This window comes from Leucoraja erinacea, chromosome 19 (assembly GCF_028641065.1).
Source record: "Leucoraja erinacea ecotype New England chromosome 19, Leri_hhj_1, whole genome shotgun sequence".
NCBI classification, from domain to species: domain Eukaryota; kingdom Metazoa; phylum Chordata; class Chondrichthyes; order Rajiformes; family Rajidae; genus Leucoraja; species Leucoraja erinaceus.
This window is the reverse complement of record NC_073395.1, coordinates 20,699,502-20,924,974: the sequence shown is the minus strand read 5'-3', so window position 1 is coordinate 20,924,974 and position 225,473 is coordinate 20,699,502. Positions and strand designations below refer to the sequence as shown.

At 43.7% G+C, this 225,473-nt stretch overlaps 2 protein-coding genes across 20 annotated transcripts in view; both read right to left on the bottom strand.

Annotated features, from left to right (window-relative positions):
• nap1l1 (nucleosome assembly protein 1-like 1) overlaps nucleotides 1-15,900 on the bottom strand; it is a 42,699-nt gene extending 26,799 nt beyond the window's left edge. For 7 of the 10 annotated variants that reach the window (XM_055650582.1, XM_055650584.1, XM_055650576.1 and 4 more), the window contains exons 1-4: nucleotides 15,781-15,899; nucleotides 4,368-4,404; nucleotides 2,959-3,044; nucleotides 855-957 (exon numbers count right to left, since the gene is read on the bottom strand). In XM_055650582.1, the coding sequence (XP_055506557.1) occupies nucleotides 855-957; nucleotides 2,959-3,044; nucleotides 4,368-4,384 (206 nt within the window). In that variant the 5' untranslated portion in view covers nucleotides 4,385-4,404; nucleotides 15,781-15,899. Of the gene's footprint in view, nucleotides 1-854; nucleotides 958-2,958; nucleotides 3,045-4,367; nucleotides 4,405-15,780 lie in introns of all 10 variants that reach the window. The other 3 variants (XM_055650577.1, XM_055650580.1, XM_055650581.1) reach the window with 2 other exon arrangements.
• A 35,251-nt stretch (nucleotides 15,901-51,151) lies between these two features.
• On the bottom strand, nucleotides 51,152-217,369 carry osbpl8 (oxysterol binding protein-like 8). 10 transcript variants are annotated; one of them, XM_055650565.1, is made up of 26 exons: nucleotides 217,213-217,369; nucleotides 196,343-196,434; nucleotides 178,944-179,044; nucleotides 160,324-160,377; nucleotides 146,073-146,109; nucleotides 134,737-134,874; nucleotides 101,432-101,502; nucleotides 96,389-96,469; nucleotides 94,671-94,772; nucleotides 93,718-93,921; nucleotides 90,929-91,013; nucleotides 88,902-89,070; nucleotides 85,268-85,514; nucleotides 82,031-82,215; nucleotides 80,397-80,478; nucleotides 79,228-79,326; nucleotides 78,000-78,096; nucleotides 76,860-76,958; nucleotides 73,955-74,052; nucleotides 72,757-72,846; nucleotides 70,582-70,718; nucleotides 61,974-62,159; nucleotides 59,395-59,548; nucleotides 56,503-56,608; nucleotides 53,934-54,042; nucleotides 51,152-52,766 (listed from the first exon to the last, which is right to left on the bottom strand). In XM_055650565.1, the coding sequence occupies exons 2-26, from the start codon at nucleotides 196,404-196,406 to the stop codon at nucleotides 52,631-52,633; spliced, it is 2,931 nt and encodes a 976-aa protein (XP_055506540.1). In that variant the 5' UTR covers nucleotides 196,407-196,434; nucleotides 217,213-217,369; the 3' UTR covers nucleotides 51,152-52,630. The 10 variants fall into 10 exon arrangements, with proteins under 10 accessions (XP_055506540.1, XP_055506544.1, XP_055506541.1 ...); XM_055650569.1 differs by having other exon boundaries at nucleotides 59,461-59,548; XM_055650566.1 differs by lacking the exon at nucleotides 217,213-217,369 and adding an exon at nucleotides 198,067-198,088.
• Nucleotides 217,370-225,473: the final 8,104 nt, after the last annotated feature.

Below are 225,473 nucleotides of genomic sequence, written 5' to 3'. Positions count from 1 at the left end.
GAGGTCAGTTGGCCATAATTAGTTATCGTACGCTAAAACCTGTCAAAGATTATGTACATTCATGGACTTTATTCCAATATGCCGTTGATGCCTCCTTGAACTTGCTATCAGAATTTACTTCTCTGCATCAAATGAATCAGTGGCAGATGAACCTTTTGAACACCCATTCTGACAATTCTACTCCTCCTGCAGACCATTGCTAGATTTTCACCCATCACAACATCATCACATTTAATGCTGCAGGGAAATAGTATGCCATACCGTTTCCCCGAGACATATATACCTCCAAAAACACACAACTAGGAGGTCCAAATATTGACAACGAATCTCTATTTACTCTCTATTCGCAGATACATAAACACAATACAGCACAGGAATAGGCACTTCAGCCCACAATGTTTGTGCAGAAAAATACACCAAAATCGATATTTAAAATTCAGATCAAATGATTTTGGAAGATAAACACAAAATGCCAATGTAACTCAGCAGTGCAGGCAACAGCTCTGGAGAAAAACTGGCGATGTTTCGGATCGGAACCCTTCTTCAGACATGATTTTGGAGCTGGCCCATTTTGCTGAGCCAAATAAATGAAGGAACTACACACATTGCGAGTCAAGATGAGCTAGCATTTTTAAAAGCTCAAAGGCACAGCCATTCCAGCAATACACTATTCCACTTAAGAACCTCAGGGGTAGCTCAAATTCTTGAAGCTGCAATCCAAAGTCCAGCTGCCCCTCACTGCAAAGTCTTTCCCAATTGCTGGATGGATTCTTAAGAATACAATGTTTACTCGATGTATCATAAACTGCCACATCACAGAAGTCTGCAACAGTGGCATAGCCAATAGTCTTTACCTTTCTATATAACCAGAGGGGTTTCCTACAAGTCCATCGAGTCGCTCTTGTAGTGCTGCCAAAATCCGTGGATTCTGCATCATCTGAACTGTAAGCTGCCGAGCTGTTAGTGTGGCAGGGGTGGAAATTAGACAATCAGTTACGACAAACAGCGAATAGCAAAACAGTTTAACAAGGTTACAATAATTACTTGTTATTGGAAGGCGAAACTTCAAATGTTGCAAATACATTTGTCAACATATTTGAAAGGAAAAAAAATTGAAAAATTAAACCTCTCCCTTCGTTGAAGCATACGGATACAAAGTCATTACAGCAAGGGATATTACAAAGGGAGAATAAATAAAACTGAACTCCACAAGCTTTTAGAAAGCAATGAGGTCAGCTATATGATCAACATTTACACGGTTGCATATGAACAAGAGGCAAAGTCTCGGGAAAATGTTATACACAAGATAAGAAAATAATTAAAAAACGAATTTAATACAATGTGCAGCAACACATCTAATAGAACCCCTAACCTCAACATCAGAAACCTAGGTTCAATCCTGACCTTGGATGTTGTCTCTGACGAGTTTGCACGTGAGTTAATTGTCCTCAGTGTGGAATCTGGGAGGAGTTGTTTGTAATGTGAGATCAGAGAGAAAAAAAAAGCTGCTGTTGGAACAGTGGGTCATCATCATCTGTGGAGAGGACTGGACAGTCAGTGTTTCAGATCATCACTTGTCTGGACAAAGGGGGGGGGGGGGGGGGGGAGAGCTGGTATAAAGAGGGGAGGGGGAACAGCGAGACTAAAGCTGGTAACTGAGAGATGAAACGCGTAGGAAGGAACTGCAGATGCCAGTTTAAACCGAAGAAAGTGACAAAATGCTGAAGTAACTCAGCGGGACAGGCAGGATCTCTGGAGAAGGAATGGCCGATATTTCGCGTTGAGACTCTTCTTCAGACTGAGAACGAGACTCAAAGAGTGAGAGAGTGTGAGAGTGAGAGTGTGAGTGTGAGTGAGAGTGAGAGTGAGAGTGAGAGTGAGAGTGAGAGTGCGAGTGCGAGTGCGAGAGAGGAAAAGCAAAGGTTACTTGAAGTTAGAGAAGTCAATATTCTACCCAAGCAAAATATGAGGTGCTGTTTCTCCAATTTGCACTGGGCCTCACTGACAACGGAGGAGGGCCAAGACAGAAAAGTCTGAAATAGGATCTCGACCCCGAAACATCACCCGTTCGTTCTCTCCAGAGATGCTGCTTGTCCCGCTAATTTATTCCAGCTTTTAGTGTCTATCTTCGGTTTATATCAGCATCTGCAGTTCCTTCCTACATAGAAAGGTCAGTGTGGGAATGGGAGGGTGAGTCAAGTGTTTAGCAACGGTGAGATCAGGTAGGTTTAGGGGGACTGAGCGGAAGTGTTCAGCGAAACGATCGCTGAGATGGGGCTGATGGGGATATGGACAGGTGGGGAAGGTTGCAGATAGCGACAGAGGCTGGAAAGTGTTAAGAGACAAAGAGTTGATTATGAGGTTTGAATTTGACCTCAACATTGTACTGGAGGAGGCAGACGACAGACAAGTCGGTGCAGGAATAGGAAGGGCATTTAAAATGGCTTAAAATAGCTACAGGTGGCCGCTGCAGACAGACTGGCTCACTTACTTAGAGAGGCAGCCACCGAGAGTACCAAATGCAACAAGGTCAGAGAATGAGCATGCAAATCTCAGTCTCACCTGGAAGGGTTGTTGAAGTGAGGGAGGAGTGGAATTCGTGTAAATGAATGGCTGATAGTTAGTAAGAATGGTTGGTAGACCAAATGGCCTGTATCCATGCTGTATCTCTCCATGTCTCTCAAGGATGAACCTTCCAGGTCCATTCAACTTTAAAATACTTTAAAACACAATACTTCAGCAAGAGAATATCTCAAAATTAAAAATGGAGCTATTACAAGGACAAAAGGATGGAGATTTTATTGAGAGTATAAAAATCAAGAGCCAGTTGTGGCAATAGGTAGACCTCTGATCAATACCAGTGGAAGGCCAGTGGAGATGACATACAAAGATAAAAGGCAAAATGAAATTTGGTTCATCTGCTAAGTAAATTCAAGATTAAAACGTGTACAAAAATACCTTTACTATCTTCAGATGCTTCTTCCTCCTCAATATCTTCCACATCTTCCATATCTTCTTTCTGATCACTCTCAGTCTGCTCTTTGCTATGACAGATGGGTGTTCAAACATCAGTGGAAGATTTCACCAAAAGTCAACTTTAAAGACTAATTTATCCTATTTGTTTTTCTGATTATCAGGATTGGAAACTCTGCTGTGACTATTGCACGACTCTTTTGTTACAGGATGCACAACATTAATATTAGGGGGCCTATAAACAGTTCCCACTAATGTCCTGTATCTTGTTATTTCTTGGCTTTATTCTAACAGATATTACTTTATTTGCCAAGCTATAACCACTTTTATACCTTTATTTATCATTTATATCAAGATATTCCTCTTCTAGTTTCTTGCAAGTGCATCCTGGAATATTTAATACCAAACATTTCATAAACATGATATTGTGGCCAGTTTGCTCAATCTCCCTGCAGTCATAATATCTCACCCTATTAGGAAGCAAGAACTGAGATCTATTCAATGTAGGTATCGGAATCCAAGCGTCAGCAACCCAGGCCAAAATCTCACCTTAACTTGGGTCTCTTGCGTCCTGGTTGCACAGCGCGGTAGAAATCTCACGTATGCAGGTAATTCATCACAAAGACATCTTGGTCTTAACAAGACTCAATATTTCATTTTAATAATTTAACTTGGGTACTTACCACCAAAATGGAATTCATTCACAGACACTTTACTTGGAGGAACAGAAAGCCAGAGCTTCCACAACTTCCTCTGTTGCTTTCAAAGAATCCACTTTCAAAGATGACAAACCCCTTAATACTTCCACTGACTATTGCATTCCGTCTAATATTTCACATTGGTCCTCTTGATCTACCAAGTTGCATGCTGCACGACTATTGTGAAAACATGGAAATTATTCCAAGAAATTTACCCCTTTCCTTTCACACCCAGGTTACCCTTTTGGTCCCTAAAGGCCTCTTCAGCCATTTGTACTTATAAAAGATATTGGTCCATTTTACTTACATTTAAAGAGGCACAGAAGGCTCATTACACAATTTCTATGTCAAATCCTTTGTACCACCTTCCACGACAGGGCACATAAGACCTGCAATTAGTCTGGCCCAAACTATTACACAAGTACTTCTACAGAAATAAAGCTCACATTCTTCAACCCATCCAACAATTTAAATATTACAGTAAAAAAAAACTGAAATATTCAAGGACATAACACACCTGAGAATTACACGATTCACTGAAGCGGAAACAATTACTATAAAATAGCATCCAATCTTTGCTTCCTTATGTGGTTTTCTCAATTCTGCATTTTTAAACTATCCATTAAATGAGATAAATACCAAACGTTAAAGGGCACTTTTCAGATTGTAAGAGGTTTCTGTGATTCAGATACTTACTTGTCAATGTCTGCCATCTTCAAAAGATAAGTACCTGCTGAAGGAAAAGGAAAATTTCAACGCGGTTTTCAACATCATGGATTTCTATACTCAACATACTCCTGAAATTGTTTATGTTTACCAAGCAATCAAAAAACATTGGGTCGGCACAGTGGAGCAACAGATAGAGCTGCTGCTTCACAGCACCAGAGCCTGGGTCTGACAACAGACAATCCTTACATGTCAGTAACTCACTGTATACTAGCCAAAAGTTACATCAATATAGTAATTCAAAACTAATGTATATTTGAGTGCTGAATGGCTGCTTCCTGATGTCACAGCACTTTAATGTCAATGTGTAGCACTCTCAGCTACGTACTTGGCCAAGCATGGTCTCCGTTGGCCAGTGAACCCCAGGTTTCATAGGAGGTAGGCCATTTATCATTGAGTTGAGATAAAACTTTTTCACCTAGAGTTGTAAATCTGTGGAATTCTCTGCCACAGATGGCAATGGAGGCCAAATCACTGGATGTTTTCAAGAGAGTTAGATTTAGCTCTTAGGGCTAATGGAATCAAGGGATATTGGGGAAAAAGCGGGAACGGGACATTGATTTTGGATGATCAGCTGTGATCATATTGAATGCTGGTCTGAAGGGCCAAATGACCTACTGCACCTACATTTCTATGCAACGCTCAGAAGTCCTCAAATTTCATCCCCTTCCTGCCGCCTCCCATCCACCGAACAAATGTTGCCATTCCAAATCAGATTTTCATCATTTATGACCAAGATTCTTTCATTCAGTTAATATACTAACTTACCCTGGTTTGTTGACAGATTTCACTTTTGTCAATAATTGCATGACCTCAGCCTCATTTATTGACAAATGACCACTCAAGTGTTGAGTTTCATTAGTACTCTGTTTTCCCATTGGTCAGGCTAACAGATTGTGCAATGTTCAGATGGATCATAGGTTTGAAGAAATTTAGTATACCAGCAAGTTCTCCTCGTACCTTAAATAACAAGTTTCATAATCCATCTGAACATTAACCAAGAGACTAAAATGTTATAAATCACCACTGACTGACTTGGTCACTTTGTAGACAGAAGCTAGTTTGTGGCACCATCGAGTGTGGCAGCCTCGCCAACAGCTGTCTGTCCTTTCACCCTTTTTTGTTATTTTTAGTATGTCTAAAAGTTTGTTTTAAAGGTTTCTTAGTCTTTTTTATGTTGGTGGGTTGGAAACTACCTGGTCGTAGATTTGTCTTTTCTCCGAGTCGCATCTTCACCCCCACCTCGCGGCCTACCAACTGGAATAACGCGGCCTTTCCTGCCAGAGCTTCAGCAGCAGCGCAGCGCTGAATTCCATCGCGGAGCGGGACGATGCCTTACTGGGGATCGCCTGTTGAAGCTCCGGTGTGTTGGGCCTTTCGCATAAACACCTTGGAGCTGTGGTTTGCGGAGATTCTCGCCGCGGGCGGCGCTGACTTAACATCGTGGAATCCTGGGATCCTTTGCCGAGAGTCGCCAGCGTTGAATCTCTGCCCCGCTCGGTCTGTGGACCTCGGGAGCCGCGGTCTCCGGTAGGAAGTGGCTGATTCGAAAACTCCAAGCCGCGAGTGTGTTTTTCCGTTCCGATGCTAGAGTTCTGATCATCCCGGCGAGAGGGCCTGTACATCGGGCCGTCCGTAGCAGCGACTGCGGAGGGTTCAAAGGCCCCGACCACAGGTGAACAAAGAGGAAAATGACTGAACTTTATTGCCTTCCCCTCACAGTGGAAAACGTTGATTCCACTATGTGGGGATGTTTATGTTAAATTCTATCGGGTATTGTGTTCTTTTTATTCGTATGGCTATATGTTAACTCAAATCTCAGTACCAATTGGTGCATGTGATAATGTAGCTTGAACTTGACTTGATATTAGAGCAACATGCGCAGGTAACTCAAGTGTAATTTCATAATTCTCACAAACATGATTGGGATATTAGAACCTCTACATTTAGAAGAAATAGAAGTCATAATGTAGAAACAAGGAACTGCAGATGCTGGTTAACAGACTGAAGCATAATCTCAACCCAAAAAGTCACCTATCACTGTTCATCAGAGATGCTGCCTGACCTGCTGAGTACTCCAGCACTTTATGTTCATTTGTGGAAAAGGCGAACCTGCCATATTTTACATATCAAAAAAACCCAAACTTGGATTGTTATTAAAGCCATGGCTGTTCTCTCAGGTGAGAGATAAAGATCGCTTGGCAAACTGAGGAATGGAAATTGGAAGTCTCTGGATGACACTCCTCTCCCACATACCAATAAAGATGCATCAGACTATTTGTCTTCCTACCACTGATTGGCTATCTGATTTCCTCTAAATACAAGGGCCAATACACCAAAAGGACTTTTCAAATTTACGATGACATTCTACAAGTCCTGCGAAGTGTGAAAGGGAAATATCAAATTAAAATCGGAATAGAAACACATGTCCATCATTATACAGTAAAACAGAAGTTTGCTCTTTCTCAAATTAAGTTCCAACTTTCCACCAGGCAACCAAATTGCTATCCTGCAATGGCACACGTTTTTACACCTCAGAAGCGGATGTTTTTTTGATCAGTGCTAATTCATGTACAAATCCTCTAATCATCAGTTCAGGTGGATGATCGTTTCCAATTTTAGTTGTTTAACACTCATGCAGGGATTCAAATTTAGAAGAACTATTTTATCTATTTTACAGGAATTCAGATAGATCGATCTTTATAAAAACAGGAAGTGCTCAGAAAGACAATACCAATTTATTTAAAATGAACCAGTTAAGTCAACGAAGCAGCTGACTTAGTCCCTCCTAATGGAGGACAGATAATATAGCAAAGTATTAGTTAATTTAAGATTCATATTTCAGATTAACAAACCCCAAAGTGCTGTAATAATCAGCTATGACCCTGACATCTCAATAGTGAAGTAACTATCTGAGTGGCTAGAAAAAAAAAATAGAGACATCAATAAAATGGGCAACAGCAAAGAAAAAGCGGGATCCCACCAAAATCAAGATTGTGGGGAATAACAAATCCCACCCATCAGTATCACAAAAGGAAATATGCAAGCTTAACCTGCATTTGCCATATTGTAACTACAACCAGAGTAACTGCTGCCCCACAGATGGAGAGCTTTCACGGATTTCTTCCAATCATCACAATGTTAAATGCTGCCCTGATTTTATATGACATGAAAAGCCCCACCCTTGGACATCCACTTGTCAATGGAGCCTTGACTGGAGAAAAGGGCCACCTCCTGAAAAAGATCCTACAGAGCATACTGATAAGATGAGCTCCATTCCGAGACCCGTAACCACAAATGTACTTCCAAAACCGTTCATTAGAGGTGACTGCATCAACCTTAGTTTGACTATATTCTGCTGCAGGCGGTCCACTGCTTTTGAGGAGGTTAAAGCCAGGTGCCTCTAAACAGTCACAGTATTTCCTTCCTGTAATGGATGCATTTCACAATTCCTTCAATGTGAATAAGGGTTTATATCTGCAGCACAGATGTTGGCTGCTACTCCCAAAAACAGCGCATGTGTTTTGAAATTCTTTTGTTTTACCAAATCGCTAAATTGCGAGGCAGGTGTGGCTCATGGGTTTAGCGATCTTGTGGAGGACATTAGAAATGTTGCTAATAGCAAGCAGTACAATTTGGGTCAGTGCTGGTATCCACTCAGTTGTCTGATCTTGAGGGTCACACAGCTGCATACAGCAAGATATCTGTTATTTTTGTGTAATAACTACAGAGCCATAGGGTAGTGTGGTATCCTGCATGGAGCTGCTATTGTCATATGAATTTAATAGTTGTATGGATTTAATAACATACTAACTCCATGAACCCAAAATACAACCTGCTGGCAGTCTTAAAGTATATTATGGTAGATAAATCCCCAAGACCTTTCCAAGTCTATCCTGTAGCTTTACATGAAGCTGGGAAACAAATTGCTGGATCCTGGCGTATATCACTTTTAGCCATAGGTGAGGTACCAGAAGATTAGAGCATGGCTAACGTTATGAATATTTTTAAAAAAAAAGAACAATCTTGGTCAGTATGGACATGCTGGGCCAAAGGGGTAATTTACATGCTATATGACTATGACAGTTGCTATGGCATCAGCAAAATAAGAGAATCGTTAGTATTAAAATAAAATGCATTCATTTCAAAAGGAATCCAAGGAGTTAAGCTCAAAATGATTTATGTCCCTTATATTGGTAATTATTGGCTAGGGGAAGTTATCATTACTGATAAATATGTTTTAGAAATGTTCTACGATACCAACTCACATTATTCCCCAGACGTTTTTATACAGCAAGCAAGTCGATGGATGAAATTTATCAGATACAGTATACCAGCAGTCATTGCCATTTGAGGATCAAGGCCTCAAAGCCAGTACTAAGCTTGTGGTCTACTGGATCTCTGCCCTCTTGTATGCTTCAAAGACATAATTGAACTGGGTATTGCAAATGACACTGCTGCAATATCTTCCAAATCCTCTGGCAGGAAAAGCATACGGATACCTGCTCTATTTGTATTTGTATAAGAAACCCGAGTTAATTTGACTGAACACAGAGTCTGGCATGACTGGCAGGAGCACACCATCTGGCAACTCCCCAAACCAGAAGAAACTCTTGTCCCACCTGTGGATGTGTCTGTAACCCTGTACCTCACAGTACTTGTGTATATGACGAAACATTTGACCATAACCTAAAAGTCACTCTTGACCCCAAGGAATTGTCTCAGAGAAAAGAGAAATAGAAGTTACCGGAACAGGAGAGACCACCTTCAAAACAGGGTAATACAGAAAACACAAATGCTAGCAACAGTTCTTTCAGCATTATGCAAGATCAAGTTACAACACAATATTGAAAATGTGCCCATAGGACTACACAATGTACAATCTGGAAACAATTTATTACTCTTTAATCTTCATATAATACAACTCAATAGGCATTCCAAACAAGGGAGACAAACCTCAAATAGTACTGTAAGTTTCCTAACCTTTTTCATTCGCACTAATTTCACCCCTTCTCAAGATACTGGCTCTTTTAAGGAATTAAAAATGAGTAATTCAAAAGATTACAAATTTAAACGACCTTTGTGTTATATAGTTTAAAATGCCAGCTTTTGGATGACTTTATAAGGATGCAGGAATGACAAACTGATCTTTTTATCAATGGCAAACGCAAACAGTGACACGTTTTTACATAATAGTAGATAATGGCAAAATATGGCTCACCATTTGGCTTTCAATTTTAAAAGTACACATATAGAATGAATACTAACAATACTCCTTGCAGAAGTAGTCTATTTTGTTCTTGAAGGTATCTTTCGTCTCCAGCTAATCACTTGAATATAGAGAAAGCATAGTTGCATTTGCTGTCCTCAAACTTGCACACAAATGCCATCAAAAGCACAGAGATCATTTCTTCAATATACAGTCACTCCAACTGCAACGTTGAGTTCAATAAATTGCAGCATGATAGCCAAGATCAATGAATGGACCAGAGATAAAGTATGGATTCCTTGATTACTCAAGAAGTTGGCACTGCCAAGGATCCTACAGGGTTTTACACATATAAAAAATGGACGTAGCACAAAAATAGATGACAAACACTGAAATATTAGTGGGCACAATAATGAACGCTGACAAAATTTTAAAATGACGTAAAATTCCACAGCATCGTACACATACTATTTTCCTTCTAAAACATGCAGAATAATTTCATCAAAAAGGGTTAGAAAGTTAAAACCCTGTCAGCCGTGCCAGTCAATCAGCAAAAAATAGCCCACAGGAAGTCAGAGGGTCAATTGACAAACAATCTGCTTGATCGCAATAGCGCTTGGGGACCAAAACCATCTTTCCAAGAACGAAAGAAAAAACATTAAAAAATTGTCTTCGAACTAGATAGAATAAAAACTCAAGTTGACAATTCAAAAATGATGAAGGTGAAATATACAGTTGACTTTGAATTAAACACAAATCAACCATTTTGAAATCAGGAAATGCATTTTTCTGGGTCCAATGTTGGTTGTGACAATGCATGCCTTCATCGACCATGGCACTGAATACAAGAGTTGGGACATTGTGTTAAAGTTGGACAAAACATCAGTTAGCCGCACCAGGAGCATTGCGTGTAGGCCTGGTCACCCAACTACAGGGAAGATGTGACTACGCTAGAGAGGATGCAGATTCAGCCACTAGGGGCGCCGCATTAAAGGCAGCCTCTGCCTACAGTCTGTTATTCTGTCTTTTTTAAATTTTTAGTCAGTTTTAAAGTTTGTTTTGGAGATTTCTTCAGCTTTTCTATGTGGAGGAGGGGGGTAGGGTAAAGAGGAAACAGTTTCCCAGTCACTTCCTGGCGAGGACGCGACTATTCTCCGAGCCGCATCCTCGCCCCCCTCCTCGCGGCCTACCACCTGGATTGGAGCGGCCTTTCCTGCCGGGGACCTGGACCAGAGCTTCAGCAGCAGCGGCGCAGCACTGGATACAGTGCGGAGCGGGCGATTGGTTACCTTGATCGCCGTTGAAGCTCCGGAGTGCTGGGCCTGCTACTTTAACATCGGAGCTGTGGTTCGTAGAGCTTCCTGCGCGGGCTGCGCTGACTTCAATATCGCCGAGTCCTGGGGCCCTTTGCCGAGGGCCGCCAGTGTTGAATTTCCGCCCAGCGCGGCCTGTGGACTTCGGGAGCCGCCGACTCAGGTAGGAGGTGGCCGTTTCGGATGAGCAAGCCGCTGAGGATGTCCTCCAGTCCCGATGTCAGACTTCCATCATGCTGGCAAGCGGGCCTGAACATCGGGCCGCCCGTAGCAGCAACAGCTGGGGGGGGGGGGGGGGGGGTTTCGGGAGCCCCCCCGACCACGGGAGGACAACAGAGAAGGATGACTGAATTTTGGAGCCTTCCCTCAGTGGGAAACTTTGATCCCGCTGTGTGAGGATGTCTGTGTTAAAGACTATCGTGTTCTGTGCTTTATTATTCGTATGGCTGTATGGCGACCACACATTTCAATTGGTACATGTGTATAAATGTATCTTGGATCTTGATTCATAAAAATCTTGCCTGAATTGGAGGGTTGAGTTATAAATAGAGATTGGATAGGCTTGATGTTTTCCCTGGAGGTTAAGGAAGTCGCGAGGTGACTCGGAGGAATATAAAATTATGAGAGGCAGATGGAATCAGTGTGTTTCCCATGGCAGGGGTGTCTAAAACAGGGGGGGGGGGGGGCATAGATTTAAGGTGAGTGGGAGGAAGGTACATTTTTCACACAGCAGTTGGTATTTGGAATGAGGTGTGATAGACGGAACGGTAACATTAAAAGGCATCTGGGCAAGTTCTTGAAAGAACAAGACATACCCAAATATAGAATTAATGCAACCAAATAGGAATAGTGTACACAGGCATGATAATCAGTATCGATATAGCAGACTGAAGAACCTGTTTATATGCGGTATAACTCTTATACTAAATTTTCCAAGTCATAAACTTAATTTTATCTGACCCCTTTGAGTCAGCTGTGCAAGTTCGCAGGGTTGTTCTTGAGAAGATTTCTTGATCTTGGATACCAGTTATAGTACCCACAGCAGAGGGAAAAACTACTTTGTTATTTTCACTGAAATAGGATCCAGTTCTGTGGGCTAGACATTTGAATTATTTTCTCAGTCAAGGGAAATATTGTAAAATTCATTGTGCACATTTTCCGAAAAGACAATTTTATCGGTCCGGCTGACTTTTAGGAAAAAGGTCAAAATAATTGTTTTGTTATCAAGCGACATTTCCTTAAATGCTCATCTTAACACCAATTGTAAGTGTTAAAGAGAGCACAGCACAGACAGTGTCATTGGCCCAGTGTTTGTGCTGACTAAACACCCACCATTTACATTGACCCCACACTCATACCATTTCATTCTGGAGACAATCACATCAACCATCCATTACCCCCAACCCAAGCAAATTATAATATTCATTCATCCATACACTTGAGGCAATTTACTGTGGCTAATTAACCAGCCAACACTTCTTTGGGATGAGGGAGAAATCAAAACTACTGGACTGAACCAAGCCAAAGGGAGAATGTGCAAACTCCACAAACAGCCCTGGTACACTGGAGTAAACTCATGTCACTGAGCTGGAACTACAAAATAATTTACTGTACAATACCACGGCTTAATCTCTGCAAGTACCTTATGAGCAAAAAGAAACATTCACCTGTTTGACGCTTCAAAGAGGGAAAATTATTTTATTTTTTAATCTGTCAACGTGGACAAACAGCTCAGAGTGACAACATAAATCAGTACACCGGTGGATCCAAAATTGTCTAATATACAGAAATTAGATCCATGACAACTCAGCAAAAATAATTTTCATTAACCACTGTTTTGAACAAATATTGTCTCTTACCACTTTGGTTAGTCAGATTAAATAAGCATTAATGAGATGATTCACTCATTAACGTGCTTATAACATTATAGGCTGGCTAAAATACTAGATTTATCGCTAACCTTATCGACTAGAATTACCCATCTAGATAACCGGTCCCTCTCAATGCGCCAATTCTGACTTGCTAAAAGCTTAACCAACTTGCATCATGGCAGGTATTGTTTAGGATTGGCAAAGAGATGTACACAAGTCTCCATTAACAAAAAAATAAAGGTAAATTTGAGCAGTTTAGTGCTAGTTGTACCAAACTACAGATTAGAGAATGTATTAAAAGAATATTTTAAATATTCCCACCATAATCAGTCAGCTAGGGGCCCATTCCAAAAACATCACTTATCCATGACCTCCAGAGATTCTGCCTGACCTGCTTACTCCAGCAATGTTTAAAATAAAAAAAACATTTTACATTGTTCTTCCAGCTTTCTTCTCCTTCTCCCCTCCCCCCCTTCCCTACAATTCTTGTTCGAGGCGTACCTATCCCTGAACTCTACCTCCGCTTCATTAATGACTGCATTGGTGCTACCTCCTGCAAACGTGCAGAACTCACTGACTTCATCCATTTCACCACTAACTTCTATCCGGCACTCAAGTTCACCTGGACCATTTCCGACATCTCGCTACCGTTTCTTGACCTCACTATCTCCATCGCAAGTAACAGACTACTGACGACATCTACTACAAACCCATTGACTCCCATGCCTATCTGGACTACACTTCTTCCCACCCTGCTTCTTGTAAGGACTCCAACCCCTACTCCCAATTCCGCCGTCTGCGCCGCATCTGCACCCCGGATGAAGTGTTCCAAACCAGGCTGGCTAAAATCGGAGATATCCTCATACTTCAGGGAATGGGGGTTCCCCTCTTCGACTGTAGATGAGGTTCTCACCAGGGTCTCTGCTATATCACGTAGCTCCGCTCTTACTCCCCATCCCCCCCAGTCATAACAAGGACAGGGTCCCCCTTGTCTTCACCTTCCACCCTACCAGCCATCACATTCAACAGATAATCCTCCGACATTTTCGCCACGGGATCCCACCACTGGCCACAGCTTCCCATCTCCTCCCCTTTAGGCTTTCCGCAGACCGAGCCCTTCATAACTTCCTGGTCAATTCGTCCCTTCCCACCCAAACCTCAACCTGGTACTTTTCCTTGCAACCACAGGAAATGCTACACTTGTCCTTTTACCTCCCCCCTCGACTCCATCCAAGGACCCAAGCAGTCTTTCCAGGTGAAGCAGAGGTTCACCTGCATCTCCTCCAACCTCATCTACTGCATCCGCTGCCCTAGGTGTCAACTGCTCTACATCGGTGAGACCAAGCACATTAACCAACCCGATCTCCCGGTGGCTCAGCGCTTCAACTCCCCCTCCCATTCCGTATCCGAACTTTCTGTCCTGGGCCTCCTCCATGGCCAGAGCGAGTCCCAACGCAAATTGGAGAAGCACCTCATATTTTGCTTGGGTAGTTTACACCCCAGCGGAATGAACATTGCCTTCTCCAATTTCAGGTAGTCCTTGCTTTCTCCCTCCTTCCCAGCTGTCCCACAGCACACTGTGTCCGCATCATCCTTTCTTCTTCCCGCCCCCCACACCAGTCTGAAGAAGAGTCTCGATCCGAAACGTCACCTATTCTTTCGCTCCATAGATGCTGCCTCACCCTGAGTTTCTCCAGCATTTTTTGTCTACCTCCTTCCCTACAATCAGTCTGAAGGTCCAGACCCAAAACGTCACATATCGTGTTTTCCATAGGTGCAGTTAAGAATAACAACTTTATACTTTGTGTATTCTTGGTAAACCTTCCTCTAGTTCCTTTTTTTCTACATTCCAATTATCGCTTTAAAAAAAATAGATGGATAAAAATCACACTTTTCATCCCATGGATCCAAATGCTTCAGTGAGTAGAGAAATAAGGAACTGCAAATGCTGATTTACACAAAAGGGCACTCAAGTAATAAAAGAGTAACTAAGCGATCAGGCAGCATCTCTGAAGAACATGGATAACTCCAGTGGGTTATCCTAGAGATGCTGCTTGACCCGCTGAATTACTCCCAACACTTTGTGTCCTTTTAGCGTGAAAAAAAAATTGAAAGCCCACCATGACAAAAATTAAGTAAACGTCAACCGGTCTATTAATTCTCACCCAGCAGAACTTTGGGCTCAATGGAAGGACAGGCAGGTGAATGGGAGCCAGCGCCTAGGGCGCCCTGACTGGGCAAGGCGAGATGTTACAGAGGATGCTGATGACAGGATGATGGTCATGCTCGAGTTATGATGAGCCGGTCGCACACAGCAGGGGTTACTGCGAATAAATGACTGCAACCCGTGTGGGAAGCGTTCCTCAGAAATAATGGGGTGGCTGTGGAGAAAGGGAGCCGGGCAACGTGCTTCGGTTTGAAGATTAACAAGACGCGGTAGATAAGTCCAGAGGGGGCCGGTCACCTCGGCAGTAGAATCAGAACAAAAGGGAAGCAGCCGCCTCGCCTGCCTCATGTGTCACCCCTCCTCCTGTAAACCCCCGGACCCCAGCAGCGGGAACACCACCACGTGCTGCTGGGGGAAGATATAAAGGGGGGCACCGGGGGAAGATGGGGGACCCTCCGCCCCTCGTCGCGATGGAGGTAAGTGCGACACAAGCGGGTACTTGAGGCCTGGGGGATGGGGCATCTCCCCCCCCCCCCCCTCCCCACGGTTGCGGGGCTCCATCTCTCGCGGATCACAGGCGTGCAGCAAGCGGTGGTCGGGGAGGGGGAGAGGGGAGCCTGCGGCCTGCTTTACCTCACAATCTCCCCCCTCCCTCTCCTCCTCATCCCACCCAACCCCCTCCATGTCTTTCCCACCGCCCCCTCTCCACTCCTCATCCCCCTAGGGGTCTGGTCCTCGCCCCCCTCCCCGCCCTCCGTTTCCCCCGGGTTGTGACGGGCGGGTGGGTGGGCTGCAGGCCCCGGGCTGTCGGGCCGCCGCTTACCGGACGCACGGCTCCGGCGGCGCGAGCTGCTCTCCGATGGCGCTAAAGGAAGGGCGGCGTGTCGATTGGCTGGCTATAACAACACGGGGAGCGCGACCAGGCCCCGCCCCTCCCAAGCAGAGCGCCTGCGCGGCTCGGTTCTTTCTCCCGCCCATCCTCCCTCCCCCATCCCTTACGTCACTGCACCTGCGCATGCCGCGGACCCAATTCTCTCTCTCCATCCCCGACACTGGCTCGCTCACACGCATTCCCCAGCATTACGCATGCGTAACTCTGACTTCTCTCTCTCTCCCCTTCCCCCCCCCCCCCACTCCACCCCGGCACTGCCCCTGCGCCCGCAGCGGCTCCCCTTCACCAGCCAGTACCGCATTGTGCCTGCGCACATCGCGGCTCCGCTTTCTCTCGCTCCCCGTCCCCGTCCTCCACGCATGCGCTTGCGCTTACTACAGCCAGACCATCTCGCGCTCACAGACCACGTCTCCCCACCCCCACCCCGCGTGCCGAGCACGCTCCCTCCGCACGTCGCTCGTCCCAGGCGGGCATCTGTCAATCAACGCGCCTGTCAAGACTCATTCATAATTCCCGCAGACAGTCGCACTGCTGGAGTAACTCAGCGGGCAGGCAGCAGCAACTCTGGAGAGAAGGAATGGGTGACGTTAATTAACTGGCTTAATTGTAATTTGTTCCTGAGGCCCCTCGACCTCCAAAAAAGGGAATCGAACCCTCCTCAACTAAGTTTGCAATTGAGTATGAACGATCTCTCATGTAAAATTAAGCAAAATAACTGCACTATTATTATTATTTTGGAGTCAAAAGTGCACAATTAATGTTGCACAATTTTAAAGCACTTAGAATGAAGCAATGACTTAAACCTGTTCCCTTCTCTCCTAGACATAATTAGGTTTTCATAGAGGATTTGTTTCTACTCGGGAACCTAAATTTTATCAAAAGTAAGGCATTATTAACTTACATTTGATGAAATTCAGCGAGCAAACGCGATAATTCCCGATATTTTGGATCTTTAAATCTCCACGGCAAATGTCGGCTGTTCACTTCCGCTGTTTTTCCACCTTCAGTTCCCTCTTGTAATTACCTTACTTTCTATCTTTTTTTTTGCCTGAAAATTTGGGTTGCTGTGCTTCACGGTCACCCCGACCAGCACAGAAAATTTCAGCTCAAATATCGGCCGTTTTCCATGTTTTTAACGGGTGTGAAAGTGCGTGTTTCCCCATTCACTAACATGTACCGAAGTGACGTATGTCCTCCAGTTAAATTTTTCGGTCACGTGAGGGGGGATCTACGCTCATTTGATATTTCGTGAAATCACCCTATAAGAACCTCCTCACCCTCCAGTTCATTTCACCTTAGGGTCATACTTTTCATCTTTATGTAGGATGCCCTTTATGTAGGATGCCCTTAGAAGCATAATATTGCATAAAAGCATAATAAAAACTAATATTACGAACAGTTTTGGTCTCCTAATCTGAGGAAAGACATTCTTGCCATAGAGGGAGTACAGAGAAGGTTCACCAGACTGATTCCTGGGATGTCAGGACTTTCATATGAAGAAAGACTGGATAGACTCGGTTTATACTCTCTAGAATTTAGAAGATTTAGGGGGGATCTTATAGAAACTTACAAAATTCTGAAGGGGTTGGACAGGCTAGATGCAGGAAGATTGTTCCCGATGTTGGGGAAGTCCAGAACAAGGGGTCACAGTTTAAGGATAAAGGGGAAATCTTTTAGGACCGAGATGAGGAAAAAAAATTTCACACAGAGGGTGGTGAATCTCTGGAATTCTCTCCCGCAGAAGGTAGTTGAGGCCAGTTCATTGGCTATATTTAAGAGGGAGTTAGATGTGGCCCTTGTGGCTAAAGGGATCAGGGGATATGGAGAGAAGGCAGGTACAGGATACTGAGTTGGATGATCAGCCATGATCATATTGAATGGCGGTGCAGGCTTGAAGGGCCGAATGGTCTACTCCTGCACCTATTTTCTATGTTTCTATAATGATTGGTTAAGTTGGGGAAAGGCACTGGAGAAGATGCAGGGTTGGGTGGCTAATTAGGAGGTAAACACTGTAAAATTGCGTCTCGTATACTTTTCTGTACATTCTGGTCTAATCGGGGCACTGTGCTTATAATGTATCTTGCTGATAGTATCCCCCCCCCCCCCGCGCTGTGGCTGCTCATTCCTCCCACAGTCCAAAGGGCCGTAGGTTAATTGGCTTTGGTAAAATTGAAAATTCTCGCAAGTGTGTAGGATAGTGCTAGTGCATGGGTTGATTGCAGGGACTCGGTGGGCCGAAGGGCCTGTTTCCGCGCCTGTATCTCGAAAGAAAGAAACGAACAAAACAAAAAATTTAAAACACGCAGATGCTGAAAATCTGAAATTCAAAAAAACAGGAAATGCATTTGTTCTCATGGAGGGTCCTTCTCTCAGAAATGTTTCTCTTTGGGAAGGTTAACACTGAAGAGATGTTTCTGCTGTGTGCTGAATTAGTAACAAAGAAGATAATCCAGGATTATGTCCAAATAATGAAAAGGGTAATTGAAAAAAAAATGCTTTTCCACTCAGTTTTATCAGAACATTGTCTTTTCAGGGTGGTGGCTGGACGGGAATATTCCACAAGGAAATTGAATAAGGGTTTGTAGATGAGGTCATATAATAGGTTAAAAGGAACTGCAGCTATGAATGCTAATTGGGTTCTTCATTAAATACAAACAAGGCTAATTTTCTCCAATAAAGATCCACCAGACTAAGTGGGAAGTGGTCCGATGAGGGGAGATTAAGCCAAAAACTGTCTGGTCATCTCTGGCGTTTAGAAAGATGTACAGAACTACAGCACAGGAACAAGTTTTCAGGCCACAATTTCTGTGCCAAACATGCCAGGTTTAGAGTTTAGGTGTGGAAACAGACCTTTCGGCCCACCGAGACCAGGCCGACCAACGATCGCCCATACGCGATGACTATATTATCCCATTTTCCGATATTAACCATTAGGACCATTTACAGAAGCCAATTAACTGACAAACTTGCACGTGTTTGGAATGTGGAAACTGAAGCACCTGAAGAAACCCATGTGAACTGGCGAGGGGGGGGGGTCGGACAGAGGGCAGGTAAGCGGACGGGTTGCAGGAAGCAGTGCAGGCCTTGATGGTGAACAGGGCAGCTGGAGGCCGTGCAGCAGGCTGGGGCTCGGCCCAGTGGTGTGTGAGCCATAGCTGCATTCCAACTGCAGGTCCTGCACACTCGGAGAGGGATCGCCGCTGTGCCCGGCCCGTGCTCGCCCCATGGATCAGGAATCAGTGAAAAGGTGGAGGGAATCATCAAAAGCGGTGGATGCTGAACAAGGGGCCAGGTGAGAAAAACCGGGGGGGGGGGCGGTGGTTTTATCTTTCGCACCCTCGAGGTTGGCTGCGGGAGACACCCCCCGGAAACGAGGGTTGAAGAGGGCCTGGCGTGGAGAGGGACAACGGATTGCGGAACGACCGGAATGGAGCCGACGGCTGCGACAGGCCTTCGTGGCCATCTATAGCTGGGATGTAAACTGATGCCAAAAATAGCGCCTCTTCCATATGGACTCGTTGGGCTGTTCTGTGTGTATTTTACTAACCGGGGCGATCGTGCTTTTGCACAGGGATAGTCTTGCTGAGCCGTATGCAAAAAAAGGTATTTCACAGTATCTGGTACATGTGACAATAAAGAAACCATTGAAACCGCCATTGTAAGGCGACATCTCTACCGCTGTGCCGCTGTGCTCTTTGTCTCTATATCAGAATGTAAGAGTGCAATGAGGCCAGCAACTTCCCTGAGTGCCGTGAGACAAACACAACGCATTGCGTCCATCCTTGTTCTGCTCATTTGATTTACGGAAACAAACCACATCCCTCCATAATATCAGCATTTCCTTTACAGAAGTACAGAGAATCAAAAAGACACATCAACCACCGCACTGTGGTGCAACAGTAGAGCTGCTGCCTTATAGCGCCAGCGTTCAATCCTGACTACAGGTGCTGTCTGTATGGAGTTCGCATGTTCTCCCTGTGACCATGTGGGTTTTCTCCAGGTGGTCCGGTTTCCTCCCACATTCCAAAGATGTGCGGGGTTGTAGGTTAATTGGCCTCAGTAAATTGTCCCTTGTGTGTAGGACAGAACTGGTCGGTCGGCGCAGACTCGGTGGGCTGAACGTTGTATCTCTAAACCAAACCACTTCCATGAATGTGATTATAGGAAGCAAATCTCAAACTAATCGAGTTGATCGTGAACAACTGCATCCTTGAACTCATTCTCTTTACCAACAAAATCTCTGGGGAACGAGTGTAGACTACAGGGTCAAATCAAAACTGGCAAATACTAAATGTCCACACCATTTTTATACTTAACATTTCCTCTAAAGTATATATTGTTAGTTACAGTATTTGCTTGTTCACTTGGTGTATCTTGTACTTTTTCATTTCTTGATACTTACTGGCCATTCTGAGAAGTACAAAGAAGTCACAGTGCATGGTTTCTGTCAAGGCTATGTTTAGAGGGACCATATGTCATGGTGTGAATGGAGATGGTTGGGTAATTGCCCTGTGAATCATGCCCCAGACCTGCTCTGCTGTATGGTTTGGGGATTATTTTTGGACATATAATGCATAACTCTCCTCCACTCACTAAACTTTGACAGTCCTTCCATAAACCACAGCGCTGTTCAATTCACCTCTGCCCCATTGAGGACATTGGACATTGTCTACGGAACTGATGCACTACAATGCTCGACAATGCTGAGTAAATTCTGCACCCTGTATCTCCCCCTTTGTTCTATCTGTCGTAGTTGAGCTTGAATTGATTCTAGCTGTGCGTGATATACCTGATCCGTTTGGACAAAGATTTTCACTGTATCTCAGAATAGGTGACCTAAACCTGAACCTAAATCTATGGAGACATAGCCCTGCTTTTAGCTGGAGACTTTGCTGTAATTATTGTTTCATTAAAGCATACATTGTGGACCGCAGGGCTTGTTTCTGTGCTGTACAAGCCTTTGATCTTTCTGCAGTGTTTTCTGCAATGCACACTGTAGTTTGTACATCTTATCCCAAGTCTCACACAGCTTCAGCGTATTTCCTGAAACTCAGTGGCTAACACCAGAGTATTATGTTCAGTTATGTTTTGTGAAAACTACAAAACATTGTTATTGGCTTATGATCGTCTCGTGTACACAGATACAATGAAAAAATGTGTTCAGGTGTTATCCAGTCAAATCATATCATACAGTCATGCCATACACAAGTACAGCAGGTAGTACAAAGAGAAATATACCAGGGTGCAGAATATGATGTTACAGCATTATAGTGTTACAGTTACAGAGAAAAAGTGTGAGGTCTGAAATGAGGTAGATTGGGAGAGATCGGGACTACACGCTAACGTGTGGGAGGACCATTCAATAATCTGATTAGAGTGTCAAAGAAGTTGTTCCTAAATCAAATGGTTCAGACTTTCAAGTTTCTGACGGGAGAAGGGAGATGAAGGAATGAGTGGGGTGAAGAAGGTCCTTGATGATGTTCGCTGCTTTTCTGCGGCAGCATGAAATGTAGATGGGGTGGTCAAGTAGGCTTTCACCTCATTGGCCTTCACCAGTCAGGTTATTGAGTACAGAAATTGGGATGTTATGACACATTTGCACAGCACATTGTTGAGGCCGCCTTTGGAGTAATGTGTTCAGTTTTGGTCATCCTGCTATAGAAAAGATACCATCAAGCTGGAAAGAGTGCAGTAATAATTACGAAGATGTTGCCAGGAACCAGAAACATCGAAAAATAGATGCAGGAGAATGCCATTCGGCCCTTCGAGCCAACACTGCCATTCAATATGATCATGGCTGATCATCTAAAATCAGTACCCCAGTCCTGCTTTTTCCCCCATAACCTTTGATTCCTTTAGCCCTAAGAGTTAAACCTATCTCTCTCTTGAAAACATCCAGTGAATTGGCCTCCACTGCCTTCTGTGGCAGAGAATTCCACGGATTCACAACTCTCTGGGTGAAGAAGTTTTTCCTCATCTCAGTCTTAAATGGCCTACCCCTTATTCTTAAACTGTGACCCCCTTGTTCTGGACTCCCCCAACATCGGGAACATTCTTCCTGCATCTACCATGTCCAATCAGGAGGGCGGCAGCGGGATTGACTTGCTTACCATCACCCGGCGGGGTCACAACATCTGAAGCCTGGATCGCTTCAGCGCACAGGGAGAACAAGGAGGGAAGAGACAAGGACTTTAAGACTTTTGCCTTCCATCACAGTGAGGAGGTGCCTGGTGAACTCACTGTGGTGGATGTTAAATTTGTGTTTATTGTGTGTTTTTGATATTATTATATGTATGACTGCAAAAATTTCATTCAAACCGAAAGGTCTGAATAACAATAAAGGATAATTCAATTCAATTCAATTCAATTCTCTAAGAATTTTATATGTTTCTATAAGATCCTCTCACATCCTTCAAAATTCCAGTGAATGCATGCCCAGTTGACCCATTCTTTCATCACATGTCAGTCCCGCCATCCCAGGAATTAACCTGGTGAACCTACACTGCACTCCCTCAATAGCAATAATGTCTTTCCTCAAATTAGAAGACCAAATTTGTACACAATACTCCAGGAGCAGTCTCACCAGGGCCCTGTACAACTGCAGTAGGACCTCTTTGCTCCTAAACTTAAATCCTCTCGCAATGAGGCCAACATGTAATTGGCTTTCTTCACTGCCTGCTGTACCTGCATGCTTACTTTCAGTGACTGATGTACAAGCACACCGAGGTCTCGTTGCACCTCCAATTTTCCTAATCGGGCACCATTCAGATAATAATCTGCCTTCCTGTTCTTGCCACCAAAGTGGATAACCTCACATTTATCCACATTATACTGCCATGCATCTGCCCACTCACCCAACTTATCCAAGTCACCCTGCAGCTTCATAGCATCCTCATCGCAGCTCACACAGCCACCCAGCTTTGTATCATCCGCAAACTTCTGTCTTCTGTCCCTAATTTACCTAACACCATTTCCTGACTAATGTGGATTCCCTTCAGTTCCTCCCTCCCACTAGATCCTCGGTCCCTTAATATTTCTGGAAGATTGTTTATGTCTTCCTTAGTGAAGACAGAACCAAAGTACTTATTTAATTGTTCTGCCTCCTCAGCGCTGCTACCAATTTGTTTGGCCCAATCTATTTGTAGATTAAAGTCACCCATGATAACTGCTGTACCTTTGCTACACGTATCCCTAATTTCCTGCTTGATGCTGTCCCCAACCTCCCTACTGCTGTTTGGTGGTCTTTATACAACTCCAACAAGCATTTTCTGCCCTTGGCTATTTTGTAGTTCTACCCATACCGACTCTACAGCCGGCGTCCAAGCTAATGTTTCTCCTTGCTATTGCATTAATCTCCTGTTTAACCAGCAATGCCACCTCACCTCCTCTTCCTTTTTGTCTTACCTTCTTGAATATCAAATACCGCTGCATGTTTAGCTCCCAGCCTTGGTTACCCTGGAGCCATGTCTCCGTAATTCCAACGATATCATATTCCTTAATTACTAACTGCACATTCAATTCATCCTCCTTATTACGAATGCACCTCGCATTAAGGCACAAAGTTTTCAGGTTAGTTCTTCTTATCTCCCTTCTACCTTTTGCTTCCATCCTCCTTTTATGTCCCTCTATCTCCTTGTATTGGTTCCCATCCCCCTACTCTGTTAGTTTAAACGTGACCTTTTCTACACTCTCTTTCCCGTTAACTGCATGCATACGCTTCCACGTTGTTGACTCCACCCCCCCCCCGTGTAGCACTAGCAAACCTGCCTGCCAGAATGTCGGTTCCCCTCCAATTAAGGTGCAACCCGTCCCTTTGGTACAGGTCACCCCTGCCCCAGAAGAGATCCCAGTGACCTGGAAATCTACTGGAAATCCCTGCCCCCTGCACCCTCAGCCACACGTTCAGATCCCCTCTATCCCTGTTCCTACCCTCACTAGCACAAGGTACAGGTGCTGACATTTGGACAGGTATATGAATAGGAAACGTTTGAAGGGATATGGGCCAAACACGGGCAGGTGGGAATAGTGTAAATGGGGCATTTTGGATGGCATGCGCCGAAAGGCATGTTTCCCTGCTGTATGATTCTATGACTTTAATTCTATCGGTTATTGTTCCTGTGAAGCTGCTGCAAGTAAGAGTTTGATTGTTCCATTCCATACCCAGCAAATGTGAGTCGACTCTCACTAGAATCGTCATTGCCAGCCATTCTGCAGCATAAATATTATTTACCACATCACTAAAGCCTGGTTATTATCCAGATCTCACTGCAGTTGTGCATGGACTGCCTCGGGAACTGGGAGTGAGTAAGAGAACACCAATGAAAATAAATACTTAAAAATAAGAAAGGAATTTGTTGACCTGGAAAGCTATCGATATGTTCTGGCCTCAAGACAACTACGTCAAACAAAAGCTTGCAGAGCAGGATGACGATAATCTAAAAGCTGCAAAATAGTCCAAATGGTTCCCTGGAGGTTCTCAGCAGCTCAGGCAGATTATGTGGAAGGAAATGGACACTTGATGTTTTGGGTCGGGCCCCTTCTTCAGATTAAACTATCCCAAAGACGTGCGAGTCTGCAGGTTAATTGGCCTTTGTAAATTGCCCAGGTGTGTAGGGAGTGGAAGAGAAAGTGGTAACATAGAACTAGTGTGGACAGGTAATCGATGGTCAGTGTGGACTCGGTGGGCCGAAGGGCCTGTTTCCAGGCTGCGTCTCTAAACCAAACGAAACCAATAACAAAGAACGAATAGGGGCTATAAGAAAGGTCCTGAGCTAAATGCTGTTCACATCTACAGGTCTTCCGTCCTCCAATGATTCCCTACTGTCCTTTCCTGATAGTTTAATGGGAGAAAATGGGAATTTATCCATTTTGACAGGGAAATAAAGTTCAGACACACAATCAGTATCTGTGAAAGTGAAACCAGTCAAGGTTTATGGCTGAAGACTTCATCACAATGAAGAAAGAGTCGGCACTCAAACTGGAGAAACAGCACCTCATGTGAAAGGCCTGGATAGAGTGGATGGGGAGAGGATGTTTCCACTAGTGGGAGAGTCTAGGATCAGAGGCCATAGCCTCAAAATAAAAGGTTGTACCTTTGGAAAGAGGATAAGGAGGAAACTCCTTTAGTCAGACGGTGGTGAATCTGTGGAATTCATTGCCACAGAAGGCTGTGGAGGCCGTCAATGGATAGTTTAAAGGCAGAGATTGACAGATTCTTGATTAGTAGGGTTGTCAGGGGTTTTCGGGAAAAGGCAGGAGAATGGGGTTGAGAGGGAAAGATAGATCAGCCATGGTTGAATGGCGGAGTAGACTTGATGAGCTGAATGGCCTCATTCTGCTCCTATAACTTATGAACGTGTGCCATTTGGGTATCTTACAACTCTACACTATGAATGTTGAATTCTCCAATTTTAAGTAAAACCCTCCCTCATATCTCTTTCCTGTGTTCCCCCACTTTCTCCCACCCCACGTCAGTGCACACCCATTTCCTCAACTATCCCACCCCGCCCCCTCCGTCCTCCATCACTTCCCAACCATATCCCTCCATCATGCTTTACATTTTACTCTTCTCCTCTCCTTATCTGACAACTTCTTGTCTCCTTTTCACCTCCAGCCCTTGTCTCTTACTCCACCCATCTGCCAATCAAGTCTGACCCCCCTCTCCCCTCACCTTACCTGTATCCACCTATCACTAAAGACAAGGAAATGCAGATGCTGGTTGGATAAAAAAGCACCACCTCCACTCGGTTTCCACTAACCAACCCGATCTCCCGGTGGCTCAGCACTTCAACTCCCCCACCCATTCCGAATCCGACCTTTCTGTTCTGGGCCTCCTCCATGGCCAGACTGAGGCCCACCGTAAATTGGAGGAGCAGCACCTCATATTTTGCTTGAGTAGTTTACACCCCAGCGCTATCAACATTGACTCCTCCAATTTCAGGTAGTCCTTGCTTTCTCCTTCTTTCCCCTCCCCTTCCCAGCTCTCCCCCAGCCCACTGTCTCAGTCTCTTCTTTTCTTCTTCCCGCCCCCCCATTCACATCAGTCTGAAGCAAGGATCATAGAGCAGAGCTCCGCTCTATGATCTTTGGTCTGAAGAAGGATCTCGACCCGAAACGTTGCCTATTTCCTTCGCTCCAGAGATGCTGCCTCACCCTCTGAGTTTCCCCAGCATTTTTGTCTACCTTCGATTTTCCAGCATCTGCAGATCCTTCTTAAACAAAATGCTGGAGTGATTCCGAGACGCTGCCGAACCCGCTGAGTTACTCCAGCACTTTGTGTTTTGTACAGGAGACACAGCGCAAGTTAGTCCAGGCAGTGGAAAAGATGGAGGAGGGTAATAGCAAGTGGAACAAAGGCAATGTCATTCATAGGGAGGGATGAAAGACAGGCACTGAATGGGCAGATAAGCCCCTTTGTCCGGGTAATGTGTAGCTAACGTTGTGAAGGTCTGGGTGATGTTGCATCCTCTGTCCTGCTCGGACATGCTGAGCAGGCCTGCATATGGAAAAACCCACTGAAATAGTTAGCGCGAATGGTCAGTCCTGATACAAACAGCACAAAGGAGCAGGTTATATGAAGTTGGAGAATTTAACTTTTTTATGGGGGCGGCACAGTAGCACAGCGGTAGAACTGCTGCCTCACAGCGCTGGAGATCCGGGTACCATCCTGACCTTGGGTGCTGTCTGTATGGAGTTTGTACGTTCTCCCTGTGACTGCCTGGGATTTCTCCTAGTGCTCCGGTTTTCTCCCACATTCCAAAGACATGCGGGTTTGTAGATTAATTGGCTTCTGTAAATTGCCCCCAGTGTGTAGGGAATGGGTGCGAAAGTGGGATAACATAGAACGATGGTCAGCACGGACTCGATGGGCCAAGGGGATTGTTTCCACTCTAACTCAATTAAATTAAACTCATGTTATTCAAAATTTAAAAAAGAAGATCTGTGAGGGATTGCAGAGGGATCTAGGTGTCCAGGTATATGATACAGATAATGAAATGTACATGATACAAATAATCAGGAAAGGTAAAAGAAGGTGTTTAAGAGGAACTGCAGATGCTTGAAAATCAAAGGTACACAAAAATGCTGGAGCAACTCAGCGGGTGCAGCAGCATCTATGGAGCGAAGGAAATAGGCAACGTTTCGGGCTGAAACCCTTCTTCAGTCAGAGAGGAGGTTGTGAAACTGTCTCCGGAGAGAGGAGGAGAATTTCTTCAAAGGTAAAAGAAAGTTATTACTTATTGCTAGTGTGACTGAATTCAAATCTAGGGAGAAACAAGAGATTGTAGATGAATCCTAAGTTAAAAATGAAGTGCAGAGGAACTCAGCGGGTCAGGTAGCATCTGTGGAGGGAGATGGACAGGCGATCCAGGTTCAGGACCTTCCTCAACTTGGAAGCCACGAGGAATAAGTTGGCGGTGAAGGCAGATGCTGTGGAGAGACAGGAGGCTGTGGTATGAGTCTGGGTAAGAACAGAGCAGAAATCAGAAAGGGGGGAGCGAGACATCGGAGAGGAACTGCTTCAAAATGGACATACCTTGAGATGTAGCAGCGGAGCTGTAAAATGGAGAAACAAGTGACTGCAGATGTTGGAATCTTGAGCACAAATCACAATGCTGGAGTAACGTTGAACATCAGGCAGTGGAGGGAAATGGGCAGGTGATGCTTCCGGCTGGGACTCTTTATCAGATTCAAAGATTTTGACTCGGGAGGTTATGCTTCATTTACAAAGGCCAATGCCAAAACCTCAAGTGGCGTACTGTGTATGGGATGCAACTTAAGAAAGGGCATCCATGCATTGAACAAGTTCATCGTAGTTCATCATTTCATGTTGTTGGAGCAAATTAGGCCATTTGGCCCATCAAGTCTACTCCTCCATTCAATCAAGGCTGATCTATTTTCCCCTCTCAACCTAATTTTCCTGCCTTCTCCCCATAATCTTTGACACCCTTACTAATCAAGAATCTGTCAATCTCCCCTTAAAAATATCCATTGACTTGACCTCCACAGATTCACCATCCTCGGACTAAAGAAGTTCCTCCTCATCTCCTTTCTAAAGATGGGTCTTTTTATTCTGAGACTATGGGCTAGGGTTCTGGATTCCCCCACTAGTGGAAACATCCTCTCCACATCCACTCTATCCATGCCTTTCATTACTTGGTAAGTTTCAATGAGGTCCCCCTTCTAAACTCCAGCGAATATAGGCCCAGTGCTATCAAACGCTCATTATGTGTTAACCCAGTCATTCCTGGCATCATTCTTGTAAACCTTCTCTGGTCCTTCTCCAATGCCAGCACATCCTTCCCCAGATATGGGGCCCAAAACCATTCACAATACTCACAATGTGGTCTGACCGGTACCTTGTAAAGCCTCTGCATTACATCCCTGTTTTTATATTCCAGTCATTCATGTAAGGGCCAGGTTGTCTTCTGATTAAAGATTGCACATGCTAAGCTTGTAGCCATTGGAACGTAGAAGGTTTTACTTACTGTGAGAGACATATATAGCAGGTTGTTCCTTGGAGGCAAGAGTATTTCCACAGCAGAAACATCTATCAATGTAAAGATATTCAATACTCAACCTTTTCACGAGATAAGATCCAGGTCTGTTTTATCAGTAACATTTATTTCAAAATATATTTTACTCACACAGTGAATTTTACATGAACATCACTTGACCTGCAGAAAGATCCAATTATTTTCCAGTTCTATTTGTGGCAGGACCATGAAACAATCTACGAGATAATTATGAATTATATGTCTGATCTCTTGCCCCAGTGCCAGGATCCACCAACCCCATATCTCTTTTCCCAAATATCTTGGCTAGAGAGACCAAGTCATTGTGTATTTTAAAAGCAGAGATTGATAGTCATAGTCATACAGCGTGGAAACAGGCCATTTTGGCCCAACTTGCCCATGCCAATCAACGTGCACTATCTACACCAGTTCCAGCTGCCTGCGTATGACACATCCCTCTAAATGTATCCTGTCCATGTACCTGTCCACATGTTTTTTAAACATTGTGATAATACCTCAACTACCTCTTCCAGCAGCTCATTCCGTATACCTTCCACCCTTGTGTAAAAAAGTTGTCCTTTGGGTTCCTATTAAATCTTTTCCCTCCTCATCTTAAGCCCATGTCCTCTGGGTCTTGATTCCCCTACTCTGGATAAAAGTATTTGTGCATTTACTCTATCTATTCCTCTCAAGATCTTATACACCTCTACAAGATCTCATCCCCCTGCACTCCAAGGATAAATTCTTGATGAGTAAGGGCATCAAAGGTTACTGTTGAAGGCAAGAGAATGGGGTTGAGAGTGGAAAATAGATCAGGATGTTTGAATGGCAGAATAGATTCGATGGGCTGAATGGCCTAAATATGCTCCAATGTCTTATGGTCTTATCAGTCTCCACTTATCTGTACCTCCACAACCTCTAGGGAAGAGAGTTCCAAAGATTCAACGAAGTTGCTTCCCATCTCCATTCTAAACAAAATTCTCATTCTAATTCCTCCCTGCCTTGGCCTTCTTATGTTACTCTGGGTCTCGATTCTCTTGCTCTGGATAAAAGACTGTGCATTCACCCTATCTCTTCTCCTCATGAGCTTATACACCCCTACAAGACGACACATATCCATCCTGCACTCCAAGGAATAAAGTCCTAGCCTGCCCAACCTCCCCTATAGCTCAGGCCCTCAAGTCCTGGCAACATCCTCGTAAATCTCCTCTGCACTCATTCCAGCTTAACAACATCCTTCCTATAGTCGGGCGACCAAAACTGAACACAATACTCCAAATGTGGCTTCACCAACGTCTTGTACGACTGTAATATAACATCCCAGCTATACTCAACACTGACTGATGAAGGCCAGTGTAATAAAAGCCTCCTTGATCACCCTATCTACTGTGACACCACTTTCAGGGAACTATTTACCTGCACTCCTGATTTTGGTTCCTCTACAACACTCCCCAGGGCTTTACCATTCGCTGTAAAGGCCCTGCCCTGTTTTGACTTCCCAAAATGCAACTTATCTGTATTATATGTCATCACCCATTTCTCAGTTCACTTCCTGAACTGATCATGATTCTGCTGTAATATTTGATAGCTATCTTTGCTATCTACGATACCACCCGCTTCAGTATCATCTGCAAACTTACCAACCATGCCTTCTACATTCTCATCCAAATCGTTGATACGAACTGCAAACAACAATAGGCCCAGGCCCTGAGGCGCACCTAAAGATCACAGGCCTCCAGTCCAAAAAACAACCATCCACCATCAACCTCTGCTTCTTTCTGTTACTATTTGTTTCGGTTAAACTGGATAACTAGACCATAATTGCACAAACAGAACTACCGTATTTCCCGGCAATGAAGACGCATCCCCATTTAGAGTTGCTAAATTTTGAAAAAATGCTGGCGGGACAGGATCAAGGGTTTGGTTTAGTCAGTAGAAAGGAAGATGTGAAACTCCTTCAAGGAGGCAATGAGGACTGGGGAGCCTCCATCTTCGCCTGTCCCACAATGCGCTGTGTGATTCAGGTCTGAGGGATGGGGACTTCCTGGCTCAGGGGAGAGAGAGAGAGAGAGAGCCCAGGACGGAGTAGCCAGCCTTCCACCCAGTAACTACCCACCAACCACCACCTCCACCGGTTGCGCCTGTGCCGAAGGACACCGTGGTTGGCTGGTGGACGGGCCGGCAGAAGGCGCTGAGGTGGCGGCCGGTTCCGCTGTCTGGTCCTGGCGGACGCTCGCAGCCACCCAGGTCACGGCGCCCTATCAATCACCCCATTCACTAGCACTATCCTACACACTAGTGGCAATTGACTAATTTTTTTTTTAACCAAAGCCAATTAACCTACAAACCTGCACATCTTTGGGATGTGGGAAGAAACCGGAGCACTTGATGAAAACCCATGCTGGTCACAGGGAGAACGTGCAAACTCTGTAAAGACAGCAGACTTAGTTAGGATCAAACCCGGGTATCTGGCGCTGTGAGGCAGCAACTCTACCGCTGCTCCACTGTGCTACCCACTAAGGGTCCCTTCCTCCAGAACCCCTAAAGAATCTCATATGCGGATATCTCGTACGGAGATATAATTCCGCTTGGATAGCTTACAATCCAATAACATGAACACTGACTCCTCCAATTTCAGGTAAACCAATAAAACCCCCTGCCCCCCTCTCTCTCCTCCTGATTTACAAAGGTCCTCTCATGTCCCTTTCTTTCCTCTCCCCCTCTCCCCGCCACCCCCCCCCCCCCCCCCCCCCCCCCCCCCCCCGCCCCAGTTTTTCCACTCCTCCTCCCATTTCCTCCCACCCACCATTCCTTCCGCTGGTTCCACATTTAGTTCCTCACCATCCGCACCCACTCCACTTTCTCCACCTCGCACCTCCAGCTTCGGTCTCCGTCTCCACCCTTCTCTCACCCTTCCTCACATGGATCTACCTATCACTTGCCAGTTTTTGCCCCTCCCCCTTCTCCTCACTTCTTTCTGCCATCTATCGCCCCTCTAACCCTGTCTTGAAGAAAGATCCTGACCTGAAACATCGCCTTTCCATTTCACTCCAGCAGTTTGTGTTTTATAGACACAAGGACCTGCAGATGCTGGAATCCTGAGTAAAACACAAAGCGCTGGAGAAATTCAGTGGGTCAGGCAGCATCTCCGGAGTCTGACAAAAGGTCTGGACCAGAAATGTCACATATCCATGTCCTCCAGAGATGCTGCCTGACCCGCTGAGTTACTCCAGCACTTTGTGATTTGCTCAGTTTGGGTTTTGTTTTGTGTTAGATGAAGATTCTCGTTTATACAGAGGCTACAATGGTCAGACACTGTTCTTTAGCTTTCTGTACAGGGCTCACATAAAAGCTTCTATACACAATTCCTGAAACTGCTGCTGAGATGGAGTCTATTTTATTTGTTGATTGTTATCTCAGTGCTTTTTCTTTTAGTTATCCCTTTGATCCTGTACCAAAGGACTCCATCCCTTTGGGTTCAGTCATCCTTTTGCAAGCTGACGCACTTATTTAATCCCCTGGTAAAGAAACTGCTTTGTGAGCTGTTTCCAGTGATCTACATCCACAGCTATGTCAGAATGGCATTGGCTTAGTCTTGGTATTGGTTTTTAAGGTCACATGTACAAAGATACAGTGAAACACTTTATTTTGTACGCCATCCAGACAAAAACATTAAATACAATCAAACTATGCACCTACACCAGGTAGTGCAAAGAGAAAGGACATTCAGTGCAGAATATTGTGTTACCGCTACAGAGAAAGTGCAGATTTTTTTTTAAAGTGTAAAATCTGCAATGAGGTAGGTTGGAAGATTGGAAATATATCCCTCAGCGTATGAGAGGTCACCTCAGAGTCTGATAGCAGTTGGGAAGAAGCTGTTCCTGAATCTGGTGGTACGCGCTTTAAACTTTAGCATCTTTAGCCTGATGGGAGTGGAGAGAAGAGGGAACGACTGGGGTGTGAGTGGTCCTTGATTATGTTGGCTGAAGACAGAGAGGAAGAAACTGGTCTGCGTGATGGGCTGGGCTACATCCACAACTCTGAATATTTGTGTGGTCTTGGGCAAAGCTATTGCCAAACCAAACTGATGTGATAAACCAGTCTGAAGAAGGGTCCCGAACCGAAACATCATCTATCCTTTATCTACAGAGATGCTGCCTGTCCTACTGAGTTACTGTAGTCCTTGGGTTTATAGAGCCATAGAGTCATATAACATGGAAACAGGCTCTTCTGCCCAACTTGCCCACACCAACCAACATGTCCCATCTACACTAGTCCCACCTCCCATATTTCCTCAACATTGCGATACTACCTGCCTCAACTACCTCCTCCGGCACCTCATTCCATACACCCACCTCTGTGTAAAAACGTTACTGCTCAGGATCCAATTAAAATTCCCCCCCCCTCCCCACCTTCAACGTATGAATCAGGTTCTCACTTCCCCTACTCTGGGCAAAACCATTATCTGCAGTTCCTTTCCATTGCAAACTGTAATATTATTATTAATATTTACTTCCTATTTCAAAGACGTCGCCCGTGTGAGTCCCGGTCGTCGGTCGAGGACGTGCCGCCGAGAGAACAAAGAAGGACCCGGCATGGTGGCGGTGTGGGGGTGGGGGTGGTGAGAAGGAAGAGAGATCTGGCTTGAGGGACCGGGGTGAGTGAGAAGGAAGAGGGACCATCAGGACTATATTGACTATACACGTCGAACAATCACTGTTCCAGGCGTACGTTGGCCCTATCCCCGAACTATACCTCCGCTACATTGCCGACTGCATCAGTGCTACCTTCTGCACCCATGCAGAACTCACTGACTTCCGCACAGTATCTCTGGACTGTTGGTATCCAGCAGTGCAGCACGGTGCGCAGTGGTAGAGTTGCTGCCTTACAGCGCCAGAGCTGTCTGTGTGGAGTTTGTACGTTCTTCCAGTGACCACGTGGGCTTTCTCTGGGTGCTCCGGTTTTATTATCATCCTTTTTATTGTCATCTTGCAAAGCAACAATTGTACAGTGCAGAATGAGAAGACGTTTCCCAGGGAATACCGGAGCATCGCACATAAAAACTTAAACATTTCACGCATAAATAAAAAACAATAAAAAAACAATCCAGTTCCTGATAAAAAACAGTACGAATAGTTTTAAAAAAGTGCAGGTAAAAGTCATACAGGATTGTAGGTTAATTGGATTCTGTAAATTGCCCCTAGTGTGTAGGTTGAGAAACTGGTCTATAATAGAAATAGTGCGCGGGTGATTGTTAGTCTGCATGGGCTCGCTGAGCCTGTTTCCATGCTGTATTTCCAAACTAAAATATAATGTCCTCTATTGGGACTCCTGGCAACCTTTGGCATTCCAGAAGATGCTGTTTCCTGGTTGTGCAGGTTGGTTCAGGAAGCTGATAGCTGTGGGTGAGGTTAGGTGCAGAGAGCTGTGCCACTGATGGGGGAATTGGTTCGCACAAGACTGCTTTATATACAAGGCTACAGTCTACAAACACGGTCATGGCATTTCAAGGTAATCTCCGTGTTGTTCCGACCACTTCTCAAACACTGAAGATGGAGCAACTTTCCCGTGGCAGGTTAAAAGCCGGGAGTTGCACACTTGGCTGTGGCAGTTTACATGTAACCAGAGAGGGTACTGTTAAACAGAATCATGTGTATGGATCTCACTTGCCCATTGAGTGAACCAAACACTGTTCACACATAATCCTGCCATCCCAATTGTCTGTTAAAGAATTAAGCTCCCAGTCCTTCACTAATACCTGAACAATGCCTTTCAATAGGGCTGCCTTAGTAAATACGCAACATTGGCAGGTTTGTTACAGACAGGATTCAACCCCCTTATCATCAGACAATAACCTGCAGATGCAGCAAATTGCTAGAGCTCAGAGTCTGACTAACTAGTCTTATCAACGGCACCATATTCCTGCCTCTGATGCAGTTTACGGAAAGATTGCAATTGAAATTCAGGCCTTGAAATGTCATTGTAAATTGCTATTCTGTCATTATTAAGCAAAGGACAGCACAGTGGCACAACTGCTCCACCTCTCCCTATAGATATGAAGAAGTCACACCATTCAGGGAGGTATTTTCGAGTTTGAGGCAGGGCAGCTGAAGGTTGGAGCAGCCAGTGTTGGAGCAAGGAAACACGCGGGCTGTCGAGAGAAATGGAATGGGTGGAAGGTGTCCATCTGTGAGAGGTTGTGGGCAGGAGGGGAAGGTGGAGATTGGGAGGGCCAAGGGAATGAAGGGATTTGGAAAAGTGATAACCTTAAACTGAGAGCGTGGAACTGGGGTTTCGTGTATCTCCAGCCTGGCTTGTCCTGTAACGAGCAGTGTCGAACCAGAAAAAATACAGAGTGCTGGAGCAACTCAGCAGGTCAGGCAGCATCTGTGGAGGGATTGTGTTGGGATCCTTCTGCCACGTGCAACAGCAGGCAGTGGATAGGACTGTTCGGTGAACTTTTGTAAGCTTGTTGGCGCCAAAACATGGCGACACTTATGTACTGCCTAGGTGAGGTCTACGAAATGATTTTACCGGGTTGTGTGCAAAACAAAGCATTTAACTGTAGCTAATTACATGTGACAATAAAGTATCATTGGATCATTGAATAAATGCCAAATAGATACAGAGTGGACAAAAGAGGCATTTAACACACAGAGGTACAACAGATCACTTGTCCAGTAGGAAGCCACTGTGCTGAGGCCAGTGTGGGTCCAAATAAACGACAGGTGTAGGGTAGAGAACATACTGACTGGCAGCACTGTGACCTGCTTTGGTAACTCAAAAGCTCAGGAACAAAGGAGGCTGCGGAGAGTGGTGGACACAGGCCTGTCCGTCGCTGGTACTGACCTCCCTACCATCAAAGGGATCTACAGGAGGCACCGCCTCAAAACGTCAGCCAATATCATCTCTGGCATGCTCTCATTTAGCTCCTCCCGTCCGGAAGAAGGTACAGGAGCCTGAAAACTGTGACCGTCAGGTTCAAGAATAGCAGGCTCCTGAACGTTACACAACACTAACCACAGCCTCAGCAAGCGTGATCTTCTATAGACTTTATTTTTGTTGCACTATGGTCTCCCCCTTTCACACTACTACAGTCTGGCCGCCTCTTATAATGGAGTGTTACTTTATTGTTAGTTATTGCATACTTATCTCTGTGTGCTTGTGTTAATGGGCCAGTTGAGTTGCTGCCAGTAAGATCTTCATAGTTCCGTTGCCGGTACAAATGAGAATGAAACACCCTTGACTCTTGACTGAACCCACCATTGGCCCAATGAAGGGTAGGCTAACGATGGTACAGCTGTGTAAACGTGGGCTGGGGATGGATGGGGCCGGGCAGGAGGTGGTCACCGAGACCAAGGTGGGCCTTCCAGCGAGGTGGGAAGTGGTTTTGCTGGTCACCATTTGAAGGGAGTAGAGACACTCGGGGATTTGGGAGCAACCTTTCTCCCGGGCGATGTGGTGGCGACAGGGACAGCAGAGAATGGCTACCAGCTGGAAGGAGATGGTGCCTGGGGGCGGGTGGTAGGGGGGTGGAGAGAGGCAGAGGATTGGGGGAACGTGCGAGACACCACGGGTCTTGCTCCCAAAGATTTTATGCAACTTTTATCTACACTCCCCCCCCCTCCCCTCCCCCATTTGCCCCCTTCCTCCACCCTAATCGTTTAACCAGTTCCACAATTTACCGCGTTGTATCCCTCTTGAGATCACACCTTCTCCAGCCAACAATGGGCCCACCAAGGCATGAGGTCATCTGTGTCCGGCCCTGATCTTTCCTTGTTTACAGCTCTTCATTTCTCCCCCCCCCCCCCCCCCCCCCCCCTCCCCCTGCCCCCCACTTTCAGTCTGAGGAAGGGTCCTGACCCGATACGTCTCCCTTCCTTTTTCTCCTGAGATGCTGCCTGACCCGCTGAGTTACTCCAACGCTTTGAGTCTACCTTTGGTATCAGCCAGCATCTGCAGTTCCTCGTTTTCTATTCCCAAAGCTGTACCTTTGACGTAAAGCGGACTCACATCATGCCAGTCGGGTCTGGTCCACGGTCTACCCTGCCCAGTGTTAAACCGCAGCATCACTTCCAAACAACATCTCAGTAAAAGCTGTTGGCGCACAACGCTGCTTCTCTCTCGGCAGTAATTAGTACCACAGGAAATTATTAACCGCATCAATTTATGGCCCTGTACTTTGTCTTTTTTTTAACGTTGGGGTGTGTAATTTGCAGTTTAATTCTCTCTGTGGTTGCAAAAATATTTATCGAGGTTAATGGATCTTCACTGTAGCAGCTCATTATTCCCTCCTCATTTGTGTTTGATATTAATTAAACCTTTTCTTAGTTAAACTCTGGTGATGGCTCTGAAACGCCAACGTGCCATCCAGTTGGTGAGGCAGGTGGCAATTTGTCACTGGCTGAGTCGGACGATGCGCTGTTTCATCTCCTGGATGTCCTTTCCTGCCCCTGTCCCACTTAGGAAACCTGAACGGAAACCTCTGGAGACTTTGCGCCCCACCCAAAGTTTCCGTGCGGCTCCCGGAGGTTGCAGATGGTTGCCAGAGGTTGCAGGTAGTGGAAGCAGGTAGGGAGACTGACAAAAACCTCCGGGAACCGCACGGAAACCTTGGGTGGGGTGCAAAGTCTCCAGAGGTTTCCGTTCAGGTTTCCTAAGTGGGACAGGGGCTTTCCACCTTGGGTGGCCTTGGTTGTGACCCCCCCCACATCTCACTGTGCATTGAGGGTCTTTAAGGTCCATGCTGGAGCTGTCTGCTTGAGCATCCAGGGGTGGGGACACCACATAAACTCACCCCTGTGTCCTCCAGGGTCACTTGTAGAAGTATATACAATCATGAGGGGCATAGATAGGGCGAACGCACAGTCTTTTACCCAGAGTAGGGCAATCGAGAAGCAGAGGACATGGGTTTAAGTTGAGTGGGGAAAGATTGGATCGGCACCTCGGGGCAAACCTTTCACACAGAGGGTGGTGGGGTTATGGAACAAGCTGCCAGAGGAGGTAGTTGAGGTATCATAACAGTACTTAAATGCCATTTGGACATGTACACAGATAGGGAAAGTTCAGAAGGAACAAGCAACTGGAGGCCCTGGTTTACAATAAAAGACACAAAGTGCTGGAGTAACTCAGTGATTCCGTCTGAAGAAGGGTCCCGACCCGGAACATCATCTATCCATGTACTCCAGGGATGCTGCCTGATCTGCTGAGTTACTCCAGCACTGTTTAGTGTTACCGTGGTTTGAAAGGATATGGGCCAAATGCAGCAGGTGGGACTAGCGTAGATGGGGCATCTTGGTCAGCTGGAGCAAGTGGGCCGAAGGGCCTGTATCCGTGCTGTCTGACTCCAGTAAAATAAATACTGCAGAGATGGCACCATTTACAACTGGTTGCTATGAAGATTTCAACAGATTACAATGAGGAGCCCCTTGTTGCTATGGTGCTGGCCCATGGTTACCATGGACCTCATCTCTAGTTACCATGGACTTGTGGGTCCATCCCCTGATCACAGTGGAGTTGCCTACTGGTTTGGCCTCAAAAGCATTTTGTCGGGATCCATCACAGCACGGTTTGGGAACAGCTCCATCCAAGACCGCAAGAAATTGCAGAGAATTGTGGACGTAGCCCAGACCATCACACAAACACAACCTCCCTTCCATTAACTCCATCTACGCACCACGCTGCCTCGGCAAGGCCACCAGCATAATCAAGGTCCAGTCTCACCCCCGACCACTCCCTCTTCTCCCCTCTCCCATCAGACAAGAGATACAGAAGTGTGAAGACACACTCCTCCAGATTCAGGGACATTTTCCTCCCAGCTGTTATAAGGTAATGAAGAAGAAAAAGACAGCACTTTGTTGTTCCGCGCCGTATAAAATGTTCCCTGGCATTATTTGGGCATTAAATGGGGGAGTTCATTCTGGTGACCCAGGTCAACATTCATTCTTCATTTGACATCATAGATAGAGATGATTGGTTGTTTTCCCATTGCTCTGTGAAGATTGGCTGCTGTGTTTCCTCCATCACTCCAATGCCAACTCATTGACTGTAAGGTGTTTGCAGATGACATAGAAATCTGGCAAGTCTTACAGCATAAACACAAGTCTATTGGCCCATCCTGTCATAATGACCATAAGACAGGAGCAGAATTAGGCCATTCGGCCCATCAAGTCTGCTCTGCTGTTCGATCATTGGCTGATATATTTTTCCCTCTCACCCCTTTCTCCTGCCTTCTCCCCATAATCCCTAAAACCTTTATTAATCAAGAACCTGTCAATCTCCACTTTAAAAATACCCAATGGCTTGGCCTCCACAACCTTCTGTGGCAATTAATTCCATAGATTCACCACACGCTGACTAAAGAAATTCCTCCTCATTTCCGTTCTAAAGGTATGTCCTTTTATTCTGAGGCCATGCCCTCCAGTCTTAGACTCTCCCATTAGTGGAAACATCCTCTCCACATCCACTCTATCTGGCCACACGACCACTGTTTACCCGGGCGTATTAATCCCATTTACAGCACGTGGCCCATCGCCTTCCCTGCCTTGGTGATTCACAGCTCTAACCTAGATACTTCGAGCTGAATAATTATTCTATTTCTCTCCCGGGTTTCCCTTGCCTTGATAAAGCAACAAGAGAAGGTCAGACCTTGGACAACTTCACCGCTACTGACTGCACTGCCTATGTATGAGAGGAGCCAAGTTCTGTACGAGCTGCAAGATGGATAGTAGTAAGGCTTGGTTGCCTGGGTGAAGCGGCTCTGTTGTAATAGAACCACGCCAACTGCTTTACCAGTCTATAGTTACCATAAGTAAGTCACATAGCAACGGTGCAATAGCAACGCTGCCTGAAGTGACTCGGCACAAAGATTGTCCTCTTAATAGGTAGCAGGGCTTTGAAACAAAAGGTTTATTTGGCGTAGTCACAGCCCCATGTGGTTTACCGAGCTTTGTAAAGTTTAATTGCTGGGCTAATAAACAAACCACAAGAACCCAGACTCACTCCAGTGAGGGAGAATTCATAAGTTCTAGCAGCAGAATTAGGCTATTTGGCACAACAAGTCTACTCCGCCATTCAATTATGGCTGATCTATCTTTCCCTCGCAACCACATTCTCCTGCCTTCTCCCCATAACGCCTGACACCCATACTAATCAAGAATTTGTCAACCTCCATCTTAAAATATCCATTGACTTTCCTCCACAGCTGTCGGTGGCAATGAATTCCACAGATTCACTACCCTCACACGAAAGAAATTCCTCCTCATCTCCTTTCTAAAGGTATGTGCAGAGGTGATGGTCCGAGACTTTCCCACCCGTGGAACCATCCTCTCCACGATCATTCCATCCAGGCCTTTCTCCATTCGGTAAGTTTCAATGAGGTCCCCCCCTTTCTAAACTCCAGCGAGTACAGGCCTAGTGCCATCAAATGTTCATCCTATGTTAACCCACTCATTCCTGGGATCATTCTCGAAAACCTTCTCTGGACCCTTTCCAAGGCCAGCATGTCCTTCCTCAGATATGGGTCCTGAAACTGCTCGCAATACTCCAAAGGTAGACAAAAATGCTGGAGAAACTCAGCGGGTGAAGCAGCATCTATGGAGCGAAGGAAATAGGCAACGTTTCAGATCGAGACTCTTCTTCAGTCAGAAGAAGGGTCTCGACCTGAAACGTTCAGTTTGAAGAAGGGTCTCGACCCGAAACATTGCCTATTTCCTTCGCTCCATAGATGCTGCCTCACCCGCTGAGTTTCTCTGGCATTTTTGTCTACCTTCGATTTTCCAGCATCTGCAGCTCCTTGTGGCTTATACACAATACTCCAAATGTGGTCTGACCAGTGCCTTATAAAGCCTCATCATTTTATCCCTGTTTTTACATTTTAGGCCTCTTGAAATAAATGCTAGCATTGCATTCACCTTCTTACTACCGATTCAGCTTGCAAATTAATTTTTTGGGAATCCTGCACCAGCACTCCCTTTGCACCTCCGATATTATGTTTATCCCGTTCACAACCTGGGGATGCCACTGTCAAAGCTAGTACTTGTTATTCTGCACTCCTTCCTGCTCCCTTGATTCTGACGGGCATGTCCGAGGGCAGCTAGGGGCCAACTACGTGGGTGGGGTCTGCAGGGACCAGACTGGAGAAGGGTCTCGACCCGAAACGTCACCTATTCCTTCTCTCCAGTTGCTGCCTGTCCCACTGAGTTACTCCGGCTTTTTGTGCCTATCAAGTCAGGAGTCTTCAATTGTCATTATCATACACACGGAAACAGGCCCTTTGACCCAACTTGCCTATGCCGACCAAGATGGCCAATCTAAACTAGTCCCATCTGCCTGCATTTTGCCCGTATCCCTCTAAACCTATCCCATCCATGTACCTGTCCTTGTAGCTTGAACGCACACATCACCAGACTCAGGAACAACTTCTGCCCCTCTGTTATCAGGCTTCCGAATGGTCCTTCCATAATCTAGGGTACTGTCCCATTCACCTCGACCCCATTGCAGACATTGTTCTTTGTCTCTGGAACTGATCTCTCTGTTCTTGCTCTCAGTTGGAACTTTCTATATTTAGTTTATCTTACATCTTTGTGGGCTGTGTGGTGCCAGTGGGTGTGATGGGATGGTGGGGTGGGTGTGCCAGTGAGCGTGACAGTGAGCACAGCAGTATGATAGTGAGTGAGACTGAATGTGAGTCGGTGGAGGGGTGTGTGACAGTGAGTGTGAGAGACCGGTGAGGTGAGTGTGTCAGTGAGTGTGAGGAGCCGGAAGGGTGATGGTGAAAGTAAGTGTGAGTGAGTGTGTGCGACAGGAGGGGCTGGTGGTGTGTGACAGTGAGTGTGAGGGACCAGTGGGATGAGTGTGAGTGGGCGGTGGGATAGCACCTAGTGTGATTTTCACACTGCTCAATATGATAAATCATGCGGGAGGTTTGTGAGCTCCATGAGCATTTCGCCAGCAGCCTCAGAGGGTAATGTAGGCCGAGGGCAGAGTCCGGTCACAGCGTTTGTGGAGTTGTTGCTGTGCGGGAGAGGGCAATGGGGAGTGACCCACGTACACAGGGAGTGTCTGATCTCCAAGCATCACTGGAGTGACTGATGCAGAGTGACGTCAATGTCACCAGGGGTGTCTGCATCAGACACTGTGTGAATAATTTATCCAGCTTCCTGTCCTGTCTCTGTGTGACATTCCCTGTGTGTGTAAGGGATTAGAGAGTTGGAGTAAGAGAAAGAGAGAGAGAGAGAGAGAGATTGGAGAGAGGAGAGTGAGAAGGAGAGGGAGAGGAGAAGGAGAGGGAGGGGGAGAGAGAGGGAGAGAGAAGAGATGGCGGGCTCCACACAACTTGAGCCGCCATTCCGAGATGCCCAGCGTGCCGTTTCCTGATGCTAAGAGACGCATACTGTACAGAATGCTCCTGCACATTCTGCACCCCCTTGCCTTCGTCTTTCGTCCCAACACACCTTGCCGGCCCGTGTTACCAGCTGAAGGTGGGGGCGGTCCCCAGTGGGGGTCTCTCTATAAGGGAGTCATCCCCCTTTACATTGGGGACCTGGGGTGGAGAGTGTTGCACAGAGCGGTGGTGTGCAATAAACCTTTGAGTCGGTTCACGGGATCGCCGGCCGCCTGTATGTTCTGCGGTGAGGAAGAGACCGTGTTCAACGCGTATATGTAGTGTGAGAGGCTACAGCCCCTGTACCAATATCTGAAGGGTTTGTTCCTCAAGTTTTGGTTGCATTTTAGTCCCACGATTCTCGTGTTTGGACACAAGGCAGGGAGTGGGGAGAGCCGTTCGGGGGGGGGGGGGGGGGGGGGGGGGGGGTGGGACCCTCCTTGTCAGTTTGCTCCTGGGCCTGGCCAAGACGGCCATTCGTGGGTCCAGGCAGCGGGCGGTCGATGGTCATGCTAGAGTCGGCTGCCTGCCCCACTTCAAGGCCTACGTCCCTGGAGAGGGAACACACGGTGTCCACGGGGACTCTGGAGGCCTTCCATCAGCGCTGGTCGCTGCGTGGGGTCGAGAGCATTGTAAATAATGACTGCATCATTGTATTACAATGATTGCTTGGTGTATCGTAACCTCTGAGTGTGTTTTTGATGTGATGTACTATGTATTTTTGCTGAATAAAGTCCTTGGAAAAGAAACAAAAAGAGGGAGTGAAAAAGAGAGAGGAGTAGAGGGACGACAATGTGCTAAGTGTTCGGCTGGCGACCGGAAGGTAGCCGGTTCGAATCCCGCTTGGAGTGCATACTGTCGTTGTGTCCTTGGGGCAAGACACTTCACCCACCTTTGCCTGTGTGTAAATGTAATGTAATTATGTGAAGCACTTTGGGGTCAATGCAAGTTGACTAAAAATGTGCTATATAAATAAGATATTATTATTATTATAGAGAAAGCGGTCGAGAGAGTGTGAGAGTGAGTAAGAGAGGGAGAAAAAGAGAGAGGGGAGGAGGGGTAGAGTGAGAGAGAGGGAGAGAGCAGGGAGAGAGCAGTGTCCATGAGATGGACAGGGCCTATCATTCCTCAGTGAACAGCCCAGCTTGAGCAGAACCACTTTGGGTCTGCCTGATCCGCAACGGTGCGGGGCAGGAGAGGGTCTCAGGGTTGGGGGATCAGTGAGGCCTCAGAATGCTGGAATTCAAAGCAAAAACAAAGTGCTGGAGGAACTCAGCGAATCAGGCAGCATCTGTGGCAGGGGAGAGAATGTCGACATTTCAAGTCGGGCCCCTGAATCGGGACTGAGTTTTTCCAGCAACTTAGTTCCTTGTCCCTCATTCATTCTTGCATTGACGTTTGACCTGGTTTTAATAAATAAAGCTGTGGAATTGGGAATCCATTCTGTAGAGACACAGTAAAGTTGTAAATTGTCCCTCGTGTGTAGGATAGCGCTAGTGTACTGGCTGATCATTGGTCGGTACAGATTCGATGGGCTGAAGGGCCTGTTTGCACGCAGTGTCTGTAAAGTCCAAAGATGCTGCAGTCAGCTGGAGTTCCTAAGAGATTTCTCGCAGCGAATCTTCACTGCAAACCTTTCTAAATATCGCAGCCCAATTCATTCAGCCGTCGGTTCCTTTGTGTTGGAATTTTAAAGCCATACCTCTGCCATCAATATTTCAGCATTGATGCATTAATAATGATTGCTCTGAAGAGCCGGCTAGAGGTTGTGACATGTTAAAGTCACAGTCTTGACACATGAATTGAATTCCAGGGACAAAGGGATGTGGCGCTGTCTTGAATAATCCAAGAGGTTGGTTCAAATGTTCATGTCAGGAAGGAGACGCCTCGCTGAAAAGATTGACAAAATAAAGTGACATTGCTAAACATTGCACGGCATGTCACACCTGACCACAGTGCAGATATTTACTTCAGTGCATAAACATAAACATCATCCGCCACTGTCCTTCAGTGTTGATGATTGCTTACGTGCTGCAGCTTTGGCTGGGAACTGCTTTCTCTGCCACAGAAGGTAGTTGAGGCCAGTTCATTGGCTATTTTTAAGAGGGAGTTAGATGTGGCCCTTGTGGCTAAAGGGATCAGGGGGTATGGAGAGAAGGCAGGGATGGGATACTGAGTTGGATGATCGGCCATGATCATATCGAATGGCGGTGCAGGCTCGAAGGGCCGAATGGCCTACTCCTGCACCTATTTTTCTATGTTTCTATGACCCTGTTAACTTGTAAAGCTCCCTATTTCATTATGTGTGGGTCGACACCACATCAAGTGCCTTCGAATTACCGTCAGTCATTGCAGAAGCCATTGCTGTCTCAACGGTCCAGTCTGGCTCCAATCAAACTTGTAAAGAGTTTGGTTTAGTTTAGAGATCCAGCGCGGAAACAGGGACCTTGGCCCACTGAGTCCACGCCGACTAGCGATCCCCGCACACTAACACTATCTAAGGACAATTGAGGGCAATTTACAATTTTTACACTGAGGACAATTTATAATTTTTACCGAAGCCAATTGTCCCACAAACCTGTGCGTCTTTGGAGTGTGGGAGGAAACTGGAGGTCACGGGGAAAACGGATTCATCGACATTTAGAACAAGAGTTAATAAATAAAGCCACTGCAGAGAAGATTTATGAGGATGTCAGAATCATGGAAAAATAGGTGCAGGAGTAGGCCATTCGGCCCTTTGAGCCAGCACCGCCATTCAATTTGATCATGGCTGATCATCTAAAATCAATACCCCTATCTTGCTTTTTCCCCATATCCCTTAATTCATTTAGCCCTAAGAGCTAAATCTAACTCTCTCTTGAAAACATCCAGTGAATTGGCCTCCACTGCCTTCTGTGCCAGAGAATTCCACAGATTCACAACTCTCGGGATGAAGAAGTTTTTCCTCATCTCAGTCCTAAATGGCCTACCCCTTATTCTTAAACTGTGACCCCTGGTTCTGCACTCCCCCAACATCGGGAATGTTTTTCCTGCATCTAGCCTGTCCAATCCTTCAAGAATTTTATATGTTTCTAAAAGATTCCTTCTCATCCTTTTAAATTCCAGTGAATACAAGCCCAAACGAGCCATTCTTTCATCATATGCCAGGACTTGAGGGCCTGAGTTATGGGAGGGGTTGGGCAGGCTAGGACTTGGAACATAGGAGGATGAAGGATAATCTTATGGAGGAGAAATTTTATGATCGTATAAGATCATGAGAGGAATAGATAGGGTGAGTGTACACAGTCTTTTACCCAGAGTAGGGGAATCAAGAAACAGAGGACATAGGTTTACGGTGAGAGGGAAAATATTTAATAGGAAACTGAGGGACAACTTTTTCACACAGATGGTGGTGGGTTTATGGAATGAGCTGCCAGATGAGGTAGTTGAGGCGGGTACTATAGTAACACGTAAAGGACATCTAGAGGGGTACATGGATAGTAAAGGTTAAGTGCGATATGGGACAAATGCAGGCAAATAGGATGAGCATGGACGAGTTGGACTGAAGGGCCTGATTCCGTGCTGTATTGGAATTTGAGAACATTCGCCACAGCTCTGCAATGGCCTTAATTTAAAGTATTATAGGACAAGAAAGTTTTAATAGCTGTAGTCAGATTAGTGTCTGAAGTGAGGCCGCATTGACCCTTCGGCCCACCGAGTCTGCTCTGATCAGCGATCACCCCGCACACCAACACTATCCTACACACTAGGGACAATTTACAATTTGCAGAAGCCAATTAACCTACAAGCCTGCACGTCTTTGAAATGTGGGAGGAAACTGGAGCACCCGGAGGGAACCCATGCAGTCACAGGGAGAGCGTACAAACTCCATACAGACAGCACCCGCAGTCAGGATCGAACCCAGGTCTCTGGCGCTGTAACGCAGTAACCCGGCCGCTGCACCACTGTGCTGCCCCTTGGAGCTGGTTGTTCAAGGAGGATGTAAAGCCAAAGGGAACCTCATCTTTCCATCACCATTCTCAGTGTGCTCTACAGACAGTCACTGTGTTGTCCTTTCATCCGTGGCACCGCAGTCAAATGAATGATTTGGCTCCCTCTCCAGTTACCGGGCAATAAGCAGGGACACACTTTACCATCAATCTTATGTGGTCTAGACCATGGGAGGAATAATGTATCAATTACAGTGCTATTAAAGCACTTTAATGAATGAGCATCAATTACAATGAAAGCCAATACCGAGTGCACAGCCTCTTTCTTTAATTTGGCTACAGTGTGTAAATGGTAATTTAAGGTAGATGTCTGTTTAATAAGAACAGCCAGATTTCTGCTGCACATATCTGGTGCGCAGCTATAGATTCCCGATGCACTACTGCAAGGTAAACTGGGACAGACTGGTGGTGCAGCGGGTAGAGCTGCTGCCACACGGCCAGAAAACCAGGTTCGATCCTGACCTCGGGTGTTGTCTGTGTGCGGAGTTTGCACGTTTTCCCTGTGACCATGTGAGTTTCCCCCGGGTGCTCCAGCTTCCTCCCACATCCCAAAGACGTGCAGGTTTGTAAGTTAATTGGCCCTCTGTAAATTGCCCCTAATGTGTAGGAAGTGAAATAATATACAACTAGTGTGAAAGGATGATCAATGGTCGGCATAGACTGAATGGGCGAAGGGTCTATTTCCATGCTGTATCTTTCAATCAATTAATCAACCGACAATTGGGATTCTCCTGGACGCTCCAGTAACCACCCCACGTCCCAAAGACACGGGGGTTGTTTAAGGTTAATTGGTCCTGTAAATTGCCACAGGACCGCCAGTGAGTGGTGGAATCTGGTGAGTAAATTATAGAAAGGTGGGGAGAGAGTAGGTTACTGGGAAAACTTATTGGGGGCAATGGGATTGCTCTGAAAGTTAGCACAGGCTCGATGGGTCGAAATACTGCAGAGAGCTTGCCTTCCTGAGAATTGTGGACTGGAGATAGTTTCCACAAAAATATAATTGGGATTGCCAGTTATGCCACTTTGACACATGTTGTATAAGAGCTGCGGGCACATGGGAATTATACCAGCTCCAAGATCCTACTCCCACTGCTCCCAAACACACACCATCCCTGCAGGGATATGAGGACTCATGCAGCACAGAAACAGACCTTTTGGTCCAATAAGTCCATGCCGACCGTTGCCTACCTGAGATGTTCTACCTGAGCTAGATAGCCTGATGAAGGGTCCTGTCAGGTGCGAGACATAGATACATAGACAGGTGCAGGAGTAGGCCATTCGACCCTTCGTGATCATGGCTGATCATCCACAATCAGTACCCCGTTCCTGTCTTCTCACCATATCCCTTGCTTCTCCAGCCCTAAGAGCTCTATACAGTGAATCGGCCTCCACTGCCTTCTGAGGCAGAGAATTCCACAAATTCACAACTCTCTGTGTCAAAAAAGTTTTCCCTCATCTCAGTTCTAAATGGCCTACCCCTTATTCTTAAACTGTGGCACCTGGTTCTGCACTACCCCAACATCAGGAACATGTTTCCTGCATCTAGCGTGTCCAATCCCATAATAATTTTATATGTTTCTATAAGATTCCCTCTCATCCTTCTCAATTCCAGTGAATACAAGCCCAGTAGCTCCATTCTTTCATCATATGACAGTCCCGCCATCCCGGGAATTAACCTGGTGAACCTACGCTACACTCCCTCAATAGCAGGAATGTCATTCCTCAAATGAGGAGATGCAAACTGCACACAATACTCCAGGCGTGGTCTCACCAGGGCTCTGTACAACTGCAGAAGGACATCTTTGCTCCTATACTCAACTCCTCTCGTTATGAAGGCCAAGATGCCATTAGCTTTCTTCACTGCCTGCTGTACCTGCATGCTTACTTTCATTGACTGATGTACAAGGACACCCAGGTCTTGTAGTACTTCCCCTTTTCCTAATCTGACACCATTCAGATAATAATCTGCCTTCCTGTTCTTGCCACCAAAGTGGATAACCTCACATTTATCCACATTGTACTGCATCTGCCATGCATCTGCCCACTCACCTAACCTGTCCAAGTCACCTTGCATCCTCATAGCATCCTCTTCACAGTTCACACTGCCACCCAGCTATGTGTCATCTGCAAATTTGCTAATGTTACTTTTAATTCCTTCATCTAAATCATTAATATATATTGTAAATAGCTGCGGTCCCGGCACCGAGTACCCCACTAGTCACCGCCGGCCATTCTGAAAGGGACCCGTTTATCCCTACTTTTTGTTTCCTGTCTACCACCCAATTTTCTATCCAGGTCAATACCCTACCCCCAATACCATGGGCTCTAATTTAGCCCACTAATCTCCTATGTGGGACCTTATCAAAGGCTTTCTGAAAGTACATATGACATTACATCCACTGGCTCTCCCTTGTCCATTTTATTTGTTACATCCTCAATAAATTCCAGAAGGTTTGTCAAGCACGATTTCCCCTTTGTAAATCTATGCTGACTTGGACGTGCAGGAGAGAGTCGAGTCTCTGGGTAAAAATGGTTTGGATGGGTACCTTGTGCTAGATTTTTGGGCTGAATCACTTTTAGATAATGCTGGACATTATTCAAAACGTTTAGTTTTTTTAGTTTAGTTTAGTTGAGTTTAGTTTATTGTCACATGTACCCTGAAAGGCTTTTTGCTGCATTCTAACCAGTCAGCGGAAAGACAATGCATGATTACAATTGATCCGTCCATAGTGAACAGATACAGGATAAAGGGAATAATATTTAGTGCAAGATAAAGTCCAGTCCAGTCAGGAATGCTCTCTAGTTGGTTAGGATGGTTCAGTTGCCTAATAACAGCTGGGAAGCAACTGTCCCTGAATCTGGAGGTGTGCGTTTTCGCTCTTCAGTACCCATAAAAAGGATACCTAGTAGAAACTCGAGTGGAACATGAAAGTTCAGACCATTTTGGCAACCATCACCTCTTACTGCTAGTTCTCTGCTGGCAGTGGCGTCTAACAAGCAGCTGGTTGGGTGATTCGGGAGCTAGAGCCGCTGCCCCCATGTGGTGAAAGTTTCCATTTCTTATTTGACAAGCTTCAGAATGCAATCTGTACATTGCAACAGAAATATGAATGCTAGAATTGGGGGGGGGTCTTACCTTCTGCTGGAATGGAGGTGAAGGCTGCAAAGAGCTTTTATGGCCAGCTGCAGCTGGGACTGTAAAATGGCGCCAAAATGATGACTCTTGCCGGTGGGTTGTTCTGTACATTCTGTACTGACCAGGGGATCGTGTTAATGTACAGAATAATCTTGCTGAGATGTACGCAAACAGAAAAATCCTTGTACCTTGGTATACGTGATATTAAATAACCATTGAAGAAACAAGAACATCCACAATATTGCAAAATTAAATGTGTGGTATTATAAGGAGAGGTTGGGCAGATGATCTTGTTTATGATCGAAAACGTTCCTCAGTTTACAGTGGATCTTTTAACTCTATCCCAGTGAAACCCAATATATTCAAGGTGAAGATGGATATTTATGCTGTTTTTTCAGGTTAAACATCAAATTAAAGTTCTGCTTACTTTTTCCGATGGCTGCTAACGAGCTCTGACCCTGCAACGCCACTAGAACGGGCCTTCATGGTCAGGTCAAGAACTCCACACCTATAATAACTGGGACATGAAAATGTGTCAAACTGACAACTGTATACTAACAGTGTACTACTGCTATACACTTGCACTGTATCTGAGATGCTTATCTAAGATGTAGCTAAGTGTTTATGTATACCTGTACTGAACTGAATACAAAAATGAATTTCACTGAAATTATAAAGGTGTTTTATCCGTTCCGCCCCCATCCGTACCAGATATTTACCCCCAGCCAACATCTCACAGGAACTTCCTGCATTTAAAAATTGGTTCCCGCATGTCTTACAAGAAGGAACACACTGCAAAATTATTTCATTGGCCATAATATACTTCTGGGCACCGTGAGGTGGTAAAAGGCTTCAGGGAAATACAAGTGTTTGTGGCAGAAAAACACAGATGGCAAAATGCTCAGTTTGTGATTAAAGTAATGAAATGGTGTCATGGAGCCATACAGCATGGAAACAGGCCTTTCAGCCCAAACTGTCCATGCTGACCCACACGCCTGCATCTACTCCAAACCTTTCCTATCCACCTACCTGTCCACATGTCTTATAGATGTTGTAATTGTACCCACCTTTGCCATTTCCTCTGGCTGCTCGTTCAATGTACTCACCACCCTGTGTGGAAGACTTTGTCTCTTAGGTTTCGATTAAACCTTTGCCCTTCCATCTTAAAACTATACCCTCTAGGGTTTGACTCCCTTACACTGGCGAAAAGACCATGGCAATTCACCTTGTCTATGACCCTCCTGATTTTTTAAAACACGTCAGTAAGGTCAGCCCTCCTATGCAGCAGGGAAAAAAGACCCAGCCAAATCAGCCTCTCCTTAACACTCAAACCTTCTGGCCCTAGTAACATCCTCATCAATCTCTTTTTGCTGTTCCAGGAACATTCTCATTACCCTTTTCAGTTTTATGATATCGTTCTGATAGCAAGGCGATTAAAACTGTGTATACTGTGCTCCAAATATTGCCATACTAATGAGTTGTACAGCTGTGACATGACACGCCAACTCCTGTACTCAATAACTTGATCAATGAAGCCAACCAACTTGAGTACAGAAGTTGGGTGGTCATTGTAACGAGGTAACGCGGGTCTGTAAGGCTTAAAAAACAACCAGCAAAGTGTGAGAGAAAAATATACTATTGTGCCCAATCACCCCAAGGATCATTCTTGATGATGGGGTGGATCGCATTTCCGAATGGAACATCTCGACCACCAACCTTTTAGAACCCTCACTACACAGTTTGGAAACTTCAACCCTGTGTGTTCTAGCTGCAAGACATACAAGAGCAGCACAGTGGGCAGTGGTAGAGTTGCTGCCTTACAGTGCCAGAGACCCGGGTTCTATCCTGACCTTGGGTACTGTCAGTATACGGTTTGTACGTTCTTCCCTGTAACCGAGTGAGTTTTCTCCGGGTGTTCCAGATTCCTCCCACTCCAAAGATGTACAGGTTTGTAGATTAATTTGCTCAGTGGCCTTGTTTCCACGCTGTATCCCCACAAGCTTTGAGGACCATTGACTGCTTGCTCCAAGGTGTCATCTTTAATAGGCAATTTTTAAAGAGTATTTTGAAGGCTGAGATTCACAGATACTTGACAGGTAAGGGTGTCAGGGATAATGGGGAAAGGCAGGAGAAGAGGGCTGAGAGGGAAAGATAGATCAGTTTGAATGGTGGAGTAGATTTGATGGGCCGAATGGCCTTATCCGTTCCTATAACTTATGAACATGATTGATCATTAAAAAAAAAGCTCTCACTCTGCAGAAAGATTCACCAACAGGCCACGTGGTTGCAGTAGGGATCACAGATCTTTATTAAATTAGTGATCATAAATATCATTTTACAAAGAGCGCGCTTGCACAAGTGGTTATTGAGTGAAACCCAACATTCCATACCTTGTCACTAGCTTGCTACCATCACCAAAACTGTGACCATACTGTGTTTAGAAATCTTTCCCCAGATGAAGGCAACCTCACCAGGGAAGTACGTTGAAGTGCTCGTGGTGCCGTGAACACTTGTTTCGATATTTATTGGTTAAGTCAACATTGTGAGAAAATGCAGAATTTATGGAAACAAAGTAGTTTGATAAATCTTAGTACAACAAAAGGTTGTTTCACAAATAAATACTTAGGTACATCGATAAAACATTTACATGATTCCATCAATGGCTATCTTTAATCATGTGTTCAACTTTCAATATGTAAAAAAAAAAGCACAACAATATCCTTTTAGGCATAATCTGTGGGTTTTTTTCCAAACAGTTACCATAGGTATGCTGCAACAATAACAATTGCTGAGATTCTAGTTTATACGTGGTACTTTATGTGCACAAAATCACTTTTGGATTGAACACCCAGAAATCAAAATTACAGTCCAGTTCTGTGACCAGTTGGAATGGACAAAATAAAGTTACTGACAGCCAGGAAACAAGAATAACTAACGCAAAAGTTAAAAAAAAACTACACTTGTTTGGAACCATTTTTTACAACAAAAGTCAGAATACAATCTGGTTTTACAAGCTACCACGTGGGTATTAATGGCAGTATAATATCACGATGCGTTAAATGAACTTAACGACTAAAGTGGAATGTTAAGGCTTTTTTCCCCCTCTATGGCACAGCCCCAACACGTTGTTAGCAAATCCTGAACACTAGTGTGAAGTCTTCCAGAAGGCACTGCTCCAGCCCTCTTCAACATTCTGCCCCGCCAGAATACTTTTTAAAGTACAAATATACCTTGGACCCTGCTGAAAGTGAGTGCGTCTGCAACGAACGAGACCGCTATGCTCACGTGACTCTCTTAAAGGGCTGTAACATTCATAAACAAAGCAGTGATTGCGAAAGGGAATGGCAGAAACAGCATTCAGAAATAGCTGCAAGTGCGCGCTGATATGTCAGGTGAGCATTTGTGCCGTTACTGGTTTTTTAATACTTACACATAATTTAGTATATGGCTTATGCTAAAACTGGCCTTACTAAAGAAGCTGGAAAAAAAATCGATTCTTGCAACTAAGTATGGAGCCGCAGCACGCACGGAGTGTCTTTAAAGCGTTGTGGCTCATTGCCAGATACGTGAGTAAGCTTATGGATATTCTGTACACACAAGGAAAAGTTTTGAAAGCACTTTGTTAGCAAATGTGACGCACACCAGGTCCAACAGCTTGCCTGGTGCCTGTACGCGGCAATCCACACCCGCTGAAGAAATCCCCGCTCAGGACATCCAGCCCTGTTGCCTCCTTTTATGGCTCCATTTGGTCAGGTCATGGTTAATTGAACAAGTAATTAACAGTTATCTGAAGCAGGATGAGGAAGAGAATCACCAGGTAGTCCCACAGTTGCAAAAAGTGGCGATTCGTGTTGGTCTGGCTTACTGAAGTTCGATTTCGTAGAGCTGCCAGACTTCTAAACAAAGAATTCAAACGCCACTTAGTCCAAGATATATGCATTGCACCAGGTTCAATAAACAAATATTTCCGTCGGTGTTATCTGCCTCCGAAAAAAGGTCGATCTTAATCAAATATTGGTTGGGTGCATACGTTTACAGCAGTCTATCATTTGCTAAAAATCTCTTGCCAACAATGTGACCTTTTCATCTGCCTCAAAGTTAAAAATCAGCAAGGTAGCAGAGTAACCGAGGAGGATCTGACCGTTCACGGCGTGAGATGGGAGAAAAAGGTAGGGTGGGAGCAGGGAAGAGGGAACCTGATGAGGGGCGGTGGGTACAACGCAAGGGGAGAGAAAGAAGATACCTTTCCTTGAAAGTGACGTCACAGGTGGAGAGGGTGATCGAGAAGGCTTTCATCAGTCAAAGTATTGGGTAAAGAAGTTGTGAGGTCATGTTACAGCTGTAGAAGACATTGCTGAAACCACATTTAGAGTATTGTGATCAGTTTTGGCCACCCTGTTAAACTGGAAAGGGTGCAGAGAAGATTTACGAGGATGATGTCAGGACTCAAGGGCATGAGCTACAGGGCAAGGTTGAGCAGGCTAGAGCTTTTTTTATTCCATAGAGCGCAGATGGATGAGGGGTGCTTATAGAGGTGCATAAGATCATGAGAGGACGAGAGGGCAAATATGAGGAGAAGAGGAATAACTCAGCGGGTGATGTGATCATTTCTGGATGAAAAAAAAGGAGGCGTTAAGGGTAGAAACCCTTATTCAGACTGAAAGTGGGGATTGGGATGGGTAAATCAGGACCTCAGGGAAGATGGAGCCCACAATGGCCCTTCACACTTCCTCCCCATAATGGGCTCCATCCTTCCTGAGGTCATCTGTTGCTGGCCCTGATTTTTTCTGCCCTTTTCTCAGTTTATTCCCCCGCCCCCTCTCCACGACTACTTGCAGTCTGAAGAAGGATTCCGACCTGAAGCACCAGCTGTCCATTATCTCCTGAGATGCTGTCTGACCCGCTGAGTTACTCCAGCACTTTGTGTGTATCTTCGGTACAAACCAGCAGCTGGGGCTCCTTCCTACACGAGCTGAGATCAGGGTCTCCGTCTGCAGAAACAGGCATCAATCCACCATCCAACCCTGCCCAGCATGCTTTACATTTAGCACTCCGCCTCTTACCTGTTGATCTCCTCTTGTGTACGCTTTATTGAATCTATGGCACCAAGTAGTTCGTTGAGATCACTTGTTTTCTTCCTCAGTCTCGTGCTGTGCTTCCCCGTCTTTTGTTCTGTGAGAAAAGCACAGAATGCATCACAGTGAAGTGAGACACACACGGCAGAGCCAACACAAGGAGGCTAAAGCAGCCGTCTCTCATCAGGGCACAAGTTGCTGGAGGAACTCATCAGCTGGAACAGGTGCAGAGAAGATTTACGAGGATGTTGCCAGGACTCACGGGCCTGAGCTGGAGAGAGAGGTTGGGCAGATTAGAACTCCATTCCTTGGAGCGCAGGTGGATGAAGAGTGATCATACACAGGTGTACAAAATCATGAGAGGAATAGAAAGGGTAAACGCAGAGTTTCTTGCCCAGAGCAGGGGAATTGAGAAGCAGAGGACATAGGTTTAAGGTGAGGGAGGTAAAATTTAATAGGAAACTGAAGGATAACTTTTTTTTACACAAAGGGTCTCAGTGCATGGAATGAACTGCCGGAGGAGGTACTATCGCAATATTTAAGAAGTACTTAGGTACATGGATGGGATGGGCTTTGTGGGATATGGGCCAAATGCAGGGTGGTGGGTCTATTGTAGATGGGCCATGTTGGTCGGTGTGGACAAGTTAGGCCGAAGGGCCTGTTTCCGTGCTGTATGACTCTAGGAGGTCAGGCAGCATCTCTGGAGAATATGGATAGGTCTGACCCAAAACGTCATCTATGCATGTTCTCCAGAGTTGCTGCCTGATGCACTGAGTTACTTCAGCACTTTGTGTCCTTCTGTCCGTTAACCAGCATCTGCAGTTCCTTGTTACAGGAATCGCTCATCACGTCCTCACCACACTCGAATGTCCGCAGAATGCCAAGCAAACAATCCAAGCAACATTGCTGCTCAGGTTTTTAAAAAAAGGAGATATTCAGAGCGTTGGCGATAAAAAGCTGTGGGTTTACACGGAGAGGTTGAGATGGAGGGAATTCCAGTACTTAGAGCTTATGTCGCTAGAGATAAAGCTGCCATGCTGGTTAGATGCAGTGAGAGAGCACAACAAGCCAGACACTAGACATACAGCACAGAAACAAGCCCTTCAGCCCATTGAGTCTGCGCCGACCAGTGATCACCCCGTGCACTAGCACAATCCTTCACACAAGGGACAATTTACCTTTTTTTTTTACCAAAGCCAATTAACATATATACCTCCACGTCTTTGGGGTGTGGGAGGAGACCAGATCACCTGGAGAAAGCCGGGAGAACGTACAAACTCCACACAGACAGCGCCCGTAGTCAGGATCGAAGCCGGGTCTCTGGCGTTGTTAGGCAGCAGCTCCACCTCTGCACCACTGCGTTGCCTCCGAGTTAGAGGACTAGAGTGCAATGTGGGGCTGGAAAGGTAACGGCAAGGTGAAGCCAGCAGGGATACATGTTGTCAGTTGTTAAAACACTTGGGAATTTCTGCTGCTGTGGCAGTGAGAAATGTTAGTTCAGAGATGCAGCATGTTAACAGGCCCTTCGGCCCAATGAGTCCACGCCGAACATCAATCACCCCTTCACACTCGTTCTATGTTATTCCACTTTCGCACCCACTCCCTACGCACTAGGGGCAATGTGCAGAGGACAAGCAGATAGGATGTGTCTAAACACTGTGACTATCAGCTTCCTCTAGAAAACCACGGGCTCATGAACACAACGCTAACCTCAACTATGAACTGCAAGGGCTGTCTTTGTTTATAGTTAGGACTTTGGGTTTGTTACACGAGTATTTATAGTAGTGGATTGAATTAATTTGTATTTTGTTTATTATACATTATCAGTGTGTATTGCCTTTGCTGGCCTATGCTGCTGCAAGTATTTATTTGGTTCCATTATCAGTATGCAAGACAATTAAACCATCTTGACTTTCTCTTGACTTTTAAAGTGAAATGGTTTGGGAACGGCATGTCCAGCTAATCCTTTTCATTAAAATGTGGAGCATAAAGTGGTGCCTGGCCAATGCCACAGATGTGTGCTGAGGTGGTGTTTCCTTGTAAAATAGTATTCGAATAGAGCATGGAGTTGAACTCAATTAAACAACCCACAACCCAACGTTATAATCGATGTGTTTCTCTAATTTCAAATAACGTCTGCATTCCCTCTCTCCCCCCTACCCTAGTCATCCTACCAATCCCACCGTTCGCATGCCTCTGATTACCTCCTTTGGCCCAGCCACAATGGGCCGTTATGGGTTCCACCCTTCCTTGGTCATCTACTGGCGGCCCCAATTTGTTCTGGCCCTTTCCTACCTCAGTTCCTCCCCCCCCAGCCTCCCACTCAACTTTCCATCTGACGAAGGGTTCCAATCTGAATCATCACTCATCCGTTTTCTCCAGGGATGCTGCCTGATCCGCTGAGTTACTTCAGCACCTTGTGCCTATCTTCGGTATAAACCAGCGTCTACAGTCCTTCCTACACACTCAGTTAAATATACCTTGATTAGTGAAGTAGGTAAAAGAGTGAAATAAAAGAGGTGTGGCAGAAGGAGAAGCAAGAAGAGTCCATACACACTTTCACTCTCGGAGGAGTCCTGTCGGTCGAGTTCTGGGCTGGAGCAACCACTCTCAGGACTCGGCTTCCCACTCGGTTTACTCCGGGTTCTTTTTGGCACAGAGACCTAGAGCAATGACAGAGCACAAAATAAGCCTCACGCCTTTTAGCTGGCTAACACGCAAGGGAATTATCATGGGATCATAGACCAGAGGATCGTATAAATTACCCATCTCATCCACACCACCCGATAGCCAATCACGCCAACTCCATTTGTCCACATTAATGCAGGTCCCTCTACTATTTTCCTATGCATGGAAACACCTTCTCAACGTTCTAATAGTATCTGCCTTACCACATCCTATCGGCAACTTACTCAAAATATTCATCACCTTCGGTGTGAAAAAAAACTTCCACTCAGACCTTGAGTTCATTTCTCCGCTCCCCTTTCTCGCCTTAAACCTGGATCTTCCAGTTTTGGACAACCCTAGCCCGGGAATAAACATTCCGGCAATCTATGGCACTCGTGATTTTCTTGAGTCATACAGCATGGAAACGGGCCCTTTGGCCCAACTTGTCCATACCAACCAAGATGCCCCATCCACGCTAGTCCCAGATGTTTGGTCTATGACTCTCTAAACCTATCCTATCCATGTACTTGTCCAAGTGTCTTTGTTGTTATTGTACCTGCCTCAACCACTTCCTCCTCATATACCCTGTGTGAAAATGTTGTCCCTCAGGTCCCTATTAAATCTTTCCCCTCTCACCTTAAACCTGTGCTCCAGAGTCAACTCTAAAAGGATCATATCAGATTCATTGTTTCTAAACAATTTATCTTTGTTAGGTATTCCAAAAAATGTTTATTTGTTTAAACTGATTTATCAATGGCTACAATTTTTAAAAATATATAGATGACCATCTATTTGTCCAAGATTTGATTTCCTCACACAGGAAATTAAACTATCATCATCTCGCGTTTAAAACCCAATAGTTAACATTTCTAAACACCTGTTTTTGCTTTTTTATTATGGGGTATTACGTGTAGAATGATGATAAGAAAAAAATAATTGAATCCATTTTAGAATAAGGCTGTAATGTAACATAATGTGGAAAATGTGAAGTGGTCTGAATACTTTCTGAATGCACCTTATGTATAAACACTGCTGTAATTTCTACATGGTGAAACCAAAATGTATAAAAATGGTCTTTAATAAAATCTGACAACGTGCACTTTAACCACATGTGATTTTTGTTCTATTACAAATCTCAAATTGTGGAGTACAGAGGCAAATAAATAAATGATGAGTCTTTGTCCCAAACATTATGGAGGGCACTGTACGCAATCAGAATAGCACAGGATTTATCAGTCAATATTGACAAACCAGCAGTTTAGGCACTTGTTCAGACACACTTGTTTGAATAAGTATGTTTACAACGAATGTTTGCCCTGGGACATTTATTTTTTATCTATATCTTGCTTACTGATTGGGCGAAGATTGATTAATTGTTGTTTTATGGATTTGTAACCGAACTTAGGTGAGAATCCATGTTGGCTATTCGCCAATCTGAAATTTGAAGAAAGGTCCTGACCCGAAATGTCACCCATCCGTTTCCTCCAGAGATGTTGCTGGACTCACTGAGTCACTCCAGCACTTTGTGTCTATGTTGGCTATTGGCCAAATCTCAGCTCAACATTTTGAAAAATCTGGAAGGACAACAACAGCAGCAGCTGTATGGATGGACACACTGCCGCCTCCCTATCACACTACATCTCAGCTTGGACAGACGCTAGCCAATGTTTCAATGGAGCACGACTAAATCTTGGAGTTATCAACTGGACAGCTAATATGAACGCACGCTCATCACACGGACTGCAGCAGATTTAAGTTAATTCACTATCATACTATCAAGGACATCCAAGAACCTGGTCTCTCACAAATGAAGTGCAGACCCTGAGAATGGAAAATAAGTTTTAACATTTAGGAAAGTACGTAACTTCATGATGTACAGCATTCACGAGTCATTATTCACATGAAAAAATGTTTTAGTAAAACGTCACAAATGAAACATGACAATATGCTGGGACACGGCACTCCGTGATTCGGTGCAGAATGTAGCTTCTTACCCACAGTTGTGCACAAACACTACTCATTACTAGTCCCGCCACCCTGGGTGTTACAGTTTAGATCCCATTGTGTGGAATAAAGGCACTACTGCTCGTCACTGGGGATCTCTGAAAGAGAGAAGGGAGGCTTGGGCAGGCGCTGGAATGATGGCGGTGGAGAGAAGGTCTAAGATGAAACAATATACGTTCTGCCATACTTCACTGGCATTCTGTGGACCGAAGAAGTACCCTGACATTTTTGTTATGTTGCACCCATTTTGCAAATGGAACATAGAACTGTACGGCTCAGGACCAGGCCCTTTGGCCCACAATGTCTGTGCCAAGCACAACGCCAGTTTAAATTAATCTAATCTGCCTTCATGGATAAGGTCATCGGGGGTTGGATAGGTGAATGGGGTTGAGAGGGAAGGATAGATCAGCCATGATTGAATGTCGGAGGAGACTCGATGGGCCAAATGGCCTCATTCTGCTCTTTTAACATGAACGAACCTCTCCTTGTAGATAATACCACTTAAATTAGGACTAAAATTCAGGAGGTAAAAGCCCACAGTAGTTATTTTATTCTGAAGACGAAAGCCCCTTTGAGGTATATTTCCTTTGAGGCTTGCTGAGTAGGGGGGAGGAGGGGGATAGCATCTGAAAAACCAATAGTATCAAACAAACCAACTTCATTCTTGACCGATTGGTAAGAGTGAGTGATGGGAAGGTGAAGAGGATAAAATAACTGCTTGAGATGTTGACGGGCACCAGTAACAATAGGTTTTACATGATTCAATCTTAAAACCTACCTGACGCTTGTAACTGTCTTTCCTTGCCCCTTGGTTACTGAGACTAATTATACTGGCAGAACGTACCATTGGAGTGCGGTGCCAAACTTTTGACTGGATGACACCTTCTTTCTCATATTGAATGAGGTCGTTCAGTGGATCCCAGGGCCTGGTGCTGCATGCAAGAAAATATGCTACACAATTAGTTTGAGGCAAAGTACTTACATTAACTTAATACACAACTTACATGTTTTATCATGACTGCATGTATAGTGTTTATTCTGTGAGCTTCATGTGAATAGGTGGTAGAGCTACTGCCTCACAGTGCCAGAGACCCAGGTTCGATCCTGACCTTTGGTACTCTCTATGTGGAGTATGCATACTCTCCCCGCGGCCGCGTAGTTTTCCTCCAGGTCTGTGTCGGTTTTCTCAAAGACATGCAGGTTTGTAGGTTAATTGGTCTCTGTAAATTGCCCCTAGGGAGTGGATGAGAAATTGGGATAACATAGAACTAGTGTGAACGGGTGGTCGATGGTCAGGGTGGATTTAGTGGGCCGAAGGGCCTGTTTCCATGTTGTGTCTAATCTAAACTCATCTAAACTGAAGTATATTATTGCTCCCAGGTGTATGTGACAATTAACCAATCTGAATCTGATGAAGTCAGTTGTGGCCATGCTGCAAAATGACTGAAACCAAGAGGAGGGAACAAAATTAAAGTAAAGGACATGAAGCTGGTAGACTTCGTCACGTCTCCAGAAACATTCAAAATGCTTTATACACGATTTGCAGAGTCATTTCATACCCTGTAAAATCCTAAATTACACTTTGTGTCGGCTATTAAGAACGTACATGGTGTAGGTCAATCGGCTTTGGTAAAATTGCAAATTTCCCCTCATGTGTAGGATAGTGCTAGTGTACTGGGTGATTGCTGGTCGGCACGGACTCGGTGGGCCGAATGTCCTGTTTCCGCACTGTATCCCTAAAGTGTAAACTGTATGCAGAAAAACTAATTTCACCTCACCAAGGTACATGTGGTAATAAAGTACCACGGAACTATTGAGCTAAGTGAACTTTTAAGATGTTAACCACTGTGCAGCAAGGAACGTCTGTGAACTCTCTTCTCCTCAAATACTGCGGAGCCTGCAGATTTTTACAGAGCAAACTGCCCAAACCAACCAGGAGGATGTCAGGTGAGAGGGGAAAGATTTGGTCGGAATCCCAGGGCAACTTTTCACACAGAGGGTGGTGGGTGTGTGGAACAATCTGCTGGAGGAGGGTGAGTAAAGTACAATGACAACATTTAAGAGACATTTGGACAAGCACTTAAATAGAAAATGTTTAGAGGGAGACGGTCAGATGGGACATTATGGTCGGCCTGGGCAAGTTGGGCCAAAGGGCCTGTTTCCACGCTGTATAACCCTATGACTTTATCTGGACTATGAATTAAGCTGTTTGAATGAATCATAACAGACCCAATGAACCAGGTGCTGCACTAAACTCCACAACAGAAGACTAAAGGGCCTGTCCCACTTGGCTGTCATTCACGCGCCATTTACGCAACCCCGTCGTCGCGTTGAGACGCACGGGTAGCATGTGGGCCGCGCGGGACGGTTGCATGGAGAAGCGCGGAGGGGTATGGAGTTGCACACGGTATCGCGCGGCGCTCCAGGATTTTGTAGGGCACAAACTCTTCGCGCGCCTCCGGCATGACGTACTGCGTATGCACACGGGCATATTACGGTCGCACACAGGCGTCCTGGCCTCATATATGTAGCACGTGGTGACGCATAATTACATCACCATGCATAACCATGCGCCGCCGCGCGCCGCCCATACGCAGTCGGTCACAATGAGAAAATAATTATGCTGTAAGCATCAATGCTTTCAGAGTCATGCCTTCAGAGTAACACCTTAATAAGTATTTTGAAACATCCTTAGTAACTTCAAAAGTTAACATCCAGGTAAGGATTGCAGATTTTATCTCCTAAAAGAACACTAGTAACCAAATTAGTTTTTTTTTTAAATAACCACCAACAATTTTACTAACACCATTAAAAAATTTGCAAACTAATTCTTAAGCTGGGTTCAAACCCTCAAACTGATATAACGGAATACAATTTTGTGTTTGTTGGGAGTATTTCAGAAAGTTTAAAAGTAAATGAATTTTTCCAGCAAACAATAATTTTATCAATGTTTCACTTAACAAATGATGTCAATACGCTGACTAATTCTACTTGCAGAGCAGATTAAATATTTGAAGGCGCTTGATGACGGGTGATGATGCGCGCAAATGTCACACGTCAGTCGCTACCGGCCTGTCGCGTAAATGACGGCCAAGTGGGACAGGCCCTTAAATATCAACAAATGGCAAAGGGAAGTAAAGAAAAATAACATAATTTACAAGTAACTTTTATACTGTTGATATTAAAATTGAAATGGAATGCAGCCACAGAAAGGTCGAGGTAATGCTTTTGTGTACATGGTTTAGGAAAGGTCTGCGGGGCACACTTTAATTGTAAAACAGAAATCCATGCCATTCTTTAACCAAAAATGCAGTGTATAAGGCGAGCAGGATGGGAAGTAACGTTTCAAAGGCTTACTCTGCGTATTTATATTGCCACTCTCCCGTAATATGATCATGTTCAAACAAGCGAGGCATCCATTCTTCGTCCTTGGATTTCCGCCGTTTGGCAGCTTGTCGTTGAGCTTCTTCCAGTACGAACTTCTCTCTCGTGGCTTCATGCTGGTCCTTGTTGTGTATCGCTCGCGTTACGTGCTGCCACAGTCTAAGGAGATGGTCACAAGGAAGACAGAGACAGATAATGAAAATTAAACAAGTCCTTCAAGAAGCCGCAACATTCAAGAAACATTTAGACAGCTACATGGATAGGACAGGTCCAGAGGAATAAGGGCCAAACGCAGGCAGGTGGGACCAGGACAGATGGGTCGGTGTGGGCGAGTTGGACCGTCTCGCCCACTGTTTCCACGCTGTATGACTCTAAGTCCTTGGTACTTCATTAAACCGCAGGCTGTTCTCAAAACATAAAACACAGAACAGCACAGGAGCAGGCCCTTTGATTCACAATATCTGTGTCGAACATGATGCAAAGTTGAGATGTAGATACAAGGAATTGCAGATGCTGTTTTACAAAAAAAACCCACAAAATGTTGGAGTAACTCAGTGGGTCAGGCAGCATTTCTGGATAGATGACGTTTTGGGTCAGGACCCTTCTTCAGACTGAAGAATGATCCCAATCTGAAAGGTCACATCCATGTTCCCCACAGATGTCGCTGGACCCACTAAATTACTCCCAACACTTTGGGCCTTTGTTTATGATGCTAAATTAATCTAATCTCCTCTGCCTGCACGTGATCCATTGGCCATTTGCTGTGTCTTGTTGGATGACAATCCTGATTGGGAATCTGCAAGTTATGGCTTTAGATCTCAGACGTTCTCACTTCATAGAACATAGTACATATATTTTTCAAGAAAGAGATTTATGATTGTTGATGTTAAAAAACAAACCCTTTGGTGACACTGAATTTCACCAAACTCTAGAAGCTCCTCTGGCAAAACAACAAACTCACATGCACAAGATGCCACATATTATCGTTGGATAAAAGAATAGTTCATCTGCTTTAGTAAAATACAAAGTGCTGGAAGAACTCAGTTGGTCAGGCAGCATCGGTGGATGGAGTGGTGGCATTTTGGGTCAGAACCCTTTTTCAGACAAATTACAGTAGGGAGGTGAGAAAGCCGGAAAAGTGATGGGAGTGGAGTATAACCTGACAAGTGAGAGGTGGACACAGGTGAGGGGGGGTTGACTGGCTGATGGATGGGCAAAAGCTAGAGATGAAAAGGAGACGAAAGGGTGTCGGATAAGCAGAGAAGCAAAGTGAATTGTAAAGCCAGAGGCAGAGGGGAAGAAATGAGTGTGCAGTGGGATAGGGGGCACAGGACAGGGGGAGGGGGAGAGTGTTACCTGAAATTGTAGAACACTGTTCATATTGTTGGGTTGTGAGCTACCCATGCGGAAAATTAGGTGCTATTCCTCCAGTTGTCAGCACTTTGTGTTTTCCCTCAAGATTCCAGCGTCTGCAATTCCTTGTGCCTCCACTAATTATTATTGGATAAAAGACTAGTTAATCTGCTTTAGTGTTTGGACAAGGAAGGACTGCCAACTAAAATACCACAAGATCTCCATATTCTTTAAATAGTAGAGGAAATATCTGATGTTCTCTGGAATAGTTAAGACATAATTAATTTGTTTCTAAATGCACATATTACAGGAGTATTAGCAGCCACCTTTTAAAATCCTGTGCAATTTTCTGTTGCAGTGATGCATTATGATACTATGATTAGTTTAGTTTAGCGATACAGTGAAAAAAACAGGCTCTTCAGCCCACGTAGTCCACACTGACCAGCGCACACTCTGTACACTAACACACTCGTACACACTAGGAACATTTTACAATTTTTGCTGAAGCCAATTAACCTACAAACCTGTACATCTTTGGGGAGTTGGTGAAAACCGGAGCAGCCTTAGAAAATCCATGCGGTCACAGGAAGAAGGTACAAACTCCATGCAGACATCACCCATAATCAGGATCGAACCCGGGCGTCTGGCGCTGTAAGCAACTCTACCACTGCCCCACCATGCCACCCCTGGTCTTTGGTTATACAGGGAAGGATTCTCTGAATGCCAGTGTAACCAGACATCATAATACTTAAAGTATAATTATTTATGCAAGATAAAAAAAGCTGTGCATCTATGCTGCTGACTGGAATAACTGAAAAACTATCTCTACATGGGAACGCACAGATCTGGGCAAGATCATTGTGAATTATCTATTCAGTCCTGCGGGAATCCCGATGCACTGCAGCTAATTAATCATGTACTCTGCAGGAAAGTGAAGGCACTTGAACAAGCCAAAAGATTATTTCCGTTTCACTTCTGAGATGTAGAATGAAGCTACAACTCAGGATTTCTGCTTTTGCACGCTTAAGGCGAAGGCAGAAAGGTAGCAGAGCTGTAGTTTAATTCTACAACTCAAAAGTGAAAAGGAAATGATCTTTTGGACTGTTCTCAAAAAAACATGACATAGAGACAGCAAGCACAAAATGCTGGAGAAGCTCAGCAGGTCAGGCTCCATCTCTAGAGAAAAAGGATGGGTGTCAGGAGTCAGGTCAGGACCCTTCTTTAGATCCGACCCTAAAATGTCACCCATCCTTTTTCTGCAGAGATACTGCCAGACCTGCGGAGTTACTCCAGCGGTTTGTGTCTAACTTTGGTATAAATCACCTTATGCAGTTCTTTGTTTCTACATACAGAAGATGTTTGTTTTACATCAATTTGCAGTAGAGAAACACATTGCTCAGTTCTGCATGTTGGTGTTCCACGTAAAGCTGGCTCCATGATAACCTTCTACACCTTGCTCCCCCACATACTTATCTAGCTCTCTTTTCAAAGAATATTTGGTATTGGCTTATTATTGTCACGTGTACAGAAATGCAGTGAAAAACGTTGTTTTGTGTTATCCAGTCAAAATGTACGGTACATCAAGGTAGTCAAAGAAAACGAGTAGCGAGAGTGTGTGAGAGAGCAAGAGCATGAGAGAGAGTGTGTGAGAGAGAGAGAGCGAGAGAGAGAGAAAGAGAGAGTGCACGGGCTACAAGAAGATAAATTGGTGATCATGAATTTGTCAATTTGTCTTGATAGCTTCCTACAGTTGCAAATCCCACAGTATATTCACCCTGTAGATAAAGAAGGGTTTCTTGGGTTTAATTAATTAATGGCTCTTGCATTTGTGCTTTCATTCCCCTGGTCTGCCTCCTACAGGGCCACGACAGTATGCCCAAGAACAACGGCAACTCTATCATTAAGGACGTTGATGACACCACTGTTGGCCAAATCAACGATGATGAGGCAGAGTACAGACAGAGGTTGGGAAGGTTGAGTATTGGTGTCAGAGCAACAATCTAGTCCTTAATGTTAGTAAGACAAAAGAGTTTGGTTGCCTGAAGAAGCTGAGTTGGTGGTTGGCGGGAGGGTGAACACAATCTCAACAGAACCACGGGAGAGATGGTCGACTGCCTCATGTTCCTCAGCTTCCACATCAACAGCAAACCTAACCTGGCCCCTTCACAATGGCACAGACATCAACAAAGCATTGGTGTATTTTCTTTCTGAATGTCTGAGAAGATTCAGTATGTATCTGATGAATCTCTTGAACTTTTACAGATGTGTTCGAGAAAGTATTCTGACGTGATGCATGTCAGCCTGGTACGGCAACTGTGCCATGCCAGGACAGTTTGACAGCCTGAGTGGTGAACACAGCCCAGTCATCACAGGCTCGTCACTTCCCTCCATTCAATCTATCTTAATTATGCATTGCTTCTAGAAGGCTGGAAGGATGCCTGCTGTCCTGACCATTTCTTTTTCTCTCTTCCACCTTGGCTGAAACCTATTGTATGAGTCAACAGTGAGGCAATTCAGCTTATTTTTCACACAAGGAATCCTGTGAATTATCTTGCTCCAGCTGTGGAGATTGATATTAGTTCCAAATGAGCGGCAAACTTCAAGTAAAAAAGGTAATACAGGTCAGGCAGCATCTGAAGAGAGTAGGGCAATAAATTCATCACATATAATTCATCATGATCACTAACCCTCTCCAAGGATACTGCATGTTTTGCTGAGTATTTTCAGCTCTTTATGTTTTTATTTTGGATGCCAGCAGATTATTTTTTTTTTTTGATTCCTTTATATCTGGCAGGAAACTGGCTGTAATCTTGGAAAATAATCTGACACCAGTGCCTGCACCCATTTATTTTAATTAACCCTTGTTAACCGGAAGCGGTGAACAGTAAAAGTCAGTATCAAAAAGAATGGCGTGATGCTAGGCCAGTGTTGCAGAGCAGTACAAAGCCCCTTCTTGCTTTGCTGGGCCCGAGAGTCAAGTCAGGATTAAGTCCAGATTTATGCTGCAAATCTGCCACTGTTACACGTCAGTGAAGCTAATTTATCATCGTTAAAGCATTCAATCACCCAGCCCTGCACCTTCCTGCACTTGCGCTCAGTTTAAGCTTCAATGAGGCGTCAAGCCAGTAACTACAGGAAGATATATGAGCCTAACACTTTCAAATAATTAGGAGAAATTCTTACCCATATAATTATGCAATTTCCTGATACTTGCAAAATAAAGTGAACTGGCTTTCAATGTGGGTGCTCACCGCTATTAGTTGCTGTGGAAAATTTATACCACGTTTTGGTACATACAGCTTGCTTCTAAGTTTGAATTGAATGCTACCATGTTACTTCTGCTGGTGAAACCTGGTCTGTTGTGCTGGGCTGTCTATGATCCCATGCAATATGTAGGACAGGTCCTCCTTTAAGGCTTTCCACAGAGAAAGCACTATGAAATTGAAAGGCAGATGAATTTTAAAGTATTTGGCATCCATTCAGATTCATATTAGTTTATTGTCATATGAAATTCCTTGTTCACTGGAAGCTCAGAGTATAAGCACGACACAGTGTTGCAGCGGCAGAGTTGCTGCCTTACAGCACCAGGGACCCGGGTTCGATCTTGACTATGGGTGCTGTCTGTATGGAGTCTGTATGGAGTCTGTACATTCTCCCTGTGGTCACATGGGTTTTCTCTGGGTGCTTCTGTTTCCTCCCACACTCCAAAGGTATGCAGGTTTGTAGGTTACAGTGCCCTCCATAATGTTTGGGACAAAGACCCATCATTTATTTATTTGCCTCTGTACTCCACAATTTGAGATTTGTAATAGAACAAATAACATGTGGTTAAAGTGCACATTGTCAGATTTTAATAAAGGCCATTTTTATACATTTTGGTTTCACCATGTAGAAATTACAGCAGTATTTATACATAGTTCCCTATTTCAGGGCACCATAATGTTTCAGACACAAATATGTCATGTAAATGAAAGTAGTCATGTTTAATATTTTGTTGCATATCCTTTGTATGCAATGACTGCTTCAAGTCTGTGATTCATGGATATCACCAGTTGCTTGGTGTCTTCTGTGGTGATGCTCTGCCAGGCCTGTACTGCAACCATCTTTAGCTTATGCTTGTTTTGGAGGCTAGTCCCCTTCAGTTTTATCTTCAGCATATAAACGGCATGTGCAATTGGGTTCAGATCGGATGATTGACTTGGCCACTCAAGAATTGACCATTTTTTAGCTTTGAAAAATTCCTTTATTGCTTTAGCAGTATGTTTGGGATCATTGTCTTGCTGTAGAATAAACCGCCGGCCAAGGAGTTTTGAGGCATTTGTTTGAACTTGAGCAGATAGGATGTGTCTATACACTTCAGAATTCATTATGCTACTACCATCAACAGTTGTATCATCAATGAAGATAAGTGAGCCAGTACCTTCAGCAGCCATACATGCCCAGGCCATAACACCCCCACCATTGTGTTTCACAGATGAGGTGGTATGCTTTGGATCTTGGGCAGTTCCTTCTCTCCTCCATACTTTGCTCTTGCCATCACTAATATAAGTTAATCTTCGTCTCATCTGTCCACAAGACCTTTTTCCAGAACTGTGGTTGCTCTTTTAAGTACTTCTTGGCAAACTGTAACCTGACCATCCTATTTTTGCGGCTAACCAGTGGTTTGCATCTTGCAATGTAGCCTCTGTATTTCTGTTCATGAAATCTTCTGTGAACAGTTGTCATTGACAAATCCACACCTGACTCAGTGTTACTGATCTGTCAGACAGGTGTTTGTTTTTTTTTCTTTATTATAGAGAGAATTCTTCTGTCATCAGCTGTGGAGGTCTTCCTTGGCCTGCCGGTCCCTTTGTGATTAGTAAGCTCACCAGTGCTCTCTTTCTTCTTAATTATAGCTCTCTTAATTATATTTCAAATAGTCGATTTTGGTAAGCGTAAGGTTTGGCTGATGTCTCTAACAGTTTTATTTTTGTTTCTTAGTCTCATCAGAATCAGAATCGGATTTAATTTGCCAAGTATGTTTTGCAACATACGAGGAATTTCACTGGCCAGGTCAGTCATACAATTAAAAGCAACAGTCTCAAAAACACATTTTAACATGAACATCCACCACAGTGACTCCTACACATTCCTCACTGTGATGGAAGGCGAAATAAAGTTCAAGTCCTTCCTTTTGTTCTTCCTCAGTTGGGGTCCTCGAGCCCTCCGTTGACGGGACGATCTTGACTCCCATAGTCGGCAGTGTTCGGGTCCTCCGCGTCGAGGTGTTCAGCTCCTGCATTGGGGGGTTGTCAGCTCCCCCGCGCCCGGCAATAGAACCTCGCGTCGGGGCTGGTTGAACCTTCTGCGGCGTTGGAGCTCCCGACTAACCTCTCCTGAGACTGCGAGCCCTTGATGGTAAGTCCACAGGCCACGGTGGGAGCGATCCCAGGCAAGGGATCCGTTCCGATGTTAAGTCCGCGCCCCGTGGTGGGGCTCAGGACAGTCCGAGGCGGCTCCCAGCTCTAGCGATGGTAGGCCGCAGAGTCCGGAGAATGTGATCCGAAAATCAATCACATCTCCGGGAAGGTAAGAACTTGAAAAAAAGTTTCCCCTGATCCCCCCCCCACCAACATAAAACAAACCGAAGTACATTAAAACAAACTCTTAACAGACGCTAAAAATAACAAAAGATGAAAAAACGAACAGACTGCCGGCAGGGCTGGCCATCTCCCCGGCGCCCCCGGTGGTCATAATGGCTTCTTTGACTCTCATTGGCACAACTTTTGTCCTCATGTTGATAAACAGTAATAAAAGTTTCCAAAGGTGATGGAAAGACTGGAGGAAAGACTAGGTACTGAGAGCTCTCTTATACCTGCATTAAGGAGGCAATTAAACACACCTGAGCAAGTACAAACGCATGTGAAGCCATGTGTCCAAACATTATGGTACCCTGAAATGGGGGGGGACTATGTATAAACACAGCTGTAATTTCTACATGGTGAAACCAAATTGTATTAAAATGGCCTTTAATAAAATCTGACAATGTGCACTTTAACCACATGTAATTTTTTTCTATTACAAATCTCAAATTGTGGAGTACATAGGCAAATAAATAAATGATGGGTCTTTGTCCCAGACATTATGGAGGGCACTGAAATTGGCTTCTGTAAATTGTCCCTGGTGAGTGCGATAGAACGAGTGTACAGGTGTTCTTTTTATAGAGTTTGGTAGATCCTCCCACATCTATAGGTTGACAGAATAGAACAATGCACCTAATTCAAGATCAAGGTGTTGCATCTCCTGGCTTCAACGTGCCTTTAAAACAACAGTGAAACTTTAACCGTGTCAGAACATCTCAAGGTTGATGTGCATCTTCTTAATGAATGGAAAGTTGAAGACACATCACAGTGTAATTTCAACCATGCACTGTGGCGTGGTTCTGATCATGAAGATCATAAACTGATCACGAAGAACCTTTCTAAACTAATCCCATTTACCAGAAATAAAAATGAACTGCAATGTTGGTTTATACCAAAGATAGACCCATCTTCAGACTCAAAGTCTTCTACATTCTGAAGAAGAATCCCAATCCAAAATGTCACCTCTCCATGTTCTTCAGAGATGCTGACTGGCCCGCTGAGTTACTCCAGCATTTTATGTCTGTCCCATTGACCAAAATTTGGTCCTTAACTTCAGAATTCAAGGGCTCAATCTAGACACTGAAACACTAGAACCTGCCTCCACTATCTCTGTAGGCAGCACGTTCTTGAACGTAACACCCTTTGGTTAAAACAATTTTTCCTCAGATCCTCTCTAACCCTCATCGTCCACACATTTAAGCCTCTGTCCTCCAGTCAAAGACAGCTCTGTCATGGGGAAATGTTTCTATTTCTCTGGTCTATGACTGTAATGATTTTGTATGGTCCAGTTAAGTTCCCACTGAGCCTTCTCTGCTTTAAACAAAACAAACCCACTCAATCCAGCCACTCATAGTCATACAGAATGGAAACAGACCCTTCGGCCCAATCTGTCCATGCACATCTTGGCAAAAGAACAGTTTGCTTAACTGTAGAACTGTACAAAACAGCTCCTGAAATCCTTCCGTGACCCAAAGAACAGACATTGGCAATTAGCTCCCGAATACATTGTTATACGCAATAACACGAGATATAGCAGAAACTTAAAATGTTAAAGGGAGATGAATGGAAAGTAAATTCTTATGGGTGAGGCAAGAAAAGGACCTCACTTTTCAGATTCCATGTTCTGCTGCTCATCAAAGAGGACAGTGCACCGTGTTAATCTCTGTTGTCGGATGTCAGATGTAGGGTTCCAGAATATTTCCGATAGTCCTGTCTTTTTATCATTGATAATCACTTCACCGTCCTGTAGATTAAAGAAGAAAATGGAAATTAATTAATTAATAATCTCAAAAAAAACATACTTACAAAAATGTAACAAATATTGTGAAGTAGCTTAAATTGCACCACAGAAAGTTTTAAATCGGGATGCATCACAACATGATTTGGGAAGAGCTCCATCCAAGACCGCAAGAAATGACAGAGAATTGCGGACGCAGCCGAGACCATCACACAAACCTACCGCCCATTCAATGACTCCATCTGCATTTCCTGCTACCTCGGCAAGGCCACCAACATAATCAAGGACAAGCCTCAGTCCCCCTACTCCCCTCTCTCATCAGGCAAGAGATACAGAAGTGCGAATATGCATACCTTCAGATTCAGGGACAGTTTCTTCCCAGCTGTTATCAGGCAACTGAAACACATTATTAACAATTAGAGAGTGGTCCAGATCTGCCATCTACCTCATTGGAGATCCTCGGACTATTTTTAATTGGACTTTAACTTGCACTAAGCATTATTCCCTTTATCATGTATCTGTACACTGTGGATGGTTCGATTATAATCATGTATTTTCTTTCCACTGACTGGCTAGCACGCTACAAACTATTTTCAATGTACCTTGGTACATGTGACAATTCCTTCCACCGGGTGGCGCCAGCAATGGCTGCCTCGCCAACAGTCAGTCTGTCCCTTCTTCGTTGTTTTAATAGTATGTGTTAAATATATGTGTTTAAGAGTCAAGAGTCAATTTAATTGTCATTTGGACCCCTGGAGGTCCAAACGAAATGCCGTTTCTGCAGCTTAGTGTTCTTTAGCTTGTTTTATGTGGGGGTGGGAAACATTTTTAAAATCTCTTATCTCAACGGAGATGCGATTTTTTCCCGTATGGTACCTCTGTCCGCACTGCAGCCTAACATCGAGGAATTGGCGGCCTTTGCTGGAGATCGATTTGGGAGCTGCGGACTTACCGTTGTGGAGCTCGCGATCCCTTTGCCACAGATCGACCTCTGGGCTCCAACCGTGGGAGCCTGCGATCTTTAACATCGTGTAGCTCGTGGTCTCTGGTAAGAGACCGACTTCGGGAGCTCCAAGCTTCAGGAGCTTCGATTGCCCCGACGGATGGTTTGACTGCCCCGACCGCGGGAGAATAAAGAGGAAGAAGATTGGACTTTATTGAATTTCCATCACAGTGAGGAATGTGGGGAATCCGCTGTGGTGGATGTTTATGTTAACCTTTATGTAGTTGTGTGTCTTGTTGCTTTTTTTTTAGTGTGGCTGAATAGTAATTGGTGTTAATTGGTACACATGACAATAAAAGACCTTTGAAACCAAACTAAACTCGTTTGATTTGAACTCTTCCAAATAATCACAAATCACATTTTTGAGAATATCTGCTTTCTGCTGAGTTTCATAATCCTTCAATGAGGGGACTGGGGGCTCACCTCCCGCACACAGGAAGCGCTCAGGCGGTTCTAAGGTTGGCTGCGGGAGGTCGAGCGGTGGCCGTGTGAGGTGAGGGACAGCGCGTTCACGGTGTCGAGGCCGAGATGTTCAGATCGATGGGTTGTTGGAGGCCCTGCTGCAGTCGGGGGGCTCAATTAGATCAGGCGGCGCTCCAAGAGGCCGTGTGCACAGATCAGACGTGGCCTGCAGTGGCACAGAGTGGTGGAGGACATGGACAACGTTGCTCGGCTAGGCCGACCTTGCAGCTCCGATCCATTGCTGTCGCCAGGACAACGGGCCTTTATTGCCAAGTGAATACTCTACATTTTTAACTACTCCGAACTTGAAGGGTAGGAGATGGTACTGGAGACGTGGTGACTCTTGTGTACTAGCTCAGTGCAATCCACTATTCTCACACTCTTCTATATATGTATGAATGTACCTATGCATTGTAAGATTTTTACTAAACTGTATGCAAAAAAGAGATTTTACTGCAGCAAGACACATGTGACAATAAAGTACCATTGAACCATATTCTTTCCAATTAAAACCAATTGCACAAATTCTCTCCCATTTGTGTACTTACTCATTCTCACTTGCTCATTCACACTACTCACCCAATGTCCTTCCAGGTTGGCTAAAACCTCTGATCCCAGCTTGATCTTTCCAAAAATCTGGTTAACATTATTGTTGCTGCCTAAAAATGGCTGGAGACAATAACATTTTTGATTATACTGCAGGAAAAACCATGGCATTATATATTTTTTTTGTGCCGAGAAATCAGAGTTGATATAATACTGCCAACTTCCACACTTCAGTAGAGTTGAGTCAGAGACTCTCAGCAATCTTTGTTTCATTCCAAAGTACATTATATTCGTGAAAATACACATCATATAGGGCAAGTGAAGGCCATTGGTTTAATGAGCTAACCCTCCCAAACCTCCCGTCAGCTTTCTTATCGTTTCAGTAAGAAGCACTGAACAGTTTTACTTTAGATTAAAAGCAATGTGAAAATGTATCACTGCATTGTCCTCTGTTTCTGAAACTCCCTCCACCTTATAGAAAATATTTAGCACTATTGATCAAGGATGTATTTCTGGGTAATCTGGAACAAAAATCCCAAAAGATAGTTGATGGAAAACTGAAATTCCCAACTATCCTTCCTTTCTACACAGATGTTGCCATTAAACTGAGATGTTGCAAAACAGTGGGTGGACAGGCAGCACAGTGGCGCAGCGGTAGAGTTGCTGCCTTACAGCGCCAGCAACCCGAATTTGATCCTGTCGACGGGAGCTGTCTGTGTGGAGTTTGTACATTCTCCCTGTGACCACGTGGGCGTTCTCCGGGTGCTCTAGTTTCCTCATACATCCCTAAGACGTGTAGATTTGTAGGGTGATTGCCTTCTGTACATTGTCCTTTGTGGTAGGATGGAACAAGTGTGAACAGGAGATTGATGATTGGTGCGAACTCAGTGTGAAGGGCCCGTTTCCACGTTATATCTCTAAACTAAACTAAAAAGTGAAATTCAAAATAACAAACTGACCATGCAATGCCTTGTCAGATCAACTATCAGATGGGACACCAGAGCCTTGCATGACTAGTTTAGCCAGCTGGAATCATGGTTCTAAAGTCTGCTTACAGCATTACTTCTAGATAACACTGTCTCGTGCTCTCTGAATGGAAGATGTAAACACAAGTTTTACTTTTTTACCCCCTTAATTTCCAAACAGAAAATTGGTTTGCTAACATTTAGTTAAATTACAAGAGAATATCCAAATTTATTCAGAACTAAAGTGAAGGAAACTGTCAACTAACCTTCAGCTTGAACTCAAGTATTGCCCTGTATCCCGTCTTCTCACAGGTGATGTTAACATGACCTCCGAGTTCAAGGGTCATTGGACCATAAACAATTCCTGTTAATAATTTATGGAAAAACCTTAAGTTAAAGCTCTTATGCCTATTGGCTCTACTGCATACCCAAGACACATTGTTAACAATACATAGGTGGCACAATGGCACGGTAATAGAGTTGCTTCCTTAGAAGGCCAGAGACCCGGGTTTGATCCTGACAACGGGTGCTGTCGGTACAGAGTTGGTACATTCTCCCTGTGACCACGTGGGTTTTCTCCAGGTGCGCTAGATGCTTCCCACATTCCAATGGTTTGTAGGTTAATTGGCTCTGTAAATTGCTCCTAGTGGTTGATCATGGAGGTTGAGAGGTTGATCATGGAGCAAATCAACTCCTACCTCGACAAAAACCTGGACCCACTGCAGTTCGCTTACCGCCACAACAGATCAATGGTGGATGCGATCTCGCTGGCCCTCCACTCCGCTCTGGACCACTTGGACAACAAAAACTGATATGTCAGGCTGTTATTCATCGATTACAGCTCGGCATTTAACACAATCATCCCCTCCAAGCTGGTTACCAAACTCGCAGAACTGGGTCTCTGCGCATCCCTCTGCAATTGGATCCTCGACTTCCTCACTCACAGACCAGTCTGTTCGTTTTGGTGGAAATGTGTCAGCCTCGATAACTATCAGCACAGGAGCACCTCAAGGCTGCGTGCTCAGCCCCCTGCTGTACTCACTCTATACTCATGACTGCGTAGCCAGTCACAGTGCGAACTCCATCATCAAGTTCGCTGACGACACCACTGTTGTGGGACGTATCACTGATGGGGATGAGTCAGAGTATAGAAGAGAGATCGAGCAACTGTCCATACGGTGCCAGCGCAATCACCTGGCCCTCAACACCAGCAAAACCAAGGAACTGATTGTGGACTTTGGAAGGAGAAGGAGGGGAACCCACAGCCCCATTTATATCAACGGGTTGATGGTTGAAAGGGTCAAGAGCTTCAAATTCCTGGGCGTGCACATCTCTGAAGATCTTTCCTGGTCCGAGAACACTAATGCAATTATCAAGAAAGCTCATCAGCGCCTCTACTTCCTGAGAAGATTACGGAGAGTCTGTCTGTCAAGGAAGACTCTCTCTAACTTCTACAGGTGCACAGTAGAGAGTATGCTGACCGGTTGCATCATGGCTTGGTTCGGCAATTTGAGCGCCCTGGAGAGGAAAAGACTACAAAAAGTTGTAAACACTGCCCAGTCCATCATCGGCTCTGACCTTCCTTCCATCGAGGGGATTTATCGCAGTCGCTGCCTCAAAAAGGCTGGCAGTATCATCAAAGACCCACACCATCCTGGCCACACACTCATCTCCCTGCTACATTCAGGGAGACTGAAGACTGCAACAACCAGGTTCAGGAATAGCTACTTCCCCACAGCCATCAGGCTATTAAACCTGGCTCGGACAAAACTCTGATTATTATGAACCCATTTTCTGTTATTTGCACTTTATCAGTTTATTTATACATGTGTGTATATATTTATATTATGGTATATGGACACACTTATCTGTTTTGTAGTAAATGCCTACTATGTTCTGTGTGCTTAAGCAAAGCAAGAATTTCATTGTCCTATACAGGGACACATGACAATAAACTCACTTGAACTTGAACTTGAACTAGTGTGTTGGATGAGAAACTGGGATAACATAGAACTGGTTTGTGGGTGATTGATGGTCGGTACGGACTCATCGGCCAATGGGCCCGTTTCCACCTTGTACTTAATCTCTAAACTAAACTGGAGTAGCTTTCGTATTACTCAGGAGACATAAATTGACATCGCTATTATAGCTCTACAACCAAGCAGCAGCTCTGCATTGCCTGAATCCCATGATGGAATTGTTGAGGAATGACCAGTTCGCGCCCATGTTTTCAATTATTTGCTAACCTCAGATCCAATGATGTGAATAGTCAACCAGCAGAAACATTGGGCGAGACCAAGCGTAGACTCTGTGCCTGTTTTGCCAAACACTTGCGCTCAGTCCGTCAAGGCCTACAGGATTTTCCAGTTGCTAACCACTTTAGATTCAAGGACCAGATACAGAGACAGTTCCAAACTGTTATCAGGCAACTGCTGCTATTACCAACAAGAGAGCGTTTCTGACCTCTCATCTACTTCATTGGAGACTATCTTTCATCAGGCTATCTTTCATCAGGCTTTACTGAACTTTATCATGCACTAAACGTTATTCCCCTTATCTATATCTGCACACTGTGGACAGCTCGATTGTAATCATGTATACTGCTAACTGCATTGCACGCAACAAACAGCTTTTCACTCTACCTCGATACACGTGACAATAAATTAAACTAACTACCCTTCCTATTCCCATACTGACCTTTCTGTCCTGGGCCTCTTCATGTGAGAGTGAGGCCACACGCAAACTTGAGGAACAGCACCTTATATTCCGTTTGGGCAGCTCACAACCCAATGGTATGAACATCGAATTCTCCACCTTCAGTTAACCTCAAAAAAACACCTTCCCCTCCCCATTTCACCACCCCCCCCCCTCCCCTCCCCTGAGCCCTGGCTAACTTTACAGCTCTTTTCCCTCCCATCCCTCTCCACATACATTCCTAAACAACTTATACCTTGTCAATCCTCAAGCTTCACAATTCACAACGCTTTAATCCGTTTGTCTCACTTTGTGTGTGTTAATCTCTGGCCTTTGTCCAACTATCCGCCTATCAAAACTCCCCCTGTCCTGTGCTCACCTATGACCTGCCAAAATCTTGAAGTGAGAGGTACCATGCAATAATTATTTTATTCCAGGAATAAATGTAACTTTAACACAATTAACTAGAAATGGTACCTTTGCAATGAGCATAGGGCATGTTCATTATGTAATCTTCCCCCCGGCTGAGGAAAGAAAGTCTCGCTTCGCCATCCAATAATGCTGATAATGAGTTTCCTGAATCATCGAGGAAAGAAAACGTATTATTTGGTTATTGAGATTTTCCCATTACCTTTGCTGTAAGTTCACCTTACTCAAGAGGCCTGCGTTTTCTATCATTTATCCACACTGCACCATGCCAGCTTCCCACCTACCTCCCCATGTGGCCTTTCAACCCATCTCAGACGCTGGCCACAGGGAATTTCACCGTATGTTGTTGAGGGGCATCTACATGAGGCACGTACGGAATGTCTCACCTTTGGCGTTAAAGCAATGGAGTTGGACGCTCCAGTTGTTCTAAACGCGATTTCTTAATACGAGATTTCCTTCACACGTGTATATACTGTAGTAACCTTTCAATTTATTCTCCATACTCAATTATTTGTCAAAGCTAGAACAAGGTAATAAAAATGAACTGCAGATATTAGTTTATAGACCAAAGATAGACACAAATTGCTGGAGTGACTCAACGAGTCAAACAGCATCTCTGGAGAAAATGGACAGGTGATGTTTCAGGTCAGGACTCTTCTTCAGACTAATTGCAGTTCGGAGAGTGGGGAAAAAACTGGAAGCGTAGAAATAAAACAGGACAAATCAGAGTTGTAAACAAATGACCTCAGGCAAGGAGGTCACCTGATAGGCTGCCTGTTGGTCATAGACAGGTATGAACCTAAGAGGGATGTATTGGTGTGAACTGCAGACTTCAAGCAAACAGGCAGCTTATCAGGAAACCTTCTTGCTTAAGGTTGCTGGCCCCGACATGTCCAGTTTTTTCTCCTCACTCTCCCTAGATATGGTCTGAAGAAGGGTCCGGACCCGAAACATCATCTATCCATATTCTCCAGAGTTGCTGCCTGAGCTGCCGAGTTACTCCAACATTTTGTGTCTATCTTTGAATCTAAGTTCTTCCCTACCATTGACCTTCAGCTTCATAAAGCAAGGTTCGTTCCATGTTTCAATGTAAACACTAAATGTTAACCTCCAGCATCGTAAAACATGGTAAACAATTATTATTAACAGTTTATAATTTAACTGCATATTTAGGGAAGAAAAACTCACCATAAAACTTAGACTTGGCCATGATGCTCCCACAGACGCAGAACCCATCCTTTCTATTACTTACGTAGAATGCAGATACGGGAGGATGATGGGACACCTATTATGTAGAAGGTAATTCAGTCAGTAGCAAAATTACCCCAGTATAAATCAACATCAAGTTTGGGACTACATTCAGAAAGAATTGTTGGTGAGACCACACTTGGAGTACAGTTGCAGTTCTTGTTGCCCAGGGACAGGAAAGATGTCAAAGGGGTGGTGGAGTATCACCAGGATGTTGCTTGGGTTTCTGGGTTTGAGTTAAAAGGAGAAGTTGGATAGGCTAGGATTTTTTTTTCTTTGGAACAGAGGAGGTCGAAGGGCGATCTAATTGAGGTACAAGATCTCGAGGAGCATGGATAAAGTGAATGTTCACTGTCTTTTTCACAGGATTGTAAAACTAAAGGCCATAGGTTTAAGGTGAGAGTAGTGCGATTTAAACGAGAGTTTAGCAGCAACTTTTTTCCATTCAGAGGGTAGTTTGTATCTGAAATGAACTGCCAGAGGAAGCTATAGAAGTGGACACAATAATGACATTTAGAAGACATTTGGACAAATGCGTGAATAGAAACATAGAAAATAGGTGCAGGAGTAGGAATTCGGCCCTTCGAGCCTGCACCGCCATTCAATATGATCATGGCTGATAATCCAACTCAGTATCCCGTACCTGCCTTCTCTCCATACCCCCTGATCCCTTTAGCCACCAGGGCCACATCTAACTCCCTCTTAAATATAGCCAACAAACTGGCCTCAACTACCTTCTGTGGCAGAGAGTTCCAGAGATTCACCACTCTCTGTATAACAAGAGTATAGAGGGCAGTGGGCCACATGCAGGCAAATGTAAACTTGGGTCAGCATGGACAGGGTGGACTGAAGGGCCTGTTTCCATGCTGCACAGCTCCATGGCTCGCTAACAACTGACCGATAGCTTGAATGAAAAAATGTCACTGAGGGACTTAGGAGTTAAAACTCCTCAACTCTTGAATAACATCTGTTCCTATGGATGATGAAGGAGAGTAAAGGAGACCTTAAAATGTATTGCTTTAACCTGTTCAGTGCCACCCTCGAGTATACTCAGGCCATGGCCAATAGTGGGGAATTTTTTTTGGCAGTGAACAGGTTAAAGATTGTATAAGGTGCAAAAAGAAGCAAGTCAATAACAGTCTGTGACAAATGAATCGTTTACTCATACCTGTTCTGCAATGTAAAAGGTCCTGCTGTTTGCTTTTGGATGAATCCACATGCACCGGAACGTTTCACCAATAATTGGATTGTACGGCTTCTTCAGGCCCTTAACATAGAAATAAAAATACTTTTAAAACCAAGAACTGAACCACAAAACTTAAAGAGAATTTAAGGATAAAAGCTTGTAGCCATATAACACTGGGAGAAAAATTATGTGAGATGAAAGAGATGTGTTCTTGTTGAAAGTGCTGCCAAGCTAGAAATTTGCATTGTCAATAATCGCAAAGCTAATATGTAGCTGATATTCTAAATATTTTAAAGAATAGACAAAATAGACACAATTGGCAGCACCTTAGATGCAATCAGCAGATTTTGCAGTACCAGACATATGGTCTCAGTTATGGACGATAATCTCAGTTATTGAGGCTCACTTTGCATCCATAGAGATGCGGCATTTTGGATGAATGAGTTGCGTATATAATTTAAAAGAAGCTTAACCATAAATGTTCCCTTTTCTCTCACCATCGTGAAGAATTAATGGATAACTACATCATTTAAGGGGCTTACTGTGTGCAAATGGGCTGCCTTATTTGTCTACTTAACAACCCAAACCCAAAATATTCTATTCGTATAAATACTGAGGATTGTAATGAGGACTTGAAAAATTATAGACAAATGGATATTTTTTACTTTCTCCAAAACAAAATGGTTCGCAGTTAGTCTGGTTATATTTACACTGTGGTTTTCCTCTCTTCTCCCCTCATCAGGCAGAAGATACAAAAGTTTGAAAGCACATACCACCATTTTTAGGACCAGACGCTTACCCACTGTTATCAGACTGTACGTAAACTAGGGGCCAGTCCTGCTCTTCCAACCTTCCAACTTAAGTTCCCTGCACTTAAAAAAAATCTGCACTTTCTTTGTAATTGTAAATCTACAACGCCATAACGCAGTATATTGGATGTGTGTTTTTTTTGTTACAATACCTGTTGTAGTTATGTACGCTTGGTTGTACTAACGCACAATATGATTTGACTGGATAGGACAGAAACAAACCATTTTCACCGTTTTGGACTCCACACGGAAATAATAAACCAATCCGAATATTTCTTGAGACAAGAGACATTGGAAAGAGTTGTTATTTAACAATGACAACATTTCACTTTGGAAACGAACCTTTGGTTTTTTGTAGAAGCCAGACAAGTACCATCTCACAACCTTCTTCAAACGTCTGTAAGGGTTTTCCTCAGCAGCCGCACTGCAAGACAAACACCTCAGTCAAATGCCAGTCAAATATCGCAAAAAGACGACATGCACAAAACAGATTCACTAAATGTGAATTATTTTAAAAAGCATGCACCATAATTTGGTTTTTCTCTTCTATCAGCCTCATAATTCATTAGCCCAGAGTGTGTGAAGAGAAGTGTTTGAACTTAATAACCATGGGTTCTAGGGGCAGAATTAGGACATTTGGCCATTGATTCTACTCCACCATTCAATCATAGCTGATTGGTCTTTCCCTCTTAACTCCATTCTCCTCCCTTCCCCCCATAACCCATGACACCCGTACTAATCAAAAATCAGTCAATCTCTGCCTTTAAAAATATTCATTGACTTGGTCTCCACAGCCTTATGTGGCAATGAATTCCACAAATTCACTACCCTCTGACTAAATATCAAATTCTATAACTGGCTATGTGTTATCCACCAGAAGGTTTTATGGTTGACTTTTGCTTAAAACTAAAAGTACAGAGAGGTGAAGGCTGGCCCCCCGGTTAAGTCATAGTGTAATGGCTGCAATTGTTTCAGATCAAGACCGCTTTTATCATTGGTGCTCAATCATCAGGGCGGGCATGAATTGGGAGAATGGAAATCCCAGGCAAAAATCTCCAGAGACCCTGCTGGAAACCCAAAGATCTCACCTTAAAAGATGCAACTTCAAAAAAAAAAAGTAGGAAAAGGCCATTAGATCAAGTGAACCAACTCCACTATTCAATAAAATGACTGATGATCCAGTCTTCTTCTTGCGTATGGCGTGCACAGCCGAAGGTTGAAGACACCAAAACACTACATCTATTTGTTTGTGCACGTTGGGTTGATTGCATTAGTTGAAATAGGGTGGACCACGTGAAGGTTGCACTCTCCAGTGCATCAACATCACTCTTTCTATCCACACATCTCCTGATTCCCTTTGTGTAGGAAGGAACTGCGGATGCTGGTTTACACCGAAGATAGACACAAAACGCTGAAGTAACTCAGCGGGTCAGACTGCATCTCTGGAGAAAAGGTGACGTTTCGGGTCGAGAGTCTGAAGAAGGGTCTTCTATTTCCTGATTCCCTTTGCACTCTTAAAAAAAAACTTCTAATGCTTCGGTGTTATCTGTTCAGGACAATAAAACAATACTAGAAGGTTTTGAGGGGCTGGGATAATAAAGGAAAAGGCAATCAGCTGAGGTGGCACAGTGGTGGGTGGAGCTGCCGCCTGACAGCGACAGAGACCAGAGCTCAATCCTGACAATGGGTGCTGTCTGTACGGAGTCTGTATGTTCTGCCTGTAACCGGGTGCTCCGGTTTCCTCCCACATTCCAAAGACATGCAGGTTTGTAGGTGAATCGGCTTCTGTAAAATTGCCACTAGTCTGTGGAATACAATTAATGTACGGGGATCGCTGGTCAATGCAGATACGGTGGGCCGAAGGGCCTGTTTCCACGCTGTATCTTTAAACTAAACTAAACTAATTTGAGCCTGGCAAGGAGTGTGTGATGGGCAGGAGTGGGTAGACAACACAAATATAAGCGAAGTGCACTCACTCTGATAGAATGTCCGCATGGTAGTAGTAATCTGACAGCTTGTCTAAGAAAGAACGAGGCTCCAAGATAAATGTGGGCAGCACAACTTTGGAGAGGTCCATTCCTGGCCGAACTTGCTTCAGCAGAGTCCAAATCAGACTTTTGTTCTCGTCGGATACGACTTCTATCTGAGATTCCTCACCTGCCTGGATTTTTTTTTTTAAGGGAGAGAAAGGATTGACGGTTAGTATTAGTGGGAGGTGATTGATTGGGAGAGGAAGAAAGCATGAGGAAAAAAGTGTTTAGATTTTACCATTTTTTGCTGTAAGTAACAATTTCCAGAAAAAACCATGACGGCCAGCAGCATTTGCTAAACTGTACGGACTAAATAGACCACAGATGCTGGAATGTGGCACAAAATTCGGAACTATGGAAAAACTCAGCAGGTCAAGCAGCATCAATGGAGGCAAAAAAAGTATATCATTGTTTTGGGTCTTGCTCCTGCTTCGACTGAGAGGGAAGAGGAAACTTTGCCAGCCAATAGCAATATGAGAAGGGGGGGGGGAGCGGGGAGACGGGACTGTGGAATGCTGGTGAGTGAAAGGTGGATACAGGTGGGGAGAGGATGCAGAGCCAGATGGGAGGCCCGTGGGTGGGTGGTGGGACGGAGTACGATAGGTGCAAACCGATGGAAAACTGGAAATGTCACTGCGAATGCCACTGGGTTGTATGCTGCCCCATCGGAATATTCGAGAAACTGTGCCTGTAGAAACGTATGCCGTTGGAAGGGCCCCCAAACCGAAACATCACCTACCCACGTTCTCCACAGATGCTGCCTGATCCACTGAGTTACTCCAGCACTTTGTGTCCTGTAGAAAATTATATTGAATTCTGCAAAAGTGATTGACATGCCTGTTGCACGATGATTGACATTATTGAAATGTTACATTACATTTATAGTTCATTTCCAATTATGTGACAAGGTCCCAATAATAAAAAAACATGATTTTTCTTCACTTATTTTAGTTTAGTCTAGTTTATTGTTGTCACGTGTACTGAGCTGCAGTGAAAAGCTTTTGTGTTGCACGCTATCCAGTCAGCGATAAGACTATACATGATGACAAACAAGCCGTTCACAGTGTGCAGATAGAGGATAAAGGGAATAACGTTTAGTGCAAGATAAAGTCCAGTAAAGTCTTATAACAGATAATCCGTGGGTCTCCAATGAGGTAGATAATAGGACAGGACTGTTCTTTCGTTGGGGATAGGATGGTTCAGTTGCCTGATAACAGATGGGAAGTAAACAAAAAACAGTGGGGATTAGTTGATTTAGGATTTAGAGACACGGTGCGCCGACCAGCGATCACTACATACACTAGCACTATCTAACACACTAGGGATAATTTACAATTTTACCTAAACCAATTAACATACAAACCTGCATGTCTTTGGTGTGTGGGAGGAAACTGGAGCATCCGGAGAAAATCCATGCGTTCACAGGGAGAACGTACAAACTCCATCCAGACAGCACCTGTGAATGCATGGTCGAACCCATTTCTCCCGTGTTGTAAGGCTGCAACTCTGTCGCAGTGCCACTGTGCTGCCCATGGGGGTAAATTGCAGAAGATTGGCCCTGGGAAGCTGTAAGCCCATCGCCTACAGTTTTCCAGCATGTTAACTGGAGCTTGGCCAAATCCAGGGAGACTATGGGCTCCACCCACTGCTACGGTTTCAGCTGAAGCTTCGGAACCACTTGCCCTCTCAATTCCTGAAATTCAACAGATTGAGATGCATGGGGGGTGGTGAGGTGTGAGGATCAACTCTTTCTCCAGGATAAAATAAAACAGCCAGTAAGTACTAAAACGGAAGGTTCGTTGTTTTGATAAGATTAAAATTCACCACTGTGAGGAAGACGGGCTGCCTGATCTGACCAATTAGCAGCCTTAATATGTACCCACACTTTGGTCCTAACTAGTGGATCAGTTTTTGGGTTAGTAGACGTCCTCGTCAGAAAGTCACACTGCACGGGAAAAGATTCTTCGTCCCAAATTGTCCATGCCTACCAAGTAGCCTGAACTAATCTAGTCCAGGTTGCCTACTGCATTTGGCCCATTTTCCTCCAAACCTTTCCTGTCCACATACCTGTCCAAGTGTCTTGTTTCTCTCTAAGCTAAGACACAAATGTGCTGGAGTAACTCGGAGGGTCAAGCAGCCTTTCTGGAGAAAAAGGATGGTTGATGTTTCGCATAGGACCCATCTTCAAATAGTCTGAACGAATAGTCACCCATCCGTTTTCTCCAGAGACACTGCCTGACCCAGTGAGTTACTGCAGCACTTTGTGTCTATAGTGTCATAGAGAGATACAGTGTGGAAACAGGCCCTTCAGCCCATCTTTCCTACACTGACCAACATGTCCCAGATACACTCCTCCCACCTGCCTGTGCTTGGTCCATATCCCTCCAAACCTGTTATTTCCATTTACCTGTCTGTTTCTTAAACGTTGGGATAGTCTCAGCCTTAACTACCTCATCTGGCAGCTTGTTCCATACACCCACCACCCTTTGTGTGAAAAAGTTACCCCTTAGATTCCTATTAAATCTTTTCCCCTTCACCATGAACCCATGTCCTCTGGTCCTCGATTCCCCCACTCGGGGAAGAGACTCTATTCCTCTTATGATTTTGTACACCACTATAAACCAGCAGCTGCAGTTCCTTTCTGCACATCTTGCTCCTGTGCATCGATTACACTATTTCAGGCAAGGCCTGCTCTCTGCACCCACGTGTATGTAACAAACATTGAACTACTTGATGTTGGCACTGCGTGCACTCATAAATATTCAATTTCCCAGCAGAAGCAAGCATCTTCTCACTTTCTGAACAAATTCATTAAAACTCTATTGTACAGCAACAGCATCGTTCAGTGACATGAGCATCAAACTTCATTTGGCACGATGGCACAGCGGTAGAGTTGCTGCCTTACAGCGTCAGAGACCCGGGTTCAACCCTGACTACAGGTGCTGTCTGTACAGAATTTGTACGTTCTCTCTGTGACTGCATGTTCTTTCTCCTGGTGCTCCAGTTTCCCCCACACTCCAAAGACATACAGGGTTGGAGGTTAATTGGCTTCTGTAAATTGTAAATTGTCCCTAGTGTGCAGGATAATGCTAGTGTACGGGGTGATCACTGGTCAGCGTAGACTCGCCGTATCTCTAAAGTCTATATAAAGTATGAATGCGTGATTATATGAGACCCTCTTACCTCTCCCAACTCCTCATGAGCTTCTTCCACGTAAGTGGTTTCTTTTACGATGTCCATTGGCTCAAGATCAGTGGGTAGAGCATCCTGTTTCTCTGATATGTCGGAGTCACTTTCCTCACTTTTCCCACTTTTCTCCAGTGGATCGTTATCGGATTCCTCGTGGTCAGGCTCATTCTCTCTGTCTGATTTATCAGAGTACAGGTCATGGTCTCTGAAGTGCTGCTGCTCAATCTCGCTTTCATTTAACCTGAAAACAAACATTTTCTTCATTCATAAGTTCACTAGTCATAGGAGCAGAATTAGGCCATTCGGCCCTTCGAGTCTGCTCCGCCATTCACTCATGGCTGACCTGCCCTTTTCTGGACTCTAATTCTGGATTCAGTTTACTTCAGTTCAAGAAATAAAGGTTGAATTCTCTTCTCCGAGGTGCTTCCATATTTAAAGTTGTAACATTGGTTTCAGTCACAGGCTGCTTATCAATCGAACAAAATAACTCACTCTCAGTTAGTGCAGGTGCTGCTTCTAACTTGTAACATTCCCAGGACATTCATCTTCAATTCTCTCATTCTTATTAGATCTGGCCTTGAAGGAAGGCAGCATCTTCGTAAGTCATTTATAACTTCCAGAGGACTTCCTGAGTGACTAATGCTGTATTTTGATTAAAGTATCAGCAATTGACAACGGCACCTGTGCCGAGTTTATGCTCAAATTTGCCAAATTATATCTAATTTTACAAGTTAAATCACCAAGACTCCGTGCCATTGAGTAACTCCCCTTAAGTAGCAACTAAAACAAGGTCACACAAACCTTAAATATAATGGTCCAACCAGAGTTGACCAGTCTGCTTCTAAATACATGGGCCAACCTCTTGAAAACCAAAATGGCAAGGGCTATATTTTTCTGTCGCTCTTGATACAACTTTAGACTTTAGAGATACAGTGTGGAAACAGGCCTTTCAGCCCAACAATCCCAGACCAATCAGCGATAACCTCGTACACTAGCACTATCCTACACATTAGGGACAATTTACAATTAACAAGCCAATTAATCTATAAATCTATGGAGTGTGGGAGGAAACCAGAGCACCCGGAGAATACCCATGCGGTCACAGGTAGAATGCACAAACTCCGTACAGACAGCACCCATAGTCAGGACCGTACCCGGGTCTCTGGCTCGGTATGGCAGCAACTCTACCACTGTGGCACTGTGTTGTCCTCAATTCTGAGGATCATGTCCAAACTATAGATAAAATAGATGAGCAACCACAAGGGTATTCCAGCATCACAAAATGGCAAACAACTAACATATTGGGGAAACAGAGAGTCATGGCTTGTGCTTTAATGTAACTGCCAGACTGAAGCCTTTCATCCAGTCAGAAACCTGGGCTGAGTTAAACAATTATATATCTTGCATCTAGTCAGAAAGCTGGGTTGGGTTCTGAAGAAGTGTCTCGACGTAAAACATTACCCATTCCTTCTCTCCATAGATGCTGCCTGTCCCGCTGAGTCACTCCAGCCTGTGTCTATCTTCGGTTTAAACCAGCATCTGCAGTTCCTTCTTATTTATTTCTACAGGGGCCTGGTATCCAAATTACTGACATAAACTGAACTATTCAGTAAAGCGAATGATAGGTGTAGATAAAAGCAATAGCCATCCTGGTCCTGCACAATGCAGAAAGGAAAATGGTATAATAATCTTTTTTTTTGGCACGTTTTTCAGAGATCTGCAAAGTATTTATTATATTACCATGAGTTGATGAGTATCTATCCCCACAAGCCACCGGAACAGGAATATGTAACACAGTTAGCTGCCTTATCTGAAGGAAGCAACACTCTCTCAAAGTTGTGCTTATTTTGGAACTTTTCCTGTGGTCTATACAGGATGTCCTCGGGTAATGTATAAGTTCCATTTTCAGTGATATTCTTAAGTGGATCTTGTCCATTAGTTAGAAAGTGCAGAAAAATCACACAATACAGTAACCAGATCACCATAGAACTGTAATGAATGGCATCACAAACATTTGCTAAGGTAGAGAAAGAGAGAAAGATGGAAAAAGAGAAAATGAAAGAGAGAGAGGGAGACAGAGAGAGGGAGAGACGGAGAGGCACGGGGAGAGAGAGGGGAAGAGGGGGAATGAGGGGGGGTGAGAGGGGGAGAGAGATGGAGACGGAGAGAGACGGAGAGAGACAGAGATGGAGAGAAACGGAGAGAGACGGAGAGAGAGACGGAGAGAGACCTCTCGCATGTAGGGGTCTCCATAAGTTGGGCATTTGAAATCTGGGAACGGTCTGTACATATGGCAACAGAAAAACAGTTGAGTTTTGGATTGAGCTTTTCAAAAGGAAATCAACCTTGTCTAGTGTTTAATTACACAGAAATGTTTCACTAATACAGTACACTTCATTACATCAGAATACATTACAGACAATTGAAGTAAAATTGCACCACAAAACATCCCAAAATATTACAATAATGACAGATAAGCTCTAGTTATATTGCTTAAGGAATAAACAGTGCAAAGTGATGGAGAGCAGATATTTCAGATCAAGGGAAAGATTGGTTTGTTTGCTTTCACTTTGAAGGAGATCACATCTCTAAATGACTTTGTAGATTTATTAATGGAAAATCTTTATCATAATAGGTCTAGAAATCAGAGACCATGATCTTAATAAGTGGTGTGCAGTCTCCGGGAAGGATGGGATGTTGCTGGTTCCTATTCAAAATTTGAATGTAAAAATAGCACCATTTGTATCTGATGCCAAAGTAATTTAGGATGCTAGATATTTTCTTGCTCTAAATCCATGTTTCTAAATGTTTCCCAGCAAACTGCATATTAGTGCACTAACACGGTGCACTAAGGCACTAAGGTGGCACAGCAGTAGAGTTGCTTCCCTACAGCGCCAGAAAATCGGGTTTGATCCTGACTACAGGTGCTGTCTGTGTGGAGTTTGTACGTTCTCCAGTTTGCTGCGTGGGTTTTCCCCGGATGCTCTGGTTTCCTCCCACATTCCAAAGACGTGCAGGTTTGTTGGTTACTGTAAAATGTCCCTAGTGTGCAGGATAGGACTCGTGTATGGGTGATCATTGGGCGGTGTGGACTTTGTGGGTCGAAAGGTCTGTTTCCATTGTCTTCTCTAACTTCAAGTAGCCCTTGCTTTCCCTCTCTCTCCGACCCATCCCCCTTCCCAGTTCTCCTGCCTGTCTTACTGTCTCCGACTACATTTTATCTCTGTACTGCGCACTCGACGGACATCAGTCTGAAGAAAGGTCTCGACCCAAAACATCACCCCTTCCTTTTCTCCAGAGATGCTGCCTGTCCCGCTGAGTTACTCCAGCATTTTGTGTTTATCTTCGATTTAAACCAGCATCTGCAGTTCTTTCCTACACGTATGTTTCCATGCTGTATCTCTAAACTAAACTAAATTAAAAGTAATCTAAATTAAACTAATGTACAGCTCTTGAAAAACTTATTTTGCCTTTGACAATCGGAAAATATGGATAAAGCAACCATGCCGATTTGTTAATATATCTTATTCAAAAGTCATCTCATGCTGCATAACAGGAGCCACCAAAAGCTCAACAGCTGTTGTGGCACAATGGCCATTCAATGTCAAGTGACTTACGAACAACTTACTGGTCGTGTTCTGGGCTTTGCAGAGCGTTTGCTCGCAGTAGTCCAAAAAGCGCAACATGGCAGCCTTCTGAGGAGTTCAAGTCAAACTCTTTGCCTTCTCTAATTGTAGTCCGCTTGAGGAGACTGGAACACTTCAGAGCAAGTTCCAACGCATCCATCCAACATCTTCCTGCAACAGAGTTTGGAAAGTGCACATTACCAACTTGTAAACCAGAAGGAATAGTCGTTTAGAAGGACGCAAAGTGCTGGAGTAACTCAGGTGGTCAGGCAACATCTCTGGAGAACATGGATAGGTGATGCTTCTGGTCAGGAGCCTTCGTCAGACTGAACACAAGGAACTGCAGATGCTGGTCTGAAGAAAGATCTCGATCCAAAACGTCACCCACCTACGTTCCAGCATTTTGTGTCCTTGTGTGTATTAACCAGCATCTGCAGTTCTTTGTTTCTACATAGTTATTTGGAAGGTCACTGATCTAAACCATTCATTCTGTTTCACTAACCATAGATTCAGCTTGACCTAATGATTATTTCCTATCAGATTTCCATCATCTGCAACCCTTCCTGAATGTGGAAGGGGGTAGGAAATATATTCTGCACTCTGTAACTTTCCCTTCACTCTACCTATTGTACTTGAGTTTGACTTAATTGTAATTGATTTGATTTGAAAGCATGCAAAACAAAGCTATTTACTGTACCTCGGTACACGAGACAGTAATAAACCTAAATCCAAACCGATTAAATAAACAAGTTCAAATTTATCAAATTTTTCATATATCCTTATGACATTGGGGGGGGGGGGGGGGGGGGGGGGGGGTCATCAAGTCAAATCTGGCTCCCAGAGTAATCCAATTACCTCACTTATTTTGCATAACTTATTCTCTCTCAAATGACCATCAAGATCGCCCCTTTGTTCTTCCACCTACCTACTCTGCTCATTTACAGTTGTTAATTAACTTATTAATCAGCCAGCTATCTCAATTAATTTAGCGTGTCTGAAATGTTGGGAGTAAACTGGAGCATCCGAGGAAAACCCACACGATCACTGGAAGAGTGTCTTAATTCTACAAAGCACAGGAATCACGGTTGAACCCCAGTCTCTGGCGCTGTGAGGCAGTAGCAAGACTTGCTGTGCCACCCATTGCTTCATATGACTCGATGATTTACAGAGAGCAGAAACAAAACACCCAAAACGCCACAAGGAAATAAAATGAGTAGTAGCGTCTTAAAGGAGATACAAGGAACTGCAGATGTTGGTTTGTACCAAAAAAAAAAAAAAAGTGCTGGAGTATCTTGGAAGGTCACAGGCAGCATCTCTGGAGAGCAAGGATAGGTGATAATTCGGGTCGAGACCCTTCTTAAGTCTGGAGAAGGATCCCGACTGGATACGTTACCTATCCTATGTGTGCTGCAATGGCAAGTCAAATTTCACTACACCAATTGGTGTATGTGATAATAAATGTCCTTTGTCCTTTATCCATGTTTTTCATAGATGTTGCTTAACCCGCTGAGTTACTCCAGTACTTTGTGTATCTTTTAGTAGCATTTTAAAGGTGAATAACCAATGGTATATAATTTTACTGTAATCCAACACCAGGATTTATCCATAACCAGATTCATGCTAATGGGCTCCAACGGAGAAAGGCAAATGAAAAGGTTAGAAAATTTAAAAAAATGCAGGTTGGAAATCTGAAACAAACAGAAAATGTTGGAAAATCTCAACAGGTCAGACAGGAGCTGTGCAAAGAAAAATAGTCGACATTTGGATCTGAAATCCTTCGTCAGAAGAGGTTAGCTGGAAGGACACGACTTTCAATATTTTACTCACAGGGCAACACTTTTAATCGTTAAAATATCCCGAAGGGGAAAAAAATCCACAAAAATGAAAGGGTTCTTCAAATGAAATAACTGAAAATAAATGAATATTATGTTATAATTTTAAACTTCTATCTATTTATCTACCCTATTCAATTTATGCATTTGAGGCAACATTTCACAAAAAGAGCCTTCTTTTTGCATTAAATTCTTACCATCGGATTCTGAAGCAGCTCGAAATATCAGGTAACTACTGGGCAGTGGTTGAGTGATCGACCCGACAGCTTCTCCTTTTGGACCCTTCAAAACAAATGTATATTATTTGTCCTGAAAAATCAGCTCCTGTAAATAAGCAGAGCTTGGTCAGACCTAGAAAACCTGGGCAGTTGGCAAGAAAATTCTGCAGGTTATGGGGGCAATCAAAGAAATATTTACAATTAATAAGGAATAAGACAGGGAATGGTCAAAATGGTCTGTTTCCTGGAGTTAAGAATTCCAAAGCCAAGTGCGATATTGCGGGATTAAACACAAGGTACTTGAATGTTGGAGTATTCTGTATTTACAGGTACAGGTGCACAACCTTTTATCCGAAAGCCTTGGGACCAGACACTTGTCGGATTTCGGACATTTTCGGATTTCCGAATGGAAGATTTTTAGCGTAGATTAGGTAGGTAGCGCGGGCGGCTTGAAAAGTCTGGAGCAACTGCCTCCTCCCCGGAGACCGGGGCATCATTGTAAATCATTGCATAAATGTTAGTCAGTTAGTTTGGAGGGATTTTATGTGGTGGTGGTGGGGTGGGTGGGTGAAGGGGGAAACTTTAATTCTTAGTCCCCTACCTGGTCGGCGACTCCCAACATCGCGGAGCTGGGGGCTCCGTCCGGCCGCGGGCGGCGCCGGTTGTAGTTCCGACCCCGGCAACTCTACCCCTGGCTGCGAGGCGTTCCAAATCCAGTGCCGCCCGCGGTCGGACGCCCGCAGCCCCAGCTCCGCGAATGTTGGGAGAAGGCGGCCTCCGCGCCCTGGAGCTTACCGCACAGCGACCCGGTAAGGCATTGCCCGCTTCCCGCTGGTATCCCAGCGCTGCGACGCCGCCGACTCCCAACATTTGCGGAGCTGGGGTGGGGGGCGTCCGGCTGCGGGCGGCGCTGGATTTGGAGCGCCTTGCAGCCAAGGGTAGAGTTGCCGGGGTCGGAGCTACAACCGCCGCCGCCCGCAGCCCCAGCTGGGAGTTAGCGGCCACAGCGCTGCGGAGCTTACTGCACGGCGACCCGGTAAGGCATTGACCGCTCCACGTCTCTCCGACCAGGTAGGGGACTAAGAATTAAAGTTTACCCCTTCAACTCCCCCTTCACATAAAAGCCCTCCAAACTAACTGACTAACATTTAAGCAATGATTTACAGATGTTTAAGTGTCTCCCCGGTCTCCGGGGAGGAGGCAGCCGCTACAGTAGTACAGACCTGGGTTGACCGTGGGTCGTTTCGGGTCAAGTTTGGCGCCAAACGCGAGCTTTGGTGTGCAGACGACATCCTGGAAAAAATGGCCGGTTTTCGGAGTTTTTCGGTTTACGGAACACCGAATAAAAGGTTGTGCACCTGTACCATGCTTTTCATTTAATTTCCAGAGTCAGAGATTGAGACAAATCTATGTCAACATTTGAGAGTATATTTAACTGGGCAGGTGAACAAAAGATGAAGACATATCAATGTGGACACAAGACATGCTGCTGATAACAGTTTCAGTCGCAAGCTCACTTTGATCTTGTGCATTACCATTCCAGTTTAGAGCTTTTAGACGCTTTAGAGATACAGCACGGAAACGGGCCATTCGGCCCACAGCGAAGATACCATACACTAGCACTATGTTACACAGGATGGACAATTTACAATTTTACCAAAGCCAATAAACCTACAGACCCACGTGGTCAAAGGGAGAACGTACCAACCCTGCACAGACAGTAGCCATAGTCAGGATTAAACCTGGGCCTCTAGCACTGTAAGGCAGCAGCTTGACTGCTGTGCCCCTGTGCCACCCCAAGAGTCTCATTGCTCTACCAACTGAGCTATCCAGGCCCTAATCCAAATTAGTTTATTTTTCTCACGTGTACTGAGGTACAGTGAAAAGCTTTTGTGTGGTGTGCTGTCCAGTCAACGGAAAGCCTATACATGATTACAATCAGCTGTCCACAGTGTTTAGATACAGGATAAAGGGAATAATGTTTAGTGCAAGATAACATTCAGTAAAGTCCGATTAAAGATAGTCCAAGGGTCTCCAATTTGATAGATGGTAGGTCAGGAGTGCTCTATAGTTGGTGATAGGATGGTTCAGTTGCCTGATAATAGCTGGGAAGAAACTGTCCCTGAATCTGAAGGTGTGCATTTTCACACTTCTGTGCTTTTTGCCTGATAGGAGAGGGGAGAAGAAGGAGTGACCGGGGTGAGATCCCTGATTATGCTGGTGGCAGGGGAGGTTGGTTTGTGCGATGGTCTGGGCTGCGTTCACAATTCTCTGCAATTTCTTGCAGTCTTGGATGGAGTTTTTCCCAAACCAGGTGGAGCATGTTTGAAGATTAGAACCTACACTTTTAGACATTAGAGATTCAGCGCGGAAACTGCCCATAGCTAGCACTACCCTACACACTAGGGATAATTTACAATTTTACCAACGCTAAATAACCTACAAACCTGTACGTCTTTGGAGTGTGGGGGAAACGGGAACAACCAGAGAAAACCCACGCAGTCACAGGGAGAACGTACAAACTCACTACAGACAGCAGCTGTAGTCAGGATTGAACCTGGGCCTCTGGTGCTGCGAGGCAGCAACTCAGTCGCATTGCCACTGTGCCGCCCCTTTTTTTGAAATTATAAAACAAACAAACAAACACATACACACACACACACACACACACACACACACACACACACACACCCACAGTTCAGCATCCTGGCTTCTGTTCTGAGTAGCCATCATGTACTGCTGGAGAGAGAAAAGATGCCTCAACAAACCTTCACGGCCCAAATAGATTGTTCCAAGGGATGGAAGACTTTAAAGCAGAAGCCGTCCTTCTTTGATGGTCTTTCAATGAGCTCACAGGCATTCAGAAGCACCGTCCCCACCCACTGGCCATTCTTTGGCGTTTTGTAGATCAGCAATATGCCAGGCTTCAGGACACACCACAGTTTTGTCCAACTCTTCAAAGTTCCACGGATCTGACAAAAGATGAAGTACTTTTTTGTTGAGCTAAAAGGATTGAATACGAGTGAAAATACAAAGCATATTTTCACTGTTAATGCATCAGAAAGATAGATACCAATTTTCATGAGTTTGACCAGAAATAACCTGGGTCAAAGCTGAAAACATGCAAAAATCCTTTCCCAATTAATTTGTCAAAACTATCAAAGGGATATGATAAAAAAATACGTAAAGCGCTGGAGTAATATCGTGGGTCAGGCAGCAGGTCTGGAGATCATGGCTAGGCCTTGTTTTGGTTTGGAACCCTTCTTCAGACTGATTGTAGCAAGGAAGAGAAAAGTGGAAAAGAGATGGGAGCAGGATGAAGCCTGGCACGTGAAAAGGTGGATACATGTACAGAGTGGGATGATTGGCAGATGGGCGGACAAAGGGGCGATAAACAGCGACTAAAGGAGCCAAAAAGGAACCATGGAAACAAAGGGCGTTGACAAGGAGAGAAGAAGAGTGAATTGTCAAGCCAGAGGGAGGAATATGTGAAATGGGGTGGTGTTGGGGTTGGGGGAAAGGGAACTGAGATAGTGGGGGAATGGGTGTGCAGCAGGGTTGGAAAAGGGGGGATGGAGAAATAAGATACAATGGGGAGAGGTGTAACCTAAACTTGGAGAACTCAATATTCACCTAAAATGGGAGATTTTGATGTTCAATCTAAAATGGGAGAAGTCAAAGTTCATCTAATGCTCCCTACAGCAGAAAGCTGCTCACTCACCTTTAGCCAGTCCGCCATTACGATTACAGATGGATCAGTAATGCTGCTAAGCAGTTCTTTGGTGGCTCTTTTCTTCTCTTCTCTGTAATTTTTCTTTTGAACCTGGAAGCAGAATAATCACTTAATAAAGATCTGCATGAAGGCTAACATCGCTAAGTTTAGGTCTGCTGCAACTAGACAATGCCAAACAGTTCAGTGAGGCTTACATTTGGTTGGAAGTTGGCGGTGATGGTGGAGCTAATGAGCAAGAAGAATAAAGAAACATATTGTGAGAAAAGAGATGGCAGGTGCTCCAATCTTGAGCAAATCACAGAGTGCTGGAGGTGCTCAGCGGGTCAGGCAGCATCTCTGGAGGGAATGGACTGATGACATTTTAGATCGAGACCCTTCTTGAGACCAATTGAGTAGCAGGAGAAAGCTGGAAAGAGGTGAGCCAGGACAAAGCCCAGCAAGTGATAGGCAAGTGAACTGGAAGCGAAAAAAGGCCAGAACAAATCATCGCCGGCAACAGATGACCACTGGAAGGATGGAGTCCACAATGGCCCATTGTTGGCTGGGGAAGATGTGCTAACTAGAGGGATACAAGGATGCAAACTGGTAGGATGACTAAGGTGTGTGGGGGGGGGGGGGGGGGGGGGGGGGGGGGGGGGGGGGGGGGGGGGGGGGGGGGGGGGGGGGGGGGGGGGGGGGGGGGGGTGGGGGGGGAAAGAGGGGAAGGGATGGAATGCAGGAGTTACTTGAAATTAGTACAATCAACATTCATACCATTGGGTTATAAACTGCCCAAGATACAGGTGAGGGGGTGTGATTGGCAGATGGGTGGAGATAGCGACAAAGGCTAGAGTCGAAAAGGAGACAAATGGGTGTCAGATAAGGACGGAAGAATTAGAGTGAAACTCAAAGATGGGGGGACATGGAGGAAAGGGATTAAGGGGAGGGGAAAGAGGAGAGATAAAAGAGATGTGGGGAACCTGAAGAAGGGGAGATCAGCAGAAGGAGGGAAATGAAGGATCAGTGTGACAGGAGAAATGTGTGTGTGGCAGAATTACTTGAAATTGGGGATGGGGGGGGTGGGGGGAATGAGTGTTTAGCAAAATGGCTGCAAAGTCTCCGCTTGGTACTCGATGATGTTAAGGAGGTCATATATGTTTTCTACTGAGAGGTGCACAAAGAACAGTAGACATGCAACTAAAATGAATATTTCACTCAATGGAATTTGCTCTCGTGATGTATCACCTTTATCCTGCAAGTGAAATTAACTTTACTATGTCAGTGATATCTGGCTCGGATATCTCTCCAACTTCAATAAACCCAGTTGAATCAAGCTCGAACTGATGAAATATAAATGTAGATTCTTTGCTGACTACAAAGCAGGGAGTTTCAATTCAATCTCAGTGTAGTGAGATTGCTAGCGTGGCAAAAGAAATAGCACAAAGAAGCTGCGAAAAATTCTCTTCTTTGTCTAGCCACTGTGGGCGGGGAATATAGATTTTACAACAGGCAGCTATTCCTGTGAACCCTGAACATTGACGCATATTTATTTGAAACATAAAGAGAAACACACATACGCTGTGTTGAAATTGTCTTCCGAGAATCATTATTATTTTGGGAAGCCGAACATCTGTGCACAATTCTGCAATTCAAGTTTGGCATGAGGGTGAAATTGTGAAGTTTTAAGGCACAGACAATTTTGGTAGAATTTGTAGAATATAACTTGCCTTAAGAGACTCCTTCTTTGTGAGTTTACTTCCAGGTGAGACAAGATCCTTTTCCGTTCCATTGTACAGCTTTGACTCCGACTGCAGGCAAGCAAAGTTATCATAAAAATGGAGAATTTGAATTTTGTGGAGAAAAGAAAGAGCTGAAGATGGCCGGACCTCAACAGGTACATCTCAACAGAAATTATTTCAGAAAAGAAAGAAAGTACAGCCGGCCAAAATGATGAGCATTCTAACCACAATTTATATTATGTGTAAACATTTTATTAACCATCTTGCTTACCCTTGGCTATAGCTTTCAGATGCAGCTTACCAAAATCCACTACTTGGCAAGCTAAACTATTTCCCATACAGAATGATGGAAAGAGTAGGAAGCTGAAGGAAGGAGTGATTCAATCTTATGAAGCTCCTCAGGTTACAATTAGAAGCAGGTTTGAAATTATATGAGACCTGACAAAAAGCAAGTTGTGTGGGAGAGATACAGTATAATCTAAGGGGGATACATAAGTTTAAATGAAATGGAGTCAGTCACTGGAAGATTTTATAGCAACCAGAGCCAACATAGCAGATAGGTGGCAATATGCTCACATGAGACTGTGTCAACAAATAGACACCGTTTGGGTTGAAGTCAATGCTAAAAGAATTCTACTTTTTTTCCTATAAATCTACCAGAGATGTGGCCAGAACAAAAGCTACAAAAAGGAAAGACTGAAATTTGTTTCCAAATATTTATGTTGATCAGAAACCAAACACAAGAGCCACAGGGCTTCACATTGAAGAGTAGATGCATCTTCGAAGTCTCAAAGCAGGTGCATTTCTCCAAGGATTGTGCAGTTCAGGCTGCTTGTGAACTTTATTTCAAGACAACAAAGTCAATGGTGGAACAGCCAAAGACATTGAAAGAAAACACAAAACATCACAAAATAAGTTAGGTTTTCTTTAATAAGAAGTTCTACAGCTAAATGGGCAATGAAAAGCAGAGTGTCAGTGTCCATTTTCCAGGACTACCGAAGAGGGCAGCCCAAATCTTGATTTGACATCTCATCCCTTAATCTTGTCTGAATATGTCTACATTTTTGTGCTTGAATCTCTGGAGCGACACTTAAACCGACTTTATCCCATACTTTAAGACAATGGTAGAGTAATGACACAGGGTGATTTAAATTTAAAAAAATCGTTAAACTATTATTCTCTCCAGTAATGCAAGACTACCTGAACCGTAGTCCCAGGGATCCAAGGAGCTGATCAGGTTGCATTTTAATTAGTCACGTGTCTGATACTGAAGCAGACACCTGTGTTAACAGCAACAAAGCTTTGAAATCTCAAAGGTGAATCTTTAGTCAGAGGGTGGTGAATCTGTAGAATTCATTGCTACAGACAGCTGTGTCAATGGATATTTTTAAGATGGAGATTGACAGATTCTTCATTAGTATGGATGTCAGGGATTATGGGGAGAAGGCAGGAGAATGGGGTTAAGAGGGAATGATAGATCAGTCATGATTGAATGGCGGAGTAAACTTGATAGGCTGAATGGCTTAATTCTGCTCCTATGACTTATGAGATATCTGCTACAGCTTTTAAACTAATTATGTATTTGGCTGACAAATAACATTAAAAAAAAAAAACACTAAGTGCTGAAATAACTCAGTGGTCCAGGCGCCATCTCTGGTGAAAATGGATGTGACGTTTCAGGCCTTCTTTAGACTGATTGTGGGAGTGGGGAGGGGGCGGGGGGGGGGAGAGAAAGCTGGAAGAGAGGAGGGGCAGGACAAAGCCTGACAGGTAATAAGGTGATATAGGAAGGGTGGGTTTTGATAGGCAGATGGTGAACATATGAAAGAGATGACAAGACCCGAGGCAAAAGGAATGGAGAGTTGCGAGCTGTGAAGTGAGAGGAAGGTTCTTTCTTTTCAGTCCTGGCCTTTGTCCACCTTTCTGTCTGCCCATCAAAAAAACCCACTCACATGTATCAATCTATTACCTACCAGGCTTTGCCCTGCGCCAGCTATTTTCCAGCATTCTTCTCCCCATCCACCCCCCACCCCCATCAGCCTGAAGAACGTTCCCAACCCAAAACGTCATCAATCCATGTTCTCCGGAGAAGTTGCCTGATCCGCTGAGTTACTGTTGAACTTTGTGTCTTTTTTGCAAACCAGCATCTGCAGATCCTTGTATCTGACAAATAACATCTGTATGTTTTATATTACTTTATTCAAAAGCTCTGGGAAGAATCTTTCTGACATGCCCTATCATTCACTTTGGGAAAAAAAATGATAGGGCAAGTTATTTTCTAAATGAGGAGGTGCTGCGTTGTAATGCAACGCAAAGGGATCTAGGGGTATTAGTACATGAATCACTGAAAGTTAGTATGCAGGTGCAGCAAGCAATCAGGAAGGCCAATGGAGTTTTGGCCTTTATTGCTAGGGGGATTGAGTATAAAAACACGGAGGTCTTGCTGCAGCTGTACACAGTATTAGTGAGACCACATTTGGAATACTGTGTACAGTTCTGGGGTCCATACTTAAGAAAGGATGTACTAGCCCTGGAGGCAGTGCAGCGAAGGTTTACAAGATTAATTCCTGCAATGAGGGGATTGACATATGAGGAAAGGTTAAGTAGGCTGGAACTCTACTCTTTGGAGTTTAGAAGAATGAGAGGCGATCTCATTGAAACATATAAGATCGTGAGGGGCCTTGATCGGGTGGATGCCCCGAGGATGTTCCCAATGATCGGGGAAACTAGAACTAGGGGACATAGTTGCAGAATAAGGGGGGGGGCTCTTTTAAAACTGAGATGAGGAAGAACTTCTTCACCCAGAGGGTGGTTAATTTATGGAATTCACTGCCCCAGGGAGCAGTGGAAGCAGAAACTTTAAATATATTTAAGACTAAAATAGATGGTTTTTTAGCTGCCAAGGGGATAAGGGGCTACGGGGAGAGGGCAGGGATATGGACCTAGGTATGGTTAGTATAGTAAGACCTGAGTGATCTCCTGGACAAGTGTCGATCGCCTAGATTGGGGTCGGACAGGAATTTCCCGGATTTTTTTCCCGAATTGGACCTGGGTTTTTATCCGTTTTTTTTGCCTCCCCCAGGAGATCACGAGGTTCTTGGGGTGGAGAGGGGTGATAGCGGTATAAAGGGGAGGGTAGTGTCTTGTGTTCTGTGTCTTGTGTCTACTGTTTGTGGGTAAGTGTGTCTGTTTAGTGTTCAGCCATGAGCGAATGGCGGTGCGGGCTCGATGGACCTGGTGGTCTGCTCTCGCACCTACTTTCTATGTTTCTATGTTTCTATGTGTACAACAAATAGTACAAATAAACAGAAGAACAGTGAACCTGCCTGCATCAGGCAATGCAATGTCAAATTTGCCAGTGAGGTTTGACTTGGTTCCAAACTTTAAGGCATAAATTAATATGGGGTCAGTCATTTAGACTCTCGCCTTTGAATTTGACCTTTGTAGAAACAGCATAAACATCTACATCTAGGGTTGACACTTCAGTGACAACATCTTTCAGATACAATATGAGCTTGAAATGAATGAAATGCAGTGTATAACATCCCAAATGAATGATGCAGTCTTCCTGAGATCACAATCATAGTATTTTCTTCCCACTGAAGGAAACATAATATTTACAAAACACACTTCAGGATACTGTAAAGCCACTTTGAAGCCAATGAAGTTTCTTTAACAGTGGTTAACAGTTGCAAAGAAGCAAAAAAAAAAGGACGGCACGGTGGTGCAGCGGTAGAGTTGCTGCGCTTACAGCGTCGGAGACCCGGGTTCAATCCCGACTAGGGGCGCTGTCTGTACGGAGTTTATAAGTTCTCCCCGTGACCTGCGTGGATTTTTTTCTCTGAGATCTTCGGTTTCCTCCCACACTCCAAAAACGTACAGGTTTGTAGGTTAATTGGCTTGGTGTATGCGTAAATTGTCCCTAGTGTTAATGTGTGGGGATCACTGGTTGGTGCAGACTCGGTGGGCAGAAGGGCCTGTTTCCGCACTGTATCTCTAAACTAAACTAAAACATCAGTTAACCTTCGCAAACAGCAACACAAGGAGCAGTACTAGATTACCTTTGGCTATTACAGGTAATCAGGATAGTGCTTTTTGGAGGTCAGCAGAAATACCAATGTCAAACGTTCCAATTTTTAACATGGCTGCCACTCACTGTTACCCAATAAATTTGCCTTATAATCTCATGGGCAAGAATTAATAGTGTCAGAAAAGACTCTAGCAAATCACCTGGCTGGTATCTTTGAAGCTGGTAGCTCCTGCTGGAAAACATGGCATCAGCAGCCCTCCAATCCCTTTGATGAACGATTATTTTTAGCATCCATACTTTCCAGGAAAGATCTGAATATATTTTTTTCACCTTGAAGCCCAGTGTCCTAATGCTACCATGCTAAAAAGTGGAAGCACTTCTGAATATAACTGATGGAAAGTTGGAAGGCTCCCAAGTCCATTCAAATAAGACACACAAGTTCTCAATTGTCACAATCATAGTATTTTGTAATCTGTTACCCCAAGGTTGAGTTGCTATCGAAGACTGGCGCTTGTCTGACTGAGTATCAATGGCTGCAAAGTGATTTACAATGTCCTGAGGATGTCTTAAATTGCAAGTCTTCCCAACAAAAAAATTCCCTTTGCCAAGTTCAGAAAGGGCACTTTAACCATTTGGAATATTGCGGCTTGTGCATATAGTTGTGTGGATCAATGTGAAAATGATTGAAAATCTATTCTGGCAACACTTCAATAAAGTGGTTATCCAAGTTTTGAGTTTTACTGATTGGCGATAAGTCTGATCTGGTAAATTACATATTCCTCTATCATTGTTGAAGTTACACATGTTCACAAAAGCATGCCAGTACATTAGATCACTCATCCTCTTACAGCCTATCTTATCAGGCTTCCCACTGCCATAAGTGCAGTCATGTTGTTTGCATTTAATGGAATTAATTGTAAACCTCACTCCAAATGTCAACCTGCATTTGTCCGTGAAGACAGTGAGTGCCATGACACAGAAAAACACAAAACATATTGTACCTTGCTTTTTGATATCGTGTGAGTTGAGTCATCCTTTGATAAGGACACATCATCTCTGCCTCGGTCCAAGCCTAAAAGAAAAGGCCCTTAATTAACATTAAGCCATGAAATTATTTTAAAAGGCAGCTGTTACTGATACAGATAATAAATCGCATGCACAAACAAGCACATCACTTTAAAAGTAGACCCACAACATTCAATTCCAAAAATAACAGGGCAAAGAATGAAAGGACACAAAGTGCTGGAGTAACTCAGGGGGTCAGGCAGCATCTCTGGAGAACGTGATGCCTGACCCGATGATTTACTCCAGCACGTTGTGTCTTGTTTTTGTAAATCAGCATCTGCAGTTACTTGCATCCACAGGGCAAAGAATTAAAAAGCCACATCCAAAGCAAAATACTGTAGACTCTGGAAATCTGAAATATTTGCAGCATTTTCTGATTGACCTCAATATATGAAGCTGGGGCCGATGGTTACTAAAATAGATATGTAAATAATAGCTCAGCAATTTATTTCCATATGGTGTTTACATCCTTAACATCATCTGTACACCTCAAACATGGGGTGTTAGTTTAGTACTCAAGGGACTCGAATTCTGGTGTGAAATCAATCACTGTTAAATCCAGAATATAGATCTTACTGATCAAAAAAATCTCTCCAATTTCAAACATTGGCATCAGCAGCCCTCCAATCCCTTTGATGAACAATTATTTTTAGCATCCATACTTTCCAGGAAAGATCTGAATATATTTTTTTCACCTTGAAGCCCAGTGTCCTAATGCTACCATGCTAAAAAGTGGAAGCACTTCTGAATACAACTGATGGAAAGCTGGAAGGCTCCCAAGTCCATTCAAAGTGAAGTTTAAAAAGAGAGAAATATAAAGGCTTTGAACAAAGTCAACGCTTTGCACTGAAATATGAAATATTACATTTGAACAATGAATAAAAAAGCACAGCAGAAAATATATTCTTTCAACCAAATAATCACAACGTTTTGGTATAGATTGGTTGAAGTGAGAAAGCAGAGAGAAAGCACTCAGAGTTTTGTCAGCGGGTGGTTCTCAGGACAGTGGCAACTCTTGATACCAATTCCCTCAGGGTACTTTAATGAACAGTTATTTTCATATTGCTCTCAGAGGAACTTAAAAGTTGTGTTGTTAACAATTCAATGCAATCTTGACTTCTATACAACATGTGCACATCAAAGATGATTATTACTACTCGTTTGTAAAAAAACAATCTGCTGGAGGAATTCAGTGGTTCAGTTAGGTGACCAAATGCAGGGTCTTGACCTGAAATGTTGCCTGTCCATTCCCCTCCATGGATGCTGCCTGACCCCACTGAGTTTCAAAAGTAGTGTTTTTGTTGTAGCCTCCAGTCTCTTGTGTCTCCAGTTTTTTGATGGAATTTGACTAAAGAAAGTATGTTTATCATGAAAATCCACATTTTCATACTTGGTGAAATCTCAGCTCATCATCTAATCAGATGTGCTTTGCAAAGTTCTTAGCTCCTGAAAAAAAACCACACAGTTTTTTTAAGGAGATGGCATTCTTACCATTCACTGATCAACATATCTTGCAATATACTTTCTCAACTGATACACCTTTTCACGTTTTCAAAACCTCCAGCAATTGATGATGGAGCATGCACGATTTGGAAACTTCTGAATTGAAGAGTTTTTGCAACAAAAACAAGAGTAGACCACTCAGCTACATGAACCCATTTTGCCAATGTATTAAAATCATAGCCAAGCTCCCCACATCCCAATCACTTACCCAGTTCTCAAGTTCCCTCAATAGATATACAAAATAAGAACATTTCTCCTGTGACTGGAGTTCACAGGTGTTTATTTCACCTGGCATTTATTTTATCTGCTTAAATTTCCAATGTTCATGAACAAGGAAGAAATCCGAATTTAGATTTGGCGAGATTCTAGGCAGTAATCAACCACGCCAAAAAACTTTAAGGGCCTGCTGATGGCCCCACTTGGCCGTCATTTACGCCACATGCCGGTAGTGACTGACGCGCGATGGTCGCGCGCGTCATCATGCGTCCGCACAGCCGTCTGGAGCGCGTGATGTCATTTGAAGATAGACACAAAATGCTGGAGTAACTCAGCGGGACCTGCAGCATCTCTGGAGAGAAGGAATGGATGATGTTTCGGGTTGAGACATTTCTTCAGTCTGAAGAAGGGTCTCGACCCGAAACGTCACCCATTGCTCCTCTCCAGAGATGCTGCCGGTCCCGCTGAATTACTCCAGCATTTTGTGTCTATCTCCAATCGTCTTGGCCCCGCACTGGAAGTAGGAGTGGGGGCGGATCCGGATCCGCAACGGCCGTGAGCCCCAGGCCAAGTTCGGCGATCGTTTGCCTGCTTCTGCTGCTGTTGGAGGTGAGACGTGGCGCCGCACCGCGCCAGGGTCTTGGGCCTGTCCCACTTTGGCCGTCAGTTACGCGGCAGGCCAGTGGCGCGTGAAGATTTTGTACAGGACGAAGTCCACACTCCTCCACGCCACTCCACACTCCTCCACACCATTCCATGCGCCCGTCCCGCGCTACCCACACGCTAGCAGGTGGCATAAATGGCGCGCGAATGACGGCCAAGTGGGACACTTAACACCAAAAGCAGCCATTTCTGCTGTAGTAAATTTACAAACTAGAACAAATTCCACTTGTACTATAAAAATTCACTCGTTTATTTGTTAAGATATCTGTACATTATAGATTTTGGAGCTATTTAAAGTCAACTAACAGTTGAATATCTTGTCAATGTCTCAACATTTTAACCTAAAGGCACTTGCATTAATCTGCAGTGTAGGCCAAGCATGAAATTTTGAACAGAGCTGTAGGTAGTCATGACATGAATGTAGTCTGACACTGGATTGTCACACAGACCTGAAATAGGTCTGAATTGATGGATGGATGATGTTTCCATGCTTCCATTCTTTCAGAACAAATCAACAATTTTATAAAAACAAAGATCCAACGTGGCTCCGATAGACACTGATGAATGGTGAAACATGCCAAATAAATATTTTTTTTCTGAATTGTGAAACAGAAGTATCCTTTAAACAAAATCTGCACAAATCTTTAAAACAAGTCTCCTCAACCATGTAATCTTTTGCTGGACAATAAAGAAAGATCATTGAGTTATTAATTAATCATTACCACAAATTCATAACTAGAATTATGCTACTGTTTGCAAAAAAGAGTTTAAAGCCTTAGGTTTTCTTCACTTTCTTGAGTATTTAAAACCAGAACAAATAAACCCGTTCATTAATTTCCAAAAAGGTTTTAGATTTATTCAAAATGACTGTGTTTGGACATCACATAATATCTGGAGACCCCCAAACACTCGAGTTAGAGAAGAGAGATTGTTGACACATGATGGAAGGAGACACAGAATTGAATGATTTGATCTTCAGGCCTGGACAATCTCAGCTTATAGATACCACAATGAAAGCCCTTCCCCCATATGGTGTGACTGAATGACCACCCAAAATATCAAGAGAAGGCTGGCCATTGTATTTCTGGGGGAAAACACAGAGTGCTGGAGGAGCTCGGCGGCTTGGGCAGCATCTATGGAATGAACGGTCAGATGACATTTCAAGGAACTGCAGATGCTGGAATCTTGATCAAAACACAGAGCGCTGGAGAAACACGGCGGCTCAGACAGAATCTGTGGAGGGAATAGGTAAATGACGTTTCAGGTCAAGATCCTTCAGAATCAGTCTAAAGAAGGATCCTGACCTGAAACGTCATCTGCCTATTCCCTCCACAGATTCTGTCTGAGCCGCCGAGTTTTTCCAGTGCTCTGTGTTTTGATCAAGATTCCAGCATCTGCAATTCCTTGTGTCTTTATTTTTGTTGGAGCCAGAATAGTAATTTGTCACATTAAATGTTCCACTACATCCCGGAGTACTTACGTAGATAATATTTCAATTTACAAACTAACATCAGCACCATAAAAGCTTCACACTCACTTTGACAATTGCAAGAATGGATATCAGTTTTAACTATATGGTTATCTACTGGGTATTTCAATGCCAACCACTTACAAAGATAAATACTGTCACATTTATCGTAAACAGATGAAGTGAAGTAACTGAATGAGACAGTAACACATTTTAGTTACCAACTTTCAACCCATGGTTTTGTCAATTATCAATGTAATGATTTTACTTCTACAGAAAATGCAATTGATATTTAAACAAGCATTCATTTTGCATTGATTTTGCTAAGTATTAAAGGAACAAAAAACATTGTGAGCAAATGGCTATTATGTTTAGCAATTCAATATTCATCAGAAGAAGGAAACTATTTTTTTTAATTTATTTGTTCCTGGCTTGTGGACACTGATATTAATGCTGGCATCCATTACCCAACTGCAATAGCCTCTGAAATCACTGTCAATTAAGACCACATTAGTGGTGTCTCGAGTCACATCTGTGAAATAGTTAACTAGGCAGGTATAGGTTCTTACAATAATCTAGTAGTTTTGTGATTACTGGGCAGCCTTTCTGTTTAAAGTTTCAGATTTATTCAATGGATAGAATTTAAATTCCCCAACTACCAAGAAGGGATTTGAATGGATACTCTGGATCAACATTCCAGGATTCTGATTCCTAGTCCAGTGACTTTCCCCCACCCTACCATCCCTTGTTCCTGTGTCATTTCAAATGGTCTAGTCTTCAGGTTTTTTTGAGTTTTGAGATACATCATGGAAACAGGCCCATCTTTGGCCCACCAAATCCACGCCAACAATCGATCACCCTTTCACACTAGTTCTATGTTATTCCACTTTCCCATCCACTCCATATACACTAGGCAATTCATGACATTAAACTCGACTTGATAAACATTCTTTTGACAGCAGTGTTAGACTTTAGATTTTTAGAGATACAGAGCGACATCAGGCCCTTTGGCCCACCGAGTCCGCACCGACCAGCGATCACCCTGTAAACAAGCACTATCCTACACACTAGGGACAATTTACAATTTTACCAAAGCCAATTAACCGACAAACCTGTACATCTTTGGAATGTGGGAGGAAACCGGAGCAGCCGGGGAAAATCCACCCAGAGAAAACACACTCGGTCATAGGGAGAACATACAAACTCCGTCCAGATATCATTCCTATTCAGGATCCAATCTAGATCTCTGGTGCTGTAAGGCAGCATCTCTATCGCTGTGTGATAGTTAGACTAATCTCCTCACCAACTCATGTCCCTTGACCTTGCAAATCTGTCAAACTGACATTATACCAACTGGCATCCATACCCAAGTGGCTTTTCCATACAATCTTTCCTTTTGCCTTCAAAAAACAGCGTCCCTTATTGCAATCTATTCTCCAAAGGCAGCAAAATAGTCAGCATTTCAGAGGCACTATTCCAATGCAAAGAATTCTTAATGACTCTGAAACTAAATCAGTGTCATGTACGGAGAGCAACAAAAATGTGACCAAAAGTAAAAAATGTTAAAGATGCAAAAGCAACAGAGCATAAAAAATTAAGAATGATTTCAGAGGTCATGTAAATATGTACCCTGTGGAATTACTCACTACTTTGCTAGATCCACTAAAAATTAAGATCTTTCTCTTCCTGAATACAACATATAAAATTGTTATTGCTGGGGTTTCCCTGAATAGTAAAGGAAACTTACACACTTAAAACCACCCAGAAACCACTTCCAGCTAACCGTTTGTTGTTTTTGTTATAAAATTGCAGCTGACAGTTGTCTTGTCATTTGCTGTAGGCAAAATTATAGCAGCAAAGATTTATTTGCTTATTGAAAGATGGGCTCCATTTTTGCCCAATGCCAGGTAGTGAACAGTTTGAGGGAGAATTGTAAATCAGTAAGTGTGCCAAAGCTTTACACATCAATATAAAAATGCCCCGAATTAAATTAGATACAATGCTTGCAGATTATTGAATTATTTAGTCTCCTGTAACTGTCACAAGGAAGTAAATCTATCCCGATTAATGAACATTTCCTTAAATGCTTCTTTCATTTTCAGTAAAGTAGCAATGCATATTTAAGTGCTGCAAGTATTGCAGGTTCCCAAAATAAGACATTAAATAATTCAACAAACAAAATGATTCGTGAGCTTTTCAATTCGAGCTGGCACAACAGTTTAGTTTATGTCCTTCGGATTCCATACCAAATCTATTGTGATCACATTGTGCTTTTAGCTTTTTTTTTTAATGCTAGTTCAAAAACCTGCAAGCTGCTGTGAGGGAAACAAAAGATGCTACAAACCTGATATTATTGGAGTAAGCTCATTGTAGCCACCGAAAGAAGCGTTTCTGATGAGTTTTCGTCCATCAATATGGGATGACAGCACACTTGGGAGCCCAGCACACAGGGAAAACCTGCGGCGTGCCAGGTTTTCTTCCTTCATGTTTTGGATGTTGTGTCTGAGTCACAGGTCTACCCGTACACTGAAATCAGTGTGCTGCTAAGGTGGAGGCTGTAGCAACTGCAGCCGTGAGGCTACTAATGAATGGCTGAGCAACTAAAGGATCACGCTGGCTCCTGAGAATGAGATGAGCCACTGTACACAACTCCCAGCAACTGGACCACAAAATGACGACACATTTGCAGCTGCGCGGCTGTAGATAAATTACCACCTTGAATTTAGAAGACACTCAGTTTATTTGCTCAGATCCAAATCATCCACACTCGCTTTTGAACTCTAAGTATAATAAGTACATCAGACCCAAGAAAGGTCCTGACCTGAAATGTCACCTATCCATGTTTTCCATAGATACTGCCTGATCTGCTGAGTTACCTCAGCACTTTGTCTTTTTTTTTTCTAAACCTGCATTTGCAGTTCCTCGTTTCTCTATAATATTGCAAATATTGCTGAAATCTATTGAGCATCTAATCTTTCTATACCCATCATTCAACTCATAAGAATTCCCATTTAACCTACTGAAAGTGTACACCCGAGTCCCTCATGAAGATTGGATATGGCTTGGCCCATGGCGATCAACAACTAACTGATGTTCAATCTTTATGTATTAATAACCCGTCTGACAAGAAACCTGAATTCTCGCCCCATTATTTTAAGGGAAGGGTCATGTTCAAAACTGGGACAGGGATATATTGCCTAAACATCTGTGGCCTCTAAAAGAGAAACATTTGCAAAGGTTCACTTTGTAAGTCATCATATGAAACAGAACATTCTAAATCATGGTGAACTACAATAGTCAACATACTGGGTGTGTTTAAAATATTGGATGATGGCCTACACACAAGACGTGTTGGGCCTTTTTCACGCAAACATTTGGCATAATCCAACCCACAAACATCACAACATAAAGAGACACCATTCAGCTCATTGCGTCAATAGTAGGTCCTTTGTCAGAACTATTGAAAAGTCAGTCTGCTCTATCACAGTCCTGTATACCTGCTGCTGCTTCATTTAGGAATCTAATTTCCTTTCCGAAATATCCACGGGCAAAGTATTTCTTACTCCAACATCTTGGCGCAGAGGAAATTCCTCCAAACCCTTTTTCTCTTGGTATTTAAATTAACATTCATTGCAACTATTGTTTCAATGAGAAGACAATAATATTTAATCGTTCACTTCAACAGCTCAAAGTAATTAAAAAAAAATCTTAATGTGTCTCCTTTTGGGTCGCCCGCTCAACTTGTTTCTCCCCATTTCCACAGTTTTACATCCCTAACATAATAAAAGTGAATCTATACAGAATAAACTCCAATGTTAACATGCTGTATTTACCATAGAGCAAACAGTGCTCCAAGTGCAGCCTGAACAATGTTTTGCATAGCTCTCAACAATGTTTCACCACCTCTCTCTCGTCTATCCTCTTTAACAAAAAAGCAAAATACTATCGGTATATTCCTATGGTTTTATCTACCTTTGCTCTCACTTTATGATAGATCTCTGGCATGTTTTGAACAGTCCTGCAACACTGAAACATTGAGATCTAATCCACATTTTCATGTCAAATTGCAGTCCCTGAACAACAACTTGTTAAAGCTTAGTCAAAATCAGGTTACAAAATAAAATTTAGTTTCAAATAATCTTCAGTAATTTCTAAACAATACAGTTAACAATCCCATCACTAACTAGACAGAGCGGTCCTGACCTACCAACTACCTCACTGGAGACCTTCAGACTATCTTTAATCAGACCATACCTTGCACTATAGGTTATTCTTTTCATCCTGTATCTGTACACTGTGGACAGCTCGATTGTAATAATTCATAGTCTTTCCGCTGACTGGATAGCAGGCAACAAAAAAGCTTTTTTTAAAAAAAACTGAACCTCGGCACAAATGCCAATAAACTAAACTGAATGTACATCTTGATAAGAATTTTCCCCCAGTTTCCTCAAGCTAAGTTAATTTACATCTGCTTTCAAGAAACATGGTTCCATTTCAGTTTGCAGAAACTGACTAAACGTACTCACACTTAAGGGTCTCGCCTTTTCCACTGAAACCAAGCTCGATAATTTTCTGTGTAGAAAATAAACCACTGTAAACCTACTTAACTGTGCCTCTGCAGCCTGGTTAAACCAAAATAATCCACAGCCATTGGTCTAAAGGCAAGAGTTCTTCAAAGCACTTTATATATAAAATAATTACCAGTTTGACTAAGCCAATGGAATGAATTTCATTCCGTTATGACTAAGGACAGCTCGACTCCAAGTGCCAGCTGTTCTTGACATTCACCCTTCCTTTTATTAAATAACACCTCAGTTTAATCACATCAGCATTAGTATGAACTGTAAGTAGGTCAGATTTGACCTGCTTTTTAAATGGCAGGCTTGGCAATGCTTAACACTAATCTGACAAGATATTATTCATCTTAACTGTTAATGTGCAAGGACATTTACATGTTTTATGTGAACATTTCCAAATGTAGACATCTATACTTATAGCATTTCAAAATATACCTGAACTGACTGTGGTAGTGGTTAAAAAGGCAATTTAAAAAAATCAGATTAAAAAAAAATGGCGATTCTCAGCAACTCAATTTAAGAACTCTCAACACATTGAAATCATAGAAACAATGAGGACAGAAGTCATTCAGCCCATCTATGCTGGATCGGATATAACTATTGAATGTTTTATGCAGTTCTGAGATATATCCATCATTTTATTCCTTTTAGGTCTTCATCCAATTTCCTTTCCAATACTGCAATTGGACCTTTGCCAATCACCTTTTATTTAGCAGTTTTGGAAGGCCTGAAATAAATTACCACACGGGATAAAATAACATCAAAGCAAGTGGGATGGGAAGTAATATAGTGGTATGGTTTGAAGTTGCTCTATGGACAGAAAACTGTTCTAAGTCAGCAGGCCATTATCAGGTTGGGGAGCCTGACCTTCCGAGTGTTTCCTAACCAGAAGCCTTGGATGAACCAGGAGATCCTCATTCTTCTGAGGACCAAAACCTGGGCATTCACGTCTGGTGATGCAGAGGTCTATAAGAAGTCTAGATACGACTTTGACAAGGCCATCAAAAAGGCCAAAAGGGACTTCCGCTTAAAGCTGGAGGATGGGGCGCATGTTCGGCACCTGTGGCAGGGCTTGAATGCCATCACCTCCTACAAGGTGAAATCAGGAGGCAGCTCAAGCAACAGCGAAGCATCACTGATGAGCTCATTGCATTCTATGCACGCTTTGATTGGAAGAATACTGATGTGTTTTCCAGAGCTCACATAGCCCCCCCGATGATATTACAATGGGTCATAGAGGCCGACATCAGAAGATCCTTCGGGGGGGGGGGGGGGGGGGGGGGGGGGGGGGGGGGGGGGGGGGCGAACCCTCGGAAAGTGTCTGGACCTGATGGTATACCCGGTCGAGTTCTCTAAACCTGTGCAGTCCAACTGGCGGAAATTTTCAACCTCTCACTTCTGAGGTCTGAGGTTCCCACCTGCTTTAAGAGGGCTTCAATAATACCGGTGCCGGTGCCCAAGAAGAGTAAGGTGACGTGCATCAACAACTATCGACCAGTGGCACTAACCTCTGTGGTGATGATGTGCTTTGAGAGGTTGGTTATGGTGCATCTCAACTCCTACCTCAACAAGAACCTCGACCCACTACAGTTCGCCTACCATCACAACAGGTCAATGGAGGATGCGATCTCACTGGCTCTCCACTCCGCACTGCATCACTTGAACAATATAAACACTTACGTCAGGCTGTTGTTTATAGACGACAGCTCGGCGTTCAATACCATCAACCCCTCCAAGCTTGTTACCAACTTCACGGAATTGGGTCTCTGTGCATACCTCTGCAATTGGATCCTCGACTTCCTCATCCACAGACCACAGTCTGTTCGAATTGGCAGAAATACTTCTTCCTCATTAACAAACAGTACAGGAGAACCTCAAGGCTGCTCTACTCGCATGCTCAGCCCCCTGCTCTACTCACTCTATAATCTTGACTGTGTAGCCGGACACAGTGCGAACTCCATCTTCAAGTTCGCCGACGAATTACTGATGGTGATGAGTCGGAGTATAGAAGTGAGATCGACCAACTGACCAAATGGTGTCAGCACAGCAACCTGGCTCTGAATATCAGTAAAACCAATGAACTGATTGTGGACTTTGGAAGAGGAAGGATGAGGACCCACAATCCTGTTTATGGTCGAGAGAGTCAACAACTTCAAATTCCTGGGCATGAATATTTCTGAAGATCTTTCCTGGACCCAGCACACTGATGCAATTATAAATAAAGCACATCAACTCCTCTAATTCCTGAGAAGATTACGGAGATTCGGTATTTCAGAGAGGGTTCTCTTGAACTTCTACAGGTTTACAATAGAAATATAATGATTGGTTGCATCATGTCCTGGGTTGGCAGCTTGAACACCCAGGAGTGGAAAAGGCTGCAAAATGTTGTGAACACTGCCCAGTCCATCACCGGCTCTGACCTCCCCACCAAATAAGGGATTTATCGTAGTCTATGCCTCAAAAATAAGGGATTTATCAGAGTTGCAGCCAGCATCATCAGAAACCCACACCATCCAGGCCACACACTCATTCCACCCCTGCCATCAGGAAGAAGGTACAGGAGTCTGAAAACTGTAACGTCCAGGTTCAGGAACAGCGTCTTCCCTACAGCCATCAGGCTATTAAACACTACAAACTCAAATAAGCTCTGAACTACAATTGACTATTGCTATTATTATTATTGTTTGTTTTTTGAGTGTGTGTATATATACACATATATACAGTGTGTGTGTGTGTATGTGCGAGTATGTATATATATATATATATATATATATATATATATATATATATATATATATATATATGTATATATATGGGACATATGACAATAAAACACTCTTGACTACAGGTACAGGAGCCCGAGAACTAACCTTCAAGTTCAAGAACAACTCCACGTCAACCACTTGAACCATCCAGAACAACCCTAATCACAACCCTACCTCAGCACCAAAGTACAGTGGACATCTTCCTGTTAATGTTCAACTACGTACTTTAGCTTGGACTGTCATGTTCCGATTTACCAAGAAAAAAACACTCATTTTTTTTGCACGTTTATTTTGTTGTGTTGTTGCATTAATGGCCTATAAGCTGAAGAAAGAGAGAATTTCATTGTTTTGGTCCCAGTTCATGCTCTTGACTGGTTCTGAAACTTCAGCTATTGACAATTAATATCAGTAAATTGGATGAGGAACTTTCCAAATCCTGCAGTCAGTCGATTATTTGAAGTTGGGTAGCAATGTGGATTGGGAGAAGGTTGTGAAGACTTCATGGGAACATGGATAGGTTAAGCGAATTGGCAAGGGCGTGGAAGATTAAATATAAAGTGGAAAATTGTGTGAGCATCTACCTTGATAATATTAAAGTGGTGTATTGGTTTTAGATTGTGAGAGACTGAAAAATGTGTTCCAATGGACCTGCGCTTCCTCACATATGGATTACTGAAAGCATTGGTGTTTATTGCAAGAGGATTTGAATACAAGGATAGGGACATCTTACTGCAATTAGGAGAGGGGAATTTAGCACACTGGACATGTGCCTCCCAGATTTTAGAAGAATGAGAGGAAGACTCATTGACACAGACAAAAAGTTTTATGGAGCTTGAGAGGTAGATACTGGAATTCTGTTTCCTTGTCATGGTTTCTAGAAACAGGGAACATGGTATCAAAATAAGGGGTCAGCCATTCAAAACAGAGGTGTGTTTTTTGAAGAGAATAATGAATCTTCAGAAATTTCTACATAGGAAGTTTCTAGAGGGTCAGTTGTCAAGTACATTCAAGATAGAAATTAACAAATTCCTTTAAATGATACTGGGTTAATGCAGGGAAGTGGTACATAGGAAAGGAAAGCCCTGATCTTTGTAAATGCAGAGCAGGCACAAGAGGCCAAATGGCAAATTCCTGCTAATTCTTACGTATGTTGTCATTATCTTAAATATCTTAATCTTCTCTGTTCCAAGAAGGGCAATCTCAGCTCCTCCAGTTTTACCGTGGAACTTAAGCACTTCCTACGTGAAATCATTCCAGTAAATGTCCTCTCCAATCTAAGACTGGACACCTTCCTAAGGTCTGCCCGCAATGGAATATACTCCAGCTGATGCCCAACTTTACAAATAGGGAAAGTGGGGCAAAGTGGCGCAGAGGTAGAGTTGCGGCCTCACAGCGCCAGAGACCGAGTTCGATGCTAACTACGGGTGCTGTCTGTACGGAGTTAGTACGTTCTCCTTGTGACAGCATGGGTTTTCTCCCATATTCCAAAGATGTGCAGGTTTGGTAGTAAATGGCTTCTGCAAGTTGCCTCTAGTGTGCAGGACAGAACTGGTGTACGGGTGATTGCCGGTCGGCACAGACTCGGTGGGACACGTTTCCACATGTATCTCTGTCTAAACTAAATGCACCATAGATTCCTTGCTTTTGATGTCTCTTCCTCTTCGAATGAAAATATCTCAGAGGCTTAACACTTGAATATTTTAATTTTAACAAATACAGGCATCCCCAAAGCACCAAGCAACAGATTAGTATTTTTTAATTTTTCAGTGGTAAAATTCAATGTCAAAACAAATAAATATCAACTGAACACTGCAGGCTCGATGCAAAGACAAACACATTGTACCAAAATTTGCATCATGCACTTTAACCAAGCTATGCAATTTATAAATTTTCTATTGACCTAAGGTGCCTGCTCTGCCATTTAATAAGTTCAAAGCTTATCTTTTAACTTAGTAGCGGCATTTGTTACAGTGAAAAATAACAAAGAATCCGGGAATTATTGCAAAAATTGAGGAGTAGAATTTTTGTAAATCGAGTAATAACATTAGTGGAAAAGAACATCAAAATGTATCAATTGTGCACTCTACAAATATAACTACGTTAAAATTGGTAATTACTATAAATGCAGATTAGTTGAGATTTTGTTTGTGCGAAGGATCTGCAGATGCTGGTTTTACACCGAAAACAGACACAAAATGCTGGAGGAACTCAGCGGGTCAGGCAGCATCTCTGGAGAAATGGAATAGGTGATGAAACATCCCCTATTCTTTTTCTCGATAGATGCTGCCTGACCCACTGAGTTGTTACAGCATTTAGTGTCTATCTTAGTTGAGACGTTACCTTAATTATGTCCGCAAAATGATCTTCACATTTTTCATGCAATTACGAGCACTTTAAAAAAAAAAATGAGACCCACTTACTTCTCGAGCCCTTTTTTTACCCCACTGTTGCAGAGTGATTTTTCAGGAACCCATCCCTTTCATAAATAAAGAAATGGCAAGTACATGAATCAAATATAAAATTAAAAATTCAAGACATGGATATGCTTAATATCCTGACTTGACCTATTGATATCCTTCTCAATGCTTTGTATCGTCTACCATTTTGAAATGTTGCCCTATGTATTCTGCTGAGGATTGTTGAAATGCATTGAAAAGAGTGGTGGTACTATAATTGGCACTTTAGGATCACCACTCATTAGATCCTTTGTACCACTACCATGTTCACCATTTTTTGTTGAAGTCTATTTGTAACTTATGCCCGACATTTACAATGTCCGTACAGATTTGAAATTAACAAGTTTATTGGCGTACTTTATTAGAGACCTATTGAAAGTACAGATGTGCAGATGTACATTAAGTTAGACACATTCGACTTGCCTTCAACAAATCCATGTCAACTCATTTATTAGCTTATACTATTTCAAATACCAATTAATTTTTTCTAGCTTACGGTTTTACTAGCTTCCTTGCAAGTACTCCTATTACATTAAAAAAAATGTAACAGAACACTTCAAATCTTTGTAGGCTTCATTCACAGTGTCATAATTTATTCAACAAATAAATAGATTGTATTACAGATAACATTTCAGCGAGGATGCAAACTGCCCTATATTTTATTAAATGGCAGTGCATTGAGAATCTACCTTATTGAAGCTTAATTATTTTAACCACCAATGTACAAACTAGAAGAGAAATATGTAAAAATATATTAAAACATTTTGCATTATTTGGTGGCGGTTCTTTGTGGCACAAAGAGAACAAGAATATATTTAGTTCACTTCAAACAGGATGAACATTTATACAACAGAAATTGGAGAAAGTGCATTATAACAAGAGTGTGTCAAATTAATAGACTTGCTTCCATGGCTTTAGCATGCCCCAAAGCAACTTGGAGCCAACAAACCAATTTTGAGCAAAAGTGCTGGAGGAACTCAGCAATTAAAGCGGCATCTGTGAAGCAAATGGACAGATGATGTTTCGGGTCGCGGCCCTTCGTCAGACTGATTGGAGACAGTGGTAGAGAGAGTTAACAGGTTCAAACACTTGGGCATACACAACTCTGATTATCTGTTGTGGGCCCAGCACATTGATGCAATCATGAGGAAAAGCTCACCAAAGCCCACAAACGTCTTTCTTAAGGTTGAGGAGATTTACGTTGCTGAATGCTCCATGAACTTGTGCAGTGAAGAACATACGAACTGTTGCATCCATTTGGATAATTCAAATGCCCAAGTATGAAGGAGGACACTGCAAATAGTGGTGGACATTGCATGTGCCATCATGGGTATTGACCTCCCCACCATTGAAGGGATCTACACGTAACGTTGCCTCAAGTAGCTAATATCATCAAAGCCTGGCCGCACACTCTTCTCGCAGTTACCATCGGGAAGGTGGAACAGGAGCTTGAAAATTTACCTCAAGATTCAAGAACAGCTTTGTCCCATCAACAACCATCATCTTCTTCTTGAACCACCCTGCAACCCGAATCACAATGCTACCTCAGCACCGAAGTACAATGGACTTTGAGTTACTATGTCCTTTGGTGTTAGCATTATCATGATCTTCCTGGTTTACAAGGAATAACTGATATTTTTTGTATATAAATTATTGTTGTTGCATCCAATGTGCCTGTAAAGCTGCAGAAAGTAAGAATTCCATTATCCTAGTTCATAATGGATGATATCCCAGTTGGTTTACCGTGAAGGCCGGAGAGAAGCAGCAGCCAGAAGCAGCGAGAGCGAGTATTGGCTGGAAGCAGGTGAGATCAGAGAGAAAGAAGATTTAAAAAGAGCATCAAATGCCCAGGTACGAGTAATTTACAAATTAGCCCTAAAGTAGTTGATTAGGCAACAGATAAAGGTGTGCAGCTGCAGTGAAGAGGCCTTGTTAAGGTGAAGTGCCTTGGTGAGTAAAGTGTGAGTCTACTTTGGTAGTCTAGGGGTCCTATCTTTGCACATCTCACTTTTTCTCTTTCTTGTTCTTTCTCTTTTCTTTTCTTCTAATTCAAAGCTAAAAAGTCAAAATTGAAGCTGCACAATAACTGTATAATTTTATATGCCGTTTGTTCTACTCTTGTACATTTGCTTCTAATAAATAAAAATATTTAAACAAAAAGAATAAAGTGTGAGTCTTTGGCTCGAGAGTCCGGCTCGGGGGGGGCTGAGGCAAGGAGGCTACACTTGATTCAAAATTTGTGATTTTTTTTGTCCACTGAAGAAATGGCAGGCAAGTTGGTACAGTGTGGTTCCTGCAGTATTTGGGAAGTCGGGGACACTGCTGGTGCTTCTGAAAACCACACATGCAGATATTGTGTCCAGGTGCAGCTCCTGTTTAAACGTGTTGGGGAACTGGAGCAGCAGTTGGGTGACCTCAAGGCCATCCAGCAAAACGAGAGTTTCCTGGACAAGACCTACAGTGAGGTTGTCACACCAAGGATACAGGAAGAGTGAAGGTGGGTGACTGAGTAAGAGTGGAGTGCAGGAGACCCTGGTGGCTATACCTACTAAAAACAGATACACCCTCTTGGGAGCGGATGACACGACAAGATTGAGTGGTAGCCAGGGCTGTGATTCCAACTCTTGTGCCGCGGCTCAACGGGGAAGAGTGACGTCAGGCAGAGCCATTAATGCAGTCACTGGAAGTGTCTTGAGAGCAGTCAGGGTTACTGTTGAAGAAGTACTGAAGGTACTATTGTGGTTGAAAGTCGACAAATCTCCAGGGCCTGATCTGATATATCCGAGGACATTGTGGGAAACTAGAGAGGAAATTGCGGGAGCTCTGGTTGAAATTTACGAGTCGTCCTTAAATACTGGAGAGGTGCCGAAAGACAGGAGGGTGGCAAATGTTGTGCCTCTTCTCAAGAAACGCCGGCGAGCTTAACATCTGTAGTTGCTAAGTTACTGGAGTATTCTGAGGGATAGGTACACTGGCATTTGGATGGGCAAGGGCTGATTATGGATAGTCAGCATAGTTTTGTACATGGGAGGTCGTGTCTCACAAAACTTGTTTAATTTTTTTTTGTTGATGAGGGCAGAGCTGTAGATGTTGTGTACATGGACTTCAGCAAGGCGTTCGACAAGGTTCCACATGGTAGGCTGCTCTGGAAGGTTAGATCGCATGGGATCCAAGGAGAGATAGCTGAATGGATTGCAAATTGGCTCCATGGAAGGAAGCAGAGGGTAATGGATGCCTGTGACTAGTGGTGTGATTCGGGGTTCGGCGCTGGGCCTGTTACTGTTTGTCATCTACATCAATGATCTGAATGAGGACATACAGGGCAAGATTAGCAAGTTTTCTGATGATACAAAGTTTAGTGATTTTGCTGATAGTGAATATGGTTGTGAACGATTGCAGCAGGATCTGGATCGATTGGCCACGTGGGCAGATGAATGGTTGATTGAATTTAATACAGAGAAGTGTGAGGTGTTGCATTTCGGGATGTCGAACAAGGGCAGGACGTACACAGTAAATGGTTGGCTTCTGGGTAGTGTTGTAGAGCAGAGGGATCTAGGAGTACAGGTGCATAGTTACTTGAAGGTCGAGTTGCAGGTAAATAAGGTGGTCAAAAAGGCTTTTGAGTATAGAAGTTGGGAGGTCAAGTTGCAGTTGTATAAGACCGTATTTAAAATATTGTGTTCAGTTCTGGGCACCATGTTATAGGAAAGATATTGTGTAGCTTGAAAGGGTTCAAAAAGATTTGCCAGGACTAGAGGGTGTGAGCTATAGGGAGAGGTTGTGTAGGCTGGGTCTCTATTCCATTGGGCGGAGGAGAATGAGGGGAGATCTTATAGAGGTATACAAAATCATGAGAGGAATAGATCGGATAGATGCACAGAATCTTTTGCCCAGAGTAGGGGAATCAAGGATCAGAGGACAAAGGTTCAAGGTGAAGGGGAAAATTTTAATAGGAATCCGAGGAGTAACTTTTTCACACAAAGGGTGATGGGTGTATGGAACAAGTTGCCAGAGGAGGTAGTTGAGGCTGGGACTATCCCATCATTTAAGAAACAGTTAGACAGGTATATGGATGGGACAAGTTTGGAGGGATATGGACCAAGCGCAGGGACTGGTGTAGTTGGGACATTGTTGGCCGGTGTGGGTGAGTTGGCCTGTTTCCACATTGTATCACTCTATGATTCTATATCCATTGCATATGACAAATAACTCTTAAATGTTCGTTTTTGCAGTTCAAATTGGAAGAATTTTAACTCATTTTTATATTACCTTCCATGTCATACTGAACATGAAATTTTGCTTGACGGTTTACTATGCCACAGTAACATACAAATGGTCAAATTCAAAATCCTTCAGGATCATATTGGCTGCTCTTGAAACATCTGAAACAGCAAATGCACTACAGAACAAAGAAAAAATAATTACCAATGAAAAGGATCTAGAAGTGGAAAATAATATATTCATTATTAAAATCCCGAGAACAAAAATAATGAGATACTTTTAATGGATGAATTGCCTCTATTCATTCACCATTATAGCAACGTTGGCATGGATTAGCATTTGTTAATATTGATGTAACCTAGCAACAGCTAAACAAGATAAAAATGACCAATAGTATAATTTCTTGGAGGTTGATATCCTTCATTCTTACATCACAATAAAGAATCTTGTGATAACATTCTAGATAGATAGATAGATAGATAGCCTTTTATTGTCATTCAGACCGAAGTCTGAACGAAATTGCAGCAGTCATACATATAATACCATACAATAAAACAACAATTCTGAATTGTTCAAGAAACTGAAGAAAAAAGGTACAACAAAAAAGGTGGTCAACTATAAAATGAATTAAACCACGACTATAGACAAAATGGAAGGAATTGCATACATTTTTTTCCCTCTGAAAATATCATTTTAGTTTGCTAAATTTGACACAAAGTGCTGGGTTAACTACGGATCAGGCAGCATCTTTGGAGAAAAAGGATGGGTGACATTTCGGGTTGGGACTCTTCTTCAGACGGGCTTCTCCAGTCACCCAAACCTTTTTAATAATTAAAAAATACTGTTCCTTGAACTGACAATGATTTGCAACAGTATAATTTAACATAAGTATGTAACAGATGTTGAAGAAATTATGTGAGAATCGTTGAATAGAACAGCATAGAATAACGTGGCACACAGAGGGGGCATACAGAGAAATGGGAGGTGTTGCATTTTGGGATGTCAAACATGGGCAGGACCTACACGGTGAATGCTAGGGCTCTGGGGGCAGTTGTAGAGCAGAGGGATCTAGGAGTGCAGGTGCGTGGTTCCTTGAAGGTCGAGTTGCAGTTAGATAAGGTGGTCAAAAAGGCTTTTGGTACATTGGCCTTCATAAATGTATTGAGTATAGAAGTTGGGAGGTCATCTTGCAGTTGCACAAGACATTGGTGAGACTGCATTTAGAGTATTGTGCAGTTCTGGGCACCAAGTTTCAGAAAACTTTCTAAAATTCTTACACAACACAAAATCATCACAGGCAATCCATTTAATGCTCCAATCCATGTTTCCACATCCATGTCAGGGATCAGATTATGCTCCTTTTTCCACTGGAATAAATTTGCAATTTGATCTGAAGGTTTTCTTTAATTAAAGGTAAAACTATAATCATATCATCATATCTATCTATTATATAAAACTCAAATCCGTCCGCCGTCCGTCCGCCTGCAGTACGGATCCCTTCCTGCCTTTTGATTCGTTCCCGCCGTGCGATGTCACAATGCCCGATGCTCGCGGACGTCCAATCGGGATGGATCCATTTACATATGCCTTTGCACCAGCCCCAGCCCCTGGTGACCGTGTCATCGTGTGATGTCACAATGCCCAAAGACATTATTGCCATAGAGGGAGTACAGAGACGGTTCACCAGACTGACTCCTGGGATGGCAGGACTTTCATATGAAGAAAGACTGGATAAACTCGGCTTGTACTAGCTAGAATTTAGAAGATTGAGGGGTGATCTTATAGAATCTTATGTTTCTATGTTTCCCTCTCCTCACCCCTCTCCCTCCCATCCCTCTCTCCCCCACCCCCTTCACTCTCTACCCCCCCCCCCTCTCCCCCCCCCCGCCCCCTTCCCCTTTCCCTCTGTCCCTCTTCCATCACTCCCGCTACCCCTCTCCACCTCCCTCCCCACTCTTTCACTTCTCTCCCCCTTGCCCTCCACTCTCCCTCCCGACTCTTTCCCCTCTTTCTAATCTGAATGGAGCTGTGTATTGCATGCTCATCAATTGAAATTATCAACAATAGGATTTAAAGTTTTGGAGTTATGCTGCAAGCAAACAGGGCCTTCGGCTGAACTTGCTTATGGCAACCAAGTTGCCCCGTTTACCCATATCCTACCTACCTGCATTTGGTTCATCTATCTATCTATCTATATAAAACTCAAATCCGTCCGCCGTCCGCCTGCAGTACGGATCCCTTCCTGCCTTTTGATTCGTTGACGGCTGCTCCTTCCTATCAGCTTCCAACACACTTCGAAACAAAGTTGCAAGACAGGAACACTGAACTTTTCACTGCTGCAGCAGGCAGGGGAGGTGCAATTGAGGGAGTCAGGGGAGTGCTGGAAACTTACCGTGGCAACGGCTTCAATTCCATTGGAGGAGACGGGTGCATGGTGGAATATTGGGTTGGGGGAATCACACCATTGGGGGAGCAAGTTAGAATGGTCCATAATGTGTCGACATGGAGCAATATCTTCCCAATTCCTACAATATAATATCGCCAATTGAAAATGTAACCTTGGACATTTATCTAAAATATTCCTGATGTGACAATGTCTCTACTATTGTGGTAGTTAAGTCTACCTACAGGTGGACACAGATATAAGACAAACTGCATTCACCACACGATACATTGTTTTCAATGCCCTGCTTGGACCGAAATCCAAAGAAAAAAACATTTGAGAGAATAGAAGCAGAAAAATCTCTTCACATGGGTCTGGCAGCACGAGTGGATAAACACGAGTTGGTTGACAATTCAGACATCTGCACATGCTGAGGTGCTATTGCAGCAGCGTGAAGAAACACACAAAAACACTAAAGGGCATTTCCCACTTTCACAACCTAATTCAAGACCTTTTTTACTCCTGGCCATTTTTCATTATGCTAGAAAAAAACGCCCCGACCTACTTGATGCCACGAGTACCTACGGCTAGCATCACGGCCTACCTACCACCTCCTATGACCTCCTGCGACCATGCTGCGAGTATGAGTCAAGGGCAAACTCGGCAGAGATCGTGAATTAGGTCGTGGAAGTGAGACAGGCCCTTAAGGAAGGAAAGGAAATTTAAAAAAAAACCAACATACAGTAAAAATAAGTAGCTTGAGTGGGCAAATATTGGGATGCGAGTAAAACAAGCTAAGTGTTAGGTCAAAATGCTGCCACAATTAATAATGTGATAAGCTGTATCCTGTACCTATTTGTTAAAAATATGGATCACTGATAGAGGCTGAAAGGAAGGAGGGAGTGTGGTAACTTTATTATCAAGTAGAAACAAGGAACTGCAGATGCTGATTTACCAAGGAAAGACACAAAATGCTGGAGTAACTCAGCAGGTCAGGCAGCATGCCTGAAGAACATGGGTTGGCGACGTTTCCGGGTGGGACGGGACCCTTCTTTAGAGTCTGACGAAGGGTCCTGACCCAAAATATCACTTAGCCATATTCTTGCTTAGTTACTCCACCATTTTGTGTCTGTGCTTTATGAACAACCGGGGTTATGATGCTTACTTTTAGTTCATTTTGTGTTAACTTCTTTACTCTGGGCCCAATTCTGGACTCTTCAACTCTGCTTCTCACCTTGTGAGATTTGGATTTCTTACCGTCTCTGATTCACTTGCCGCACAGATCTACTTTCACATCCAACGCCTGCCAGTTATCCTCCCTCCTGCTGCTCTTTCCTCTGTGAGACTACCAAGGCCCAAATGGGACAAGAACAATCAATGTGTCTGAATGAAACCAATGCTGTAATCAGGGGCTAGGCGACAACTGATCTTTAGACAGAGACAGAATTATCTTTTCCAAGCTGGTCCAGACAGGAAGGTACTGAGGTTGCTGCAGAGACTATTCAAAGTACAACCTTGCATCAACAAAGGATCAGTATCCTACAGATAAATGCTTTTTGAATTATGGTCCACATGATCAGATGAGTCAGATGTCATTCCAGTCCTGACTCATCCTAATCTGTAACCATAGCAGCAGAGTTTATGCAATACCGTTCACTGAGTTACCAACACATACGAAAAAGAAAAAGAACTTGATTTGTACATTAGTAACGATTTAACAAAACGATGTTGTTCATAATTCCGTTCAGAAAATTCAGTGTCAATGGCAGGGCACCTTAAGTAGAAGAATTCAGTAATTAGAATAAGGCAGCTTCTAAAGACTGGATGCAAAACAATTCAAGGGATGTATCACTCAGGCAGAGAGAGAGAGAGCCATGGGAAGAGGTGATCAGGCGCATGCTATGATGTGCAGGAAGGGAAATGGGGACACAGAGAGCCCTGCTTGCTGCGCGAAGCAGTGAAAGACGGGAGTGAGCCGAAAAGGCTTGGCATGTGCTGACTGCACTGCAGTGACTGGGGTGTACTGACTAGTGCAGTGGATGGCATGTTATATGACTGCAATGAGCTGGTTGTAGTGCAGTGACCAAGAGAATTTGGTTGAATGATTGGCTTATAAGCACAAAGTAAATTTGTAATATTTCCACTAACTCACGGAAATCCTGGGCCTACAACTGCTCAATGTGGAGAGAACATTGTGGATTAAGAAATTAATTCTATGCAAAGCACACAGAGGCCCTGTGCATGTAACTGCACGTAATCTATCCACTCACTCACCCACTTTTTGCCCAAATTGTGTAAATTTCAGCCTTCTCAGAACCTATGGAACTGATATCAAAGGAAGTCATTCTTAAACCCGAGGGACTGGCCACATAAAAGATAAGAAGAGAGAAATAACCAAGCTCAAAGAGGCAGACCGAGAGTGCGAAAGAAAGAGTTCCAGATTAGGGGCGTAGAAAACAAGGTGATGAGGGAGGTGGAAGGAGGGGTTGCAGAAGTGAGAACAAGTAAGAAAATGACTTGTGTTTAAGAGGGAACTGCAGATGCTGGAGAATCGAAGGTTACACAAAAAGGCTGGAGAAACTCAGCGGGTGCAGCAGCATCTATGGAGCGAAGGAAATAGGCAACGTTTCGGGCCGAAACGTTGCCTATTTCCTTCGCTCCATAGATGCTGCTGCACTCGCTGAGTTTCTCCAGCCTTTTTGTGTAACCTAAGAAAATGACTTCCTATTCTTTCCCCTGACAATCAACACTGCCCTCTCCACCAACTTCCACAAATGCAGCCACTATCAGGAAGAGAAAGATAATAAATTGTGACGAGAAGAGTAAAATATAATTTTCAACAGTTATTTCCAGTGGAGAAAAATTACCTCATTGAAGATTAATGCTTAAAATGAAACAATGATCTCTCAACCTCTGCTGCCATCTAGCAGATCGTTTGATATTTGCAGAAACATTACCAGTTAAACTGTGCAAAGCAATGACCATGTTAAAAGTAAAAAGACCAGAATTAGGCAATTCTGCCCATCAAGTCTAATCCACCATTCAATCATGGTGATCTATCTTTCCATTTCAACCTCATTCTCCTACCTTCTCCCCATTACCCCCGACATTCTGAGTAATCAAGAATCTGTCAATCTTCAACTTAAATATATAAATTGACTTGGCCTCCACAGCAGTCTGTGGCAATGAATTCCACAGATTCACTACCGACAAAAAAAATAAATCTTCCTCATCTCCTTTCTAAAGGTATGTCCTTTTATTCTGAGGCTATAACCTCTGGTCCTAGATTCTCCCACGAGTAGAAATATCCTCTCCACATCCATGTTCAAGAAGGAACTGCAGATGCTGGAAAATCGAAGGTAAACAAAAGTGCTGGAGAAACTCAGCGGGTGTGGCAGTATCTATAGAGCGAAGGAAATGGGCAACGTTTCGGGCTGAAACCCCTCTTCAGACCCCTCCACATCTATTCTATCCAGGCCTTTCACTATTTGGTAAGTTTCAATGAAGTCCCTCCTTTTCATTTTAATTTGACTACATTGAGCTTTGTTATGGTCAGAGGTTCAATAAGGAAGAGAGTCCTGGCAATATCCGCCTAAATCTTCTCTGTACTCTTTCCAGCTTAATGACATCCTTCCTCTTGGAGAATGATCAAAACTGAACACAATACTCCAAATGCAGCCACATGAACATCTTGTACAACTGTAACAAAATGTCCCAACTTCTATACTCCATACACTGACTGTTGAAGACCAATGTACCAAACGCCATCTTTACAACCCTCTCTATTTGTGACACCACTTTCAGGGAATTGTGCACCTATCCTCATAGATTCCCCTGCTTTACAATACTCACTAGAGCAGAACCATCCACTGCGAAGGTCCTGTCCTGGTTTGACTTCCCAAAATGAAACACCTTGCACATATCTGCACTGATTTCCATTCGTCATTGTTCAGCCCACTTGATCAAGATCCTGCCATAAGATTTGATAACTCTTTTCACTGTCCACAATACCACCTACTTTGGTATCATTAGAAAACCTAATAATAATGCCTTGCACATTCTTGTCTAAATTCTTGTTATGAACCACAAACAACAATGGGCCTAGCACCAAACCCAAAGGCACACCACTTGTCACAAGCCCCATACAACTCCATTCTCTCTCCATATTCAATAATGAATTAGGTTGCTAATTGTACAGTTGATATTTCTGGCAAGTCTAATGACAGTGCAGAAGGTCGGATTCGCCAGCATTTAACTTCCGGCACGTTCTAAGATTCTAGGTTCCATTGCACAAATGTGCAAGTCAATGAATAGTGACTGAATACAGCAGAGGACAGCTGTTCCCCATTGAACCACTGCCCACATCAGGGCTCAATCCATTAGAATGAATTACAACGATTCTCAATTTAAATGTTCCTGGTCTTTGACAAATTATGGCTTGGAGCCAACAGCAGTATAAATACTTACATTATCTCTCTAGTCACTGCTACAAATGTTTCTGCATCTGCAGTACCATATGGTTACAAATAAAACTCATCCATGCCAAATGTATAAAAATGCTTTTCATGAAGTCATAGACTTATGCAGCTCAGAAATGAGGTGGCACAGTGGCACAAGAGGCAGCACAGTGGCACAGCGGTAGAATGGCTGCCTCACAGTGCCAGAGACCCAGGTTCGATCCTGACTACGGGTGCTGTCTGTACGGAGTTTGCATGTTCTCACTGTGACAGCGTGGGTTTTCTCTGGGTGCTATGGTTTCCTCCCACATTCCAAAGGGTTTTGGAAGGCGGGTTTGTCGGTTAATTGGCTTATATAAATTGTCCCTAGTGTGTAGGATAGAACTAGTGGACGGGTGATCACTGGTCAGCCTGGACTCGGTGGGCGGAAGGCCTGTTTCCATGCTGTATCTCTTTCGTTTAAAGTAAGCAGGTGCTACTGCCCAACTCATCCATACCAATCAAAATGCCTCATCTAAGCTTGCCCCACATACCCATATTTGGTCCATATCCCTCTAAACATTTCATAATCATGTACTTGTCAATTGCTTTTTTACTAGTTCGTGTACCTGCCTCAACTACTTCCTCTGGCTGCTTGCTCAATCACCCTCTGAGTGAAAAAGTATCTCCTGGAATGAGGTTCTAGTCTACACATCAAAAAAACTGAGCGTTGTTACAATTTGTACCCAAAACGTTTCATTTTAAGAAATTTGACTGAAAAAGATACATACAAAATATCTAATGTGGTACATAGAAACATAGAAAATAGGTGCAGGAGTAGGCCATTCGGCCCTTCGAGCCTGCACCGCCATTCGATATGATCATGGCTGATCATCCAACTCAGTATCCCATCCCTGCCTTCTCACCATACCCCCTGATCATAATGACAATAAAGGCTAATTTGATTTGATTTGATCCGTTTAGCCACAAGGGCCACATCTAACTCCCTCTTAAATATAGCCAATGAACTGGCCTCAACTACCTTCTGTGGCAGAGAATTCCACAGATTCACCACTCTCTGTGTAAAAAAATGATTTTCTCATCTCGGTCCTAAAAGACTTCCCTCTTATCCTTAAACTGTGACCCCTAGTTCTGGACTTCCCCAACATCGGGAATAATCTTCCTGCATCTAGCCTGTCCAACCCCTTAAGAATTTTGTAAGTTTCTATAAGATCCCCCCTCAATCTTCTGAATTCCAGCGTGTACAAGCCGAGTCTATCCAGTCTTTCTTCATATGAAAGTCCTGCCATCCCAGGAATCAGTCTGGTGAACTTTCTCTTTGTACTCCCTCTATGGCAAGAATGTCTTTCCTAAGATTAGGAGATCAAAACTGTACGCAATACTCCAGGTGTGGTCTCACCAAGTCCCTGTACAACTGCAGTAGAACCTCCCTGCTCTTATACTCAAATCCTTTTGCTATGAATGCTAACATATCATTTGCTTTCTTCACTGCCTGCTGCACCTGCATTCCTACTTTCAATGATTGGTGTACCATGACACCCAGGTCTCGTTGCACCTCCCCTTTTCCTAATCAGCCACCATTCAGATAATACTCTACTTTCCTGTTTTTGCCACCAAAGTGGATAACCTCACATTTATCCACATTATACTGCATCTGCCGTGCATTTGCCCACTCACCCAACCTATCCAAGTCACCTTGCAGCCTCCTAGCATCCTCCTCACAGCTAACACTGCCCCCCAGCTTCGTGTCATCCGCAAACTTGGAGATGTCGCATTCAATTCCCTCATCCAGATCATTAATATATATTGTAAATAGCTGGGGTCCCAGAACTGAGCCTTGCGGTACCCCACTAGTCACTGCCTGCCATTCTGAAAAGGACCCGTTTTCTCCTACTCTTTGCTTCCTGTCTGCTAGCCAGTTCTCTATCCACATCAATACTGAACCCCCAATACCGTGTGCTTTAAGTTTGTATACTAATCTCTTATGTGGGACTAATCTCTTATGTCGAAAGCCTTCTGAAAGTCCAGATATAACACATCCACTGGTTCTCCCTTATCCACTCTACTAGTAACATCCTCGAAAAATTCTATAAGATTCGTCAGACATGGTTTACCTTTCATAAATCCATGCTGACTTTGTCCAATGAATTCACCACTTTCCAAATGTGCTGCTATCCCATCTTTAATAACTGACTCCAGAATTTTCCCCACCACCGATGTTAGACTAACTGGTCTGTAATTCCCCGTTTTCTCTCTCCCTCCCTTTTTAAAAAGTGGGGTTACATTATCTACCCTCCAGGCCTCAGGAACTACTCCAGAATCTAAAGAGTTTTGAAAAATTATCACTAATGCATCCACTATTTCTGCGGCTACTTCCTTAAGTACTTTGGGATGCAACTTATCTGGCCCTGGGGATTTATCGGCCTTTAATCCATTCAATTTACCCAACACCACTTTCCGGCTAACCTGGATTTCACTCAGTTCCTCCATTCTGGCAGATTATTTATGTCTTCCTTAGTGAAGACAGAACCAAAGTAGTTATTCAATTGGTCTGCCATGTCCTTGTTCCCCATGATCAATTCGCCTGTTTCTGACTGCAAGGGACCGACATTTGTTTTAACTAATCTTTTCCTCTTCACATATCTATAAAAACTTTTGCAGTCAGTTTTTATGTTCCCTGCCAGTTTTCTTTCATAATCTATTTTCCCTTTCCTAATTAAGCCTCCTCTGCTGGACTGAATTTCTCCCAGTCCTCTGTTAGTCCTCTTAAAGCACATGGCATTGGGGGTTCAGTATTGATGTGGATAGAGAACTGGCTGGCAAACAGGAAGCAAAGAGTAGGAGTAAACGGGTCCTTTTCACAATGGCAGGCAGTGACTAGTGGGGTACCGCAAGGCTCAGTACTGGGACCCCAGCTATTTACAATATATATTAATGATCTGGATGAGGGAATTGAAGGCAATATCTCCAAGTTTGCGGATGACACTAAGCTGGGGGGCAGTGTTAGGTGTGAGGAGGATGCTAGGAGACTTCAAGGTGACTTGGATAGGCTGGGTGAGTGGGCAAATGTTTGGCAGATGCAGTTTAATGTGGATAAATGTGAGGTTATCCATTTTGGTGGCAAAAACGGGAAAGCAGACTATTACCTAAATGGTGGCCGATTGGGAAAGGGGGAGATGCAGACCTGGGTGTCATGGTACACCAGTCATTGAAGGTAGGCATGCAGGTGCAGCAGGCAGTAAAGAAAGCGAATGGCATGTTGGCTTTCATAGCAAGAGGATTTGAGTATAGGAGCAGGGAGGTTCTACTGCAGTTGTATAGGGTCTTGGTGAGACCACACCTGGAGTATTGCATGCAGTTTTTTGGTCTCCAAATCTGAGGAAGGACATTATTGCCATAGAGGGAGTGCAGAGACGGTTCACCAGACTGATTCCTGGGATGTCAGGACTGTCTTATGAAGAAGACTGGATAGACTTGGTTTATACTCTCTAGAATTTAGGAGATTGAGAGGGGATCTTATAGAAAACTTACAAAATTCTTAAGGGGTTGGACAGGCTAGATGCAGGAAGATTGTTCCCGATGTTGGGGAAGTCCAGGACAAGGGGTCACAGCTTAAGGATAAGGGGGAAAATCCTTTAAAACCGAGATGAGGAGAACTTTTTTCACACAGAGAGTGGTGAATCTCTGGAACTCTCTGCCACAGAGTTGAGGCCAGTTCATTGGCTATATTTAAGAGGGAGTTAGATGTGGCCCTTGTGGCCAAGGGGATCAGAGGGTATGGAGAGAAGGCAGGTATGGGATACTGAGTTGGATGATCAGCCATGATCATATTGAATGGCAGTGCAGGCTCGAAGGGCCGAATGGCTTACTCCTGCACCTAATTTCTATGTTTCTATGTTTCTATGTTAGGCTGCTTGTTCTGGCTAATTTGTACACTTCATCTTTTGTTTTGATACTATCCCTGACTTCCCTTGTTATCCACGGATGCACTACCTTCCCTGATTTATTCTTTTGCCAAACTGGGATGGACACTTGTTGTAGTTCATCCATGCAGTTTTTAAATGCCTTCCATTGCATATCCACCGTCAACCCTTTAAGAATCATTTGCCAGATTATCTTGGCCAATTCACGTCTCATACCCTCAAAGTCACCTTTCTTTAAGTTCAGGACCCTTGTTTCTGAATTAACAATGTCACTCTCCATCCTATTGAAGAACTCAACCATATTATGGTCACTCTTGCCCAAGGGGCCACGCACAACAAGACTGCTAACTAACCCTTCCTCATTACTAAATACCCAGTCTAGAATAGCCTGCTCTCTCGTTGGTTCTTCTACATGTTGGTTTAGAAAACTGTCCCGCATACATTCCAAGAAATCCTCTTCCTCAGCACCCTTGCCAATTTGATTCACCCAATCTATATGTGGATTGAAGTCACCCATTATAATTGTTTTACCTTTGTTGCACGAATTTCTAATTTCCTGTTTGATGCCATCCCCAACTCCACTACTATTGTTAGGTGGCCGGTACACCACTCCCACTAGTGTTTTCTGCCCCTTAGTGTTTCGCAGCTCTTCCCATATCGATTCCGCATCCTCCAAGCTAATGTCCTTCCTTTCTATTGCGTTAATCTCCTCTCTAACCAGCAACGCTACCCCGCCTCCTTTTCCTTTCTGTCTATCCCTCCTGAATATTGAATATCCCTGGATGTTCAGCTCCCAGCCTTGGTCACCCTGGAGCCATGTCTCCGTGATCCCAACTATATCATATTCATTAATAACTATCTGCACATTCAACTCATTCACCTTATTACGAATGCTCCTTGCATTAAGATACAAAGCCTTCAGGCTTGTCTTTACAACACTCTTACCCCTTATACAATTATGTTGAAAAGTGGCCCCGTTTGATTTTTGCCCTGGATTTGTCTGCCTGCCACTTTTACTTTTCACCTTGCTTCCTATTGCTTCTACCCTCATTTTACACCCTCTGCCTCTCTGCTCTTGCACCCATCCCCCTGCCACATTAGTTTAAATCCTCCCCGACAGCACTAGCAAACACTCCCCCAAGGACATTGGTTCCATTCCAGCCCAGGTGCAGACCGTCCTGTTTGTACTGGTCCCACCTCCCCCAGAACTGGTTCCAATGCCCTAAAAATTTGAATCCCTCCCCCTTGCACCATTTTTCAAGCCACGTATTCATCTGTAATCCTCCTATTCTACTCTGACTAGCCCACATCATGGCTGAAAGTCCCCAATCAGTTGGTGCAACTTAACCTAATGTGAATCATTTTAGTACAGCTCAAAAATCACATCAGATAATTGGTGAAAGGCTTTGTGTGTGGAGAGAAACTGCAGGTACTGGTTTATACCAAAGATAGACACACAGTGCTGGAGTAACTCAGTGAGTTAGGCAGTGAGAACTCTTCTCGGGAATCAGTCTGAAGAAGGATTCTGACCTGAAACGTCACCTATTCCTATTCTCCAGGGACGCTGCGTGACCCACTGAGTTACTCCAGCACTCTGAGTCTATCTTTGGTGATAGACTTTTTTCTTCAAAATCAAAATTAATTGTTTCTGTTGATATCTTGACCTCTTGTAATGTTGATTGCATCTACATTTTTCACACAGAATAAATTATCCCATTACGAATAACATTTCTATGCGAGTGTTACTTTTACTATTATGGAAAAAAAAATTTGCGCGCATTTCTTTTTAAAATCACTTCGTCAGGGTGTGGGTTGCACTGGTAAGGCAATTATTTAGTGCCCACCCTGTACTGTACTTGTGAAGATATGCCAAGACACCTCCTTGAACTGCTGTAGTTCCCTGTGGTGAGAGTACTTCCACAGTACTGTTGGACAGTATCATCAAGTATGCAGATGATACAATGGTGATTGGCCTCATCAGCAACAACGATGAGGCGGCCTATAGGGAGGAGGTCCAGCTCCTAGCAGCATGGTGCGCTGACAACAACCTGGCCCATAACTCCAAGAAGACCAAGGAACTCATTGTAGACTTCAGAAAGTCTAGGGGCGGCGCGCACACCCCCATCCACATTAACGAGACGGAGATGGAACGTGTTTCCAGCTTCAGGTTTCTCGGGGTCAACATCTCCGATGACCTCTCTTGGACCCACAATACCTCAACATTGGTCAAGAAGGCTCACCAGCGTCTCTTCTTCCTGAGGAGACTGAAGGTGGTCCATCTGTCTCCTCAGATTCTGGTGAACTTCTACCGCTGCACCATCGAGAGCATCCTTACCAACTGTATCACAGTATGGTATGGCAACTGCTCTGTCTCCGACCGGAAAGCACTGCAGAGGGTGGTGAAAATTGCCCAACACATCACCAGTTCCTCACTCCCCTCCATTGAGTCGGTCCAAAGCTAGCGTTGTCTGCGAAGGGCACTCAGCATCGTCAAGGACTGCTCTCACCCCAACCACAGACTGTTTACCCTCCTACCATCCAGGAGGCGCTACAGGTCTCTCCGTTGCCGGACCAGCAGGTCCATGAACAGCTTCTTCCCTGCGGCTGTTACATTACTCAACACTGTACCTTGGTGACTGCCAATCACCACCCCCGACCCCCACCACCCCCCGGACACTCCTTCCACCAGGAAAAAAAATAAAATAATTGCACTACTATGACTGTATGCACGTAAATATATTTATTTATTGCTCATATTCTATGTCTCTCTTCTAGGGAGTTGCTAACTGCATTTCGTTGTCTCTGTACTGTACACTGCACAATGACAATAAAGTTTGAATCTGAATCTGAATCTGACACAGTGTTCTAAGATTTCAACTCCACAATGATGACAAAATAACAATTTGTCTCTAAAACCAGGATGGGGTATGTTGAAGGGAATCTATAGACCATGCCGTTGCTTTGTGCCTGTTGCCCTTGTGCTTACAGGCAGCAGAGCTCATCTGTTTGTGATGCCTCAGAGTAGCCCGAGTAATCACTGTGTACTTTGTAGATGGTGCAAAATGTAGCAACCAGACACAGATGGTGCATAGACACCTCTTCAAGGGGATTGCTTAATGCTGAATATTGTTGAATTGCCCAAGTGTTGTTGGTGCTGCACTCATCCAGAAAAACAGAGCATTCCATTACAATACATATGTGTATCTTGTCATAGAGTACACCTAGTCATAGAGTCATATCACATGGAAACAGGCCCTTCACCTTAACTTGCTCATACCTTTGTATTATATTTGGACCAAGGTTATGAAGATACCTGGTGATGAATGTTCTGGACATCACTGAGCAGTGAATAAGTGGTTGCCTTCAGATAACTATGCCGATGTCAACTCTCCAATCATAGAACATAGAATAGTGCCACACAGGAACAGGCCCTTCAGTGCACAATGTCTGTGCCGAACATGATGCCAAGTTAAACTAATCGTATCTGCCTATACATAATCCACATTCCTCCATTCCCTGCATATCAATGTGCCTATTTAAAAGCTTCTTAATCTGCCCAATTAGTCCTGCTTTCTTTGCATTTACCACAAAATCTCTGCATATTTTCTCATTGAATCAATTCCTCTAGTTCCACTTCCCTTGTGAAACTTACTGTATTACTGATATTGCTTCAAACATATTTTCATGATGTGCCTTCCAGACAACAACTTGTTCAGATACAATAATCATACATTGGGTTTTTTTGCTAATATTTTGCAAAATCTTTCCTCTGGTTTCTGACCACGACAATGAAATCAGTTTCTGTTCACTTATCCTATGAAATCTTAATTTTAAACCCCTCTTTTCGAACTGCTGTTACCATTTTCCCTTTTGCATGAGAACATTCTGAGCTTCTCAAGCCTTCTGGTAATATTCTTTTTCTAAATATAAAAAGATTTCAATGGTCCCCTTTAATTCTATTGTTAATTTTTTAATCCAACTATACTACATTGTTTAAATTTTCATGCCATTAAAATGTTAATATAATTACCAGCCAAGTATTTTTTTTTTTAAAGTGTATGTGCTTTTCACCTGATCATCGCTATTTTTGCTGTTGCTTTCTTCAAAAGAAAAACTATTTGAATTTAAAGGACAGTTTTTAAAAAAAACCTCACTTATCAAACATCTTTTCCCGCTTCAAGCTTTCCAACGCCATTTATTACCAAGTAGTTTTCAACTATAGTCATTGTAAAAGAATAGCAGGTAATTTTCACAGAACCAATTCTACTTTTCCACCTTTATAAAAAGACAGTTTGAAAAAAACCACAGCAGTTCAAAACTACACTGCAAATTATGGTGAGAAGCAGCGATGAGACACCCACATAGAAGATAAACGCAAGCATTTTAATATGGTTCCTTATCCCATGAAAAATCTAGTGGGCGAGCAATTCAGAATGTAATCAATACGAGCTCAATAATAACAACCCCTTTATAAACAGTTAATCAAAATTAAACTTGCTCATGTATGATGCATTTGAAAACAACTGTTAGCTAGGGAGCAGAACAGAGATCTTGGCTGTGAGACTAATAGTCACACTGCCAACGTTCTTAAAATTACAGCCATCCTTACCGTGATTGCTGCTAATTCCTGGACTGGCTGATGGCTGGACCACCTCTTTACTTGGGGAATAAACTGGTTCTTTTCCTGCGCGCAGACTCATTTTCCCTGGAGTCACTGGCTGAGGTTCATCGTTAATCATTACTGCAGCTGCCAAGACAACATATAGGTCAGTAATACAGTCAGCAATTTTATTTATCTTCTAATCAGAGATAAAACTTTCATCAAGAGAAACACAAAGAAGTTTCAATCAGACATCCAAAGCCAAACCAGTTACTACTTTTCAATGATGAGCAAACAAAATACAAATACATTGTTGGCTGCAAAGAGTTAAATCGGAATAAGCGAATGCATTTACAAACTAAAATACATTGTCATTAAACATACCTCATTAACAATCACTTCCAAAAGAATAAATTGTTTTGCATGTTTTTACGTGGGAAGAATATGTGGTCAAAACTAAAAAAAAATTTTACTGATAAAATATGCGTATTGAAAATGTTGTGGGCAAAAACGTCCAATTTATTCCTTGAAGATTATGAAACATTTTTTCACTTAACAGTGCTGATAGGAATCGGATTGACACAGCAGTAAATTAAACCAAATATCTTCCATCATATGGATACGCAAATAGATTACCAGTAATCAGATGCGAGAAGTCAACTTCAAATCAGAATATTCATTAAAAGCTCACAACATTATTTACATAATTTACATTTTCCCAGCCATATAAATTTCTAATGGATAATCTACAGCAGTTCCAAAATGATATAAATACACCAAGATATAATAATGATAAAGTTGCCTACCACCCACATGCAGAGAGATCAGCTAATTAGACAAGCAGGATATTAAAACTCAGTTCTCATAGTGTGCCAATAAACTGTCTCAATATTTCATCCACTGCCTCCACCGTGAGCATATGGCCGTTTGTCAGGTTTTGTTTTTTTTAAAGAGAGTGATAAAAGGAAAAAATTGAACACGTTTACTTTTCAGTTTCAGGATAATCAATGCCACCTGCTGCTTCTCTGAGAAACTGCACTATTAAACTGTCATTTACAAAAAATACAACGCGCCTGAAATGCCAAGGAAAAAAAAAACCGCAGGAGAAACTGAGCAGATCAGGTAGTAATCTGTGGAGGGAGGTGGACTGATGACATTTCGGTTCGGGACCCTTTTTCAGACTGACGGAGTAACGGGGAGAGAGCTGGTCGATAAAGAAGAGGGGAATGGGAACATGATGCTCCCAAAATGGTCTCCTCTGCATCAGTGAGACCAATTGCAGACTAAGCGACTGCTTTGCCAAACATTTGGTTGGGCCAGCTGGAGTTCCTGGTTGCTAGCCATTTACTTTCTGTCTTGCGCCTCCTCCACTGCCAGAGTGAGTCTACATGCAAACTGGAGGAACCGCATCTCATAGCTTATAAACCCAACTGCATGAACACAAAAGGTAAAAATAAGGAACCGCACATATTGATTTACAAGACACAAAGTTCTGGAGCAACTTAGCGGGTCAGGCAGTATCTCTGGAGAATATGGATAGATAGGCTGAGGTCTGAAGAAGAGTCTCGATCCAAAACATTACCTATTCCTTTTCGCCAAAAATGCTGCCTGACCCGCTGAGGTACTTCAGCATTTTGTGTCTATCTTCGGTGTGGACCCGCATATGCAATTCCTTCGTCCACGTTAAATTCCAGAACAAGGGGTCACAGTTTAAGGATAAGGGGGAAATCTTTTAGGACCGAGATGAGAAAAACATTTTTCACACAGAGAGTGGTGAATCTGTGGAATTCTCTGCCACAGAAGGTAGTTGAGGTATATATAGTTGAGGTAAATATAGCCAATCACTAGACCAAGTGCAGACCCGTTGGGTCTGTTCCCCCAACGTGCGGTTGTGGGGAGGGGGGAGAGGAGAGGGGGGGGGAGGAGAGGAGAGGGGAGAGAGAGAGAGGGGGGGGGAGAGGTGGGGGGAGAGGGGGGGTGAGAGGGAGGGGGAGGAGAGGGGGGAGAAAGGGGGGGGGGAGAGGAGGGGGGGGGGGGGGGGAGGAGAGGGGGGGGAGGGAGAGGGGGGGAGAGGAGGGGGGGGAGGGGGGGGGGGGAGGGAGGGGAGGAGAGAGGGGGGGGGGAGGAGAAGGGAGAGAGAGGGGGGGGGAGAGGGGGGAGGGAGGGGAGGAGGAGGGGGGGGGAGAGGGGGAAAGGGGCGGGGAAAAAGGGAGAGGGAGAGAGAGAGCGGGGGAGAGAGAGGGGGGGGGGAGGGAGAGGGGGGAGAGGAGAGGGGGAGGGGAGAGGGGGAGGAGGGGGGGGAGAGGAGAGGGGGGAGAGGAGAGGGGGGAGAGGAGAGAGGGGAGGAGGAGAGGGGGGAGGAGGAGGAGGGGGGGGAGAGGAGAGGGGGGAGAGGAGAGGGGGGAGGAGAGGGGGGGGGGAGGAGGAGGGGGGGGAGGAGGGGGGAGGAGGAGAGGGGGAGGAGGAGAGGGGGGAGGAGGAGAGGGGGGAGGAGGAGGAGAGGGGGGAGGAGGAGAGGGGGAGGGGGGGGAGAGGGGAGAGGAGGAGAGGGGGAGAGAGGAAAGGGGGGGGGGGGGGGGGGGGGGGGAAGAACCTAAAAAAACATTTTAGCACCAAAAAAGACACATACTGCAAGCATTGTAGAACCAAAAGAGACACTTTTTGCAAACATTTTAGAACCAATAAACACTTTTTGCAAACATTTTAGAACCAATAGACACATTCTGCAAGCGTTTTAGAACCACTAAGGACACTTACATTTGAGTAGACATGTGTTCAGTATTATTCACATCTCAGAGAAACGTGACCCTCTGCCTTCCTCCAGCTTGCAGACACTGATTGAGGCACACCACTTCCTGGTTTTATAGTCCCTCCCCCCTGCCGCCAGCAGGGGCAGCAGAGAGAATTGGGAATTTTGTAAAATCATTAATATCTCTGTCATTTTTAATCGACGGGAAAAATCCTTGGCACACATACGGCAGAGGGGGGCTCCGAGTAAGGTGGCCAAAAATGACGGCCGTAGGTGGCGGCGTTCTCTCGGAAATCGCAGCACAGATGGCCAAAACCGGTCAAGAACAGACTTTTAGTAATATAGATTGGCTATATTTAAGAGGTAGTTAGATGTGGCCCTTGTGGCTAAGGGGATCAGAGGGTATGGAGAGACGACAGGTACGGGATACTGAGTTGGATGATCAGCCATGATCATATTGAATGGCGGTGCAGGCTCGAAGGGCCGAATGGCCTACTCCTGCACCTAATTTCTATGTTTCTATGTTTCTATCATATTGAATGGCAGTGCTGGCTCGAAGGGCCGAATGGCCTACTCCTGCACCTATTTTCTATGTTTCTATGAGTGACAGCCTTCCATTATACAAGCTTCATTGGTTAAGGCTATCCTTTAAAATCTCTTTTCAAAGTCAATCTGAAGGCTAGGCATTGCAGACTAATTACAGCTATATTTCTATTGTATTTCTCCCCATTTCAAATGCAACATAGTTTCTACTGAACAGCAAAAAGACAAGCCAGCTCGTCATCACTGGTGCCAACAATTACTTTGTTAATTAATGTAATTCCTATCCCAGTTTTAAAGTAGATTTAAAGTTACTATCTCTGAAGGAAGCTTGGTTATACCTCTTGGCTGATCATTGCATTAAATGTGCATTAAACATTATCCCAGCAGCAATAAAGAAAATGAATCTCTTAACAAGTATTTCCCAATCATTATTCCGTTTGTTATGCTTTTTGAATTCTATGTAATTGCACAACAATGCGTGAACAAATACTTTCATGGTTAGGTGTTGATACTAAGTTTCAATGATGTCAATGTGGATGAATATTTTTCATGTCTCTTTGACACAATTTTGCCCGTTGTACATAATGCTCCCAAACAGAACGTTCTTTCACCCCCCAGTGGTGAAATCTTTCCACCACATATCCATAGCTTGTACTGAAGAGGGCGACAGAGAGCTACAATTGTAGCCTCCAGCCTACATTTCCTTCTGCCATTTCTAATCCTCTCCACACAATCCTGCTCTCTCCCATTTCTGTTAATTTTGGCAGCGGAGACATTTTCTCCGTACATCGCAAAGATTAAAGCAATGGAAACAGTGAATGATCTTGTGAAAACTGATGAGCACCAGTGAGACCAATTCATCACGTCAGGTCCGATGCAGTTCAGACAGAGGAATGTCAACTGGGAAGACATTAAGGATCATAACTATTCCCTCTTGCTTATTCATTCGCTTATCACCAATGCCTTTATCATCTGCATTTAGAAATTACAATAAGAAAATGGGTTCGGTCCAATCTACACAACTTCATTATTTATCCATCAAACAACTATTTCCTTTTGCCTCGTATCTTTATGACTCATTTTACCTTGGCCCACATGTCTACTCTAATCCAATATGTTGAATTTGTTTCTGTTCAAATAGTAAAACCCAAGGACAAATCCATAACCATAAGTCTGTATTTCAAATTTCCTTCTCCCTGTTCTTATATCTTGTACCTAACATTCAATCTTTGGCAAGGATAGACAAAGTGCTGGAGTAACTCAGTGGGTCAGGGAGTATCCCTGGAGAATATGGATAGGTGACATTTCGGGTCGGGACCTTTCTTCAGTCTGAAGAACAACCCAAAACGTCACCTAATCAAGTTCTCCAGAGATGCTGCCTGACCCAGCTGAGTTACTCAAACTCTTTGGCCTGTATTCTACTAATTGCAAAGTTAGACTTTCCTTAAACTCACCTTAAACCTGCTACTCGGTCTAACTAAACCCGACGCTCGGTTTAAGAAAAAATTGGTATTCTGGTAGCGAGGTTTAGTTAGACTAAAGTCTAAAGCAAGTCTAACTTTAGACTTTGGGTGTAGCTGAGTCTAAAGTTAGACCGCGTTTTAGTTGCCATGATGATGATGTCTGCTTGAACTGCAATGCAATAGCAGAAGCACGAGCAGACGACAACTTCAACATGGTTGACAAAAAGAAACAGCGGAAAGGAAACTGGGAAGCCAGCGAGAAAGAATTGCTCCTGGCGTTATTAGCCGATAAAATTACAATTATCGAGAAAATAAGGTGCTATGACATTTATTTTGTTTTGGACAACTACATTTTCTCATGTAAAACCACAAATTCAGAAATCTTCGAAAGGATTTCAGTCAATATTTCTCAGAAATAAAATGATTTTAACATTTACATTTACCTGTACATTCACAGAGTATCTGCCCTTCTGATTGACAAACATCTGAGCAAGGTCCCCATCTGGACTTCTGATTGGGACATGTGTGCAATCAATTGCCCCTTTCACGGCAGAAAAGAGGCAATACTGGTATAAAGCATCTTGTGTGTCATGAACTTGCTGGGGAGTTGATGGGAAGGAGATATAGGTTCTTCTCCATTGGGCTATGTGGGATGACACCTCCTGGACTATACGTGACATAGATGGCTGTGATAAACCTGCATCATCACCATGCATTAGTTGGAAAGTTCCTACATAGACAATGAAAGAATTTCTCTTTTAAAAATGTCCTATTTTCTATTTCTTCTGTTTAACTGACATTAAAAGTATTTTTTTCTGAGAAAATGTTGATTACCATATATCACTATAAAATTAAAAAAAAAAAAAAGACACAATACACTATAGAATTCAACATGAACGACCATTTTTTCTCTCCGTAGTGAGCTTAAACCTTCCTTAAACCTGCCCCCTGCTGAGTCTAAATTTTGCGGCAAGTTAGACTAGTCTAAGGTCAGTCTAAGCTTTGGCGATTAGTAGAAAGACAACTTTGACTTTAGTCTAAATATGAGGGATTTAAACCCACCATCGAGTCTAAATTGCAGAGTTAAACCTGCTGTTGGGTTTTTAAAAATTAGTAGAATACGGACGGGCCTTTGTGTTTATCTTTGGTATAAACCACCATCTACAGTTCCTTTCTATTACATCTAATCTATGGCCCTTAACTTGTTGGCTTTTAATTAACGTGTGCTTATTTTTTTTGTGGAGTCAAATCTTTTTGTCACCTTCAAACAATTCTAATATAGCTGCCCTAACTGGCCATGTTTAACCAAACTAGACACACGTTTTGCATTTTCTCACATCGGGCAGACTCCAATTGAACTGAATTGCACCCTTTGTATATCATTGTTAGTGTGATACCATGCATATACAACATGAAGTTAAGATATTATATAGAATCATTATTGCATAGAAAATTTAAGGGTCAATGTAGAGATAAAATATGGACTTCTACTTGTTCTAAAAACAGAAAAAATTAACACAGATCCACAAATCCCCTTGCTCTCCCACATTACCAAGACCACTTTCTGCCCAAATTCCATCTGACACATTTTAAACAAATTCATCAATAAACTAGCAGCTTCCTTCAATTTTTCTTTAAAATGTTCAAATATACTTTTTATTAGTGTTTTCTTCTGCAAATATAATTGTTAATATCTCTTAATTCATATACCAATTATTAATATGAACAGTGCCCACAACTACATCCTCCCACAATAAAACTTGTCTCTTCCCATTTTCCCTTGTTTTCCAGCTTCAAATCCAGCTGGATATTCTCCCCCCTAATTTTGTCACTTAATCGACTCCAGTAATCTTTTGCATTGTACCTTCACAAAGGCTTTACGTTTTCTTCTTGCTCTCAAGAAGGTTTTGTGCATGAACCAAGTGACGTTTCTTCCCTTCTCTCAACTATCAGATTTAAGAATTTCCTCTAATCATAAGATTCATGCTGCTTTTCAGTACTGGTCACCTCATTTTTAATATGTTCTTTTGGTAAAGTGCTCATGAAGCATGCACGGCAGGCACAGGTTATTGATTGGGGACGATCAGCCATGATCACAATGAAGAGCCAAATGGCCTCGTCCTGCACCTATTTTCTATGTTTCTATGTATCTCCACTACTTAAAAAAATAACAAAACCCACCTCTTGGATTGTGAATGGAATTTCCTGGCTTTGAGCCCAGTTCACAGTTGTTGGTAGCTAATCCTTGGCTGAAGCCTACTGCTTGGCTATTTCACACAATTTTCCCTGCTTAAAATTGCACAGCAGTATGATACTGATAAAGTCACATTTTGGTATCTCTCGTCATAACTAGCATCCATACCATGTTAAAACAACCACAATATTGCCACTCCACTCTACCTATTGTTCAAACTATCTGGGCCTTATTCAGTTACTGCATTGAACAACCCTTTGCCACTGGAAATTTCCAGCCCATTTTTAGCCCTCCTCGTCCTCTGAACTAACTCTTTCCTCTTGCTCCAAAACCTCTGCTTCCATGTAAAAATCCCTTCTCATTCATAATCACTTGTGAATTATTGGCATCTCAAACCATAACTGTATCCTCAGCAAACAATTTCCCTTTTGAAACTACACACCACTCTGCACAAGAGCAGAGGAATTTTCTTCCCAGTCAGAATCTCCCTCCACAGATAACATGAACTAAAAGATATCGGAGCAGAATTAGGTCCTTCGGACCATCGTGCAGGGCTCGAAAATAACGATTGCCCGGGTGCCAATGGCCACCTAAAGTCCCGACCGGGCAAACTAAAAGTCCAGTCATTTTGCCCGGCTTGGCAAGCGAAGGAAAGCTTGGCTGATGTGGACAGCGGAGGGCCTGATGCAAACTGTGCCGCCATTTCTCAGAGAGCTCCTGCCTTAGCCTTGTTCCCTGGCTTGCCCTGTCGAGTTGCTGTTTGTTTGTGAACCAGCAGCTCAGACAGTGGATGCAGATTGTTCTGTTGCTACCTTAATGGGCCTGTCCCACTTTGCCATTTTTTTTCGGCGACTGCGGAGCGTCACTGACGGTTTTAAAGGGCGTCAGTCACTGACGCTCCGACAGCCCTTTTACGGGAACAACAGCAACAGAACAATTTGCAGCGGTGATGAGCACCTGAGCCACTTCTTCCCTTCCCCCTTCTTCCTCCCTTCTCCCCGCTCTATTCTTCTTCCCCTTTTCCACTTCCCCCCCACTCCGCTCATATCCCCTTTTCCCCCTCCCTTCTCCACACCCCCCCCCCCCCCCCCACTTTCCCCAACTACTCCATTTGTAGACCCAGCCTGTGAGCAGCGATCCCCCGCACACTATCCCACACACACTAGGGACAATTTATACAAACCTTTGGAGTGCGGCAGGTAACCCTAACTCTAACTCTAGGTTGATAGGCTTGGTATTTATAAATTGTCCCTAGCGTGTGTGGGATAGTGTGCGGGGGATCGCTGGTCGGTGAGGACTCGGTGGGCCAAAGGGCACTGTATCTCCGAACTAAATGTGACACAGGAACCTCAGGGGTTGGACTAAAACCCCCAATATTCTGCATGGGAACTAAACTGTTGGCCACGAGTTGTCCCAAAGGCAGATCTCTCTTCCAATGGTCTCTCCAAACCCCCAGAGGCAGAGGGTTTTTCAACTGGGTACAGGCAATGCTATTAATGTACCAGTGCCCCCCACCTGCTCCGGCCACTGAGTCTAAATACCCACCACCCATTTTGAAGCAAGGTGCCCGACATGATGAGACACCCAAATGTCGCCCCTGGATTGTGAACATTCCAAAATCCTGGGGCGACAGGGAGACACCGCACGTCGCTACATGCATCACGACGCGTCAGGACCTGACCACGACGCGACAGCCTCTTTTCAGGCTGGAGCCGAAAATGTCGCCCAAGTGGGAAAAGCCTTTAAATCCTTCACCCCACGGGAGGGGGAGAGAAACTGCAAAGCCACCAGTCTGCATTTGGTCCATATCCCTCCAAACCTGATCTATCCATGTACCTGTCTCTCTCCCTGTCTTTCTGTCTCTGTCTTTCTCTATCTCTGTCTCCATCTCCATCTCCGTCTATCACTGTCTCTGCTCGTTCTCTGTCTCTCTCTGTCTTACCAGTTCTCCCCCAGTTTATCATCAAAAAAAACCCAAGAAATTTGGGCATCGAAGCTTCCCCTAATGCTCCAGTGTAGTGCCAAGTAAGAGCCATGTTGCTGAAATGGTTGTTGTGATACAGCATGGTGTTCCTGAAGTCCCACACCAGAAGAGCTACCCAACATCTGCACTCTCCTTGACCTCGTCCTTACCATACCGGCAAGTTCAGCTGAGGCTGAGGGAGGCTTCAACCGGCTGAAGCAGCTGAAGACCACCATCAGAAGTTCCCTCCAGGACGACCAGGTGACGGACCAGCTCCTCATCATGCTGCATGCCAGTAACATCAAGGACTTTGATCCAAGAGCCAGCCATCAGCTTGTGGCATGCAGGAGGGATGAGGGCAAGGGGGCCTAACACGGGAGAAGACCCAGCTGCAGCATCTGCCCCGGGACCTCACCCTGACAGTGACAAGTCTGATGAGGATGCTCTGCTCAGATGACAATTACAGTGACTTTACATGTATATGAACAGCTGTCTTTACTTTGCTTTTCAGGAGATGGTTTAAATATCAAGCAGAAAAGTTACACAAGTTCTCACAAATATAATGTTTCTGTTCATTTAAGGTTGTCATATATCCCCCCCCCCCCCCCACAAAAAAAACCCCCAAAAAAACACTTCTGCCGTTTTTATTATCCTTCTGGTCAATCTCACTTGCCAAGTTCCATGATTGATTCAATATAGTCACCTACTTCCATGACTCATCTTCTTAGTGGGCACAGAGTAAAAGAGGTACTACGTACATTCAAAAGTACGATATAGGTCTGGTCAGGTAATAATAATACAATAACAAGTATTTTACAAGAAAAAAAAAATCAATGTACACTTCCATCTCTTTATTTCCTTTAAATTACAAAATCCTAGAGCAGAAGGTATATATTATATATCTATTTTTCCCCTCTTGATGTTGTTACTGTGCCTACCTTCAAAGGTGTCAAACAGATCGATTCAATTCTTTATGTCATTGTGGTATATATCATGTCTTGATTGGTGAATATGTTTGGTTTGTGACTTTATTTGAAGCAGATAATATGTGAATGCGTAATTGAGCATAATTCCAACTGGTAACTACGCACTTCGATTAGATTAGATTAGATCAGATCCTTTATTTGTCATTCAGACCTTTTGGTCTGAACAAAATGTCGTTGCCTGCAGCCATACATATAAAAATAAACAACAAAACACACAATAAACACAAATTAACATCCACCACAGTGAATTCACCAGGCACCTCCTCACTGTGATGGAGGCAAAATCTTAAAGTTACTGTCTCTTCCTTCCTCATTCTCCCTCTGCGCTGAGGCGATACCCCACCGGGCGATGGTAGTCAGTCCCGCAGCTCAACCGAGCTCCGCGAACGGGCCGGTTCAAGCTCCGCGGCCCGGGGTGGTCGAAGCTGCCGCCCTCCAGTCCAGCGGACGCAGCTGTTGCTGCTGGAGCTCCGGAAAACAGGCACCAGCCTCTGACCTGCGAGCTCCCGACGATGTCGTCCATTGGCCCGCGGCTGAGCCCCGGCTTCAGGTCGCTGCCGCCGGAATGCCGCCTCAGCCACCGGAACGCCGTCTCAGCCCCGAGCCGGGCCGCACCCACCGGAGCGCCGTCTCAGCCCCGAGCCGGGCCGCTGCCACCGGAACGCCACCGCAGCTCGAAGATGGCCAGCCTCGAGCTGGTGAGTCCTGGCTGGCTCTGTTTCCGGAGCCTCGAGGTCGGTCGCAGTTGGAGGCCGCCAGCTCCGCCATTAGGCCTCAGCACAGACGGAGGCAGAGAAGGGGGATACGACAAGAAGAGTCGCATTCCCCCGAAGGGAGAGACAGAAAACCATGTTTCAGCCACCCCCCCCACACATAACACAGCCTAATAACTAAAGTTTGACTAAAACAAGACAAACCAACAAAAAAAAAAAGTAAAGACAGACTGACTGCAGGCGAGCCGCAGCCGTTCAACAGCGCCGCCACTTTTTCCGAACACATTATCGCACACGTCATGCAAGCCGTCTTAAATGACCACCTAAACTGTCATTTGGGAACCTAAAAAGCTGCCTCGGTTGCCCGGCTGGCAACAGTGAAAAAAAGTTGTGAGAGCCCTGATCGTGCCTACACCATTTAATCATGACTGATCTAAATGTAGCCTGTTTAATATTCCTCCATTTTCTGTTTTTATTTCCTCCAAGCTTCATATAAAATTCTCATTTTACACAGTATTTCACTAATTTACTTAACCTCCTCTGGAAGCAAAGACCACATACCAAGAAGAAGTCCTTTAATAGCGAACAGTAACTTTATTCTCACCAGCTGAAGATGCACAGACTGGCTTTTAATTTATCAGCTATAAAAAATAAATTACATAAAAAAACTGCACACCAAAAAGAAAACCAGCAGAACTCACCAGTGATAGTTTTACTGAATGAAAGACACTTACTTGCTAATCCCTGCAAGTCTCTGATTTCTCCATGATGCTGTTGGTGCATTGGAACATGTACAATGTTAGCAGCAGGTCCAGCAGAGGGAAAGTTAGAAACATGGGAGGGGAGACAAAGTAAAATGAGTTAGTACAGTTGGCAATAAGTGGGATGCATGAACATCTTCAAGCAAAAATGTTTTCCTATTTAACATATTCAAGTCCATCACATGAATAGTGCTCAAAAATTCTATGATAAAAAATCTGTTTCTGATCAGTTAAAAGGTCTACCAAGACGAGAACTGAAATTTCTACCAATATCAGTTGGTCTTTCTGAATCTGAATTTGAAGTGGTATTGGCACAAAGAGCAGTTGTAAATGATAAAGCACTCATCTGAGTTTTGCATTATTTAACAACTGCCTAAGATACAAATCAGACCATGAACAAAACATTGTGCAATAATCTCCATATTCAGCTATGATTTAACTGAGCACAAAAGATTCAGTCGAAATGTTCTCAGTTAGATCAATATCCATTAGTCCAACTTAGAAGCAAGTTTTAAAAACGCTGCTTACTCTGTTCCACTAAAACATTAGCTGTGGCTGCCAGATCCCATGAGAGATAAGAGAAAATGAACACAAAGAGAGAGAGATTGAAATACTGAACAATTAAGATTTCTTCTGAAATGACTTTGTATCCTACCGAGCATTGGGTTAGGATCAAGATTTCATTTGGTCAAGATTGTGTAGCAGTTGGTTACACCCGCCCATCCATGCTATGAGGCATTCATACAGAGGCATCTTCCTCTCCATGAGTGGAAGCTAGTCATCCTTGACCTCAAAGGATTGCTTGTTAAGAAACACTAGGAGCAGTTTTGTTCTGACAATAAATTGCCTGGAGCTCCAGACCCATTCATGAAAGAGGTACTGCTGGAAGGAGAGGGGGGCAGGGGAGGAGCATTTGCACATCCTAGCACATGACATCAGCTGTTCAGGGAAAAGAAAAGGAAAGCTTGTCTCAAAGGAAGCTGACATTTGAGTGCAATTCTGTCTTACATGCAACTGTCATGATTAACATTTCAAGATTTTTTTGCGCCCGGCTATTAATTCTTGCTCCACTCATTTTGGTGGCTTTACCTTTAGGCTTTACTTTAGACTTTAGAGATACGGCGCAGAAACAGGCCCTTCGGCCCACCTAGTCCATACCGACCAGCAATTACCCCGTACACTAGCATTGTTCTACACACTAGGGACAATTTACCATTTTTACCAAAGCCAATTAACAAAGGACAAAGGACATTTATTATCACATACACCAATTGGTGTAGTGAAATTTGACTTGCCATTGCAGCACACAAATAAAGATTAGACACAACATCAAAGAATTTAACAGTAAACATAAAAACATCCCCCCACAATGGTTCCCACTGTGGGGTAAGGCATCAAAAGTCCAGACCCGTCCCCCGTTCACCCATAGTCGGGCCTATTGAGGCCTCCGCGGTCACCACTACGGCGATCCTCAACCTACAAACCTGTGGACTTTAGAGTGTGGGAGGAAATCCGAGCACACGGATAAAACCCATGTGGTCACAGGGAGAACGTACAAACTCCGTACAGACAGCACCCAAGGTCAGGATTAAACCCTAGGCACTGAGGTAGCAAATCTACTGCTGCTGTACCTCTGCGATAAAAAATCTGAACACACAAAACTAGCAATCGCACCAATTTGAAATGATCATAAAATTAAACACGCTATTTTTCTGGTATTTACAGTGACGAGATTAACTTTCCTTGATATATTTAGAGATGTACCTTGTATTTTCTAAGTCCTCAATTGCATTTTTATAAGATCAGTACATGTCATATTAAAATTTCACCAGCTTTCACAATCAAATGATCTTAATCATGCTGTGCGAAATGAGTGTGAATGGTTGGTTAGCTTGAGTATTAATTTCTATATACTATTAGTTGTGCTCTCTTAAGGCTGACTTGTTTGCACCAATTACGCCCGTTCTAACATTTGTTATGTTCTAATTTTTCGACAGGAAATTTCTACGTAAATAAATATTTGCAAATGGAGCAGATATATTTTGGAAAAACTTCCTGTTTATGATCTTACAGTCATAGAGTCGAACAGACTGGAAACAGGCTCCTCTGCCAAATTTTCCCACGCCAACCAATATGCTCCATCTCCACAATGTTGTGACAGTACCTGTCTCAACTATCTCCTGACAGCTCGCTCCATATACCCACCACCCTCTGAGCGGAAAAGTTGCAACTCAGGTTCATATTAAATCCTACCCCCTTCACCTTAAACCTGTGTCCTTGGTTAAAATACTCTGTGCATTTACCCTATCTAAGATCACCCCTCATCCTCCCAGGCTCCAAGGAATAACATTGTAGCTTGCTCTACCATTGCCTATTGTCCAGGCCCTCGAATCTTCTATGCACTCTTTCCAGCTTGACAATATCTTTCCTATAACAGGGTGACCAAAAACTGATCACAATTCTCAAAATGTGGCCTCACCAATGTCCTGTACAACTGTAACATGAAAACTTGGACAGGAAAATTCAATCTCAGAGATGAAATAAATGAAACAGAACAGTACAGCACAGCATCAGACACTTCAGCCCACAGAGCTCAAAGCTGTGTCGAACATGATGCCAAGATAAACTTTGTTGGTGCCAGAAATGCGGCCACTCTTGTGTACTGCATAGGTGAGGTCTGCTGCATGCTTTTACTAAGTTGCATGCAAAACAAAGCATTTCACTGTACCTGGGTACTGTACATGTGACAATAAAGTATAATTGAAATCTGCACATGATCCACAGCCTTCCATTCCCTACATATCCATGCATCTATCTAAAAGTCTCTGATCTGCCTCTACCACCACCTTTCCAGGCACCCACCACTCTGTGTCATCGAACATTGCACCCGCTGTGAAATAGCTTGTACAAATCTCCAAATGTTTTTGTATGTCCACCAGTCCTACCTTCCAAATAGTGATCCAAATAATGTAGCTACTACCAATTCCAAGTGATCAACTGGGATTAAAACAGGACAAGCAAAGGATGCCCACACAGCCCTGGGACAACATCCTATATTAATGCATTCTATTTCTCAAATCCTCTGTACAATCAGATTTGAAAGTACAAAAGGAAGATTGTCCTTAAATTAACAACAAAGTCAGATGTGCAGAAAGCTTGTTTTGCATGAAAAGGAGCTCTCTCCTTGTTTTTACAAAAAACAGCAAAATCCCATTATCTGGTTATCTTCCAGTTGCTTGTGAATTTCCCTATAAAATTGCGATAATTGCAATTCAACAGCTGTGATGCACTTTGGAGCATCCTGAGATTATGAAAAGGAATATCGATGCTATAATGCAAGTAAAATACAGTGCACATTACAAATAAAAAATACAAATCAAAAAAACATTAAATGGTGGATCTACATATAGATTCAGTGGAGGAACAAATCTAATGTTTCAAGGTAGGATTAACCTACTATATTCCAACTCAATTGCAAAGCATCTAAAACTGTTCTTAAATTTTTCTTAATTCAACAATCAACAAAATTATAACCTTTCTGTCATCTCTTTTCGCAATGATGGGCATGATTGGCGACAACAACTCCATGAACTAAGGAGAGGAAAGATTTAATGGGAATCCGAAGAGACGCTTTTTCTGTCAAAGGGTGGTTGGTGCACCGAGTCCGTGCCGACCAGCGATCCCCATGCACTTGCACTATCCTACACCCTTTAGTCAGAGGGTGGTTAATCTGTGGAACTCATTGCCATAGGAAATAATTGAGGCAGGTACAATAACCATATTTAAAAGGCACTTCAACAGGTACATACACAGGAAAGGTTTAGAAAGCTATGCGCCAAAGGCGAGCAAATAGGACTAGCTGAGATGGGGTATTTTGGCTGGCATGGACAAGTTGGGCTGAAGGGCCTGTTCAGTGCTGCACGAATCTATATCGACTTCAAGCAACTCAAAACTTTAAAACAGAAGCTTTACTGAGAGGGAAACATTTTATTGAATATATCTGGGAATGAAAGTGGATCTTTCGGACTGTGTGAATTTCCTACCACAGAAGAAGTGCCTTATGGATGGCCAATCTTATGCCGAGGCTCTGTATCAACATCAGACATTGCACCAGTACTGCACCTTTAAATGACACCCATCAATGTTTAGATTCCAAGCTCCCACTGTAGTTTTCAAACCAATTACCAAACCAATCTAATTTCTCTAGGTCTGCAGGACAGATGCAGGGAAAAGAGATTTAAGATCAGCTCCATGAGCCGCAGCTTAAGTAACAAACAGAACTCAGATGTTTATCAGGAATAAAACTACAGATGAAAGGGGCTCGCTGGCTGAATCATGAGCTAGGATACTGTCCTTCCATAAACTAGGGTACTGGCCGATTCACCTCTACCCTACTACAATGCTGAAAACTGTATTCTGCACTCCGTAACTTCACCTTGTCCTCGAGTTTGACTTTTGTTTTTAGGTGTAGTATTACCTGATCGTTTTGGATAGCATGCAAAACAAAGCTTCTCACAGTACCTTGGTACATGTGACAATAATAAATCTAAACCTAAACCTGAAATAACCAAGCAAAAATATTTCTGCTGATGCTGCCTGACCTGTTGTACATTACCAGCATTTCCTGATTTTATTTCAGAGCCCCAACATTGATGCTTTGTTTTTGTGCAACAGAAACTACAACAGTACTCAAACTGAATTACAATTATCCTGATGCAGGGTCTTGACCCGAAACATGGACAATTCCATTCCTTCCACAGATGCTGCTCATCCCACTGTGTCCCTCCAGTAGTTTGTTTTATGCTCCATGCTACTGAATTAAAAATGTATTTATTGCAACGTTCTTCACCTTTTAATAACTATGTATAAATACCATAGAACTTCCTTACTGGAGATAAATGTGCTCAATTGCTAGAATTCCCCACATGCTGGTGAGGCATTATCAGCTGTAGTGTCTGGATTGATGTCTCATTCCCATAACATAGTATAGTCCCACATTAGGGACTCTGGTTGAATGACTTTAATATTTGCATTTGCATTTACTGTTCACCCCTTTAACTCATCTCTGTTAGTTTGTTTAAGAAGGAACTGCAGATGCTGGAAAATCGAAGGTACACAAAAATGCTGGAGAAACTCAGCAGGTGCAGCAGCATCTATGGAGCGAAGGAAATAGGCAACGTTTCGGGCCGAAACCCTTCTTCAGACCTGTGGAAGGTCCATAGGTCCTTCGCTCCATAGATGCTGCTGCACCCACTGAGTTTCTCCAGCATTTTTGTGTACCCTCTGTTAGTTTGTTAGTTATTTGTTGACTAGTTTAGTTTAGTTACAGCATAAAAAACAGGCCCTTTGGCCCACTGAGTCCGTACCAACCAGCGGTTCCCATGCACTTGCTCTATCCTACACACTAGGGACAGTTTAAATCTTTACTGAAGCCAATTAACCGACAAACTTGTATGTCCGTGGAGTGTGGGAGGAAACTGGAGCTTCCGGCGAAATCCCACGTGGTCATGGGGTAAACATACAAACTCTGTACGGACAGCTCCGGTAATAAGGATCGAACCTGGGTGTCTGGTGCTGTAAGGCAGCAATTCTACCACTGCGCCACCGTGCAATACCTGTGCAATACAACTTTCATAATTTTGGTCTATTCCTCCATACAGTTCATGAGCCTGCAATTCCTCTTACAAACAGTGGCTGATCAAAGGAAAAGAAACAGCAAATCGATAGCAGCCCCCTTTGCAATATCTGACCCCAAAACTACATTGTCCATGAAGCTCTTTGTGAGGAGAGCTGAAATGGAGACTTAAAGAAAAATTTTCAGATGCATTTAACCTTGTGGCTTAGCAGAGCAAATTAAATTTGGAATTTGCATCTACCAGAATAATCACATGAAAACCAAGGAGAGTTAATTTCGAGTAAAATTCCCTCACTGACCGACCAGGGCTCACCCACCCTCATTTATTCCCAAATCTAGAAAACAGGAAAACAGCCGAGTGCAAAAATACTCTCTCAAGATGAACTCAAATTTATCAAACAGTGTGATGAGTTTGCTAGGCCCTGGAAGTCTTGTCAGCTACTCTTCAGCTGTATGCAAAACATATCATCAGAATTAAAATCACTTAAATTTGACATAATTAAATTTTATAATGGATGTTTTTAATTTCACAATACCTCAAAATGTAATTGTAAGTTAAGAGATCGGAATTCCTGAAAAAATGTACATTTTATCCCTAATAAAGGGAAAAAAAAAATCACCAGTTGTACATTTATTCATCATTCCAAATAATTATTTGTCTTCTAAATATTGTTGGGTGAATATCTTTATGGTGAAGACATAATATATTTTGAATAAAAAGGAACTGCAGATGCTGGTTTATACCAAAGATAGACACAAAATGTTGGAGCAAACCACAAAATGTAACCCACAAAAGTATTTTTCCAGTGTGAGATCACAAATTCATCCGTTACACTGATCAGCTTTCTATCACCTGACATTTAAGAACTGTGTTCAGATGTTTACGGTAGAATTAGGATCACATCAAGTTCATTACACCCATCAAGAACTCAGTGCAGTTACCAGGAAATTGTACCAAATGCACACGGCTGAAAGTTCGCTGGGGTTTAAATATGAATGTTTCTTCCAAATTTAAACCAAGGCTATCTCCAAACCCAGACTGACTGCGGTTAATCACTTGGTGACAGGCCAAGAACTAATCTGTTCCCTTCCCACTGCAAGAAACTTTTAATTGCAACTAAAGTAACCAACTAAAGTATAGGTGCATGCAGAAGATAAGTATTGCCAACTTGCTCACACACTAGCCACGGTGTAATTAAACAATATAAAACTGTGCAGCCTTTTTAAACCAGTGTTTTTATAGGCAGGGCATTTATTATTATTTTGCATCATATTGCTAAATAATTTCCCCTCAATTAAAATAATACAATGTACAGGATCTAAAGCTTGCAACAAACCGTGCTAAGAAGTGGAATGCAGAAGATACTAAATTTAGAAGAACACAAGGAAATGTAACTTCTGCTTCTGTGTGACTGCCAGTCATCCAGAAACAAGAATCGGGAGGGCAACAAAGGAAATGTCTGGAATAGGATATTTTCAAATGGATTAAAGTACAAAAAAAGTTTCACGAGCTGGCATACTGGCACAATTAGTACATTTTGTGCGTCACGGATCCAGGAAAACGGGTTTTAAGTTGATCTTTGGTACTGTCTGTGTGGGGTTTGCATGTTCTTATGTGTGCTTTCTTGGGTGTATGGACTGGCCACTATAAATTGACCTAATGTATAGGCCAATGATAGAGTTCAGTTTAATTTAGAGATACAGTGCGAAAACAGGCTTTTCTCCCCTCCGAGTTCACGACGACCAACGATCACCCTACACTAGTTCTATTTTATCCCAGTTTCACAATCCTACGCACTATGAGCAATTTACAGAATTGCCATTTAACCTATGAACCTGGACGTCTTTGAAGTGTGGGAGGATACCAGAGCACTCTGAAAAAATCCACGCGGTCACAGGGTGAAAGTAAATATATTACCTGTGGTCAGGATCAAACCCGAGTCTTTGGCGCTGTAAGACAGTAACTCCACCACTGTGGCACCCGAACCACTTATAGGAAATTGTGAATAATAAAGAGGAATTAGTACATGTTTCATGTAAATAGGTTGTTGATGGTTAGCACTGAATTAGTGTGCAGGAGAATCTACTTGCTTGCTGTGTGACTCAACAACTCTAAAGGGTTATGTGCTTAGTTGCACAGCAAATGGAAAGGTATTTTAAGGTTATGTTGCACAGGGGAGTGAGAAAGAAAACTACAATGGGTGGAATATAAAAGGCACAGGTGTGGCGGCTCCTAAGGGTCGTGCCATTATACTGCCGAACCCCTCGGCACAGGAGTGGCGCAGTCCGGAGGCGGTCCTTAGCCGGAGGGTATAAAAGGCAGGGTTTGGGTGCCATCTTTCCCTGGTTTCGTCTTCCCCTGAACCGGGAGGAATTAAAGTAAAGTGCTTCTCAAACTTCAGACTACTTGCCTCATTTTGAGACCCACGCACTACACAGGATTCAATTTAGGCCTTGAAGAAATTTTTGATTGATTAAAGATACAGATTGATCGAACGATCCAGCATAGAAACAGACCCGTCAGCCCACTGAATCCACGCCGACCATCGATCACACGTTCATACTAGTTCTATGTTATCCCACTTTTGCATCCGCTCTTTACCCACAAGGGGCAATTTATTGCAGCCAATTAACCTATAAAACCACAAGGTTTTGGGATGTGGGAAGTAGCCAGAGCACCCAGAGGATGCCCACGTGGTCACAGGGAAAACATAGAGACATTGAAAACAGGTGCAGGAGTAGGCCATTTGGCCCTTCTAGCCATCACCACCATTCAATATGATCATGGCTGATCATCCAAAATCAGTACCCCGTTCTGGCTTTTTCCCCCATATCCCTCGATTCCCTGAGTCCCAAGAGCTAAATCTAACTCTCTATTGAAAACATCCAGTGAATTAATTGGCCTCCACTGCCTTCTGTGGTAGAGAATTCCACAGATTCACAACTCTCTAGGTGAAAAGGTTTTTCTTCATCTCAGTCCTAAATGGCCTCCCCCTTATTCTTAAACTATGACCCCTGGTTCTGGACTCCCCCAACATCGGGAACATTTTTCCTGCATCTACCCTGTCCAATCCTCTAAGAACATTATATGATTCTATAAGATCCCCTCTCATCCTTCTAAATTCCAGTGAATACAAGCCCAGTCGACCCATTCTTTCATCATATGTCAGTCCCACCATCCCAGGAATTAACCTGGTGAACCTATGCTGCACTACCTAAATAGCAATAATGTCCTTCCTCAAATTAGGAGTCAAAATGGCACACAATACTCCAGGTGTGGTCTCACCAGGGCCCTGTACAACTGCAGTAGGACCTCCTTGCTCCTAAACTCATATTCTCTCTCAACGAAGGCCAACATGCCATTAGGTTTCTTCACTGCCTGCTGCGCCTGCATGCTTACTTTCAGTGACTGATGTACAAGCACACCCAGGTCTCATTGCACCTTCCCTTTCTCCTAATCTGACAACATTCAGATCATAATCTGCCTTCCTGTTCTTGCCACCAAGGTGGATAACCTCACATCTATCCACATTACAATGCACCTGCCATGCTTCTGCCCACTCACCCAACCTGTCCAGGTCACCCTGCAGCCTCATAGCATCCACCTCACAGCTCACAGCTTTGTGTCATCCGCAAACTTAGAGATGTTACATTTAATTCCCACGTCTAAATCATTAATATATATTGTAAGCAACTGGGGTCCCAGCACCGAGCCTTGCAGTACCCCAATAGTCACTGCCTGCCATTTTGAAAATGACCCGTTAATTCCTACTCTTTGCTTCCTGTTTGCCAACCAGTTCTCTATCCATGTCAATATCCTACCCCCAATATCACATGCTTTAATTTTGCACACTAATCTCTTGTGTGGAACCTTGTCAAAGGATTTTTGAAAGTTCAGACACACCACATCCACTGGCTCTCCCTGATCCATTCTACTTGTTACATCCTCAAAAAATTCCAAAAGGCTAGTCAAGCATGATTACCCCTTCATAAATCCAAGCTGACTGTGACCGATCCTGTCTGCTTTCCAAAGGCGCTGCTATCACATCTTTAATAATCGACTCTAGCATCTACCCCACTACCAATGTTAGGCTAACTGGTCTATAGTTCCCCGTTTTCTCTCTCCATCCTTTCTTAAAAAGTGGAGTTTATTGGGTACCCTCCAGCCCACAGGAAATGATCCAGAGTCGAGAGAACATTGGAAAATGATCATCAATGCATCCACGATTTTTAGGGCCATCTCCTGGAGTACTCTGGGATGCAGACCATCAGGCCATGGGGATTTATCTGTCTTCAATCCCAACAGTTTACCTAACACCATTTTCTGACTAAATGTGGATTCCCTTCAGTTCCTCTCTCCCACTAGATCCTCGGTCCCCTAGTATTTCCAGGAGATTGCTTGTGTCTTCATTAGTGAAGACAGATCCAAAGTTATCCTTTATTGTACTGCTATTTCCTTGTTTCCCCATTATAAATCCACCGGCCTCTGACTGTAAAGGACCTACATTCGTCTTCACTAATCTTTTTCTTTTAGAAACTTTTACAACAGTTTTGATATTCCCCGCAAGCTTTCTTTCATGCTCTTTTTTCCCCCCTCTTAATTAACCCCTTGTTCTCCTCTGTTGAGTTCAAAATTTCTCCCAGTCCTCTGGTTTGCTGCTTCTTCTGACCAATTTATATGCCTTTTCCATGGCTTTAGCACTATCCTTGACTTCTCTCGTCAGCCATGGTTGAGCTGCCTTCCCAGTTTTATTTTTTCGCCAGACAGGGATGCACAATTTGCCAGTCTATCCTAGATAATTCCCATCTCATACCTTCAAAGTCTCCTTTATTCAAGTTCAGTCTCTGAATTAACCGTGTCACTCTCCATACTAATTCAGAATTCCACCATATTATGGTCACTGTTGCCCATGGGGCCTTGCACAACAAGATCGCTAACTAATCCTTCCTCATTACACAATATCCAGTCCAGGATGGCCTGCCGTCTAGTCGGTTCCTCTACATATTGGGTTAAAAACCCATCCTGTACACATTCCAGGAAATCCACCTCCTCAGCACTGTTACCAATTTGTTTGGCCCAATCTATATGTGGATTAAAGTCACCCATGATAACTGCTGTACCGTTGCTACACGCATCCCTAATTTCCTGCTTGATGCTGTCCCCAACCTCCCTACTGCTGTTTGGTGGTCTTTTTCGCAGTTCTACCCAAACTGATTCTACAGCATCCAAGATAATGTCTCTCCTTGCTATTGCATTAATCTCCTCTTTAACAAGCAATGCCACCCCACCTCCTCTACCTTTCTGTCTATCCTTCTTGAATATTGAATACCCCTGCATGTTTAGCTCCCAGCCTTGGTCACCCTGGAGCCATGTTCCCGTAATTCCAACTATATCATATCCCTTAACTACTAACTGCGCATTCAATTCATCCACCTTATTTCGAATGCTCCTCACATTAAGGCTCAAAACTTTCAGGTTAGTTTTTCTTATCTCCCTTCTACCTTTTGCTTCTATCCTCCTTTTACCTCGGACAATGGAGTTATCCACCACTATGGCTCTGGTCTGGTCGAGTCTCAGCGCTAAGATTCGAGCCACAGACCTGTCCATCACTCGGACTGGAAGCGTCGTCTGCCCCAACAGCTCTCAAGAGGGTGTACCTGTTCACAAGAGGCACGTCCACCAAGGTCTCCTGCACTCGCTTCATCCCATTTCTTTCCGTCTCCACCCATCGCATCCTGGAGTGACGACCTGAATGTAGGTTCTGTCCAGGAAGCTTTTGTTGCCCCTGATGGATCGCAGGTCATCCAGCTGCTGCTCCAGTTCCCCAACATGGTCCTTAAGGAGCTGTGTCTGGACACAGTTGCACTTAACATGCAAACTCCATGCAGACAGCAGCTGAGGTCAGGATTGAACCTGGGTCTCTGGCGCGGTAAGGCAGCAGCTCTACTGTGCTACCCTAATAAGAATGTAGAGGTGCACAAACCCATTTAAGTTCTGAAGAAATTTGACGTTGAACCGAGTTGCACAACTTAGAAATAAAGCAGTGGCCGTAAAGAATTGCTTACTTAAGTGCATGTTTACGAAACTCACCCATTATGTAAGCCGGGGAGCGCCTGTATTGACTCTGTACCACTGCCTTTCCTCCACCAACAACAAATCTTAAACCTTTGCCATTGCTTTCATCAAATGTTATTTTAATCAAGCACAACCCCACAATAAGGTGCAAATTAAGAAACATGCTGCTGCCAAATTGTTCTTCTACATAGGATGACCTTCTCTAAATAATGGTTTAATGTATCCAAGTGAGTGGATTTTAGAATTTCTCCATAGAGGTGCCTAATACATCACATTGCATTCCTCAACCAGGTGTTGCACCACCAGCCCAGGTCCTTATTCATTATTCACCAATTCACACGCTTGCTCTTCTGCAGAGTTTGCATTCTTCAGTCTCCAGGCTCCTGTACAACTCCTTCAGCTCTATTCTCGTCACCTCTCCCTTTAATTCAAAATAGCCTCTTCTTCAATTACACTTCTTTGTCAGCATCAGTATGTAAATGTATTCTTCCTCCTGCTTCATCCCTCTTCTTAGCACCACTCTGTACTGCATTGTTTCTGCGAGGTATGCTGTAATAATTGAGAGCAGTCCTTCTTGTTCACTCAAACTCCAAAACATCATTGTGATTTATGTGGTTTACATTATTGCATGCAGCTGAACAGTGCTCCAGGTGCAATTACAGCTTCTATTGGCTGATCTCAGCTGGGCTAGAGGGAGAGCCATTATAACCTACTTCAAGTTACCCTGAGGATACAAAGAACTGCATATGCCGATTGACCATAAAAAAACAGGGCTGGATCAACTCAGCGGATCAGGCAGCATCTCTGGAAAACATGGCTAGTCCTGCCCAAAACGTCACCTACATTCTGCAGAGAGGCTGCCGGAACCGCCAAGTGACTCCTGCATTTGTGTGTTTTCTAGTTTCGTCAGGTTGAGGCCAGGGATAGCCAGCCTGAGTTCCCAGCGTGAAGGAAGTACTTGTTGTCAGGGACCGAGAAGATGATTGAAGGCTACAAAAGCAAATGTCCTGTCAGAACTCACTGATCAGCTGGAAGTAAGACAAGGTAGTATTGGATAGTTAATGTCAGTCTATGTAACCATGCTACAAAGTGGAAATTAGAAAACCAGGAGGAAAAATATCAAATTCCACGACAACGTAAAAACAGTGTAATTCAGGGATATAAAATAAAACGTGATTAGTCCCAGCTGAGGTTCCTGTACTGCCCATTAGATTCAGTACCAGTGCATCATAACGGCAAGAAGAGATCAATTATTAAATGTTCCCAAGGACAATTCTATTTAACGATTTGTCCTCTCCTTGCAAGGAGACGTCAAGTATCCTTAAATGATGCATTAACACAACCTGGCAGACAATGCACAAACTCTACAATTACGAATTTTGCTTGGGCAATCTTCTTGTCAGTTTATTTTATAAAAATACTCAAGTGTCAGCTTAGATTAGTGACAAAGGCAACAAAGTTTTGACGGGGGGGGGGGGGGGGGGGGGGGGGGTGGTCTGAATATCATTGACCCGACTCGTCAAGGGCAATCTAGTATTCGTGGACAATCAGTGAATCCTTGCCTACAGTGGATAATAACTGGGCAGGTCCTAGGTTGCATGGAAGATGAATTGTTGAATCTGATATCCTGGGAACCAAGGGGATATGAAGGGTCTGGACAGAGGTAAAGAAAAAATATATATTTTGCACAACGTAATGGTACAAAGATGTCAAGTAATTAGAAGTTGAGAGGGGTTTTGAAAATAAATTAGAAAATTTTTGGCCAGCAGGGACAAGATGGGCCAAATGACCACCTTGGGTGTCATACATTTCTGTAACTCTACACAATCCAGTGCTGAGAAAACTCAGCCAGCACATTTGGCTACACAGTATTCTGAAAACATGATATCAAGCATTTTAAAATATGATGGATGATTTGATCCCTATTAGGCGGGTTCAATATATGTTAACATATCAACTAAATCTGGAATTAAACTTGCCTTGGCAATTTTTACAATAGCCAAGGCGCTTTTGTGTTATCGTTCAAATCCCTCGGCTAGTCTTAAAGCTCTTAATTCTGTGTTATGTCAACGAGTCTATCCTGTAGAAAACAAAAATCCAACAAGTTTCCAATATGCATTCAGTCATCTGTTAGAAGATCATAACATGTTAATAAAGAGCTCTATTATTTCACATTAATGGTGAACTAAAAATCCCAGGTATTAATTAGCTTATGCTTACCAGTGATTTTTGTTCCATAACTCCTCGTGTTCTTCAAAATAAGCACCTCACCTGCCAATTTATGTCATTTTTTGTAAAGATATACTGGCAGTTTTAGTTCCATATACAAACAGCTAAATCCTCTCTTCACTTTCCAGACTCTTCGCCACCGCACCCGTCGATCCACTGACCTCAGTTTTATCAGATTACATATTCACATTGAATAGTCATCTTACAATTTCCTTGAACACTTTCAGACCTGATCAATGGCAATATATGGACTTACTACAAGTCTTAATGCCTAGTCTCCTTACCTCAGCACTCTGCGAATTGAATTGGAAATCTGCCACATGCTTTTTTAGCCTCATCTAAAAGATTAACAAAATGTAAGGTTGGAAAACAATCACAACAAAGGAATTACCTTTTTATGCAAGGGAATTCAGAATATTTTTCAAAGGGATGAAAACAATGTCATTGACTAAAGCAGATATGAAAACACTAAATTCATCAGTGTTTCTTTATTATATTTCTATGTAATAAATACCATTAATCCTTTCAAATTAAAGATATAGTCCAGGTAATTATTTTACATTATATGTTCTATTATCTTCTTACAACCTTTGAACCAACACTAATGTTTGTAATTTAACATGGTCTGAATGGAAACACTTTGATGTTGAACTTATTGTGAAATACATAGAATATTCCACATTCTTAGATTATATTATTGTAGAACTCATAAGAACAAAAAAAAGGAAAAAAAAAGGATTAGACCTTATGGACCCTTACCGCTGTTCCACAGTAACACAGCTCGTTGAGCTGCTGCCTCCGGGTTCAATCATGGGCTCGGATGCTGTCTACGTAGAGTTTGCATGTTCTCCCTGTGACCACTTGGGTTTTCTATGGGTGCTCTGGTTTCCTCATACATTTCAAAGACCTGCCGGTTTGTGGTTTAATTAGCCTGCGTAAATTGCCACTAATGTGTCGGGAGTTGATGATAAAGTGGGATAGCATAGAACTAGTGTGAATATGTGATCGATGGTCGGCATGGACATGGTGGGCCAAAGAGCCTGTTTCTATGCTGTATCTTTCAATCAATCAAATCAATCGATCAATCAATCAAATTCATCGCTGATCTAACCTGTCCAATTCCCACGTTTGCAACTGTCTCTCAATAATCGACCCAGAGATGAACTGGAACTCTGCAGTTTGCATTACCTAGCTTCCAGAATTGAGGAGGAATTTAACAGTAAATAAATTATTCAAAATAAATTGAACCTTAAAACCATAGAGATATTCATAGAAATGAGTATCTTCCAACAGAGAGCCCAGGATTTTTATCCTGTATAATAAAATAAATTAAAAATAATTAATCTTCTACTACAGGTAACCCCATACTATGAAGGGTTTGGGTTCCTTGAAACCATCCATTCTGTGATTTTCTGTTGCATGAACACCCTTTTCCCCATTGAATGTAGAAATTTGACCTTCGGAAGACATTTGGACATATATATGGACCGGAAGGGTTTAGAGGGACATGGGTCAAATGCAGGCAAATGTGTCTAGCCCAGTATTCCAATTGGTCAGTATGGACAAGGTGGACCAAAGGGCCTGTTTTCATGTCTAAGTGTTTCCACAGATGTTTGTCTTTCATTTTAAGCCACTTTATCAGTGTTGACAAAATAATTGCTTAATAGCCGAGGCCAATCTCAGACTGAGGGGATGGAATACTGCAGAGCAATAAGATTTGATATCCCATTGATTGGAGTGGCCATCACAACTAAGTCCTTCCTTCATCACACTCCCTCCATTCCAAGGGCACGTGAACAGATGTGTCTGTGTGCAGTGCTGCCACGTTCTTCCTCCAAGAGGCATTTTCTCTGACCTGCAAGGCTCATGGATTAGGTCATAACGAGCCGAGAGAATACACGACAAATGCTGCAATGTTAGAGCGACACAGAGTCACAGCTGGTAGAGCTGCTACCTAACCACGCCAGAGATCTGGGTTCGATCTTGACTTCGGGTGCTGTCCGTGTGGAGTTTGCATGTTCTCCCTGTGCGATTTCCCCGGTTGCACTGGTTTTCTCACACATCCCAAAGATGACGGGGTTTGTAGGTTAATCAGCCTCTGTAAATTGCTCCTAATGTGTAGGGAGTTGATGCGAAAATGGGATAACATGGAACTCGTATGAATAGGCGATAAATGGTCAGCGTTTGGGCGAAGTGCCTGTTTCCATACCTATTCTCTAAACTAAAATGAAGAAATGCACACGAATGGATCTTGGAATGCCTGTCTACGGATTCTTCACAGTAGTGGGTTATGCAGATAAGATGATAAGAAGCAATAATTGGTACTAGTCTTTAATGAACTGAGGCACAAAATATAGGGGTAGAAAAGTCAAACTAAAGTTGGATAAAATGCTCATCAGATCAACGCTGGAGTGCTATGCAGAGCACTACAGAGGAGGGTGATGGCATAAGAAAGGCTGCAAAAACAATTCATGATGATGTTACCAGAAGAATTACAGTTATGAGGCAGGAGTGACCGGGTTGATTTGACTTACAGGTGCACAACCTTTTATCCGAAGATCCAAATAACGAAAACCTCCGAATAGCGGACATTTTTTCAGTCCTTGAAGAAAGGTCCTTGAAAACGTTCACCGAGGGCGGCCCGCAGAGGTGACAGCGGAACCTCCGGTCGGTCCTCGAAGAAAGGGGAACTAAATCCCCATTCATAAAAGAGAAGGTGAGGGTATATTGCGCGGGAGGGTTAATAATTGACAATATGCCGCTGTCTGCCCGCTGAGTTAAAAAGTTCCCACGGTAGACTCACGATACACAGTCTTGCATGGGAACTTTTTAACTCAGCGGGCAGGGAGCAGCAGATTGTCGCTCCCTTCAGTTTCACCCCACCTACACCCCTCTGCTTCCCGGCCATGTGTGTGATCCCTTCCCTCCCCTCTCCAGCTCCCCGCCCATTGCACTGGCGTGGGGGCTTTGCACTGTCTTCAAGTCGGCGATGCCAGCATACAATGCCAGTCACCGGACACGTCAGGACCAACGGGACACCGACCCCCAGGCCCCCAGCACAGGGAGACAGGACGTTCACCGAGAGCGGCCCGCAGAGGTGACAGCGGAACCTCCGCCCCGTTCTCAACGAAAGGGGAACCAAATCCCCTTCATAAAAGAGAAGGTGAGGGTACATTGCGTGGGGGAGTACCAGAAGCTGCTCCCCGATGGGCCGCTACGGGTGACAAGTGGCAGTTCGCCCAGAAAGGAGAACTGTGCCCCCCTCATCGGGACAGGGACCCCCCCGGAGGGTATATCCCTACTGGAAGCACGGAGATCCCAGGATCAGTCTGCACAGCCCAGCCCCACTCCAACTCACGAGCGAACACGCTCCCCGTCTGGGGCAGAAGGATGATGGTGTGCAAAATGTCGCCTAAGGGCACGTCGCGCCGCTAGGGCTGTGGGCGAAGGTGCCAAATGCTTGGTCACCGTAGCGGAATTCATCGGGGAGCGGGTTTCTCTGGAGTTTATTCTGGGAGGGGGGTATTGTGCTGACTCAATCGCGACCGAGCTATCCCAGGGACAAGGGAGACAGGACGTTCACCGAGGGCGGCCCGCAGAGGTGACAGTGGAACCTCCGCAAAAAAATTCCTCGACGAAAATTCCGAACTAAAAAGTCCCCATTCGGATAAAAGAGAAGGTGAGGGCACATTGCGTGGGGGAGTAGGAATCCCAAGGCAAAGTGAACTGAGCTGTCTAGCATGAGCTCAACCAAGATCAACAGAAGGGTGTGTCTCTTGGCAGAGAGTTTGACAGCGGAAAACAGGTCGGCTCCTGGAGTTAATTGATGGGGAACTAAATCCCCTTCATAAAAGAGAAGTGGAACACATTGTATATTCCAACCCTCAGGAGGGTCCCAGGATGAGCACTTGACCTGGAAATGCAGAATAAATAGGACATTTTTTGTTTCCAAATGGTCTTCTCGTCAATCCAACACACCAAAGCTCACTCCCTCGCCTAATGCTTCACACGGATATTGAGATTGTGAAAAATGTCTTGCCTAAGGGCAGATGTATTGCCCCCAGCCTTTAGGGTGACATGAAGTGCGAGAAAATGTGCATTTTCTATGCTGGTCCGGTTTCACATTTGCAATTCAGGACTTTAGTTCAACACACCCTGCTGCATTTCTATACAGACATTTTATTCTGCAAGAAAAAAAAACCGGCCATTGAAGACTCAAACTCGCGACCGAGGAACTGCCGGGTCAAAAACGCAAACGGCGACCTTGGTCGGATATGAGCCGAGCACTCCCTGGAGACCGGGAGCCTTAAACATCTGTAAATCTACGCAAAAAAATTTCCATTCCGAAGACCGACAAATTCCGAATTACGAAAAGTGTCTGGTCCCAAGGCTGTCGGATAAGAGGTTGTGCACCTGTATTTGAAACAAAGGAAGCCCGAAGGCATAATTGAACGGTGGCTGTCTAGCGGCGCCGGTTGAGCTCAGACCAAGATCAACAGAAGGGGCCCGTCCAAATGTGCGGCCCGCGGCAGAGAGCTCCGATAACTGGAAAACAGCAGCGCTGGGATACAGCTAATTTAAGTTAATGCCTTATGCCGTGCGGCAGGATTAGCGCTTGACACACAAATCGGGAACACGCTAGATGAGGAGCCGGGAACACAGTTGCTAAATGGAGCTAACCGTGCCGCAATCCAACCCTCAGTATATGTAACGGGTCCCAGGATGAGCACTTGAAGAGATGTAAATGCAGAATAAATAGGTATATTTTTACTAGTGCATGCACCATGTTTCCAAATGGTCTTCTTCTCAATCCAACATTTCTACCCTTACTTATACTCCCTCACTTAATTCTTCTCAACTGAAATTTGATTTATTTTCCTGCATATTCTAAATTGGCCTCGAATACTCAAAACAGATGAATTGCACCCCAGTCCTTTAACTATCTGAAGCACCAAGTAATTTCCTCAAAAATGTCAAGCATTTTCTATATTTGGTCCTTGTTTCCAGCATCTGCCGTGCTTCACTTTAGTTCCACCATTCTGAAATCCGAAAATGTCCGAAATCCGCAAGTGTCTTTATAAACTTTCTATATAGTTGTGCACCTGTAGTTTCAGGAAACTATGTTCACAATGAGCCGCAGAACGTTCTTATACAAATTCAACATGATCCTGAGAGCTCAATGATCAACAATGACAGATAAGAAACACAAAATCCCTTTTTATCTACAACTCAGTAACACTGAGCACTTCTGCCAAGCATCCAATCTACATTACATTTATGTTCTCTTCAGAAATGTAATTTAAGCTTTGCTACCGTACATTTCTCTCAAACTCTGTGCTTGTTACAACTCTCCTGTAATTGTCTTAATCTTTGACAAGCTTTTTGCTTTCAGCTGTATAATTACGTTATGCAGTTACAGCAGATGTCAAGCCTCTCCCATTCTGACATGCAATTTTATTTGTAATTTTTCATCTCATGTAATCTAAGCAGAGACATTTATTATCTCTTTGTAATTTGCTTCCAGCCTTCAGTCAAGCACCCGATAGTCTTTTACTGTTCTTCCAATGTCCCTAATTATATCTCAAAGTTTTCCATTGATGCTATGAGTTCTCATTTCTAGTGCCTCATTACACGGAACCATATGAACCACCGGCTTCTTCCATCCTCTGCTGCATTACCAATAAGTTAACTGAAAAGACCGGATGAAGATACCACAAAAAAACATGACCTTCCTGCCACATTGTCACCATTTCAGTTCACAACGAGTTACTGAAACATTTAAATAATGTTTACTCTTGTAAATTTTTATCAAAGTAACGTGTTCACAACCTTGGTGACCGATCAAGGGTCATGCAGATAGTACAGCAAAAATCACAATCTTATTAAACAGTAGAGCGAGATCAAAAGGACAGATGGCCTACTCGTGCTCTTCTTTATAACAGCCTTAAATACACAACTTCATCACCCAAATTTGGGAAGACGAGCAGAGAGTGTGCTCTCAGAGACAGTTATTACAATCTCCTCCCTCCCAAAATGGCACAAATCTGACTGTGATATTGGCAGAGGGGCTCTCTGCTGTGTGCCACGGGGAAAGTCATCACAAGGATCTTCCTCAGCCCTTTCCTTCCAGCGGTCAAATAGTTCTTTCTTTACTCAGGGTGCAAATTCAGCCCATTGTATGATTTTACCATGCATTAATGACAAGAAAAACTGAAGGAGGCTGGGGGTTGCCCATCCTTGCATGTCCTTTTTCAATCTCACAAAATTCATTGACTCCGCCAACCAACGAGTAATGCTTAGAATTCTTCTCAAATTTGGCTGCCCTATGGCATTTATCTACATTCCTCACCCACTACACAACGGCATAGAAGCTATGCCTCTGACCCATGGCTCAACCACAGATCTAGGCCCTGTGCAGCATTGGCTCAAGCAATACATGTCATCACTTCAATCCTCTTCTTAATTTTCCAAACTTAAATGCTGCACCTTCTCTCAAACAAGCTACCCATTGGATTGTTTGATTAAATTAATTGAAAGATACAGCGTGGAAACAGGCCCTGCTGCCCACCATGACCATACCGTTTATCGATCACCCATTCACATTAGTTCTACCTTATCTCACTTTTGCATTCAATAGACACTAGGTGCAGGAGTAGGTAATTCGGCCGTTCGAGCCAGCACCGCAATTCAGTGTGATAATGGCTGAATCAGTACCCCGTTCCTGCCTTCTCACCATATTCCCTGACTCCACTATCTTTAAGAGCCCTATCTAGCTTTCTCTTGAGAGTATCCAGAGAACCAGCGTCCACTGCCCTCTGAGGCAGAGAATTCCACAGACTCACAACTCTGTGAGAAAAAGTGTTTCCTCTTCTCCGTTCTAAATGACTTACCCCTTATTCTTAAACTGTGTCCCCTGGTCCCGGACTCCCCCAACATCGGGAACATGTTTCCTGCCTCTAGCATGTCCAAACCATTAATAATCTTATATTTTTCAACAAGATCCCCTCTTATTCTTCTAAACTCCAGAGCAGGGCTGGCCCTAGGCCGATTGGACTGATTTTTCCAAATTGCCCCGCGTTAATTTTCCGTATTTCATATGGAAATACAAATTCGCTATGTTGAATAAAGATTTTTTTTTAAAACATTCGCCATACGGATTTTTTTACAAAACGAACATGGATAACAAACGATGTGTTAACTGCTGCTGTAACACTTGTAAACAGGCAGTAGTAGTGCAAACTCAACATAGATGGCACCCAAGGTCAGTTCCGAACCAGAGTCTCTGGCGCTAGAGGCAGTAGCTCTCCCAGCTGTGCCACCCTAAAGTACCCCACTGTAGTGGAGCTAATATAATGGAGAATTGGGAAGTATACAGTGTTCATCGACTCCATTCCTCAACCACGATCAGTCCAATCTCGGTCACCCATTTGGCGGCACGGTGGCACAGCGGTAGAGTTGCTGCCTTACAGCGCTTCCAGCACCAGAGACCCGGGTTTGATCCCGACTACGGGTGCTGTCTGTACGGAATTTGCACTTTCTCTCCATGGCCACTTGGGTTTTCTCCGAGATCTTCCGTTTCCTCCCACTCTGTACAGACCTACAGGTTTGCAGGTTAATTGGCTTGGTATATATGTAAACACTGCCCTAGTGTGTAGGATAGTATTAATGTACGGTGCAGACATGGTAGGCCGAAGGGCCTGTTTCCGCACTGTATCTCTAAACTAAACACCCAGCTTCCGGAAGCGGACAAAGCCTGCAGGTAAGCAGGCTCAGAGACTGAGCTCCAAGACTTTGCTGACTCATTCAATGATGTTCATATGTCATTGGACCAGAATTAGGCCATTCAGCCCATCTAGTCTACTCCACAATTCAATCATGGTGGATGTATTTTTCTCCCATCCCATTCTTCTACCTTCTCCCCATAACTTTCGACCCCCTGAATAATCAATAACTTGTCAATCGCTGCTTAAAAAATACCCAATGATTTGGCCTCCACTGCCGTCAGTGAGAATGAATTCCACAGATTCACCACCCTCTGAGTAAAGAAACTCCTCCTCATCTCCTTTCCAAAGATACATCCTTTTATTTTGAGGCTGTGCCCTCTGGTCCAAGACTCTCCTACGTGGAAACGTCCTCTCTACATCCACTCTAACCAGGCCATTCTATATTTGGTAAGTTTCAATGAGGTCCCCCTCATCCTTCTAAACTCCAGTGAGTACAGGCCCAGGGCCGTCAAACACTCATCATATGTTAACCATGTGCACGAGAGAATGAGCCTTCCACCAAACACCAATATGACAAAGGTCCTCCATCATTTTGTCCCTGCTCGTCACACTGGTTCGCACGAATAATGATCCTAAAAAATATAGAATCCGGTCTGACCTTTTCAGGTCTTGTCAACTACCTTTGAGTGGAGGCAGGTACCAATAATGTTAATGACTACAGCCTCCAATATCCCAACATGCTCCATGGCTGCTTTAGGAAAGGAGTGTTTGAGGACCAAGATTTCAAGCCTCGCTCTATAGGCTAATGGGTTAAGACCATGCTCTTGATCTAACGAGTTAAGGAGGGATAAAAGGATGCATTTCTCATTGTTGGCAAGAGACGAGAAAGTATTTGCCAAGGATCTGTAATCAGATTTTCACCGTGTTAATTAATGCCCTGCCTTGATGAAGGAACAGGAGGATTGTAATGGGAGGAGAGGGGATTGCAAGTGAGCTGTGCAGATGGCAGGGGAAGGTTAAAAAGTGATAAGGCTGCAAAAAAAGGGTGGGTCTTCACTGCAAAAGCTCAACCACATCGGTGTAACTACTCACAGCACGAAAGACAAAGGGAATGAGAACAGAATTTCGGCATTTTCTACACAAACCATGAAAAGCAAAACAACAATTTCAAAAAGCAATCAGAATGGACAATTATACTTTGATCTGGACCTGTGGGAGGCTGGTGTTCAATAGTTACAGCTGCACTTAGCCTTGGCAGAGCCAATTTTGTGGCCCGGACATAATCTCAGCAAACAAGTCTGAAGAAAAGAACATTTGTCTTTGACAAGAAAATGCATGGATTCAGGGAAACAAGATTGTATTATCTGGTTAATATTGAAATGTCATCCATTCAACATATTTGAGATAGTTAAAAGTGGCCATGAAACAAAAACTATTCACTCTGTGAATTAAATCCAATGGTGGAATACTCAGAAATACAGCATGGAAACAGGCCCTTGGGTCCACTGAGTCCATGCCCACAAGCGATCACCCCATACAAGAGGGACAAGTTACAGAAGCCAATTAACCTACACACTACATATCATTGGAGTGTGGGAGGAAACCAAATCACTCAGAGAAAACCCACACAGTCACAGGGAGAACGTACAAACTCCATACAGACAGCACTCATAGTCAGGATTGAACCCAGGTCTCTGGCGCTGTAGGGCAGCAACTCTAACCCTGCGCCACTGTGTCGCCCCCCACTCGCGCCAGGAGATGGAGGTACGAAACCAGGAAAATGCAAATATCAACATCAAAACACAGAGTATTTATGATCTTCTGAAATTTTCAAGAAATTGAAATATTTTCCTCTGCTATGAGGCAAAAAGGGGGTGTGAGAAGAACAATTTACAGAGTCTGCACGACTCATGAATGTGACTACACATCACAGATTTAATGTTATGCAAGAGGCAAATGAGCAGAACAAGTATCAAACTCTATTAAGCATAAAATGCACATAATGCTTTCTTGGCTTTACAGATTTGAAGCTGAGATGACAAATGTGACTGGAGGTTAGCAGGAAATTAAAAATCGCCCCACTTTCACTTCTTTACCAAATTTTTAAATGAGTAAAATACAAAAAACAAAGCTACATTCTCAATTCTCATGTTTCTGAAATGGCTCAAAACAGGCAACAGTTATTCGACTCCTCTACTTGCTCACTCTCTGGTTCGACAACAACATCACTCTGTTCCAACCTGAAGATATAAACACTACATGTCAACTCAAAGTCAAACCATATTTGCACATCAAACCACATGCCTGTTTAACAATTACACAAATGGATTAGAAGTTAAGTGATGACACATACTTTCTACTGTAAAGTGTGAAGCCATTTTCTTCAATCATGAGACTCCCTTGAAAAGAAATTGTTTTGTTTTGACCACCGACAAAAATGTCTGCTTCATTCTTCCACCATTCCTCCTTGCTGTAATTCTCTTCTTTTCACCCCAAATTTCAAGGTTCTGGTAAAACGGATTAAAAACCGGTCACAAGGTCAACGAGAGCAGTGCAGCTGATTCGCCCGAGATGCACTTCCTCCAAAAAAAAAAACACACACCCTTCGCACCCAAATACATTCTGAAAACTCACTGCCTGCTGAATGTCAGAGGAAATGAAGCTGCAAAGTACGTCTTGCAATTAACTGGTTTAAAAAAACCCTGCGGCTGACAACTGAACAATGCTGATAATTGCCACAAGAGAAAATTCTTGAAGTGAAAAGACTTCCAAGATTGAAGCTATACAGGTGTCACAAAATATGCCAACAATTTAACATGGATGAAATAATTTTAAGAATAGACAAAAGTAAATGGGTTTAGAAGATGAAAAAACAGGAAAAAGAGGAAAGACAAGAAAATAACAAAAGACAAAAAATGTGTTGATACACAACTCCAAAGAGCAATACCTAGAAAGGCAGAATGCTGAAGGCACCACAATACAATATCCAAACCAGTCTCTGTCAACTTGAGATCTTTTCCTGTTGCTATTCAGTGCCTGAAATCTATATCTGAGATATTAAACCAAGCGCAGCAAATGACAAAGGTTCAAAGTATCCCTGAATCAGGTCCTGCTTTTGGAGGGCGAACATCAGCACTTTTATTCATCATCAACCGCGGCAGTAATCATTAAATCTTGTTTACTGGCTGAAGGGAGCACAAGTTCACTTGGTCAGTCTCCCATCAGGGTCGGGCCAGCATACATTTTCTTCCATCTTCATGTTACGATTTGCTAAAAGGATTCATAAATACATGATTGACATCTTGATTTGCATCCACGTGGTTGTCACTTCTATTAAAAATGTTATGCATATTTATAACATTCTTCCCGAGCATTAAGATTGATAATCAGCCAGATGTATAACGCTGGGTACAGCTATGGAAGGCATTTTCAAATCTTGGCCTTGGGTTTGTTCATCTTACTTTCAATCTTGATGCAACTTCACACTCTTTTCCAAGAGGAAGAAAGTGAAAATCGGAAAGAATGTACGAATATAATATAATGCTTGCAAAATAAGGAACTGGTTAAAAAAAAGTCCAGTCATTTTTATTCAATACCTTTGTCGGCAAGTGAGTGGGACACGGGAAGATGACAATGTTCCTCACCATTGCCTCGTGCTTGGACTAATTTAGTTATGCAACTCAAATTAGCAACATGGATAGAAATATTAAGCAGCACAAACCAAACTTCACCTCCATTTCAAAAATATATTTGACAGCAATTACTACACTATTTACTTGCCACATCTCATGTTGACTTTAAAGAAAGTCGAGACAAGATCAATTGTGTCTTATCTAACAACAATGCAGAATAATGTATTGAGAGAAAGCAAAACTATTTGCTGCAATCTCCGTGTGTTTAATCACAGTATACTTCAGATCATTTTTGGCATTTAAAATGTATAAAACTAGATTGATATGTACATATTTTAATCCATCGCTCATCACCTTTTCCCTGAAGATGGAAGTTTGCACATACACCATTTCCCAAGTTCCTACAGATCTCAAAATCCTTAACCAATCTTTGAAAAGATTAAGCCCATAATGATGACAAATTCGAGACAAGTAATGGTTTCGGAGACAGGAGATTGCAGATGCTGGAATCAGTGGCAACAAACAATCTGTTGGACAATCGCAGTGGTTTGATCTGCACTGTGGATGGAATTCCACCCACACATACAGCTCGACCAGCAGATTTGTTGTTTTAAAATAATGGTATAAACTGGTTTCAAAAACCATTTTGCACAAAGCTGATTGAGGCAAATTACAGTATTAACAAAGGAAACAAGTAACAAAAATAAGGAAGCACATCATCTAAGCATCTTCCACATGGACTGCTGAGCTGAAGAGTGGAAAAGCATGGAAGGTTTGAAAAATTGTTTCTTTCCAGGATTCAAAGGCCCTGATATCGTGTGAAATGAAAGCAGACACTAGTTGAATGAATATTCTGGAGCAGGTATTTTTGGAGTCATTGCATTGGAGGTGAAATATTATGATTAAGGGCAAATGCCAAGGCTTGGATTGAGAGGCTTCATCGAGGAGGATGAGCAGAGGGCTAAGGTCAGATAAGGCAAGATCTTTTTAACTTTCCTCTTTACTCTTAGTGTAGTGGAATGGCAATTAAGAGTCTTAGTATGCTACTCCTGAAGGTTGTGGGAGATCAGGGAATTTTCCAGTGATCCTGGTGATGACTACACGTGGGAATTGTGTCCAGTTGCATCCCCTGACTGACCACATGGAGGAACTGGAGCAGGACACACTCAGGGTCATCTGGGTGCTGAGAGCATTGTAGAGAGGAATTTCAGCAAGGTGGTCCCACCCAAGATACAGACAGAATGTAGCCTGGAAGGGGTGGGGCAAGTACAATAACAACGTTATTGAAAAACATTTGGACAGATAAGTGGATAGGAAAGGTTTAAGGGCCTGTCCCACTTTCCCGAGTTATTCACAAATTCTCCTGAGTTATTCACAAATTCTCCCGAGTTTTCAAACTCGCAGAATGTTCGTAACGAGTCCGTAGGAGTCCGTGGATATACGTAGTGGCTCGTTATGCCAGCCGTAGGTACTCGGGGCTATTTTTTTTTACTAACGAACAATTTTCATCAGGCTGGAAAAAAACGTCCCGACTTACCTGATGCCCCGAGTACCTACGGCTGGCATAACGAGCCGCTACGATATATCCACGGACTCCTACGGCCTCCTATGGACTTGTTACGAACATTCTGCCAGCTTGAAAACTCGGGAGAATTCGTGAATAACTCGGGAAAGTGGGACAGGCCCTTTAGAGGGACATGGGCCAAGGCAGAAAAATGGGAGCACATTGGATGGGCATCTTATCAGCACGGACATGTTTGGCTCAAGTGCCTGTTTCAGTCCTGCATGACTGTGTGTAAACAACCACAGTAGAACAGGAAAAATAATAATCATATAAGACATCAAACAGCTAGACTTGACTGTCTAACTATAATATTCCTACAATGCTCAGGACACCAAAGCAGAATAGGCAAATATAAAGCCATATTTCAATATTTCCAATAATTAATTCCAAGAGCTCAACTTTGCAAAACACTGCTAAACCCCTAGTTTATCAGCCAAGTCAGTTCTTATGACTCAGTTTACTAATTCTAGAATTACTACCCCCAGTCTCCAAATATAACTATGAGAATTTTGGTAAAAACTGTGACATATAAAGTCATCCAACACCAAGAAATTCGTAGGACTCCAGGAAGTGGTTTGTGACTTGCACAAATGGTCAAATAAACATCACAAATGTATAGTCCATAAAATAAGATCATTTGCTTAAGTGTGCAATTTTTGAGAGCTAGAGATTTTTCCATTTTCAAACTAATAACCAAGTTTTTGGCTTCAAACATATTTGGGGCTTGAGCTTTGTTGTTGAGGGCCAAGGTGTGTATTAATTGATTGAAATAACTATAAATTGGGATTTGTCTGGTTAACATTTGCAATCTTGACTCTCACAACATGTAAAGAGTAACTGAAAGTTAAGAAGTGTATTTTTAATTATTATATACTCAGGATATGTGTCTATTTATATTCTGATAGTCATTTTTCTGTACATGTATGCTGAACACTGCTCAGTCCTTTGGGATTATTAACAGGTTGCAAATATTTATTTCAAAACAATTAATATTTTTTGGATCTCATTTACTCATAATGATTCCTGAATTATGGAGCATCTACAGTGAACTAGTCAAACTAATTGCTCAGGATTCTCTGCAATTATTGTATTTTGTGAATGTCTTAATTAGTTTACTATGGATACTCAACAGGTGCCAGCTGCCTATCAGAACACAAATAATCTCTGCATAATGGCTTCAATCTTTTAAAACGGGACATCAAAACACACACGTTAAAATGATTTTATCAGAGCCAGACTTATAGAACAATCTAGACTAAGAGCAGATCCGTTGGGTCTGCTCCCCCAACGCAATATTCCACCACTCACCCGTTCCAACGCAATATTCCACCACTCACCCGTTCCAACGCAACATTCCACCACTCGCGCATAGCTCCCAACACTCCCTCCCCATCCTCTTCCTCTCCCCCTACCCTCCCCCCCTCGCCTCTCCCTCTCCTTTCCCCTACCCTCAGTCACACCCTCCCTCTCTCCACAACTTCTCTCCCCATCCCTCTATATCTCGCTCCTCACCTCCCCCTTCCGCCCCCCCCACACTATCCAGCCTGACCTCCCCCACTCACCTCCTCTCTGTGAGTGAGAGTGTGAGTGTGAGTGAGTGAGTGAGTGAGTGAGTGTACGCATCTCAAACTCCGCGCAAACTGCTCGGCCACCCTGCAACCCAACTCTCCCTCCCTCCGCCCACTCAGCCGTCGCTCGACCTGTCCCCGTCCTGCCCAACCGCTACTTCTGCTCGGCCCATCCCCGCCCGTCGCTGCCATGCCCGCCCAGCTACCTGTCGCCACCGGGCCGGGCTGCGGGGGGGTGGATGGAGTCGGTGTCCGTCACGGTGCGCACCACGAGTTTTGATGGTTTGGTGGAGAGCTCGGAAAAAAGACGAGGGAAGAGCCATGGGGGAGAAGGGGGGCATCAAGGGGACGGGGGGGGGGGGGGGGGGGACGGCAGAGCCAGCGAGGGGGACCAGAGGGAAAGGGGCTGGAGCTGCGAGGCATCGCGATGGCAGTGGGCTTGGGACTCACAACGGGCGCTGGATGCACTCCTCCGCCGGCATCAGATTCTCCGCTTTCCGTTTGGCGACATCTCCAACTCCGCACCGCTTCCAGTCCCTCTGAAAATTGTGTCCGATTGCAGACCTCTGCCGGCCACCCACAGCGTCCCTCAGCTCCAGTAAAGATGCAATGGCGCAGAAAGGGGCTGACTGTCCCTGGGAGTGACAGGATAAGAGACCAATCCGTGCGGCGCTGACTGGCAGGAGAGATCGATCTGGGCACGCTCGGTTCTTAAATCTCGATAATTTTTACAATGTACCACTGATAGGAACGCATCTTGTTGCACTCGCAGCATAGGAGATCGGCGAGTGAGCTGGCAAAAAATCGTAGCACTATCGTGTACCGTTTTTGCGCAAATAGAAAACACGAGCAAACCGGAAGAGCACAAGATCAGAGTTTTAGTTACGTATGTATAGATAGATTATAATTTATACAGTAGATTAAGTTTCATACCATAGTCTTGTCAAAGTTTGAGAAAAATTTGTTCCAAAGTTAAGTAACTTTATAATCTGCAATTATTCTTTCCAATCTTGCAAGTTTTACATATGTTGCCAGATTCCTAGAACCCACTGATGATAAATGTGACCCGTTCTCTTATTTGACGATTAAAGAATCTGGGAAGATTTACAATTATAAAGCAACTTTTACTCCTGAGACAACCACTTCTGACGTGAAGTAACATTTTCACCTGGAAAGTAACATCAAAGGAAACCATCAATTGATTTCTTGATTTATTTCTGTGAAATCTGTAAATGCATATGAAGAGACAGTTCAGAACAAGCTTCTTCACTGCTGCTCAATCAAAACTCTATGACCCTAAAGGGCCTGTCCCACTTGGGCGTCATCATTTGCGTGTCACGGCGCATGCGTGGTGACATAGGCAGGGTCACGCGCGGCACCGCATGATTTTGGGATTTACAAAATCTTCGCGCACCAGCTGCGTGACGCGCGAATGACGCCCAAGTGGGACAGGCCCTTAAGAGCTTCCAATGCAAATGTGACTTGACACAAATTCTCCTGCACATCATTGAAGTATATTTCAAGATAGTAGTGATAATCATAATAAAATGTTTTGTGGTATTCATTAAGCACTGAATACAAGGTATACGTTTCTCCATATATTCCATTAGTTTAATCATGTAGGTGAATAGTCAATGAAATTTAAAAAAAAATAAAGCGAGTATATGTCGGATGATGCAATGTGGGTTACTACAGAAAACAAGTCAAGAGTCAAGACAGTTTTATTGTCATGTGTCCCAGATAGGACAATGAAATTCTTGCTTGCTGCAGCAAAATATGGAAACGTAATACAGAACAGGAGATAAAAGTTCAGTGTGTCTATATACCATAGACCATATATATATATATATATACACACTATAAATAAATAGATAAAGTGCAATAGTATTAATAGACTGTTATTGTTCAGAGTTTGTTTGATGTTGTATTTAATAGCCTGATGGCTGTGGGGAAGAAGTTGTTCCTGAACCTGGATGTTTCACATTTCAAGCTTCTTCCCGATGGCAACGGAGAGATGAGTGCGTGGCCAGGATGGTGTGGGGCTTTGATGATGTTGGTAGCCTTTTTGAGGCAGCAACTGCGATAGATCCCTTCGATGGTGGGGAGGTCAGAACCGATGATGGACTGGGCAGTGGACACAACTTTCTGCATTTTTTTCCGCTCCTGGATGTTCAAGTTGCCGAACCAGGCCACGATGCAGCCAGTCAGTATGCTCTCTACTGTGCACCTGTAGAAGTTCGAGAGAGTCCTCCTTGACATACCGAGAGTCCTCCTTGACATACCGACTCTCCATAATCTTCTCAGGAAGTAGAGGTGCTGATGTGCCTTCTTTATAATTGCATCAGTGTGCTGGGACCAGGAAAGATCTTCGGAAATATGCACACCCAGGAATTTGAAGTTTTTGACCCTTTCCACCATCGTCCCATTGAAATAAATAGGATTGTGGGTCCCTATCCTACCCCTTCCAAAGTCCACAATCAGTTCCTTGGTTTTGCTGGTGGTGAGAGCCAGGTTGTTGTGCTGGCACCATTTGGTCAATCTCAATAGGTCGAAAACAGGTGTTTGACGCAAAGAGAAATTGCCTTTCAGCCAGTTCTCTGGAACTGAACCCTTATATAACTCAGGGCCTATCTGTAGTTACTGTTACTGGAAATTGTGACAGGGCTAAATATTAAAATTAACAGTTTTCTAAGTATGTAGCAAATCCAAGGGACCTTATTAAGACTTCATAAATCAAGTTTGCCATCGAATTGAAACTTTGCTCTGCGGGGTGTCAAACAAAATTGTATGAATGTATCACCTACACTAATTTACCCAATACTCAGTCACAAAATCAAACAAAGTACTGCCGTAGATTTAGATCAAAGCTTTAGAAACAATAACAGTTTCAAAGAAAATGCATTATTACAAAAGAATGAAGTCGATTCTGTGGCAATTCTCCCACTGCAATATAATGTAAAGCACATCATATATTGCCAGCTGATGTGAGGGGCTTTACACTTTTGTTGCTTTATTTTATCTTCCAAATCTTTGACTTTTCATGGTTATTTTCTATCAGCAAAGCCCCTGGACTTCAAAAATGGGACTGCAGGGAAAGATGTGTAGGAAGATGTGTAAGAAGCGCAATGCTGGTTTAAATCGAAGGTAGACACAAAACGCTGGAGTCAGGCAGGATCTCTGGAGAAAAGGAATAGGTGACGTTTCAGGTCGGACTTCTTCGAATTCTTCAGTTTGAAGAAGGGTCTTGACCCAAAACATCACCTATTCCTTTGCTCCAGAGATGCTGCCAGGCCTGATTAGTTACTCCAGCTTTTTTGTATCTATCTGCTGGGAAAGATGCTCAGTTGGAAAAATTGACTTCCAACCAGATGGCATGAAGTAAATAGTGGAAGAACAATGAGATGAGTATTGCATTGTGACTATAACATTTGTGTTAAAACCTCATTTTGTCCTTATACTTTCCTAAATGGAGTTTACTGGGGCCAGCTTTGGATCAATCTAATTAATAAATGCAATTTATATTTTGAAATTGATTTGTACAATATAGGGGAAAATAAATCATCCCACAAAATATAATGAAACCAAACTTCGTTATGACTGAAGAAGGGTCTCAACCCGAAACATCACCTATTCCATTTTCCCAGAAATGCTGCCTGACCTGCTGAGTTACTCCAGCATTTTATGTCTATCTTCATTGTGACATTGTTTGGTTGTAGCCAGTGGAATGAAACATATTTATGCCTGAATTAGAGAGTGTTAGCTATAAGGGGAGAATGGACAAACTCAGATTGGTTTCTCTGAGGTGTCAGAGATTGAGACGAGGCCGAATAGTCTATTAAATTATCAGTGGCATAGATAGGTTCTGGCTGTCTACCCTTCCTAGGATGGAAATGTCAACTATTAAAGGATATAACTTTAAGATGAGAGGTGGTAAGTTTCTAGGAGATGTGTAGAACAAGATTTTTAATTTTTTTTTTAAACACGGGATGGGTGCCATGGATACACTACCAGTGGAAGTTGTGAAGGCAGATAAGATTGTGGTGTTTAAGACAGGACATGTAGACAATAGTGGGATATGGAACACATGCAGGCAGAGATTAGTTTGTTGGCATCATGTTCAGCACAGACATTGTGGGCCGAAGGGCCTGTCCCAGTGCTGCACCAATTTATATGGTGTGCAATTCAGTTGTAGACAATAATCAATCCTGATTGAATACTATCATTCCGTCCAACTTAAATCTTGCTATATTGAGAATAAAATTACTTTCAAAATATGAATAAAACTTATTTTGCATTTGTTAAGCAAATAATAATTCATTTCAATTTTTACTTATACCTGCAAAACAATGGATAGATCTCTGAAAGTTATTACCCTAATAATAATCCATCCAGCTAAACATCTGACAACAAAGTTACCTGATTTTTTTCATTTTCTCCTTCTGCCCCAACAGTTTCCATGTTGCAAAGAGGACCCTTTGCTTCTTCCTGGTGCTTTCCAAGCCTGTGGTTTGACAAACCTGTTGTGAAAATAGAAATCGTCACCAAACTAAAATTACATCCATATAATTTTATCCATACAATTATATCCATACAATTACATCCATAATTAGGTCAGAAATGCATTTTTAATTTATGATTCCAATCAACTGATAACAATAACATTAACTAATAACTGATAAGTTAGTTGATAGAGTCGCTGCCTTACAGCACCAGAGACACAGGTTCGATCCTAACTACAGGTGCTGTCTGTAGGTAGTTTGTACGTTCTTCCTGTGACCACGCAGGTTTTCTCCAGGTGCTCAGGTTTCCTCCCACACTCAAAAGATGGACAGGTTTACAAGTCAACTGGCTTTGGTGAAAAATTGGAAATTGTACTTAGTGTGTACAATAGTGCTAGTGTACAGGGTGATCGCTGGTTGGCACAAACTTTGTGGACCGAAGGATCTGTCTTCATGCTGTTTCTCTTAAGTAATGTAAACTAAAAAGTAAAATAACTAATTTATACTTTTTGCTGAACCTCAATAAAGCCAGAATTAACAGGGATAACTTATGTATTGCAACAGCTGGAGTTCATCTCAATTCAGATGTTATACACAAATTACGGGAGTAACTCAGCTGGTCAGGCAGGGGCCCTGGAGAAAAGGAATAGGTGACATTTCAGGTCGAGACCCTTCTTCAGATGCCTTTGGACTTCTTCAAATTCTTTAGTCTGAAGAAGGGTCTCGATCCAAAACACCATATACTGTTTCTCCAGAGATGCTGCCCAACACGCTGAGTTAAACCAGCATTTTATGGCTTTCGTCAGTGTAAACCAGCATCTGCAGTTCATTTCTACATAAATTCAGATGTGGCTGGAAATATAGATTCATCTAGCTACAAAACAGAAGAAATGATTTTGGAAACTTGTATAGAAACATAGAACATAGGTGCAGGAGCAAGCCGTTCGGTCCTTCGAGCCTGCACCGCCATTCAATATGATCATAGCTGATCTCCAACTCGGTATCCCGTACCTGCCTTCTCTCCATACTCCCTGACCCATTTAGCCACATAGCCAATGAACTGGCCTCAACTACCTTCTGTGGCAGAGAGTTCCAGAGATTCACCACTCTCTGTGTGAAAAATGTTTTTTCTCATCTCGGTCCCGGATTCTAGCCCGTCCAACCCCTTAAGAATTTTGTAAGTTTCTTTAAGATCCCCCCTCAATCTCCTAAATTCTAGCGAGTGCAAGCCGAGTCTATCCAGTCTTTCCTCATATGAAAGTCCTGACATCCCAGGAATCAGTCTGGTGAACCTTCTCTGCACTCCCTCTATGGCAATAATGTCCTTCCTCAGATTTGGAGACCAAAATTGTACGGAATACTCCAGGTGTGGTCTCACCAAGACCCTGTACAACTGCAGTAGAATCTCCCTGCTCCTATACTCAAATCCTTTTGCTATAAATGCTAACATACCATTCGCTGTAGTCATCATAAAGCTCGGAAACAAGTCCTTCGACCATACTTGTGCACGTCGACAAAGGACACAAAGTGCTGGAGTAACCCAATGGGTCAGGAGGCATCTCTGGAGAACATGGACCTGACCTGAAGAAGGGTCCCAGACCCAAAAAGTCACCTATCCATGTTCTCCAGAGACGCTGCCTGACCCGCTGAGTTACTCCAGCATTTTGTGTCATTTTAGTTTGCAATTGTATTGTTGAGAACAAAGGAGACCAAGGTGAATCAAATTATTAAATGTCATTATCAAGTGGTGAGCAAGAAATGCTTTCCCCTGAGCAGATGGAACGGTAGTGATGAAACACAGATTTAAAGTAACTGATATAGGTTTCAGAGGGTAGATGAGTAAAATAAATATTTTCACAAATACAATGGGGAGCTGGTACTCAAAGCCTCGGTGAGGTGGAGACAAACTCTCACCATCAGGAAGAAGATTTAGAAGCCTGAAAACTGTAACGCCCAAGTTCAGGAACAGCTTCTCCCCAACAACCATCATGCTATTAAATACTATAACCTCAAACTAAACTCTGAAATATATAAACTTCTGGGCATTGTGTTTCCCTTTGCACTATTATTGTGTTGTTTTTTTTTAATATACTGAACTTTTTTGTTTATTATGGTGTTTACATATTCTGTTGTGCTGCTGCAAATAAGAATTTCACAGTTCTGTTTCTGGGCATAGACAATAAAACACTGTTGACTCCACTTTTAAACTAATATAGATGATCATCAACAGCTGTAACCTTGTTTGAGCTGGAAAGCAGAATTGAGATGGAAGCCAATTTGGTAGGCATGGACACAATGGGCCGAATGGCACGTTTGATTTGAATTAGCGATACTTGTCACATGACTGACATGCTCTTGCTTCAATAATATTGTGGGTTCAACAATGGCTTTTACAATATTTACCACATCTTCTCACCCATGCATTCAAAAATATTTTTTATAGACCTGATACAATCTAATCACACCCATGTAACTATTAAACATCCTCGTCTCAAATTCAGGATTCCCTCGACATGACCTTGAAAATTCTCTCACCCATCACCGTTGCTATTTCACCACACCTAGAAACTAATTACGGTGGAGTTTGTGTAAAGTACAAATGTATTTTGTGCACGTTCTTGAATTTTCTGATAAGAATGAAATCCTGCAGATTTTGTGCACACTTACTTGTAATTCTTCTCCTGGCTGGAGAACACACAAGGCTTAAAACTGAAATATAATAAAAAGGACCTGCAGATGTTTGTTTATACCAAAGATAGACACTAAATGCTGAAGTAACTTAGCGGTTCAAACAGCATGTCTTGAGAAAATCAATAGGTGATGTTTCGAGCCGGGAACCTTTTGTATCCTGACCCAAAACGTCGCCTGTCCATTTTCTCCAGATATGCTAAGTTACTCCAGCAGTTTGTGCCTATTAGGGTTAATTTAGAGCATTCACAAGCTTTGTCAGGTCGTGAGTATTGACATGCCAAACCGGCTGATACAGGCTTCTCATGGCTTAGCCGCAGGTAATGTTCTACGGCAAATGTTTCCCGTCAATCAAATTGTATTTTAATAAAAAGAACCCTGTGCATTTGTTTTCAGATAATGCATTTTACAAAGGACAGTATTGTCGGAAAATACCAATCTCAATTCTTAAGAATTCGCAACTTTAGTTTGGCTAAGAATTGGGGAGATTGGCTTTTAATTTTTTTTCTAAATACAGTATCTTTTCAGGAAATTTGCAGTTATGTAGCTAGTCATAGAACACCGAAAAAGGCCCAATGGCCCAACTCGCCCACACCGACTAAGATGCCCCATCTGAACTAGTTCCATTTGCCCGCATTTGAACCATATCCCTCTGAACCTATCCTATCCATGTATATATCCAAGTGTCTTTTAAATGCACCTTAAACAGTACCTGCCTCAATTGCCTCTGGCAACTCTTCCATATACCAACCACCCTCTGTGTGGAAAAAGTAGCTCCGAGGTTCTTGTTAAATCTTGTCCCTCTCAGCTTAAACCCATAATCTCTGGTTCTTGATTCACCTACCCTGGGTAAAAGTATGCATTCACCCGATCTATTCCCCTCATTATTTTATACACCTCTATAAAATCACCCCTTTGCCAACTGTACTCCAAGGAATAAAGTCCTAGCCTTCCCAAACTCTCCCTATAGTGTAGGCCGCCGTGTTCGTGCAACATCTTCGTAAATCTACTCTGCACTCTTTCCAGTTTAATAATAACATTTTTTTCTAGAACAGGTTGACCAACCGGGTAAACATAGTACTCCAAATGTGACCTCACCAACGTCTTACACAACTGTAGCGTAACATCCCAACTTCTATGATCAATACCGTGACTTATGAAGGACAAAGTAACAAAAGCTTTTTTTACCACCCTATCTAGCGTGATTACACTTTTAGGGAACTACAGTATGTACCTGCACTCCTAAATCACTCTGCTAGACAGTCAGTGATATGGTACAAGTTATCTAGAGGACTTTTAGAGGTAAAAAGGACTCTGGTTTCATGTGTTTGTTTTGTGCTGCGAGTTCGTATAACAACTTAACTGTTTTGATTCCAAAAACATTGGTCCAAACTTGCTATAATTAGTTTGTGCTCAAGATGACTCATTTAACCATCTGGCTATCGCTAGGTTAACAATATCATGCATCTTCCTACCTCCTCAAGACAAGAAAACATTGCGACACAAAAAAGATTCACAACTGAATGTTATTCAAAATGTGCGCTGGCCACCATGGTGTTTAACAGGTTTTTAAACTTTCAAAACCATAACAAATCAGATTTTGAGATGGACATTATCAGTGCTTTTAAATTTCATAACTCGGTTGATTTACTTGCAATTGCTGATAAATGTTAGAATTTATTTTACACAGTTATGCCAGTTGGCATTAATCTCGTTTATATTCACAAAAGATTTGTAGTTTTCTACCTGTAATCTGAGCCATGAGTTGGTTATTGAAAGAGATTTTTTTACTAAGGCTGTTTCTTAGCTTTTCCTGGGTTAATCTGAGTTGGTTCATTGCTCAGTTATAGCCTAATGTTAATAGCCAAGTCATTTAATGAATAGTGTTTTTTTTTTAAACCAATCATGTAATTAAAAAGTAGTTTTAAACTGCAGTTTAGAATCATACCACAAAATAAAATACCAATTATCTATATTTTTGGGGTTAAATTAAGTGCCCTCTTTTAGTTGTTTGTGCTTTTCCCCTTATTTTTTCAAAATATATTTTGACTGTTTTGCAATCATTCAGAAACATTCTGTTTTTTCCCAAAGGCTTTATAATTGGCTATGCCTATCTGGATGGCAATGCATTTTCAAGTATGATTTATCGCAGCACTGCCTTGCCTCCTGCTACCCCTTCACGATTGAGGAACATCAACTGGGACTTGCTGCTGAGACCATGGATGGCAGTGAGGGAGTTTCAGGGGAGGAGGGGTGTGTGGGAGGAGGGGTACATGGGAGAGGGAGGTGTAGGGGGTGGGTTGTGGTGAGAGAAAGAAAGATTTGGCCTGGGGATAATTACGTACAAGCACATCGATCAGCAGTGAATGCAGTCAGCTCCTCGCAAACCAGAAAATCCATGGCAGAGTTTTCTTTAATGTTGTTTGTTAACTTTTAATTAAAGATAGCAAAAATTGAACTTGTCTTCTGTTTATCCCACACATTAACCGTAATTGATTGACAGACCTCATTGAAACAAAAATGACATGATATAATTTGTCAGGATTTAAAAAAAAATAAAAACTGGAAAAATAAATCAACAATTACACTGGGGTCTCAACTTCAGGTGAAAAGAAAAAAAATCATGTGTTTAACATATGCAATTTAGAACCGTTTCAATATAACCCATGATATTTGCAGCAAACCTCTAATGCAATAATTCTAATAATAGTCTACAGCTGATTATGAAGTTTTGTATTAGACATAATCATTCATTATTTTAGTACACAAAAAAAATCTATACTTACACTTGATTTCTGTGGTAGATAATTCCGATTACTAAAATCAGAAGTGTATTTAGTCATGCAAAAGATTGTATAAAGAGGCAGGCTGCAGTCTGCTGCGTTCATAGCGCTTTCTCAATCTCTCCTGTCCCCACAGGAGCCAACAGTAAAATGGAATGAGGAAATAATCAGGCAGAATCATCTGAATTGCTTAAGCATTTGCTCACTCAAAAAGGCGGGGAATACACCAGACAACCTGCATCTTACGCTAGCAACGATCAAAGGTAAATTTGTACGCCAACAGCGTCCACAAATGAGACTATTTATTACAGCAAAGAAATTTCAGCCATTATTTTCAAACGGTGTCAATAAAAATAAATAGCAATATCAGCTAATGCAACAGATGTGCATACATATCAATGCCAAAAAGCACAAGATTAATGATCTTTATTTAAAATGGAAAGATTTTCCAGAAGATTAAAATCATACAGCAAAAGATATCAATTAAAAAGCAACAGTGATGTACACCTGTAAACTCAACACAATTATGCCTACATTTTGAAATTCAATTAACATAGCACATGATCAAGGCATAGCGTAACAAAATACATCAGATGAAAGTTAAAGGCTCGCAAAGGAGAAAATGAATAAGGGAGTTGCCAATATGTGAAAATCATCAGTCCACTCCCCATTTTGGCCTATTTGTGATTTTCAAGCTACGTAGTTAGCTTTAACCTCCCTCTTCACTGACAAAACCAAACACTCAGTTTACAGGATAAACAGAGATCGGCACTTTCAAGTCAACCTTCAGGATCCCCCAATTTTTAAAGGTTAGAAGAAAAATTAAACAACAGTGAATTACATCAACTCAAGATTCTGAATTTGATTACATGCTGACTTCTCTGACCTTACTATATAACTTTAGTCAACACACATTTTCTTAGAAACTGTGCAACAGAAATGGGACGAACCATCCAGACTTGCGGATTGCAATGCAATCGGGTTCGGGTTCGGATCACTTCATGTAAATTAATCTTTCCAGTCCTCAGTGAAACAGATGTTGTTTGGTCGTTGTGAAGATAAAACAGAGGAGAGATTAAAAATGGATAGAAATTGAATTTCCATCCAATGCAAGTAAGAATTTTGACTTTAGACTTGAGATACAATGTGGAAACAGGCCCTCCAGCCCACTGATTCCCCGTCGACCAATGATCACCATGTACACTAGCACTATGCTGCACACCAGAGACACTTTACAATTTACAGAAGCCAATTAAACTATAAATCTGTATGTCTTTGAAGTGTGGGAGGAAACGCCGCAGTGACAGGGAGAAAGTACAACTCTATACAAACAGCACCTGTAGTCAGGATCGAACCAGGGTCTCTGGTGCTGTAAGGCAGCAAGTCTACCTCTGTGCCATAAGGTAATAAGTGATAGAAGCAGAATTAGACTATTCGGCCCATCTTCTTACTAAACCCCTTCTCCTTCCTTCTCCCCATGTTTTGAAAGTGTTTGCATACTGGAGGCACAAGAAACTGCTAGAATCTTAGTAAAACAAGTGCTGGGGTAGTTTGGAGAACTCGATGCATTCTCCAGGTCTTCTTTCCTTGTCCATCTGGGTCAGGGGTACAATTGGAGAAGGTGTGAAGATTTCTTGTAATGCGTTTTGTGCACAATGTCTGTTCTTGACATTCTCCAAGTACTTCCTTTCCAATTATCTGCTCACCCTTTGCCGTCTTAGAATAACTCCTCAGCCTTGGTAATGTTAAACTATATCTTCATTCTCTTTAATCTCTTTAATCTTGTCATCAATTACGGTCACATTCCCCATTAACCTTCCCACCCACATATCATTCCAAATTGATATCAACCTGGCACCTATTTTCAACAATGCTGTTCTAATTTCTTCTTTTATCTTCAACACGTTCCTCTGCTCCTTTTATTACCTTTTTCCAGTTCAACTTATTCAGTTTCAACTTTTTTTTTCGCTGCAAATGAATCCTTTTTTCTCTTCTGTTCATGAAGCCAGATTTGTCTTAAAAGCCAGATATACTTTTAATAGCAAGAATTTTGTTACTGAAAATATTACATTTATTAGAAAAATTTCAGTAACAACATCCTTTGCTATTAAAAATAAATGAAGATATAGTAATATTTTCAGTCACAAAATATTTTCTATTGCAATCTGACATAAGAGATGGACACAAAAAGCTGGAGTAACTCAGCGGGCCAGGCAGCATCTCTGGAGAGAAGGAATGGGTGATGTTTCGGGTCGAGACCCTTCTTCAGACTAGTCAGGGGAAAGGGAACCGAGAAATATAGACGATAATGTAGAGAGATAAAGAACAATGAATGAAAGATACGCAAACAAGTAATGACGATAAAGGAAACAGGCCATTGTTAGCCGTTTGATGGGTGAAAACATGAAGCTGGTGCAGGAGGGATGGAGAGAGAGAAAATCCTGTAAGCTGCCCAAGCGAAATATGAAATGCTGTTCCTCTAATTTGTGTTCAACCTCACTGACAATGGAGGAGACCTGGGACAAAAAGGTCAGTGTGGGAATGGGAAGGAAAATTAAAGTGTTTAGCAACCGGGAGATCAGCGAGGTGGACTGAGCGAAGGGGTTCAGCGAAACAATCGCCCAGTCTACGTTTGATCTCGCTGATGTATAAGAGTTCATATTTTGAACAACGGATACAGTAGATGAGATTGGAGGAGGTGCAAGTGAACCTCTGCCTAACCTGAAAGGACTTTTGTGGTCCTTGGACAGAGTCGAGGGAGGAGGTAGAGGCATCCTATACTACAGGCATCTCCTGTGGTTGCATGGGAAGATACCTGGGGAGAGGATAATTTGGGATGGGAAGGGATGAGTTAACCAGGGAGTTACAGGGGAACAGTCTCTGGAAAGTGGAAAGGGGTGGAGATGGGAAGATATAACTAGCTTAAACCAGCATCTGCAGTTCCTTCCTACACATATGTACTTCAGCCATCTTCTAAAGAGAGATACTAATTTGATCAGATCAAGGCACAGATTGTAAATCAACACACATATTCATCAAACGAACAGATAATATTAGAACAATCACTACAAACCATGTAGACACAATGGATAAATTCTAATCTCTTTGGAACATCAGCACGATATCCCTCCAGTATCACATTTCAAAATAAACCCGATTCTTTCAATACTTTTATTACCATGCAGCCAGAAACAGCTCAGTTTTTCAACAGGCTAAACTGCATGACAGACTGCTGCGACTTAACGCTAATTATACTTTGAAATAATACTGAAGCAAAATGTATGAGTCAATGGTTCAATTGTATTTTATTATCACATGTACCTGGATACAGTTAAATTCTTTGTTTTGCATACAATTCAGTAAAATCATGCTACACATAACTACAATCATAAAACAAGTACAAGAGTGCAACAATTGTTGTGTAAGAATGATAAGGCTTCACCAAGGCAGTACTCAAAGAGTCGCCACATTTCCAGCACCAACTTGTGCCCTTCATGTTCCAAGTTCGGCGGCGGCACTGGGTCGGTGTTGCTGGGTCGGTGTTGCTGGGTCGATCATCTGGCCTGGTGAAGCTGTTGATGTCCTCTCCATGCCGTGGCAGGTACTGTCCGATGTGCGCACTCTGAGCCCTGGACCCCACGCTCCATCACAGACGTCCAGAGCATCCTTCGTCGTCAGAACAACGGTGTACAGCATTTTGCAATTGGCTGAATATTGCATAAGCTGATAACACTTATAAAGAAAATATACCAGATATCAAAATTATTGTGAAGCATCACATGTGATTATGAACAGTATTTAGGAACAAGCAAGATATGCACAGCAGTGCAATAAACGGCAAAGAAACAGATGGTATGATTTAGCAGCAGATTGCTGATGCAATTTTCTTTTGTGTATTTTTGCAGCTATCTAGTTCATAAGCTCTGTATTTCTACTCCCAAAATGCGTTGTTTGTCCATTTTTCTAAAAAATGTCACCTATCCATTCTCTCCAGGGATGCTGCCTGACCCGCTGTTACTCTAGCATTTTGTGTCTCTTGAGGATATTTTCTCTTTTTTTCCCCCATAGTTACAGTTGCACTACAGAGAGAGCTCCCTCACCCCCCTATGCACATGCCAACATTTTTGGCCACGTACACTAATCATTTGCTGGTATTTGGGCCGCATCCATCTTTCCCTTGCTTATTTAAGTGCCTGTCTAAGTACCCCATAACTGTCACTGCAAGAATCCCCTTGCTCACAACAAGCACTCTCCTAGCCCTTGCTACAAAGCAAGAGAAGCTTTTTCTGTGATTGGCAGACTTCCCATGTTAATAAGATGTGAAGAAATGAAAAATGAAATAAAAAGTGCCCATGTTTTATTTCATACAGATGTGGAAGTTAAATGCATCAACCACAGATGAACAGCAGTGATGATTAACAGCAGTCACTGTAAACTTGGATTTTACTGTAAAAGGATTGCAATGGAAAATAAAGATAATTTCAGGGAATGTATTGGTTATCTATTATTTTTAAAACATCTCAGTTTTTACACGTTCACAGACCTTTACACGATTAATAAAATATTTGCATGCATATGGTTGAAGATTCAGTTAAGTATGTGACAAGAAAGATCCAACAGAATGCCTTGACGACACTTGTACCTTTTAAGCACTCCACCCAAATTATCTGTCCGTTGCAATTGCCTTCACATCAGAACAATGTCTATTCCCCACATCTGAAGATGTCTCTCCACCATAGATGGCAGGAGTTCTGACCATCTGTTACATTTCATGCATGTTGGATTCCCTGCCTCTCCTCCCTTCCAGAATGCCGGATAGAGCCAAGGAATAGCGACTTCAGCATGGCACATGACATACTTCCAGACTCAACAAGGAGTTCAACAATTCCAGTTAATGAGATTTTCAGTATTTTGGTTTCGTTTCAGATTTCTAGCATCCACACCATTATCCTTTTCAGATTTCAGTCTGCTTCTTTCAAATGCATCTTTGCAATACCATCTGCTTTTACAATAGACAATAGGTGCAGGAGTAGGCGATTCGGCCCTTCGAACCAACACCACTTTTCATTGTGATCATGGCTCATCATCCACAATCAGTACCCTGTTTCTACCTTCTCCCCATATCCCTTGACTCTGCTATCTTGAGCTTGAGCTCTATCCATCTCACCCATTTCACCCATCTTTCCTCATCTCTGTTCCAAATGGCCTACCCCTTATTCTTAAACTGTGACCCCTGGTTCTGGACTCCCCCACAATTGGGAACACGTTTCCTGCCTCTAGCGTGCCCAATGCCTTAATAATCTTACATGTTTCAATAAGAATCCCTCTCATCCTAAATTCCAGAGTATACAAGCCAGTCGCTCCATTCTATCAACATGTGACAGTCCCGCAATCCAAGGAATTAACCTCGTGAACCTACGCTGCACTCCCTCAATATCAAGAATGTCCTGCCTCAAAAACTGCACACAATACTCCAGGTGTGGTCTCACTTGGGCCCTGTACTACTGCAGAAGGACCTCTATGTTCCTATACTCAACTCCTCTTGTTATGAAGGCCAACATGCCATTAGCTTTCTTCACTGCCTGCTGTACCTGCATGCTTACTTTCAGTGACTGATGAACAAGAACCTCCAGATACAATCAGTTTTATTCGTCACTTGCACATAAAGTGCAAGGGAAATGAATTTTGCCTGCAGTGGTACAATGAAAAAGAACCCACGAAAACACAATAAAAAATTAACACAAACATCCGCCACAGCATTCATCACTGTGGTGGAAGTCACAAAATTTGGCCAGTCCTCCTCCATTTTCCCCCCTGGTCGTGACCTCAACCCTCCGCAGCCATCACTGCGGGCATTCATATGAGTGGAAGTCAAGGTAAGTCCTGAAACGGTGCCTCCCCCACCGGAGACCACGGCTTCAGGTTGGTGTAGGTCGCAGGCCGGCGGGTGAAGATTTAAAGTTCCCACCGCGCTGTAGCCTGAAGCACCGCAGACCGCAGGGCCGGCGGTCAAAGCTCCCATCCAGGGAGTCCCCGGCTAGGGACCCTGCTCCTGATGGTAAGTTGCGGCCGCCCCCGCGGGCCGGCAGTGGGAGCTTCTTCTTCTCCCGGGTCCCCAACGAAGGATCCCAGGCTGCGCCAGCTGGAACTCTGCAGACCACGGCTTCAGGCTGCCGCAGGCCAGCGAAACGGAGCGCTCCCCTCCGGCGAGCCTTTAACTTTCATCTGATGTATTTTTTTTTTACGTTATGCCTTGATCACTCCGAGAGTCCGTGCTGCGCCTGCGGCTGAAGCCCCAGGCGCGTCTCCGGGAAAGGCCGCACCGATACTTTCTGTTAGGCCACTTGTTGATCTCGTTGTACTTCTCATTTTCCCAACTTGACACCATTCAGATAATAATCTGCCTTCCTGTTTTTGCCATCAAAGTGGATAACCTCACATTTATCCACATTAAACTGCATCTGCCATACATCTGCCCACTCACCCAACCTATCCAAGTCACCCTGCATCCTCATAGCATCCTCCTCACAGTACACACTGCCACCTAGCTTTGTGTCATCTGCAAATTTGCTTTTACTTTTAATCCCTTCATCGTTAATGTATATTGTAAATAGCTGCGTTCCCAGCACCGAGCCTTGCGGTACCTCACTAGTCATTGCCTGCCATTCTGAAAGGGACCTGTTAATCCCTACTCTTTGTTTCCTGTCTGCCAACCAATTTTCTATCCATGTCAGTACCTTACCCCCAATACCATGAGCTCTAATTGTGTCCACTAATCTCCAATGTGGCACCTTATCACCATTTCTTGACCACCTATTTCACCATGCACTTGTGTCTTTTAGCATCTGCCATTTATAGTCTCACAGTCCTACCCTTGTGATCTCCTCTCCCCTCTATGCATTGCTGGACCGGTTTAAACTCTCATCTTCCCTAGCTCTGAAGTCATAGGGTCATACAGCATGGAAACAGGCCCTTTGGCCCAACTTGCCCATGCCAACCACAATGTCCCATCTACACTAGTTGCACCTGCCTGCGTTTGGCCCATATCCCTCTAAACCCATCCTTTTCATGTACCTGTCTAAATGCTCCTTAAATAATGTAATAGTACTTCCTCCAGCAGCTCTTTCCATACACTCACCAGCCTTTGTATAAAAAGGTTACCCCTCAAGTTCCTATTAAATCTTCCTCCCCCCCAACCCTCATCTTAAACCTATATTGTTAGGTTCCTGATTCCCCTACTCATCCTGCCCTGCTGCAATAAATAAAGTCCTAGCCTGCTCAACCTCTCCCTACAGCCAGGGCTGCCAACTCTCACGCTTTGAGCGTGACACTCACGCATTTCAGCCAATTCTCACGCCCTCACGCTGAAGACAGAATTCTTGTCTCTTTGCGGCACATGACAGCTATCTGCACGGATTGGGGAAGCGCGTCGGTCCCAGGCAGCGGGTGTCAGCGCTTTTATGCACCGTCTGCGAGCGCTGCGCTTCCGGCAGCCGCGGCAACCTCGCTCCCTCCCTCCCTCCTGCCTTTCAACTCACGCGGCAGCGCCAGCGCCGCCAATCCACGCTTCACCGTGCCCGCCAGACTCCCTATTGGGTGGCCGGGGAAAGAGTGGGAGGGGAGAAAGAGAGAGAGAAAGAAAAAAAGGGAGGGATGGAGGCAAAGGGCGGGATGGAGGCAAAGAGAGACAGGGGGAGGGAATGTAGTAAGGGATCGAAGGAAGGGAAGGAAAAAGGGGAGAAAGAGGAAGCGTGAGGATAAAGAGGAAGGGGAGGAAAGCGGGGGGGGGGAGGAAAGAGGGAGGGGGGAGGAAGGGGAGGGGAGAGAGAGGAGGAGAGGGGAGGGGGAGCAAAGGAGGGGGGGGAGGAAAGAGTGTGTGTGAGTCTTTTTCCCTAGGAGTGTGGAAAGAGTGGGTGGGGGAGGTGTGAGAGTGGAGGGTCTGTTTGTCTCCCCGGTGTGTGTGGTGTGGTGTGTGTGTGTGTGTGTGTGTGTGTGTTTTTGTGTGTGTGTGTGTGTGTGTGTGTGTGTGTGTGCGCGTGTGTGTGTCTGTCTTCCTTTGTGTATGTGTCTCTCTGTGCATCTGTTGTCACATCCTGGCCTTAGACAGGGCTGCCAACTCTCACGCTTTGAGCGTGAGAGTCACGCATTTCAGCCAATTCTCACGCTGATGACAGAATTCTCACGCTGTCTTTAGACCCTGCACAGTTTGTCTTTTTGCATCATATCACAACGATCTGTGCAGTCTGGGGAAGCACGTCAGTTGCCGGCTGTGAGTGACGTCGCATCTCTTCTCTTCTCATCTTTCTTGGTTGGATGTGCAGCCGCTGACAACATGAAGCAGCCGGAAATAAAACTAACCAGGTGAATTGGTTGTAAAACATGGGGAGGACCACAATGAGGCCAAACATCTAGGACAGGGTTCGGCAACCTAGGGCACACGGGCTGAATCCGGCCCGTAACCCCAAGAACCACATTTTTTTCAATTTGTTTTCGCAGGGTCGGGGCAGGCGAGCTGACCTGAGAACTGCAGCCTGTCCCAGGGACGTGAGCTGATCTGGGAACGGCAGCCAGTCCCTGGGCACGCAGAATGCCAACTTGATCATTATGGACAAATTGGGCCAGCCATGTACATGTTGTATAACTCTGACTCTATGAAGATCTGAATGGGCTTAGAATAACCATTTAAGCAAAATTGTCCACAGTTTCCCCATTTTGATTCTTGAGATTAACATCCCTTTGCCTATTAACAGCGTTAAGGTACTTATGGAAGTCAGGAAAAGGAACATGTTATTTCTTTTTAGTTTGCTTTAATTTGTTAGTTGATTGTTTGTTGAGTGCCATCATTTCTGAAATGGTCTTAAAGTAACTTAACTGTAATAAAGCAGTAATAAGTGATTTTTGTCCAAACAATTGGAACTTGCATGAAATGTTTGCATTATTAGCAGGACTGCCAACTCTCACGCATTGAGCGTGAGATTCACGCATTTCACAAAATTCTCATGCTCTCACGCTGATCACAACATTTCTCACGCTCAAATATCTGCGGGTGCTGAAAGTTCAAAATAAAGCAAAAATTGTTTTAGAGGCGAGTAAAAACCCATGAGGGAAATATCAGGTGAATGCAGTCTTTTTCCCGGGATATGTGATTCAAGCACTAGAGGGGATTGGTTTAAAGCAGGGCCATCAAACTACCAGCACCAACCCCCCCTCCCCCTTCCTCCCTGAGGCATGGCACACACCTCCCACTCTCACCTCCGGCGGCTCTATGTCCGTCGACCGCTCTGTCCACACCTCATGGAGTTTTAACCCCGGCCCGGAGCCATGAGCGGACCGGGTGAGTGGGGCATTGGTGCCGCCTCTGGAGCCTACTATGGGAGGGGGGAAAACCCCTCCCACACCCTCCCCCCCTCGGTCGCTACGCTCCCTCGCAATTTCTCACTCTCGACTCTCACCCAATGTTGGCCGCCCTGCTATAGCTCAGGCCTTTGAGTCCTGGCAACAGCCTTGTAAATCTTCTCTGCACCCTTTCCAGCTTGACAACATCTTTCCTATAAAACGGTGACCAAAACTGATCGCGATACTCTAAATGTTGTCTCACCAACGTCGTATCGAACTGCAGCATGACCTCCTATACCCAATACTCTGACTGAAGACAAATTATTGATTGAAACATTAATATCTCCTCCACAGATCAGGTACTGCATGACCTGATGTGCAGTTCCACCATTTTCTTTTTATTCTGATTTACAGCATCCTTTGTATTTTGTTTCTCAAGCATCAAAGACAATTTCTGCTATTTTGTCCAGTGGGACATCATATAAAATGAAGACAACATGGACACCTGTTATTAACATCAAAATAAATATGTGCATTTAGGTAAGAATTGTATTACATTTATGAGGATCCCAGGTGGTATTACAATGAATATAGAACTCATAAATGCCATGATGAAATAAATCATAGCTGGGAAAGTTGAATTACTTTTCAGTTAAGTGATTACAAGATACACAACTGTGCAATGGTGCAGAACTTAAGTGAATAATTACCCTGAGCTCAAGTTAATTAGGCATTACTAATATAAGCAGATAAGCATAGAGATTGATTGAGTTGCATTCATTTGTGGTGAGCTAAATTACATCCTGTAGAGCGGAGAATTATATGAAGTGGAAAGTTGGTGAACAGACAGAAAATCATTCAACAGGAAGTAATCTCTGGTGGTGGTCCTTTGAGGTCAAGGGTGACGCTTTCACTTGTTCTGTGGGCTTGAAGATAGCTGAAGGATCCTCTATGGTATTTGCAGACTCTTGTTTTAAGTAGGGGCAGGCGATTTACTTGACAGGTCAGGTGGGTAGATAATTGTGGATGTTGTGTGCTCATTCCACCGTGTGTGAATGGTTGCTGAGGTGGCCAATATCTTCCCAGCAGCTCCTTCTATTCCTGGCAGGTTGCTGGATCTCCTGTGCTCCTTTCATTCCTGTGTGGCACTTCAGTCTTCAGATGCCTGCCTATCAGTTCCCTTTTCCCCCTTGGGATAATTTTATGTTTGCAGGTAAAGAACACCTTGCATTAACAATTAATTTATTTAAAAGACCTCCTGGTCATTCTCCACAAATCGATATTGGTTTTATCTAGTAAATGAGCAAAAGATCTCTTCAGAAGTGATCATTATGGCAGAGACAAATATTTCATTCTTGACACCTTCTACATCAGAGTGGGCAAATGCATGAACTTGTGGAAAGTAAGAAAGGAGTAAAGAAGCTTAATTCCAAAATTTCGAATCAGGTGTTGTCCACCACTCTTTGTAATCTCCTTCATCGTAGCAAGGGATCAAAGGGACATGTGGATCAACTGGATCATATTAAGTGGCAATGGCCATGAATGCATTTGCGCTCACCCTGGCTGTCATCTCCATAAATGCTACAGGTCCATTATTCTGGAAGGAAAAGATTAATGCTCTATGACAGAACTCCAACTTTAAAATTATGCAAAGTAGCATAATTAATGGAAATTTGGGCATAATAAGAAACAAGGACTTGCCGAAAGCAAAGATGCACTTAAACCATTTTGCGGAAAAAGTTGATTTTAGACAAAGTGACAAAGGATTAGTGGAATCAGAGGATTATCAACAGTTAATCTCATTTTGCATGAGGAAAGTCAATTCAATTTAGATAGAAATCTGCAACACCAGGAAGGAAATTAAATGCCAAGAGTCAGCATGCAGAACCGGGAAAACAGGAAATCAATATGGAATTATTCAAAATGTAGACAGGCAGAAAAACAGCCAAGATTCACAGTAATTTTAGTTATTCTGAATGGAGTAAATCTTTTAAAATATAAACCTGTTTCTTGCTATAGTTTATTGCAGGGTTATTTTCCTTACTAAAAGTTACAGAGCAGTACATTTATTAATTTGGAAACAAGTTCCTTCCTATTTTAATGAAGATGGGAGGCTGCAGCTCTAAAGTCTAAAGAGAGGTTCAGCAGCAATGGAACGACTCAGGCAATGCTGCAGAAATGGAAACAAGCCATGAGATGGCACCAATTCTGCAGTTACAAGATCATCTGAACCTTAAAAATGAAACCAGGCTTGTGATCCATCTAGGTTTATGATACAGTCAGCCTACATGTGGATTACAGCAAAGTATAAATCACAATAATGCACATTATCAGAATTTCAAGAGAAAACCAGCAATTTCCTGCTGTTATTCTTAAACAGTTACTCAATTCCACATAGGATATCAGGGCTAATCGTATTTACCCCAAACCATTTGATATATTTTTCCTTGCTAATTCAGAACAGGATTTGGCTTAACTGGTGGAGCACCCACTCAATCATCAAACTTACCATCCAAGCTTACACATGATGAATGGCCACTGGGGCGAACTACCGTAGAATGACCAACATCCATGGAATTATTTCTTAACGCAAATCAGTGTCTGCAAAATAAAAGAGGAGAACATCAGTAGGATTAAAAATTAAGAATGTTTACAATAATTTCTGTACCGAATAGCATTTATTCCAATGGGGTCATGTCTAAATTATACCAAAGATGCCACATGGGCAGGGCTTACAAAACCAGGGCAGGACTAGCATAGTAGGACCCAGGGAAGTGTTATAGAACAGAGAGACTGAGGGATCCAGGCACATAGAATCCTGAAAGTGGTGGAACTGGTGGGCAGGGTGGTGAAGAAGGCATTTGGCACATTGCGTTCAGCGATCAGGATAACGAGTACAGGAATTGGGAACAAACACTGCAAGCTGAATGGCCAACACCCGCTTATATTTATATGTTCTCATAATCACTGGAATAGATTATTTAGTCATTGCAAACTCGAGCCACAGACATGTAATTTGCAGTGCATTTCAAATTGGGTAAGGAAAGAAATTACTTTTTTGGTAAAGATATTAGTTGTTAATTAAGAATTTAATAGGCCGGAGGAGAAAAAGGAGTCTGGGATTGTGTATGCACAAAACAAGGACAAACCAAACACTGGTTTACTTCTTGAAGGAGAGAATTGAAATAGCGAGAGACTGTAGCAATCGTGTACTGGCTCTCAATTAGCCAACGTGGCATCCCACTGACAGTATGATATAAAGGATATAAAGCATAAAGTGTGAAGATGATTTGTAACGATGACCTCAGACCCAGAAGTTCATCAGGAATAAGGAAAAAACACCAAGCTCGACTTTAGTGATTTTTTTTTTACAATCCCAACCCGACAGGCCTTGCATAATATCACATTCCTACAATCGAGTCAAATTGGACACCATACTAGGATCAGCTAGGTGAAGCCTTTGTCTGCCCATCACTGCCTGATTGCATCATCAAGGCAAACTTACAAGCTGAGTCCAAGACACCCCTGCCAAGTGTGGGTTCTGTTCTCAGTCCTCTTCCTTCTGCCCTCACACCCTTCCAAGGGCGCTGCACTGGACTTCAACATAACTCCTGCAAATCACGTCACCATCCTGGGCCAAGTCCGTTGTCCGCTGTGTGACTTTGTGTCACTGTCAAGTCCTATGTGTCCCACACCCAGCACACTGGCCTGGAGAAAGCACTGAGTTTGGGTAGCTTGAGCACAGTACAGTACAACCTGACCCAAACCCACTGATTCGGCAGAAAATGGACATTAACATACCCTAGCACACATAGTTGCGTCCCATTAACCTTGTATTGGGCAGCTGGCGCACTGTTAGAAAATCATAGTGCTATACAGCACTGAAACGGCCCCTTTGGCCTAACTGATCCATGCCAACCAACTTGCCTACAGCAGCAGATCCCATCGGCCCCTATCGCCTTTTCTGTGCCCCTCATGATTTTACAACCCCCTATGTTGCCCTCTCAGCCTCCTTTACTACCACTGGTGGAAATGGGTTTTAGGACCTAGGGGTACACTAAGGTCCATGAGGCTGAGGTTGGGAAGGAAGGGGGGGGGGGGGGGGGGGGGGGGGGGCGGATAAGAATAGCTGTCATAGCTGCTTTGCTGCATCTCTCTCTCTCTCTCTCTCTCTGTGTTTACATTACAAAATGTTCCTTTAATGGTATATAATCTCCATTTTTTTTCTGTCACCTCTTTCTTTCTGCATGTCGTTTCTTCAGCACGCCTTCTGCCACTAAGAAGCCATGTCCTCACATATTCTTCGGGGGTTGAATTTTGACAGAGGAACTTAATAAATAGAAGTGTTGAGAGATGATCAGTTTGAAGTCTTGCACATGTAGTGGGAATTCATGCCACTGAAGTTTCTTCCACATTCTGCCGTTAATACCGAAATTGTATTTACAGCCGTTAGCAGCTGCTGAAAATCTGCAGAAACTATCTTCCCTTTAGATTCCTTGAATTCTCCGAAGGCTGATACAAAGCCAACCATCTAAGCCAAATTGTTCTGCCATTTCTTCTACATCATTAACCCCAAAGGTAAAAAGTGAATCTTCTGGAATATTGTTAATATCTAAATATTTTGACTTGTTAATTAACTTTTTACATTTATCATTAGAAGCTGTTGTAGATTCAAGCAGCCAGGATTTCATATTAATGACCAAACTACTCAAAAACTGTTGTCTATGTATAGTAGGGACTTTACCAGCTCTCAAATGTATTCCATTAAATATCATCTGGCTTGGTGCTTTCTCCACTTGAGTATAACATTTTCCTGGCTTCATTATTTGACATTCAAGAACCTTGATAGTTTGTTTAATTTCCTCACGTGCTTTACTAAGTGCACAATTTTGGTTCTGCAGTTCAAGTGACAGTTCAGACAACTCTAGCAAACTGTCCATCAACAAGCCCAAATTAGTTACGAAAGCTGATGATTCTAATACTTTTCTCAGCCCCTCGTACTTTGCTCTCTCTGCACTAGATCTTGAAGCATCACACCTTGCTTTTCCAAAATGCTCCCAAATAGCTTTATAAGACTGCCACATTGCCTTTCCAGTTCGGTAAGACGAAGCAACCCATTTCACACTGAAAACACGACCAATTTTCAACAGTTGACAGTGAAGAGCCACAGCGCATGCAGTTAACTCATCCTGATTCTTAGGAGACCTATGACATAAGGAATACAATTTATCACAAAATATCTGACAATGATTCAAACCTGCAACTTCACTTATAGCATCACCTACACTGAGTTCAAGCCTGTGACTGTGACACAATTAGGGAAATCATCAAGAAAAAGTTTTGCAACCCCTGCATTTCGTCCTAACATTACTGATGCACCATCAGTTACAAGTGATATCACATTTTCTTTTAGGTACTGTATTGAAAAACCACCTCTTTGTAAGCAACTTAGAAGCCCATCATATATAGATTTTGCATTTGCACCAAATTTCATATGTTCCAAGTCCAAATAGAATGATATAGGTTAGGAAGATTCACCAACTGCTGCTCTCAAGCAAACTACTAGAACAGTTTTGCCATTAATAGTAGTAGATTCATCAATCATAATAGACATTTTAGATTGTTTTGAAATTATATTTTCCACCACTGTCTTTCGCATCTGGTTCCCTATAGCAAAAGGATTTGAGTATAGGAGCAGGGAGGTTCTACTGCAGTTGTACAGGATCTTGGTGAGACCACACCTGGAGTATTGCGCACAGTTTTGGTCTCCTAATCTGAGGAAGGACATTCTTGCCATAGAGGGAGTACAGAGAAGGTTCACCAGACTGATTCCTGGGATGTCAGGACTTTCATATGAAGAAAGACTGGATAGACTCGGCTTGTACTCGCTAGAATTTAGAAGATTGAGGGGGGATCTTATAGACACTTACAAAATTCTGAAGGGGTTGGACAGGCTAGATGCAGGAAGATTGTTCCCGATGTTGGGGAAGTCCAGAACAATGGGTCACTTTAGGACCGAGATGAGAAAAACATTTTTTGGTGTTCTCTGGAATTTTTGGTGTTTTTTGGTGAATCTCTGGAATTCTCTGCCACAGAATGTAGTTGAGGCTAGTTCATTGGCTATATTTAAGAGGGAGTTAGATGTGGCCCTTGTGGCTAAAAGTATCAGGGGGTATGGAGAGAAGACAGGTACAGGATACTGAGTTGGATGATCAGCCACAATCATATTGAATGCCGGTGCAGGCTCAAAGGGTTGAATGGCCTACTCCTGCCCCTATTTTCTATGTTTCTATGTTGTGAGAAGCATCTGCACAAGACTTACGAGAGTGTAGAACGTACCCTATGCCGGTGCCGTTTCTTTCATGCAGTTCCATATCAGAAGACATATCTGTGTATGGCCTACCTTTGTGTACAATATTATATACAGTTCTAAAAACTCAACCTGTTTTTGCTTCGTCCATTTTTCAGTGACATATACACTACATTTTCGATTGCTTTTTTTTCCAGCTGTTTCATTGATTTTTTGCCATCTGATATGAGCGTCACTATTTTTGTGCTTAAAAATCTTTTTTCTTAAATTCATTAACTGTTTTGCTTTGTCATTACTCACTCCTACTACATTAACACTGCACCACTCACGAGACAAATGAATTCCTTCTGTTCATTCAAGTCAAAGATGACCACACTTGCTGCATTCACAACATCTTAATTTTACAATTAGCCAGGGATATTCTTTCTTTTTGTTTAAGTACATTTCTTGCGTCCAACAGTCTGGTAGATCACATTTTTCAATATCTTTCGAAATGTCTTCACATGCAGCATCAGGCGAAACAGCTGCATCAGTTACATTATCATTTTCAAGTAATTTTGCCTTCTTTTCTGGCTGAGTGTTTTCATTATCATTTATTTCTTCATCGATCTGAAGACGCTATCATTTAAAGTATCTCAGTATGCTCATTCTCACAGGGGTACACAAATCTGAAATTTATAGATATTTGATGGCGATATTTAATAAAATATTTCCTATTGCACTATTGTTTTGCTAAATAAAACCACCCACAATAAAATATTCACCACTCACGATTTAGGATGGAAAAAAAACTATTGGTACCACTTATTTAATTTTCTCCCCATCCATTCCAATTTAATTGAAACACTTAATCTGAAAATCCAGTTTCTTATTGGGGGCAGATAACAGAAAAAGTAATGCCCTTAGGGACAGTGGCTGATTGGACGGGAGGAGACAGATTTGTTGATTGGACGGGTGTTTTAAGGGCAGCTCGTTGGTGAATGGACACAACCCCTTTAGAGACAGCGGTTAATTGGCCGCCAAATAATCGGGCACAAAAAATTGACAAATAGGAAAACAAAAACAAAAAATCGTAATTCCAAATTAAATCTGATATAAGGTACATAGGGTGGGTATCGATTAATTCTAGACACCAGATTAAACAAAAAATTTAATCCCATTAAATCAGGGTGTATTATGATGTGTTCTACAGTATGAAGTGTACAGCAAAACTTGCACTTCCAGAGTGGTCTATCGTGTTGTTTCTTCAGCGGACCACGGATTTATTTTATGAGGAAAACATAAAGTGCTGGAGAACTCAGGCTGGATCTATGGAGGGTCCGAAGTAGGGTCTCGGCCCAAAACATCACCTATTCCTTCTCTCCAGAGATGTAGCCTGACTCGTTGAGTTACTCCAGCATTTTGTGTCGATCTATGGAGGGAATGGTTAGGCGACATTTAGGGTCGGGTCTCTTCTTTAGGCATTTTTTAAGGGGTTGGGAAAGATCGAAAATTTCACGTATTTAAATATGTTGGTACAAATATAACTGGTAGTGTGGGAGAGAATTCCATGAGCCATAATTGCCACATACATACCCAAAAGTAGAAATGTAGAAAGTTACAGCGTTAAAAAAATAGATATTACAAGCTTTGTAGTCTCCTTGTACCAATCAAACAGCAAATTCAAAATTCTATATTTTGAAAATGGGCAAAGCAAAAAGTAGCATGTTCTCTAGAAAGGCTTATCCTAAAATAATTGATCGGAAGGGTGTGATTTTCAGTCAGGACGTCTGTATCATTCAGTCAGTGAGCCCTCGGTCTGGAGCCCTTCTCTACATAAAAACAAAGTATCAATGCCTCTTCAAGGTCTACTAATTCACCAGTAGCTTCAGTTGCAGGTACAGCTGAAGGGATTTGGCGCTCGGGCGACACTATGAATTTATATGAACTTAAAATGTTATAAATAACACTAAATAAAACTAAAACAAATAAAGGCAAACAGAAGAACTAACCTTGACGGTGAGAGAGAAAACAAAACACCTAAATTTTTTTTTTTTTTAATTCATATAACATCCCTAAATGACAGGTATAAATTACTAAATAACGTGGGTGGACAAAACTGCCGGAGAAACTCAGCGGGTGAAATGCTGCCTCACCCGCTGAGTTTCTCCAGCATTTTTGTCTATCTTCGATTGTTCCAGCATTTGCAGCTCAGCGGGCCAGGTGCTACCCGCGGAGGGCACGAGCCAGGAGCCGCCACAGGCCAGGGCTCCCCCCCCCCCCCCCCCCCAACAGGAAGGGAGAGAGGGAGGAAAGGAGAGAGCAAAAGACAGAGAGACACAGCGAGAGAGGGAGAGAGGACGAGGACTAGAGGGAGAGAGGACGAGGGCAAGAGGGCGAGAGAATAATAAAATAACGTGGAATAATAAAATAACGTGACTGCCTGCACACCAGAAGAAGCCCGTGCTCGTGGGCTTGACAGCAATGAGAGTGAGTTTTAAGAAATTGCCCTAGGAATTTTATTCAAAAGAATGCAGCGTCATTATCACATGGTCAAAACACAATTACATTTACTGAGGAATGTGGATCGATGCATTGGTGACACATTGTATAACTACGTGTTAACTACTGGCTGTTAACAAGTGCTAACAGTGGTGGTTAACAAATTGTTTTCGTCTCATGGCCGGTGTAGCGATGACTAATTTTAACGATTATCCATGGTCGTATTTTTAAAAAAATCTGTATTTAACAACTCTGACTCCCTTCTTGGACACAAGCTGGAAACCGAATAGTAGGGGAACACCGTCCCCCTGCGTACCCCCCTCTGCGTCGAGGCTATCCAGGCTTCAGATGTTGTGACCCCACCGGGCGATGGTAAGTAATGTCAGTCCCGCGGCTGAATCCGAGCTCCGCAAACGGGCCCGTTCAACTCCGCGGCCTGGGGTGGTCGAAGCTACCGAAGCTGCGGCCGTCCAGTCCAGCGGACTCAGCTGTTGTTGCGGGAGTTCCGAAGAACAGGTCACCAACCTGTGACCTGCGAGCTCCCAACGATGTCGTCCACTGGGCCCGCAGTCTGGTCCGGTGGCCGCTGCCGCCGGAACACTACCCCAGCTCCGAGGCTGGGTCGCCGCTGCCCCAGCTCCGAGGCCGGGTGGCCACTGCTGCTCCGAGGCCGGGTGGCCACTGCTCTGCCCCAGCTCCGAGGCCGGGCCGCCGCTCCTGTCGGAACACCACAGCTCCGGAGTCGGACCGCTGCAGCTGGAGCGCTGCCCCAGCTCCGCTATTAGGCCTCGGCACAGGCAGAGACGGAGACGGGGTATACGACAAGGGAAGTCGCATCCCCCCCGAACGAAGAGACCAAAAACATGTTTCTCCGCCCCACACACACACACCGCCTAATAAACCAAAAATGAACTAAAACAGGACAAAAGAACAGCAAAAAAAAGAAAAAAACAGACGGACTGCAGGCGAGCCACAGCTGCTAAGGCCGCGCCGCCATCTTGTCAATATTGTGACAGATAAAGGCAGGTGTGCCAAATAAGTTAAATAGACACAAAGTGCTGGAGCATCTCAGCGGGTCCGGCAGCATCTCTGGAGAAAATGGATGGGTGACGTTTCAGGTTGGGACCCTTCTTCAGACTGAAAGTAGGGGGTTTGGGTGGGTGAAGAGCTAGAGGTGAGAAAAGACCAGGACCAATCAAGACTGGCCACAAACGACCTCAGGCAGGACATAGAAACATAGAAACATTAGGTGCAGGAGTAGGCCATTCGGCCCTTCGAGCCTGCACCGCCATTCAACATGATCATGGCTGATCATCCAACTCAGTATCCCGTACCTGCCTTCTCTCCATACCCCCTGATCCCCTTAGCCACAAGGGCCACATCTAACTCCCTCTTAAATATATAATGAACTGGCCTCAACTACCCTCTGTGGCAGAGAGTTCCAGAGATTCACCACTCTCTGCGTGAAAAAAGTTCTTCTCATCTCGGTTTTAAAGGATTTCCCCTTTATCCTTAAGCTGTGACCCCTTGTCCTGGACTTCCCTAACATCGGGAACAATCTTCCTGCATCTAGCCTGTCAAACCCCTTAAGAATTTTGTAAGTTTCCATAAGATCCCCTCTCAATCTTCTAAATTCTAGACAGCATAAACCAACTCTATCCAGTCTTTCTTCATAAGACAGTCCTGACATCCCAGGAATCAGTCTGGTGAACCGTCTCTGCACTCCCTCTATGGCAATAATGTCCTTCCTCAGATTTGGAGACCAAAACTGTACGCAATACTCCAGGTGTGGTCTCACCAAGACCCTGTACAACTGCAGTAGAACCTCCCTGCTCCTATACTCAAATCCTTTTGCAATGAAAGCTAACATACCATTCGCTTTCTTTACTGCCTGCTGCACCTGCATGCCTACCTTCAATGACTGGTGTACCATGACACCCAGGTCTCGCTGCATCTCCCCCTTTCCCAATCGGCCACCATTTAGATAATAGTCTGCTTTCCGTTTTTTGCCACCAAAATGGATAACCTCACATTTATCCACATTATACCGCATCTGCCAAACATTTGCCCACTCACCCAGCCTATCCAAGTCACCCTGCAGTCTCCTAGCATCCTCCTCACAGCTAACACTGCCCCCCAGCTTAGTGTCATCCGCAAACTTGGAGATATTGCCTTCAATTCCCTCATCCAGATCATTAATATATATTGTAAATAGCTGGGGTCCCAGTACTGAGCCTTGGGGTACCCCACTAGTCACTGCCTGCCATTGTGAAAAGGACCCGTTTACTCCTACTCTTTGCTTCCTGTTTGCCAGCCAGTTCTCTATCCACATCAATACTGAACCCCCAATGCCTTGTGCTTTAAGGACAGTGCCTGGTAAGAAATAACTTCTTCACCATCACCCTATTAACCCATGTCGCCACTTTACAGAACCATGTACCTGTGTGTCCTTCGGTCTCCCTGTTCTACAACACTTCCCAGGGACTTACCATTCACTGCAAGTCCTACCCTAGCTTATCCTACCAAAATGCAACATATCACATTTGTCTGAACTAAACTCCATTGGCCATTCCTCACCCCATTGACCCAGTTGATAAAGATCCCGTTGAATTCTTAGATAACCTTCTTCACTGTTCATTATACCATCAATTTTAGCATTACCCACAACCTTCGTAATCCTTAATATAGATAACAAACAGCTAATCTAGTGATCCCATGACACACCACCACCAGTCGGAGGCCGCCTGTCTGAAATTCTTGAAATCTGAAAGCTCAGTGTGGTTAAGAGTGGTTTTCAAAATTATTTAGGGGTTTGACAGAGTAAAGAAATACCTTGTTTCTGAGATAGTAAGCTGAAAGCGCATCAGAACATGAAAATCACCAGAGAGTTCAGGAAAAATGTTAATTACTGTGTCGAACTCGTGAAATACAATAACCCCTAGGAGATGTCAAAGAGATAAGCATTTAAAGGAAGTTGCATGAGGGAGAAGGGGTGGAGCAATGCAACGCTTTTATTTTGGTGAAGCATTGATGTTCATGTTACAAAACATTTTTCTCTGTTGTGTATTTTGTGCAATTGCCTTATGAATATTATGATAGTTTATAGGGCCCCAAGTTAACCACATTCTATTAGGAAGAAAATTGCTTACAAATGAAAAAAAATTAATCATAAGGAACTACAGATGCTGATTTACTAAAAGGACACAGTAGGGTGGCACAGTGGCACAGCGGTAGAGTTGCTGCCTTTGAGCGATAGAGACACGGATTCAATCTTGACTATGGTGCTGTCTGTCGGGAGTTAGTATGTTCTCCATGTGATCGCATTGATTTTCTCATTGTGCTCTGGTTTTCTCCCACACTCCAAAGACATACAGGTTTGTAGGTTAATTGACTTCTGTAAATTGTAATTTGTCCCTCGTGTGTCGGATAGTGTTAGTGTACGAGGTGATCATCGGTTGGTGCAGACTTGGTGGGCTGAAATATTCTAAAATAAAGTAAAACTAAAGAAAACCAAAGACACAAAGTGACATAAATGGACCTGATTCTGTTTTGCTTTGTGAAGAAAGCTGAGAGAGAGGAGAGGCAGGACTACACGTGACAGGTAGATGCAGGCGAAGGGTGGTTTTGATGGGCAGATGGTTGGAACAAAGGCCAGAGATTAAAACGGAAGGAGAAAATAGTACATCATCCCTCAAGAGGAATCTCCAGAAATCTAATTCCTTCTCTCCAGATATGCTGCCTCTCCCGCTGAGTTACTCCAGCATTTTGTGTCCTTCTTCAAAATTAATTCCATATTTCTGAGATATTGGAAAATGTTTGCCCTTGTTGCTACTGAAGTATTGTGGTTCCAGATTTATTCGGTGACATTTGTGTATGGAGGGGGTAGAAAGAGTGGTGAGAGTTATACCTTGCAACTGATAATATTGCCCCATGATGAAGATAGCCACTGCTTGAATATTTAAATGAAAATTCAGCCTGCTTTAACGCTTATGTCAAAACCATTCTGGATAACAGGTTAACATTTGTCATCCATAAAATACATTTTCTCTGCAGCATTCTCCAGTCAGGTAATGGGAGTTAAAACGGCATTAAAGAGTCAAATACAGCTATACAGCACAGTAACACAACACAGATTCTTCAGCCCACCTTATCCATGTAGACCAGGTTGGCATACTGGCCTTGTCCCATTTGCCTGCATTTAGTTCATATCCATATGTCTGCCCAAAGTAGGCGACCAATTCCCCGAACACTCGTGCTCGATCTGCCAAGGCCTGCTGGATCTTCTGGTTGCTAATCATTTTAACTCCCCTTCCCATTCTGACCTTTCCGTTCTGGGACTCCTCCATTGCCAGTTGGGCCACACACAAACTGGAGGTACAGCACCTCATATTCTGCTTGGGTATCTTTCAACCCAAAGGCATGGACATTGGACATTAGTTATCTTAAATTTAACTAATGTCCAAACAACCCCCCTCCCCATCTCATTCCATGCCCCACCTGGATTTGCATCCATTTCTCCCCTTGGCTGGGCAAGAAGGGATAGGGGTGTTGGCGAGAAGAGGTTGCGGGTGTGGAAGATCAGGTGGGAGGTGTGGGAGAGTGGGGTGGATGTATGAGAGTGAGGGGATGGGGGTTGGGAAAGCAGGTTGCGGTGAGAGAATGGGAGCGTGATTGGGTAGGGGTGCGAGTTTCAGGAGTTGGACATTGGAGTGAGACGGAGGTGGGAGTGGGAGGGAGGTGAGTAGTGTCATGAGGGGAGGCAGTGAGAGAGAGGTGAGGAGAGGGGCAAAGGTGGGGGGGGGAGAGGGGTGAGGAAGGTGGCAGGATAGTGGGAGGAAGGGAGAGGTAAGAGTGAGGGGGTGAGAGGTGGCATTGAGTGGAAGTAGGACAGGGTGGGGAGGTGGGAGATAGGCGGGTGAGGGATGGGTGGGAGAGGGGGGTGAGAGAGGGATGGATGGGAGAGAGGGATGGATGGGAGAGAGGGATGGGGGAGAGAGAGGGATGGATGGGAGGAGGGATGGATGGAGTGGGGAGATGGGTGGGGTGGGGAGAGGTGGGGGAGGGAGGGTGGGTGAGGGCTGGGTAGGGTGGTGGGGAGTGGGTGAGAGTGGAGGCCACAGCCAGGGCCAGGGGGAGACTCCCTCCCTCCGTCCGCCGCCTGTCCTCGACGGTTGAACCGTCTGGGCCACCGGACCCGGTGACTTTTTTGGTGACTTTTGTGTATGGAGGGGGTAGGAAGCGTGGTGAGAGTTCTACCTTGCACATGGAGTACTGGGGGAAGGCTACACGTGGAGTACTGGGGGAAGGCTACACGTGGAGTACTGGGGGAAGGCTACACATGGAGTACTGGGGGAAGGCTACACATGGAGTACTGGGGGAAGGCTATGCTAGATCTTCAGTTGCTTTTGGTTGCATCGGAAATTGCTTTAATATTTTCCAAGGATGTGAGAGACCCATCGTAAACTTTGGACTCATTTCAATTCACTAGAATTTCATTGCATAAATTGTGGTTAAAATGATTACTAATTAAATAACGTATGACATTGCATGACGCTACAAGCTAATAAATTCAAAAAAATTATATTTGTTTAATCAGTTCTATTCTCCAATTTAGAGAAAGTTGCTCTTTTAAAATACTTTCAACCTCCAATGAAACAACATTTCCAAATTCCAATTAGAACACAGCATATATTTTTATCCTTGTGGGATGTGAAAGATTTCTGCTTTTTTACTTCTTTCATTTTCATAGTTCTTCAGGCCTCTCATGCAGACACTTTATCTTAATTTTGTTATGTTTTTTCCCCACTTCAGACAAGGATCATTTGTTACATCATCTCACTGCTCTAGATTAATTGTTCTTAGATATCGATCGCTCCTGGGATGTAGCTGTAATGCCCGTCTAATTACCCTTGATAACATACTGGGAGGCTATCTTCTTAAACTGTTGAACTCCATGTGTTGAAAGAGCTCCAGCAATGCTGTCAGGTAGGGATTGCAGTGTTTATACACAGCAGTTACTAAAATAAACCATTCTGCCAAAATGCGTGTTTCCAGGATGTGAATTGGATAGAAAGTGAAAATGAATTAAGGGAAAACTATTTGTATTGCCTGGGCCTAATTGGGATTGGGAACTAACCCCATGGCAATCAGCAACCATCGTCTCTAAAGAACATGTGCTAAGGGACACAATGTGCAGATGTAATTTAGCGGGTCAGGGAGCACCTCAGAAGAATGTGAATAGGTGATGTTTCAGGTCAGGACCCTTCTTCAGACCTGCCAGTTTAACTGTGGGGGGCACTTGAAGAGACTTGCTTTGGAAATTGACAAGCAATCGCTTCTGTTGACATTGGTGCCACAATGTAACACACTGACCTCAGTATTTTCAGTTTGCAATAATAACATAAACGTATAACTAATCAAAAACCTTTATTCTTGAAAACTTGCGAGTCTGAAACTCTTCAGTCCCTAACCCACATTTTCCCACTGACAGAATGGTTTTCCAACAAGATTTTCTATATCTTCTTCAGGAAAACAACGACTACATTTTAGTACAACTACCCATAGCTATAAAGTGAGAGGTGGAAAGTTTAATGGAAAGGGCAAGATTTTTACACAAAGAGTGGTGGGAGGCTGAAACACATTGCCAGAGGTGGTGTGGGGGCAAATATGATTGGGGCATTTAAGAGGCTTTTAGATAGGCGCATGGAAATGCAAGGAATAGAGGGATATGGATCATGTATAGGGATTGTAAGGGATGGCACAGTGGCGTAGTGGTAGAGTTGCTGCCTTGCAATTCAAACCACTGTTGTTGAAGTTTGTACACTCTCTCTGTGACTGCGTGGGTTTCCTCCCGGTACTTCAGTTTCTTTCCACATTCCAAAGCGGATTGGTAGGTTAATTAGCTTCTGTAAATTGTCCCTATTATGTAGGTTAGAACAAGAGTTAGGGTGATCATTGGTCCGTGCGGGCCTGTTTCCACATTGTATCTCTAAACTGAACTAAACAGCTGGCACTTCATTGGTATGTGGGAAGAAACTGGAGCACCCAGGAGAATCCCATGTGGTCACAGGAGAGGGGAGTGGGTGCAAATTGTGCGCAAAAATACAGCATCAAATCCCAACTAGGAGCTGCTCTATAGTGCTACATAGCCTCAATTCTGTACTAATCATTAACAACTAAAATGTGAAAAAACAAATCGAAGAGGAACTTCAGTACTAAAGGTCAAGGCATCTTTACTTGAGTTACTCAACTGAAGACCTACTGCCCAAAATCTCAAATATACAAATTAAGTTCTGATTTTAAGCTAAAAGCACATTGTAATTAGAGTAATTCAGCTGGCTACACAGCATATGTGGAGGGAAATGGACAAACAGGATTCTGGGTTAGGACCCTTCTTCAGAATGCCAGCATCTGCAGTACCTTGTGCCTTATTTTAACATGATGACCCATTTATCATGTGCTAGGAGCCACATTAAAAAAAAATTAAATTAATACTATTCCTACAACAAAAAAATTACCGCTGGTAAAATAAAACTCAGGTGATATTGTGTAGTCTCCATATCACAAAAACAGATACAAAAACGAGAAAGTACAAAAAAAAAAAATGCTGCGATATTAGAATTTAAAAAACCCTGTCAAGGAGGATGAATAATCTTGGGCTCGTTAGAAAATGAAATGGTGACCTAATAAAGGTGACTAAGAATAAAAAGGGGTTGACAGGGTGATATAGGAATGTTTCTACTCATACACAAACATAAGCGTATCAAAGTTTGAAGAAGGGTCCTGACCTGAAGTGTTGTCCGTCCATTTATTACCCCCCTCCCCCAAGATGCTGCCTGACCCACTGGGTTCCTCCACCATTTTGGTTTTTGCACAAGATTCCAGCATTTGCAGACTCTTGTCCCTCCGTATAAATAACCAAGTCATCCATGTCTTTACCCGGATAACCATTGTGACGTGGAACTTGATGTTATGTGGACGACTGGTAGCAAAATAAACAAAGAAGTATTTCAAAGAAAGCTTAATAATCCTTGACGGTGCAAGTAATAGATGAATGCATCGAGGAGCTGCGAAGTAGGTCAAGAGAGATTTCGGTGGTGAACAAATATCAGTACTGAACAGCTAGGCTGAACAACCTCTTTAGGTGCATGTTAAATTCAAGCAATTCTACCCTATATTTAACAAAACATATTTTCACTTAATGACCCTTCATCTTTTCAATCGATGTCAACACATAGCACAGAGTTTGAAAGATCATTACTTTTTACTCGCATGGGGACATCAATACGAGTCTTTGGTGGAATTGTTCTTTTGAAACATCACTTGAATTCAGCATTCTTGGCTTCAACTCAAAAGGTCATGCCTTCAAGTGTAACTACATAAGTTAAAAATGGAACCTCCACAATGTTAATGCAGCAGCCAAATGTCAACTTTTGAATGCGACTTAGAAGCATGATAAAGCCTGCCAATTCGAACATAATATTAAGGCAGTACATTTTGCCCAAATAAAAGCTATTCATCTCCAAGAAACCCAGTGCACACAAAATGCTTCAAGGCATTTTAGACAAATGATGGAGCATTTTTATAAGTCTTTCTTTCATTAGGTTTGTGAGATTGAAAGGCAGCCAACAGTGAAAGCACCCAGATGCTATATCAATGGCTGCCTTTATACTGCAGATCAGATCACAGAGCACCAAGCTGACAGAACCACCCTTATACAATTGTTCCATAAACTGGTCTTCTATTCCACAACAGCCATCTAAAACAATGGCATTGGTGTGACTGCCGTGGACAAGAAATGCCTGTGACATTCAAGGACTAATATGCAAAAGGGAATTACATAACACAAGGGAACATCTTCAGGAACAACATTGCGCATGTGAGAGAGATGATGGCTCAGTGAAGTCGCTGGGGGTGGGGGGGGGGGGGGGGGGGGGGGGGGGGGGGGGGATCAAGACTCCGAGAGAATGAACTCCCCGATCACCAGCTAAACCTGCGGTGGGAAACCTAGCAGTCATTTGCAGCCATTGCCTATCAATTCAGAAAACACCAACCGTTGCAGTCTCCTCCTCCCAGCGAGATGCTTGAAGCCCAATCTTGCCATGGCCAACATTTTGTTTCACCGGATTGACAAACAAAAGCAATAAGCCCAATAGGTTCCAGCTTTTGGTCTTTCTTCCGTCTTGAACACGGGACAAGTGAAATCCATTTCATACTACTCCATAGAAACATAGAAAATAGGTGCAGGAGTAGGCCATTCGGCCCTTCGAGCCAGCACCGCCATTCGATATGATCATGGCTGATCATCCAACTCAGTATCCCATCCCTGCCTTCTCTCCATACCCCCTGATCCCTTTAGCCACAAGGGCCATATCTAACTCCCTCATAAATATAGCCAATGAACTGGCCTCGACTACCTTCTGTGGTAGAGAATTCCACAGATTCACCACTCTCTGTGTGAAAAACGATTTTCTCCTAACTTGTACCTTCTAGATTGCTTTGTCAGCAGGTGAATTACTCTGTGAAATGTCCCTAGTGTGGAGGGAGTGGACGCAAAAGTGGGATAACATCGAATTTGTGTGAATGGATAATCGACGGTCGGCGTGCACTTGATGGGCCGAAGGGCCTGTATCCTAAACTAAACCAAACTGTTGTGTACTTTTTTTGCTCGCCATATGCCAACAGTTGGTGGTCATTCAATGAAGATGATGGCTGGAGGCCCGCAGCAACCTGGGGGCTACCGGAATCAGGCACTGCTCATACCAACTAGACCGTGGGCTGGACTTGGTGAATGGCGCCTCTTGCATGCAGGCTCAATAGACTATTTCTATACAATTGTTAATCGGGGATGGTCTCGTGATACGCTACTGGACAGTTTGTTCAGAAAATAATTTCATTGTGCGTATGCACTTCACACATGTGACAATAAAGCAGCATTGAACCATCGAAGAGCACGGAAGGGTGCTTTGCATTTCCCTGCTTGGAGATAACTACTGCCTGGCACTTGTCAGTTACAAATGTTATCAGCCAATTATCAGCCCATTCCTGAATATTATTGAGGATGTCACCTTGGCATCATCATTGGAGTTCAGTCCACAATTCGGCAAAGACTCTGCGGAGGCCTGACGCCATGCAGTGAAACCATAAATCAGTTTTCACAAGCAGATTATTCAGTACACAGTTGACGACGCTTTCCATCAATTTCCCACTGACTGAGGGTTGACTGATTTAGTAAAAGTCAGTTTGGCTGAAGACTACCTTCTGCAATAATGGGATCTCAGGAAGATGACAAGATGAACCATCCATTGTTTTTTTTCCTGGCTGAATGTCATTACCAATACTTCATCCTTGTCTTTAGCACTTGCACAGCACCGTCATTGATGGTTGGAATGTTCTCAGAAATATGAGAAGTATTAACAATTTTCAGGCTGGTCCCAAAAATGGTGCCTAGACCAGATTTGGAACTATTCCCATTCACTGTCAGTAGGGAAGCCACAGTGGCGCAGCAGTAGAGTTGCTGCCCTCACAGCACTAGAGACACACGTATACGATCCTTAACTATGGGCGCTCTCTGCAAGGAGTTTGCACGTTCACCCTGTGACTACATGAGTTTTCTCTGGGTGTTCCAATCTCCTCCCACATTCCAATAACATGCAGGTTTGCTGGTTAACTTTCTTCTGTAAATTGTTCCGAGTGTGTAGGATAAAACTCGTGTACGGGTGATCGATGGTCAGCGCGGACTTAGTGGGCTGAAGGCCCTCTTTCCGTGCAGTATCTCTAAACTAAACTAAGCTGTCCTGGCACAATATCTTTCTCATGGACTGCCAGAGGTATCCTGCATCTGTGAGGGGATGTTTTTGTGTGCTGATAGAGCACAAATACTTTACTCTCCACCTGGGACCCTTGCAAAGCAACCAATTGGCCACCACTGGACATGAGCCAGTTGGCAAAGATTATCCCTATCCTGCCAACAATTACACTAATTATATAGAACTTTAAATTCATTTCAAGCAAATAAAGTCTGTAATATACGATGTGCATGACCTAATAAAGCTTGTAGATCTTTCTAAAAATATATACTTTGTATCCGAAGGGTCTCAACCCGAAACGCCAGCCATTCCTTCTCTCCAGAGATGCTGCCTGTCCCGCTGAGTTACTCCAGCATTTTATGTCTACCTTCGATTAAACCAGTTCTTTCCTCCACATACCTTGTATCAATCTCATATAAAAAATTACAAGTGACTACTGGCAGACAGTATCTAAGGTGAAAATTCAATTGACAACATTTCCTCCACTATTGTTTGTTCCGGTTCATTTACCAAATCCTCTCCTAAATCTATTCTTTAACTCTGACAAAAGCCTTTAAAGTGTCAACCCGTGTCAAAAAAAAAAACATCTCACAGCATAGAAATCAACACAAAACTAGCCGAATTATTCAGTTGTCTGAAATTCACACGTTTAGGAAACAAAGAAGTGATCAACAATGCTGTGATCAACACTTAAGACTTACCAAAAAATGCATTTTCTTCCCCAAAAATATTTGTCAGCAAATCTGCTTCAGTCCTGAAATGGTCAAAATACTGCTTGCTGTCTTTATCATAGCTTTACGATGAACTCAATGTGAATAAATACGATCACCTGAAATCCATGTTGTTCTTCATGTGACACACCATTTGTGCCTTTTGTATTTTTCTGGAAATCTAAACTTTATAACAAGAGGAATCGATTATAGGAGCAAAGAGGTCCTTCTGCAGTTGTACAGAGCCCTAGTGAGACCACACCTGGAGTATTGTGTGCTGTTTTGTTCCCCCTAATTTGAGGAAGGAAGTTCTTGCTATTGAGGGAGTGCGGCATAGGTTTGCAAGGTTAATTCCTGGAATGTAGTGGGACTGTCATATGGTGAGAGAATGGAGCAGCTGGGCTTGTACACTCTGGAGTTTAGAAGGATGAGAGGGTGTCTCATTGAAACATATAAGATTGTTAAGGGTTTGGACACACTAGAGGCAGGAAACATGTTCCCGATGTTGGGGGCCCAGAACCAGAGTCCACAGTTTAAGAAGTCATTTGAGTAAGCCATTTAGAACAGAGACGAGGAAACACTTTCTCACAGAGAGTGGTGAGTCTGTGGAATTCTCTGCCTCAAAGGGCAGTGGAGGTAGGTTCTCTGGATGCTTTCAAGAGAGACCTAGATAGGGCTCTTAAAAATAGCGGAGTCAGGGGATATGGGGAGAAGGTAGGAACGGGGTACTGATTGGGGATGATCAGCCATGATCACATTGAATGGCGGTGCTGGCTCGAAGGGCCGAATAGCCTACTCCTGCATCTACTGTCTATTGTCTATTGTTTTCCGTCTTGCGGCTCACATGTAAGCTGTTAGTGTAGGAAGAAACTGCAGATGCTGGTTTAAACCAAAGATAGACACAAAATGCTGGAGTAACTCAGCGAGACAGGCAGCATCTTTGGAGAGGAAGAATGGGTGATGTGGGTCGAGACCCTTCTACAGACAGGTTGCTTGCTGGTGATTTTTACTTGCAGTTACAGAACGTTTGATCTGCAGAGCAGGTTCCTAGCAACAGAGATTTTCTTTTTTCCTTCTCATTCCCCTCAATCCCTAGCTCCTTTCCTGAAAGAAGTGAAGCATGCTTTTATAGCAGTTGTCAGGAATCTTGTCTGAGACCTTTATTCATGTTTGGACCTTGGTCAAGGGAGGCTATTTCAAAGTGAAAAACATCCTGCAAGGATCCAGACAAGAAGCAGACATCTAGCTAGAGTTTTATTTTGGTTGAGTGGCTGTTACCTTTAGTTTTAATTTCAGAGATACAACGTGGAAACAGGCTCACCAAGACCATGCCTACCATTGATCAACTGCTCACACTACTTCTATGTTATCCCACTTTGGCATCCACTCAATACACACTAGGGTTCAATTTACAGAGGCCAATTAAGCTACAAACCCACACATCTTTGGGATGTGAAGGAAACCGGAGCATCCAGCAGAAACCCACATGGTCACAAGGAGAATGAACAAACTCCGAGGTCAGCTTTGAACCCAGGTCTCTGGCACTGTGAGGCAGCACCTCTACCACTGCCACTATGCCACCTTGCTATGCGCTACTTGGGCACAATTGGCAAGGCCATCAATAAAAACGTGAAACTTTCCCAAGTTTTAATGGTGACAGCAACCAATTGCATAACATGTTCAGACGTGAGCAACAGGCTGCTCAGCCCATACTTCCTTACATTCCGCTTTATACTTTGTTTGGAATTTGTCAAGCAACTGATAATATTGCCCCATGATGAAGATAGCCACTGCTTGAATATTTAAATGAAAATTCAGCCTGCTTTAACGCTTATGTCAAAACCATTCTGGATAGCAGGTTAACATTTTAAGTCCCTAAAATACGTTTTCTCTGCAGCATTCTCCAGTCAGGTAATGGGAGTTAAAACGGCATTAAAGAGTCATATACAGCTATACAGCACATAAACTTCAGCCCACCTTACCCATGTAGACCAGGTTGGCATACTGGCCTTGTCCCATTTGCCTGCATTTGGTTCATATCCATATGTCGGCCCAAAGTAGGCGACCACTTCCCCGAACACTCGTGCTCGATCTGCCAAGGCCTGCTGGATCTTCTGGTTGCTCATCATTTTAACTCCCCTTCCCATTCTGACCTTTCCGTCCTGGGGTTCCTCTATTGCCAATTGGGCCACACACAAACTGGAGGTACAGCACCTCATATTCTGCTTGGGTTTCTTTCAACCCAAAGGCATGGACATTGAATTCTCAAATTTAAGATAACTAATGTCCAAACAACCCCCCTCCCCCATCTCATTCCCCATGCCCCACCTGGATTTGCATCCATTTCTCCCCTTGGGTGGGCGAGAAGCGATAGGGGGGTTGGCGAGAGGAGGTAGGTGAGAGGTGGTTGCAGGTGTGGAAGATCAGGTGGGGGTATGGGGTGGGAGAGGGGGTGGATGTATGAGAGTGAGGGGATGTGGGGGGGGGGATAGCAGGTTGCGGTGAGAGAATGAGAGTGTGATTAGGTAGGGTTGTGAGTTTCAGGAGTTGGACATGGGAGTGAGAGGGAGATGGGAGTGAGAGGTAGATGGGAGTGAGAGGGAGATGGGAGTGAGAGGGAGATGAGGAATGTCAGGAGGGGAGTGAGGGAGGCATTGAGAGGTGAGGGGCACAGGTGGGGGTGGGAAAGAGGGGTGAGGAAGGGAGAGGTAAGAGTGAGGGGGTGTGAGGTGGCATTGAGGGGTGAGAGTGAGGGAAGTAGGACAGAGGGTGGGCAGTGATGAGGAGGTGGGAGATAGGCGGTGACGGATGGATGGGAGAGAGGGGAGGGCTGGGTGGTGGGGGAGGGGGGAAGGGGTGGGTGGGAGAGAGCAAAGATCTTCGCTATAATATCTTTGGTGGAGAGAGGGGTGAGGGCTGGGTAGGAGTCAGTGGGAGAGGAGGGGACGTTGGGGCACAGCCGGTACCAGGGGGAGACTTCCTCCCTCCGTCCGCCGCCGCCCGGCCTCGACAGTTGAACCGTCTGGGCCACCGGATCCGGCCGCCGCCCCCAACCCCCGGCCTCACTCACCAGCCGCCGACTCTCCCCACCGCCGTGGCCGTGGCCGCTGCGCTCCATCTCCCGGAGCTAGGCTCTGCGCGCCACTGCTCTCCCCTGCCTCCGCCCTCTCGCTCCGCCATCGATTAAGCAGCCTGGCCTGTGGCTCATCATCAACCGGGTCGGAGCGCGCGGACTCCAGCCCCGCCTTACGTTACCCCCCCCCCCCCCCTGACCCACCCTCTTCCCACCCCCCCCCCCCCCCCCTTTCTTATACCCCCCCCCACGTACTGTATACCCCTAACTTGCCCTCCCCATCTCCAGTGCCCTGTTTTCTATGCACCCCCTCTTCCCCCGTCCCCACACCCCCCAAATACCCCCCCCCCACATCCCCCCTCTATATACCCCCTCCTCCCTACGTACTGCCCTCCCTAAGTACCCCCCCGCTCCAAGTGCCCCCTTTCTATGCACCCCCTCCTTACGAACCCCCTCACCCCACATACCCCCTCTCCCCACATAGCCCCCCTCTCCCCACCCCCCATACCCCCTCCTCTCCCCACCTACCCCCCTCTCCCCCACCTACCCCCTCCCCCCCCCTACCCCCTCCCCACCTACCCCCTCTCCCCCCCTACCCCCTCTCCCCACCACCCCCCTCCCCCCGCATACCCCCCTCTCCCACCTAACCCCCCCCCCCCCCTCTCCCCACCTACCCCCTCTCCCCCACCCCCTCTCCCCCATACCCCCTCTCCCCACCCCCCCTACTCCCCTCCCCGCATACCCCCTCTCCCCACATACCCCCTCTCCCCACATACCCCCTCACCCCCCCTCCATAGCCCCCTCTCCCCCACATACCCCCTCTTTCCCCCACCCCCCCCCCCCTCACCCCAGATAGCCCCTCTCCCCACACATACACCCCTTTCCCCACAACCCCCCTCACCCCCCCCTAGCCCCGCATACCCCCCCCCGCATACCCCCTCTCCCCCATACCCCCTCTCCCCACTCCCCTCTCCCCACATACCCCCTCTCCCCACATAGCCCCTTTCCCCACCTACCCCTCTCCCCACATACCCCCCACATACTCCCCCCAAATCCCCTTACACACCCCCTCTCTTACCACCCTCCCCATTCCCCTCTGCAGGCACCCCATCCTTTGTACCAGCTGTTTAAGAAGGAGCTGCAGATGCTGGAAAATCGAAGGTAGACACAAGTGCTGGAGAAACTCCGTGGGTGCAGCAGCATCTATGGAGCGAAGGAAATAGGTGACGTTTCGGGCCGAAACCCTTCAAGGGTTTCGGCCCGAAAGGTCGCCTATTTCCGAAACCCTTCAGGGGTTTTGGGCCTGAAACGTCGCCTATTTCCTTCGCTCCATAGATGCTGCCTCACCCGCTGAGTTTCTCCAGCATTTTTGTCTACCTTATGTACCATCTCCTCACATCACCACCCTCCCCACTTACTCCTTTCTCCATGTAACCCCCCCCCCCTCCTCCCCCCACAACATTCCCCACACATCCCTTCCCTCCGTACCTCCTCCCCACCCTCACAACTGCCCCACTCCCAAACCCTTCACCCATAGTTAGGTTTGAACCCGAGTCTCTGACTCTGTAAGTGAACATCACTACCACTGTGCCGTTCTCCTTCCCCCACAAAACCCCCTTCAGTCCCCAAAGTAACCGCCCCCACCAAATACGCTCTCAACATCCCTTCTCTTCTCCCCTTCCTTCTCCCCTTTCTCCTCCCCTTCCTTCTCCCCCACCATTATTACTTAATTGGTTTTATAGCCCCATTGGACATCTGAAGATTGTGCAAGATACAACGGAAATGTCTATTTGTTGCTTGCTTTGCTGTGCTTCCTTCTGCCCTCTGGTGACTATACGATGCTGCTGAAATGGAAGTCAATATCTGTAACTTATTACCTAAATATAGAACTTTGGTTCGGTGGCACTTGGAGTATTGTGTGCAAATCTGGTTTTCCCATTAGAGGAAGGATGCGGAGAAGGATGTAGACACAAAATAAAGGTGTTCTTGAAGAAGGTTCCTGAGAATGATCACTGCTTTGGAAAGGTGCCTTCTGAGAAAATATTCGTGAAAATGCTGGGACTCTAATCTTTGGAGCTTCATGGGATGAGGGGAATCTTATAGAGGTGTATAAAATCATGAGAGGAATAGATCGGGTGGACGCACAGAGTCTTGCCCAGAGTAGGTTGAATCGAGAACCAGTAGACATAGGTTTAAGGTGAGGGGGGAAAGATTTAATAGGAATCTGAGGGGTAACATTTTCACATAAAGGGTGGTGGGTGTATGGAACGAGATAGATGAGACATGGACTATCACAACATTTAAGAAACAATTAGACAGGTACTGTACATGGATAGGACAGGCTTCAAGGATATGGGCCAAATGCAGGCAGGTGAGACTAGTGTAGATGGGATAAGTTGGTTGGTGTGGGTAAGTTGAGCTGAAGGGCCTGATCCACACTGTATGGCTCGATAAAATTGAACTTATGCTCACTGCAGTTTACAGTACAGTGTGTCGACACAGTGGTGCAACTGGTAGAGCCACTGCCTCACTGCACCAGATACCCAGGTTCTTTCCTGACATCGGGTGATCTCTGTGTGGAGTTTGAACGTTCTCCCTGTGACCGCATGAGTTTCGTACTGGTGCTCAGGTTTTCTCCCAGGTCCCAAAGATGTGTGGGTTTGGCCCTCTCTAAATCACCCCTCGTGTACAGGGAGTGGATGATAAAGTGGGATAACATTGAACTTATATAAATGGGTAATCGATGATCAGCGTGGACTCTGTGGGCATAAGGGCCTATTTCCATGCTGTATCTCTGAACTAATACCTAAACTACAGGCGAGGGATTATTGCATCAAATCATTCATAATTCTGAGGAAGATTGACAGAATAGAGGCTATGGAGATATGTCCACTGATAAAGGTATCTAAAAACAAGGAGGCAAAATCTTAAGACGATGGGATTTCCATTGGAGTCATAGAGTCGTACAGCACGGAAACAGTCCAGCCTTTTCTGGACTATATTTTGTACTAAACATTGTTTGCTTTATCCTGTATCTGTACACTATGGGCGGCTTGAGTGTAATTATGTGTCGCACACGGCAAAAAACTGTACCTCCATACACGTGACAATAAACTAATCTAAAAGACAATAACCAACCTGATCTCCCGGTGGCGCAGCACTTCAATTCCCCCTCTCATTCCGAATTCGACCTTTCTGTCCTTGGCCTCCTCCATGGCCAGAGTGAGGACCACCGTAAATTGGAGGAGCAGCACCTCATATTTCGCTTGGGCAGTTTGCACCCCAGCGGTATGAACATTGACTTCTCTAATTTCAGGTAGTCCCTACTTGCCCCTCCTTTTCTCAGTTCTCCCCCAGCCCACTGTCTCCGCCTCTTCCTTTCTTCTTCCCGCACCCCTCCCCCCCCCACCCTCACATCAGTCTAAAGAAGGGTCTCGACCCGAAACGTTGCCTATTTCCTTCGCTCCGTAGATACTGCCTCACCCACTGAATTTCTCACGCATTTATGTCTACCTTCGATTTTCCAGTTCTTCTTCTTAAACATAAAAGATGCCCCACATATGTTAGTTCCATTTGCCAGTGTTTGGCCCATATCCCTCCAAACCTTTCCTATCCATGTCCAAATGTCTTTTATTGTTTCAAGATGGAGGTGGTGCATTGTAAGGGTTAAACAGACCGTAGCAGCTAAAATGGAGTTGTCAGCTAACAACCATGTGCAAGCTTTTCAGCTGAATTAGCAGCACCATTTGTTACGCAAGCAAGCTCACTTAAAAATAACAATAAGACGTTTGAGAAACTGCTTGGGCTAACTCAGAAGAACTAGTACATCATGAGGCTACCAACAAGGTCACAAAAATAAATGTACCTCTCAGAGACATCTGAGACTAGCTCATGAGAGAACTAACTTGTTTTCGACACTAAGGAGAATACATAGTTTTAAACATAGCTCATTGGTAATCTTTTTATTTGGGAAGAAACTCTGGCTTTTAAGATTAAAAATGCCTGTTACACATGCACTATCACATCTTTTAAGACACATTTAGGCAGGTGCATGGAAAGGATAGATCATTGTGGGCTCCACCTTTCCTTGGTCATCGATTTGTTCTGAAGCTCATCATGCCTCCAGCATGGAAACAGGCCCTTTGGCCCACTGAGTCCGTGCCAACCAGCAATCACCGATGGACTAGTTCTAACCTTCACACTAGGGACAATGTACAGAAGTCACTTACCTGTAAACTTGTACGTCTTTGCAATATAGGAGGAAACCGGACCACCTGGAGAAAACCCACGTGGTCACAGAGAGAACGTTCAATCCCCATACAGATCGAACGTGGGTCCCTGGTGCTGTGTGGCAACAACTCTACCAGCTGCGCCACTGTGCTGCTCCATAAGCTATCCGTACAATATGAGGAGTTGGGGCGTGTTGGTCGGTGTGGGCAAGTTGGGCCGAAGAGCCTGTTTCCACGCTCTATGCGCTCACAGGACTTCACCTCAGGCTGATGTTATGAAGTGGCACCAGGACGCACAGGTTTATGAAAAATCTCCAGTTCGAACAGTTACATTGAGATTCTGACAAGGTTTTGTAGTTGCAGCTTTTGGAGCTGAAGAACGTGTTTATTTGTCATTTTCTGCTGTCATTTGTATTGTGTCTTATTTGTGTTTCTATTGTTGCTTTAATAGAAGAGGCATTGCTCTTCTTCTCCCCTCTCCCATCAGACAAGAGGTACAGAAGTGTGAAAATACACACACCTCCAGATTCAGGGACAGTTTTTTCCCAGCTGTTATCGGGCAATGGAACCATTCATTCACCAACTAGAGAGCGGTCCTGATCTCCCATTTACCCCATTGGAAATCCTCAGACTATCTTTAATCAGACTTTACTGGACTCTATCCTGCATCTGTACACTGTGGACGGCTTGATTGTAATCATGCATAGTCTTTTCACTGACTGGATAGCATGCAACAAAAAAGCTTTTCACGGTGCCTCGCTACACAAAACAATAATAAACTAAACTATCTCTAAACTAAACTAAAAGTTGTAATTGTGCAGTGCACAGCGTAATATTCTGCTGTTCAATAACTTTGGAGCATGGAGCGGGGTGGAAGATTGCAACCTTCACGCCCTGTTTCGACTAATGCAATCAACTCGACGTGCACAAACGGAAGATCAAATAGAACAAGTTGTCCAACAACTTTAGGTTGTGCACACCACATGAAAGAAGAAGGAGCATGGAGTGAGTTTTTAAGTTTCAGAACGATCAAGGTATATGCCAACAGCTTTCTTGCTCCTTTTCAGATTGATCATTAAGGTTTTTTAAGAAGGAACTGCAGATGCTGGAAAATCGAAGGTACACAAAAATGCTGGAGAAACTCAGCGGGTGCAGCTGAGGGCCTGAGCTATAGGAAAAGTTAGGCAGGCTAGGACTTTATTCCTTGGAGCGCAGGAGGATGAGGGGCGATCTTTCAGTGTACAAAATCATGAGAGGGATAGGGTGAATACACAGTCTTTTGCCCAGAGAAAAGGGATCAATAAACATGAGGTAAATTTAAGGTGAAAGGGGCAAGATTCAAGAGGAACCTGCGTGGCAACGTTTTCACTCGGAGGATGGTGGGTGTACGGAACAAGCTGCCAGAGTTACCAGGTAGTTGTGGCAGGTACTATAACAACATTTAAAAAAACATTGGGATAGGTGCATGGATAGGAACGGTTTGGGGGATATGGACCTGCTGTGGGCAAATAGGATTAGCTTTGATGGTACATCTTGGTTGGCAAGTACGAGTTGGGCCGAAGGGCTTGTTTTCATCCTGTATGGCTATAACCCAGTGCCTGATTGAGGTAGTTAGGAATCACCTACATTGTTGCAGTTCTGCAGACAAGTTCAGAGAGGGACTGGAGAACTATCAGTGAACCATGGGGATCATAGGTATAGTTGCTGCCTTACAACGTCAGCGACCCGGGTTCGATGCCGACTATGGGTGCTGTTTGTACGGAGTGTGTAAGTTCTCCCTGTGACTGCATGGGTTTTTCTAGGTGCTCCGGTTTCCTCCCACATTCCAAAGATGTACAGGTTTGTAGGTCAATAGGCTTTGGGAAAATTGTAAATTGTCTCTAGTGTGTAGGATAGTATTAATGTACGGGGTGATCACTGGTCGGCACGGACTCAGTGGGCCGAAGGGCCTGTTTCCACACTTTATCTCTAAAGTCTAAAGTTTTAACGACAAAACTTTTAAAATGTCCTTCTACAAACATTACCAGACTTGTTCCATAAACAAACAAATCAAAATGCCATTGGTCGTTTTTGTTATAAAGATAGACTCTTGGTGTTTATTTTGAGAAGGTGACAAATTCAAGGTGATCTCAGCAGTGAGCAGAACCCGCAGCACAACTTGAACCTTTTATAAATATTTGGCATTGCTACAACCTTAACAGTAAGTTGTTATTGTTGACTCTGGCTGACTCTCTGCTGGGGAGTGTTCCTTCTTGACATATGGGTATTGGTTTATTAGTCTTGTTTAAATTTAGTTTTCTTTAATTTGGAGATACAGCATGGAAACAGGCCCTTCGGCCCACCAAGGCCACGCCAACCATTGATCACCCGTTCACACTAGTTCTATGTTACCCTACTTTCAACCACTTGCTGCACACTTGGGATAATTTACAGAGGGCCAATTAACCTACAAACTCGCATGCCTTGGGACGTGGGAGGAAACTGGAGCACCCGGAGGAAACCGACGCGGTCTTGTGAAGAATGTGCAAACTTCACACACAGACAGCTCTGTCGGACAGGATTGAACCGGGGTCTCTGGCACTGTGCGGCAGCAGCTCTACCAGCTTGCCACCCTTGTGGCGTGTTGGGTTTGCTGCCATCTAGTGTAGTTCTAACTAAGTTCAAGTTTATTGTCGAGTAGAGTTTATTACCATTCGCTCAAGTACAGTGAGATACAGGTTCAATGAAAATCTTGCTTGCAACAGCAGCACAGACGCACCACACACACACACACACACACAAATGCATAATGTGGATGCAAATGCATAAGCGACATGCCTAAAATTTTGAAAGAAGTCTGTAAAAAAAAAAAGACATTTGTGTAAAAACATAATTAGAAAATAAAACGCCCGTGGAGGTGCAAGAGGTCCATAGTGTTTTGTTGTTGATGTAGGTTTGGTTCAAGAACCTGGTGGTTGTAGGAAAGTAAGAAAGAGGATTTTATATCTGACAAAAATAGAACTGCAATGTAAATAGAATATTTCCTTCAATGTGTTGACGACATTGAAGATTTGAAGTTTCAGGAGCCAGGACATGGTACTGTTAACATATCGACAGAGCCAGAGACCCGGGTCTGATCCTGACCTTGGGTGCTGTCTGTGTGGAGTTTGTATGTTTCTCCTCTGACCGCATGGGTTTCCTCTGGGTGCTCCAGTTCCCTCCCATATCCCAAAGACGTATGCGTTTGTAGCTTAATTGGACCTTTGTAAATTCTCCCGAGTGTGCAGGGAGTGGATGCAAAAGTGGGATAACATCGAACTAGTGTGAATGGGTGATCGATGATTGACAGGGATTTGGTTCCATGTTTCTGTACTTAAAAAAAAGGGCAGTGGTAAAACAAGGAACTGAGAGAATTGCCAGGACTTCCTCCTCGTTGCAGCAGGGGGCAGTCGTGAGGCAAGTTAGCGCTGCAGTATAATAAACAAAGCCTGCTACAAGGGGGTGTCATAGACAGAAAGACACACCAAGTAAACAAGCCCTTTTTCTCCCCTCTGTCTCCACCACTCCCCCCGCATTTGTTCCCTTACACCCAGACCCTTCCCTCGATTTTACATTTTACACCTCCTCTTCTCTCCTTATTATCTAACACCCTTTGTCTCTTTTCAGCTCCAGCTTTTGCCACTTACTTCACCCATCTGCCAATCAACCCCCCCCCCCCCCCACTCACCTGTATCCACCTATCACTTGCCAGGCTTTTCCCCACATCACTTCTATTTTCCAGCTTTCTCCCCCCTACTCCATCAGTCTGAAGAAGGATCTCACCCCAAAATGTTTAAGAAGGAACTGCAGATGCTGGAAAATCGAAGGTACACAAAAAAGCTGGAGAAACTCAGCGGGTGCAGCAGCATCTATGGAGCGAAGGAAATAGGCAACATTTCGGGCCGAAAACCTTGGTTTTGGCCCGAAACGTTGCCTATTTCCTTCGCTCCATAGATGCTGCTGCACCCGCTGAGTTTCTCAACCCAAAATGTTGCCTTCCATCCCCTCCAA

What these genes read in the sequence shown, in the direction of transcription:
- osbpl8 (XM_055650565.1), bottom strand. Translation starts at nt 196,406, where the DNA reads ATGGATGTTGGTCATTCTACGGTAGTTCGCCCCAGTGGCCATTCATCA. An exon ending in ACACGATATCAAAAAGCAAG is followed by an intron (nt 96,470 to 101,431) that starts GTACAATATGTT and finishes GCTTGCCTGCAG; the next exon opens with TCGGAGTCAAAGCTGTACAA. An exon ending in ACACAAGAGGAGATCAACAG is followed by an intron (nt 52,767 to 53,933) that starts GTAAGAGGCGGA and finishes TTCTTTGTTTAG; the next exon opens with AAGTCTGGCAGCTCTACGAA.